This window comes from Furipterus horrens, unplaced genomic scaffold (assembly GCF_987537825.1).
Source record: "Furipterus horrens unplaced genomic scaffold, mFurHor1.1.pri manual_scaffold_2, whole genome shotgun sequence".
Taxonomy (NCBI): domain Eukaryota; kingdom Metazoa; phylum Chordata; class Mammalia; order Chiroptera; family Furipteridae; genus Furipterus; species Furipterus horrens.
In genome coordinates this window covers 184,425,983-184,678,236 of record NW_028327172.1, presented here as the reverse complement: position 1 = coordinate 184,678,236, position 252,254 = coordinate 184,425,983, and the positions used below count along the sequence as shown (strand labels likewise).

The 252,254-nt window shown below is 36.7% G+C and overlaps 4 protein-coding genes across 9 annotated transcripts; 1 reads left to right on the top strand and 3 right to left on the bottom strand.

Moving 5' to 3' along the window:
- The first annotated feature begins 15,817 nt into the window (after positions 1-15,817).
- On the top strand, positions 15,818-40,780 carry TMEM165 (transmembrane protein 165). Its single transcript, XM_090266858.1, has 6 exons — positions 15,818-16,891; positions 26,795-27,020; positions 35,422-35,597; positions 36,150-36,329; positions 39,458-39,563; positions 40,217-40,780. Exons 1-6 carry the CDS (start codon positions 16,688-16,690, stop codon positions 40,291-40,293), a joined length of 969 nt encoding a protein of 322 aa, XP_090122984.1. The 5' UTR covers positions 15,818-16,687; the 3' UTR covers positions 40,294-40,780.
- A 6,478-nt stretch (positions 40,781-47,258) lies between these two features.
- On the bottom strand, positions 47,259-179,174 carry CLOCK (clock circadian regulator). 3 transcript variants are annotated; one of them, XM_090266855.1, is made up of 24 exons: positions 179,115-179,174; positions 178,025-178,103; positions 140,712-140,836; positions 117,500-117,591; positions 107,680-107,769; positions 105,265-105,324; positions 101,355-101,503; positions 98,641-98,732; positions 91,433-91,522; positions 85,776-85,896; positions 82,013-82,126; positions 81,752-81,870; positions 79,921-80,003; positions 79,609-79,715; positions 73,880-74,027; positions 73,235-73,310; positions 69,499-69,640; positions 67,621-67,721; positions 67,016-67,105; positions 63,752-63,904; positions 59,930-60,133; positions 59,016-59,221; positions 54,824-55,100; positions 47,259-49,949 (listed from the first exon to the last, which is right to left on the bottom strand). In XM_090266855.1, exons 5-24 carry the CDS (start codon positions 107,724-107,726, stop codon positions 49,770-49,772), a joined length of 2,559 nt encoding a protein of 852 aa, XP_090122981.1. In that variant the 5' UTR covers positions 107,727-107,769; positions 117,500-117,591; positions 140,712-140,836; positions 178,025-178,103; positions 179,115-179,174; the 3' UTR covers positions 47,259-49,769. The 3 variants fall into 3 exon arrangements, with proteins under 3 accessions (XP_090122981.1, XP_090122980.1, XP_090122982.1); XM_090266854.1 differs by having other exon boundaries at positions 140,756-140,836; XM_090266856.1 differs by having other exon boundaries at positions 59,016-59,218; positions 140,756-140,836.
- A 13,290-nt stretch (positions 179,175-192,464) lies between these two features.
- Positions 192,465-220,996, bottom strand: PDCL2 (phosducin like 2). The gene is made up of 6 exons (XM_090267389.1): positions 220,916-220,996; positions 215,490-215,610; positions 214,748-214,838; positions 205,771-205,914; positions 196,845-197,053; positions 192,465-192,622 (listed from the first exon to the last, which is right to left on the bottom strand). Exons 1-6 carry the CDS (start codon positions 220,994-220,996, stop codon positions 192,465-192,467), a joined length of 804 nt encoding a protein of 267 aa, XP_090123515.1.
- A 4,542-nt stretch (positions 220,997-225,538) lies between these two features.
- On the bottom strand, positions 225,539-247,050 carry NMU (neuromedin U). Of its 4 annotated transcripts, none has more exons than XM_090266852.1 (10): positions 246,740-247,049; positions 242,940-242,998; positions 239,107-239,154; positions 235,787-235,846; positions 234,416-234,445; positions 234,275-234,325; positions 232,695-232,742; positions 229,904-229,957; positions 228,791-228,830; positions 225,539-225,729 (listed from the first exon to the last, which is right to left on the bottom strand). In XM_090266852.1, the coding sequence occupies exons 1-9, from the start codon at positions 246,858-246,860 to the stop codon at positions 228,795-228,797; spliced, it is 507 nt and encodes a 168-aa protein (XP_090122978.1). In that variant the 5' UTR covers positions 246,861-247,049; the 3' UTR covers positions 225,539-225,729; positions 228,791-228,794. The 4 variants fall into 4 exon arrangements, with proteins under 4 accessions (XP_090122978.1, XP_090122976.1, XP_090122979.1 ...); XM_090266850.1 differs by having other exon boundaries at positions 232,695-232,769; positions 246,740-247,047; XM_090266851.1 differs by lacking the exon at positions 225,539-225,729 and adding an exon at positions 228,464-228,576 and having other exon boundaries at positions 232,695-232,769; positions 246,740-247,048.
- Positions 247,051-252,254: the final 5,204 nt, after the last annotated feature.

The window sequence follows — 252,254 nt, the reverse complement described above, 5'->3', positions numbered from 1 at the left end:
TCATTAAACTGGTTTTTATAAATGTCTTATGTTTGTCTAACCTAGGATTTTTCTGATAAACGGACAAGAAACAATGGAAGTGGAAGTGATCCATAAATAAATCCTGTGACGCATACTTCATTTTTCTCAAACACCAATGATTTTCTAGAAAGACATGTTTTGGTTTAGAGGAAAGCAAAATTTAATTATCCAAATAAAAACTATTACTATAAGGAGCTACTCTATGCACTTAATTGAGAAAGTATAATTTGGGGTCCCTTCCTTCAAAAAGAGTGAAAACTTAAAGCATAAAAGAACACAAGGGATTTCTCAGTGGAAAGACAAATACCCCTGCTGAGTCCAGCCCTCTGGATAAAACTTTACAGCTCACATGCAGTTTTTAACAGAGCTCCCTGATCTGCATAGCACCTTTCTGTGAATTAGAAAAGACATCACTCCAGGAACATCCTCCAGATAGATGGCAGGCACAAAAGGCAGCTGGTGTGGGGCTGCCTCTCAATGAGCAGAGCTCAGGCTGGATCTCAGCCCCACTCACCCTTCTGCCTGGCGTTCTTTGCAGGGCACAAGCTGCACAGCCAACCATCAAGACCCTGCTCATCGTGCTGCCTGTTTGTCTGCAGAATCTGTTCACTCTTGGAAAAAATAAGCCTTGAGTTTATGGACTTGTGTCATTGAGAAAGACCATAGCAATAAAACTAGGGGAAGGGGGAAGTAAGCATTCTATGCGAAACCTCTGTGCTTCCACACACAGAAAGAGGAGTTTGGTGGTTAGCAGGTAAGCAACTCAAACAATAGTATGTCTGTTTAGATGCTAGAGTGCTGGCCCCAGATAGAGACAATACTTTGCTTCCATTCTGACTACCAACTCCTGTCTTAGCAGTTTATTATTTGAATACTGCAACCCCAACAATCTTTCTGCCCTGTTGAGACCTCCAACCTATGGATCTTACAGCATTTTTATTGTTCCACTGTCATAAGCCTTATCTCCTTACCCTGCTTAAATTCCTAGCAAATCACTGTAATCATTCCTTTGTGTATATCCTCAACTCTGTTGCCTCCCTACATGACTTTTTTTCCTACTGATTTAGCAAAGCCACAATCCTGGTTAAATTCAGCTCTCCCTCCTTTGTGTGTGCACCTATGCTGCAGAACTGTGGCTGGAGAAATACAGTCCATTGACAACCCACTTCAAATTCACAGTCACTAACAACAAGTGGTTTTAAAGGCCGCCCTCATGCTAAAATTCCCTCGTCTGTTCACTCTCCACCTCTGCTATGTTACACCTTCTCCTGTCCTCAAGAAAATGAACTTCCCCAGGTTATCAGCACTACCTCCACCCACCTAAGCACCTGTGCCATCTACACTACCTTCCCTTGTATTATTGTTGAAGGATACTTTTAAAAATGTAGTGGGTAACATTGGTTAATAACATTATATTAATTTTAGGAGTACAACTTTAGTCACACAACAGCTGTATAGTCTATTGTGTGCTCACCACCTGAAGTCTAGTCTCCTCCTGTCACCATGTCCATGACCCTCTTTACCTTCTTCATACTTTCCTCGCCCTATTGCCCCTCTGCTATCTACTGTTCTGTTGCCTGAGTTTTTTGTTTGTTTGTTTGTTTGATGGTTTTATTTGTTCATTTGCTGATTTCTGTTTTATATGCTACATATGAGTGAAATATTGTTCTTTTCTTGTTCCATCTGACTTATTTCACTTAGTATAATACTCTCAAGATCTATCTGTGTTGTCACAAATGGCAATATTTCATCTTTTTTTTTTATGGCTGAGTAGTAGTGTTGTATATGTGGACCACACCTTCAGTTATCTGTTGAAGGACACTTAAGTCATTTACATGTCTTGGCTACTGTAAATAATACTGCAGTGAACATAGTGGTACATACGAGATGTGTCTAGAAGGTATCCAGCCAAGTAATACAAAAAATTAGAGACATTTATTGAAAAAGATACAGAACATTACACATAGGACAATGATGTCTCAGTCCCCTTCAAAGTAGGCACCTTGGGACCTCACACAGTTCTCCCAATCACCATCAGCTGCCCCATTGTATTTTCCTGAGTCTCATTGACAGTCTTAAATCTCTTCCCTTTCAAATGTGATTTTAGTTTTGGAAAAAGCCAGAAGTTGCAGGGCACCAAATCAGGGCTGTAAGGGGGCTGAGTCACCTGGGTGATTTGATGTTTTGCCAAAAAACTCTGCACAAGACATGAGGTGATGCATGAGTGGACATATTGTCATGATGAAACTGCCTATCACCAGTTGCCCATAGCTGCAGCCTTCTGAATCATCTGAATAGTTTCCATAGAGGAATATTCAAGCATAATGCAAAATCTGATGCAGATTCATTGCTCTACTCGTGCACTCATTTTGAATGCAGCAGTCACAGTGTACATGTGCTCACTCAATGGCACCTCCCAGCCCACTGACTAGTACAGTGAAGTCGTCATTGTTCATGCATATACATTCCAGTCCACTCTCCTTGGCTGCCAGGTTACTTCAGTGTCGCACAAGCTGTTCTTAACAATGGCTGGACTTATTCCAGACAGACTTCATGTATCTTTACAAATAAGTGTTTTCAGAATTTTGGGGTATATACCCAGAAGAGGGATTGCTGCATCATATGTTAACATCTAAGTTCATAAGAGTTATTGGCCTGTAATTTTCTCTTTTTGTGTGTTGTCCCTGCCTAGTTTTGGTATCAGGGTAATGTTGACCTCACAAAGTGAGTAAGGAAGTATTCCCTCTTCTTTAGTTTTTTGGAAGAGGTTGAGAAGAACTGGAACTTAATCATCTTTGAATATTTGGAAGAATTTACCAGTGAAGCCATTTGGTCCTGGACTTTTGTTTTTTGGGACATTTTTGATTACTGTTTTAATTTCCTTACTAGTGATCAGTGTAATTAGGTTCTCCACTTCTTTATAATTCAGACTAGGAAAGTTATGTACTTCTAAGAATTTTTCCATTTCTTCTAAGTTATTGAATTTGGTGATGAATTAGCCTTTCCTAGTATTCATGTATAATCCTTTGTATTGCTGTGGTCTCTACTGTAACTTCTCTTTCATTTCTGATTTCATTTATTTGATTTTTCTCTTTTCTCCTCAGTCTAACCAGAAGTTTGTCAATTTTGTTTATCTTTTCAAAGAACCAGCTCTTTGTTTCATTAAATTTTTGATTGTTTTTTTCTCAATTTCAATTATTTCCACTTTGATATTTATTATTTCCTTTCTTCTTCTGATGTTGGGCTTTGTCTGTTCTTTAATGTGTAATGTTAGATTGTTTGAGATTTTTTTTTGTTTGTTTCTTGCAGCAGGGTTTCAAAGCTATAAACTTCCTTCTTAGTACCACTTTTGCTGCATCCCAAAATTTTGATATAGTGTGTTTTCATTTTCATTTGTCTTTAAGTATCTTTTGATCTCTTCTCTATTTTTTTAAATTGATTAGAGAGAGAGAAAAAGACACTGATTTGTTGTTCCACTTATTTATGCATTCATTGGTTGATTCTTCTTGTATGTTCCCTGACTAGGATTGAACCTGCAACCTTGGCATATCGGGATGACAGCAACTGAGCTGCTGGGCCAGGATGATCTCTTCTTGTATTTCTTCTTTGATCCAACAGTTGTTAAATAGCCTGTTGTTTAATCTCCACATATCTGTGGTTTTTCCACCATTCTTCTTGTAGTTAATTTCCAGTTTTATACTATTGTGGTAAAAAAAAAAAAATATGGTTAGTATGATCTCATTCTTCTTAAGTTTATTGAGAATAGTTTTGTGTCCCAACATATATGGTCTGTCCTTGAGAATGTTTCTTGTGCATTTGATAAGAATGTGTATTCTGTCATTTGGGAATGGAAAGTTCTATAAATATTAAGTCCTTTGGATATAATGTGTCATTTAAGGCCAATATTTCCTTATTGACTTTCTGTATGGATGATCATCTATTGCTGTTCTTGGGGTATTCAAGTTCCTACTATAATTGTATTTCTTTGACTTCTACCTTTAGGTTTGCTAGTAGTAGGTTGATATATTTTGTTACTCCTGAGTTGGATGCATATATATTGATGTGTTATGTCTTTTTGATGAATTGGTCCCTTTATCATTATAAAATGTCCATTTTTGTCTCGTTTCCTTATTTATCTTGAAATCTATTGTGTTTGATATAAGTAATGCCTCATCCACTTTTCTCTGGATGCCATACACTTGGAGTATCGTCTTCTACCCCTTCCCTTTGAGTCTATATTTGTCTTTGGAGCTGAGATGAGGCTCCTGCAGCTCACCTATAATTGGGTCATGTTTCTTAATCCATCTCTCTGCTCTGTGAGTTCAGCCCATTTACATTTATATCTAAGGTGATTACTGAAACATGAGGACTGACCTACAGTCATTTTACCTCTTGTTTTCTAGTTGCTCTATATCTCCATTGTTTCTTTTCACGTGTGATTCTGTCACTCTTTTAGTTTGGCCATTTTCTGTTATTTTTTTCTGTTTCTTCTTTTTTTCTTGTTTTGTATCTCAGCTCTGGATTTTGTTTTGTGGTTACCATTAGGTATATGTAAAATGTCTTATACACACAATAGTCCTTTTTGTTCTGATTGCCTCTTATCTTCATTCATCTGTGCCTGTTCAGTCTTTTACCTCCTCCCCATTTATGATTTTGTTGCCATAAGTTATCTTTCCATATTGTGCATTTGCCATCAAATTGCAATAATTATAGTTATTTTTTAACGCCTGTTTCCACCTTTAACCTTTATGTTATAGTTAAGTGTTTAAAACTTATCCCGAAGTAAAGTTGCAATTTCCTGCTTCTGCTGCCTATTAGTCATCTTGCTCGAAGTTTATATAATTTTGTCTTTTTGTTTCTGATAGAACAGCTCCTTTTATCATTTCTTATAATGTAGGTCTTATGGTGGTAAGTTCTCTCAGGTTTTGTTTGGGAAAGCCATTATTTCTCCTTCATTTCTTTCTTTTTATTTTTTTTTAAGTATATTTTATTGGTTATGTTGTTATAGTTGTCCCAATTTCTTTTTCCTTTGCTCCCCTCTGCCCTGTACCTCCCTTCCCTCCAGCAATTCTGCCCCTCTTTGTTTATGTCCATGGGTCATGCATATAAGTTCTTTGGCTTCCCCCCTTCCTATATTATTCTCAACTTCCCCCTGTCTATTTTGTACCAAACAATTATGCTTCTTAATCCCTGCACCATTTCCCCATTTCTCCCACTTCCCGCTCCCAGCTGATAACCCTCCAAATGATCCTCATACCTATGATTCTGTTCCTATTCTGGTTTGCTTAGTTGGATTTTGTTTTTATTTTTTAGCTTCAGTTGTTGATAGTTGTGAGTTTGTTGTCATTCTAATATTCATAATTTTGATCTTTTTCTTAAATAAGTCCCTTTAATCTTTCATATAATAAAGGCTTGGTGATGATGAACTTCTTTAGCTTTGCCTTCTCTGGGAAGCACTTTATCTGCCCTTCCATTCTAAATGATAAAGTAATTTTGGTTGTAAGTCCTTGCTTTGCATCACTTTGAATACTTCTTGCCTGCAAAGTTTCTTTTGAGAAATCAGCTGATAGTTTTATAGGCACCCCTTTGTAGGTAACTCTCTGCTTTTCTCTTGCTGCTTTTAAGATTCTCTCTTTATCTTGAACCTTTGGCATTTTAATTATGATGTGTCTTCTTTGGGCCTAGCTTCTTTGGGACTCTCTGTGCTTCCTGGACTTGTATGTCTATTTCCTTCACCAAATTTGGGGAGTTTTCTTTCATTACTTTTTCACATAAGCTTTCGATTTCTTGCTCTTTCTCTTCTTCTTCTGGCACCCTTATGATTCAGAGGTTGGCATGTTTAAAGTTGTCCCAGAGGTTCCTAAGCCTCTCCTCAGTTTTTTCAATTCTTGTTTCATCATTCTGTACTGGTTGACTGTTTTGTTCTTTCTTGTGTTCCAAATCATTGATTTGAACCCCAATTTCCTTCTCTTCACCATTGATTTTGTGTGGATTTTCCTTTGTTTCATTTAGCATAGCCTTCACTTCTTCCTTTTTGCATTTGCCATACTTAAGTATGTCTGTCAAGTTTATGAGCATCTTTAACAGCAGTGTTTTGAACTCTAGGTTGGCTGTCTCCTTGTCTGTTAGGTTGGCTATCTCCTTGTCACTTAGTTTTATCACTGGAATTTTGATCTGTTCCCTCTTTTGGGCCATACTTCTCTGTCCCCTCATCTTGAAAGGCTCCTGTGTTTGCCTCTTGTGTCTTAGGTAGAGCTGTCACACCTGTTACATTGTAAGAGGCAGAGCCTTAGGTATTCATTAGTACAGAATGACCCGTTTTTCCACGTTGTGGCACTGTATGTGGGAGAGTGGTTTGAACGGGAGCAATACAGCTTGTTCAGCACTTGCCCCTTTTATAGGCACTTATCCCGCTTCCCGTATGGGACTGGCTCCTCTCTAGCTGTTGCCCTGATTGTCGTTCCCAGAGTGTGTGGGTTCGTGGACATTCTAGGACCATGGGGGCCTCTAACAAGCAGACTCTGCTGAGAGACTGGCAATTCTTCCTCCACCCCAGCCCCCAGTGGTTTGCACAGTCAGAAGCAATGAGGCTATATTTTCCTGGGCGCTGAAACCATGAGCCATGTGGTCTGGTCTAGGGCTGGGAGCACTCCCCAGGTGTCCCTCCCTACTTTTTAAAACATGTGACTGGGCTTTCCACCAATCTACCACTGCCCCCGCTGCTGTTGCCACCACCATACCATGTCCTCTCCAGCCCGACTCTGCCCCTCCTACCTGTCTGCATGAGTATTTCTTCTTTCTATCTTTGTTTGTTGGACTTTCTTACAGCTCGATTTTCTGGAACTTATGGTTGTCTCTAGTTTTGAGGTAGTTGTATTTTTTCTTATTTGTGAATGGAGATGCAGCATTTCTATCTAGGCTGCCATCTTGGCCAGAAGTCTCTCCTTTTTTTCTGAAGGATAACTTTGCTGGGTATATTTTCCTTGGCTGATGGTTCCTCTCTTTTAATACTTTGAATATTTCCTTCCACCCTCTCCTGACTTGTAATGTTTCTTTGGAAAAATCTGATGAGAATCTAATGGGGCTTTCTTTGTAGGTTACAGTCTCCCCCCTCCATTCCAGAATTCTAGAGTATATAGAATAAGTCCTATCCACAATGATGATTTTAGATGCTTTAATATTTTCCCTTCTCAGAACTTTCCAGGTTATCAGTTTGTTAAATTGTGTTGTTCTTTTTGTTGTTGTGTATAAGAAGGACATAGGCTCTTGACTCAGATGAATTTGATTTGCATTTCCTGAGTTGCATTCTCTGGAATGTCTTTATCAGGGTGTGGTAATTTAGTTGCAGAAGGGCCTGATACTATGAGGGTGTGTCAGAATGAATTAGTAAGATCTGAGCATGTCATTTTTTGGCATGTCTACTAATAAATTTTACTTATTCGTAGGGTGTACACATCATCAAAATCAAAAGGCATTTTGGATATGGATAGACCCTAAAACTGGCTAGTAGAGGTTCACAAAGGTCATGGCTGCCTATACACTGAGCACCCGCTGTGACTGGCCTTGCATTATCCAGGCCCAGCTTCCATTTTCATGATTCAAGAAGTCTGTGTCCTTTACCATAAAATTCAAAATTTTATATAATAAGAAACAAGAAAGACCCCCCCCCCAAGGAAAGTACTTAATGGTATCATAGCAACCTGATATGCCTACAGAAGGAGACAATTATAAATAAAATGTTATAGGCACTGTTATAACCCTTGTTCCTTGCCTCATCATCTCCCACTTGCATACTGTATATTCTGATTAGATTTCCCTAGTCAGCAATCTTTCATAGTTTGGTCTAAGACAGTATTTACAAAATTACCATTGGAAACTCCTGGTGAAGAATAATGCCATCTTAATCTTGGATCAGGGAAAGAATTAAGTTCTCTTAGGAAACAAAGGAGAAAATATAGAAATCAGTCATGAGATTCTCTGTAAGTACAGGCAAAGGCAGAAAGACTCCTTCCAAACCCAGGAAGTTTACAGACGCACACACCTGTGGAGCAAGTACAGGAAATACAATGCTTACTAATGATATTCCTCCTCCTGGATCACATGATCAGATCAGATTTTTTTTTTTTGCACTGACTGAATCAATTCAGTACCTTATAGAAAAAGAGCACCTACCTATTTCTAGCTCTTTACATGTTAGTGCTCTGAAAACAGAAGAGTAACAATTTATTCAACCAAATTTACTTAACACCTACTGTATGCAAGCACAGAGGTGGGATCTGTGGTGAATGGAGGGTTATCTAAGACAAGATTCTTGCTCTCAAGGAGCACACATGTCAGTAGGAAGATGATGCAGATTAATCAAAAACCTATGGCCTTAATTTAAGGTCATAGAGGGAATATGTCAGTGCCGTCATTTCCCCATCACCTCATGTTCTCTATACTGTGCAAATCCTGATGCTTGATAGACTATAGGCCCATCTACAGGGCCAGCTTTAGGAGCATGCAACCTTTGCCACTGCACAGGGCCCCACGCTCAGAAGGGCTCCATGCTGGATTTAATCCTGTGTTGTTGCTGTCTTGAAAAATCTCAATTTTATTTTGAATTTGTGTTTGGTAAGTGGGACAAGGGAATGTGTACGTGAGCCGTGGAAACACAGCATGAGGAAACGCATGCATGCGTGCAGAGGGCTCGGGCAGCACAGGCACCCCAGCATGCATGCACATGCTCAGAACAGTTCAGGGGGCTGCTGGGCAGGGGCCCAGAACCACGATGCACTGTAATGGAGGCAGCAGCAGAAGCAGAGGCAACAGCCGTGGTGGCTGACGCTCCAGAGACGGGAAGGGGCTCTGCATTGGGCCAGGGCCCAGCCCTGCAGGGGTAGGCCCGTTTGCCAATCCCTGTGTCACCTATGCAAATATCAGCTCTCCACCCTGACCTGGGGACAGTAACTGCTGGCACTCAAGTCACACGCTTTATCAGTAAATTAGTTCAAAATAAGAATGTACATATGAGCACTACAATAAAAACATTTCAGGGAATTATTAGAATTCTTAAAAGGGTTAGAATCTCTAGTTTTGAAAACTGCCACAACCTTGCAAAGCAATAACCATGGGTATAGACAAAGAAATTACATGTAAAGATCATTACATTCTGTAGAAAACACTATTTTCATATGAAGGTTTGGATGAACCTTTTTTTTTTTTTGTTAATGAGGGAGATGAAATTCTTTTCCCTTGTAATTGAAGATCCCATGACAGAAAACATAAACAAGCCTTTTGAATTATACCAAAATCATCAAGACACTTTCAGTTGTTTCTACAGCCTCCACCGCTTTCAGAAAACATTTCCTTATGTTTGAGGAAACACTAAAACACCACTGTATAAATTTACACTTAAAAATAAATTCAGACTTACATAAAACTAATTCATACGAAGAGTTAAATCTATTTAGAAAAATTATTTTGTAAGAGTCAATACTGTAGAAGTACTAAAGTTTAAATTTCAAAATAATTTATTAGAAATTTATCTTAGCCTTGGCCGGGTAGCTCAGTTGGTTAGAGTGTCAGCCTGATATGTCAAGGTTGCAAGTTTGATCCCCAGTCAGTCAGGACATATACAAGAAGCCACCAATGAATGGATGTCAAAATTGGACAGTGAAGGAGGCTGATAGGAAACAATTGTTTCATTTGAAATACAGTACCAGAGGAGAGCTGTATGGCTACCTGAGCCGCCAGAAAGATGAACATAAGCCTGAAATGTCACCAGAGGCAAAAATGACAAAAGTGAAGCTGTGCTATTTTGGTCATGTGAAGAGACAGCAGGGTTCTTCGAAAAAGCCAATAATACCGGGGAAAATAGAAGGCAGCAGGAAAGAGGAACACTGGAAAAGAGATGGATTGACTCCATTAAGGAAGCCGGAGGAGCTGAGTAGGGCTGTTGAAGACAGGACATTGTGGAGATCACTCATTCAGAGGATCGCCAGGAGTTAGAGCTGGCTCAATGGCATGAAACACACAAACTCACACGCGCGCATGCCTGGAAAGGGCCAAGCTCCTTGCTCCAGCATGTACATGGAAAGGATTGCAAACTGGCAGACTGCAGGCCAGACCCAACTCAGGTAGGTGTTGTCTTGCCTGAACGGTTTTATAATATTTTGAAATAGTGACTGTGATGGTTAACCTTCTATGTCAACTTGGCTAGGCTATGATGCTCAATAGTTTGTTCAAATACTAATCTAGATGTTGCTGTGAAGATATTAGTAGATGTGATTAACATCTATGACCACAGAAACTACTCTCAATAATTTCAGTGGCCCTCATTCAGTAAATTGAAGGTCTTGAGAGCAAAATCTGAGGTTTCCTGAAGAAGAAGGCACTCTACCCCAGGACTGTAATATAAACATATTGCCTGAGTTTCTAGTCTGTGAGCCAGCCCTGACAATCACCTGAGCCAGTTCTTAATATCACTCCATATATGTATACACACACATATATACTTATATGTACATATGTATACGTATACACATATACACACATATATGCTATATATATCTGTAAGGGAAGTTGGGAAATGTCACATTTCCCAACATCGCTTGCAGTTAGCTGTGAACATGCAGCTAGGTTCTAGCCAATATGATATAAATAGATGTGTTTTGTGGCAGGCAGCTTCCTTAAAAGACACGTACCCTGTTTCCCTGTTCTTTTTCCAGCCAGTCCTGCCTGGAACAGGCTTTTAGAGCTCTAGCAGCTGTCCTGAGTCATGACGATAAAGGCCATACCCTAATAATGAGAGAACAGAAGCTGGAAGGAGCCTGAATCTTTGGTTTCTGCAGAGCTGCTAGATTTGTTCTGAAATGCCTCTCTTGATGGAAGAACATCTTACTGAATTTATGCTAGATGTTGTTTTGGACTTTGTTACATTTAGTCAAATGTAATCCTAATTTTAAAATTAGGAACTTTCACTTAAAAATTTACATCTCTTGTCTCTTCCTTGACAATTTGGAGTATCTGGTACACTGGGGTCATGCTGCCCATTGTGTCTATTGCCTAGGGTAGGATAATGGATGCTTGCTTGCTTTAGACAGGGCTGAAGACCCCAGCCAGGTTCTTTTCCTTTGTTTGAATTCCTAGAGGCATTTGAGCTTCCTGTCCCTGACATGGATGTTGGGGTTTTACTTCTACAAACAATGTAATGGGCCCTTGTATAAACTTGCTTTCTACTCTTAGGCTGTTTTTCCAGCTACGTTTTTTTGGCGGGGGTGGGGGGGTGGTGGTGGTGGTGGTGGTGGTAGTGGTGGTAGGAGTGGGTCAGGATAGAAAAAACTTCGAGTCATTTGCAGCAAGAGCATTCCCAAATTGCTGCAGTCCACAAAGAAAGATGTTTCTCATGCTGGTGGAGGCGGGGCTGTTCCTCTTTCCTTTAAGATACGATCAGCCACAGTCCTACAGGCCTGCCTGTGGGCAGAGGGAGGGCAGGTCTCCGTGTCCACAGACTTTTCACCGTGGGAAACTACTCCCAAGGCATGGGAGGAGGAAACCAGAGGGTTTCTCTCTCCATGGCTGCAGCTTGCCTTCTCATTTTAAAGACCTTCCTCTAATGAATTTTTATTCCTTTAGTCCACATAATTTTGATGCAATTTCTCACTAATACTCAAGCCTTACTTTAGTGAAAGAGCATTGCCCTCTCCCAACTTCTAGCCAGCTCTGTCTTGAATCACATCACCAGACTTCCTGCACTGATTTGCTAATGGGGAGAATGGCCTAAAAGGGGTTCCCTTAATCTGGGGGAGGGGCTTCGTGGATGGAGGTTGGAGTCTCAGTTGTTGTCTAAACTGAATGGACCTGGCAATCATTTGGGAGGAGAGAGATTGTAAACTGAAGGATTCTTGGTGAGCTAAAGACGAATTCTTGTCTTTACCTATGAATGAACTCAAGGCCACTAGGATGTGAGTAGGAAGTAGGATGAACTCTGTCTCTCAGAATCAGGCCAGCAACAAAGAAAGCAAAGAAAACCCTTCCAAGCTGCTCAGGCCTTCTGGGAGGAAGGTATGACAAGATCAGAAACCTGTATTTTTGAGCCAGACTGTGTACCTAGATTTGTCTTTGTCTCGTCTTTTCATTCTCAAAATGTTATTAAACTAATAATTCATTCATATCTGAGTATTTCCCATGCTCAGGAACTGTTTTAGACCTCGGAAATACGGTAAGCAAAACAGGTAATAATTTCTGCCCTGATTGAGCCTACATTTCAGTTGAGAGATATAGATAATAAATATAACAAGTAAACAATTACATAATCAAGATAATTTAAGGGAGTGATAACTGCTGTGAAAAAAAGCTTTAAAAATAAACTTTTAAAAAAGGTGAGACAGAAAGTAACAGGGGGGTAGGAAGGTGCCTTCTTTAGCTGGATGGGCAGGAAAGTCTCTCTTGAGGAGGTGATATTTAGCCTAAGTGATCAGAAGAAGACCTGGCAAAGGAGTGTTCTGAGAAACAGCAAGTACAAAGGTCCTGAGGTAAAAACAAGCTTGGCTGGACATGGAACCCAAGGCAGAGAAAACCAAGAGATGAAGTCACAGGTAAGGCATGGGTTAGATCACACAGAACTTTAATTCAGAGGTAAGGACTTTGGACTGTATTCTGAGGGCATTTAGAAACCATTAGATAATGTTAAGCAGGAGAATAAAAATGATTTAATTCTGAAAGATCACCCTGGCTGTCAATTAGATTATGAAGATGACACCTAGGTTGGATAGGGCGGTAACAGTAGAGATTGAGAGAAGTGAACAGATTCAGGATCTATTTTAGAGGTTGAGCCAACAGACCTTGCTGGTGGGTTGGTGTGGAATGGGAGGAAATAAGAGGAATCTAATAGGGGAGTTGCTGGTTCCATTTACTGAGATGGGACGCCTGAGAAAGGAACAGATTTTTGGAGGGAAATCAGAGATTTGTTTTGCCCAGGCTTGCTTTGAAATGCGTGTGACACAGATGGAGATGGCAAGCAGGTAGTTGGACAAATGAGAATTCTGGGAGCACATATTTAGCATTCCTTTTTTAATTGTCTGCCTATTGTAGAAACCTAGAAAAGTCCAAGAATGGTCCTGAAAGGGCAGTTCCCCCTTTCTGCTGGAACAGTAGAGGTCCCATACAAGGAGCCAGGTCCCCATCATGTAAAGGTTTTAGTGAGCCTGTGGGTACTGGTATGCTTCATTGCACAGAGCAGAAGTGCTTTAGACTTCAGACTGTTAAGTAAGTTGTAAATTATTATCAGTCATTAACTTACATTTTGATTTGCCAAGTGCCTTCTCTTTAATTATGAATGATCTTCAGTTGCCTCTCAGTATGACGTTTCTGGTTTCTGCTTACCCCCTCCTTTCTCATCACCCCCTGCCCTGGCTTCTCTAACCAGCCTTTACTCTGTGGACTGCATAAAATAAAAAGCTTTAATCCACCTTCTGAGGACTGGGGAATGCAGGGAGAGGTCTCTTGGAAAGGTTAGGAAATGGCTTGTCTCTTCTCTCCTGAAAAGTTGGGGAAGAAAACAGTGAGATAGACAGTCAGGTTGGAAGGAGTAACTTCAGGTCTGGTAGCCAGGGGTGCTGGGCTAACACTGAATTCCAGAATCAAGAGCTGTCCCACCCAGCTGCAAGCAGCACTGGGCTGGGAGCAGGCAGCCCCAGGGAGAGCATCTGTGGGCTGAACTTCCTAAGAGGAAAATGGTGGTAGCGCTGAACTCAGTGTGCTCAGTTACTAAGACCAGCTTCAGTCTACATCATCATAAGTGAAATGGTTAAGGCCCTGGGAGAGGCCAGAAAGCAGTCCGCTTCATGGAACCATAAAATGGATTGATGCGAAAGGGCCTCCTCCTCTACTAGATAATGAAAACATTCACCATTAATTGACTGGCTTTAAATGTTTGGGTTTTAAGTTCAACAAACAAGTACCAAGCACAATTCTGCCACTTACTAGTCCTGTCATTTTGGGAAAATTACCTGACCAAAGTCTCAGATTTCTCATTTGTAAAAGTGAGGATACAGTAATAGTACCTACCTTGTGAGATCACTCATGTAGCACATTCAGTGCAGTGCCTGGATCAGGACAGACACCCAATAAAGAAATACTGCTACTATTACTACTGTACTGGTGGCTACTATCACTACTATCTGATAGGTGCTGGGGAATATAAAGATAAAAGACATAATCTTACAATCTAGGAGCTTAAGACTGGAGGTAGAAATAAAAAGCATTAAAATACAATGTAATGCATGTGTAGTAGGGATTCTTACCAGAAGGGTGCCTGCAATTGATTACATTTTAGTGAGATTATCTTTGTAGGCCAGGAGGAAAAAAAATCGTCTTGGAATTGTAGACCCTCCCACGTCTTCACTGGGTAGGGATCAAGTAAGTAGTTCCAGTTGTTCATCAAGAAAGGTATCAGGACATGCTTACCAATGGTTTTTGTTTGTTTTGGGTGGATTTTCTTCTTGTTGTTATTGTTGTTTTTTCAAAGGAGTTAGTCACTAGGGAGGAATAGAATAATAATGGCTTTAAATTCTCAAGATAGTGAAAGCTAGAACCAGCCCTGGTTTAGCACTTCTGAGCACAGAAAGAGCTGATCACATTGGAACTTGACACCTGGAACCTAGGCTGGCAGAATCTGAGGGCCCTTGGATCAGGGTGATGCGGGGGCAGACTGGAAGGCCCCATTCTGGCTGACTCTTGACATTGCACCGACCCCACTGTGCGGGTTCCCCACGGGTACAATGCTTTATCTCTTTACATCTTCCGCTAAATACCCTTGCTGCCTTGCCCCTCACACAGCTGCCAGTTCATACACAACCTGTTATTGTGGAAGAAACCAGGATGCCTCTTTACAGTTTAGGGTACAGCTGTTGTGCCTCCCAGTTCATCTCTAGAGTGCAAATGTTTTTGCCCTCACATACCAGTAACAGAAAACCCTAAAGTCCAGACTGTCCTCCCTCCAACTCCCTCTTTGTAACCGTAAGTCCTTGCTGCCTCATCTGCTGAGGTGACTGGGAAGTTGACCAGGGCACCTCCTGTTAGAGAACTCTGGGGTGTGGGCAGCCCACCCCCAGAAAATACAACCAATCACCTTTCAGGAATTAGGGGCACATGGCCAATTTTGCCCCATCTCTCTTTCAGGTGCCTCTTAAGCACGGCAAATCCTGTATGCATAAAGGAGAAGGAGTAGGAGGGAGGACAGTCTAGACTTCTGGGATTTCTATTACTGGTTTGTGAGGGCTCAAATATTTGCACTGTAGAGATGAATTGGGAGGCACAACAGTTGTACCCTAATCTCCATAAGAGGTATCCTGGTTACTTCCAGAACAACAGACACTTGCATAAGCTACAGTAGCAGGAAGCAAGGAGTGATGAATTCTGTAAGACGAAGTATTGGAGGAAGACTTCTGAGAGGTCAGGCCTGAACAGGTTTTTGAAGAATGAGTAGTTTACAGTGATAGAATGGAGGAAGTTCCTTACAGACAGGAAGAACAGGATGGACAAAAGCTTTACTAACCCAGGACATAACATGTTTCTTCAGTGACTTCAAAGTACCCTTGTCTACTTTGCTAGTTTTGGAACATTTCTTGTTCCAGTACTTAGTGATAACTTTCCTCAGCTCTTCAGAAAGCACAAGTTTAATTTATGTAAAGTATTTAGAGGAGAGCCTGGCACATGGTTAGCACTATCTTAGTGAAACTTTCGATAACTACATAGCTCAACTTTTTAAATATAAAATGTAAAAATAATTCTCAAGCCCAACCAACCACTCTTTCCTGTTCTCTGCTCTTGCCCACCTCAAACTCCATCCTTCAAAAATCCCAAACACTGAATTTCAAAAGCTAAACACAAAACATCCAAAATGGAGAGATGTTGCAGGGCAATGTGAGATATTTTTTGTCTGGGGGGTGACGGTTGGCAAACAGTATCTATTGTAAAACAAGGCTTGAAAAACTTAGTGTTATTTCCCAAGCCCTATTTCGGAGGTTTGTTTTAAATAATTGCATCTTGGCCCTCTAAGAACCTTGTCCTCGTCAGTAGGCCCCCGCGTCGGAGCGCACACGGAAAATCGGTGGAGTGCGGCACCAGGCAAGGGGTGGTGGTTCCCGCAGTGAGTGCCAGATAACCAGGGCGCTGGAAGTAATTGGACCTCCAGGAAAGGTTAAGAGAAAGGAAAGGTCGGCCTAGATTTAGGGCGGAAGACTCAGAAGGGAGAAGTAACGAGCTGTGCTTGTCAGATAGGAAGAAGGTCCAGGTGAGACGCTGTAAGGATGCGAGAAGAGAAAGGTAACGTGGCCACGGTACACACCGGGAGCGCCGGGTCCAATGGGAGGAGGGCGAGGGCCGCTCCTCTAGCTGCCCGAGGACGTCAGCACGCCTAGGCGGACGCTGGGCCAGTGGGAGGCCGGCAGGGGCAGGGGCGGAGTCTGGAGGAATCGGAGCTGGGGCGCACTGAGGCTGTTGGCTGTGTGGTGTGGTCATCGTGGGAGGGACGGCCGCGCCGGCGGCGGTGGACGCTGGCCGCTGCCACTTCCCGCATGGTGCTAACTCCTCACTAGGCAGCGGTGAGGCCTGAGGGGCGGCTCGGGGTCGAGGCTTCCCGTCTCCTGCACTTCCTCCTGCAGCGGCCGTCTCGGTGGGCGGGATGGCGGCGGCCTGGGAGAGCGACCACGCATCCGCGCCCCGGCTGCTTCTGCTCCTGCTGCTTCCACTGATGTGGGCCACGGCTGCGGTCCGGGCTGTCCCTGACGAAGACCTTGGCCACCGGAACAAGGAACCACCGGCGCCGGCTCAGCAGCTGCAGCCGCAGCCCGTGGCCGTGCAGGGCCCCGAGCCGGCTCAAGCCGAGGTGAGCCGGAAGGGCTGGAGCGGGCGGGGCTCCTCCGGGTACCAGGTTCCCAGCCGCCCAGAGAGCCGCCCGAGGCAGCAGGCTGCCGGCTGGGGGGAGGGGAACCCGGCCTAGCTCCCGGGGATGGAAAACGGTGGAGGGAGCTTTTTTCGGTGTCAGGCCTGGCCTCGCCTGGCTCTTTTGGGGGAACGGAAGGGGAGCCCTAGCAAGTAGCACACTAATCCTTTAGTTCAGGAAGACGAAGATGCTCCTGAGGAATGGGGGTCTTGTTGATCAAGATGTATTTTGTTAGAGCTGGAAATACTCATCCCAAGTAATAAATTTAACAGGGCAGCTGGGAGGCTTTCCATATTTTCATTGTTGAAGCAGCTTATCCTGAACTGTTTACTCAAATTAAGCTTTGAACAACTGTGGGTTGTCGTCTTCCCGCCCCCCGCCACCCCCCATGTAAATGGATTTTGAAGCGTAACTCTCACTTTTTTGAAAACGTGTTCTTGCTTGTAAGGAAGTAGCCCTTAGGAACGCCGAGGAATAATCAGTCTTTGGCAGTGGTACAAAGTGCTGCAGAGGTGTGGGATGCCAGAACTAAATTTATAAGTATACCAGAATTGTCCTTCGCCTTCCCTAATAGGTAGTGATTGTCTTAGTTTATATGAATAGAACCACTTCATCACCTGTATTCAGATTTCGGCAGCGTTTGTAAGTGTCTTCTGTCTACCAGTCCTGGGCTTGCTCCTCATTTCCAATTTGGACTCCTGAATTCAGGCCCTCCGTCCTTGTAGGGGAGGGTTTGGCATCCAGACCCCCTACCGCTCCACTTTCGCCCCAGGCTGTAGTCAGGCCTGTCTCCACCCAGGGAATCTTCCTAAACTTTGAATTCTATTTTACTTATTAGAAATCTTCGAAATCTTCACTGAGCTGCCCCTGCCTGCTGAATTCAGTCCAGCCTCTTCAGCAGGCTGTTCATTTTGTTTCCTGATCGGGCTTTCATCAGCCTCCGGGCTTTTGAGTCACTCTCCCTTCCTCGTGTGCTGAGACCTTGCCATGTGCTCCCTGGTAGTCTCTCCAACAAAAGGTCTCCTAAAAAGGCTTCAGTGCACTCCAAGCCCAAGGACCAGCAGATACCTCCTCTCTCTGAAGACTTCCCTACCTGGTTAAAACTTATTTCTCTCTTGTCACTCCTGGGCTTGGCTGACACTGCCTGCCATTTTCAGTTCTGAAATTGAACTGAAATGCTGATTCATGACATTTATTCTCAGAGTTTATCATCTAGCCTCCTGTCATTTATCTCACTGGAGGTTTTCTTTTTTTTTTCTTCCCCCAAACAGTAACTATTTTGGGTTAAGGAACTTTGTGAGTGAAAAAAAGATATTTTGAATGTAACTTTCCAGGCCTTTTATTAAAGGTCTAGTCATACAGTGATTCTTGAGACACAAATAGTGGTAGTAGGTATGGTTATTAATAATACCCTTTCGACAACTACAAAAAAAAATTAGTCATGTAAAATGAAGTGAACAGTATCTAGTGACCATATTTAAGTGGTCTTAAGGTTTCTTGCCTTTAAAATTGGGGAAGTGGAGGGAAAAGGCAGGCATATATAATATGATTTTTGTTTTTAATAATTTGGTATATTAATGGTTCATTTTTTATAGAAATTTATTCTAATTTCTATATTGTAATAGAATCCAATTGTTTTAATTATATTTTCATGTAATTTTTTGATATGGCCTAACTATATTTTTCTCTGACAGTACTACAGCATGTTGGAAGACATCTTTTTTTAAGGGTAGGATATTTAAAGAGTAGGATATATATCCACTCAGAGTGGATTCCTGAAAATGGAGTGGGAAAAATTTCTTCTTTACTGGTAGGCAATCAAGTGTAAAGATGTATTATTAAAATGTAATTATAGGGTGCTGTGTAGCAGATAACTGAATTTTTTTAAAGTATATTTTATTGATTATGTTATTACAGTAGTTCCAATTTTCTCCCCCTTTGCTCACCTCTGTGCAGTACCCCCCTTCCCTCCAGCAATCCCATCCCCCTTAGTTCATGTCCATGGGCCATGCATGTAAGTTCTTTGGCTTCACCTTTTTCTTTATTATTCTTAACTTCCCCCTGTCTATTTTGTACCAATCGATTATGGTTCTTAATCCCTACACCATATTCCCCTTTCTCCCCCTCCCCCTTCCCAGCTGATAACCGTTCAGATGATCCCCATACCTATGATTCTGTTCCTATTCTGGTTTGCTTAGTTGGATTTTGTTTTTATTTTTTAGATTCAGTAGTTGATAGTTGTGAGTTTGTTGTCATTTTAGTGTTCATAGTTTTGATCTTTTTCTTATGTAAGTCCCTTTAATATTTCATATAATAAAGGCTTGGTGATGATGAACTCCTTTAGCTTCACCTTGTCTGGAACACAGTTCATCTACCCTTCCATTGCAAATGATAGCCTTGTTCTGGATAGAGTAATCCTGGTTGCAGGTTGCCTTTCATCACATTGAATACAGCTTGCCAGTCCCCTCCTGCCTGCAAAGTGTCCTCTGGGATATAGGCTGATAGTCCTGTAGCCACCCCCCACCCCACCCCCGTAGGCAACTCTCCACCTTTCTCTTGCTGCCCCCAGGACTCTTTATCTTTCACCTTTGGCATCTCAGTCATGATGCATCCTGGTGTGGTCCCCTCTGGGTCCAGCTTTCCCTGGACCCTCCGTGCTTCCCAGACCTATATGTTGATCTCCTTCACAAAATTTGGGAAGTTTTCCTCATTTTTTCAATTCTTCTTCCTCATTCTGCACTGTTTGACAGTTTGTTTTTTTTTCTTATGTTCCAAATCATTGATTTGAACCTTGGTTTCCTTCCCTTCACCATTGGTTTTGTGTGGATTTTCCTTCGTTTCACTTAGCATAGCCTTCACTTCTTTTCTTATGCTTTTGCCGTACTCAAGCATATCTGTCAAGCTTGTGAACATCTTTATCACCAGTGTTTTGAATTCTTCGTCTGTTAGGTCATCTATCTCCTCGTCGCTTAGTTCTCCCACTGGAACCTTGATTCGTTTCTCCTTTTGGGCCATACTTCTCTGTCTCCTCATTCTGACAGGCTCCTGTGTTTGTTTGCCTCCACATCCCAGGTAGAGCTGTCACTCCTGTTACGTTGTAAGGGGTGGAGCCTTAGGGATTCATCAGTACCATGCGACCTGTTTCACCACATTGTGGCACTGTATGTGGGGGAGGGGTCTGAGAGGGAACAGTGCCACCTGCCCAGCACTCGCTCATCTTCCAGGCACCTCTCCTACTTCTGTACTGGACTGGTGCCACTCTAGCTGCTGCCGTGGCCATCGTTCCCAGAGTGGGTGGGTCTGTGGACAGTCTAAGACCGTGGGGGCCCTTTAAACAAGCGGACTCCGCTTAGAGACTGGCAGTTTCTACCTCCACCCCAGCCCCCACTGGTGTGCACAGTCAGAAGCAATGAGGCTTGATTTTCCCTGGCGCTGGGACCCTGAGCTGCTAGGTCCGGTGAGGAGCTGGGAACACTCCCCAGGTGTCCCTCCTGACTTTAAAATGTGTGACTGCGCTTTCTGCCGACCTGCAGCTGGTGCCACTGCTGCCGCCTCCACACTGCGTCCTCTCTGCCCTGGCTCCGCCCCTCTCACCTGTCTGGATGAGTATTTCTTGTTTATATGTTTGTTTGCTGGACTTTATATCTTTGTTTGCTGGACTTCCATGCAGTTTGATTTTCTGGAACTTCGGTTGTTTCTAGTTTTGAGGTAGTTGTATTCCTTAGTTGTGGAGGGGGAGAAGCAGAGTGTCTGTCTACGCCTCCATCTTGGCTGGAAGTCCCCCATATAGTAGATAACTGAATTTTTTAAAAAGATTTTATTTATTTATTTTTAGAGAGAGGGGACGGGAGGGAGAAAGAGAGAGAAACATCCAAGTGTGGTTGCCTCTTGTGTGCTCCCAATTGGGGACCTGGTCCATAACTCAGGCATGTGCCCTGACTGGGAATTGAACTGGCGACCCTTTGTGCTCAATCCACTGAGCCACACCAGCCAGGTCAGATAACTTAATTTTTAATAGCTTTCTACATTGGGTATATTTTTTCCCTATCATCAGATAAAAAAATATTGGGGCAATTCATTCTGAGCTTAATGGTACAATTAAACCCCTGTTTGCAAACTCATGAAAAAACGTATTGTTGATCATTTGGATTCTTTCATTTATACAGATGCTTCTAGTGACTTTCTCAGATTTTTCTTATTCCTTTCATGGGCTGAGCATGTAATATAAGAAGCATTAAGTTTTTTTAGTTGAGGGAAATCAGATAGGTTTAATAAAGGTAATTTATAATTTGCTGTATACGCTGGAAGTCCCAAGAACTGATTAGATAACACTGTTGGTAAAGCCACAAAGCCTATTATTTGACCCAGTACGAATTTTGATATTTATTGTTTCTTGGCATTTCTCTTATTTATTATCTTTTAACTGTGAGACAACCTTCCACAAAATATCTTAAACTTTTTCTTCATTTTCATTTAGTTGCAGTTCTGCTCCATCCAGTGCAGTCTCCCAACTCTAACCTTTTTATAGCTAAGATCGAGGCCATCAGGTGTGAGGACTCTTGTCTTGCGCAGGATTGCTGTGTCAGAATGAAGTGGACATTATGTTACTGAATTCATTTTTTGGTGTTTTGCCACCAAAGCAATTCATTAAAATAAAATCAGCAAAACATTTAATACCTCTCAAATGTCAAAATTTATAAACATTAAAAAATGATATTCATAAAGTTGTTAAACATTCATTAAAATCAAACTTTAAATATTATTCTAATGTAAATTAACAAGTAACATTAATAAAAATAAAATATTTAAAAAAAACTAAATCATTCATAAAAAGAAAACGATAGTGAAAATTTATAATAAAATATAATTTTACCTTTTATTGTAATGTAATCTTTTAAAACCATTTTTATCCATGATGTCATTTTTTAAGTTGAACATATATTTTTGTGCATGTTTTCCAACTTCTGAAAAAGGTTCTTCTGACTTCATACGATAAAGTAATGGCAAGGAGACAGTTTTAAGCCAGTTCTAAACATTTCCTTCTGACTCTTCAAATAATTTCACCTCTTATGATAACTTTTGTTGACTGACCTTTTGTCTTTATGCAGGGACATCAGTCTTTCTTGGTAGCAAGCTGTAGATTTTTTTCAAAGGAAGCATCTTCATCTTCCCTAGTTTCATCATGTGTAGATGGAGGTTCTGATGCAGGTGTCCATGTCAATTTCAGTAGTCTTCTGATAATTATTTTTCATGGTTGACTGTCATTTTCTTTCTTGAAGATCATGGAAGTATGTAAGAATACTTTCTAAATAAAGTTTTAATATTTATAGTTTTTCAATTTGGAACTATTTACTTTGAGTAAAAAAGAGTTACTCAGCAAGTTTTTTTTTTTTTTTTTTTTAAATTATAAGTTGTTGACTCTGTTTTCAAGCTGTAAATAATTTGGGTGTCAGACCCAAATTGAAATAATGAAATAGTGTTTGTACCAAAGAAAACACTATTTCATTACTTACTGTTTCGTTACACTGTAATTGAATAGGGGAATACCAAAATTGGAATTACAGTCACCACATCTGACCCTCTTGTACACATCTTAAATATTTGCTTCTCTGCCCATATCTTCTGCCTTTTTTCAGGCACTGGACAAAGCTCATTCTTTCCATACTTCTCTGTGTCTATCTGCCTATTCTCTAACCACCAGTATTTTCCTTCCTCAATATCTTTATTCTCTCCTTTTCATTGGTTCCCTTCTGTCTGCTTACACATGCCCACAGGTTCTTTCCTATTTGGGGGAAGAAAAAGAAGGCCATTAATTTAACTCCTCTCAGTTGCATTATAAGCATACCTCTGTTCATTGCACTTCACAGATGTTGTATTCTTTACAAACTCAAGGCAAGACCCTCCACCAGCAGAAAGATTGTGAGTTGTTTCATTGCAAGACTCACTTTATTGTGGTAGTTTGGGTCTGGAACCCACAGTATCTCTGAAGTATTTCTGTGGTTTCTATTCTTAAGTTTTATAAACCAAACCTTTATCTAGGAAATGAGCCGCTTTTTCACTTTGCTTTAGTCTTCCTTATCTGGCATGAGCCCCCGTCCTTTTATTGAAATTTCATTTTTGATGGATACCTGTAACTTACCTAATTGCTAAATCCAGGGCTCTTTTTTCAGTTCTCATTTGACACTGCTACCTCTCCACTTTTTTGAAGATTGGACCCCATTTTTGTGGTACTAACTTGGGGAAATTATTTAACACTATTGGCCCTCAGATTCTCCTCTTGTGTTAACAGCTTCTTTAAGGTTTTTGAATATCAAGCAAAACAATGTCTATGAAAATACCTAGCATCCCGTTGGTAGCACAGTGAATGGTGTTTGCCCCCGTCTTGACCTTCTGTGGTGTTCTCTTGCCTGGCTTTCTAAATATCTTAAGAGTTTTTGTTTTCTCTCTTTCCCTCCTCCACCCTTTCCCCTAAATATAGACATTCCCTGAGGCTTATGTTTTTCAACTTAATCTCCCTCCGCCTTTTCCCTTGGAAATTTCATCTACTTGGAAAGCTCTAGCTGCTAAATTCAGGCTTCCAGCAGCCAGACATACCTGAGGCTGTGCTGGCCCAAACTCAGCAGTCCCATTTGTTTGACCTCTAGAAAACCTTCATTTGAAATGTTTTTTACCACCTCAAATTGAACAGATCTGAAACCAAACCCCTTATTTTTATTCCTCTTTCCCATATACCTTGTTAGGAATACTAGTATTTCTCTTAGCCAGATAGAAAACCTGAACCATCATCTTTGATTCTCTCGTTCTAAAGTTCTGTTGATTTTCCTTTCTATTATGAAAGGAATTTTGTCTCCTTCCATATTATCAAAATTAGTCTTATGCAGCTGACCTCCTAATTAATTGGTCCAGTGACTGGTATTCTATACTTTCGGCCCTGATGTATCAGTCACAGTGCCTTAATCATGTTTTTGTCTTCTGCTCAGAAACTTCTGAGGGCTTCTCGCTTGCCTCTAAGCTGGGCCAAAACCATACAGGATTTTCACTCTGAGCCCTATTTATCTTATGTTACCCCAGCCATTCATCTGATGGTTTACTTCCTATTCTCAGAACATGTCAGTATTCTTTCAAGTTGTCAGTCTCGGGAAGGAGGTAAATGCAAATACCCCAATGCATTTTCAAGTTAGCCGCTGCATGAGTGAGTACTACAGAATTCTGCTGAGACTTTAAAGGAGCCTAATGAAATGAACCTCAGAACTGAATTCCCTCATTGGTCAGAGATTGCCCCAAAGTCGTTAACTCCTCTATACTTCTGGGTAGTGAATGAGAAAGTGCAAAGCACTTACTTTCTGGTTGGACCTACCCGAGGACATGTCAGTCTACAAGGAATTGGTCCTCCCCCCCCTCCGCCCCCCCTTGCTCACTTGTTCTGTCTCTCTCTATATATATATTTTTAATTTCCCATCCCTTTGGCAACCATGGGCTTGTTCTCAAATCTATGGGGTCTGTTTTCTGTGTGTGTGTGTGTGTGTGTGTGTTTCATTTGTTTTTCGATTGTACAAGTGAGTGAAATCATGTAGTATTTGTCTTTGGACTACTTCATTTAGCATAATTTCAAGGGTCATCCATGTTGTCACAAATGACAAGATTTCATTCCTTTTTATTGCTGAGTAATATTCCCATGTCTGTGTGCATGGGGACGCATAAACCCTATCTCCTTTATCCATTCATCTATTGATAGCCAAGATAGGAAAGCAACCTAGATGTCTATTACTAATTATACTGCAGTGAACACAGGGGTGCATGTGTCTTTCAAAGTAGTGTTTTTGTTTTCTTTGGGTAAATACCCAAAAGAAGAATTGATGGATTATATGGCAGTTCTATTTTTTATTTTTAGAGGAATCTCCATACTCTTTTCCATAGTTGCTGCACCAATTTACAACCCAGCTAACAGTGCATGAGGGTTCCCTTTTCTCCACAACCTCAACAACGCTTGTTTGATTTATTGATGATGGCCATTCTGACAGGTGTGAGGTGATATCTCATTGTGATTTTGATTTGCAGTTCCCTGATGATTAGTGATGTTGGAACATTTTTTCATTATGTCTGTTGACTGTCTGTATGTCCTCTTTGGAGGATCTATTCAGGTCCTCAGCCCACTGTTTTTGTTTTTGTTTTTATCCTTACCCAAGGACATTTTCATTTGCTTTTATAAAGAGAGAGAGAGAGAGAGAGAAAGGGAGAGAGAGAAACACCAGTGCATTGACTGGGTACTTTCCTACGCACTCAGACCAGGGATCATATGGACTGGACTTGGGGTCACATGTGCCCACCCCTGGACTAGGGATGAACCCGCAGCCGAGGCATGTGCTCCAACTGGGAATCAAACCCGGAAGCCTTCTATTACAGGAGGATGCTCCAACCACTGAGCTACACCAGCCAGGGCTGCCCATTTTTAAATCTGTTTGTTTCTTTGATGTTAAGTTGTGTGAGTGCCTTATGTATTTTAGATATTAAGTCCTTATCAGATGTATCATTTGCGAATATTTTTTTCCAGGTTGTCTTTTCATTTTGTTAATGATTTCTTTTGCTGTAAAAACTTTTCAGTTTGGTATAATCCCATTTGTTTATTTTTTGTTGTTGTGTTTGCCCATGGAGACATATCCAAACAGATATTGCTAAGACAGATATCAGAGCTTACTGCTTGTTTTCTTCTAATAGTTTTACGGTTTCAGGGCTTACATTTAAGTCTTTAATCATTTTTGACTTTATTTTTGTATGTGGTATAAGAAAGTGGTCCCATTTAATTTTTTTGCCTGTATCTGTCCAGTTTTTCCAGCACCACTTACTAAAGAGCCTGTTTTTACCCCCATTGTATATTATTGCCTCCTTTATTATAGATTAATTGACTGTCAAATCGAGGATTTATTTCTGGGCTCTGTAGTTGATGCCACTGATGTATATATTTTATGCCAGTACCATATAGTTTTGATTATTGTAGCTTTATAGGATAGTTTGACATCAGGGAGCATGAGCCTTACTTTGTTCTTAAGATTTCTTTGGCTACTTGGGGTCTTTTATGGTTCCATGTAAATTTTAGGATCAGTTGTTCTAATTCTGAGAAGAATGCCATTGGCATTCTTAACATGTGGTGGCTAAGAACCAGTACAGAACTTTGGGTAAAGAATGAGCAGCATAGAATGATGGACTTGTCACTAATTCTTTAACATGCTTGTTGCCTTTTTTGGAGCTCTGTCACATTTTCAGTTTAAAATAGCCTTAATGTGAACCCAAAACTCGTTTGTTTGGTTTTAAGTCAGGCCATATAATCTCCTAGGATATTTTTAGACTTCAGTGTAGGACCTTCCATATATCCAGCTATATTAGACCTCATGTAAGCTAGCGCCAACTCTTGCTCCAGCCTATTGAGCTTTCTGAATGTTACTTTGTCCTCTGAAGTGTTAATGAAATTTATCTCAGCTTCCTGTTATTTGAATGTCTCTTAAACATATCTTCGTCTTTCACACAAGTTACAAATAAAAAACTAAGAACTTGATTTCAACTCACAAATCTTTAGAAACTAAGGTAATTTTAATGTGTGGCTATAGTTGGTATACACTTTTTTAAAAAAATTGTTTTGTAGAATTGTACTTGGATCTGCATTGTAGCAACCTCCATCAGAGGTTTCTGTCATTACTAATGGCTTTCAAAATGATTGGACAGTAAATAAGTCTTAACGACGACGACAGAAAAATTATCTTATTTCACATACAAAATAAGAGAATTTTCAATAATTACTTCTTTCAGAAAGTAGCTGATGTATATATATATATATATTTCTTTTTATTTCAGAAAGGACTCACACCAGCTGTTCCAGTTCTTACCAATAAAGAAGATCTAGCTACCCAAACTAATTTGGGATTTATCCATGCATTTGTCGCTGCCATATCAGTTATCATTGTATCTGAACTGGGTGATAAGACATTTTTTATAGCAGCCATTATGGCAATGCGCTATAACCGTTTGACAGTGTTGGCTGGTGCTATGCTTGCCTTGGGCTTAATGACGTGCTTATCAGGTAAGCGCTTTTCCTCCTATTAAGTTTATTGGATTTAGGCAAAACGTATGGTGTTTGGCATTAAGTCACTGGATCATTCAACTAATTACGTTAGAATTTGGTTCATGTTCCATAGTTTTGTCAACGGAAATTGGTTTCAGTACATAAATTTTTACAAACTTGCATTTTTGAAATGAAATGTTTAGCTATTCAATCAAGGTATATACTCCTCACTTATTCACTTGTTTGAAATGCTTACTTTTGCTCTATACTCTTGCCTTATTTTTTTTTCCCCTTTCCTTGGTCAAGGCAAGCTTATTTATCTCTGATATCTTAGAAGTACAACCCATGCAACTACAGAGAATTACATATTCTCCTGTTGAAGGACATTTGATAATCGGTAACTGAGGAGTTTATTTTGTTCTATTAAGCTTTCTTGCCCGTTATATTGGATTGGCCAAAATGTTTGTTTTCTTTTTCCTGTAAGATGGTTCTCGTAGCACTTAGTTGTCTTTAACTTTATTTGAAACAATTTTGTTAGAGTGTATTGTGACAGCTGTCATATCAGCATGCATTTAAAAAAAAAAAGACATCAAAATTGGTGAATTTTTGTGTAGCCATTTTAATATTAAAGAAGAAAATATGCAACATTTTTGGCATATAATGCTTTATTATTTCACAAAAGGTAAAAATGCAGCTGAAATGCAAAAGAAAGATTTGTGTAGCATATGGAGAAGGTGTTGTGACTGTTTGAATATGTCAGAAGTGGTTTGTGAAGTTTCATGCTGGAGATTTCTCGTTGGATGATGATGCTCCATGGTCGGGTTGACCAGTTGACAGGGATCAGATTGAGACATTAATTGAGAACAATCAACATTCTACTACGCGAGAGATAGCCGACATACTCAAAATCTCCAAAGCAATAAAGTCATTGGTGGAAATGAAAAATGTGTCTTTTTATTTTATGGAAAAACCATACAGGCTTCTTGGCCAACCCAATAATAAAAGGAGCGATGTTCTTAGATTCCTAGTTTGTGTTGGTATTACATAGGCTTCAATTTTTCAAAGAATTAGACTCTGAGAAGGTAAACTTACCGTTAAACAAACGTACTCTAGTCTCTGATTCAGAAGTGACTGTAAGCCACGTAGTTGGGTAGAAAATAGTTAGCTTTCCCTTTAGAATAAGACTTGGGCCAGAGTCCAACTATGCCAAGTATTAGTCTAATGATGTTACTCAAGTTTCCTATCTGTAAAATGGAAATAATATCTACCTACCTTCTGTGATGCATTTTAAAATGAGTCCTTACGTTTTATATGCTCAGTCATTCACCTCTTCCCTCAGCAAGCTCTGTTTCTGGCTGCTTGCATTACTTTTTAAAGTTTAAGTCTTTTAAAACGTATTTATGAGTATTTTAATTATTAAAATAATTGGACTACTCTTCATATTTTAGAAATTAGTGTTAGCATTATTCGTATCTCACAGTAAAAAAAGTTTTCAAAAGTAAGTTTTGATTATAGGAAAAGTGGGGAGAGTTGTAAATGGTGAATTACTTCTTGAGGATGAATTTCAGTAATATCAGAGAATTTTATCTTTGAAACTGAGCTTTGAGGATAGATAACTATCTTAAAAGGCTGTCCTTGCCCATTCCCCCTCACCAGCTGACTCCTTTACTTCCCCCCACCTCTTCTTTGTGTTCACTCCGTTTACTTAGCTTCGAGTGGGGTTAGTCTCTTCTCTCCTGACCCTCTGCCCACCTCCCTCCAGGCTGGTGCTGTCTGACAGCTCTTCTCACCTGTACTGTTGGAGAGAATTGGTTGTATCCGTGTGGTCTTTAAACCTTTTACATGCGTTTCTCCAAAATAATTTTGAAAAAGTATGTACCCCTGTCCCATTGAAGTTATCTAAAACGTGTCATTTTAAGTTTAAGGAGTTGCAAAGATCTAATTTCTGGTGTATTGTATTAAAAAAAACAACTTTATGGTATTCCTTTAAAATATAACCAGTGGGATCTAAACACCATTAGTAATTTGATACTTTTCTTTAGAAAAGCATGAATAAACTCGTAACATTTAGACGTTTATGTAGTTCTTTTTTCTCCTTTATTAGTTCCATTTACTCTCCTCTGAATTTTTCTAACAATTACAAGTTTTTACTTGAAAATCTTTTATGTATCACACTGTCATATCTATTTGGAGCAAAAATATGCATATAAAATGAATTTTAAATGATGCTGAAAATTTGCTTTAAGTCACTAAGTGTTAACATTTTTTATGAATGGAGATATAGTTATTAGTATACAGTTGATCAAAGCAAAATGTATCACAAATTTAAACATTTTTTAAAGGTGGAAATGCATCTTTTAATGCAAAGATAAAACTTTAAATTATTTATATGCCCATGGATGATACTTTCTGCTAGTATGGAGCAAGGTTTAGGATCAATTCTGAGCCTTTAATTTTTTAAAAAATAGATATAAGGGCTGAGAAACTTTATTCATATAAATAATTAAGAAGAAATTTTGTTATATATAGCGTCACTCAGTTCTTTGGACTCCTGGGTTATATACAAAAAATAACATACTGATCTATCATCAAAAATGATATTTAATGTTAATGATTTTGTTGAAAGCAGAGAATTAGAAGTCATCAAGTATACCAAAAAAGGTTTTTCTGAAATTTATCAAATGACTATTTTACATATTAGTCTTATACTTAGAAGTACCTTGCATAATGAGATATATTTAGAAATGGTTGCGAAAATGTGAATATTGATGATTTCAATGTATGTTTCCCAATAAAGTATTTTAGTTTTAAATTTGTATCACATAACATCTTTTAAGTATTGAATGGGCCATAGATTTAGCTCATTCAATTTATGGAAAATGTCGACCACATTACCTAATTGCCATGGCAGTTTTAGTATGTCCGTGGTAAGTCGTCTTAAGTCAGGCTTATTTTCCGGCAGAAAGCATTTGACTTGGTTTTTGAATTTAAATAAACATGATATACATCCCTGTGATAAACATCTACTTTAGAGTTCTGATTCAAACAATGGGTGGATGGATGAATGGGTAAATGCAGCTTGGAACCCAGCTATGAGACACTGGGCTTTCCCATGTCTTTCCCATGTTCTCCGCAGCAACAAGACTTGGCCTTAGGGAAAAATGCATTTGTTTACATTGACTGGGGGTGAAAAAGGCATGGTTTTTAAGTGAAAATTATTTTTACTGAGGCCAAAATACCCTACTTCTGATTCCATAACCTTTACTTCCAGTGCCATGATCTTGTCAGAAACTTGTGTAAGACAGAAGACCCAAAGCTATACCTCTGGTTTATGATGCCTTGATTGAGGACACCAGACTTTCAAACTCCTCATGGTGCCCACATATTTTTCTGTACTTTGAGTGAAGTGCCTAGGAAGTGGAGTAAAGGCATCTTTGTAAAGGCAGAGGGCAGCTGTGAAGGGATGTGAGGAAGGAGAACCTGCGTGATTCCTTAACTGCATGTTTCCAGGCAGATGAGTTTAGGAGCGAGTATCGGGGGGAACACCCCCCAGAAAACAGAATTTGTTTATAAAAATTGTGTATTTATTCTTATATTTTAAACTTCAGTCACCTTCAAAGTACTCCCCATTTGATGCAATACACCTATCGAGACTTTTTCCACTGCTCAAAGCAGATTTTGAACTCATAGATTTGGATGATTTTAGTGCTTCGTTGTTTTTTGTTTCATCTCTTCCATATTGGCAAAATGTTTCCCTTTGAGGACTTTTTATCATCTGGGGAAAGAAAAAAACATTGGGGCAAGATCAGGTGAATAGGGAGGGTGGGGCACGTCTGTCATGTCATTTTGGTCAAAAACTGATGAACAGTCAGAGCAGTGTAGGCAAGTGTGCTCATAAGTCACCCATCATGAAATGGGCAGTCATGTCGAGAGTCTTCAAAAAAAATTCACTGAAGTGGAACGCAGCCTCTCAAAACGCCAGCTAGTACACTGATACAGATGGGTTCCTAGAACACTCATCTAGTGGAGGAAGCCTGTTCTAGAAGGGGCCTGCCCTTCAGAAGATAGTTTTGTTTTTTAGGCGGGGTGGAGGGGGGTACTCCCTCATAGTGTGGAAGTTGAACTTCTGGAAATAGTCTTTCACAAACTAGTCATCTGTGTCCCCTTGTAGTCTTTGTGTGCCCTTGGGGGTATCGGAGTTTGCAGATTGGTCACCTGCTCTTTCTACTTCAGAGTGCCAAGAGTACGAGGCAGATTGCCTGGGGTTGCATCCAGGCTCTGCCCCCCTCTCACCTAGCCTCTCTGTGCCATCTGACAGCAGGGATGACAGTCTTTCCTACTCAGAGTTTTATTATTACTGTTATTTTCCCTCCTCAAGGCCTTCCGTTTCACTCCTTATCCACTAACACCAGTGTGATTTCTGCTTCTAACATTGTTATAAAGGCTTCAATAATCAGTTTTCCTTATTAACAGGGTTCAGCTTTCACATTAATGAGCCCCCAGACCACATTCATGGGCAACCCCAACTTTTATTCTCTTGATTTCTATGACACCATGTGCTTCTAGTTATATTTCTTTCTCTCTGGAAAAAAAAAATGTACCCTAAATATTGATATTCTCTACAGTTTTATTCTTGGCCCATTTCCCCTCTCACACTAACAGTCTCATGCTGAGTGTTCTCAGTTTAATTACCTGTAAGTTAGTGATTCCCAAATCTGTATCTTCACTTCAGATAACTTTTCTTGAAACTTCAACATGCCAAGATAGACATTTGTGTAGCTCTTTTCTAACTTGATGCAAAGCACTTTGTTAAAGAAAAATGACCTCTCATTGTTCCCAGAAAAAAAGTGCTTGAGTGTTAGAGGAAAGATTTCCAAAGAAAGAAGGAAATAGAGGGACAGTAACAAGAGGAAGAACGACAAGGTTAGAATACCAAGCAGCTTTTGCTGCCTCTGGAAGTGTCAAGGCAGAAAAGATGGGATTATAATGGTAAGTAGTAACACAAGCGGTTTTTGTTGTTGTTGTTTTTTTTTTTAAGATTATCTGAGGGTAAAAGGAAAACTAAGTTTAGTAAACTTAAAAAGGCTTGCTATATTTTGCTAAAAAGTTTTTAAACCTCATGGAAAATATTTAAAGTTTATAACGTCACAAAAACAAAATAGTACAAAGAACAACTATATACCTCTTTATCCAGATTTACCTATAAACATTTTACCCCATTTGCCCTAGCATTTGTGACCTATCCATTTATATCTAAATAAATTATATGTATGTATACACATGATTTATAGATATATATACATACACACAATTTATATGTCTTATAGATGTAAGTATACGGTAGTCTCTATATTGCAGTTCACTTATCGTGGCCTCACTATCGGGATTTTTAAAAATATATTTAATTATTTGTCTCGGATTTTTTGCTATATCGCGGGATTTTGCGGTACTGTATACATATTTGTTAAAGTTACGTAGGTTTAAGAGTGCAGAATACATTTAAGAACATAAGTAGTGTTTATAAAAGTGTGCAGAAGGTTAAGGGAGTGTGGAAGGTTAATAAGGGACTGGGAATGGTTTATAAGTGTGTGGGAAGGGTTTATAAAGCCTTAAAAAATATATAAATACTAAAATAAATGTAAGGTGCCTACTTTGCGGATTTTCACCTATTGCGGGGGAGCGAGAGGTCTAGAATTTAATACCCATGATAAGTGAGGGAATACTGTACATCTACACAATTTGCTTTAAAAAAATTTTATTTTTAGAGAAAGGGAGGGAAAGAGACATCAATTTGTTGTTCCATTTGTTTATGCATTCATTGATTGGTTCTTAAATGTGACATGACTGGGGATTGAATCTGCAACGTTGGTGTATCAGGGCGACACTAACTAATTGAGCTACTTGGCTAGAGGTATATCTGCATAATTTAATAGATAAATTGATATATTACTTTAATCTATTACCCATGTTTTAATTTTGTCAGTTGACTTAATCTCTATAGCAGGATCTTGTCTAAGTCAGGTATTACATTTAGTTCTCTTTAATATTTTAATCTGAAATGTTTACACGCCTCTCCTTTGTGCTTTAACCCTTTGAGTGCCATGCATAATTCGAAATTTGGATCAACATGAGAAAAAGTTATGTCAGTATATAACCTGAGGTACAAAAAAAAGAACAAAACATAAAATACGTTTTATTCCATTGTTATTTACATTTATAGCCATTGAAAAAAGTCGCTGGAAGCAACACTGGCACTTTTGGGAAAATTTGTCAGTGTAGCTCACAGCAACGTTGGCACTCAAAGGGTTAAGATATTCACATTTTAAACAGAATAACAGCCCCTACCCCTCTAATGGACTACTTCTCATTTTGTGTTTGATGTTTCCTGGTGTTCAGTTTGAGATTATGCATTCTTGACTAGAACTCTGCATAGCTGATGTTTGTCCCTGTAAGAACATCATATCTGGCCCTCATTATGATTTAGTTTTATTCACCCAGTTAAGATTCCTTTCTTCCTTCCTTTGCAATTAATATGCAGTCCTTAGGGAAACACTTTGAGACAGTGCATATACTCTGTTCCCCATAGTTTAGCATCAACTGATGACTCCTTACAGGATTTAAGTTTTCCTTTGATGCTTACAAACTTGCTTTCTAACTCTTTTAATACCCCTTCTGCATTTACAAGTGAGCCTGGTATACTATTCTTAAGAAAGTGCTCTTGTTTGTCTCCCGCTGGTTTGTCTATTTTCAGTATAAACTCATGAATTCATTTTTTCAATGGTTTATAATTAATTATGTAACTATAGTTGCTTAAATTGTCCCTCGTGTGGTGGCTGGGGCCCCTCCAAGCTGGCTTCTGTGTCTTTGTGACATGCTACCGTTGTTTTTGTTCTCCTTCCTTTCAGGTATAACCAGATAGTACCCTCTCTGCCCAGTCCTGGAATTAGCCATTTCTCTGAGGAACATTTAAGTGGAGAATGAGATTAGAAACCAAGATCTGGGCAGCTGGCCAATAGCAGGACTGGGACCTAAACCATGGCTCCATTGAGATCTTGAGGTAGCTCTCCAGCAGTGGTGTATCAAGCAATGGGGAGGGGCCCAGCCCAGAAGGGAGGAGCACGTTTGACACTGACATTTAAATTTGCCAGTGCATGTGACAATAAAAAGCAGAGCGACCTTTATTTGATTTTATCATTGGTTTTGAATTCTCAAAGACAATGCATCCCCATGGCCTGTAGCAAGCAGAGCACGCCTACTGCCCACTGGCTCTCAGCCTGCCAGACAGGTGAAGCTGCAGCCAAACAGATGTGCTCTGGCAGTGCCCCGGGGGCAGCCTTATCATGGGGTGGAGATAGGTAGAGCGCACAGAATGCACGCCCAGTGATGAGATGCCCCGTGAGGGGAGAGTTTAAAAAAAAGGATCAGGGTGCAAAATTGGCTCATTACTGAGATTTCTTGCTTCTTGCCCTCCCAGTGGGCAGAGCTAGAAATACGTGTGTATTGTGTTTGCACGTAAGCATAGGTTTGGTAGATTTCTAAACATGGTTTTTGTTTTCAGTTTTGTAATATAACGAAATAGGGACTAGTTGTATACTTGATGTTCAGGCAGATTTAAAAGTGTTGTACCCATTTTATAAAAGAGCGGTGAAGTGAAGAATAGATTTATTATATATATGGAAATATCCTCTGTCCCTTCCATAGTTTTTAAATTTTAATTACCAAATTGATATTACTGATATAAATAATTTCACAGTTAGGATTTGGGTTCTTGATGTAGTTCCAAGTATAGTTTTTTATATAACTCATATAATTATCCTCTTTCCTTAACAGTGAAAAAGAGTGGTATTGAATAAGTTTGTTTGTTGTAAATATTATTTTTAATATATGTATAAGGGATTCATTTTCTTTCATAAGATATATTTCTTTTAAATAGTTATGAAGAAGTAGAGTTTAAATTATGCCATATGAGAATCTTGTTGTGGTTCTTCACTATAGAAGTTTGTAATATAAATATTTGTGATGAAGAAATATCATTGACATGGGAAGATGGTACAGCCTCTAGGTTATAAGATTTAAGTGTCCTTAGAGAGCATCAGTTAACCTTTTACCTAAAGTACTAAACTTATTTGAAGAGGAGTTTCTTGTCTCATGAGCAGTCTTCAACTGAACCACTGATTTTTTTTTTTTTTTTTTTTTTTTTTTTTTGATAAGCTATCTTAGGTCATTGGCTAGACCTAAGGGTTCAATATTGGTGAAGGGAAAGAAGTGGAATTATTTAAGGTTATTATGTATTAGATTAGCTTGTAATGTGAACCATTATTCTTTTAAAACAGTAAATTATGATTTCTGCAGGTAACTGTTCTTTGTTTGGTTGTGATGCCTGCTAATTAACCAGATCTGTCGTGGCCTTGCCTTCCAGTTTTGTTTGGCTATGCCACCACGGTCATCCCCAGGGTGTATACCTACTACGTTTCAACTGCATTATTTGCCATTTTTGGCATTCGAATGCTTCGGGAAGGCTTAAAGATGAGTCCAGATGAAGGTCAAGAAGAACTGGAAGAAGTTCAAGCAGAATTAAAGAAAAAAGATGAAGAAGTAAGTCATAGCATTGTTAAATATTTGGACCAAAAAGACACTCACCTAAGAATAAGCACTCTGCAGAGGTTTTTCAGTGGTCCCCATAGCTGTGTGATGTGTGTGGGATACAGAAAAATAGCTTATTTTGCTTAGTTTCCTTCTTACACCTGGCTGTGGTACGACTCTTGTCTAGGTTAGTGTGAATGTGGTAGAGAGGACGTGGGGACGCATACTAAACATGTAATCGGGTTCCTATATAGAGTGATGATAAACTTCCTGAAAAACAGGAACTGTGGTTTATAATTTTGCATTCTCCCCCCAGAGTATCTAGACTAGCAAATGATCAGTAATACCGTTTGATTGGTTTTATTGGGGAGGAATGGGAGAATTGAGAATAGAGCATTTGTTGCTCTGTGAGACAGTGGTTCGAAAGGTAAGTTTGGGGTCACATAACATTAGATTGTTGGAGCATATTCTATAGAATGTAAACCTCTTCAAAAGAAAGATTAAGTCATTTTGTGCAATTTTGTTCGTTTCCTGGGATTAATGTCATTTTTTTAAAAAACTTAGTTTCAACGAACGAAACTCTTAAATGGACCAGGAGATGTGGAAACGGGTACAAGCACGATACCTCAGAAAAAGTGGCTGCATTTTATTTCACCCATCTTTGTTCAAGCTCTCACACTAACATTCTTAGCAGAGTGGGGTGATCGCTCTCAACTGACGACGATTGTTTTGGCAGCTCGAGAGGTGAGTGGTAGTTGAGACATGACTGCTTGCTCATTAAAACTGAGCCTACCAATGGTACTTTGCTCCAGAGGACACTGGACAGGGGATTAGTTCATACGCTAGACTATTTGTTTTAGCTGGTAATACTGATTCTCTTTAAAATTGACCTTCTTGAACCTGGTTGGGTAGCTTGGTTGGTTGAAGTGTCGTCCCAATACACCAAGGTTGTAGGTTGTATCCCTGGACAGGGCACATATAAGAATGAACCAATGAGTGCATAAATAATTGGAACAACAAATTGATGTTTCTTTCTCTCTCTAATGTCAACTTAAAAATAATACTAAAATTGACCACCCCACCCCCCGCCCCCTTTCTGCAGTCAGATGGTATTCCTGTGTGCAAACTCAATTGCTCTCTTTTGACCCATCTTGCTGGATCTTCTTCAGTTTTGCTAGAGTGATGCCGTGTCAGTTGGCTTGGCTTTCTTTTCTCAGAATTTTGTTGTATTTGTTGCAAATATGTCTAAATTGATATAAATTATTGAAGGCCAATTTGGCATTAAATACCTAAAACCATAAAAGTGGGTATCTTTGGGTTCTTCTGTTCCTTGTGTTAAAAAAAAAAAAAAAAAAAAAGTGTTGCAAAAATGACATAGAGAATTTAAGTCTTAGCCCCAAAATAATAAGGCCTAGGATGGTGAGCTAGAACAGAGCTCTCAGGTCATCTTGTTCCAGCCTTGACTCTACTGATAAGGAACCTGAGGCCCAGAGAAATGGGGTGATTTGTCAGAGGACAAACGCTAATGGGCAGCAGGGGCAAGGACTAGAGCCCAGGCTGTCTTCTAGCTTTTTCTACTATATCTTGTTCATAGTTTTCAAATGCTATTTACTTAAAAGATACCCATTAAAAAATTTTTAAATCTTTCCTTTGAGGGTAATAGCAGAATTTCACACAAGGGGTCTATTCCTGTTCACAGACTTAATGAGATTAGCCAAGGAGGTGGTTGTGGAATTTTCAGAATGCTGCTGCTGCTACTTTTCAGGCTTTTCTTGATATTAACTAATATTCATCTGTTTTTATATCTGTTAAATTAATTGTTTTTATCTGATGGTGAGATTTAGATAACAGGCTTGATTTGAATTTGTTTTTAACTCCTAGTTAATATAAAAAAGGTTCCTTAACAAACTACAGTTTAAGATAGTTGGGGCAGGGCCTTTTGGTCAGAGAAACTTCAGAAATGCTGTATTTTGGGAAAAAAATGGAATCTGGTTTTTCAGTCGATTCCATATTTTAAAACAAACTTTAATTTTAAGTGTCACTTTAATAGTTTTGCCCTATAATTGTCTTGATTTCTAGCCTATTTTAATTGAATTTCAGATTCCCAGAATTGGGACTTGAAAGTAAGAGGCCTTTTGTTGTGGTGGTCCTGCCTGGTGCACTAAAATGATGACAGAATTCTTGCATTTTCCTTAATACTATCATCTGAAGGGCAGAGTGACTTGCGAAAGGCTCAGGATTCCCTACCTGTATGAGTTCCCTTGATTTAGCTGCGTGGCGCATGCTGAGTGGGCTTGAGTCTCTGGCTGGGAGGCCACATTACTGCAGCACCTCTCTGTAACTATAGGCACCATAGATACGTGTGTGTGTGTGTGTGTGTGTGTGTAAAATGAGCTCTTTAAGGGTAGAAATACGGTTTTGTTTTTAATCCCTTAACATTTCTTTTTTGTAAAAACCATGCAGTCTATTTCAATCCATTTTAGTCTGAACTTCATTTCTGCTTCCAGTATAATTTAATGTCCCCACACTGAATTTCACAGAATCCTAGTGTTCCTTGACGTGGTAAAAGTTGAGAAGGTTCCAGGGTCAACTAAATTTGGCAAATAATATATCCTGGTGTTTATTGTTTTGAAGATTGAGTATACAAAACAACAGACTGAAAAATCCTGTAGTGAAAGAATTGTTTAATTTCATTTAACCCAGTGATTTTTCAAATACCACTTTCAACTAGAATGAACGCTTCTTCTGCCTTACCAGTTCCAGAAGTTATTATATACAGTGTGGTAAACGGAGTCCCACTCCTTTTTCCCAGCAGCTGTTTTAAACCGTCTCCATTTCCCCAGTTTCTGCGCATCCACTGCCTGCTCCTCAGTAAACAGCCTCACCTGCTACTTCAGCGAGAAGCAGAAACCGTTCTGCTTCATTCCCACCTATCCCATGGCATCCTTTCCACCCTGTATTCTGGATCCTGCCCCATGCCCCCACTTAGAGCTGAAATCTTTGCCTTCCTCTCATCTAAAAAAGTTTTACCCCTCCCCTTCCTCAGTTCTACTTCTCTTCCAAATACCATTGTCTTCCTCCCTTTCCCTCAGTCTCAGAGGGCTTGGTTTCTACTTCTTGCTTACTAAATCCCAAGGAACTCTCATTGTGGTCATCCTGGGAGGCTGTTTGCCTGGCCACCTTTTCAGTCTCCTTTGAGCACCTCCTCCTCGATCACCCCTTCAGTCTTGCTTTCCTGAGGACTATGTTCCCAGCATCCTCCTCTGCATTTTTTCCTAGGGCTATTCAGTCCTGTAGCTCCTTCACCATTGAACTCAATTGATCCTGGACATTCTCCATTTTACCTCCTGCCATTACCCATAAACCCTTTCTCCATTGCTTCCCTTACCTTTCTGATCACATTGATATTACCATAATTATCCAGATAATGGTCACTGAGAAACTTGGCTGTCATGCCTGAGGACAGTATGGGGAAGGAGGGCTGCAGGGTCTCTGTTCTTAGGAAACAGTCAAACTATACTTAGGCTTGCTTTGTTTCCACACTACAAAATACTGCCTAAGGGAAGAGACGCCTAGGTTAAGTCTCCTTAGCACTGAGCTGACTGTTGCCTGTGGATTAAGTTTAATAACAGCTGAAAGGTTGAATTAGGGTTGTTTTGACCTTACACATTTTTTCCTACTTTTATCTCTAGTCCTAGGTATAATTGAAACATCCCTTCAAGCAGCTGTTATTTCAAGTTTTATAAATATACATCTGAAATTTTAAACCATTTTATGTTTTTGTTGTCAGTCTCCGTTTTCAGTGCTTCATAGTTATCTTTCTCAAGTAGCAGTTTCAACCCTGGTTTTAAATTCATGTTCCTTGTTCCCAGGATCCTTATGGCGTAGCTGTGGGAGGTACGGTGGGACACTGCTTATGCACTGGGCTGGCTGTGATTGGAGGAAGAATGATAGCACAAAAAATCTCCGTCCGAACTGGTAAGACTTTTCCTTTTTAATTACCAAACAAACAAAAACCCCTATGTTAACTTTTGGAATCACTCAAGAGAGCTTAGAAAGGGGCAGTTTGCTCCCACTAGGTTTTTACTCTCAAGTAGACTTGGTCTTTGTAATGATTAATCTCTGAGAGGTCCATTGTGTTGCCTCTGCTGTTGCAAACAGGCTTTTTCACTTGTGTGGATGTTGTAAGACAAATTCATGTATAAGCATTACTGGATTCATGGTAGCTTTTTGTTAAGATTAATTTAAGTCAGTAAAACAATCATCATGTGTAAATATGAGAACTTTTTGGCCAAAAAATATGTCTTACAAGATTCAGAATCAAAGGTAAAGACCATATTACTGATTCTGAAAATTTCATAAAGATGTCTCTCTGCTTGCCAGCAGCTGTTGGACACCCTCTTTTATTACTGGGTTGTGAGATGAATTCTAGTTCAACTGTAGTCTCATTGTCTTAGTGTAATGGAGAAGATACTGATTCTTCCTATTCATAGTCAGCCATATTAAGTATTCCTTGCATTTCTAATTTGTTTTTAAGGTTTATTTATTAGATTGGAAGAATAATGGGCAACATTTTGGCTTCTTCATAGAGGAATTTTGTCTTAATGTAACTTTTTTCTCTTTTCTTACAGTGACAATCATAGGAGGCGTTGTATTTTTGGCGTTTGCATTTTCTGCACTATTTATAAGTCCTGATGCTGGTTTTTAACAAGCTCTTTATTCCTTTGTATTTAGTTTAAGATAGGTAACTCTTGTGTTTATGTACATAGTGTACATGGGAACTAAAAGTGATGGAAAAATACTGTATTTTGTAGCAATGAATTATTATGTGCCCCCCCCAAATTAATTGATTCTATTTGCAACATGGATTTTTAAAAGAAACCTGAGGTCTAAGTGTGGATTTTTCTTTTCTCCAGCATAATTATGTTAATACATTTCTGTTTTGAGGACTTTTTTGGCTTTTGGTGGAGGGTACAGAACCTTTGTGTAGTGGGGTCAACCATTTGACTTCCTTTTAGCACTGACCCCTTTAAAAGGAATATACTTTTTTCTTCTTCCCCCGGATCACTGAGGTGCTTTAATATGCTTATCTTACAACTTTTCCTCGGGGAAGAATGAATTAATTTCCAACTTTTAAAGCATTTCTCGGAGCCAGTAAGCAGTAGTTTAATCCTAAGTCTTTTCAAAATTAGGTTGTTTAAAAAAAAAAAAAAAAAAAAAAAGAGCAAGAGAAATGTATTAGTTCTTCCACAGTTTCCACATCCGCAGATTCAACCAACCACATATCAAAAATAATTGAAAACAATATGGTTGCTGATGGATATACTGCAGTTATGCATTCAGTGGATGGTTGTATCTGTACTGAGTATGTAGAGACTTCCTGTCATTATTCCTTAAATATAGTATATAACTATTACATAGCATTTATACTGTATTGTTACGGCTACATAGGCGAGATTGAACACTCTGAAGCAGTGTATAAAGTAAGCAAAGGATTTTAATGATTGCCGTTCAGTCAGGCAGAGCCTGAGCTGGTCTCTAACACGCTCCAACAGACCGGGAATTTTTAGGCAGGGGCTTATATAAGATCTGGCTTTCTCTCTCTAGTGAGAAGCAGCTTGTTGGGGGGGGGGGGGGGGGGCAGGACAGGGCTGCAGGAGTGTCAAACAGGAATAAAGTTCTCAGGGCCAGAAGTTCGCAGGGCCGTAAAGTTATCTCCCGCGGCAGCATAGCTCTCCAGCCAGGGATGAATTCTCTGCGAAGCAATATATCTTCAAAGGGCTAGATATCCTGTAAAATATGACTTTCACAAATGTTATAAACAGGACACAAGCAAATGAAAGGTGATAGAGGCTAAGGTTCTTTTAGCTTGTAAATCACCAGTTGCTACAACACTCCTCCCTACATTCCTCTAAGGCTTTTTAGCAAGTCCTTGCTACTTCTTACAAAGAACATCTGAAGCCCCTACATACTTACATATTTAGAAAACCTCTGAAACTTTTTACAGGGAATATTTGGTGCCCCTACAGTATGAGGTATTATAATCTAGAAATGATCTAAAGTGGATGTGACTAGGTTATATGAAAATACTCCACCATTTTCTATGACAACTTGAGCATCCTTGGGTTGGGGGAAGGGTCATAGAACCAATCCCCCTCAGACACCAAGGGACAACTGTACTGTTACAATAATAAGACAATTGTTTGCCAGACCATTATTTTTAAATTGGGTAGGAAACCCAATATAAATAGTCAATATTTGACAATGTGGAATTATCAAATTAAAGGAGAATACAATGAATGTATTCGTATTTTTTTCTATATTGAATAAACAATGTAACAGATACAATGTAAATAAAAGTGGTATGACCAGTGCTTGTTTTCCCTTTTGTTATAAAAGTTCATAACCTCCTGTTTTATCAAAGTAGTATTAATATTTATAGACTAGTTTATAAAGTTGATGCAAAAAAGATGGGCAAAGCATTGTTCTAAAGCACTCTGACTTAACCCCCCCATAGTTCTATGAGGCAGCAGTAGCACACTGATGAAAAAGTCATGTTTTGAAACTTTTAAGTTCTCTACCTACCTTAAAGTGTGTATTACAGAGTAGAAAAACTATATCCATGAATTAATACAAAGCACTTAAAAGGTATTTCAGATTAAGTCCCCAGACTGCACCACCATTCTCTGCAGTTAGATACTCCTAATACTGCCTTAGATTATTAAACAGAACAAGTAAGGAATTAACGTTCTTTTCCAAGAACAGAAAGGATAACACCAACTCCTTGTTAGAAAGAAGCCTGTACCGTTATAGCCCAAACTTGGCAATGCAGGCAGCTGGTTCCAGGACCAGCTTCATATGTGAATAACAGAAATAGCTTTCTGGGCACCACAATCTTGTAACATGATGTAACTACTGAATTTGGTAGCTCAGACCTAAGCTACAAGGTAAAAATCACTAATGCAGGTAGACACCACTGCTGAATAAAAAAAGGAAAATTTCACTAGTAGCGATTTTAAAATATTTAATACTCTTGAAAATTCCAAAATATTGTAATTCTTACAAGTTAAGTGCCACATAAAGCAGGTGTTAATTTTTTTGAGAAATGCAAGTGATATTGAAAACAGCACTGAGGTATTTTTATTTTTAAGATTGAATAAGGAAACAAAGTCTGGACCTAATTTTTTACATTTACAAAGAAAATGCTACTGCTTGGCTCTTCTGTAATTTTAGGTTCTGAATACAAGAGTACAGGCAAGAGCATTATAATAGTACACGTAGTTTTAAAAAACTACACACATCATAATCTGGAAAATGGATCATATAGCAAGAGGCCTGAGTGAAAGCAGACTCATAACAGTTTTACCTCTTAAAGGGTAGCTTTGAGAAATAAGTGTAACCAATTTTAAAACTGAATTTAAATGGTGATATTAAATTGGCAACAAAATGATCCACATTTTATACAATGCTGTACTTCCACATATCGCTCATGAAAATCAGCAGCAAACCTAATGTAGCACCGTTGAAACCATTCAGTATCCCTTGCGAGTCTGTGCAATTTAGGATTTGGCCTAAAGACTATAACTGGAAAATGTCAGTCTCGTTTTTTGTGTATCTATTTGGATTTCAGTTAAATGTTTGCTTTAGGAAAAAGAGGTACTCTATGTCAGTATCAGTTAGCCATTTGTAGCTCCACCCTTTCAGAAGTAAGATTGTTAGGCTACATCTAAATTTTACTTAAAACCAAGAACCAAGCAGTAAGGACAGCGATGTAGCACACAGAACATTAGAAAGAATTCGGTGTATGTTTTTACAGCTACCAACTCATGTTAACAAATTAAAAATTTACAAAGATAAAAACTTTTTTTTTTTGCACTAACTGGTTTCAATACAGCACTGACTTGAACTCATCTTTGGGCTTCAATCTTCACACAGAGTGACTGTGCAAGTGGGATAAAGCGGTCCTTCCCCAACTTATGCCACAGTAAAATAGCTTTCAAAGTAATTCTAGAGTGGTCTAAGTTACAGCTGTTCATAGCTATTGAAAAAGTAGAAGGATGTTTCTTTTTTTGCTTGATGATGATTGTCCAGTTATATAATACATCAATCTGACAATAATACAGCTTTTCCTACATTTAACACTAGTCCTGGCACAACCATGGCCAGCAGTGAATTTGTACCAGTACAGGCCTAGAGAATACCTATTATAAAACATTTGAATATCATTTTTAATGCCGTGTCACAGTTTGTTTCCTCAGAAATTTAAAAGCATACATTTGAAAGCATCTTATCTTATTTTGACCCTCAGTTAAGAAAATCCTTTTACATCATTAAATCCAACTTGCTTTAATTACCATTCTCCAAGGGATCCCAAAAACTAGATGGTGTTTCCTGTACCTGTGGGACGCAAGAGCTACTCTGGGAGACCTCAAGCAGAGAATTCTGTTCCAATGCATACGAGCAAGAAATACCCTCAAATTTCTAGGCTTCAGATGTTCCAACACTGCTTTACTGAACAGTGCTATGTATGGATGTTTTGTTTTGTTTTTAAAGGACCAAGGAACATTACACCTTAGAGACAGAAAACATTTTTTATAGAAGAGTTTGCAGTGTGTATACATTGTTCCACCTGTGTTTAAAAACTTTAATTGGATTTTAATATGGTTATGATAGGAAGGGCCATTAGAAGATGCTTATCATTTTTACTAACATTTCCCCAAATGAGTAAAACAGGCAATGTGTGCATGCCATTGATTCTATCATACTGGCCTTAGGCTGTAATCATATAAAAAGTGCCCCCAAAATGGAAAAGGCAGCAAGTAAAATTAGAAAGGTGGGCGCTATACAAAGCAAACTTGAAAGAAGTTACCTTTATTATTAATATTTTTCCCCTTAAATGAGTGTGGAACAGGAGGGAAGTGCAGAGGCGCCTGGATTTGGGCCCTCCACTGCTGTTCTGAGTCAAAGATTTGGATTCCCCATGAAGAGTTGTCACGAGGGTGAGAGGCTGCACCCCGTGTAAGAAAAGCCAGTTCTCTACAAAGTAAAAGGTTACAAGGCAAAACAAAAGAAACCACGAATTGAATACATGACACTGAAATCACTGTGATAAGAAAATAGAGGACAAAGATATTCAAAATATAAATAAATACATTTAGCCATTTTTATTCAAGAAACCCAGAGAACTGCTTACAAAGCAATTTCTTCTTTAAAACCACTTTCTAAATTCTTCCATAAATACTCACTATTTTGATTGTCACTTAATGCAGCACCTCAGTGTTTGCTGGTGGTGGTAATGGAATTTCACTTAATAATTTCTTCATAAACTATCCTATTTCATTAAAGGACATTTCCTTAGGAAAACCCAGGCAGCTTACAAAATATGTTAAATACTCAAAACAACCTGCAAAGTATTTTATTTAAGAAAAACAAGGAATGTAGTGTTAAATTATGACACGGGGGAAATATGCAAAACAGTCACATGGAAAGAGGTTTAATTTTTAAATATCCACGTTTGTTTAATTTCTTGTGAACTGTTCAATACTGTTTTAAATATCCTGAATTATAACTACACCAACAAAATTCATCCCCAGTGTTTCCACAGGAGTCATTAAAATAAAAATACATTTTTCTTTTCTTCAACCAAAGTAGTCTTTTTCTTAGTCCTTTTTGTGCAAAAATATTACAAGAGCAATTCAAATGGGAACGCTGAAATGACATGCCAACATTTCAGAGCACATTTAAAACACCCAGGATAATTCTTGAAATGATTGTATTCTAAAATATTACTAACAATCACTTTTAGGTTAGTTCTATACATCTATTCACACTGATAAAATGTTCCTATGTGTCTGAAAATAAACAGGCTCTTTTGGTGTCCACACATTAGGCAAGATAGGTTTACAATAGTGTCTAAATGGACTAACATCAACAATCTCAACTCCACCACATTCAAAACAAAAGAAGTTCATTTGGCTACCTTGAAATCACTCCCATAAACCTACTACGGTTCACTGGACCTAAACATTTCTCAGAAATGTGTCATTTTAAAATTTCACCTAAGTGATGATTTGGGGGATCCATTAGAAATGATAATGCTTAAGACAGACTTTATCAAAATGAATAATTGCAATAAAGTGCTTGTTATATTTCAAAATGATGCTTTTAGACTGTGGTATGTTGTTTTAAGTGTGTGCTATTCCTATATAAAGGATCCCCAGGCATGAGAGTTGGGTATTCTCACCTGTCTCAGAAAGCAGCAGCACTATCTTTTGGTAGGCTGACAATAGGCACATTACCCATGCTGACGAGGCTATACTAGTGCTATGGCGGGGGAAGGGGGGGTGCGGGGTTAGAAAAGTGGAAGGCATGTGGAGGGTGGTTCCTACTATATTCATAGTTATATACAAATATATTAAATATGCTATAAAAATAGTCGACTCTTTTCCTTTTGCAGTTACTTCAGAAGCTCCTTTTAGAATAATGCTCACCCAACTCACACAAACTTAAAAGGTTCTCTTTTCTCCAATCACTATTAAAATGGCAAGTGCCTTTGTGCTGTTTCTTTTCCACCATCTAAAAATACCAGTCAACTTACTCCTGGGTAGACTCTCAGCAATAGTAATATCCAGTGTTTATACCTTCCAACATTGACTCCCGAGGGACTATGAACAGGGTCACAGATATTGGAAAGGTTATAGACTTGAATGAGTTATACAAATGTTCATCATCAAACTTTCAATCACCAAAGAAAAAGAAAAAAAAAATACCAGAGTAAAATGCTATTTGCATTCTACTTAAAAAAAAAAAGTTTACCTCAATGTAGTGGAAACATTTTAAACACGTTGAGTAATATCCAGTTAAAAATAACTCCCCTGTCTAGTAGGACCCCGACCTAAGGCTTCCTGAACAAGGCTCATCTCCCTTCAGCGCCCAGGGCCCGTCACAGCTGCGCTGCAGCACCCTAACCAACTGCAAACAGACTGCTTTAAGGCAACGACCAACAACTACAGCACTTCTGAAGAACCCAAATGCTCATTTTCACTATTCCGCACTCAGTATTCTATAACCACTCAAGGTCACTGGCATCCTTTCATTACTAGTACATTCCTAAACCAGATTTAAAGTGACAGAGCAGAGCACAGGACTCAAATTACCCCCCCAACTTAAGAGTTTAGAGACTTTAGTATTTACTTAACCCCCACCCTCCATATATGCTTTTTGGTCAATATTTTCGACGCAGAAAACAGAGTATTTGCGAGGGTCTAGGCTCGGGTTTGACACCACTCCCAGCAGCAAATCGATTAGTCCTTGTAGTCTTCACTTGTAGTTGTGAAAACAATGAACACTGGCTCACGCAGTGCCACAGCAGTCCAAAGCAAGGTAACAACTGCACGACAGCTGAACCTCATCTTCAACAGTTTCTTACATAAAAAGAGCCACCCAGAATAAAATGTTAAGAAAAAATGACTATGAGTAAAACAGGAAAGATGGTTTTTCAGTAGCTAAAAAGTGTTTCCTACTTGCTGTTTTTTCATGACTTAGATTTAGGATTTTAATTAATAACAATTCGGGCTACAGAAATGAACGAAGATCAGGCAACTGCTCAATCTTCATCAGAATGGTCAAGTCTCTGTTCATGGGGGAAGGGACGGGGTAGTTCTGCCATAGCAATCAATTCTAAGCAGAAAAAAGTGAGCTGCGAGGAACAACAGAAATTATAAATGCAAGATTTTGCCTAATTTATCTTAGGCTTTGCTTTTGTCAATCTTAAGTACACAGTACTCACAGTCCACCATCTTTCTTTTAAGTATGGTATTTGGAAGATAAACCTTAATAGTTCTTCATATCTTTTATTAGATAAATCCCTGTCACTAGATATCACCAATGAATGAATGAGGCACAACTCAGATATATATGGAATGGCATAACAAGGTTAACAAAGGCAATTTGAAAGGGGAGAAAATTAATACTGTTGCCATATTTTACAACATCAATTTTGTCTGTATGCATGCTCAAGTGCACACGCATTCTCACAACTATCTTGACATTCACGAGAAAGTCAGAAATCGCTTCTGGATGATCATTTAGCTAGAAGAGGAGCTCTTGATATGTTAATTACTGATTGGTATCTTGTGACACTTCTTTAATAGAAGGGTAGATACCAACTTTCTTTGGTTGTTTCAATTTTCAACATTTTCTAATTTAAGTGTGGCCAGGTATGGTTTTCTACAGAAAGACAATATATCCCTTAAGGATAATAGCAAAGCTGAGGACAGAAAAGCATTAAGAATGGACTTAAGAGTTCCTCTGACTCCTTTATCTAGCAAGTCTGTATTAGGTTATTTTCAGTGCTCAAAACCTTTCCTGTTTAACAACCTCAATTGTTACACATTTCTTCTAAATTCAATTTTAATTTATTACAGCTTGCTGTCTTCTCTTTCCTCAGTAATAATTTTTAATATTCTAATAAGATATTTTCCATTAATTTTCCTTTGCTCTATAGTTGTAAATTTAATTATTAGTACCATAGAATATATAAAATCCTTTTTTATGAGTGTAATTTCTGTTGGAATTTATTACCTTTGGCATATGATACCGCCAAATGAAATCTTAGTTCATATTTAGAAAGCATGTGAGTTACATTATTCTAATGAAGGCAAAGCAAATTCCTACACTTCTTTTTTCTTTCTAGAAATAGTGAACAAATATTTAGTGGTAATTCTGCAGTGACCGCTTAGCTTTAAAAAAATGCTTACTGAGGAAAACAATTTAAGATCACATTAATGACTCTGATAGTGTTAGGATGTCATTTTTTATTAATAAATTATTTGTACCTCCAATCTGGAGGCTCCAAGCAGTCCTCACAGGAACTTAGGAGAATAATGGCACTGACACCCACATGCTATTAAAAATGTACTAAGGTTTCAAAACTGCTACTGAAACCCGACAATGAGTTCAAGATGGTGAGTTATCACCTGAATCAAAATCAAGGCACTATGGGTTTTTTTCCCCTCAAATAACCCTGAATCATTTCTGACTAAAAGAACCATTGAAATTGTGAAGGATAATAAAAAGATTCCAACAAATCCTAAAAGTTAAAATTCCCACCAGTGAGAATGTTAAAAAGTGCCTAAAATGTTTTGTGTGCAAATTTTACTCCTGTAACTGAAACATTCATGAAATTACTTTCAGGTGTTGAAAGCCATTTATACAACTATTCCAACTATGAACTATATCAAAATATATGATCAAAACTCCCAACCTTCTAAAACAAAGCAGTGCAAATCCTATTTTCAAACATTATTGAAAAATAATGAAATGAGGGATACTTCTGAGTAACTTGAAAAGCCTGTTATTTCAATCATTTAACCTGAAAAAAAAAAAAACCCCAACAAAAAACAACATTCCCAGCAGCACATCATACCTCACTGAACAAACTGTGACATCACAGCCAAGTATGAACAAAAGACTTGTGCCCCGGAAAAGTGAACAGAACACTATCATGTTGTAAACAAAAGGGAGAACAAAAGATGTATAATATTAGTCTGCACATGGCATGAGAATCTAAGGAAATGTATTCATACCTTTAAGGAGGAGATAATGCTTTCATGCAGCATACAAAATGTTTTGCTTTCTTTCCTTTTAACCAGACATATACATAATATTTTTACAGCATCTGTACACAGAGAATTTGAACCCACACAACATTATGAAATTATGATTTTCATCATTATCTAAAAAGGAAGAGGGGTCAGGGAAGAGGGCCTACTGGGTCTACTGGACTGTCTTCATGGCATCATTGTAAGCAACCCCTGAAAACAGGCACAGAACCACTCCAAGTTACTAACATTGTTAGTGCCTTTCCGATTCACTGAAGGTCATATTTCATAGCTGAGCTTCTTAACATTTGGCAATATACTCTTATTCCATCAAAGAATATCTGGGTAATTAAAACACTGTCAGAATTGGCTATGGCCCTAAGATCATTTCCTGGTGGCTGGTATTTAATGTACATCTGTAGCACTAGGCAGTATTTTCCCTGCTAACTAATTCCAGGAATTAGAACACGCAACACTGCATCTCATGAAACTGCTAGACCTTTTCCTCCTAATCCTCAGAGCATCTGAGCAACTCATTATGGGCCAACCTCTTCCTCCCCTGAGGTCAGAGAGGAGACGTGTGCTACTGTGGCTGAACCTTGGAAGGATCAGTCAGAGTGTCAGTCCTATGCCGACTCAGTTGCTGTTGCTGCTGAGACTGGTGCTGCTGGTGATGTGACTGAGGGAAAGTGCTCTGTTGTAATGGAAATGCAGCAGAGAGGATAAGCTGAGTTGATGGGTTCCCATGGAGCAACCTAGAAGTCTAAAGACAAATGGATTATGCAGCATTACTTTACCTCCATTACGCTGGGTACATTAACATTTACTTAAGTTTTCCACTCTCCACTGGTACAAAAATCTTTAAATTCCACATAATCTACATAATTTTTGCTTTCTCATTTAAAAATAACATTTTGGAAAATGCTTATGAGATTTTCCCTCTTGCTGAAAATATAACAAAATTCCATTTTTTAAAATTTGCTTTTTTCTTTTTGAGAGAAAAAGTAGGAGGGAGGGAGGCAGAAAGAGAGAGACATCCATTTGTTGTTCCCCTTATTTATGCATTCATTGGTTGATTCCTGTATGTGCCCTGACCAGGATCAAATCCCCAATGCCGGTATATTGAGACATGCTCTAACCAACTGCGCTACCCCCAGCCAGTGCCAAAGTTTCATTTTTTTAGGGAGTCTGAGCTGGAGATTTTATGATAGACATAGCAATCTATATCTTGAAATGAACCACACATTCTTTCTCTTTATATGCCCTCAAGATCACAATTTTAAACAATAAATTTGAAGCACAGCTAAGAACATCCTCTAAGGTCAAATAGATAATACCTTCGCACAGATTTATTCAGTTGGTTGGAGCAGCAGTTCAGTGGCTGAGCACAGGCCCTGTGGTACCCTCTAGGGTTCAAACTCTGGCTTCTCCGTCACTAAATGTGTGGCTTGGTCAAGCTATTTAATTTTCTGGGCCTCAGTTTCTTGACTTACAAAATAAGGATAATCACAGTGTCTCCTACATTGGGTTTCTATGAAGATTAAATATTGACATCATTATTATTTAAAAATATAAAAATGAGGACAAATTAGACTTGAGTGCTATATGTAACACTGTGGTAAAATAAAAACAAAACAAAACAAAAAAGGGCAAAGGATCTGAAGTCAGAAGCCCCAGATTTGAGTTTTGCTCTGTCACTGATTAGCTGTGTGACCTTGGGCAAGTCTCAACTCAAGCAACCTGTTTCGTTCACCTAATTTCTACTTCTAGAGATACAAAGGAAACTAGTCAAAATAAAGTGAATTTTTACAATGAAAGTCCATCAATACAACTTGATACAATGCTCCAAATTTTAAAAGGGAAATTGTAATGGGTGATTTTTGCAAATATATATGTAGGACACCTACACGCATGTACACACATGGATCCTTGAACCTTCAGAACCATTAAGCTTTGCCAAGGATCTGGACAATTTGCTTTCTCTCTTTGTCATTAAGAAAAGCTTTTGTAAGATAAAGAAGTCAGGATATTCATAAGTCTTACAAGGTTACAACAGAGGTACATTTTGGAACTAGGTGTTATATGTGAGAAAAGCCAAATTGTACATTTACTACCTACATAAAGTGTATTTCTGAAAGGTATTTCCTATATTATTTCCTTAGGAATCCGTGTCTTTGTGATGCTGTTTTCATTTATTTTTAAAATATATTTTATTGATAATGCTATTACAGTTTGCCCTCCTCCACCCCATACCTCGCGGCCCACACCTGCCCTAATGCCTCCAGCAAATCCCCACCCTTAGTTCATGTCCATAGGTGATGCATATAAGTTCTTTGGCTACTCCATTTCCTATACTGTTCTTAACATCCCCGTCTATTCTGAACCTACCAGTTATACTTCTTAATCTTGCACTATTTCCCCCTTTCTCCTCCTTCCCCCTCCCAGCTGATAACCCTTCAAATAGCCATATCTGTGATTCTGTTTCTGTTCTGCTTGTTTGCTTAGTTTGACTTTTAGATTTAATTGTTGACAGTTGTGAATTTACTGCCATTTTAATGTTCATAGTTTTAATCTTCTTTTTCTTAAATAAGTCCCTTTAACATTTCATATACTAGATGAACTTTAGCTTTACCTTATATAGGAAGCACTTTATCTGCCCTTTGTATCTAAATGATAGTTTTGCTAGACAGAATAATCTAGGTTATAGGTACTTGCTTTTTCATCACTTTGAATACTTCTTGCTGGTCCCTTCTAGTCTGCAAAATTTCTTTTGAGAAATCACCTGAAAGTCTTATGGGAACTCCTTTGTAGATAACTATCTGCTCTTCTCTTGCTGCTTTTAAGATTCTCTATCTTTAATCTTTGGCATTTTAATTGTTTTGGTGTGGTATTCTTTGTATCTATCTTGTTTGGGACTCTCTGTGTTTCCTGGACTTGTATGAAGTCTGTTTAGAAAACAATCTAGCCATTGTTAATATAACAAGAATGATTTGTGCAACATTGATGTAATCTGGCAGCCATGGAGAGTGGACTGGAAAGTGCAAGCATGAGCAATGATGACTTCACTGTACTAGTCAGTAGATGCTGTTGAGTGAGCATGTGTACAGTGTGGCCTTCACATTCAAAATGCCTGAGCAAGTAGAGCAACGAATCTGCATCAGATTTTGTGTGAAGCTTGAACATCCCTCTGTGGAAACCATTTGAATGATCCAGAGGGCCGCAGCTGTGATCAGCTTGTGATCGGCAGCTTCATCATGACAATGCGTCCACTCATGCATCACGTCTCATACAGTTTTTTGTTGACACATCAAATCACCCAGGTGACTCAGCCCCCCTACAGCGCAGATTTGGTGCCCTGCAACTTCTGGCTTTTCCCAAAACTAAAATCACCTTTGAAAGGGAAGATTTCAGACTGTCGATTCAGGAAACTACGACAGGGCAGGTGATGGTGATTGGGAGAACTGTGAGGTCCCAAGGTACCTACTTTGAAGGGGACTGAGGCATCATTGCCCAAGTACAATGTTTCTTGTCTCTTGTATCTTCTACAATAAATTCTATTGAAAAACTCTACTTTTCATATTATGTGGCTGGATACCTTCCAGACAGACCTCATATGTTTACTTCCTTCACCAAATTAGGGAAGTTTTCTTTCATTATTTTTTCAAGTAACATCAATTTTTTGCTCTTTCTCTTCTCCTTCTGGCACCCTTATGATTCGAATGTTGGTTTGTTTGAAGTTGTCCCAGAGGCTCCTTACCCTATTCTTGTTTTTTGTAATTTTTCTTGCTTCTTGCTATTCTGATTGAATTTTTTTTTTCTTTCTTATGTTCCAAATCGTTGATTTGATTCTTGGCTTCATCCACTTCACTGTTGATTCTCTGTTAAGTTTTTCTGTATTTTACTTAATATAACCTTCATTTCTGCCTAGGTCTTTTCTTTATGCTATTGAAGTATCCGATGAGTTCCTTGAGCAGCCTAATAATCAGTGGCTTGAACTCCGAATCTGACAGATTGCTTATCTCCATTTTGCTTAGTTCTTTTTCTGGAGTTTTGCTCTGTTCTTTCATTTGGGCCATAGTCCTTTGTCCCCTCATTTTGGCAGCCTCCCTGTGTTTGTTTCTATGCATTAGGTACAGCTGCTTTGACTCCCTGTCTTAGTAGTGTGGCCTAAGGTAGAAAAGCACACCTGCAAGTTGGATCGGGAGAAGCCTTAGGTAATCACCAAGGCAGAGCAACCCATGTGAACCAGCATGATGGAGTCTCAGATACGGTGTTGCGCTCTGTGGCTCTGTGTCAGGGAGGGCTTGGAAAAGGGATTATGGCCACTGCCTAGCCTCTGGAGTTTTGCCCAGGAGAAAACTGTACCCCAGCACTTGCCCTAATGCTAGAGACTTCAGCTTCTCCCCATATGCCATCAGTGCCATTCCAGTTGTTGCCCTGGTGCTGGATCTAGCATAGAGAAAGTGAGTCTGTGTAAGTCCTACATCCGTTGCAGGTCCTTTAAGAGAAGATACCTGAGAATCCCACAGTTTCTTCTGCTGCCCCAACCTGCACTTGTTTTTACAGCCAGAAGTTATGGGGAGTTATCTTCCTGGCACTAGAACCCTGGGCTATGTGGTATGGTGTGGGCCTGGGATCCTCACTCCCAAAGTATCTCTCTCCTGATTTTTACTCACTACCTTTGGGTGTGGACTATTCATTCCATGACTCTGCATCTTCGTGTCTCCTCCTCTCATTCATACCCGTATGAATGAATGTGACGTCTTTTAATTCCTTGGTTCAAAGACTTCCATACAGCTCAATTTTTTGACAATTCTGAGTGTCAGTGTTCTAGTAGTTTAGTTGTAATTTTTGCTATAGTTGTGCTTATCTATGCCTCCATATTGACCAGAAGTCCTAGAATGCTGTTTTTAGAAGTAGGGAATAGCCCTGGCCAGTGTGGCTCAGTTGGTGCACGCACCGTCCTGTAGACTGAAAGACTGTGTGTTCAGTTTCCAGTTGGGGCACATTTTACGTTGCGGGTTTGATCCCCAGTAGGGGTGTGTGCAAGAAGGTAATCAACCCATGTTTCCATGTTTCTCTTTCAAATTGACATTTCTCTCTCTCCCCCAGCCCCCTTTCATTCTAAAAGCAATTTTAAAAAATGCCGTTGAGTGAGGATATAAAAAAAAGAAAAGTGTGGCCCTGGCTGGTGTGGCTTAGTGGATTGAGTGCTGGCCAGCAAACCAAAGGGTTGCCAGTTTGATTCCCAGTCAGGGCACATGCCTGAGTTGCAGGCCAGGTCATGCAAGAGGCAACAAATTGGTGTTTCTCTCCCTCTCTTGCTCCCTCCCTTCTCTTCTCTCTAGAAAAATAAATAAAATCTTTAAAGTGCCTTAATATGGGCAGGAAGTAGCTACTTAGTCTATCTAGCAGTTCAGATAATTGGTTATGTCCGTGGCGGGGCTACAAGTCTTTGAGGAACTAAAGAGGGAAAAACATACAACTAACCAGGACAAACTTTGTCTTTATAGAAATTTAACTTGTACAATAAGCTCTTATGAATTTTTCAGATCATTTACAAGTGTTCACTTAGTACCTAATTTCATTATATGAAAGTAAATGGGTTTGGGACAGAGTGACCATGGGGAAAATTACCTGTAAAAATTGCTGCGGTGGTTGGGTGAGCTGAGCCTGAGACGGTTGCTGAACTGATGTAAGCTGCTGTTCCTGGGAACTCTGCTGCTGCTGCTGCTGTTGCTGCTGCTGCTGCTGCTGCGTAACTGACAGTGTCTGTGACTGCTGCTGTTGTGCAGCAAAAGTAGGGTAGGCAGTCACCACCTGACCCATAAGCATAGTGCTAGGTACCATGACTGCCCCACAAGCTACAGGAGCAGTTACTAATTTGGTCACAAGTTGCTGACCTTGAGAGAATCTGTAAGAGAAAGGAAAGTGAATGGGAGTCAGAAATACAAACGATACGTTATAAAAGGCAGTGGCTGAATACTTCTCTAACACAATACCCAATGACATTGCCAATGTAGTTTTTTAAAACCTGTATGTACGCATTTTGTTTCATGTTTTTAAAGATTCCCTTTGAGATACCAGTAAAACAAAAATGTGTATATACCAAAATGAAGCGATCATACAAAAATACTTTTTCTTGCATATCCACATGTAAAAGAATGAAGCTGGACTCTTATGTTGCACCATATACAAAAATAACTCAAAACAGAGTAAACATCTAAGCACAAAAGCAAAGAAAACATAGAGGAAAAGTTTCATGACACTGGATTGGGTGATAATTTCTTGAATATGACACTAAAAGCACAGGCAACAAAAGAAAAAATAAATTGTACATCAAAATTAAAAGCTTTTATGCATCAAAGGACACTATCAACACAGTGAAACGATAACCCACAGAATGGGAGAAAATACTTGCAAATCATATCTGATAAGGGCTTAATAACTAGAATATATAAAGCAATCATACAACTCAATCAAATAATCAGATTAAAAAATGGATCTTAAATAGATGTTTCTTCTGTGAAGATATAAAAATAGTCATAAGCACACGAAAACATGCTCAACATTACTAGGCATTAGGGAAATGCAAATCAAAACCACAATGAGAAACCATGTCACACCCACCCACTAGGATGGCTATCATCCAAAAAAAAAAAGAAGAAAAGAAAATAACCAGTGTTGGTGAGCATATGGAGAAAATAAAACCCTGCTGGTGGGAATGTAAAATAATGCAATTACTGTGGAGAACAGTTATGCCAGACAGTTCCTCAAAAAGTTAGAGAATCACCATATGACCCAATAATTCCATTTCTGGGTATGTATTCAAAAGAACTGAAAGCAGGGATTCAAGCATTATTCACAATAACCAAACAATGAATGTAACCCCAGTGTCCATCATCAGAATGAATAAACAAAATGTGGTATATAAATACAATGGAATATTATTTAACCTTAAAAAGGAATGAAATTCTGACACATGAACATGGAAGACATGGTGCCAAGTAAAGTAAGCCAATCACAAAAGACGTGTTGTATAATTTCACTTATATGAGGTATCTAGAGTAGTCAAACTCATAGAATTATGTACTTAGAAGGTAGAATGGTGGTTTCCAGGAGCTAGAGGGGAGGAGGAATGAGGAGTTATTGCTCAATGGGTACTGTTTCAGTTCGGTAAGATGAAAAAAGTTCTGGATATTGATGGCAGTCATGGTCACAATGATGTGAATGTATGCCATGCCAATGAATTATACATATAAAAAACGGTTAACATGGTAAATTATGTTATGTATATTTACCACAATAAAAAACTTTAAACCTGCTAAAACATTTTTCTTTTTAAAAATTACTAGGTACTTGGAATCAAATATGTGGCACAAATTGGAAACACTCTAGGTTTATAGGAGATATTTTCATTGCAAGTTATATCTTAAAACATAATTCGAAACTAAATGACATTGTAACAGTACATAAAAGTACCGTCAATTTATAAATGTATCAATGCATCATAGTACTCACCCTGTTAGAATTCACTAATATTCCTTCCCTCCTCACCTTCCTTCTTATATTTTCTTTAATGAAAGAACAACAACAACAAATGATGCCTCTTCAGGGAAGAATAGTATTTCTACTTCCCTCTTCTGTGAGATGAAGTTAGTTTCTAACAGGCTATTACAGTGAAAAACACTGAGATGCACAGGACTCTACTATAGATGAGCAAGATGTAACTGCAACTACAGACTGGTTCAAGAACATAGTATTAAACTTGGTGCCGACACATACTTTATTATTTGTGTGTCCCACAAGACAAAAGAAATCTATTTTGAAGTCATGCCAAACTTGAAAAATAAAATACTGGATTTTATATGCTTCAGGATCAAATGCATTATTTAATGCAAAAAATATACATAAAAATTTTAAATTTATATATTAAAAAATCCCAAAGAAACAAGTAACATTGATAAAGTGGTTTAGTTACAGAAGCGTTATGTGCTAACTTTTCTGTAATTGTAAATTAGTATCTGAATTGCCCAACTGCTCACTGCTAAAATGCGATGAGAATACTTCTTCCAGCTCTGAAACCAAGACATTCTTCAATTTACTTCTGCATAGCTGTCTCTTCTGTGAATGTGTATATACTGCTCCCTCTGCCTAGAATACCCTCAGCAGATTCCCTGGCACACACACACCCAAAGCCAAGCCCTTTTCAGGGCAACTATTTCCTCCATCAGGCTTTCTCTGGCCACACTCCTCTCTTTCACTTGCTTGCCTCAACCCATAAAATTGCTCACTTCCTCCTTTCTGAAGACCTACAAAGTATTTATGACACCAAATAATACTGATCTGTGTACCTTTCTATGGCTTTTACTAGTTTGATCTTTCTCTTGAGACAGTACGTGCCATTCTCATCACACAAATATCTGCTAAAATCAGAATTTCCCCCTCAAAGGCAGATGCTTATAAATAGTTGATAATATCTAATAGTTGATGGTCCTCCAAATGCACATCAGCATTCTAGATTAATGGGCCTTTCCCCCTCAAAAGCAGATGTTTATAAATAGTTGATAAATCATGTCCTTCAAAATACATGTCAGCATTCTAGATTAATGAGCCTTTCCCCCTCAAAAGCAGATGTTTACAAATAGTTGATAATATCTAATAGTTGATGGTCCTCCAAAATGCACATCAGCATTCTAGATTAATGGGCCTTTCCCCCTCAAAAGCAGATGTTTACAAATAGGTAATATCTAATAGTTGATGGTCCTCCAAAATGCATGGCAGCATTCTAGGTTAATGGGCTTTTCCTCAGGCTTTAAAACTAGTCTCTGCATTTCTATGGAGCACATTCATAACACTTCCTTTCAGAATGTTAGAGCTAAAAGCTGGACTTTTTACCTTGAAGGAACAGAGTTCCAAAAAAGAAGCAATGAGTTCTTCCTGGAGCTTTACTCTCTGCAATTATTAATAGGATTTTAATATTATCTATTACATGGCCCAATACAACAGCAAAGTTGTATTATAAAAACAACAGCCTACTTGCATTGCAGTAAAGTAGGTAAAAAATAAAATGTACACGTAATAGAAGTTTTAAGACTATAGAAATCTTAACGTTAAAAGCTTCCCATTATAAAAAAATGACACTTCTTCAAAAACTTTGTAAGTCAGCTATTCTTACTAAAATAAATCATAGATGATTTTCTTGAATGGCTCATGGAAGTCAAGTGTAGTGTACATTTAAGCACTTGAACTATGTATGACATCAGACATTGAGATTCAGATTCAGAATCCCTCCTTCACTACCTTAACTAGCTATAGGTCCTTGACCAAATTATTAAAAACTCACTTTTTTCTTATCTGGGAAATAAAAGACGCTAACACATTTAAAAAAAGGAATTAAATGAGATATGTTTGGGTCACTTAGTATAATACTAAACAAACTCAAGAAAAGCATGCTACTTTTATTCCATAATATATATCACTATGGTAGTGTACACCCTAACCATTGTTACTGTATGAAAACTCCCCAGTATCTATATTAAAATGATAAAGGTTTCACAGTGATATAAAGCCTGTCATAAAATTCATGTAACAGTGTATTGTAGAATTTGGATTCTACAATATTTGGTAGCACATTTTTGGGAAGGAAAGAAAATTTGTAGCTCTCTTTTTATTATAAAGTCCTTAAACAATGAATACATTCTATGTTTTTATTTCAAATTCAATACTGGCTGGAGTAACAACTTAAAATCATGTTTTAAAAAATTAAATTATTGTTTTAATCAATTAATTTATAGCTTTGGAATGACTAACGAAATAGGATAACTACCTTATCTGTCTGTCCTGAGTGAATGTAGTTACTGCAGCACTCTGGGTACTGTTCTGTGGCATGCTAGACGGAATCTGGACCATGCTCCCGGCTGCTGGCTGAGAAATCACCATAGTGTTATACAGTGGTGCTGTGAGCGTGCTCTGTGTCTGACTAGGAAGAGATGTTTGTTGACTGTGCCCACTCAGTACATTTTGTTGACTCTGCTGGAAAAGAGGAGATTTTAATGACAAATTAACTGAAAAAACTTACATCAGGAAGTATGCCTCTACATCATTCTAACAATAGTTGACATGACAGGAAAAAAAGTGGCAGGACATATTACTCTGGGAGAAAATGACATGTAGTAATTAAAAATTAATTTGTCTTCAATACTTGCTGGAGGTAAATGATTTTAGAAAAGGAGCATAATCTTAATAGGGATAATATAAAATAAACATAAAGAATTTCTTAAATGCCCAAAGTGAGTGACCAACATTAGTCATTTTTTATACTTCATTTGAAGCCCTGGGATTTAGTCACAGATATATACCAATTATCAAAATTTCCTGGAATACTGATCAAACCATCACTGCCCCAACAATATATTCTTCACTTACAGTAACATGTTTCCTGATCAGCATCTTTTGCAATTAAACCTTTTTAACCTACAGAAGTAGTCTGTACGTTCACTTTTTAAAAACTGCGTAATATTTACATGTCAAAATAATGAAAGTACTTGACATTCAACAGTTTCACAGCTAACACTTCTACACAAAATATTTTAATAATGATCATAGTACTATACTTTCTAATTATTACAATTAACTTTTAAATATGGTATTGTTTAAGGTAGAGCTTTATTTTTTTTTCCAGCAATAATACACATTGCAATCACTGAACACTTCATAGCCTGTTGTAGTCAACAACATTACCTGACTTGTTTGTATAGTCTGTTGTGGCATCATGTGCTGAGTTGTGCCAATGTGTCCAGTATTCATTCCACTTTGAACTTGGTTAGTTTGAACAACCTGGCTTTGCATATTTATAGGCGTGAGTTGCTGGATGTTAGATGAATTTCCAGAAGAAAATTGAACAGAACCAAAATTCAACCCAGGGGTTGACTGTTGTAAAAACATCTTTAAAAATAAAGATTACATTAAAATGAGCTTTGTAGATTAAAAACAAAAATGAATGAGAGCATTTAAAAAAGAAAGCAAAAAACAAGCTACAAATTTAAAAAGTACCGAGACTAAGACATTTTGAATGAGCAATTAGCAATAAATAATTACTGAATAAAACATACTTCATAATTATTCCTCCAGTCATCCTAACCACGTCATGCTTTCAACTGTTGGACTGGCAGCTCTGTATTACTTATTTACAGTTTGTAGCATTAGATCAAAGTAGTTTTCACTTAAGTTTCCCTGCACCAAAATCCTAGTCTTTGACAGACAAAATTTTAGAGTGGTTGACCAAATAAAACTATGAAATTATACCTACTGGTATTTAATTAAAACAATGATTAATGGTTTATTATAAATTCTGTACCAAGAAAGCATAAAAAAAAATACAATAAAGATAAAAAATTAATTCTGTACCAATGTGTACCTAAAAGTTTATGTAAAACATCATTTTTATATTATGAATTGAAGCTTATTAAGAATTGAACTGCTAAAACATGACTCTAATCTGGAGAAATAATGCTGATGGAACGAATTATCTTTAGAGACTTATATGCAATCATACTAAGTAGGAAACCAATGAGTATTTACTTAACTAATAAACTGATGAAATGTACTTTTTGCGTGTCATATATTTAAAAAAATTTTTAATTACAGTTAACATACAATATCACATTAGTTCCTGGTGTACAACATAGTGATCAGGCATTTACGTAACACACAGTGTTTGCCCCAATGAATCTAGTACTCATCTCATATCATACACAGTTATTACAATAACTGTAGTCATCCCTGTGACTTCTTTTTTAACATTTTATTTATTTATTTTTAGAAAGAGGGGCAGGGAGGAAGAAAGGGAAAGAAACATCAATGTTTGGTTGCCTCTCATGTGGCCCCAACTGGGGACCTGGCCTGCAACCCAGGCATGTCCTCTGACTGGGAATTGAATCAGCAACCCTTTGGTTCACAGGCCAGTGCTCAATCCACCGAGCCACACTAGCCAGGGCCCTATGACTTTTGTAACTACCAATTTGCACTTAACACCTTTACCTTTTCACCCATTCTTTCAACCCCTCCCACCCAGCAACCACCAAAATGTTCTCTGTATCTATGAGTTTGTTTGTTTTGTTTGTTCTTTAGATTCCACATATAAGTAAAATCATATGGCATTTGTTTTTTTCTGACTTATTTCACTGAGCACACCTTCTGAGTTCATCCACATTTTTGCAGATGACAAATTTTCATTTTTTTATGGCTGAGTCATATTTCATTATATATATGCACTATTTCTTCTTTAGTCATTCATGTATGGATGAACACTTAGCTTGCTTCCATATCTTTGTTACTGTAATCAATACTGCAGTGAACATATGATGCATCTCTTTTCGAATTAGTGTTTTGGGTTTCCTCAGATAAATACCCAGAAATAGAATTGGTGAGTTCTTCTTTGTCTCTTGTTATAACCTTTGTTTTAAAATCTGGGATAAGATTTGCTATCCCAGCTTTTATTTTCCACTTCCACTTGCATGAAATATCTTTTTCCATTCCTTTACTTTCCATCTGTGCATCTTTTGATCTAAAGTGGGTCTCTTGTAGACAAACATATGTAATAATCTTCTTTTCTTATCGACTCAGCGACCCTCTGTCTTTTAATTGGAACACTTAATCCATTTATATTTAAAGTAATTGTTGACAGATATGTACTTATTGTCATTTTATTCATACTTTTTATTTTTATTTCCTTCCTCTTAAGAAGTCTCTTTAATATTTCTTGTAATATTGGTTTTATGTTTTACATAGACTCCTTTAGCTCTTTCTTACCTGGGAAGCTCTTTATCTGTCCTTTGATTCTAAATGATAGCTTTGCTGGGTAAAGTAACCTTGGTTGTAGGTCCTTGCTTTTCATCACTTTGAATACTCCATGTCAGTCCCTTCTAACCTGCAAAGATTCTGCTGAGAAATCATTCGATTGTCTTACGGGAGCTCTTTTGTAGGTAACTTCTTTCCTCAAGACTTTTAAGATTCTTTGTTTTTACCTTTGGCATTTTAATTATGATGTGTCTTGGTGTGGGCCTCTTTGCATTCATTTGTTTCAGACTCTCTTCACTTCCTGGGCTTGTGCATCTATTTCCTTCACCAGGTTAGGAAAGTTTTCTGTCATGTCTTCAAATTGGTTTCCAATTCCTTATTCTCTCCCTCTTTTCCTTCTCTTATGCCTATTATGTGAATGCTGGTACGCTTTATGTTGTCCTGGAGGCCCTTTAACTTATTGTCCTGTTGTAGTTGAGTCTTGTTTTTTGTTGGCCTGTCAATGGGAGGGATTTACTCTCAGGATGATTGTGAGGACTAGCCATTATTATAGTGGAGGAGCTGTTGTGCAGGGGATGACCCTATGGAGCAAGATACGCTTTAGCTGGGCTCTGCAGCCTGTCAAGTCTGCCTTTGAGTGTCATTTGTAAAGGTCGTTGGGTGTGGTCTGAAGCTGACCACCAGGTGTGTTGGTTCTGAGGCGTCTTGGGAGGTGCAGACCAAGGTTAGCCACTGCCTATGTCCTGCCCACGGCCACTTGGTATGAGCTACAAAGTGATCTTCAGATGGCTGCTACTTGTGCTGGGCTTGGAGATACCCGGAAGAGTCTAAGCTGCTAACTGAGGCCAGTTGTCACTTGGGGCTGCTTAGCAAGAGGTGTGGGGCATTCCGAGGCCAGATGCTCCTTGTCTGGGGTTTGTGAACCTTTGAGGGATTTTAGGAAAGTCCACAGCATGAACCAAGACAGGCCATTTATATAGAAAAGCCACTGGAAACAGCTTGGATAGGGCAGGGTCTCAGCATCACCAGGGTAGAGGGCAGGTAACAGTGACAGCCAGGTTGATGGAAACTCAAGATATGACATTTGTCTGTCCCTGCAGATGGAGAGCTCAGCAAAAAAATAATGGCTTCTGCCAGTACCTCTGCCTAGGAAAAAGCTGCCTCTCTAGCCCTCACCCTGAAACTAGACATTTCAGTTCCTCCCTGTATGTCTCTGGCACTTTTCAAGCTTCTGCCCCAGTGCAGAAGCTCAAACGAGTGAGACCAGTAAGTTTATATGCAGGCCCCATAAGAGGAAGGCCTGGGACTTGAAAGTTCTCTGTCTCACTCAGCCACAATCTCCACTGCTTTACACAACGTGAAATTATGGAGACTTCTATTCCTGACAGTGAAACCCTGAGTTGGGCCTGGTATGGGGCTGGGACCCCTTGATGCTTGGGGGGGACCTCTGCAGCTGAGATATCCCTGCACATTCTCAACTACCACTCATGGGTATGGGACCGGCCCCTTTCACGTCTCTGCCCCTCCTGCCAGTCTCAGCGTGGGTTCTACTGTATAACCTTAGTTACAGGACTCCTGTTCAGCTAGACTTCAGGTGGTTTTCAATATTGGTTGTTTTGTAGCTGAGTTGTAATTTTGAAGCGGTCATGGGAAGAGGCGAATACAGCATTTACGTGTCACTTTTAATTAAAAATAGTCAATTTCTCTAAGAAATTAAAATATAAATCGCATGCTTTGTTTAAATCAAATATAGTAATATCTTACCTGCAGCCCTTGACCATGGACCATTTGAAGTTGTTCTTGAATTTTTCTTAGTTCTTCTTGCTGCCGATGAATATTTGCCTCTATCATTCGTGTCCGTTGCTCCAACTGGTCTTTCAGATGTTGCATGGCTCCTAATTGTGCTGAAAACTGAAACTGAAGTAGCATGTATGGAAAAAGTGTAAGATATTTTAGAACCACTTATTCCTCTTAATTGCACAATGTGAAAAGCAAGCAGTACATCACAAGCTAAGAATGTTACATCAGTTACCAATGTATTGCCTCTCTGTTAATCCACCCATCTTTGCTCAGCTCTGTCATACTGGAGCTGGACTCTAAAAATACTTCTCCTTTGCCAGCAGGCACAAACTTAGTCATGCCAGTTGACTGGGCTGGAGGGACACTACAAAAAGAGATGCTTGTCTTTCTGGTTCAGGTGCTTTTCCTTCTTGCTCTTCTGCCAGTAAATAGCTTCCTAGTAAGTCTCAATGGCATCCCAGCAGGTGGTTCTCCAGCAGGTCTCACTAGGATCCAGTGGTCAGCTCACCAGAAATTTTACTGACACCCCAGCAGGTGGCTTCCTGCTCTCCAATCCTAGTCTGTGGCACCTCAGTGAAGTTCTCTACCATCCAATGCCTACAGCCACAACTCCCCCAGTGGGATCTGAGTCTCAGCCTGGCCTGGAAGAGAAGTTTAAGGCGTCTGCGGAGTCTTCCAAGTTGTTCCTTACTTGGGTCCTTTCCCTTTCACTATGGTTAGAGCTGCTTTCTATATCTGTTATCCCTGTAGTCTTTAGAATTTAGTAGTTAATCTCTGTTACCAGTTAACAATTTTTTATATTACCACTCTTCAAGTTTCTGACTTCTGATTGCATCTTTAAGGATTAAAAAGCACACAGTGGCATTAAAAGTCCTGAGTTCATATAGTGGCTCTATCACTGGCTAGAACATGTTATAAACTTCATTTCTACCCTTTATCAATGAAAAAAGTAGCCTGCACCTCCAATTATTCATATCAAATTCTAACATCCTTAGAATGTCCTCTTCATGCACTTCAGTAGAAACTTACAAAAATCTGAGAGATAACCAACCATAATATTTTTCTCATATTTTTAACTTAAAACTGTTCTTGGGTAAGTAGAAAACATAAGCTTTTAAATAAATACATATGTGGATGAAAAAGAAGTTATTCTATTAACAGAGCTTTCAATCTTACTTATTTCTCTGTTTTACCTAAGTCAAAAACAGCTTCTATTTTACTACTGTTTGAAATTTAGCCACAGTTCGGAATTCACCATTTAAGTCTACACTTACTTATTTTCATTATACTTATTTTTTTCCATGGATATTCAGCACAGGATACGGTATAAGAGCAAGAAGAATTTCACTTTATTGGAAATCTTAGTCTTACAATAGTCTTCTAGAAGTGAGAAATGCCCCCCAAAACTTTTACTCTACTTCAGAAGATTGTATTGAGGATACTGAATATTACTTTTCAAAGTATACAACTCTGACTTTTGAAGTTGATAATAACCAGACGTATCATATGTTAGATTACATTACGTGTGAGAAAATATTACAAATTTAGTACCTCAACTCACTCATTCCTTTATTTTTTAATATTATTTGAAATGTTGTACGTCATACAAATATATTTTATCCTAAGTAAAGTTATTTATACTTTGATAATTACATTGCCATCACTAAAAAAAAAAAAATCTTAAGCACAAATAAGAAATCAGAAACAGAAGGCAGAATACAGAAAAACCACAGAACTAAGAGGTAAAGTGTTTTTCTTTATCACTGAACAACAAATATGAGATTTGAATACTTAACATTTTTGACATAAGATATTCTTTATTTCATGAAAATATCCTTTAAAAATACTAAATGCTTATTTAGTATCTTGTGATTAATGAATAATAATACTGAAAGTATGTCTAAGTTTTTACATAAAGATTCTGTTAACCTTCAGAATAAAAAGCATTTGAGGACTCAACGCTGATAAAAACTGCTGCAACTGTATATAATATTTAATAATATGGCGCTATTATAAACACCTTATATGACCATACATGGCTAAAAGTAAAAATTATGTTTAGGAAATTTATTGCATTGTCAATATATTTGTACAAGTGTCATATATATAATTTAAACAATCATATAAGACAAAGGTATTTTTAGAAAAATATTGTTTTGACCTATTGTTAACTATCATTATTTAAAATTTAGATACTTTTAAGTCAGGCATATTTAATGCCAAACAAAACAGTAAGAAAACTTTGGATTATTTTTACTACTACTCAGTAGTATTTTTTTTAAGATTTTATTTTTAGAGAGAAGGGAAAAAGAGAGGAAGAGAAAAATCGAATGGTTACCTCTTGCATGGCCCGAGATGGGGACCTGACCTGCAACCCAGGCATGTACCCTGACTGGGAATCAAACTGATGACCTTTTGCTTTGCAGGACGATGCCTAACCCACTGACCCACACCTGTCAGGGCCTCAGTAGTATTTTTAATGTATTTGAGGCACTGAATGAGTGTAGAATCATAAATTACAAGTTGGGAATTTATAATCAAAAGTAATTTGTCACTTTTGTAATACTTCTCCTTTGTCTTGCTAATTTCTATTTTTAGGCATCCTTCAGAACTCAAGCAAAAATTCTTCCAGAAGGTTTTCCTTCACTTCCTCAGGCTGCATTAGGTGTCCATCTAATGTACATACACCTAATAGCCTCTATACCTTAAGCTTGGACTATGTAATGTATTGTAGTTTTCTGTCACTGTAATAGTCTTTTGGTATAGATATCATATATATTTTGTACTACTAGCATCTGTAATATCTAATATGTACAAGAAACTCAGTAAATGTTCTATATGTAAACAAATGAATAAATACATGAATAAAATCACTTGATTCTTCCAATATACATAGGAAGAACAAAATGAACAGCTAGATTTCATCTTTAACATCGTTGTTTGTAGTGTTTCTCAACAGAGATGTTACAGCATATTAAGCAGGGCAATTCTTTGTTGTGCAAAACTGTCATGCATCCTGAAAGACAATTAGCATCCCTGGCCCTTACCTACTAAACTAAGGGCAAGTGGTACCCCCAAAATAATGACTATCAAAAATATCCCCAGATATTCTAAATGCCCACAGGTGAGATTTACTTCATCTGTAAGAGTATTATTTTTTAATCTGTATTAGCTTATAAACAATTTATCATTTCAAAATACTCAACTGAAACAAACAAACAAAAATACCTGGGACATGCCTTGTGGAACTGGTAAATTTGTGGCTTGAGACATCACTGGCTGTGTTAATGATTGACCAATAGACTGGGAATTTATTGACTAGAAGCAAAATAAAAAACAACACTGAAGTGATGATCATTCCCATACATGAGTACTTCCACCACAAGTATCACCATGGTACCTTTATAAATGAATTATAATTTGCCTCGCACTTTTTTAGTGCAGTACCCGAATGTCTTCCCATCTACAATGTTCCCTATTGATGTTTTTTATCTTCCAAGGCATCTGCCACATTACCCTGCATGGGCTCTCAATAAAAGCTGACTAGACTTAACTGAAACTCACTGGTATTTAAACTCAGATACAGAACAGATAGATCTAAATTATCAGCTTCTCATAACTGAAAAAAAACTAACATTTTACTTGAAAAATAATTATAGGATTGAGATGTTTGACAAATACTTCAAAACAAAAATAAAGTTTGAGTGTCATACACCAACAACTATTTTAATTTTATAGAAAGGGATAAAGAATCAATAAATTTCTACAGATTTAGATGACTTTTTCCCTTTTAATAAATATTTATTCAGAGGAATACTAACTAAAGAGTTTACCTGACTACTAAATGATGACCTCCTTTGTGCCATCTTTTCATGAGCTGGTAGATGCTGTCTGGGGGGAGTGCTAGTATCCGTGGGGATCTTCGTTGGTGTTGCTGAGATTAGTCAAGAAAAACAGAACAGTATTAGTATTCTATAAAATGCAGTTTTCAAAAATGAATCTTAAAATGCATTTCAGTGAATATAAATAAGATCTCAGTTCCTTTTCTAAATTATTCAATAAAAGTGCAGTCTACAATAGACAATAAGACAATTTATTTTAATTCTTTTTTAAGGACAAGGAAAAGTTTAAAATAGAAAAATTTCAAATATATTAATAATTATGACTCCTAAAATTCAAAAGAAAAATAACACTAGTAGTTCAGCTGAAGAATGGCCTAAGAATTTGAATAGACATTTCTCTAAAGACATATAAATGACTAACTGACATATGAAAAAATGCTCAACATCACAAATCATCAGGGAAATGCAAATCAAAACCACATTAAGATATCACCTCACACCTGTCAGGATGGGTATTATCAAAAAAACAAAAGACAACAAGTGTTTGCAAGAATGCAAAGGAATTGGAACTCCTGCACACTGTTAAGAGGGATACAAAAAGGTGCCGCCACAGTGGGAAAAAAATGTGGAAGTTCTGCAAAAAATTAAGAAGAGAACTATCATATATGATCCAGAAATCCCACTTGTGAATATTCATCCAAAAGAACTGGAATCAGGATCTTGAAGAGATACAAGCACTACTGTGTTCACTGAAGAACTATTCAGATCAGCCAAGACGTTATAACAAGCTACATGTCCACTGACAGATGAATGAATAAACAAAATGTGGTATATACAGTGATGGGCACAAAAGTAGGTTTTCACTTGTTTGTATGGAAAATAATACAATAATTAATAATAATACAAAAGCAGGCTGTGTCGCACATACTCACAACTGTACACCTACTTTTGCCCAACCCTGCATACGCAAACAACAGAATACTTATTTAATCTTTAAAAAGAAGGAAATTCTACAACATGCAAAAAGTGGATGAACCTTGAGGACATTAGGCTAAGGGAAATAAGCCAATGACAGAAAGACAAGGAGTACAGGACTTCATTATCTGAGGTATCTAAAACAGTCAATCAGATAGAATGATGATTGCCAAGGCTGGGCAGAGAGGAAAGTAGAGTTACTAATCAACAGAAAAAAGTTACAGTTAAGCACAATGAATAAGCTCTAGAGAGCTGCAGTACAACATTATACCTATAGTCAACAATAATGTTTTGTACACTTAAATTAAGAGGGTAGATCTCATTCTAAGCACTCTTACCACAATAAAATAAAACATTTAAAAAAAAAAAAAAGAAAACAGCTATAGTAGTGGAAAATTTTTTCCCTAAGTTTTCAGAAATCCTATGCTTAACCTCTATTGTTCTACCCATAATGTTGAGTAGTTCATCACCTCTTTACTCCCTGCTAGTATATATAACTTTAATACCCTGAGAAATAAGTTACTCTTAAAAAAAAGTTATTAATTTAATGACAATTATATGTCTTTATAAAGATAAAACTCTTAAAAAAAACTTTCAAAAACAATCTGAAAGAACACATATTGGCTCTACTAGTAAATAAATAGTTTTGCTTTCCTTTTGAGGGATGATTAAAAACAATAATACCAACATTATTACCTATATATTTTATAGGCTACTTCATAAACAAAATTCTTTGCTAAATGTGAGCAATGTGCCTCTTACTGGAAAGCTGACTATATTTCAGAAATGTAAAACTTACTTTACAGTAGCATTTGATTAAAAATGCTAATACCAGTAACACAATTTAGAAACACTGTCTTTAAAGGAAGTCTGCTGTCAATCTAGAGTACTCACAGGAAGGGTCTGAGATTGCGGTATGAGAGGATTTTCTTGAACTTCGGGAGGAAACAGAAGGGGTTGGGCTGTGATCAAACCTTTCCAATGCTTCCTTGAGACTGACTGTATTTATACGATTATCAGACCCAGAATCTTGGCTCTAAGGAGAAAGAAAAAAATAAATGTTTTCTTGTGGTCCAGTTCAGAGATCCTAAATTATCAATATTGCTTATTAACGCCTCTTAGTCAAAAATCAGTTTTTACTCATAACAAGGCAATGATATCTGTGTATATATTAGGTAAAGAAATGAAAATTTATTTTTTATAGCCAGAAGGTTCTGGTTTCATTCTCGATTTAAAGAATAATATGCAAAAGAAAGAAGGTGGATTCTTACCATATACCAAATACAAAAACTAGCTTAAAATGGATCAAAGACCTAAACATAAGAGCTAAAAACTATAAAACTTTTAGAAGGAGAAAAGCTCTGTGATATTGAATTGGGCAATGATTTATTGGATATGACATTAAATGCACAAGCAACAAAAGTGCCGAGGAGAGTATACCAGAGTGGAAAGGCAATCCATGGAATGACAAAACATTTGCAAATCATATATCTGATAAGAAATTAGTACCCAGAACATATAAGGACTCCTACAATTCAACAACAACAAAATCCAATTAAAAAACCAGCAAAGGTCTTGCAGAAATTTCTCAAAAGTAGGCGTACAAATGGCTGATACACACATGAAAAGATGCTCTATATCAACAATCTTTAGGGAAATACAAATCAAAACCACAATGAGATACTACTTCACATCCATCAGAATGGTTATTATATATAAAAAAAACCACACACACAGGAAATAACCAGTGTTGGTGAGAATATAAAGGAATTGGAACTCTGTGCACTGCTGATGGAAATGTAAACTAATGCAGCTACTATGGAAAACAAAGGATTAGCATATGACCCAAAAATTCCATTTCTGGGTACAAACTCAAAAAATTGAAAGCAGGGGCTCAAACAGATACCTGTATACCCATGTTCATAGCAGCATTATTCACAATAGCCAAAAGATATATGCAGCCTAAGTGTCCATGACAGATGAGTGGATAACAAAAATGTGGAATATACACACAATGAACTATTGTTCAGAAAATTTTGTCACATGCTACATGGACAAGCCTTCAGGACATTATGCCATGTCAAATAAGTGAGTCACAAGTGGACAATTACTATATGACTCCAGTTACATGCAGTACTTAGACGAGTCAAATTAATAGCATCAGAAAGCAGGCCGGTGGCAATCAGGGGCTTGAGGGAGGAGGGAATGGAGAGCCAGTTTGATGGGTATGGATGTGAAGTTTCAGTTGGGGAGATGAAAAGGCTTTGGTAATGGATGGTGGTGATGGCTGCTCACCAGTGTGATGTGCTTAATGCCACTGAACTGTACACTTAAAATTGGTTAAAATAGTAAATTTTGTTAAGTATATTTTAATCACATTAAAAGAATTTAAAAAGTATATAAAAAAGAAACACAATAAAGATGTCACTTTAGTTTACAGCCAATGTACTACAAGCATCTCTGAAATTTAACATCTGACTGCTCAAAATCTTCCTCTTCATCCTAACTCTGGTCTTTCTACAGAACTTCAAAATCCACATGGATGATTCACCCAATAGCCTGTCCTGGCCTCTCAGCTTTTTAGGAACTCCTCATCTCCAGTAACTGTTCCTCTACTTCACCTCAGTCATTCAATCCTCACACCTCTAGGACACTTTAGCTTTCTGGTTTTATTCCTACCTCACTGGCTATTCCCCCCGACTTGCTCTGTGATTGGTTCGTCCTTGTCTCCCTCACCTCTTATTGTTGGAGTGCACCAACGTTAATGCTTAGCGCATTTGGTTGTCATCTCTCTCTACATCCATTCCCATGGTGATCAAATTTAGGTTCATGACTTTAAAATCACCCACACATTCAAGTTTCTCAAAACCATATCTCAAATGAACCACTTCTCTAACCTCCCAGTGGATCATGGTGGTAACAGTCAACACAGTGAGAAAGGAGGCAGCTGGAATCCAGTTTGGAAGCAGGGCTAGCTGAAGTTACTAGGATTGAACACTGGCATGAGGGAAAAAGAAGAGGCAAGGGGAGACAATCTGTATTACTTCAGTTTCTATAATGGTCCTCACTGCAGAAACCCTTGATTTAAGCACTTTTCTCAGAAAATTTCTTCTATTAAAATATCCTGGATCTTCTTCCTCTATGTATACAAAGCTTCTTTGAAACATTCTTTCATGTCAGATCCATGAGAGATGCTGTATTCTTAGCATCTAGAGCTATGTTCAGTACTTGCTGGCACACGGAAGATAAATAGAAGTTTACTGAATGACTGTAGGATAGCCTCCATATTGTCCCCTGGCAGGCTGCCTATTTAACACACTTTCTATATAGATTCTTGCCTCTTTTCATTTCACTTAATTCTCTTCAGGTCAAAAATACCTGTGCTGGGCAACCTCAGACATGCGTCACGATGATTCCTACACGTCCTGGTAGTCACTCCCTTATAACCCCTCTCTTTGAGTGTAGGCTGACCTAATGATTTGCTTCTGATGTACAGAAAAGACAAGTGGCACGATAGCACTTCTGTGATTAGGTTACAAAAGACTCTGACTTTCATTTTGCTGTTTCTCTCCCTGGATCTTCTTGTACACTTGCTCTGATGGAAGGGCCACCAGGAAAGGAACTGAGGGTGACCGGTAGCCACCAGTCAGCAAGGAATCAAGGCCCTCAGTCGAAATGCACATGAGGACTCAGATCCTTCCAACCACCACAGTGAGCCTGGAAACAGATTCTGCCCCAGCTGAACACTGAGATAACTGTGGCCCCTAATGACACCTTCATTACAGCCCTGGGCTAACACCTTGACTGCAGCCTCATGACCAGTTCTGAACCAGAGGTCCCAACTAAACTGTGCCTGGATTCTTAACCACAGAAACTATGAGTTAATAACTGTGTTATTTTATATCATTAAGTTTTGTTACACAGCCACAGGTAACTAATACACTACACTTCTACATGATATAATGAAAAGCGAAATCAGAGTTCAAATTCTGACTATAACTTCCCAGCCATGTGTTTTTAGGGGAGGCTTCCCATCTCTTAAAAATCCTCAGTTTCAATATTTTCAAAGTGGGGATAGTGCCAACCAGGAAAGAATGTCTGAGGAGTAAAACCTACTCTATAATTCATATAAAGTACATTGCCAAAGCCTAGCATACTGTAGACAATAAATAAATGTTAGTTTAAACCCAGACCATACATGTCTCTCATCCAATTATCACTAAAAAGCAGACCCTTCAAATCTTTTTTTTAATCCTCATCTGAAGATATGTTTTTATTGACTTCAGGGAGAGAAGAAGGGGGAGAGAGAGAGAGAGAAACATTGATTGGTTACCTCCCCTATGTGCTCTGACTGGGATGTAACCCGCAAGCTAATGTGCCCTGACCAGTAATTGAACCCGTGACTTTTTGGTGTATGGGACGACACTCCACCCAAATGAACCACCCAACAAGGGCTGACCCTTCAAATCTCTTTTAGAAGTAAAACATTTTCAAATATTATATTTAAAACTTATAACCCTGTCCCAAGTGAGAAAATAAAATAAATGAAAAATAACTTTTCTATAAATTATTGAGTCTTCTTTCATGGAAAACAAATAAAATAATTTTATTTAAACTGTAAGGTACATACTTTGTCAGCAGCTGTCTCAGGAAGAGATTCTTCGATGCCAAGTTCTCGTCGTCTTTCAGCCCTAACTTCTGCATAACTACAAATTTTAAAACAGAATTTTAGCGTTTGGTCATTCATTTAAAATACTGCAGAACTGCACTCATTCAATGTTCGTTATGTGTCTTAATAGTTCATTACTCATTCTAGACTATTTTCCATGTGCTACACAAAGCTACTACATATTTACAATTAAGAGAGTGTACAATATCTTAATGTGAATTACATGTTTCTAGGTATCTCAAATTGAATTTTTCTAGGTATCTAATGTAAACAATCTGTAACTGCAGTTCTTAAATTAAGAGAAATTAAATAAAGAGTATGCTTGTCTACTCCAGTTTTCCTTTTATATGATTAACTTTGGTACATAAAACACAGCTACAACTTCTGCTCTAAACCATAAAATTTATTTCAAGACTTATATAGGTATATATATCTGCATTCTATTTCTATGTAATGTCTGTAAGTAAATTTAATAATATATTGAAACAGTGTGTCAAAAATGAGGAAAACCATTTTGTAGTTCATTAATAAGTCATACATACAAAATTCACTGTCAGTATTATTATGGATGTTTCTATAGTTCTGAAATTTTAAACAAGAAATTACCTTACTACAGTGTGAGTACAAACAATAAACTCTGGCCTTGAATTCCACTGATGATAAGTGATATAATAATGAGTTTGAAGCCAAATCCACTGTTGTCCTTTGGTCAGGAACCTGTAATAACATGATTTGCCTTTCCCATATTGCATCACTAAGAAGAGAAAAATATTTTTGATTCATATTGTAAGTAATAAATCTGCTTTTTAATAAAAGCTATCATTTATATTTATATCTATATATCAATACTTCTGGCTTTTCTATAATATATACCTATCAATTATAAGAAAAGGCTATTCTGTATATATAAGGTCTTAAGCAATTACTCTTCCACAGTGTCCTACTTACAGCCAGTTATTGCTGCTCTTAGATACTTTTCACAAAAAATAAATTTCCAAATATTCAAGAATAAAGTATTCACATATTGACTTCCTCCTGCCCAGGTATAATGAAGATAATAGCAATGAGCAATCATTCTTGAGTTTTTTCTCACCTGTACTCTGGCAGGTGCAGCATCTTTGAGGCATTTAATTCTAAACCTTAACTAACCAAAATCAGATTAACGTAATTGCATGAACTGAGAAGTGCAGTATTTCCCAAAACTCTACCTTTAGATTGTAAATTCTGCAGCCTTTAAATAGATATTAAGCCAAAAAAGGGGATTTTGTGGTTAAATTAATTTGAGAAGCATTGCTTTATTTCTTTTTTATATTTATTGAATTTACTGGAGTGGCACTGGTTAATAAAATATATATGTTTCAGGTGTACAATTCTTTAAAACATCATCTGTACATTGTACTGTGTGTTCGCCACCCCAAGTCTCCTTCCATCACCATTTATCCTTCCTTTACCCTCCATACTGTTGTCTATGAGTTTTGTTTTGTTTTGCTTAATCCCTTCACTTTTTTCATGCAGCACCTCAACCCCCTCCCCTGTGACAGCTGTCAGTCTGTTCTTTATATCTATGAGTCTGTTTCTATTTATTTTATTGGTTAATTTTGTTCATTAGATTCCACATACAAGTGAAATCATATGGTACTTGTCTTTCTTTTACTGGCTTAGTTCACTTGGCATAATGGTCTCCAGGTCCGCCCATGCTGTCACAAAAGGTAAGAGTTCCTTCATTTTTACAGCCGAGTAGTATTCCATTGTGTAAACGTGCTACAGCTTTTTCATCCACTCATTTACTGATGGACATTTGGGCTGCTTTCAAATTCTGGTGACTGTAAATAATGCCACAATGAACACAGGGGTACATATATTCTTTCAAGTCAGTGTTCTGGGTTTCTTCGAATATATTCTCAGAAATGAAATTGCTGGGTCATAAGGCAGGTCCATTTTTAATGGCTGCACCAGTCTGCATTCCCACCAACAGTGTACAAGGGTTGTCTTTTCTCCACATCCTTACCAAGACTTGATGTCTGTTGATTTATTGATGATGGTCATTCTGACAGGTGTGATGTGATATCTCACTGTGTTTTTATTTTGCATTTTTGTGATGATTAGTGGCATTGACAATCTTTTCATATGTCTATTGGCCACCTGCTATGTTCTCTTTGGAGAAGTATCTATTCAGGTCTTTTGCCCATTTTTAAGTTGGAGTGTTTTTTTGATGTTGAGTTTCATAAGTTCTTCATAAATTGTGGATATTAACCCCTTATCAGATGTATCATTGGGAAATATGTTCTCCCATTCATTTTGTTGATGGTTTCCTTCACTGGGCAAAATTTTTTGTGCATGAAGTCCCATTTATTTTTAATTTTGTTTTCCTTGCCCGAGAAGATAATTCAGAAAAAAATTTTGCTATGAGAACATGTGCTTATGTTTTCTTCTAGGATTTTTATGGTTTCAAGTCTAATATTTAAGTCTTTAACCCATTTTGAATTTATTCTTGTTTATGGTATAAGAAGGTGGCCTAGTTTAATTTCTTTTGCATGTATCTGTCCAATTTTCCCAATACCATTTATTGAATAGGCTATCTTTAGTCCACTGTATATTTTTCCCTTTGTCAAATATTGAGTATAAAGGCATGGATTTATTTCTGGGCTCTATTCTGTTCCATTATTTATATACCATTACCATGTTTTTATACCACTACCATGCTGTTTTGACTACTAGAGACTTGTAGTATAGTTTGTTATTAGGTGGCATGATTCCCCCAACTTTGTTCTTTGTCAGGATTGCTGCTGCTGTTCAAGGTCTTTCATGGTTCCACATAACTTTTTGGAATATTTATTCTAGTTCTGTGAAATATGTCATTGGTATCTTGATAGAAACTGTGTTGCATCTGTAGATTGCTTTGGGTAGTATGGACATTTTAATGATGTTAACTCTTCCTATCCATGAACACAGTTTATGTTTCCACTTATTTGTATAGTCTTCAATTTCTTTTTTCTGGGTGCAGGTCTTTTACATCCTTGGTTAAATTTATTCCTAGGGTTTTTTTTTTTTTTAATGCACTTATAAATGCAATTGCTTTCTCAGAGTCCCTTGCTGATAGTTCATTATTAGTGTATAAAATGCAGCTAAATTCTGGATATTTATTTTGTATCCTGCTACTTTACTGAATTCATATATCATCAGTTCTAGTAGTTTTTTTGTGGAATGTTTAGGGCTCTCTATATACAGTATCTCACCATTTGTAAATGACAGTTTTACTCCTTCCTTTTCAATTTGGATGCCTTTTATTTCTTCTTATCTGGTTACCGTGGCTAGGACTTGTAGTACTATGTTGAATATTCAACAGTGGTTAAAGCAGGCATCCCTGTTATTCCCTATCTTAAGGAAAACACTTTTAATTTTTGCCCACTGAGTATGATGTTGGCTGTGGGTCAGTCATACATGATTTTTATTATGCTGAGATATGTTCCCTCTATTCCCACTTTGTTGAGAATTTTTATCATAAATAGGTACTGGAGGTTATCAAATACTTTTACTGCATCTATTGATATGATCACAAATTTTTTATCCTTCCTTTTGTTTATGCAGTGTATCACATCTATTGATTAGAGGTTATTGTACCAACCTTGCATCCCCAGAATAAATCCCACTTGATCATGGTGTACGATCTTTTTAATGTATTGCTGGATCTGGTTTGCTAATATTTTGTTGAGGATTTTAGCATCTATGTTCATCAAGGATGTTGGCTTATAATTTTCTTTCTTTGTAGTGTCTTTATCTGTTTTTGAAATTAAAATAATGCTGGCCTCTTAAATGAGCTTCAGAGTCTTCCATCCTCTTGAATTTTTTGTAATAGTTTGAGAAGGACAGGTGTTAGTTTTCTTTGAATGTTTGGTAAAATATACCTGTGAAGCCACCTGGTCCAGGATTTCTGTTAGTTGGGAGTTTTTTAATTAGTGCTTCGGTTTCATTAGTTTTAATTGGTCTATTCAGATTTTCTTATTCTTCCTGATTAGTTTTGGAAGACTGTATGTTTCCAGGAATTTATTTATTTCACCTAGGTTATCCAATTTGTTGGCATATAGTTGTTAGTAATATCTTCTTACAATACTTTGTATTGCTTTAGTGTCAGTTGTTACTTTTCCTCTTACATTTCTGATTTCATTTGGGTTCTTTCTCTTTTTTTCTTGATGACTCTCATTAAAGGTTTCACAATCTTGTTTATCTTTTCAAAGAACCAGCTCTTGGTTCCATCAATCTTTTGGTTTCTTTTCAGATTTTATTTCATTTACTTCTTCCTTCCTTCTACTCACTTTGGGCTTTGTTTGTTCCTTTTCTAGTTCCTTTAAGTGTAAAGTTAGATCATTTATTTGAGATTTTCCTTTTTTCTTGAGGTAGGCCTGGAATGCTATGAATTTCCCTCTTAGGACTGCTTTTGCTGTGTCCCATAAATTTTTGCGTTGTGTGTTCTCATTTTCACTTGTTTCATAGTATCTTTTAATTTTTTTCCTTGATCTTCCTGTTAACCCATTCATTGTTAAGTAACATGTTATTTAGCCTCCATGTCTTTGTGTGTTTTTCAGTTTTTTTGGTGTCATATCAAGATTTCAATCTTCTTAAATTTCCTGAGATTTCTTTTATGCCCTAACATGTGGTCTAACCTAGAAAATGATCCATGTGCACTTGAAAAGAATGCATATTCCACTGCTCTGGGATGAAATGCTCTGAAAATATCAATTAAATCCATCTGATCTAGTGTGCCATTTAAGACTGTTCTTTCCTTATTGATTTTCTGTCTGAAAGATCTATCTATTGATGGCAACGGGGTGTTAAAGTCCCCTACTATGACTGTATTACTGTCAATCTCTCCCTTTACGTCCATCAAGATTTGCTTTATATATTTAGGTGCTCCTATGTTGGGTGCATAAATGTTTACAAGAGTTATATTCTTTTGCTGGATTGTTCTCTTTACGTAGTGTCCTTCTTTGTCTCTTAGTATAGCCTTTATTTTAAAGTCTATTTTGTCAGATATAAGTATTTATACCCCAGCTTTTTTTCATTTCCATTTGTATAAAATATCTTTTTCCATCCCTTTACTTTAAGTCTGTGTGTCTTTTGTTCTGAGAGTATTTCCCAAAACACTCTCTGCAGCTTGTAAGTTCTGCAGCCTTTTAACAGATATTAAGCATCTCCAAAAGGGGGGGAGGGCTGTAGTTAAATTAATTTGGGTAACTTTATTAAATATGTTTAATCTTCTCAAAAAGTTAAGTATGTTACTATATGTCAAGATTCAGGGGGTAGGGGGTTATTGGATTGATTATGAAGTGTTTCCTAGTCTTCCTTGACCAAAAATCCATTTTGAATGGACCAGCATTCAAGGGGCCAAACCTTATGAAGTGCTAGTCAAGAATCAATATCTATTTCTTTGTGTGTGTCATCAAGAGCATAATGCCCATGTACTTTGAAGTGAATAATGTTTTATTTTGTGCTGAAATGACTTTATTCTAAAAATCCTCCATGTAGTTGATGCTATCATAAAATGCTTAATTTTCATACAGCTTAAGGCATCATGAAAATATCTTAAATATCTAATTTAGTTTTAGAGGCTGTCCAAGAGGGTAGGACTCTGGAAGGAAAGCAAATAAAAGCTGTCATTGAAACAAACCTCTGAAACAAAGTATAATTAGCATGTGACCAAGGTAGGTCGAGACTCCAATCCCATTGCCACCAGCAATGAGTTACCAGATTGTGGAAAAATTACTTGGGCTTGCTGTGCCTCAGTTTACTTGTGGAGATAATAATAGTATCTACTTTCTAGAACTGTGGTGATGAATACATTGTTTAGAATAGTGCAGGGCACAATGAGATAATGCTTCTGCTATTAATAACAACAACAGGTAACATGAAGCACTCACTATCAGTTTCTGAACAGATTCTTCAAACATGTATCTACCTCTTGGCTAGACTTACATATCTGTAACTCAAAATTTATGAAATAGTGTTCTAATATTTTGACATACTATTGCATTTTCAAAGGAATCTACTTGTCTTACTTCAGATGTAGCACTTACACACTTCAGAACAAGGTTTATTAGATGTCATATTATAAAACTGTACTTAACTATTACAGACTGAAATATGTAAAGCAGGAACAAATTTAATTTAAACTTAATCTATGATTCTTACTGGAATGGTGATACATATAAAGTAAAATCTTCTATTATTTCCAAAACACAAAAGGGTTAAAAGTCTGTATTTTACTGCCTTCTATTAATACAATACTAGTTTATATGATTAAAAAGTTATTATCAACAGAAAGATTACATTCTACTTACAGTGCTCATGACATTTTGCCAAATTTTCTAGGTCATCCACATGATAGTAATCATAGCCTGATGTTCCCAGAACTTCAAATGGCAAATATCCTATTATGGGTGGTGCCCTAAATTACACAGACAACAATATTATAACTTTTTCCATAATGAGAAATATTCCAACTAGAAATTAATTTTAAGGGGAACCTTTATTTTTTGAAAAATGGACAATGGACTTAATCATCCAAATTAGAAAAAGTTTATCCTTGAAACCTATTAATTTAAACAATTATATGATTATTACCTTTTTATAAAATTTAAAAATGGAGTTACCTGTGATCTAGAAATAGAAATTTCCATTCTAAACTATGTCTAGATGTAAACTCTTCATTGGGCTCTTCAACAGTGCACATTTCCTACAAATAAATAAATAATTAAAATTCAGAAATACTTTTCTGAACTAGGAAGAATCCTAAATATTGTTAGCCATAAAAGTCATTACTAAATAACTTTTCCCTAAGCAATATTTTATACATTTTAATTTTCTAGCACTAAAAATGTGGCAATAAATAAACACAGGCTTCTAGTGGGGTACTTCTTCCTCTACACATTTCTCCATTCTTTCACATGCCTGTAAACCCTAATTCTGAATTCAGATCTCTCTCCTGAATTACAGTTCCATATTTCTAATTTTCTGGATGTCCTCACACATCACAAACTCAGTATTTCCTAAGATGAACTTATTGCCTTATTCCTTATATCCAGTTAAAATAATTCTCCATCTCAATACAAAACATATCTGTGTCATCCCATTAGTCCAGCAACCAGAGTCACAATACTTTCAAATTCACCTACATTAAAAAACCCATCTAAATGCCTACTACTAAATCCTTTCAAATTCACCTAAGTTAAAAAAAAAAATCTATTTGATCCCATCCATCTTCAGGGTCTTAGTTTAGACTTTAAACTCTTGCCATCACTGGTTCACATTACTGCCATAGTATCTTCTGAAACAAATCTCCCTGTCCTTCAACCCACCTTCTTTCTGGCCACAGTTACCTTACTAATGCCCAAATATGACTATATAATTTCCCTGCTTAAAAACTTTAGCAGTTCCTTCACGTTTAAATCCTCAGTATGGAAAAACAAACAAAGAAAAGAAACACATTTCACTTCTGGCCTCTGCTTACTTTTCTAGTATCATCTCCCCTGACCTCCACCCCCTCCACACACACAGTAACCCTAGACTCCAGTCATACTCAACAATGTATTCCAACCTGCCTCTGTGTCCTTGAGTGATCTTCTATAGCACAATGCAGTGAATAGGAGTTTGGGATTTGAGAAAAAAAGAATTAGAATCTATTCCAATTCTACCACTTAATAGCTTTGACTTTGGGAAAGTAACTTAATTTTCCTAAGCCTCAGTTTCCTTCTATATAAAATGAGGATCACACTAGCATCTCTTATGGGGTTGTTTTAAAAATTAAATGAGATAATGCACATAAAGTAAACAGCATGTAATAAGCACTTAATATCCACAGCTATTATTTCCTAAGATCAAAACAAGAAGAGCAAGACTGGTAATTCAGTACTTTGTCCTACAACATGGTATCTCCCTACATTTAAAATCTTAGCCTGGCTTACTTCCAGCCACTTTCTACTAGTGGTTAATTATTTCACCTTCTCAATTCCCTACTCACCATTTGCTTGTAGGGCCAATGAAATAAAAACAAATTATTTAATTAAATTTTAAAACTGAAAAAGTAAATTACATGCAGTAAAAGCCACTTGTATATTTCTAAAGAAAATTCCAAAAACAATCTTTAAAATTATCTACATTTTTGGCTTTTCCCCTTTAGTGTAGGTTATGAACTATACAAAAAAGTATCCTAATATTTTACACAAAAGCAGGACAACAGGATATATAAACACTGGTAGCTGCAAAGGATATATATTTCAAAATGGAATTCTATAATTTAATAAGTGCCTTAATAATTCATTATTTGCTTCAAAAATATCATGATCATGTATATTTAAAGACTCATGGCCATCATAAGGTTTTCAGAAAGTTTCAGTTATTCTGGAAACAGCAAAAAGATCACATAAAGGTCATTCTCAAAATATGAAATTAAATCCTCTTTAGGAAATAAAATTAGAAACATACCTTGATGAACTGGGGTGTAGCTAATCTGACAGTAGCTACAAAACAAACTCTATCTTCATAAGAAGGCCTGTGTGTGCGTTGTATAGTTCCTTCAAAACCATTGTGCGCTGAAGTAGATACTAAAACAAGAAAATATGTATTATCACTTACTCCAGTAAAATCTAGTTATTATTGATGTTCAAGCATTGATGTCATGTCTTTGACAACATGAAAGAATATCAGATTAAAATACATTTTAAGAGAAGAAGCATTTTAACTCACCACTGTTTAAAGATTTGAAATTTCCTATAAATTTCACATATTCATAGGTAGATGGCTCCTTTGGGTCTATTGTTCCTCGAAGAATATGACAACAGAATTCTAACTGATTTTTTGCTGAGAGGAAAAATATGATATATTTGTGATTTATCATGAGTGATGTATCACATGGAAAGATTATAAAAGTTTACAATATTTTCTCCACCAGCAGTCCTCAATGACATTGTATTTAGTCCATAAAAGCAGAGTACTTCTAAGAGATGAGCTCATATCCTTAATAGAGAAAATAGATCTTCTGATATAAGCAACTCCAAGTTTCCCCATTTTTATCTGTGCATCCTTCTCAGTCTGCACTCTCCTTTCAAAGAACAGTTTTGCTTCCCATATTAAAGTTAATGCTTCTATGCCTACCATGAACAGACTATTTTCTCTAGGACCATGACCACAGCACTGTTAGTCATTCCTTTAGCATCCACACCTTCTCTTCTTTGAGTCATTTCTTTCTACTTTTAACTTGCTCAGGTCTTTCCATTTCAAACCAAGGTTTTTTAATGCTACTCTTTTTAGTATCATTGATCGCCTTCCATTTCATTATGTGCTCTAGTTTCCATACACATATTCATTTCCCTTCACTTCACGCATAGTGGCTTTCATCTTCATACCTTTATAGAAACTGCTCTTATCAAGATCACCCATTTTTGTACAGTAGTTCCCCTTATTCATAGGAGATACATTCCAAAACCCCCAGTGGATGCCTGAAACCATGGTTTGTGCCAAACCCTATATATTCTGTGTTTTTTGCAGACATACATACCTATGATAAAGTTTAATTTACAAACTAGGCACAGTAAGAGATTGACAATAACTAATAACAACAAAAAATAAACACAACAGTTTCATTTCATTGCACTTTGCTTTATTGTGCTTCACAGATACTGAGATGTTTTTACAAATTGAAGGCAAGACCCACCACCAGCAAAAAGATTGTAACTTGCTTTATTGCGGGGGTCTGGAACAGAACTCATAGTATCTCCGAGGTATGCCTGTATAACAATAGGCTGTAATTAAAGTTATGTGAATGTGGTCTCTCTTTCAAAATATCTTATTATTCTATATGTAAAGAAGGGATATGATGGACAGAGAGATGATTCACATTCTGTATGGGACGAAACAGGGCAGTGTGAGATTTCATCACACTATTCAGAATGGCGTGTGATTTACTGTACTGTTAACTTCAATGGGCTTTCCCCATTGTTACTACCTCTTCCTAAAACTCACATTTCTTCATTCCCATAACCTGAAATGTACCTTCCTATCTTATTGAATATCTGCGTATCTCTGCTAATCAGTCTTCCGAATGCAAGCATTCACAAGTTATTTTGACTTTGATCTTCTACTAGCCTTTATAAATTTATCAGGTTTAATAAACTTATTCCTAAGCCTCTCTCTCCAGCTCTAACATTTCATATAAGACAGTGTCAGGACATTTCTACTTGACTGTCTCATCTGTAACTCAAACTAAAAATATTTCTAAGTGAATTCATCCCTCTTCCTTCATAAGCCAGCAATCCTTCCCCTTTGCCCTATGTGTGCCTGTCTCCCAAGATAGAAGTCATATCAATTTGGTCTCTTCTCCTTCACAAGCCCTCAAAATAATCTGTCACCAGGACTTGCTTTTTATTTCACAAAAAAAGCTCATAAGTTACTTCCTCTAAATGACCATCCAATATTACCAATTTAGTACAGATGAAAATGACCTTACATCTAGGTAACCACGAGCATGGATCCTATATGCATTCATACCCTCGCCACTGGGATTTAACTTTCCTCTCCCTACTACTGTCAGCCTAATGTCACTCTCACCACTATTATTTTAGCACTTAAGGACTAGCAACACCTCTCTTTGTTCATAGCATCAAATTCATATTCTTCTGTCATTATCATGAATGACTTTATCATCTAACTTAACAGGTTCAAAATCTAACCACCTTCTTCCTGAAACCTTCTCCACTGATTATCCGTAGCCACTTGTCTCCTGTACCTAACACTGAGTCCTATGGAATCTGTCTACTCAACATTTATATACAGGTTTCCTTCTCTATCCTTACTTCTATTGCTAGAATTATATAATTTTTATTTTGAACTCCAGTCTAATCCTTTTCAAAATGTTCCACCTGAGAATTATTTTTCAAACCAAAAAATACTACCCAAATACTACCCTTTCACTGGCTTCTCCCTGTGTAAAAAATAAAAATTAAACTTGTTAGAATGAAAGTTTAGGCCCTATTTCCCTCTCTAGACACAAATCACACCACCTTACTTTCATTATGGCTCAAATGACCTACTTGCAGAATCCTGCATTTTCTAAGCAATTTTCTCTCTGTTTTAAATTATGTTTAATCTTCTGGCATAAAACACATTTCCTGGGGAAACAACTTTCTGTACAGCAGTTGTTTAACTAGGGGGTCATCAAGTCATTTAATTAAGGCTTTTCTCTATCCAAAAGTATTGTTGCTATCCACCCTTTGATCTCAGAAGCAGAAGCCTAATGTCTGTCTTTCTCCAGAGGCTTCCATTCAGTTCTTCTGCCAATTCTGCTCTTATGAAAATCTCTAAAGTGGACTCCTTCTTTGTCAACTTCTTTCGCTATCCCAGGGTTCCACCCTTGTAATTCTTCTCTCCTTGCTCTATATATTCACCTCAAGCAATGTAATTCAATCCATGACTTCAAATGCTATTTAAAGGCACATAACTGACCTCTATGTTATTATATCCAGCCCAAATCTTTCTCCTAGGTGAAAATCTACAGTGAACTATTGGTAATGTCACAAGAACTTGATTTTTAAGCATTAACAAGTAGGCTTCAAATGAACCCTCATGGTCTCTCGTTCTTCTCATCACCTTCTGACAGGCTACCCATTCACATCAAAGATATCCATTCATACATACTAACACATACATGTGTGCGTATATGTATCTCAATTCTTGGACAGTTTTCTATACAATTTGAGAGTTCAAAATACCAAGAACTTTTCAAATAATTAAGATCAGCATTACCAGAAAAGTCAAAATTTAAAATCATAAAAAAGTGATTAAAGAAAATATCTAATAACTAATGGCCAACTATAGTGTTATAATTTCAGATTTTATAGAGCATAATTTAGTGAAGAAAATAAGGTATTCTGGTCAAATTAATTTGTCCAATGAATCTAGGAGAAATGTCTGATTATACCATAACGGTTTGTACTTCTGAAAGGCAGATACTGTTCTTGGCACTTCTATGATATTGTACAAGTGCCTGGCACATAAGATAAAGCCAATTAATGATTTTTAATTAGTAAAGCAAACTATTTTCTTATTTAATAATTCTTAAAAATACAGAAGTTGTTTTTTTCTAGTTTAAGTGTCCAATTGGTTGATTATAGTGAAAATGAGAATGTTTAATTTTCTCATTACATAAAATAAGATTTAACTTAAAAGTTAATAAAACTATATTGCAAAGTTCCATTTTTGTGTAAAATACAGTTTTATGGCCTATTATAAAAAAACAGATGGGATTTCAATATACTTTAGAATACAGTTCAGACTTTAAAATATGGTAATAAGTCCATATTATATATTTTTGAAATTTTTAAAATGAATTAATAAGGTATATGGAATGATACTGTTAATTAGTTACTTGTGTCTGTGTTTGTCACAAAATTATAAAAGCAAAATATAACATGACCAAATATATTTAGCTTTTGGCATAACAGCTACTACTTACATTTTAAATATTCAGGGGTTAATGAGTCACTTTCCAGCAGATGGGTAGACAGTATTTTATAAACCTCTGAATGTTCCCCCTCTGGGATAAAATTAAATATACTTTGATCCACAAGATCAGACTGAAAAAGAAATTCAAGAAAATAAAATAACTTTAGTGACTCAAGAGACATGCATTTTAAAAGTATAAATTCACTCTTAAAACATCAGGTAAACATGTGATTAACTTTTGTTTATTTGTAAAAACTGAAAACATCAAGTTACAGAGCACAACCCTCAAAACAAGAAAGGCGGAAGACAGTTAACATGATCTTCACACCTCTGATACTAGTGTCTTCATCAGGTCCAGGATCAAAATGACCTGGAAAGTCTGATAAATGACTCACAAAGGTGACTTTCACCAGATTTGAACATTTAAAATATAACAGGACTAAGAAAGTTGATTAGAAAAAACTTTGGCTACAAGACACAGCCCTACCGAATATCCAAATCTCTGGTGATTGACGGTGGTATACACTACAAAAATGGCCCAAAGGACTAGCCACAGGTTAAGTGAGGAGATTTGACTTTGGTGTCATTTCAATTGTCCAAAGTGGCCTGTCTTTTTTATTCTATCTTTTCCAGCCATTTATCCTGCATCCCATGTTAAAAAGCCCTGCTGCTAGCTACCTCTCCCCACTCAAAAGGCAAGTAATATGTCAAACATTATAATTCTTGCTCAAATATGGCTTTAGTTTATGATTCATTAATCAACTGTAATTTGACAAACATCAGGGTGCCTACAATGTGCCATGACTACAGAATCAAAAATCAGTAATACAGTTCCTATCCTAAAAACCATTGACAACAAAACAAATCAGCGACTTCACATTTTCTTCCAAATTCAGTTTATTCTATTTGGTTTCTCTAAATTTTCAAACTGCTCTGTGGAATCCTGGGATACTTAAGAGGCACCTCAAGGACTGTGGAAGTGAAGGTCGAGGGCAAGAAAAGTGAAAAGGAGCTGTGAAGGCAGGGCTAAGGGTCTTTCCTCATAGTCACAAAAGCAGTCCCACTTTTATTTTCCTTATATTTTAAACATTGTAAAGATTTTGTTTGGAGAAACAGCTTCACAGCTTAAAAACAGAAACAAAAAAGAAAAAATCTTAAATAGCAACAAAAGAGAACCACTGGGGAGGCAAGAGGTTGGGAAAGGGTGTTTTTCGATACTCTCTGTTCAAGCCAGGCATGCACACTCTGTTTCTCCAGCTCTCCAAGTGCACCGCATGAAATGGAATAGCCTTCCCCTCTTTCTCCACATATTTGTGTCCTCCAATTTTCAAAGACCCAGTTCACATTATTTCCCTCAAAAAAGTATTTGCTTAACGCCATAATCCACACTAAAAATAATAAAATTCCTTCAGTAGTTACTCTTCTTATCATTCATTTCCCGTAAGAAATTTCTGTCAATTGTATTTTACTATCTGTGTTCTACTGCCTACTGCCCATAGGTTAATTAAAGGGCCCATCTCCTATATCTTTATTTCCCTCCCTTTAAATCAAGGCATAGTAACTCTGTGCATTGCATAAAAGTTATTAATACAGTAAATGATTCTAGATGAAGGAGTTACTCGATAAAGGCTAATGGGGGAACCAAACTAAAAATATACCTGTATTTTAACAAGGATTTCTTTTCTGAAAGTCTGAAAAGCTTCTAGAACAGAAGTTATGCACTGAAAATTTGGCATGAGTAACAAAAATGCTAGAAAATTGCCTTTTATTAACAAAATAAACTATAAGCATTCATATTAATGTTAAAAATAGTTTTAACAGAAAAATAAGAACCAGAACTTTCATTTTGGCATTGGTTATAGTTTTCTACTATCATTTATTCTGACAATTTCTTTCACCATTTCAGTAAATTATAAATTTACTTACGTCACCCTTGCTTTTCCAGCTATAAACTGATAGGGTGTTTCATATTCAGAGAGAAAGAATATGAGTGGTTAAAACAGAGTGGTATGATCACCAGCACTACTTTCCAACTTTTGTACTTTCTCTGAAACTTTATTGTCGGAGGTATCAAAGTTAGCAGGCAACTAACTAATTAACCAATGTGTCAAATTTTTCATTAACTACTAAATTTAAAATCTCTAAATGAAGCTAATCACACTTGATATTGCCAGACCATCCACTCAGTTCCCAAATACAATTCAAAGGAAAAAAAAAAACCCATCTTGATCCTTTTATCTCCTTCAATCATTTTCATGAAGAAGATATGTAAACCCTGCTGATTTATGTATGACATCAATCAATAGCCTGTTTTTTCTACATTTGATTAATGTGATCATTTTGTGGAAATTATTGTTACCAATTATGTTTTCCAGTAGGTATACAACTGACAGACAAATAATTGCTGTAGAGAGTAGGTGCTTAGCAAGGACTGAAAGCTCCTCAGGAAAAAAGTTAGATATATGTTGAATAAAACATGTTATTAAATAACTGTGTTACTTATGTACAGGCGTAAGGAACAAAAATTCTGGCCCTGTCAAATAAGCTTTCATAATTATTATATAACTATTCAAAAAATTCTAAACTGCATTTCTGCATACCGCAGATAAAGACTGTAATGACTTTCTTAAAACATATTTGTGTTTACATTTCCAAACTATCAGGTTAAGAGGAGTAGAAGAGAAAAGGCTCATCCAGTATCTTATTGGTGGCCCTTTTAGTCCTGGACTCTGTTAAGCAAAATGTGATTAATCATCTTCCCTATATTACTTGATTACAAATTTAATATATTCTTTCTGAACACACTTAGCAAGTGTGAAGAAATCAACCTTTAGTTGTAAAATTTTACAAATGTTAAGTATGAAATATAGTAAGACACCAACTTTGTGTCTTGGAAGTTCCATATAAGTGTTGCAAAGTTAAGTCCAATTTCTCTGAGTATCACATTTCTTGCTAATACATGGGCTATGCTAAGGATGTCTAAAATTATTTCAGGCACTAAGGTGGCAGAACCCTATAATTTAGTCATACAAGGCCAGATGAGGAGAAAATATCTGTAAATTTCCTTTCTAATTTCAAAATAAATAAAGCATTTATGTCCAATTATGAGCCACAAATAGATTAAAAGGTGCCTGATGTACTTAAGTATGAAGTGACAAAGTTAAGAAAACATTTTATTTTGCAGGACATACAGAATCAGTCTTGTAATCTTATAATCAGATTTAAAATTTTAATTAAAAATTTTTAAGTCATACTGATCACTGATTAAGATGGCAAGTTTTAACTTCTCAACAAAACTGAATCACAAACACTGAAGTCTAACTTAGGGATTTGCTAATGTGTCACCCCTTCTTGCAACAGCCAAAATTCTATTTTAAGCAGTACGTGTGCATATTAAAACACAAAGAAAGAGACAGTGTTGTTTTAAAGCTTTTGTTTAGCATCTGTTAGTTTGTTAATGACAACCCCGAAGCAGAAAATCACATATTTTTTTCCTTATGTTTGATCCTAATAATTATTCTTCTCAAAAAATACTTGTTTCCTTTCTTTCCAAAAAACGCTTGTGTTTACATTTTCAAGACATCAAGCAATAGACAGTTCCGCAATGTCAGTGATGTGAAAGAAAGCGTCTGTAGTAACTGGTGAGCAGAAACAACTGTATCAATGAAGGATACTACTAACTTGGTATGGAATGAAATGGGTCTACTGGAGCAGCAGCAGCAGCAACCTCTGCTCAAAAGCTCACCGACCAGTCTATATGCTTTGGCTAATACAAACAATTAAAAAGATCCAGATAATGTTAATAACAGAGGAAACTGGGTATGGGTCAAATGGGAACTCTCTGTATTATATTCTTAATTTTTCTGTAATTTAAAAACAGCTCTAAAATAAAGTTTTTTAAAAATCAAGGATGAAATGGAAAGGTGAAGAGGATTTTCATTGAGGAAGGGAATGTTAATGATCAAATGCCTGGATCCCAACTAGATCCTGTCACATGTTATCTACTTCAATAATCAATTAAATTCTACCTCACTAAAGATTCCACACCAGTGTGCCATTAGTAAGGAATTTTTAAAACAGCCACATCAAATAGCCTACTCATTTTTATACATTCAATACAAAATTACTGAATGCCTCTCTGAGAAACTAGCTAGCACATGTGGACACAGAGATAAAGTCCCTTCACATATACCTACCATAATTATCCTAATAAACAGAAAATTACAATTCATGTGTCATGATGGAAGTATGTATATGGGAGTGTGAGAACAGAGGGGAAGGGTATCTGATTCTGAATGAAGTTAAGAAAAGTAACAAGGAAGCAGGCTTTTACAAAGTGTGGCTGCACTGCAAATGATGCTCTGATTATGACTAAATTTTAAAAAGTAATCTAAAAAAAATTACAGTTTCCATAAATAATGAAAAGAAAACCTACACTACTGTATATGGTTAAAAAGCATATAATTATACCTTTATTTAAATTACTTAATCTTATTTTAATTATATCTTAATCCTACAATGTATTTCTTTCCCTAGCTTTTTTCACTATATAATTTTTTTAAAAAGAGTAGGCCAGAACATTTAGTCAATCAATCTGTCCTTTTCTCTGCCCATACTAATTTACTTGTGTATTCTACAATCTCATTGTTTACTCTCAAAGAAATTTTAGATGTTGGGGTCATCACCTAATATTTGAGCTTACTATTAAAAAAGAGCCCCTAGAAAAGCATTAAAGCTAAGTCATTTTCTGTGTGAGCCAAAGAAATCAACAAATTACTTACTGCCTGGCTTTCAGTAAAAAATTACCCTTTTAGAATCTAGTCTTATAAATTATGAACTGGCAGAATAATCAGAGGGAAGAAGATAGTGCTTGTCAAAATTGCTTGAAAGAGACCTTTAAAAAATAGGTATTTTGTATTGTTATTATGTTTCAAGAGACATTGTAAGTGTAATTTGTAAGTAACTTTAGAATATTTACACTACAAGTCCTATCTTAAGTAACAACATTACATATTGAATAAAAAATTCAAATTCATTAAAACCAACCACTGCAGCAGAGCACCTACCACACACAGTGCCTGGCAGAGAGGTGATGTTCAATAAATATATCTTGACTAAAACAACAAACACATAATTCTGGTATTCACCATCTTTATCAAAATTACACAATGAAATTATTTTCTAATTTTGTATTCTTAAGGTCATATTGATAACAAATTGAATAGGGTCATTATAGCATTATCAATTCAAGCCACAGAGCACAAAAGTTCTGCACCTATTATTTTTAGTGTGTTCATATTAAGTCATTCTTTTAAGAAAATTATTTGAGTTCCTCTACCTGCAACAAGTATTTCATTAGAAATTTAGTTATTCCCAAAATATTCTCAGTGATTTAGCAACATCTTCACCAGGCTACACTGTAAACTTAGCATTTGAAAAAAGAGGGCAAGACAACAGAGGCTAAATAAAACGGTCATTGAATAATGACACAGATTACAGTCATGACTGAACTGAGAAAATAGCCATGTTAAAACAAAGACATATTTTAAGCTCTCCTCCCCACTCCGCTTATTGCTCAACACTGCTCTGGAGGTACACTTCCTAATGCTTTACAACGTTTATAATAGTCATTAAATAAGAAAGAGAACATGGGATTTTAGTACTTACTGGTAAATGTTCAAGTAACGAAGTTACACTCTCAGACACATATATTATGCTTCCATCTGTCATGATTGCTAAAAAAAAACCATCAAGAGCCTGAAATTAAACATAATGGTCAGTTAAATGAAAAGAAAAAAATTGTTTCATAGGACAGAAATAAAAATCTAACTTATTAAATGACAAAGAATGTAATGTGGAAATTTCCAGAGCACTATCAAAATGCTAGCTTTTCCCCTTTACAATACCATAGTATAGTATATACCTTTGTGCATTTAAAAATGCTTTTGGAGAGAAAAAGATCACTCTATGGCCATCTACTGAACAGCTGGTTTCTAAAAGATACACTTAATGTTCTATCTTTATCATTTACATATTATATGAAGATGGACTTATTAAAGATGCTAATATCTCTGAAGAACACATGCCATCAATATTATGTCCTTGGCACACACAAAAAATATCACCTTTTGTATATATCAACAGAAGGGTGTATGATTGAACTGTAGGGACATACATGAGGAATAAAATGAAACAGAAACAAAGATGAAAAAGCAGGCTGATGTCAGATATGAAAAAACCTTGAAATACCAGGTTAAGACATAAGGACTTTGTGCAAGAGTAGTCTAGAAGTAGCGTGTATGATGGTTTAGAGGAAAGAAAATAATTAAGTCAGGGAAATCTCAGTGGCTTTTGGAATAGTGAGGGAAGTTAATGAGAATCTGAATGAAATTAGGAGTGTTTAAAGAATAGAGAAGAAAGGACTTAGGCAAACACTAAGAAATGTGAAGTTACAGTTCAGTAGAGAAGCCAGTACAAGGAATACAATACTTATAAAGCGATCCTGTACTTTATATATTATAGATTATTTTCATTTGATAATCCTAGGCACAAAAGTGACAGCTAAAGAAGTGAGATCTGATTTCTGGCCAACATGGAGGCGTAGACAGACACACTGCGTCTCCCTCCACAACTAAGAAGGAATACAACTACCTCAAAACTAGAAACAACCAGAAGTTACAGAAAATCAAACTGTATGGAAGTCCAGCAAACAAAGATATAAAGAAGAAATACTCATCCAGACAGGTAGGAGGGGCAGAGCTGCGGCAGAGAGGACACAGTGTGGTGGCGGCAGCAGCGGTGGCAGCGGCAGGCCGGCAGAAAGCACAGTCACACATTTTAAAAAGTCATGAGGGACACCGGGGGAACATTCCCAGCTCCTCACCGGACCTAGCAGCTCAGGGTCCCAGCACCAGGGAAAATCAAGCCTCATTGCTTCTGACTGTGCAAACCAGTGGGGGTTGGGGCGGAGGCAGGAACTGCCGGTCTCTCAGTAGAGTCTGCTTGTTTAAAGGGCCCCCACGATCCTAGGACGTCCGCAGACTCACCCACTCTAGGAACAATGGCCAGGGCAGCAGCTAGAGGGGCGCCAGTCTGGTGCAGAAGTGGGAGAGGTGCCTGGAAAAGGGGCGAGTGCTGGGCAGGCGGCATTGTTCCCTCTCAGACCCCTACTCCACATATAGCACAACAATGTGGTGAAACAGGTCGCATGGTACTGATGAATCCCTAAGGCTCCGCCCCTTACAACACAGCAGGAGCAACAGCTCTACCTGGGACATAGAGGCAAACAAACACAGGAGCCTGTCAGAATGAGGAGACAGAGAAGTATGGCCCAAAAGGGGAAATGAATCAAGGTTCCAGTGGGAGAACTAAGCGACAAGGAGATAGCCAACCTAACAGAGGAGGAGATGGACAACATAACAGACGTAGAATTCAAAACACTGGTGATAAAGATGCTCATGGGCTTGACAGATATGCTTGAGCACGGCAAATGCATAAGAGAAGAAGTGAAGGCTATGCTAAGCGAAACGAAGGAAAATCCACACAAAACCAATGGTGAAGGGAAGGAAACCAGGGTTCAAATCAATGATTTGGAACATATAGAAGAAAAAAACAGTCAACCAGTGCAGAATGAGGAAGCAAGAATTGAAAAAAATTAGGACAACTTCCCAAATTTTGCGAAGGAGATGGACATACAGGTCTGGGAAGCACGGAGGGTCCCAGATGAGCTGGACCAGAGGAGACCACACCAGAATGCATCATGATTGAGATGCCAAAGGCAAAAGATAAAGAGAGAGTCCTGGGGGCAGCAAGAGAGAGGCGGAGAGTTGCCTATAGGGAGGTGCCTATAGGACTATCAGCTGATTTCTCAGAGCACACTTTGCAGGCAGCAAGGGACTGGCAAGCAGTATTCAATGTGATGAAAGGCAACCTGCAACCAAGATTACTCTATCCAGCAAGGCTATTATTTGGAATGGAAGGGCTGATGAAGTGCTTCACAGACAAGGTAAAGCTAAAGGGATTCATTGTCACTAAGCCATTACTATATGAAATATCAAAGGGATTTACTTAAGAAAAAGAAGATCAAAACTATGAACACTAAAATGACAACAAACTCACAACTGTCAAGAACTAAATCTAAAAAATAAAAACAAAATCCAACCAAGCAAACCAGAACAGGAACAGAATTATTGGTATGGGGATCATCTGAACGGTTATCAGCTGGGAGGAGGAAGGGGAAGAAATGGGGATATGGTGCAGGGATTAAGAAGCATAATCGGTTGGTACAAAATACAGGGGGAAGTTAAGAATAATATAGGAAAGGGTGAAGCCAAATAATTTATATGCACAACCCATGGACATGAACTAAGGAGGGTGGGATTGCTGGAGGCAAGTGGGGTACTGGGCAGAGAGGAGCAAAGGGGAAAAAAATTGGAACTACTGTAACAACATAATCAATAAAATATACTTAAAAAAAAAAAAGTGAGGTCTGCAGATCTGCACGCCAGACAAATCCTTGAGGAAATTATCTACATGTGGGGATGAGAAGGACAAGTACCAGAGGAAATGACAAAGATAGAGTACATTGTCAAAGGGGAATCACTAGAAGAGAACATAGCAAGGGGAATGAGGAGGAAGAGGTTTTGTTCAGTGTAATATGAGATCAAACAGGATAAGAAATGAGAAAATGAGAAATGAATTTGTTGACTTTCAAAAGAGATGTCAACAGGAAAATTAGTCAGACTTCAATGAATTTAGAGATGAGTGGATGCCAGAAAACACTCTACCAGGAACTTTAAAAGGAAGAAAGGAGAGATGTAAGTTTTAAGGGAACCAAGTATCAAGCGAAAACAATAAAAAAAAAAGTAACTGAAGTATACTTGCAGGCTGAGGGAAAGGAAAATCCAGTGGAAAAGATACCAAGAAGAGTTTCTCTTCTACAAAAACAGTAATCACACTAAATTTGGATTTCTTGCTTAATTATAGGGTTCTCGTAGGACAGCAATCTCTAATAGAACCATATTTATCTTCTTCAACATTTATCTGCAGCATCTAGCATATGTGTAGCACACAGTGGATAAAAAATAAAAAATAAAAAAACCTTGTATATAATTTATGGAGCTGGGAGTTAGAGCAACCTCCCTTTATTTCTAAGCATGTGTTGAATGTATAGAAAAAGGCACCTCCACATCCCCTTCTATTGGGGGAGAGACTTGGATATTAAAAAGAACTTATTCTGAGTAGATGATGACCTTCTAAAAGGCTTAGACAAACCCATTCTTGGCAAATGCATAAGAAGAAGATTACAAACCTCGTAATTTATGCAAATCCATGAAATTATTTTTACAAAACAACTTAATATAATGCCAGTTATTATTTCATAAGGAAAAGGGTCAAAATGATGTTATTAAGAACTAGCTTTTCTCATGTGAAGCTAGATAATATATATCATCTTTGAAAGCAAATTAATATTTACTATGATGATCTGTATTTGCTCTTAGGATATTTGCTAAGAAGCAGGGTGCCAGCTCTCTTGTGTAAAGAGAATGAATTGAAATCAGAACTCTTAATGACTTAATCCCATTCCTGGGACTATAGCCTGCCCTTTCCTCTTTCAAAACAAAGATTAAGCAGAGAAAAGCCTCCACTAGCACGTTGCCAGATTCTTAAGACAAGTAAGGACCCAGGGCCCAGACTTCTTTTGAGCAGAAAAATGTCATTTCCCAAGCAGGTAGGTGGGTACACCAAAAATTAAAAGGGCCTTGAAGAGGGGCCTGAAGAGGAAGATCAGAGACAAGGCAGAGGAAGCAAGACAGAGAAGGACATCCTTGTCCCAAGACTGAAGACTGAAGCTTATCCCTCTTCCACATTGTGATATAAGGGAAAAACTCATTAGTTAAACTCCTTGTCTTCCTATTTGATATTGACTTAACCCACAATAAAAGGATTAAGTAAACCTTCTTTGTTAGTGGGTGTTTAATCTGGGGAAGACTGAAATGGAAGTTCTAAGGAAAGGGATAGAACTTCCTCGTGGATCTATAGCTAAAATGAAGTTGACAGGGCACTAGCCCTTCCCCTGTGTATTACCAGAGAGAGCTGCCAGCTTCCAAGACAAAGAACAACACACTAAGAGATGGCTCCACATAAACATGGCTTTTACAGAGGTCAAGCTAAATTGCTCTGATTTCCTTGACTACTCTCTACCTCCCCAAGGGCCACAAAGAATATTCGTTGCAAAAGAAGTAAAGAGAGGAAGAGAGGGATGGCAATGGAGAAAAGGAGAGAGAAACAGCCAACAGAGAAGTTATAAGTGAATTTTAAGTTCTCAGTCCCAGTTCTTCCATTAATTAGCTTTCAGACCTTGGACAAGCTGCAACTTCTCTAAGCCTCATCTGTAAAATGAAGAGGTTGAGGTGAATGATCTATCTTTGACTAGCAGCTCTAACATTCCAAGATTGAGATACGGCCTACATCTGAAATTCTGAAAATTGTTATCTGCACTGCCTACCTATAATCTGATAAACATGACTGGCCAACAGTACATCTTGGTTAGTTGGCTCCAGGTTGCAATATACACACATATTTATGTATAGTCTTCAATCTTAGCACAATAATGTTAGAATACGTATTTACTTAATAGTTACAAATACTAAAAATAAAAAATATGCTTGACATTTAAAAAATAAATAAATATAAGTTTTCAGGAATGTAATCCTAAAAGCTATGAGGATAATCATGAGACAACTAATTTATATATGTTTAAATTTTGTTGCATTTTATAAATATTGTTATTTTTTGATACTAAATATGTAACATGCATCTCGGCATTAATAAAGATGATCATTGTAAAGAAAAATTTAAATACAATGCTTTTCTGTTTAGCTTATTAGTGAACAGGTAATTTACCTTCATTAAGGTTATTAACAGGGGTGTAGATATTACACAGTTTATGAATTAAAAGAAATTTTTCATACCAATGAAAAAGGATAAGCAGTTAATGATTACCACAGAAGATCTTAATAAACAATTGCACTAAGGACATAATCATAAAATTAAAATTAGAGTAATTAAATGAGTTACTTATTTCCTTTCTCTGTTTTAGACATTAGCTGTGTGCACCCTTTCATAAACACACTACTTATACCTAAAGAGATAATTCTGGACAATGTCAAACTACTTTTTAGAAAAAATATTTAACAACAATCAAAAACTATTTTTTGGTTTCTAGCTTAAGTGTCCACTAATTTAAAGGGCTAATCGCTGGTTACTAAGCTATAAGTTCTATGCCAAGTTCTTTCACTGAAGAGAACTTTTCACAGGGGCTGAGGCCATGGGACCAGAAGCTAGCCTACCTGCAAAAAGTCCCAGCTGACCTACTTACTAAACATTACTTGGGGCAAGTTTCGTAATTTCTCTGTTCCTCAATTTCCTCATTTGGAAGTAAGAAAGAGATATTAATAGTGTCTACTTCATAAGATTATTGTGAGGATTCACTAATTATTATGTGAAAAGTGATGAGGTACAATGCAGATTTTAAGAACAGGTTTAAATATATTTATATTCCAACAAATTTTCATGTTAACATTTCTGCTGAATATATATGTACTTAATTAATCTAGCAATTAACTGTTCCAACCAAAGTATAAACAGAAATAAAATACTCATCAATTTGCAAAATAATCTTATGTTTCTTCAGATTTTAGTCACTATACAAAGACATTTGAAACACAGCCATTACATATACAGAGTGGGGCAAATGTAGGTTTACAGTTGTTCATATAGAAAATAATAAAACATACGAATTTTGTTTCACATACAACTATATACCTACCTTTGACCCACTCTGTTCATACACGAATACAGATAAACGCTTAAAGTGTAGAACAGACCCAAATGAGGAGGATAAGATATAAACTATTTAACTCTATAAAACCCCAACTCAATTGCTTTCCTCTACTCTTTCTATGTTACTTTCTGTTATGTATCTATTTTTCTTGTCCTTAACCATTACTGCCAAAGTATACAACATTTATTTCCTATTTATTGTAAGTTTTCATTGAAAGTTCATGTGTGCATAGATACTTATATTAACCTACACACAGGAAACAAAAAGTAGAAAAGACAGGAATGAGTGACTCAACATTCTTGTAGACTTTATAATTATTGCATGAAGTTTTGCAATTACAAGCAAATATACTCTGAATTGTTTTCAAAACAAATTTGTCACAGAAGAACATTTCCTTATTTCCTTTAAAAGTTTCTTCTTGAATTAAGAGCTGCCTTTTGAGGTTGTGGGTTTAATCGCCAGTCAGGGCACATAGAAGAATCAACCAATGAACACATAAATATAAGTGGAACAACAAATTGATGTTTCTCTCTCTAAAAATCAATAAACATTAAAAAAATAAAAGGAAAAAAGTTACCTGCCAATGTATATTTCATTTGTTTTCCATTTTCAAAATACATTCTATGTTGTTTTTAGGTCATTTTAATTTGTTAATAAAATACTACTGTCAAGTGGGATGCATTTCATAACATTTAATATGTGATGAGTAAGATATATTATTCTTCATTTGAATTTTGATAATGTGGTCTAGGTAGATAATTTGGTAGCTATAGTTTTCTGACTTTTATTAAGTCTGTCAAAAATTCAGATAATAGTGAAAATATAAAAATTTGACATTTCTTTATTAGATAGTACTATTTTCTTACAATGCTTGCACTGATTAATTTTAAGATACAGTTTATTGATTTACATTGAATTGAAACTTTTCAACATTAAATTAATATTGTTAAAACTGTATTAAAATTAGAAACCCCTGTGATTTATTTTTTGAGGAAAATAAAAAGTTTTCAAAAATTAAATCTGGACATACCTCTAACATTAGTTGTGTAAACTCTTCATTACTAAGGAATGTAGGTTTCCAGTCCTGTCGAATTTCACTAGCATCTGACTGTGCAGTGATTTCTGTAACAGATTATTTGACATATTAGTGGCATACTCCAACTACGAGGTGGGCAACTGAGGCAGTACCAAAGTCCTACAAGTTCCCCTCCCTCTCCCCGCTCTAATTTAAGATGAAAACCACAGGCAAGAACATTTATTTCTCTACGTAGGTATTAGGAGGTCCAAGTTTGCTATGATGACATATCTGAGCTACTATGGCAAGTTATCTCCCTGAATTCGGTCTCTTGGAAATACTAGTCTCCAGTTTTCTCTGGGAAGCTGTGACAGCCTGTGTTGCTAAAAGGCCTGAGACTGCTTCCTGCCTGACACAATGACCAACCAAGATTCAAAATAAACAGACAGATCAAACATTAGGAAGATATGTTTTTCTTCTTCCTTTCTTTGCCATTCAGTTCGTAGAACCTAGAGCAGATATAAGGACACGAGCCTGTAGGAAAAGAGCCAAGGAGATAAGTTTGCTTTTAACAAAGAGGGCTTTTGGCCTGCCTACTGCCAAGCAGAAAGATTCCTCCCAGTGGGGTGCTCTATTCTTAATTAATCAAGGAGACTAAATTAAGATTTGGGGCAAAAAGTTTATAGTAATAATCCCAGAGTAATTTCTCTTAGTATCTCCTTGCATGTTTTCTTAGTGGCAGGAAGTTGGTCAAAAATTTGAAGATCCCTGGATTGGGACAATATTTTAACAAAACTATTTGTTTATTTTGCAATATATTACTTACTAATGGATTTAGCTATGACAAAGCTATTCATAAATGATGAAACATGAACTATTTAGGTAACAAATGTTTTTCCAGTTTTAAATGCAGACATATTAAAAAAACTCACAAAATAAGAATCTATGTCATGAATTTTACTCTACAAAGTACAAGCTACTTTGCAGTGAAAAGTATGGACTAAGTTGTTCAGATTTTTCTATGACCAGATATATATAGTATATATAAGTGTCACCCAAAATATGCTATATTAAAAATGCCTGTACTAGAATATGAAGAATAACTAAAAGGTCTAGCTGCTAATTCTGTGGAATACAGTCATACTTTTTCAATTTCACACCTATTATAAACATTCAGGAAAAAAAGTTAAATATACAAGCAAATCCCATAAAGTTTAGTTGAGCACAGGTTTATTTTACAGTAATTATTATACTGGAAGAATTCTCTTCCAATTTCACGTAAATTTTATTTTTGTGAGAATTTTATACCCAGTTTTGTGGAAAAAAAGAAAACCCTGATCTCCTTACTGCCAAAATGAATCTTCTACTGTCGGGAGGAAATGCATATTATTTCATTTCATTCAACAATCATTTATTGAACTACAATGTCTGAAGGACTGAGTGTGCTACTTCTAATAAGGGTCACTAAGGTAGTGAGAATACTATCCGTAGAGGTAAAATGTAATGACAATGGTGGCAATAAAAATGAAGACAATTTTGATACATTTACTGAAGATAAGAGAATTTGGCAACTGTGATACAGGAATAAGAAAGCTGAAGAATGCAAGTCTTTTCATGTTTGAGTCCTACGGGAATGAAAGGATGGTGGTGTAAAAACAGGAAAAGTTGAGATAAAGAGGTGACCTGACGAAATCAAAATGAATTTGGTTTTAGATGCGTTGGGTTTGGGGACTTGTAAAATAAAGATCCAGAAGTTATCTGGAAATAAAGGCTGAAAAGTTTGCATCTAAAATACATATTTAGTAGTTTAATAGAGAGACAACAGCTAAAGCTATGGAATGAGATAACCAAGGGCAAGAGTGTAGAGAAAGCAAGAACAAAAAAGACAGCACTTTGAGAAATGTCACATGTAGAAAGCATAGCAAGACAAGAGGAACAAAGTAGTTTCAGTTAGGAAGAGGGACATGAAGTGCAGTGTAACACAGGGCAAGGGGAAAAAAATGGTTGAGGGGCGCTTAAAATTTTCAGTGCTTCAGACAGCCGCAGAAAAAGCTATTGTTTACTGACAGCACAGGAGGTGGGGAGTAATCACATTAGTGAGATTAACAAAAATAACCTCAAAGAGTGATAGAGCACCGATCAGGCTAGTAATGCATTGCTGAGCGAGCCAGGGAGAAATAGAGGCACTAATTACAAATTCTCCTGAGAAGTTCTGCAGTTTCATTTACATCTGAAAAATGAAATGTCCTTTTACAACTCTTCACGAAGTATCTGTTACCAAAATACTTAATACTGTTTAAATTTTCTTTTCATGCATATGCTATTTTCTCTGTGTGAAATGCTGTTTTCTTTACTTAATCTGAAAGGAAAACTCAGTTGAAAAAATTAACTCTTTTTAAGCCTTCCCTGACACAGGCTTTCCTCTGTGTTTTCTTAACAAGTTTAAAAATTTTCAAGCACTCTATCCTTTGTAATTACTTGTATTATAATTAGCGGTTTAGATGTTTGTCTCCCTTGGTTTGAATTACCTGAGGGCCAGGACTGTTGCTACCCTATACCATGAGAATTTAGGATATACTGGGCACTAAATAAATATTTGTTGAATAAAAGAAATAACATACCAGGAAATCTTTTAAAAAGCAATTGATTACTTTCTCTTAAAAAATGCTTGGGAAGCATCCAATCTGTTGTATTAAAAAAAAATTCATTTTAGAGAGTCAAAAATTTACCTTTATGTTTTCGTAAAAAATCAATGCTCTTCTGTAGAACGGTAGATTTGTCCATCTTTCTAGCATTACCAGGAAGCATGGATCCCAATTCTTTAATGAGAACATTAAATTGATCTCTACGTTTCTTTTCAGATTTGTTTCTAGATACTCTGATGAAATAAAAAAAATTAAATAAGTAGTTTTCAAACAATCCATTTAATTACACAAATAGTATAACATAATGCTCAATTTGGACACAACCACACATGTGCTTCTGTTAATGTAGATGGTAATAAATACCTCCTAGTTTACCAACAATATACAGTAAACACGGGCAATAATTTTTCTTCGTTGTTTATCACTAAAGAAACTTTTTACATATTAAACATTTGGCATGCCTGTTTTTATGAAAATGCCAATGACATAAACTGTGTTCAAATATCAAGTTTTATTTACTCTGATATTTACTAAGAACCTGAAGTTTCCTTATGAGGTTATTATAAATATTACCGTGATACATTTTGTGAAATTTCATGTAATGTATAAATACAAATTATTAAATGTTATAAAAGAGAAAAAAAGTCATACATTTCCTTCAAGTTTTATATTACAAATAAATGTAAAAAGGAAAATCTTCTTAGCCTGAGTTTATCTACACATTCTTCCTCTTTATTCCTATAACCCAGCCTCCAACACAGATCTGTAGTCATTTGTTTGCATATCTGTCTCTCTTAGGCTGTGGGTTCCTTGATAATAGTCCCAATTTTTTTTTTTTAATCTAAGCACTTAAGCATAACATCTAACAAACAGAAATCACTCAAAATACATGTGCTAAGTGATTAATTACTAATATTCTAGGTGAAGCAGTAACAAGTACACAAATAGTCACACAGAGACCTTTTGAGACAAGTACAGTACAATTATTTATAGAGCAATTAACCGTTTTATAATACCTCTTAATTATCTGCTTTGTGAAGTCAGATTTTAGAATTCAGTTTCTGTTTAGGTAAAGTGTACTACTTTCTCAAAATGTCAGAGGATAATTTTATGTATTTCTTTTCCCATAAAGAACTAGCATTTATTCTATATTAGTACTAGGAAAAAATACAATCGTTCAAAATTCTCAAGAAGCATGATAGATATTAACTGACTCCGCATCAAACACTGAATGCTTGCTGTAATGACAGAGGCTGTGCTAATAAGGGCTAGGCATACCAGAGAAAAATAAATACCCTCCCAAGAAATTCACCTAATTCCTTTGGAAACTATATATTATAGAATTGTACACTAGAAATGTATATAACTTCATTACCAATGTCACCCTAATAAATTTAATAAAAATTTAAAAATTCACTGAATTCCTATGAAAACTCAGAAGAACCAGGGATGGCAACCAATTGAGTCCTGAAGACTATGTGAGAAAGAAATAGCAGTGGGGGTCTGTGCAGGGCATTCCAGGCACAGGAGGCCTGTATGAAAATGAAACCCTAACACTACGAGTAGTTCAGCATAGTTCCTGTGGCTAGCGCACAGGCCCAAGTGTATGGTGCCCAAGTATGCTGGAGTGAGGGGTGGGCCAAAGTATTAAGTACTAAAAAAAATTATGAAGTTTTAAGCCACATAAAAGAATTTAAGTTTCATCCTGAAAGCCATGGTAAGGCAGTGAAAGGTTTTAAGTAAAGAAATGACATGCCAGAATAGCTTGTTAGTAAGATTACTCTGGCTTCAGACCGAAGAAAGGATCAATCTTGGCAAAACAAATCATTTAGGAAATACCATTAAAAACCTACTATATGCCAAACAAGACGATGACCACTTAGGAGGCAACTGCAATATCCTAACGTATAAATCATGGCAGGAGCACTGTTAACAGAGCAGTGTGATTTTGAGGGTTAAGAGGCAGAACTACCAATTCTTGGTAAATCAGATTCAGTTTGGAGTGGAGAAGCAAAAGGGGAAATCTAACGATCCCAAGTTGCTAACAATGCTGGTTATCTATGTGAAATATAAAATGTAACATTGGTTTTGTTGGACAGATGGTTTGGGGGGAATTTAGATATGGTGAAATGACCTGTTTTTACAGAGACAAGAGGTAGTTCAATATTTGGATCTAGACAAGAGTAAATAAGAAGCATCTATACACGAAACATCTGAACACACAGGTAGGAGGTAAAAATAGCAGCCAATATTTGTTGTGTAGTTATGTGCCAGGCGCTAGTAAACATTTATGAAATCTCGTTTAATTAATATGAGGTAGACTTTATTATTTTCCATTTTACAGGTGTGACAACTCAGGCATGAAGGAAAATGTGCCTAGGGTCATATAGCTACCGAGAATAATTCAAATCAGGCATTTTGATTCCAGGGGAAGAAAATATACAGAAAGTAAATATTCTTGCTGACTCTATCACTGGATCACACCCATTAAAGCAAACTTTACTTCATAGTAAATTCAGGCTGGAAGTAATTAGTTCTTGGAATGACATTCCATTCAGGGACTAACTATACAACTCCCTTTGTTCTGGGTTCAACGGTAAGGTCTTTTACGTCATTATTGTTTTCAGTAAGAAAGTTCAATGTGGTCCTATTTAATTCTGACAGAATCATTACAAGATTCCTTCCTTTCTCCAAGGTTTCCCACAGCAATAGTATTTTTGGTTTACTAAAATACATGTTTTTGCAAATTGAATACCCTTAGCTCACTTTATCCATCTATAAACTTGGCCCTTAAGACTGTCCAGGTCAATTCCTTAAGAGTTCTGCCTCTTCATTCTGAGAAGACTGATTATTCCCATCTTAGAGACTTTATCTCTACCCTGATGATTTCATAAGAACTTTTCTCCACTAGATTGAGGTTAATGGATAGGGGTTGTCCTATATTCTTTTAGCTTCAAATACAGGTCTTTTTATTTCCTTGAATAAAGTTACTGCTTCCCTCAAAATCTTCTTAGATATACTCACATTTTAATCATTCAAGCAAGCATTTAGCAATTTACGTGGTTATTGTGAATATTTTTCTCATCCCCAAACCTTTTATTTTGCTAAATACATATACATTTAGGAACTATTATGTATCACATGTTTATTTTTTTTATCTGTGTATAACGCTACAACACCCCTACCCTTGCCTACACATCCACATAGTTCAACACGGCTGGAAAAGACTGCTCACTCTCAATGACTACAAACTTGGCTGTACTACTACCTGGATGTACCCTCCTGGTAGTAAAATTAACTGCCAAGACTCCTATTTAAGGTCAAAGCCCCAATTGTCACCACATGGCTCTGGATTCCTCACCTACTTGATGACACCTCTCCACCAATTCTTCCCTCCCCTTCTCTATCACCTACTTCCCCTTCTACTGATGACTGGAGGCACACCAAAGGACACAGGAGCCAACCATGAAAGACCTCCCAATGGCCAAAGCTGAGCAAAAAGTAAATAAAATAGCACCGAAGTAGAACCTAAAGTATAAAATATATATAACTCCACAGAGATATAAATAAATAGGAAAGAATTTATTTTTACAGAACTACAAATATGTGTAGGGGTAAAGCTTAATTTTCCCAATCCCTGGTCTGAAGGTGGGCAATACTTAACTTGCTTCCAAAGAATATAGAGTAGGTTAAGAGAAAAATAGTAACTACAATGGTGAATTCAGGCAAACCCTATTTTAGCCAAGTGATGAAGGTTAACATCCCCAGTAATGACATAGAGATACTATGTACCCATAACATGATTTGATAAGAAGAGCACATTTAGAGGATAATTTTATTTAACTTATAAACTGGATATGATATTTTAAACTCTTCCACCTAATTAGACACTAAGTTCTTTAGGCAGATAGCTTTTGAAAATCAATGACTATCTTTACTATTACAATTACTTCTTATTCAATTATTTACTATTTTACATCTTAAGTTAAACTACCTTTTTGCTTTGTCCTTGTCATCTTCTTCCACCAACCCATCAAAAAGACTACCATCATCTCTAAAAAGAAAGTGGATAGAAAAAAATAAGAACAGACTCATTAAGCAACAGCAACACTAAACACGTGAATCAAATCAGTTTTGTAAAATTAAAAGACTGCATAAATTCAAATTCTGTAACTACTAACTTGTTCTCTAACAAGTTTTAGAAAACTAAAGTTTAACCATTTTTATTAACTTTTAAAACTTTGTTACAAATGTGAATTTTAAAACTACTTACAGAGCTATACTACAACAGCATATGAAACCAGAATTTAATATTTAAATATCTTGTTTCAAATTTTTAATAACCAGTGAAAACCTATAGGAAGACAGTATATTTTTCCATTATATAAAATGATTCACTTGAAACTATTTTTAATTATAAGAGCAGTTACACATATATTTTCTGAGACACTCGCTTTATAAAACCACGAGTCCCCCATAAACAACACAATATTTAGCACAGTAACTTAAACCAGTGCTGTAAGATATCTACCACAGTATCTAGCATAATAGCACAATATCTAGCATAATACATTTTCATTCATTATTGATTCATTTGACAAATATCAGCACTCATATGCCAGGTTCTATTCTGGACGTGGTTATGGAGCTGTTAACCAGACATATAGGTCACTGCTCTACAGCTTATTTTCTAACAGAAAGAGACAAATAAACACAAAAATGTATGACAATAGTTTTATTTTTTAAAAAGGGGGTGATGTTTTAGTTACTTGTTGGTTACTTTAGTCTGAGGGGTTAAGGAAGGACTTGTTGAGATGGGGAACATCTGAGCTGAGATCTAAGTAACAAGAAAAAGTTGGTTATGGGAAGATCTAGAGGAACAGCATTTTAACATGAAATCTTAACCTAAGGAGCAATATTAGTTTCAGATGATTTGTGAGGTTTTACATCAATTCACTATTCACTCCTTTAAACACACCTTTCTGTGGTCTATTATGGCCTATAAAGTATCTGTTAAATCACTACTAAGATCATGTGCAAATCTTGTATCACAGAAGTCCATGTATGGATTTTGGGGGTCCCACGCATGCACTGAAATTTATGAAAAATTCTGTATATATATATATATATATATATATATGCATTTTATTGAGAAGAGAGTCCATAACTTTCATCATATTCAGAGAGATAATGAACTTGTATTAAGAACTGCTGCCTTAAGTCTGAACACACAGATGTGATCCCTCGGTGTGATATTGTCTAGGATGGGTATTGGCAATCATTTGGAAGTATAATGCCCAAATCATATTTACTCTCTCAGGAGGAGTGAAGGAACATCCTTTCTGACTACACATAGATCCCATCTGAAAGTGTGGCATAGCCCAATCTATGGTAGTGGTGCAAGCAGACCGCTCTAAGGAAACTCCTCGCCTCTTAGGATGTAAGTTCTGGTAGAGTGTATATCTTCACTGTTTATCTCATAGAAAAGGGAGAAGACCTGCCCCAGTTGTCAAAAGTCACTTCTGCATACAACTCTACCTACAAAACTCTTAACAGAATCCCATATAGAAGAATCAAACAGTACACTATAATAAAAGCACAGGAACTTTAGTGTCAGACGAACACAGATCATAATTCCTGTTCATCACTTAATTATGTGAGCTCTTTCTAATTTATAGTTTCCTCACCTGTAAAATCTCATGAAATAATATGAGTTTAAATGAAATATCACATAAAAAAGTACTCTGCATATTAGCTAGCTATCGAAGAACAGATGCTTAAAATCATATTACTATATTTCATCTAAATTAAGTACCATTCACTACTTATAAGTATTTTATGTACTTGGGAAAAAAATGCTACCAACTAAACCATAAGTCAATCAAAAAATCAATCCCAGTATCAGAGATTAAAATGTAAAAATAAGTATTAAAATCAAAGACACAAGGTTTATCCTTTTCCCAAAAGCAAGATTTAAAGATTATAATTTCAACTAATGAAATCCTAATCCTAATAAAAAATGCTAAAATGCTTAATGGAATGGAGTTAGCACCAATAAATAAGGAGAAAAAGGAAAACAGATAAGGAGATAGATGATTACAGAAGGTGCCAAGGAAACATTTGCAATTGTCACAATTTCTTTCAGAGCAGCTCTGACCAAATCATTAAAAATTATAGTTCAAAGACCCACTCAGGAAACAAGCCATACATGATTCACTTTGGCTCTAGACAATATTAATAAACCGTAATTACTTTTACACTATGTTTGCTCTCAATACAAAAATTAAATGAAATAGTAATTATGTTTAAACATAAAACTCCTTTTATTAGTTCAATATAGACAATTACAATAACAAGTGAATTTTAAAATAGCTTTACAACTTAAAATAAAAGTCGCAAAAAAACATACCTGTCAACAATCGAGCTCATTTTACTACAGCTTACGGTAAACAACATAACATACTACGTTTTCGTCTTGTGGTAGACATTTGTACTTCTCCTTGAGTGGAAAGAAAAATAAATGGTCATTAGTTTTTTTAAAAACTTATTCTACAAATATAGTAATCTTGAGAAACACTATATGTTATTATACAGTCTTCAAAATATTTTTGTTTCTACTAAAGCCTTCAACATTTTCAAGCAAATAGCTTTAGCTCAGACATACTTGAGACTTTTTTTCCTTCTAAACAAGGACTACAGAAAAAATAATGAGGTTCACAATTCATTTTCTTTTTACAATAAAATAATAAAAATTTAAAAACTATGCTTAATACTTATATATTGGGTTGGCCAGAAAGTTCCTGTGCTTATTTATCCATAAAAGACACATTTTTCATTTTCACCAATAACTTTATTGATTTGGATATTTTGAGTATGTCAGCTATCTCCCGTGTGGTAGAACATTGATTGTTTTCAATTAATGTCTTGATTTGATCGCTATCAACTTCAACTGATCTGCCCAACCATGGCATATCGTCCAGCAAGAAATCTCTAGCACAAAACTTCGCAAACCATTTTTGACACGTTTAATCAGTGACAGCACTGTCTTCATACAGTGTACAAATCTTTTTTCGCCTTTAAGTTGCATTTTTGCCTTTCCTGAAATAATAAAGCATAATATGCCAAAAATGTTGCATATTTTCTTCCATCTTCAATATCAAAATGGCTACACAAAAATTCACCAAATTCGATAAGTTTTTAAAAAATGTACACTAATATGACAGCTGTCGCAATACAATCTAACAAAATTATTTCGAATGCAATTAAAAACAACTAAGTACTACTAGAGCCATCTTATTGGGGGGAAAAAAAAGCTTTCTGGCCAACCCAATATATTAGACTAGTAGCTATATATGGGCTATAATAATACCACCTAATCAGCAATAAGCATTTGTTGCAAGCTTATTTTCTGTTACACAGTATGGTAAGCTTTGGAAATACAAGAATAAAAGACACAGTCCTGGACTTTCAGCCAAGATGGAGGCACAGGTAGACACACTTCGCCTCCTCACACAACCATAAGAAGAACACACTAACCTCAAAACAGAAAACAACCAGAACTGTCAGAAAACCAAACTATATGGAAGTCCAACAACCAAGGATTTAAAGAAGAAATATTCATCCAGATGGTTAGGAGGGGTAGAGACTAGGTGGAGTGGATGTGGTATGGTGCCACTGAGGCAGTCCCATATTTACTTGTGGCAAATAAAAGCCAGAGTGACACCTGGGGAGTGATCCCAGCCTGAAGCCAGACTGCGCAGCCCAGGGTTTCAGCGCCAAGAAAATAAAGCCTCACAGCTTCTAGCTGTGAAAACTAATGGGGGTTGGGGCGGCGGAAGAAACTGCCTGTCTCTCAGGAGAGTCTGTTTAGAGGTCCCCTAAGGTCCTAGAATGTACACAAACCCACCCACTCTGGGAACCACCATGGTGGCAACAGCTAGAAGGGTGCCAGTCACATACAGGAAGTAGGTGAAGTGACTGGAAAAGGGGCAAGTGCCAAGCAAATGGCACTGTTCCCTCTCTGTCCCCTCTCCCACATACCATGCCACGAAGCAGTGAAATAGGTCGCCCCCACACTGATGAATACCTAAGGCTCCATCCATTACAACATAACAGGTGCAACAAGATAGGGAATCAAAGCAGCTCTACTCAATACATAGAAGCAAAGACAGGGAGGCTGCCAAATTGAGGAGAAAAAGAAATGTGGCCCATATTGAAGAACAGATCAAAACTCCAGAAAAAGAACTAGATGAAACTGCGATAACCAGCCTATCAGATGCAGAGTTCAAAACACTGGTTATCAGGTTGCTCAGAGAACTCATTTAGTATGGCAAATTCATAAGGGAAGAAATGAAGGCTACACTAAGTAAAATAAAGAAAAATCCATAGAGATTCAATAGTGAAGGTAAGAAAGCTGGGGTTCAAATCAATGATTTAAAACATAAGGAAAAAATAAACAGTCAACCAGTACAGAATGAAGAAGCAAGAATTCAAAAAAAAACAAGGACAGAATAACACTGTCAGCATTTGAATCACAGAGATGTGAGAAGGAGAAGAGGAGGAGCAATAAATTGAAAACTTATTTGAATAAATAACGAAAGAAAACGTCCCTAATTTGGTGAAGGAAATAGGCATACAAGTCCAGGAAGCACAGAAAGTCCCAAACAAGCTAGACCCAAGGAGGGCCACACCAAGACACATCATAATTAAAATGCCAAACATTAAAGATAAAGAGAGAATCTTAAAAGCATTAAGAGAAAAGCCTAGAGTTAACCTAGAAAGGAGTTCCCACAAGACTGTCAGCTGATTTCTCAGAGAAACTCTGCAGGCAAGAAGGGACTGGCAAGAAATATTCAAAATGATGAAAAGGAATTATAACCAAGATTACTCTACCCAGCAAAGCTATCATTTAGAATGGAAGGACAGATGAAGTGCTTCCCAGACAAGTAAAGCTAAAGGAGTTCATCATCACCAAGCCATTATTATATGAACTGTTAAAAGGACTTATCTAAGAAAAAAAATATCAAAACTATGAACATTAAAAGGACAACAAACTCACAACTATCAACAACTAAATCTAAAAAACAAAAACAAACTAAGTGAACAACCAGAACAGGAATAGAATCACAGATATGGAGATCATATGGCAGGTTATCAGTGGGGAGAGGGAAGGGAGAGAAATGGGTAAAGGTACAAGGATTAAGAAGCATAATCAGTAGGAACAAAACAGGGAGATATCAAGAATAGTAAAGGAAATGGAGAAGCCAAAGAACTTATATGCATGACCCATAGACACGACCTAGAGGGGTGTGGGACTGCTGGAGGGAAGGGAAGTACCGGGTGGAGGGAGGCAAAAGGAAAAAATTGGGAGAACTGTAATAGCATAATCAACAAAATATACTTTTTAAAAAATGATGGAGTCCTTCTAGGCAAAAATCTGGAATTAAATAGGAAGATATACCTAAATAATTATAATAAAAGGAATTAATGATGGTACAGAGGGAGGAGTCAGAGGAAATACTCTTAAGGACAATGAGTTTGCCAAGTAGTCTATATTGTTGTTACTAAAAATATGGTCCAGAGACCACCAGCATCAGCAACACCTGTGAACCTGTTAAAAGACAGAACCTTGGTCCCCACCCCAGTCCTTTTGAATCAGAATGACATTTTAACAAAGTCCCCATAAGATTTCTATCACCATTTAAATATGAGAAATAACACTAGAGGACAGACAGTAAGAAGTCATAGTTGAAATGATTCCAAGTCACAAGAATAGCAATTTACAAAGGCACAGGCCTTTGTGAGATTATTAGTATCATACTGAGACACTTTAAAAGGGTTAGCATTTTCTTCAGAGAAAAATCTAAGACATCTTACAACTTAAAGGTTTAATCACTAGAGCATAAAGAAAGGAGAGGACTGGTAGTAAAGAAGAACCTTATTATAGTCTTATACCCACATTAAAGAAATTAAGATGTACTGTTTTAAAACTGAATCATAAGCCTAAAAATTGTCTCTCTATATTCTACAGTTTTTCTGAAGTGTAAGGAAGGCTTAATCCATACAAGATACTTTGCCCTACAGTCATAAGTTAAATATTGAAAAGCTACCTTAATTCTAAAAAATATAAATCTTGAGGCATAACAAATTCTACTTTTATATTTTTATTTAAAATTTAGAAGACAGTGTAAATTAATATGCAACTCTAACTAAACCAGATAAGATTAGAAGGTATTCTAAAAATATGAGATTCTAAAATATTTTATCATTTTCAAATGTACATTCATGGGAGGAAGAGAGAATAACCCTTAATAAATGATGCTGCATTGCCTGTGTGGTTATGGCTGCAGAAGTGAGACTGGGAAGCATTAAGACTTCTTCAAAGAAAATTAGTGGTCTCCTATGGTAAAACTAAAAGGAACTAGCACCAGGATAAAATACTGACTTTAAACGTCTGGATGACACCAGTAAATGAACACAGGAATTATAGAATTTTAGCATTCGACGAGACTTTAAAGATCACATAAGTACAGCCCTCTTGTCCAAAAGACATACTTATCTTCCTGGTAATAACAGAGAGTGATTCCATCATTAGAAGAAGAAGAAGAGTACAAAGGTAAAAATGCCAATTTGGGTGAATTTAAAAAGAACAGTTTCAGTTTAAAGTTAAAAGGGCAGATCTGAGCCTTATATGGCACCGAATATATACTTACTTATCAAAAATTAAAATAGGACAAACCAGAAAATTAATAAAAAACTCCAAAAATTAGGGCTTAGACTGTAGGAAGGGCCATGCTGATTGTGAGAAGAATGAATACGAACTGGTTTAAAGATACAGATCAATGCTAGATTGGGCTATTTTATTACTGTTATTAACAATATTCTTTAAACATTATTTGTTGTCTGGCTAACTGAACAATGTGAAACTGTATGTCTAATAGTCTATTACAAAATCTTTTCCAGCCAACTGATATACATGCTATATTTAAGGGAAAGGTAAGGGGAAAAAGTGAAATAGGCCTAAAAACTCTAGACCAATTGTTAGAAAATTCCTCTTGACTTCTTTAAACAGTTTCAAATTAATTTTAAGAAAATAAAGTAGTAATGGGGGTACAGCCAAAGGTCTGGTGTGATGACTACCCTAAGGCTCACATTTTCAGTATAAAAAGACTAGCCGAAGTCAAACTTACCTATACTATGGTTTCTAAGATTTTAGTTTTAGAATACATACACTGTCCCTACATACAGCAAGGAATTTCAAGTAGATAGTCTAATGTAGATTATTTTATTATAGTCTTTTTACTTAAATATTGACATTAATAGGTCAGCAGGGTATGCAATAAGCTATTTTTGAAAGGCTCAGTTACAGTCACTGGAATCCAAAGTTCACAAATTAAATTATAAAAGATAAAGTTACAGCTAGGAATCAAATGGTCCTTTACATAAGCAACCTGAGTTCAAAGTCATTCACTGATATGACTTCCCAGCTGAGTAAGCACCACATTACGTTCTGTTTTATAACAATGAAGCCCAAGGGCAGCATAAGTCTTTTATAAACAAGCCTTTTTTTAAAAATGGAGGTGGGGTAATTGAGAAACGCAGTATAGAAGAGATAGTACATGGTGAAGCAAGGCTGTTTGTATCCAGAAAGCAGATATTCCTCATGTGTTTTGCTAAGGAGCTTGAATTTTAATTCGTAGGTGATGAGGGTCCAAAGGTTTTATTGGTTAATAAAATTCTATACATTTGAGGTGTACAATTCTATAATCATCTGTATATTGTATTGTGTGTTTACCACTCCAAGTCAAGTCTCCTTCCATCACCATTTATTCCCTTTATCCTTTTCTACCTTATTTAAAAAAATATTTATCAAATGACAGAGGTATTAGTAATTAAGAAACTTTATAAACAATTCAAACTTTGCTCAATACGGAAGCAGATATGTTTTTAATGTCCCATGGAACATGATAAGTAACTAACAAAATCTCAGTGCCTGGCATTCCATCTTTGGAAAATAACCCTTATACATAAAATAACACATTCCGTATTAAAAATAAACGGTGCAATACCTAGTGACACAATACTACATGTCTTCTAAAACCCCACCTGCTATTACCTTTCAATGCTTTCCAATCCTACATCACTAATTTCTCCCTGTATAATTGGATTAATCTGATCAACACCTTAGAATTTAGTCATTTAAAAACAAAACAAAAAAAAAAACTCCTATGACCCACCAACCCTCTTCAGGTCCTGCCTTCCTTTTCTGCTCCCTTTCACAAGAGAACTGATTGTCAGAGTTGTGTACAATTGTTGTTTCAACATCTTGAATCCCATTTTCTATCTTATTTTAAAATCTGATGTTTATGAGCTATTTTTCACCAATGTATACATAGTTTAAAGCATCCAAACAGTGTTATACGACATATTAAAAATTCAAAAGTTCTCTGATTCCCATTTGCCACTTTGATCTCTGTTTCTTTTGGTAGTTAATTCCCTATTTCTACATCAGTATTTTGTTACTTCTTGATTTTTTTCTGTTTTAGGTAGGGTGCCTATATAGTTCCAATCTGAGTTGTCCCAATGTAATTATTAAAAATGTTTGCTTTTGCTCTCAATAGTGTTGTATGTTTTAGGCATCGGCTATTGAATTCCACTAAGAAGAATAAGAATTTAGATCTCTTCATACACATCACACTTGCCCAAATTCCCAATATCATAATTTGGCTAGGTGGTTATATTCAGAGTTAACATTACTGACAACTCTATAAATGCAAATCACAGCTGAGTCATGTGGTATATTACAATTACTTTCCCTTTCCAAGTTTCTAAAGTTAAAAATTGTCCTGGTTTTTTTTCCCTGCTTTTCTATATACTAATCACCAATACTACCCCAAATTCGTCCCTACCTAAATCTGTTCTTAATATTGTCGAACACATCATGCATTCTATTAATTTAATCTCCGCACAGTCATTTCTCTTTGCACCTTCTGACCTTTTCCTATTGGCACTGGATGTTCTCTATAACTGGTGACCAATTGTAATCCTAGGATTACTATTTACTATCATCCTGGTGATTTCCTGGGTCTCTACAAAGTTGCATTGCCTGCTTCTTGTATGGTTTCGTCTTTAGTTTCCTTCTTTATTTTTGTTCAGTACCTTCTACAATAACTGCCCAAGAAAAGAGAAATGGCAGATAAAATTTCTGGAGGCAACTAAAACTTGTCATTAGTCTATCCTTAACTATTTAGCTGAATACTGAATACTGTGTTTGAAACCATTTTTCCCTCAGAATTGTGAAGGCTCCACTGTCTACCAGTTTCCAATGTGGTATCAAAGAGACCAAAGTCATTCTGATTACTGATCTTTTATACTTTATACATGATCTACTATTTCATATATTCTGGGAATTCCCTTTGTTCTAAAATTTAAAAGTGATGCCATATTTTAGACTAATGACTAATTTTCTCATCTGTATTGGTAATCCTATGGAATGGCCAAAAAGTCCATTTAGTTTTTTCCATAAAAGACATTTTTCATATTCACCAATAACTTTATTGATTTGGCTATTTTGAGTATGCTGGCTACCTCCTGCTGTTGGCTTCTAGTAGGTAGAGGCCAGGGGTGCTCCTAAACATCTCCCAATGCATAAGACAGCTGCACAACAAATAATTATTTGGCCAAAATATCAGTAGTACCAAGAAACTTCGCAAACTACTTTTGACACATTTGATCAGTCATAGCACAAATTTTCTTTTGTGTTTCAGTTGTGTTTTTACTTTTCTTGAAATAATAAAACACTATATGCTGAAAATGTTGCTTATTTTCTTCCCTCTTCAATATTAAAATGGCCACAAAACATTCACCAATTTTGGTAAGTATTTTTTAAAATGTACCCTAAAATGAAAGCTGTCACAATACAATCTAACAAAATTATTTTGAATGAAGTTAAAAACAACTAAGCACTACCAGAGCCATTGTATAGGAAAAAGCCACACAAACTTTTTGGGCAACCCAATACCTGGAAAGTTGTGTCCTCTAATTCTTAAGAATTTTGTTGCATCATTCCTTATTCTCTCTTTCTCCCTTTTATGTAGTCTGTTCTCTTTCTGGAACTCCTATTATTGAATATTAAAGATCCTGGACAGTTGCTCCAATTTTCTTATTTTTTCCTCCCATTTTTTCTTGATTTACATTCAAAGCATAAAGTATTATTTTTAGCATTTCCTTGAGTTTTTTGTTTCTAATTCCATTTATTTTCTCTTACCTCTCTGAAACTATTCTTTAATATATTTTATTGCTTCTGCTCTTTCAGTTGAAACTATTAAATCATAGTTTTGTGTTTTTTTCCATTTTTACTGCCAACCTGGTCCCTATTTCCCATAATTCAACATTCTCTCTTTTGGTATGGTCTTGAACTCTCACATAAGAGGCTTTCCTAAGTTGTCTAGTGATCTCTGGCCACAGGCTCATATTTAAGAATGGGATACTAAAAAAAAAAAAAAAATTAAAAAAAAATCACTAAATGTTGGTGTAATAGGGCTTGCTGGCGGTGAACTTTACTGCAGAAATATCAGGCTGGAATATTTCTTTGGGGGAAATTCTTAGTATCAGTGTCTTGAGACCTTTTGTCTTAGGCTGTTTATAATTCACAGAGGAGAAATCTTCTAAACTACTGACTGAAAATTATAAAAATCTGGGAGCCTAGGTTCTCAACCCCCTATTTCTAATATGGTACCCCATTCTCAAATATTTTTATGCCTCTCTACTCTGCTATGACAAGGAAGGTGGATTTACCTGGGTTTCCAGTCAGGAAAATGATCTATAGAGTGGAATTACTTCTAAAAAATATTTGCATCAAATCACCCTGTTTGTAGTCCTACACTCACTCCTGTTTGCAGAAATAAAGAGTACTTTCAACTCCTGAACATTTTAGAGATTCTGTAGTACCATGAAGTTTGCTTCTCAGCGTTCCCACAGCTGACTTGGGATTCCAGGATCTGTAAGACAGCACACTTCCTTTTGCTCTTCAGGTTCTAAAACTGTGTTGCAGTTGTTTCCTCTCCCATTCTCTGTGTTCTTGTGAAGCTGTCTCCTGTAAAAACCCCTTTACTTCAGCTTTAGTGAAATTTTGAGAGGAAATGGAATTTAATTGTATTGCTTGCCACCTTTTAATAGGAAGTTTCTCGCTCTCTCTTCATCAATTTTATTCAGTCTTTCATCCTTACACACTCTGAGAATGTTCACTCATATTAAGAGTTCTCAGTGATATTCATGATACCAAATCTAATAGCTGCTTTACTCTATGACATCTTAGTAACATGGGATGCAGCTGACCACTTCTGCCACTTAATAAATATTTTTTTCTGGCTTCTGTGACAGAACCTCTTCTGATTAACACTGGCAAGTCCCAGAGCTAACTCCTTTTCAATCTACATACACATCCTAAATAATTTCATCCAGACATGCGACTCTAAGTAACTCACTCTCTAAGCCACTTAATTCCCAATTTCATACCCTAGACCCAATTCTCAACTTGAGTCATATATTAACTACATTTTTTGATATTGCTACAGATTTTACAGGTGTCTAAAATATCATATAGCAAACAGGACCCTTGCCTTTCTTCTGCAAATTTGCCCCTCTCCCATTTTTCTTCACAACATGAACCCCATATGTTCTTTTGCCCTCTTCCTATACTCCAGCCACATTTGCTCTTTCTGTTCCTCAGGCATTCCATGGTCATTTTAGTTTCACTTTCTCCTCCTCCTACAATTAACTGCCCAAGAAAGGCCAACTCTCTCAGATCTTCACATGGTTGGCACATTCTTGCCAATTCAGATCTCAACTGACACAGTTTTACTCATTTAGGGCTTCTCGAACCACCTAATGAAAGCAGTCGCTAGTCTCTATCACTAATCTCTATTATCAATTTTAATTCTCTGCAAGAACCACAAAAGTTTTCATTGTTTATTATCTGTCCTCCCTCTCTTTAAAATGCAGTCCTCCTGAGAGCAGAAATAGTTTCTGTCTTATCAGCACAGTATCCCAAATTGTACCCAAGCACGATAAATACTGCAGGATAAATTAATACAACAGGAAAACATTTTTAAATAAAACTTCTTTCAAATTATTGTGTCAAGACAGTTTATGGATTTTTTAAAAATATACTTTACTGGAAAAAAAAATGTCATTCCAAAGTGCATTCCAAGATACAACCCTATCATTACCTTTTGTATTTTTTGGATCTTTTGAACTGATTCTTCAGAAAACTATAGGTTCAATGTGTTCTTCTATATGGCTGACCATCAGTCTCAAAATTCTGTTTAAACAATAAAAAATTGCTGGTTAGATTTATTCAACTTACATATAAATTGATCATGGAAAATGTTTTAAATTTTTGAAATATAATAAGATTAGAACTTCATCATAAAATGTAACAAATGCTAAACTCTACAAATTATTTCTAAAAATAAATTTTAACATTAAAAATAAAACTAAAGCACTTTTAATTTCAGTAAGAAGTCAAAAGATAAAAGTATAAAAATAATTACAACTACAAAAATACGTTGTGGATGCATAACATAAAAAATGTAATTTGTGACACTGATAAAGTGTGTGTGGGGGGGACCAGAGCTATTAAAGTTAGATTGTTCTAAGCTTAAAAGGAATTTTTTAGAACTGTAATATGTTTTATGTAAGACCCATGGTAAGCACACACACAATAAAAAACCTATGGAGGATACACAAAAGGAAATGAGAAAGGAATCAAATCATGTCACTATAAAAAAAAACCAATGAAACATAAATGAAGACAGTGAAAAAAAAATGACAAAAACTACAAGATCAAAATAAGGAATAAAATGACAATAGTAAGTCCTCTCCATCTGTAATTATTTTAAATGTGAAGGAATTGAACTTACCAATCAAAAGACATAGAGTAACTACTTGGGTATGAAAAAATAACAAAAACAATATCTATCTATATACTATCTTGAAGAGACTCAACTTTAGATTTAAGGACACACAGAGACTGTAAGAAAGAAACCAGAAAAAAGACAGTCCAAGGAAATGGTAACTAAAAGAGAGCAGAAGTGGCCATACACATATGACTAGACTTTAAGTCAAAAACTGTCACAAGTAACAAACAAAAAATATTATATAATAATAAAAGGTCAATTAATCAGGAATATATAATTGTAAACATATATAAACCCCACATCAGTACACAAACTGAACAAATAGACTGCAACACAGTAATAGTAAATTTCAATACCCTAGTTTCAATAAGGGACAGAACATCCAGACAAAAGATCACTACGGAAACAGATGACATGAACACTACAGACCACATGAACTTAACAGACATATACAGAATATTCTGCCTCATAACAGAATACCTTCTTCTCCAGTTCACATGGCACATTCTCCAGGAGAGATCACAAACTGGGCCATAACACAAGTCATAACAAATTTAAGAAGACTGAAATCATATCAAATATCTTTTTCTGGTCACAACAGAATAAAACTAAAAACCAGTATCACAAGGAAAACTAGAAAATTTACTTATGTGTGGAGACTGAACAACACATTGTTCAACAATCAGTGGGTCAAAGAATAAATCAAATGGAAATTTGAAAATATGTTGAGACAAACAAAAGCATAATACATCAAAACTTATGGAATGAAGCAAAAGCAGTACTAAGAGGGAAGTTTATAGTGGTAAATACTCCATAAAAAAGAACGATATTAAATACCCCATCTTTACACCTCAAGAATCTAAAAAAGAACAAATTAAGCCCAAAGTTAGTAGAAGGAAGGAAATAAAAAATACTAGAGCGGAGTCCTGGCCAGGGTGGCTCAGCTGGTTGGAGTATCATCCTGCAAACTGAAAGGTTGTAGGGTCCATTCCTGGTCAGGGCACATGCCTAGGTTGTGGTTCAGTCCCCTGTTAGAGCACAAACAAGAGCAGGCCCCAGTCTCTGGTCAGGGCATGTATGAGAGGCAACGAATCAATGTTTCTCTCTCACGTCAATGTTTTTCTCCCTCTCTCTCTCTCTCCCTTCCCCTCTCTCTTAAAATCAATAAACATGCCATCAGGTGAGGACAAAAAAAAAATATTAAAGTGGAAACAAACAAAATAAAAGATTAGAAAAACAATGGAAACAAAGTTTTTAGAAAAGAAAAAACAAAAAAACATTACAACTGATACCACAGAAATACAAAAAAAAAAAATCATAAGACTAGTATGAACAATTACATGACAACAAATTGAATAACCAAGAGGAAATTGATAAATCCTAGAAACATGCAAGCCACCAAGACTGAATCATGAAGAAACAAAATCTGAACACATTTTTAAACTAATAAGGGTACTGAATCAGTAATAAAAACCTCCCAACAAAGTAAAGCCCAGGACCAAAAAGATTCACTGGTAAATTCTACCAAACATTTAAAAAAGAATTAATTATCACCTATCCTTCTCAAACTGTTCCAAAAAAAAGTGAAGAGGAGGGAGTACATCCAAATTCATTTTATCAAGCCAACATAACCTAATACCAGTGCTAGACAGACTCCACAAGAAAATTATAGACCAATATCCCTGATGAATACAAATGAAAAAAATCTGCAACAAAACATTAACAAACCAAATTCAACACATTAAAAGGATCACACACCATGTCAAATGAGATTTATCCCTGGGATGCAAGATGGCTCAACATACAAAAATCCATGTGATATATACCACATTAACAAAAAAAGAATAAAAATCACAACTCTCAATTAATGCAAAAAAATCCTGTGACATAATTAAACACCCTTCCATGAAAAAAAAATTATACAAACTAGGAATAGAGAGAAATTGTCTCCAGATAATAAAGACCATATATGAAAAGCTCACAGCTAAGATAATGTTCAACAGTGAACGACTCAAAGCTTTTTCTCTAAAATGAGCACAAGAAAAGGGTACTCACTCTCACCACTTCTATTCAACACAGTACTGAAAATAAAAGGCATCCAAATCAGAAAGTGATATGTAAAATTATCTCTGGTCACAGATGACATAACCTTAAATGTAAAAACCCTAAAGATTACATATATACACACATGTTAGAATAAACATGAAAGTTTCAGGACACAAAATCAACACACAAAAATCAACTGCATTTCTATATACTAACAACGAACTATCTGAAAATAGAAATTAAGAAAACAATGCTATTTACAATAGCACCAAAGAGAATAACAATACTTAGAAATAAACTTAACCAAAAAGGCAAAAGAATTATATACTGAAAATTAGGAAACACTGATAGAATAAATGGAAAAATATCTGTGTTCATGGATTGGAAGACGTATTAGTGTTAAAATGTCAATACTACTCAATGTTATCTACAGATTCAATGTAATCTATCAAAATCCCAATGATATTTTTTGAAGAAATAAGAAAAAACCTCCTAAAATTTATATGGAACCACAGGATCTCAATAGTCAAAATAATCATGGGAAAGAACAGAGCTAGGCGCCTCACAGTTACTGACTTGAAAAAATTACAAAGCTACAGGAATCAAAAGTGTGTGGTACTGGCATAAAGACATACAAGGTCTGTCCAGAAGGTATCCATTCATGTAATATGAAAGATATTTACTGAAGAAGATACAAAAAACTTTGTACTCAGGACTATGATACCTCAGTCCCCTTCAAAAAAAGGCACCTTGGGACCTCACACAGTTCTCCTAATCACCATCAGCTGCCCCATTGTATTTTCCTGAATCTCATGGACAATCTGAAATCTCTTCCCTTTCAAAGGTGATTTTAATTTTGGGAAAAGCCAGAAGTTGCAGGGTGCCAAATCTAGGCTGTAGGAGGGCTGGGTGATTTGATGTTTCACCAAAAACCTTTGTATAAGACGTAATGTGTGAGCAGGTTCATTGTCATGATGAAGCTGCCAATCACCAGTTGCCCATAGCTGTAGTCTTCTGAATCATACAAATAGCTTCCGTGGAGGAATGTTCAAGCTTAATACAAAATCTGATGTAGATTCGTTGCTCTACTTGCTCAATCATTTTGAATGCAACAGCCACATAGTGCACATGTTCACTCAATGGCATCTATCACCTCTACTGACTAGTACTATGAAGCAGTCATTGTTCACGCATGCACCTTCTGGTCCACTCTCCTTGGCTGCCAGGTTACATTGATGTTGCACAAACTATTAGTTATATTAACAACGGCTGGACTTTTTCTGGACAGACCTTGTATATACTAATGGAACAGAATGGAGAACCCAGAAATAAACCCACGCATATACAGACTAATAATCATCAAGGGTGCCTACACTACATAAGGGAAAGGATAATCTCTTCAATAAACGGTGCTGGGAAAACAGGATATCCACATACAAATGAATAAAACTGGACCCTGCATTACACCATACCAAAAAAAAAAAAAAAAATCAAATCAAAATGGATTAAGCACTTAAATGTAAGACCTAAAACTATAAAACACTTAGGAAAAAATATAGGAAAAAAGTTTCAGGACATTGGATTTGGCAACAATTTCTTGAATATGACATAAAAAGCACAGGAAATGAAAGCAAAAATTGACAAGTGAGACTACATCAAACTAAAAAAACTTTTGCACAGCAAAGGAAATCAACAAAATGAAAAGACTACCTACTGAATGGCAGAAAATATTTACAAATCATTTATCTGATAATGAATATCCAAAATATATTAAGAACTCCTATAACTCAGCAGAAAAAAACCTGATTAAAAAAATAAGCAAAACCCTGGCTGGTGTGGCTCAGTGGATTGAGCATGAGCCTGTGAACCAACTGTCGCTGGTTCGATTTCCAGTCAGGGCACATAACTAGGTTGCACATCAGGTCCCCAGTTGGGGGCGCGAATGAGAGGCAACCACACAGTGATGTTTCTCTCCCTCTCTTTCTCCTTTCCCATCTCTCTAAAAATAAATAATTAATTTTAAAAAATAAGCAAAGGACTTAAGACATTTCTTCTAAGAAGATACACAAATGGCTAAAATGTATACAAAAAGATGTTCAATATCACTCATCATTACAGAAATGTAAGTCAAAACTACAATGACATATCATCACATATTTAATCAAATATTAAAAGGTACTGGCAATGATACAAAGAAATTACAACCTTGTCCACTGTTGGTGGGACTGTAAAATGGTATAACCACTATGGAAAACAACATAAAGTTTTCTCAAAAAATTAAAAATAAAAATACCATATAATCCAGCAATCCCACTTCTGGGTATTTATCCAAAAGAACTGAGAATGGGAACCTACAGAGATCATTGTACTTCCATGTTCGCTACTGCATATTCACAAAGGCCAAGGGGTGGAAACAACCTAAAAGTCCATTCATGGATTGAATGGTTAAAGAAAAGGTGGTGTAAACATACAATGGAATATATGCAATTTTAAAAAAGGAGATTCTGCCATACGTGACAACATGGATGAACCCTGAGGACACTATACTAAGTAAAATAAACCAGTTACAGAAGGACAAATAACACATGATTCCACTTACATGAGGTATCAAATAGTCAATTTCATAGACTCAGAGAGTATAATAGAATAATGGTTGTCAGGCCTTTGAGAGAGAGGAAAATAGGGAGTGGCTATTCAATAGATACAGAACTTCCACTCTAGGTAAGGTGTATTTTTTCCTCTGGCTTCTTTCAGGATTTTTTTCTTTATCTTTGTTTTTGTTTTTTGAAGAGTAACAGCTGATATTTATTAGTACTCACTGTGCACCAAGCACTTAAGCACTTAACATTTATTATCTCACATCACCCTCACAGCCGTATGAAGAAGGAAGACTTGCTCAAGATTACAGAACTAAAAAGCCAGGGAAGCAGGTCTGACTGACTTCAAATTTTTTCTTTCTTTCTTTTTTAACTGTTGTTCTATTACATTGTCCCAATTTTCCCCTGAGGCTCTCCCTGGCCCACCAACCCTGTCCCCCACCCCCACTCCCACATTCAATCCCCACACCCTGCTGTCCATGTCCATGGGTCATTTATACCTGTTCTTTGACTAGACCCTTCCCCTTCTTACTCCCCACCCCCCTCCCCTCCAGTCACTGTCAGTCTGCTCCTTGTTTCCATGCCTCTGGTTCTATTTTGCTCATTTGTTTTGTTCATTAGGTTCCTCTTATAGGTGAGATCACATGGTATTTGTCTTTCGCTGCTTGGCTTATTTCACTTAGCATAATACTCTCCAGTTCCATCCTCTCTGTCAGGAAAGGTAGGAGTTCCTTCTTTCTTTCTACTGTGTAGTATTCCATTGTGTAAATGTACCACAGTTTTTTGATCCATTCGTTTACTGATGGGCACTTAGGCTGTTCCCAACACGTGGCTATTGTAAATAGCGCTGCTATGAACATAGGGGTGCATAAGTTCTTTTGAATTGGTGTTTCAGGATTCTTAGGGTATCCAGCAGTGGAATTGGTGGATCAAAAGACATATCCATTTTTAGTTTTTTGAGGAAATTCCATACTGCTTTCCACAGTGGCTGCACCAGTCTGCATTCTCACCAACAGAGCACTAGGGTTCCCTTTTCTCCACATCCTCACCAGCACTTGTTGTTTGTTGATTTGTTAATGATGGCCATTCTGACCAGTGTGAGGTGGTTATCTCATTGTGGTTTCAGTTTGCATCTCTCTCATGGCTAGTGATGTTCAGAATATTTTCATATGCCTATGGGCCCTCTGTATGTCCTCCTTCGAGAAGTGTCTCTTCAGGTCCTTTGCCTATTTTTAATTGGATTGTTTGTCTTCCTGGTGTTGAGTCATATGAGCTCTTTATATATTCTGGAGATCAAATCCTTGCCCGAGGTATCCTTGGCAAATATGTTTTCCCATACAGCTAGTCCCCTTTTCATTTTCATGATGTTTTCTTTAGCTATACAGAAACTTTTTAATTTGATACAAGGATGATATAATATTTGCAAATCAATAAATGTAATACACCACATAAACAAAATGAAAGACAAAAATCACATGATCATATCAATAGATACTAAAAAAGCATCTGATAAAATAAAGCACCTATTTATGATAAAAATGCTCAGCAAAGTTCCAGCAACAGAAATCAGACAAGAAAAAAGAAATAAAAGACATCCAGTTGGAAAGGAGAAGTAAAACTGTCATTATTTGCAGATGACATGATAGTCTACATGGAAAACCCTACAGGCTCCACCAAAAAGCAACTCGACCTAATTTGTAAATTTGGTAAAATAGCAGGATACAAAGTCAATATTCAGAAACTGAAGGTATTTTTGTACACCAACAATGAAATATCAGAAGCAGAAACTAGGAAAAAAATTCCATTTACTATATAGCAACAAGAAAAATAAAGTACCTAGAGTGGATTTTTCTCTAATATTTACTGTGGGAATCTGGTCAAAGTCCTGGAATATTGCACAGACCCCTTTATGACCAAGGTCCCACCAGAGTTTTTAACTGTTCAAGTTGTCCACAGTGAGCCTCCAGCAATTTGTTAATTACACTTTATGTTTCCTATCCAGCACAGTTCCTGAGGTGGTTTCAGCTGGTGAGTCTCTGTTCTGAGAAGCTGCGACTCCTTACATTTGCCTGACTGACACCCCTCTTGGTGGCAGTGGTTTGCCCGGTGTTGTCCCCTCTCTTATGGATTTAAGGAGAGTTGCTGATTTATAGGCATTTAATAATTTTAAGGAATTAGTTAACAACAAAGAATTTCTTAGGACTTTCTATAACAGATCCATGATACAGACTAATGACATGATCGAAACGTAACAACTGCTCAGGGACTGCCATATATTTACTATTAACATTTAATGGGTTTCCTATGAAGTAGTCCTTAGTTGTTTCAAATATACATTCCTTATCATGAAGAAAGTACTCAGGAAATCTGACTGATAAAAATAAAACTTTAACCAAATGATGGCTTTAAAAATTCTAATACATAAATGCATATGAATTACTTTCATCAAAGTCTCTGTATCAGATACAGAAAAGATCATGACCCCATAGAGATGATGGATCTATTCGCCTAATATTTAGTAAAGAATGAATCATATTTTGGCTGCTTCATATTTTGTTTCTTCCCCCACCTCTCCACTTTTTTTGTGTGTGTGTACTTTAGTTTTTATTTTCATCTTCAAGAAGAAAAATTAGGGTGAATTTTACTAAATTAAAACTTTTGGTACAGAAACAACTTCAGAAGCCTGTCAATGTCATTCACTGACAAAAGTTTAGTGAAATGTACCAAAACCTTGAAAACAGTTAGGTCCTCTTACCCACTAATTGCACTTTGAGAAATAGTCGAAAGATGTATCCAAAGTTTTATATTCACTGCATTATTATTTAAAATAATAAACCTAGGAAAAATTTAAGCATCCAAAAGCAGTAACAGTAGCATCAAAATATATCAAACATAAATCCAAATATGCCTGAAGTATCAACTATGGTTACTCCTGAGTAATCAGCTTATGGATTTTTTTAAAACTTTTTTTTTTGTACTTTCTAAAGTTACTTCCATGAACATGCATCATTTTTATAATCTGAAAAACTTAAGTGCTGCCCTTTTTCTTCCTTTCAATTGTTTAATGAAAGAGCCCTGGTTATACATAAGAAACATAAAATACATGCTTATCTGTTCCAGAAAATAAAACATGAGTAACAAAGTAACAAGTTACTGTAATAAGACATAAGAGATTTTTTTTTCTTATGTAGTATTCACATAACTCTATTTATAGAAGAAAACTTTTAATTTCATTTTTAATAATTTTTAAATTATTGTTAAAATAGTTAACTCAGAAACCTAGGTTTAAAAAAATTGAAACTACAATTAATCTTTTTCTAACCTAATAACCTGTTGACCCACTGACCTACTTTCAAATTTAGGTTAAATCTGATATCACAGATATTTCTGGAACTGATAGATCTATTAGCATTATTTAAAAGCAGTGCTGAAATTGAATCGACTGAAGTAATACAAAACCTAAGCAATGATCCTTAATACATTTATCACCATTTATAAAAAATTATAATTTGCTATTGTCTGATTATAGCTAAAAAGATAATTATTTCTGAGAACAATTTTAATTTGTAAAGGCCCACGTCCTTTTAAAATTAATTGTTTAATATACAAATAAGGATGAAATCAAACAATAGTTCTCAATTTAATACTGAATAGGAATACTAGCCTACCTCTACAATGGACATAAAATATTAGCAAGATGAAAATCATTCCTGACTCTGTAGCAGTTTTGAAGACCAACTTAAATTTAAAAAGGACAGAACAAGAAGCACCCCATTCCAAAGTCTCACAGAACAGACCTCTTAGAACCAGAGAAGGCGCTGGCTCATGACAAACATTAAATGATACCAGAACTGTAGCCTGTCAAATGTCTAGATGTGAGTTATTTTTGAAGCTTCATTCAAGAAATGGAAACTGAAAATTTAATACAGTTCTCTTAGTGGCACACAAGACTATTACAATGACTCAACTTAGGTTATTTCCTCAAATAACGTTTGAGCTCCCTATTCATGAAATGGACTGATCTGGTCCACCAAACACATGAGCATCTCATTCCTTTACCAGAGATGAGATTGAGGCCTGAAGGTTCAGAGATGGCCCAAGCCAGAGACTCCCAGTGAACTACACAATGAGCCAGGTACATAACCCTGAGCCTACATCACCCTGAAACTATAACCTCAACCAGGCCGCTACACTAATATCAGCAGGAATAAAGGAACCTGTGATAGACAGAATAACGGTCCCATTAAAAGGACTGTGCTCTAACCTCTGAAACCTGACAATGTTACCTTATGTGGCAAAAAGGGGCTTTGTAAATGTGATTACGGTTAAAGATCTTGATTGTCTGGGTGGTCCAATGTAATGACATGAGGACCTTTCCTGGTTGTGGTCAGAGAAAGATATGGGCCCTTGCAGCATCTTAGCCCATAAAAGGCACAAAGAAGCAAGGCAAATTTATCTGAGATGGTCAGGGAATATCAGAGATAGTGACAGTCTCTGTTGGTCAGGTTGTTCAACATCCTTTAGAGATACTTAATTCTTTTTCATGTCTGTTTAAACACCGCTCTTTCTTTTTGCCATTGAGTCCTTTGTATGTTTATAATATAGATAAGCCATTCCACCACAAAATGTAATGGTTGCTTATAATTCTAATACAGCTAAAGTCGGGCCAATAAAAACTTCTTATAATTCCAACTATAGCATTTACTAACATAGACACAAATAATACAAATATTGAAGAATGTGTGGAGGGGAATCCAAATATTCTGAATATCACTTGTTCTGCCAATTTTCCTTTCTAGCTTCATTCCATTTCTCCAGCTTCATCTCTCAATCCACCCTCACTGTACACATACTCCCTATTCTGCAGCCACAGTAAACTTGTACTTATTACTATTCCCATGAAGTAGAAAATAAAGACCTCTGGGTAAATAACAGTCTGCCCATCAACCGAACATATCCTCAACGCAAATGACTTCTTAATATAATAAACTAAAATTGTTCTTAGGAAATCACATTGTATTCACACCAGGATTCAATTAACCAATATGTTAAATTCATACTCTTAGTAAAAAACTTAACAGAGATACTGTGTATTAGTCCCCTATGGCTGGCATATCACATTACCATCAACTTAATGGAATAAAACAACACAAATTTATTATTTCCCAGTTCCATAGGTCAAAGAGCAACACTGGACTCATTGGGCTAAACTCAAGGAGTCAGGAGAGCTGCATTCCTTTCTCAAAACTTCAGCTGAAAATCTGTCTCCTTGCCTTTTCAAGCTTCTAGAGGTGCCCCTCCTCAATCTTCAAAGCCAGCAGCAGGCCAAGTCCTTCTCAGGCTGCCATATCTTCTACCTCCCATTCTCCTTATAAAGACCTTTGTGATTACACTGGGCCCATGAAGATAATCCAAAATAATCTCCCCATTTTAACATCAGCTGATTAGCAACCTTAATTCCTCTTTGCCATGTGACATAACATAGTTACAGGTTCTGGAAATTAGGATGTATAACTCTTTGAAGGGCCATTATTCTGCTTACCACATACAATGACCCAAGAAGTTACTCTCTGGTAAAGACAAAATAAAATATCTTTTGGGGAAGATGAAATATCAAAGATCTATCAATAGATAAAAGAATATACCACCATGCCAGTATGTTCGTAACTTCTAAACTATTTTTTTCCTTAATGTATATTAATTCAAATGCAACTCGAGTCTAAATTTATTGCTATATGGCAGCAACAGGCTCTATGGATGTTTTTCTGAATGACAAAAGTTTGTTTAAGGTCAACATGGCTATAAGAGCATAATTTCTCTTTTGGACAACTATTTACTGTGTTAGAGAATATATAAAAATAGATTAACCTACAAAGGGGTGCCTATAAGACTATCAGCTGATTTCTCAAAAGACACTTTGCAGGCAAGAAGGGACTGGCAAGCAGTATTCAATGTGATGAAAAGCAATTACCTACAACCAAGATTACTCTATCTAGCAAAGCTATCATTTAGAATGGAAGGGCAGATGAGGTGCTTCCCAGACAAGGTAAAGCTAAAGGAGTTCATCATCACCAAGTCATTATTATATGAAATGTCAAAGGGACTTAAGAAAAAGGAGATCAAAACTATGAACACTAAAATGACAACAAACTCACAACTATAAACAACTGAATCTAAAAACTAAAAACAAAATCCAACTAAGCAAACCAGAATAGGAGCAGAATCATAGGTATGGGGATCATTTGGAGGGTTATTAGTTGGAAGGGTGAAGGGGGAGAAATGGGGAAATGGTACAGGGATTAAGAAGAATAACTGGTTGATACAAAACAGACAGGGGGAAGTTAAGAATAATATAGGAAAGGGTGAAGCCAAAGAACTTACATGCATGATGCATGGACATGAACTAAGGAGGGTGGGACTGCAGGAGGGAAGTGGGGCACTGGGCAGAGGGGAGCAAAGTGGAAAAAAAATTGAGACTACTGTAACAACATAATCTATAAAATATACTTAAAAAATAGATTAACTTCTAAGTGTCAAACAGATATCCAAACAAGATTAATTAAGTCCCAGCCTTTGTGAGATAGTCTATTTTATTTTATTTTTTAAATACTTTATTGTTTATGCTATCAAAGTTGTCCCATTTTTCCCCCTTCATCCCCTTCCGCCCAGTCCACTCCCCACTTTCATAATCAAAGAACATGTATGAAAGACCCACTGACATGGACAATGGGTGAGGGAACTGATTATGGAATAGTCCATTTTTAAAAGACAAGTGTATGTAAATTTCTGAGATGGCTCTCTAGAAAGAAAAAAGTAGAGGTGGAATGAATATGAATTATATTAACCTAAAAGAAGTATAGAATTTCATTAGTACTATAAATCTCTAGGGACCTGTTAAGAAACTTGATTATTAAGTAGTTTGAAAATACTAGGCTCAGGATAGCTCATGAGATATTTAGTCATGTATAACTAATACGTATATATGAGAGACAACTTTTGACATATTACATAACTTCATCAATGAGGCCACTAGATACCACAAAAATATATCAACTTTTTAAGGTCTCAATTATTTCTCTTAATTTTTTGCAGTATAATCACTTCATAAAATGACAGTTGTTCTGACCTATTAAAACTTGGGTAAACTGCTAGGTTGCTTTTATGCAAATAGGCCAAACAAGTTCATGACCAAACTGAAAACTAGTTCAAGTTTAGATGCATCCTGACCTACAGATTATTCAGAAACCATAAAGCATTTCCTCTTCACCAAAATACACAGTTTATCTACGTTTACATTTAAGATAAAATGTATTACCTTTAAATTTTAAGATTTTGTAATATATGATACATACATAGGCTATCCACTTCTACTTATGTCTCTAACTCTATTTTCAAGGCTTTCAAATAAACAATTATTTGTGGATATGCTTACCCTTTAATTGACTATTTTTTAACCCACTGATTTGCTTAATACATACCAGAAATGATAGGTCTAGAAAAAATGCCAGGTCATGACCCTATCTGGATCTGGAGTATCAAGGGAGATGGGGCCCGAATAGCACACACATGTTCTTTGCAGCATCCGAGTACACAGTAGTTATTATGAGTAAAAGAAGATGTGTAAATGGCACAAAATTCACAGCTACAAGGTCTATGGGTAGGTTTCAGAGGGTACAACCTAGACTTAACAAGTATTATAAAACAGAGATATGCCCTTGGTACAGAGGATTTGAGATTTCTACTGCTCTTCAAGCCTGCTACTACTGAGCCCATGCAGTAAACTTGTATTTCACATACTAACGTATTCTTCAGTTCTGAAATTTCCATTTGATTCTTTTATATGATTTCTGTTTTTCAGAGGAGAACTATCTTTCCATTCATTTCAAGAGTGTCTGTTTTTATCTCATTGGACATGGATGTAACAGTTGATTTAAAGTCTTTTTCTGATAATTCCATCATCTGGATCATCTCAGGATTGGCATCTATTGTCTTTTCCCATAAAAAAGTGTCAGATTTTCCTCTTTCTTTTATGTCAAGTAATTTTAGATTATATCCTGGACACTCTGAAAATTATGTTATAAAATTCTAGATTCTATTAACATCTTATGAAGAATCTGATTTTTGTTGTTGTTGTTGTTAAGCTCAGGCTGGAAGTATATACTATATTGCCTTTTATGGGGTGGCAGTCTCAATGTCAGTTCAGTTTTCAAAGTCTTTACTATGTTATTTGGGCTTGTCCTCTGCTTACATCACTAACGGACAAATCTGAGACACGAATGGTAGTTTATATTGCAGTCTAGTTTCCTAAGTCTCTGCTGTGTTTCTCTAAGTCTGTTCTGTGCATGTGTAGCTCATGGGTGAGGTGGGACTTCTGTGGGCTCATACTCACAATTAGGCAATATTCTCTCACATGAGCTCTCTTCTCGTTGAGGTTCTCCCAGCATGCTTTTGTTTCCAGGGGCCTCTTTCCCAATTTCTCTGGCCAAGAAAATGATTTCCGCTCAGAGTTTTAAGTAGCTGTGCCATCATGGCAATGCAGTATTCTTTACAGGTGGAGATTGTCTCAGGGCAAACTTGAGAGAGATAAAGATCCCTTTTCCTTACTCTCTGCCTAGAAATAGGAGTTTCTCAAGGAGTTTTTACTAACTGTTTGGCTCACTTGTACAGTTCCACAATTTAGCCCATTCAGTCAAAGCTGGAACATGGAAAAGAAAAAGGTTCACTCACAATCATACATACTATTCTTCAAATGATGACTTACCTTCTCAATTTATCCTCTATTATTAACTTGTAGTCTTTACAGTTGGTTTTTGTATTTTATTGACAGTGCTTTTATTAAATTTATTAGGGTGACATTGGTTAATAAAATTATATAGATTTCAGTATACAATTCTATAAAACATCATCTGTATACTGCATTGTATTTAACAACCCAGAGTCAAATCTTCTGTCACCATATGTTTTTAATTCCAATCAGTCATAGAGAGAGGCTTACTCCATTTTGGACCATCTACTGTATTATGTCCACTTCCCAACAGACTTTCACCTAATGGCTTCAGTACTCACTGACTGATCATTATCTAGATTCATAATTTTATTAGAGGATGCACTGTGATGAGTTTCTAATCCTATCATTCTCCCAGCATTTCTTATTAGCTGTGATTCTTCCATAGTGGTAAAATTTGCTCTTAACTATTTAGTTACCTTAAAAGTGCAGAAAAAGAAGAATAAATGGTTAATTCTTTCTATGAGGGGTTTTAAAATAAGTATTATTATGAACTTTTGGATTCTTATATAAATGTGTATTTCAACCTACTGCAGTCATTACATTTTTTAAAAACTCAGAATAACAGTTACCTGTGGGAATGTGTGATGACTGTCAGGGGGCATGAAGGAGGTCCCTGGATTGATGAAAATGTTCTACATCTTGATCTTGGTATTGGTTAAAGAATGATGACTTCACAAAATTTCATCAAAATGACACTTGGGATTTATGCACTTCATAATATGGCATGCTTTAATTCAATATAAAATGTTTTTCAAAGTTGGCATTCTATCAGTCCCTTGATTTAATTTTTAATTTTTTGGTTATTTTATTTGTTGGTGATATTAAAGTGTCTAATAGAAACAGTTTCAATTTATTTTGGTTAGATCACTAAAAGTTGTATTTACTTTTTTTTTTCAGTATAATTACTTAAGAATTGTCTTAACACCTGTATCCTTCTACATTATGAGGGCAATGGAAAGTCCAAGATAGCATTTGTTCTTAATGTAAATACAACTGATAAATTTTTCTATATTAAGTTCCAGATCACTAGTTCCCCTAGTTTGTACTGGGCAAAAAGAAAACTCGAGGGTTCTGAGGTCTAGCACCTAAGCTTAGTTTTAGGTGGATTAAAAACAGCAAATCAAGGCAAGGTTGCTGTGGAAACAAAACAAATTGTTAAATGTAAAGTGCCTAGCACAAGGTAAATGCTCAAAAATGTCTACCATTATTAACATTTTAAGAAACACTATAATATATCCTTCTTCTTGAATTTCCTTCAAATTAATAAATTAAATTTAATAAAACCAGATTCACTTTTAAAAAAGTATATTTATGGGGCTAAGGGAACATAATAGATTTTTAATGAAACAAGCTGAAGTGAAGAAAAGTAAAAGGATACTTGAAAATGTATTGTAACAGACTACCTAAAAATTTTCAAAGTTCTAAATTACACTAACTGGTACTCATCTATGATCTTATGATTAAAATAACTGAGATAATCTGCAAGAACACTGTTACTATGAAGACCTTATCTCTGTATAGTGGTTTTTACATTTGCAAAATTCTATTTCATTTTACCTCCACATTACTCTAAAATAACTAAATGTTTTATAAAATATTTTTGTCATAAACTTATTAAATCCAGTAAAGCATCACAGAACAGAGCACGTGCTTTGATGACAACATGGCTAATCAAAAACCATTGGACAAAACATACAGTAGTCCCTCTCTATATTGCGGTTCACTTATTGGGGCCTCACTGTATTGTGGGATTTTTAAAAATATTATATTTAATCATTTATCGTGGATTTTTCACTATATTGCGGGATTCTGCATTACTGTATACGTATTTATATGCGTAGTATTTATAATTTTGATTTTTGCCTAAAAATTTTCTAAAAATATATAAATGATTCTAACATTAAAAGAATATTAAATAAAAAAAGAATATTAAATCGAAATAAAATACTGCACACTGTTTACAGTATGTATTTTTTTTGTGGACAAACACATACATTACGCTGAAAACAAGATGTACGCTCGAGCTTATTTGTCTACTTGAGATTGTATATGGCACACGATTGGCTGATTGATGGAAGGCGACCAACCAGAGCATTGTCTTGTGTATCCTGGATGCTGACTGGCTCAGTAACCATAGCATCAGTCTGTCTGCTATCCCGCACTGTGCGCATACGTTCAGCATCTCACCTGGTCCACTTCACTCCTACCTCCGATGGCTGTGCGTAGTTTTGCTGTGTGTTTTGTGAAATTTTCCTTAAAGACTGAATTTATTGCAAGCCTTACGATGCCACCCAAACATTCTGCATCTTCTAAGGATTCTGGCAGTGAACCCAAGTGCCAGAGGAAGATGCTTACCATAAAAGAGAAGGTGGAACTTCTCGATATGTTGAAGGAAGGGAGAAGCTAAGCGTCTGTTGGCTGCCGTTATGGGATCAACAAGTATACGGTTCACTATATAAAGAAGGACGAGAAGAATATCAGGTCTATAGATAGCATCAGTGACTTTCAACAAAACAGCAAAGAGAGTGGTTACTTCCTGCATGCAATAAGATCACTGTGAAGATGGAGTCTGCATTAGCTGTGTGGATAAACAATTGCAGAAAAAGGAATATCTCGCTGGATACAAACACCATCTGGATGAAGGCCAAGCAACTGTATGATCATTTAGCAGCAAAAAGGGATGATCACGACAGTGATGAGAATGAAGAAGAAGTGACGACAACGACACTGAAGCAGGACCTTCGAGTGCTTCTCCAACCAGACCAACCCCACTCAGTGCCAGCAAGGGCTGGTTTGACAAATTTCAGAAACGCTTTGGACTCAAGAGCATTTCTCTGTATGGAGAGGCTGCCTCTGCAGATAAAGCCGGAGCCAAGGAGTACCTGAACAACAAGTTCAAAGACATCATCGAGGAAGGAGGCTATAAGCCTGAACAAGTTTTCAACATGGATGAAACTGGCTTATTCTGGAAACGGATGCCGCCTCGCACTTTCATTATAAAGGAAGAAGCAAAAGCCCCTGGTTCCAAGGCCCAGAAAGATAGGGTAACTTTAATCATGTGCGGGAATGCTGTGGGCTTTATGATAAAGCCAGGGCTTATTTATAAGTCCAAGAACCCAAGGGCCCTAAAAAACAAAATATGAATGTGTTGCCTGTGTACTGGATGCACAACCCTAAGGCTTGGATCACGAAACTCCTCATGACTGATTGGTTTCATCAATGTTTTATCCCAGAGGTTAAGGTTTATCTGGCAGAGAAAGGCCTTGATTTCAAAGTGCTTCTGATAATGGGCAATGCTGGAGGCCATGCTGTCGACCTGACGTATGATGGCATCCAGACAGACTTCTTGTGGCCAAACACCACATCGCTCATTCACCAATGGATCAAGGCATCATTCGCGCTTTTAAGGCGCTCTACACCCAAAACGCCCTGCAAAACCTCTTTGAAGCTATGGACTCGGATGAAGACTTCTCGCTAAAGGCATACTGGTATAAGTACACAATTGCATAGTGTCTCCAAAATATTCAAAAGGCCATAAAGGAGATGAAGAGTGGGACTTTGAATGCCAGCTGGAAAAAAACTGTGGCCAGAGGTGGCCCATGATTATAAGGGATTCTCTCCTGATGAAATCCATCACTCTGCGGTGGATAAGGCCATGAAGCTGGCAACAATACTGGGAGGAGAGGGCTTCAGTGACATGATACTAAAGATGTAAATACCCTTGATCAATGTACATTCTCAACCGTTGACGGACGAAGACCTGGAGGAGCTGACTAAGTCAGCAAGTGAAGAAGAGGATGAGGAACAAGATGAAGAAAGGGTTGAAGAAGAGGAGGAGCTTGGCCTAACACTTGATCATCTTGCAACCATGGTCAGAATGGCCAAAGAATTTCAACGAGTGGCTGAAGAACGGAACCCCCATATGGTTCGTTCGTTGCAGTTTGCAAATTCAATTGACAGTGCCATGTCAGTTTACAAAAACATTCTCAATCAGAAGCAGCAGTGCCAGCAACTCCCCATAACTATGTTCATCACTTGAACGAAGAGGTCGGTTACGCCTACGCCTTTAGCGGAAGTAGAAGTTATGGATGAGGCCAAAGATAGTACTGCACCACCTGAAGTGCCTGATGAGGTGGTGCCTTTAGAAGAGTTGTAATGCTCTTCTTTGCTGTGCAGTACATTCATCTCACCTTCATCACCTTCATCATCATCAGTACTGCACAGCTAATTCATCATCTTCATCATTCAAGCTGTAGTATACTTCACTGGTGAGTACCCATATAAAATTTTACAGTATTGTATATGTATGTTGTTTAAGTTACGTGGGTTTAAGAGTGTAGAATATGTTTAAGAACATAAGTAGTGTTTATAAAAGTGTGGAAAAGGTTAATAAGGGAGTGGGAATGGTTAATAAGAGACTGGGAACAGTTTATAAGTATGTGGGAAGGGTTTACAAAGCCTTAAAATATATATAAATGCTAAAATAAATGTAAGGTTCCTACTTCGCAGATTTTCGCCTATTGCAGGGGGGTTGAGGGGCTCTAGAACATAATACCCGTGATAAGTGAGGGAATACTGTACCGTTGAGTAATGGTGCCAATAACTGTACCACAATGTAAACACAGTATGTGTGAAAGCACTGTGAAAAATAAAAACAAGAACTATAAGTGTATTTTTAATGGAAGTAAATAGTAATTTAAAAGCAACAGTATTTAGACATAATTTCCAGGGTTTTTTTGGTAAATGCTGAAGACATTTCTTTATATTTTTTACTTGGAAATAATTTTAAGTTTCCAGAAATGTATAAGAATAGTTCAGAGAACTCCTATATATATTTATCGAGATTCACAACTATACATTTGCATCTTTTTCCTTTATCATATATAAACATATTCTCTGATCCATTTGAGATTAAGTTGTATATATCATGCTCTCTTACCCTAAGTAATTCAATGTGTACTTCCTAAGAACAAAGACATTCTCTTAAATAACTATAGTTACTATCTTCAGAAAATTATAAAATATTTTTATATAATGTCTATTTCCCAGTCTTTTTAACTGAGCAAATAAAGTCCGGGTTTTCTTCCTCCTCTAGGACAGGATCTAGTCCTGAGTCAAATACTGCATTTAGCTGTCATATCACCCTAAACACCTTCAATCTGAAAGTTTTCTTCCACTAAATACCTTTTTTTTAAAGTATATTTTATTCATTATGCTATTACAGTTGCCCCAATTTTTCCCCTTTTTCCCCCCTCCTCCCAGTACTACCCTTCCCTCCAGCAATCTCCACCTTAGTTCATGAATATAAATTCTTCGGATTCTCCATTTCCTAAACTGTTAACATCCACTCATCTATTTTGTTCCTACCAATTATGCTTCTTAAGCCCTGCACCTTTTCTCCCATTCTCCCCCTTCCTCCTCCCAGCTGATAATCCTCCAAGTGATCCCCATAGCTATGATTCTGTTCCTGTGCTGGTTTGCTTTTTTTTGATTCACTTGTTGATAGTTGTGAATTTGTTCCCTTTCTAATGCTCATCGTTTTGATCTTCTTTTTCTTAAATAAGTCCCTTTAACATTTCAAGTAATAAGGGCTTGGTGATGATGAACTCCTTTAGCTTTTCCTTGTCTAGGAAGCACTTTATCTGCCCTTTCATTCCAAATGACAGCTTCACTGGATAGAGTATTCTAGGTTGTAGGTCCTTGATTTTCATCACTTTGAATACTTCCTGCCAGATCCTTCTTGCCTGCAAAGTTTCTTTTGAAAAATCAGTTGATATTCTTATGGAAACTCCTTTGTAGATAACTCTGCTTTTCTCTTGCTGCTTTTAAGATTCTCTCTTTATCTTTAATGTTTGACATTTAATTATGATGTGTCTTGGTGTGGTCCTCTTTGCGTCCAAGTTATTTGGGACTCTCTGTGCTTCCTGGACTTGTATGTCTATTTCCTTCACCAAATTAGGGAAGTTTTCTTTCATTATTTTTTCATATAAGTTTTCAATTTCTTGCTCGTCCTCTTCTCCTTCTGGCACCCCTATGTCCCAGAGGTTCCTAAGCCTACCCTCAATTTTTTTAAATTCTTTTTTCTTCTTGCTGTTCTGGTTGAATGCTTATTTCTTCCTTATGCTCTAAATCGTTGGTTTGAATCCTAGCTTCCTTTCCCTCTCTGTTGGTTTCCTATGGGTTATTCTTTATTTCACTTAGTGTAACCTTCATTTCTTCCTTTACTTTTTTGCCACACTCAAGGAGTTCTCTGAGCATCCTGATAACCAGTGATTTGAACTCTGCATCTGATAAGTATGCTATCTCCATTTCATCTAGTTCTTTTTCTGGAGTTCTGTCCTGTTCTTTGATTTGGGCCATATTTCTTTGTCTCCTCAATTTAGCAGCCTCCATGTGTTTGTTTCTGTGTATTAGGTAGAGCTGCTTTTATTTCCTGTCTTAGTAGCATGGCCTATATAGAAACGGCACCTATAAATTGTGTGGGGCAGAGTCTTAGGTAATTGCCAGGGCAGGGCAACCCGCTTTACCACTTTGTGGCTGTGTGGTGAGGGCTCAGGGAGGAAACAATGTTGCCACCTGACTTCTGGTAGTTCACGTGGCACTCACCCTGTTTCCAGTCACTTCACCGCCCTTCCTGCATGCAACTAGCACCCTTCCAGCTGTTGCTCTGGTGGTGAATCCCAGAGTGGGTGGGTTTGCATATGTTCTAAGACCGTGCTGGCCCTCAAGGCAGCAAAAATCCAGCAGATTTCAAAAGATAAGCCCCACTGGTTTTTACAGCCAAAGATAATGGGGGTCTGTCTTCACAGTGCTGGAACTCTGCGCTGTATGGTCTGGCCTGGGGCTGGGATCACTCGCCCCTAAGGTATCCCTTCAATCTGTTCTGCCACCTCCACTGCTGCCACAGCCTTTCTGCACCACCACACCTCTCCACCCATCGCCATGACTCTGCCCCTACTACTCATCTGGATGAATGTGCCTTCTTTCAATCCTTGGTTGTCAGACTTCCATACAGCTTGATTTTCAGACAGTCTGGGTGTTATTGGTTTTGAGATCTGGTTGTAATTCTATGGTTGTACAAGGAAGTGAGGTGTGTCTACCTATGCCCTGATCCTGAAGGGAAGCAGCTTAATACCTTTTAAATTATGTTCTCTTTACTAGGTATAATGAAAGATAAAATTTTAAAAGTTAGATTCTTGAGCAAATAATATAGGGAAGTTTCATTTTAAAAAAGGGGCGGTTCAGTGGAAGAGTCAAGAAAAGTTTCATAAGACTTAGACGAGTGGCTTTTAGTATGTATACATTTTAAAGCTCTACAAAGAGAAGGCTTCTAGGTTTCTTTGAGATTGGTAACTCTTGGATTAGTGGTTCATCTAGTCTCTTAAGATTTCAAAAAATGACAATATATAATCGACTTAGAGAAATGAATCTGGCCAATAACTTGATGACTACCTATAAAGAATGAGTCCAGAGAAAATCACTGTTTTCAATAAAATTATCTCCTGTGGTTAACAAAAACACCCAGTCCCAATAAGCAAATCTTTTCTTTAAAAAAACCCTGGAATTATGTGATCATGCAGATAGTTATTAGACTACAATAGACCAACAAACACAGTTGACAAACATTGACTGTGTGCCAACTATGAGTCATTCTTATAACAGCTACAGGGGGACCCAGTGGTTAAAAAGATAGGAAGGGTACCTACCCTTAGGAAATTTATCATTTAGTAAATCTTGACTGGTATTATTTTCTCCTGTTTTGAGTATGAAAAAACTTACAAAGTCACAAAACTATTAACTGTTCTAGAGGAACAAGAAAGGATATAAAATTGTGGTCTTTTAGCTCCTAATATAGGACTTAACCTAACCTATCTGTCAGAATGAAGAGCTCCTTAAGATTATCCTCCATGCCTATCCATTGACTCCAAAAGGGACCCAGTACCTTCATCCCCAAAATTGAGCAAGTCGCCAACAAGTTTCCAAGTAATATATTAGTAACTTTCACTTAAAAATAACAGGTAATTTCCATACATTAGGAAAAAAGAACTATACAAAAGGTGTAAATAATCTTTTAAGAGCTTAAAATGTTATGGTAACATTAAATCCTGTTAAAAACAGTATTATACTAATTTTCTCTATATATACATTCATTTTAGAAAAAAACATATCAACTCCTCTTATTTTCTATTTTAAAAACAGCACTTTCAAGGATAGAAACAAGCATAAATAAATCAATGAGAGTTGGTACTGACTCTGACCTCCCTCTAATTTCCTCCCACACACCTCTTAAACCTTAGCACCCAATCTATAAATACTTCTACAACATGTAGAGCACAGCTTATTCTGGGAAAGGTCACACAATAAATATTTTTGACTTTCTGGGCCATAAGGTCTCTCATACAACTACCTAACTCTGCCACTATAGCTTGAAAATAGTCATACAGAATATGTAAAAAATATTAGCAGCTGTGTTTCAATAAAAGCTTTATTCACACGTGCTGAAATCTGAATTTCATGTAATTTTCACATGTCACAACGTAGTATTCTTCTTTTATGATTTTTTCCCTAACCATTCAAAAATGCAAATACTATTCTTAATTTCATGGTCATATAAAAACAGGCAGTAGGCTGAATTGGTAGTGTGTAGGCCCAACAGAAAAGACTGGCTTGTAAGTTGGAGCTGCAATAGGTGACTGACCCTTTTCACCTTAATCAAATGATTCTTTTCCTCTAAACCTAAAATCTGACAGAAAATAACTCTTACCCTATTTTTCAGTCATTTGCAAACTGCCTTTTCTTATCTCAGAAAAAAAGACAAAAAGTTATAAATCTTATTTTTGAGCAGTAAATTTGAAAAATTCCAGGAATTGCTGAAAATACATCTGGATATAAATTATCTTACCAATTAATAACTTTTCACTCTTCCTAAGAATGAAAATTCTAAAGATAATTAAAAGCTATCAAGGAAGGTAACCAATCATGACCTAAATATTTTTATAATATTTTAGCCTATGCTCCTTGCCAGATTTCAAATCTCACTATACCCAATAATTATGAAAAAAAAAAAAAAAAGAAAAAAATGATGGCATACCTCTGAGCACAAAATGAAGGTTGAAGGTATCTAGTGAAACTCACCAAGTTCTAAAGATCCATCTAAGAGGAATGCAGAATTTCCCAAAGGCATCTTACACAGAATCAGCTTCTGAGTTCCGGCAGCTTTACAGGAAAAAAATAAAATAAAAATTCTATAAAACAAAGGCATCTGTGGAAATAACGTTAACCAAATTCTGAAAATTCTGAGTAACAATACCTCCAGTGTTTTTTCCCCCATCCAAATATACAATATTAATTGGGGCCTTCCATGTGCCACAAGTTGGGGATATAGCAATGACCATGTCACATCCCATCACACTCAAGAGAGCTCGGTTTGTAGGGCAACTCCAAATGGGACGAAAGGTTTTAAGAATCATGATGATGTGAAGAGAAAGCATGGCAGATATGCAAACCAGTCTGGTGAAAATTGCTTAGAGAGAGCCTCCTAAATGAGGCGCATCTAATGCAAGCATAAAGCAAGGAGGAGGGGACAGAAAGAACATATTTCAGCCAAAGGGAACGGCACTTACAAAGTGCCAGAGGAATATGGTATTGGTGTGGAAGTAAAAGAAGTCCAATGTGGCAACTCAGTGTAAGAAAAGGAATGAGAAAAGGCATCTCTGAGATGAGATGGGCAAGGGAGTAAAGTAAGAGGTGAAGGAATTTGCCTCGAATCACGTCACACTGGGCTGAAAAGCATAGCCCATTTTAAAACTTTACCACATGACAACAATATACTAGCCCAGTGGGTCTCAACCTTCCTAATGCCGCGACCCTTTAATATAGTTCCTCATGTTGTGGTGACCTCCAACCATAAAATTATTTTTATTGCTACTTCATAACTGTAATTTTGCTACTGTTATGAATCGTAATGTAAATATCTGACATGCAGGATGTATTTTCATTGTTACAAACTGAACATAATTAAAGCATAGTGATTAATCATAAAAACAATATGTAATTACATATGTGTTTTCCGATGGTTTTATGTGACCCCTGTGAAAGGGTGGTTTGACCCCCAAAGGGGTTGCGACCCACAGGTTGAGAACCGCTGTACTAGTCATTCTTCCCAGCCCCCTAGCCTCACGGCTCTGAGAAGGAAGGATTGTGTGGAATCTTTTGACATTTTCAAGGGCCTGAGGGGAGACTGCCCTGGGGCAATAAAGGCAGCCTCCCTATGAACGGATGAATTGATCAACTGACCATCAGGCGCCCTCCTGCAGAATGATGGGGAGAAAGTCAGTCTCAGTACCATTTTCAATGGCTAATTTACAGATACCAAGCACTTTACTATGTGTGAAGCCCTATTCTAAGTGCTTTACAGGTATTAACTAAGTCAATCTTTTTAATATCCCTATGAGGCAGGTACTTTTATTACCAGTATGATTTCATGAAACAGTCCATACATTACCACTAATTTTTATTAACAATTAAAATAAAATTACCAGAAATGTTAACACCTCTTATCACAATATTAAAAGCATTTTAATTATCAGAAAAGCACTATTTTAACTATCAATTAACAAAAATAAAACTTTACAACTTATTAACTTTGTTATTACTTTTTAAACTAGCGGTTCTATTAAGAAAAGAGTTGGACAAAGTCTATTCCTTGCTCATTCATTCACTCACTATGACAGTTTCCACATACGCAATGGTGAGGAAAACACACCAAATTCCAGCTCTAGTGGAAGTTAGTCATTGAAATATAATGAAAATGGATACCCTGTGGCAATTATATTTTTGCAACATATCCTGTTTTTTGAATGAATGAAGAACCAACAAACAGACAAAATCTGATGCAACAGAAAAAATACCAAAACCTGAGGGGAGCTGACTATGAATAAAAAAAATCACATGTTAAAGGCGGACAAAGAAGAAGAATAAAACTGTTCCACTGAGGAACAATAGAAAAGAATCCTTACCCCCAAAGCACAATCACAGTAATCAATGCACTATAATGAAGGTCCTTAAAGGAATTAATAGTTATGAAAATAAAAAGTAGACGAGTATTAAACAGCAAGATTCAAGACTATAATCAAGTGATTAAAAAATTAAATCTTAATCCAGCAGTCTTTACACTGGGGGCCAGATGGTTTTAAGGGAATCGATTTCCAGATCATTAATTTCCATAGTTTCCAGTTACTAGAATTAAATCAAGGTCAGAGCATCATGCTAGTTTCTCCTTTTCTATACTTTATTTTATAATCCTCCTTCATCCCATTCACAAGAGAAAGGTACATCTCTCACACATCTGAAACCTCACTACAATGCATTTCCCTGAGATGTAGAAACACCCAGAACACCAAAGTAATCATTTGAAATACTGATATTGCTGGGGTGGGGCGGGGGCGGGTGGCAGTAACCTTTAATGCAATCACCATACATATATCCAAGGTGGTCTTGTCTTTCCTTGTCCCATACACTTTTGTTAAGGATAACCCCTGACATTAAAAGGAGATATTTGGGCCCAACGGGCTGTTAAAACTTTAGAAGATAAGAATAATACAAACTTTTGATTAACAGCCTCACCTGAGAGGAAACCCAGTGAAAACAAGTAATAATAATACTGAAGACAGATACAATTTAGTTCACCCAGGTAAAAAGTTTATGGCCAGACACCTCACATAATTTACCTAGAATTATTTAGAATTCATGATTTAGGAAGCACGTTGAATTAGAACCCAAGATCTGCACTTTAACATTTATCAAGAGAAATGAGAAAGATGTTAGTACATTCTGTCAATCACCTTTGTCTTGTGTCTGTGGCTTAAAGATATTTTTTATGATTTCAGAAAATTGAAAAGAGGCCTTACTTCTGTCAAATCCATGTCATATCTTCAAGCAAAGTAACAAAGAAGAGAGGAGGGGAGGGGAAGGGAGGGGGGGAGGGGAGGGGAAGGGAAGGGGGGAGGGGAGGGGAAGGGAGGGGAAGGGAGGGGGGGAGGGGAGGGGAGGGGTAGAGGAAAGGGGAGGAGAGAAGAGGAGAGGAGAGAGAAGAGAAATGGTAAGTAAAAAGGAACTAATAAAGCTTTTTTCTTACCTGTCATTTCAAACTGTATTTCAAGTTAGCAAAAGAGACCTAGTTGGTAATAGCTAGTCTTGCAAATTTCAGCTAATAAAAACAAAAGAAATAACATAAATAGGCGAGCAACAATCATCATGGTTTTTAAAACCATTATGAGAAAAAGCGATAGTGAATTTCACAATAAATCATACTATCCCAACTGAATGCACTAATCAATCAATCTTAGCATCTTCAAAAGTGAGACAACCAAATATTATATATGCCATGATGTGATAAAATATGTAGAAGATCTTACGACTTAAAAAATATTCTTATTTAGGCCCTGGCCTGGTAGCTTAGTTGGTTACAGCATCGTCCTGATGTGCCAAGGTTACAGGCTTGGTGCCTGATCAGGGCACATACAAGAATCAACCAATAGTTATTTTAAGGTAATCATGATAGAAAAATGACTTTGGAGTTCATTGCTGTCTAATTCAAAGAAATCTTGATCAACACTGGGGTGACTGAGATTTTTAATCTTGTTAAAATTAATTTATAACTATGTTAAAATGCATAGTTATTAATGATAAATATATTAAAGGGCCACAAATGACTTGAAAACCAAAAAAAAAAAAAAAGAATCAACCAATGAATGCATAAGTAAGTGGAACAACAAATTGGTATCTCTCTCTCTCCCTCGCTTTTATTTTTAATAAAAGTTAAAAATAAAAGAACACTCTTATTTAAAAAGTCAAACTGGAATCTATGAAACCTTTTAGTTCATATTCTTAACAGTAACAATGTCACACCCAAAGGTGAAAATATCTTAAAGAGTTAATTAGAAGTTTCCTGCCCTCCAAGGAATAATGCTATATCTTTCCACAAGTCTAAGGGGGCAAGCAGTAAGGAAAAACATGTCTAAAAAGGTCCTTTAAAGAAGCAATCTGGGTTTGGGGAGGGGGAACTTGAGAAACAATTCTTTTGACCAAACTTCCAGATCACATTAATATGGGAAAGGAATATGTAAAATTACATCAGGAAACAATCAGACAAATCAAGAATGTTCAACATTCTACAGAACTGACCCAGTGCTTTCAACATGGAGGAAAAGAAAGGAAAGGGAGGTGGGGGCTTGTCAATTATTCAAAATTTCAAAAAGACTTGGAATCTTTAGTTTCAAAAATAAGAAATGTTTACAGATGAATGATATGTGGAATATGCTTCAAAATTGTATTAGGAGAGGGTAAGTGGGTAAACGTACTGATGAAACAAGACAGGTCCTGAGTTAACAGTTTTTAAAGTAGGGTCATGGGTAGGTGGAAGTTCATTGTTCTATTCTGTATACTGTTGTATATATTTTAAATATTCCATTAAAACAAAAGCATGTGCCCTGACTGGTGTGGCTCTGTCGGTTGGAGCATCGTCCCATAACTAAAAGGTTACAGGTTCTCCCTCACATCTACGTCTCTCTCTCTTTTCCTCTCTCTCTAAATGAAATGAGAAAAAAAAAAAAAAAAGTCCTCAGGTGAGGATAAAGACAAAACAAAACAAAAAAACACAAAAGCATGTGTTATTTGAGAAAGCTCTTGCTTTCTTAAGAAATTAGAGCAATACTGTAATACATGACTCACTCAAACACTTTCTACCAAAAGTGATCTACAAAATGATGTTACTCCTCTTCCAAATAAATTGTACTCGTAAAAAGAAAAGGAACTGCCCTGGCCAGGTGGCTCAGCTGGTTGGAGCAACGTCCAGTACACCAGAAGGTTGTAGGTTCAATTCCCGGTCAGGGCACATACTTAAGTTGTGGGTTCCGTTCCAGGTCAGGGCATGAACGGGAGACAATGGATCAATGTTTCTCTCGCTCCTTCTCTCTCTCCCTATAAATCATTAAACGTATCCTAAGGTGAGAATTAAAAAGAAGAAAACGACCTATAACACAATCAATTGAAATGTATGCACCCAATTTGAATCTTGATTCAAACAAACCAACAACAAAAATGCATTATATGATATTAAGAAACTACAGTTAATCTGTTTAGATGTGGCAATGATATCGAGGTTATGTAAGAAAATATCTTTACTTTTTAAAGAAACATATCGAAGTCTTTAGGGGTGAAATGTTAATTTCTTTCATTCCCCCCCACCTTTTTTTTTTTAAGAAAAACTGAAGAGGGAAAGAGAAGATGATGACAAACACTCATGGTTGCCTCTTCTCCCTTTGGAAACCTTACTGGTAAGACAGCACGGAAGTACAAAAAGGAATAAATCTACAAAAAATGAAAATAATGGAGAAGGACATTACGAAGAGATGAGATGACACAGTAAATTTTGGAGAACAGTAAGTACTCCCAAGGGTGTTAACAGGTTCAACAAAACTAAGGAAAGCACAGCCCAAAATTCACACATAAAGGGTTACAGTGGAGGTCTGAGTCAATCATTCTGAGACTGACTCTAGGCTCAGAATTAGTGGATAAAGAAGTTGAAAACAGTAGACCTAGAAAAAAGCTGCACCCGTTCCTCTCTGCGCCCCTTCCCTGGCTAAGCAAGGCCCAGTGTTACCCTAAGCCCAAAACAGCAACACTTTTCTAAAGAAATCCAACATGCTGCTCAGAAAAGAAACAGTCTTCTGGCATGGATGTTAGTACCCACATACATAGGTCATACCAATATGACAACTGGAAAGCTCCTAAGACAAACAACAGGTTCTGTGTGCTTATGCTCTAAACCTAAATTTGCCAGTAGACAAGATGCTCCCTCTATGCCCAAAGAATTAGCAGTCTTTTCAATCAGAGATGGCAATTAGAAAACAAACCCACCTACAAGAAAGGAAACATTGCAGCTACCTAAAATTATCAAGATAATCCTTTAGCAATAATATAAACCAAAAAATAATGATCCCCAAAGGATCAAAGAAAAAACAGCAGTTAGAAAAATACCAAAGTAAATAAGTAGATCAACTGATCCCAAAAGAATCATAGATTATTCAGGATACAGGAAAAACTCAAAACTAAAACAAAATATCCTCAAGAAACTCCTGAAAAAACTGCATTCAATACAAAAAAGAATGGGATGCACAATATTTAACAAACAATAATATAAAAGAGTTATAAATGCTTTACAAAGAATTTATTTACCCACAAAGTAATTATCTTCATTTCGTAAATTAGAAACTGAGCTTACATAACTTGCCCAAGGTCACACTGTATCTATACCCACAGTATGGCACTCTGATTCCATTGTATATACCATGTTGCATATAAAGTGATACCACCAGAAAATAAACAAAGCTACTGTGATATTAACAATGTGTTATAGCAGTGATTTCCCACCTTTTTCATATTTTATGGCACACATAAACTAATTACTCAAATTCTGTAGCACAACAGATTTTGCTAATCTGACAAGAAAAAATGAAATGGGTACAATTTTGATTAACTTACTAAAAAAATAATAGCATTTACCTATCCTTTTTGCTTCAAAGTGACTTTTTTTTTAAATAAGGTGCTTATACAGTATATAACAACCCTGGCTGGTTTGGCTCAGTGGATTGAGCGTCGGCCTGCGAGCTAAGTTTCGCTGGTTCGATCTTCCAGTCAGGGCACATCAGAGAAGGAAAACTCTGACTCCAAAAAACCTCCGCTGCCTTGCGGCATACCTCTTCAGGGGAAAGGCTAAGGGAGTAAACCCCAACAGAAAATCCGGAGCCGGAGTCCCTAAGGCAGTTTGACGTTGTAGTCAACACCGGCAACTCCTGCGGCGCACCTGAAGCCAAGCTGTATTGACTCCGTCTTTCCCTTGGACCCTTCAGCTGCGAAGAGAGGTGGGGTCTGCTGCATGGGCAACAGCAGACCCTCCATATCACCCTGCCCAGGCTCTGTAGCTTCAGCTTCACTGGAGAGGACACTCCAGCGTCATCGCAAGATGTCGATTCAACACGGGAGGAGACAGATACCGTGTCACTCCCGAGTCGGACTGCACAACCGTTCTCGGCGGTGCAGATAGACTCTTAAGAAGCTACACCATCGTCTCTTGAGACAGACGGCTGCCGACGACGACAGTATATAAGGATTTCTGGTACCACGAATTAGCCAATCACATACAACCTTATTATGAGATGTGACCAATAAGATGCCACTCTATTATGAGGGGTGACTGAAAAAAAAAAAGAAATTCATTTACAGAAAACTGTGTACTTATTCTTAAATGTTAAACTTCAGTCATCCTCAAAGTACTTCCCATTTGATGTAACACACCTACCAAACGTTTTTTTCCAGTGCTCTAAACAGTCTTTTAATTCATTGATTTTCATGCCTTTTAATGCTTCTAACGCTTTTTGTTTCACCTCTTCCACATCTGCAAAAATTTCCCTTTGAGGACATTTTTTCATCCAGGGAAACAAAAAAAAAGTAGCTTGGGGAGAGATCAAGTGAGTATGGAGGGTGGGAAACATGGATCATGTCGATTTTGATCAAAAAACTGAAAAACATGCAGCGCAGTGTGGGTAGGTAGACTCATAAATCACCCATCATGAGGGCAGGGGTAATCCACTAAGCCAGGGTGATGGACTCTCAAAGTGCCACCGCACTGTGGCTGTGTGTGGGGGAGGGCTCAGAAAAGGAACAATGGCCGTTCTGAAGTTATGTCTGGGAGGAAGCTGTCTCCAGCTCTCATCCTGATGTTGGATACTTTAATTCCTCCCTGTATGTCACTGGTGCCCTTCAAGGTGCTGCCCTGGTGCTGGAGCCCAGAGAAAATGATGAGTAAGTCCATGTGCAGGGCTCTCCAACAGGAGACATCTGAGAATCCTGCCGTTTCTTCTGCCGACCCGACTCCCAATGGTTTTTTCACCCTGGGCTGGGTGTCTGGTATGGGGCTGGGATCCCTCGTTCCCAAGATATCCCTCCAATTTATATCCACCACAGGTGTGTGTGGGACCAGCCAATCTCATGTGTCCTCCCCTCCTACCCATCTGGATGAATGTGGTTTCTTTTGTTGGTTGTCAGACTTCCATACAGCTCGATTTTCTGATGGTTCTGAGCGACAGCTGTTCTGTAGTTTAGCTTTAATTTTGCTAAGGTTGTAAAAGGAGGTGAGCCGCATTTACCTAGACCTCCATCTTGAAGGAAAGTAATCTTGAAATTTAAATATTTTATTTGGAGTTACAAATGTACTAATAAAAGAACTAAATATAGGTTTTGAACTTCAGAATGAAGAGCAAAGACAGGAGATTAATGACAGCGTAAGTAAGCTAAATTCTCATATTTTTCCTAGTAAAGTCAAGAATAACTTAAATTTAACTAACTAATCAAGAAATGAAAACAGATCCCAACAAAGAAAAATCTGGGAGTGGACAGCATCACAAGAAAATTCTCCAAAACATTTAAAGAATACCAATCCTCCTCAAACTCTTCTAACAAATTCGATGGGAGGGAACATTCCAAATGCATTTTATGAGGCAAGCATTACCCTGATACCAAAATCAGAAACAGACATAACGAGAAAATTACAGACCAATATACCTGACGAATATTGATGCAAAAATCCTCAACAAAATACTAACCAAATTCAATAACACATTAAAAGGATTGTGTAGGGACTACTGGCCAAGATGGAGGCCTAGACAGACATGCTATGTCTTCCTCCACAACTAAGACGGAATACAACTACTTCAAAACTACAGAAACCAGAAGTTCCAGAAAATCGAGCTACATGGAAATACAACAAAGATATAAAGAAGAAACACTCATCCAGACAGGTAGAAGGGGTGGAGCCAGGGTGGAGAGGACGTGGTGTGGTGGCAACAGCAGGAGCGCCAGGCCGGTAGAAAGCACAGTCACACATTTTAAAAAGTTGGGAGGGACACCTGGGGAGCACTCCCAGTACCAGACCAGACTGCACAGCTTACGGTCCCAGTGCCAGAGAAGATAAAGCCTCATTGCTTCTGACTCTGGAAACCAGTGGGGGTTGGGGTGGAGGAAGAAACTGCCAGTCTCTCAGCAGACTCAGCTTGTTTAAAGGGCCCCCATGGTCCTAGAACGTCTGCAGGCCCATCTACTCTGGGAACGACAGCCAGGGCAATGGCTAGAGGGACGCCAGTCCCATGCGGAAGTGGTAGAAGTGCCTGGAAAAGGGGTGAGTGCTGAGCAAGCAGCATTGTTCCCTCTCAGACCCCTACCCCACATACAGCACCACAATGTGGTGAAACAGGACACCCTATACTGACAAATCCCTAAGGTTCCGCCTCTTACAATGTAACAGGAGTGACAGCTCTACCTAAGACACAGAGGGGAACAAACACAGGAGCCTGTCAGAATGAGGAGACAAAGAAGTACGGCCCAAAAGGGGTCGTACCAGTGGGAGACTAAGTGACGAGGAGATAGCCAACCTAACAAATGAGGAGAGAGCCAACCTAACAGATGGAGAGTTCAAAACACTGGTGATAAAAGATGCCCACAGGCTTGACAGATAGGCTTAATATGACAAACGCATAAGGGAAGAAATGAAGGCTATGCTAAATGAAACAAAGGAAAATCCACACAAAACCAATGGTGAAGGGAAGGAAGCCAGAGTTCAAATCAATGATTTGGAACATAAGGACGAAATAAACAGTCAACCGGTACAGAATGAGGAAACAAGAATTGAAAAAATGAGGAGAGGCTTAGGAACCTCTGGGACAACTCTAAATGTGCCAACATCCAAACCATAGGGGGTGCCAGAAGGAGAAGAGGAAGAACAAGAAATTGAAAACTTATGTGAGAAAATAATGAAAGAAAACTCCCCAAATTTGGTGAAGGAAATAGATGTACAAGTCCAGGAAGCATGGAGAGGACCAAAGGAGCTAGACCCAAATAGGACCACACCAAGACACATCATCATTAAAATGTCAAATGTTCAAGATAAAGAGAGAATCCCAAAAGCAGCAAGAGAAAAGCAGGAAGTTACCTACAAAGGGGTGCCTATAAGACTATCAGCTGATTTCTCAAAAGACACTTTCAGGCAAGAAGGGACCGGCAAGCAGTATTCAAGGTGATGAAAAGCAAAGACTTACAACCATGATTACCCTACTCAGCAAAGCTATCATTTAGAATGGAAGGGCAGATAAAGTGCTTCTCAGAGAAGGCAAAGCTAAAGGAGCTTATCATTACCAAGCCATCATTATATGAAATGTCAAAGGGATTTACTTGAGAAAAAGAAGATCAAAATTATGAGCATTAAAATGACAACTCACAACTATCAACAACTGAATCTAAAAAATGAAAACAAAATCCAACTAAGCAAACCAGAATAGGAACAGAATCATAGGTATGGGGATCATTTGGAGGGTTATTAGCTGGGAGGGGGAAGGGGGAGAAATGGGGAAATGGTGCAGGGATTAAGAAGCATATTTGGTACAAAATAGGGGGAAGTTAAGAATAATACAGGGAATGGTGAAGCTGAAGAACCTATACACATAACCAATGGACATGAACTAAGTGGGATGGGGTTGCTGGAGGGAAGGGGGTGTACTGGGCAGAGGGGAGCAAAGGGGGAAAAACTGGGGCTACTGTAACAACATAATCTATAAAATATACTTGAAAAAAGAAAAATAAATAAGATCTTTAAAAAAAAAAGGATCGTGTAGCATAATCATGTGGTAATCATACCTGGAATGCTGGGATGACTCAACATATAAAAATTAATATAATACACCACAGTAACAGAAGAAAGGGGGAAAACACACAATCATCTCAATTGATGCAGAAAAAGCAATGACAAAATTAAACCCCCTTTCACAATAAAACACTCAACAAACAACTAGCTAGGAATAGAAAACAATTATCTCAACATAATAAAAGCCATATGAAATGTCCACAGCTAATATCATGCTCAACAGTAAAAATTGAAAGCTTTTCCAGTAAGATTATGAGTAAGGCAAGAATGACCACTTTCATCACTTCTATTCAACATACTGCTCAAGTCCTAGCAAGAGCAATTAGGCAACAAGAAGAAATAAAAGGCATCCACATAGGGAAGGAAAAAGTAAAAAATTACCTGTGTTCACAGAGGATGTGTTCATATATGCAGAAAACTCTATAAAGATCCTGCACCCACAAAAAAGTTAAAACAAATAAATGATTTTGGCAAAGTTACCCAATATAAAATCAACACGTATAAATCAATTTGATTTCTATACATTACCAATGAACAATCCAAATACAAAATTAAGAAAATAGATGCATTTACAACAGCATCAAAAAGAATAAAATAGTCAGAAATAATTTAACCAAAAAGGTGAAAAACTGGTACACTGAAAACTACAAAATATAGCTAAAAGTAATGAAAGATACAAATAAATGGTAAGATACTCTCTCTGTGAACTAGAAAACTTAGTATTGTTAAAATGTCCATATTATCCAAAGTGATCTACAGATGCAGTACAATCTCTATCAATATCTCACTGGCATTCTGCCCAGGTAGCTCAGTTGGTTAGAGCATCATCCTGATATGTCAAGGTTAAAGGTTCAATCCCCAGTCAGGGCATACACAAGAATCAACCAATGAATGCATAAATAAGTAGAGCAACAAATATCTCTCTCTCTCTCTCTCTCTCTCTCTCTCTCTCTCTCTCTCTCTCTCTCTCTTAAATCAATAAATCAATAAAAAATTTTTAATCCCACCGGCATTGTTTTTACAGAGAAAACCTCCCTAAAATTCTTATGGAATCTCAAGGGACTTCAAATAGGAAAAAAAAATCTTAAAGAGCAAAACTGAAGAACTCGTACTTCCTGATTTCAAAACATACAACGAAGCAACAATAACTAAGAGAGAGTGGTGTTGGCATAAGGACAAATACAGAATATTAATGGAACATAATAGAGCCTAGAGTCCAGAAATCAACCCTTGTGGCTATGGCCAAATAATTTTTGAGAAGAGTGGCAAGACTACACAATAGGAAAAGGACAATCCCTGCAACAAATACTATAGGGAAAACTGGATTTTCACATGTAAAAGAATGAGGTGAAACAATTTACTTTACACAATGTACCAAAATTATTTCAAAATAAATTAAATGCCTAAAATTAAGATCTAAAACTATGAAACTCCTAGAAAAAAAAATAGGGGAAAAGTTTCAGGACACTGGATTTTGAAACAACTTCATGTATATGACACTAAGAGCATAGGCAACAAAAGCAAAAATAGACAAATAGAACTATAAACTAAAAAGCTTCTGCACATCAAAGGAAATAATCAACAGAGTGAAAAGCAATGAACAAAATGGGATAAAATATTTGCTAAGTATTATCCGATAAAAGGTTTATATTCAGAATATATAACAAACTTCTACAATTCAACAACTAAAAAAACAAATAACCCAATTTAAAAATGGGCAAAGGACTTAGACATTTCCCTTAAGAAGATATATAAATGGCCAACAAGGATAAAAAATAAAATAAAACCCACTCAACATCCCTAATCGTAAGAGAAATGCAGGTCAAAACTACAATGACATTATCACTTAAAAACCATTAAAATGGACATTGTAAAAAGAACAGAAAATAATGAGTTAGTGAGGATATAGATAATTTGGAACCCTTGTTCACTGTTGGTGGGAATGTAAAATGGCAAAGTTATTATGGAAAACAGGACAGAGATTCCTCAAAATAATAAAAATAGGATCACCATATGGTCCAGCAATCACATTTCCAGATACATATGTATTCAACCAAATTCAAAGCAAGATCTCAAAGAGATATTTGCACATTCATGTCTGTGGCAGCATTATTCAGAAGAACCAAGATGAAGCCTACCAAAATGTCCACTGACAGATGGCTGGATAAAGAAAATGTAAGCTATATAATAACTAAATATATTTTTTTAAAAATCCTGTCACATGCTATAAAATGGATGAACCTCAAGAATATTATGCCAAGTAAAATAAGTTTAAGAAAAAAATGGTGCGTGATTCCATCTAAAGTGGTTAATATCATAAAAACAAAATTGCAGAAAGGTGGTTGCAAAGGGCTAGGAGCAGGAGGGAAAAAGAATTTGTGTTTAATGGGTACAGAGTTACACTTTTAAAAAATATATTTTATTTATGTATTTATTTTTAGGAAGGGGAAGGGAGGGAGAAAGAGAGGGAGAGAAACATTGATCAGCTGCCTCTCACAGGTTCCCAACTGAGGGCCTGGCCTGCAACCCAGGCACGGGCCCTGACTGGGAATTGAATTGGTAACCTTTCAGTTTGCGGGACAACGCTAACCCAGTTAACTATACCAAGGGCAAGTTTCATTTTTGAAAGATGAAAAAGTTCTAGAGATCTGTTGCACAACAATGTGAATATTCTTAACCCTGATGATTAAGATGATGTTTAATGTTATACGTTTTTCTAAGAATTTTTAAAAATAAAAGCAGGAATTGCCTTGACCAGTGTGGCTCAACCGGCTGGGCATCATTCCACAAAGCGAAAGGTCACCAGGTTCAATTTCCTGTCAGGGCACAAACCAGGGTTACCGGTTCAGTCCCCAGTCAGGGCAGGTACAGAAGGCAACCAATTGATATTTCTCTCGCACATCAATACTTCTCTCCTCTTTCTCCCTCCCTTCCCCTCTCTAAAAATAAATAAAATCTTTGAAAAATAAAATAAAATAATAAAAGCAGAAATGTTATTTATAGTTAAGCAGCTAGATATTTTTTATAAACTGCAAACATGGTTTAAAGTGATTGCTTCCTGCTGATGGTCACTATCGGTCAGCAGTTATGGAGCACTTCCATCATCGCAGAAAATTCTATAAGATAGTAATGGTATAGAGAAAACCTAGTGTAATAAAACTAGAAAATTAACAGAAGTCAAAAAGAAAAAGCCTGTCCACCTTGTAAATTATTATGTTTGTTCTCTACTTGTTTTCTGCTTTTCATACCACTTGGTATTTCTTTGCTGCTACACTGTTTATGTTTACTAAATGCAAAGCACAATTTGTCTGAAACTTCCTTCCAGCTCCTTAAATATTTTATTTTGAGACATTTGTCTTTTGCATGTTACATTTCTGTTCCCTTGTTTTGACATCAGTTTTACTTAGTGCCTGTGTAAATTTTTGGTTTTTAATTGTTAATTTCACATTTTTTACATGGGGTCTTATATTTAAGTGTCCTAGTGCTGCCAAAACAAAGGAACACAAACTGCATGGCTTAAAGCACAGTTGGGGTACGAGCCTTATATACCCAATTTATTGAGAGTTATTATCATGAAAGGATGTTTAATCTTGTCAAATGCTTTGTCTGAATCTATTCAATAACTGATTATGTAATTCTTATCTTTCATTCTATTAATGTGGTAATATCATATATACATTTACACACACACACACACACACACACACACACACACACACGGGGTTTTTTTTTAAAGATTTACTTTTACAGAGAGGGGAAGGGAAGGAGAAAGAGAAAGAGAAACATCAATGGATGGGAGATACATCGATCAGTTGCCTCCCACACACCCTCAATCAAGGAACTGGCCCCGCAACCCAGGTATGTGCCCTGACTGGGAATTGAAACAGTGACCTTTCGGTTCACAGGACGGCACTCAGTCCACTAAACCACACCAGCCAGGGCATATCACATTTAATGATTCACGCATCCCAGGGATAAATCCTACTTGATCACGCATAGTAGTGTATGATCCTTTTAGTGAGCGGCTGAATTCAGTTTGCTAGTATTTTATTGTTAATCCTTGCATCTATATTCATCAGGAAAATTAGGCTGTAGTTTTTTATAGTATATTAATCTCACTTTTTTTATCAGGATAATGCTGGTCTCATGACATGAATTTGTGAGTGCTCCTTCCCTTTCAATTTTCTGGACGTGTTTAAGGAGGACTGGTGGTAATTATTCTTTAAACATTTGGTAGAATTTACCAGTGTAACCATCTGATGTCGGGCTTTGCTTCGTTGGGAGGCTTTAGATTACTGTCTCAATCTCCTTACCGATTATTGGTCTGTTTAAATTTTCTATTTCTTCATGATTGTCTTGGTAGGTTGCATATTTCGAGAAACTTATACAGTTCTAGGTTAAGCAATTTCTTGGCATATAATTGTTCATGGCAGTGTTCTTGTAATCCCATGTATTTCTGTTGTGTCAGTTGTAACATTTCCTCTTTAATTTCTAATTATATTTCTTTTTTTCTTAGCGTAGTTTTTAAGGGCCTATCAATTTCATCTTTTAGAAAAAACAGCTAGTAGTTCCACTGATCTTTTATGGTGTTTTCCTGCTCTCTATTTCATTTATTTCTGCTCTAATCTTTATTTCCTTCCTTCTGCTAATGATGGGCTTAGTATGATCTTTTTCTGGTTCCTTGAAGTACAGATAGGTTGTTTATTTGTGATCTTATTTTTTTTTCTTTTTAATCCTCATATGAGGATATGTTTTAATTGATTTTAGAGAGAGAGAAAGAAGGAGGGAGGAAGAGAGGGAGAAAGAGGGAAACATCGATCACTTGCCTCCCAAATGTGCCACAACCAAGGTTCAAACCCATAACCTAAGTGTGTGCTCTGTCTGGGGATCGAATCCACAACATTTTGGTGTACGGGACAACACTCCAACCAATGGAGCCACCTTTTTTTCCCTCCATCTAGACAATTATGGCTATAAATTTCCCTCCTTAAATTGCTTTTGCTGCATGCCATGTGTTTTGGTATGCTATTTCCATTTTTGTTTCAAGGTTTTTTGTTTTTTTTTTAATTTCCCTTTTGATTTCTTCTTTAACCAACCGAGTTTAGAAATGCAGTATTTCACTTCTACATATTTGTGGATTTTCCAGTTTTCCTCCTATTACTAATTTGCAGTATCATATTATGGCTCAAAAAGATAAATGGTATGCTATCATTCTTCTTAAATTTGCTAAGACTTGTTTGTGACCTAACATATGACCTACTCTGGATAGTGTTCCAGGTGTACTTGAGAAGAATGTGTATTCTGCTGCTGTTGGATGGAATGTTTTATATATCTGCTAAGTCAATTTAATCCAAAGTATATTTCATGTCCAGTGTTTCCTAATTCAGTTTCTGTTCTATATGACCTATCCATTGTGAAAGTGAGGTACTTTAGTCCCTTACTATTATTGTTTAGTTGTCTATTTCTCTTAAGATGTTATTTTTTGCTTAACATATTTAGGTGCTCCAATACTGGGTGTATATATAATTGCAACTGTATATCCTCCTGATGAATTGGCCCCTTTTTACTATATAATGACCTTTGTCTCGTGTTATAGTTTAAGATTTAAGGTCTATTTTATAGCTACCCCGGATCGTTTTGGTTTGTATTTGCATGGAATATCTTTTTTCATCCCTTCACTTTCAGCCTACATGTGTCCTAAAAGTGAATTGCGTCTCTTGTAGGTTGCACATAGTTGGGTCTTTCTTTCTTTATTTATTTTAGTCCATTTGGCACTCTGTGCCTTTTGACTGGAAAATTTAATCAATTTAAAGTAATTATTGATAGTAAGAACTTATTAATAACACTTTATTGTTTTGTAATCCCCATGTCTTTCTCATTCTTCTGTTGTCTTTGTGAATTGATGATTTTCTGTAGAGGTATGCTTTGATACCAATCTTCTTTAGCTACTGCAGGCTTTGCTTTGTGGTTACCATGAGACTTACATAACAGTTTATTTTGAGCTAACAGCTTAGATCACATATAAAAATTCTACTCTTACCTCCCTTCCTATATTTTGTTTTAGATGTCACACCTCTTTTAACATTGTGTATCCATTAATAAATTACTGTAGCTATAGTTCTTTTAATTGAATTTACTGGGGTGATTTAGTTCACAAAATCATATAGGTTTCAAGTGTACAACTCAATAAAACATCATCTGCACACTGCATCATGTGCGCATGGCCCCAAGCAAATGCTCTTTCCATCCCCATTACCCCCACCTTTGCCCACTTCCGCCTAGCCCCCACCTCACTTTCTCTCCAGCCATCACCATACAGTTGTCTGTGTCTATGCGTAATGCACACATTTTTTTGCTTATCCCTTCACCTTCTTTCTTCCAGTCCCTTCTTCCCCCTCCTCTCTGACAGCTGTCAATCTCTCACATGTATCTATGCCTCTGTTTCTATTTTGTTTATCAGTTTATTTTGTTCATTAGAGTCCACATATAAGTGAGATCATAGGTTGGTGGGAATGCAGACTGGTGCAGCCACCTTGGAAAACAGTATAGTTTCCTCAAAAAATTAAAAATGGAACTGCCTTTTGACTCAGTGATCCCACTTCTGGGAATATATCCTAAGAATCCCAAATCATTAATTTTAAAGAACATATGCACCCCTATGTTCACTGCAGTGTTTTTTACAATAGCCAATACCTGGAAACAGTCCAAGTGCCCATCAGTAGATGAGCGGATGAAAAAAGGTGTGGTACATTTGTACAATGGAATACCCTGCAGCCATAAAAAAAGAAGGAAATCTTAACCTGTTGCAACAGCATGGATGGACTTTGAGATTATCATGCTAACTGAAACTGCCAGTCAGAAAAAAACAAATACCATATAATCTCACTTATATGTAGACTCTAATGAATAAAATAGAAACAGAGGCATGGACACATGGAACAGACTAACAGCTATACACAAGAATAAACTGCAAACGGCTTAAAGACTTAAATGTAAGTTGTGAAGCCATAAAAATCCTAGAAGAAAACATAGGCAGTAAAATTTCAGACATCTCTCATAGCAATATTTTTGCCAACATATCTCCTAGGGTAAGGGAAACAAAGAAAAAAAATAAACAAATTGGACTACATCAAACTAAAAAGCTTTTTTTGCACAGCAAAAGAAGCCATCAACAAAATGAAAAGAGAATCCACTATACGGGAGAACATATTTGCCAAAGACACATCTGATACGTGGCTAATTTCTAAAATATATAAAGAATGTATACAACTGAACAATAGGAAGATGAACAATCCAATTAAAAAATGGGCAAAGGACCTGAATGGACACTTTCCCAAAGAGGACATACAGATGGCCAATAGACATATGAAAAAATGTTCAATGTCACTAATCATCAAGAGATATAAATTAAAACCACAATGAGATATCACCTTGCATCTGCCAGAATAACTATCATCAATAAATCAAAAAACAAGTGCTGGGGAGGATGTGGAAAAAAGAGAACCCTTGTAGCTATAGTTATTTTTAATATCTCTGTCCTTTAAACCTTCATAATAGAATTAAGTGATTTAACACACCACCATATTATAGTATTAGACTTTGAATTTGATTATATCCTTACCTTTAACAGAATGTTTATATTTTTATACCTTTGTGTTACTAATTTAGCACCCTTTCATTTGAACTTGAGAAACTCCTTTCAGCACTTTTTGTAAGGCAGGTCTAGTGGTGATAAATTCCCTTAGCTTTTATTTGAGAAAGTCTTTACCTGTTCATTGAAAACAACTTTTCTGTGTAAAGTACTTGTTTGGCAGTTTTTTTCTTTAAGCATTTTGAATATATCATCCTTTCTCTTGGTCTGAAAGTTTCTGCTGAGAACTCTACTGATAACCTTATGGGAGTTTCCTTGAGTTTTTTTCCTCTTGCTGCTTTTTAGATGTTGTGTTTGATTTTAGACAGTTTTATTACAATGTCAATTGAAGAAGAGATTTTTCAACTGAAATTTTGAGGTGACTTATTAGCTTCATGAACTTGGGTGTGCAACTTTCTCCCCATATTTAGGAAGTTCTCAACCATCATATCTTTATATTAGCATTCTGCTCATTCTCCTTCTCTCCCAGTTCTGGAACTCCAACAATGAGTAGGCTATTTCTTTTAATGGTATCCATAATTCACATAAGTTATTCTCACCTTCTCAATTTCTTTTCTTTTTGTACTTCTGATTAAATAATTTCAAGTAAACTGTCTTCCAATTCGCAAATTCTTCTGCTTGGTCAAGTCTACAGTTGAAGTTCTATTGAAATCTTCATTCAGTTCAGTCATTGTATTCTTCAATTCTAAGATTTCTGTTTTTGTTTCTCTTAATAGTTTATATTTCTTGTTGGAACTTCTCATTTTGTTCTCTGTAGTTCACTGAAGTTCTTTAAGGGAATTATTTTGAGTTCTTTGGCAGACAGTTCATAGACCTCTATTTCTTCAGTATAAGTTGCTACAGTTTTGTTAGTTTCCTTTGGTGGTGTCATGTTTGCTTGATTACTCATGATCCTGTGGTCATACACTGGTGTCTGCACATCTGAGGAAGAAGGCACCTCTTCCAGTCCTTACAACATGCTTCAGCAGGCCAAGTCCTTCACCAATCCGCCCGTCCAGATTCCGACTGGGTCCTCAGGTAGTTTCTAAGGGTAAGTCTGCTGCTGGAGCCACTGGGCACGCAGATGTGGTGCCTCTGTGAGCAGATGGGCAAGCCTGGGGCTTGCATAATCAGGGATCATTACTGGTGCCTGGGTACAACGGGAGGTCCTGGAGCCTGTGTTCACTGGTTTAGGCCTCGGGTGGTGATGGGTGTAGGACATGGTTCAGCATGGGTGTTCCTGGATTCTGGGTCCAAGGAAATCAACCAGGCACTGAGTACCAATGGGGTAGATCCAGAAAATGTGTCTGTGGGGACTGGTTCAGTGCTGGGATGAGCCCGGAGGCTGGTTTGACTGGAGATGGCCTGGAGCTGGCTTAGTGCTAACAAGCCTGGCACCTCTGGCTGGGGGAGTCAGATAATTAGGGGCCTTGAGCACTGCTCTGGCACTGTGGCAGGCCATAAGCCTGGGTCCATGGGAGCTGGCCTTGAGGCTGGCACCATGGGGGCTGGCTTGGAGCTGAGGTTGGGCTAGGAACCTAGGTTCATAGGAGCCAGTCTGGAGTCTAGGTCCACAGAAGCCAGCCTAAAGATGCAGGCTGGTCAAGGACCTGGGGCAACAGTAGTCATTCTGGCACTGGGCCCAGCCAGGAGCCTGGGTTCACAAACAAGTTGGGAACTAGGGGCAACAGGAGCCATCTATGGTCATGAGAGCCAGCTGGCGATAGGATGTGCCAGGAGCCTGGGTTCACCAAAACCCACCAATAGCCTGATGGTGTGGGAGCCATCCAGAGCCATGAGAGCCAACAGGCAGTGAAGTGGGCCAGGAGTCTAGGTTTGCAGGAGCTTTCTGGGAGCCTGATCCCACAGGAGTTGGCTGGCACCAGGGTGGGCCAGGAGCCTAGGTTCTCAGAAGCCTATCAATAGCCTGGGGCCACAGGAGCCAGCTAGCCCCAAGAAGGATCAGGCCTGAGTTCACAGGGACCCTCTGGGAGCCTGGAGCCTAGGAAGCTGCCTGGAGTTCAAAGAGTTGCCTGGGGCCACTGAGTTGGCAGACACAGGGGTTATACAGCCTGGGTGACAGTGAGAAATTCCTATGCTCCCATTTTGCTCCAATAATGAAATCTTATGTGCTCTTGTGATAATATTGTGTCAACTGCTAATCTTTAATAATTAAGAATTTTACAGATTTAAAAATTAAGTTTTGAACATATGGTTTAAATTTTATTGCTTAAATAAAATGTATTTGACCAACTAAAGTTGTCAGAGCTTTAATTTTCTTAAGTGATTGATTAGTAGGCTAGTATAAGTGAAAATTCTCAATTGGCACAAATTAAGAGTACTTATATTTGGGCAACTAGGTTATAATATGTACTCTCATTTATGATTTAGTATTCCAGTGGTGTGAAAGTTAATCTCAAACGCCTTAAGAAGCTTAGAGTCTAACTAAACTATATTAAACAAATGTTCTTTTAGATAGGAAGATAAATTCGCAGTATATTATAATATCCAATAATGTTAAAGTATTTGCTAAATATAAGAATAGACTATAAAATACAGGCATACATATAAACATGGATGCATCGACAGTTTCTGCATTTAGTTATGTTCGAAAACTAATTATTGACTATATACTATGTCCAGGTACTATTTGGAGTACTAGGGTTATATTACTGAAGAAAACAAAATCCTATCATTTGAAACTTATGTTTTACATTAGAAACATAAAATTTTCATTTCATACCTGCAGAATGTATTCACAAGTAATATCTTTAGGGAATTCCAAAATCTCAGGGCTTTCAACAAAAGGTAGAGAAGGGCAAAGGGAGTTCTAAGGATAACGAGATGCCCTCTTCTAATCACATACAGGCATATGGCTTGATTACAGTTGAGAGAATAGAATAAGCACCTGTTTCAGGTCGGGTATTATTCCAATGATGCTTAATCAGACTATTGCTGCATATTATAAACTATAATATTAAAGTAAATATTTTAGTGCTGGTAATTGTAGGTTAAGTGGCAAAACAAGTTTAAAGAATATTTCATTATACTACTGATTTTTTTTAAACATGCATCAATATTTTAGGACATAAAAAATATCAAGGATTTATGAAAAAGCAAAGTTTTAGAGTATATCTTGAAGTCATAAACAAGTATCCAATCTCCCATACCTTCAGCAAGCATTCTGTAATTGATTTAAGGATAATTGCAAAGACCTTTAGTCATTAAAAATGATTTAAATTACATTCCAATGACAGAAAAATGTACTAATATATTTCTAAAATATTTAAGTTTTAAATGTTGAAAAGGTATTTGGAGATGACCAAGACTTTCATATCATTATAAAAACAATCAGTAACATCATATTCCCTAAGTCTTCCACTTAATTGGGGATTTATTTTTGCCTTTTGATGACTACTGTGTAATGCTATTCCTCTAAGCTAAGTGTATGGATTTAATCCATATATTTTCTTATACATGTGTAGAGCTTACTTGAATCATCAGCCTTCAATATAGTGACAATTTCAGTGTCGAGCTGTAAAAACTAGCTTGGCCAGTCTATTTGGTAAACTGGAAAACAAGTATTTACTCATTCAACAAATGACACTGTGTACTAGTCTGTCCATATGCTTTCAAGTAATATTCTCAGATAACAAGACGAAACCTCTTTCTCTTTTGCCATAACCCTTATCTACACTTCCTCTCTCATAGTGACTCTGCAATAAGATGTAATAATATTTCTTAAAATAGATAATAACTACAGCAACGGATTGTGAATAAATAAAGCACTATAAAGTGACATCTTAAGTAACCAGTACCTTCATTATATAAGCAGTAAAATTTCATCATTATTTGTTATATGTCCTTGTTAAAGATCACTCTTTACTTATATTTAAAATCAAGAGGGTTGTGGGTATATGTTTTGATTTTTATTTCCTGACCTATTTAAGGGCCCTTTTGTTGTTTGAAAGATGTTTAGTTGGATTAAATTCTTAAGGTGCTCCCAATATTTAAGTGAATCTTTTATTAACTACTGAAATCAAATAAAATATTTTTGTTAATTAAAGATAAGAAGTATATGCCCAACATCACAGAAAACTAACTGCTTGCTATCCTAATTTATAAGTGGAAGAGAAGACTTCGCTACTAGTGCCTGAAAAAAGAAAAACTTGTAATACTTGTAGTATACATTAATTGCAATCAAATAAATCTAAAGTGAACTAGTAATTTTTAATTTTAGACAATAGAATGAATTTATACTTATTAGATAAGAAACTGTTGTGGAAAAACAGGTTCTAGAGCTGCTTTTATTTTGTTTATACATCCTTATCAGTTTCTTAAAAGTTACATATTATCGATGCAATAAATGCAGTTTTTTTTTAAATAGTGCAAAAGGCTTATAATGGAAAGGCAGTCTGTCCAACTGTCCTACCTGCAGTCCTGCTACCTAGAAACAATCACTTATACCTATTTGTTTGTAGTTTTTTATATTTATCTTCATAATTAAAGATAACATGTCTCTGTCTCTCAATTAATTTCTAATTATGTCTACTGACTTCTAGGTAAAAAAGAGAAGATTTTTGGTCACTTACTCTGAATTCAATCTGCTCTCTTCTCTATGCATTCCGTGGTAATCAGTCCTATTGAGCACTTAATATGTGGCTAGTAAGACTAAGAAACTGAATTTTAAATTTTATTCAACTTTGAAATTGTTAGATGTGGCCAGTGGCTACCATATTAGAGGGACAGCTCTAAATGATTCCTGCCTTAGGAATGTACTAAAGAATTTATGATCTAGTACTACAATCAATTTTGTATATATTATTGGAAAGAAGGTATCATCTCTATTTCCAAGGTGGGATTCAGTTCATCCATCAAATTTTACTTATGAATTGGGATATTTAGCTGATCCATAGCCTTAATTTTTTGTTCACATGCTACACTACAATCTAAGAGAGATGCATTAATCTCTTCTATCAGTAAAGTTTTTCTGAGTAAGTCTCCAGTATCTTTTTTTGCCTTGAGTGCTAATGCTCTATTATTTTATACAGGTATTTGCTATTTCTTCATTATAAATTATAACCTTTACAGTCATAAAGTACCCATCTTTGTCTCATTTAATTTCTTCTTTTTACTTTATATTTTACATATAATTGTTGCTTTAATAAGGTTTCTATTTGTACTAGTGGATACTTTTATAATCATATCCATATATAGTGAACTTAAATCTTTGAACTTAAATCTTCTGTTCTTCACATATTACTTATTAGTTCCCTACTATAAGCTATGTTAAGATGTTTATTTTTCCTCCTCCCTTTCTCATCACTAGGTTTCAAACAACCAGAAACATGATCTTTCTTAATGTTTAACTTTCTACTGTTAGGTATACTTTTATTATACTACTTGTTGGTTTTAAATGCTATTGACTCCTACCTATTGCATGGGAGGCAACTAGCATACTTAGCCCACTTATTCAAGCTTCCACCTTCTCTTCCCTTTTCCTTCTGAAATTGTTAGTTGCTTCATTATTAGGGTATATAGCAGACAAAGGTCTGCTCATATAACAAATTCTTAATGAAAATTTCTCTGTCCACTCAATTTAAAATTGTAATCCCTACCCTCCCCACCCCCACACTCATCCACTCCAACCCCCTACACCCTCATTTGTTTTTCTCCATAATACTAATGACTAGTACTAACATGTCTTGAACTGCTTGGTTGCTCATCTGGTTTCTCCCAGTTGGAACATAAGTCCCCTTAGGACAGGGCTTTTTGCTTACTTTGTTCACTGTTATAGGTCTCTCAAGCTCTCGTTCGGGCTCTGGCTCTCACTGGCACTCTGGCTCTCGCTCTGGCGCTCTGACTCGGACTCTCTCTGGCTCTCGCTCGTGCTCTCACTCTGAGACTCTCGCGCTCTGACTCGGGCTCTCACTCTAGCTCTCGGGCTCTCTCGCTCTCGCTCTCTCGTGTGTGCTCCCTCCACATGGCTTGGTGAAGGGGCCTTCTCCATGTGGCTTGGAGAAGGGGTCTCCAGGCTGCTTTAAGAGGCTCTCGCCATGCAGTTTTGAGAAGGAGAGAAGATCCACACGGTTTGCAAGAAGGCAGTTTTGCAAGGAGGCTGAGAATCCAGGTGGTTCTGCATTGAGAGCTGGAGGGCACCACAGCACAGAAAGGACCTCCCCAATCAGATTGAATGATTGGCAGCTGCTGGTAAAGCTGAACTGTGTTTCCAAAAAACCTCCACTGCCTTGCGGCATACCTCTTCAGGGGAAAGGCTAAGGGAGTAAACCCCGACAGAAAATCCGGAGCCGGAGTCCCTAAGGCGGTTTGACGTTGTAGTCAATACCGGCAACTCCTGCGGCGCACCTGAAGCCAAGCTGTATTGACTCCGTCTTTCCCTTGGATCCTTCAGCTGCGAAGAGAGGGGGGGTCTGCTGCATGGGCAACAGCAGACCCTCCATATCACCCTGCCCAGGCTCTGTAGCTTCAGCTCTTAAGAAGCTACACCATCGTCTCTCGAGACGGACGGCTGCCGACGACGACGACGACGATGACTTGCTATATGAACAGGATAAAGCCCACTACTAAAAGTATATTCCAAAACTATAAAAAGCATTTCTGAGAGAAATTAAAGGCCTAAATGAATACAGAGGTATACTGTGTTTGTGGATCAAAAGACTGTTGTAAAGATGTCAATTCTTCCTCAAATGATCTATAGGTTCAATACAATCAATCACAATACCAGCAGCCATTTTTATATAAAGTGACAGTTAATTTTAAAATTCATATTAAATAAAGAGAACCTAAAGAGCCAAAACTATTTTTTTTTTTAAAGCACAAAGTTAGAGAACTTCGACTACCAAATTTAAAGTTACAGTGATCAAGATATTCGGGTACTGATGGAAGGACAGACATCCAGTTCACTGTATAAAATAGTCCAAAAGACCCACACACATACATGTATATATGCTTAACTGATCTTTGACAAAAGTGGAGAGAGGTAACTCAGTGGAGAAAGGATAGTATTTTCTCAATAAATGGTGCTGAAACAACTATATGTGGAAAAAAATATTTTTTAAAGAATCTCAACCCTTACTTAATACCATGTATAAATATTAATTTGAAATGAACCATGGATTTAAAGAAGTAAAATTATGAAACCTCTGTAATAAAACATAAGAAAAAAATCTTTTGACGTAGGCAAATATTTCCTAGGACACAAAAAACATGAAGCATAAAAGAAATAACTGATAAATTGGATTACATGAAAATTCAACTTTTCTTTTCAAAGATACCATAAAAAATAAAAAGAGAAGCCATAACTTGGGAGATAATTTTCACAATTTGAATAGCTGAGAAAGGCCTCAGTCATATCAGAATATAGTAAAGAAAAATACTCATATCTCAGTAATAAGAAAAAAAATTTCTTTAATGGAAAAAGGATTTGAGCAGACATATCACAAAAGAAAATATATAAATGACCAATTTAATAGAAAGTAGATTTGTGGTTCCCAGAGAAGAGAGAACTTTTCACGCTGATAGGAATTTTCTGTATCTTGGTAGCGTTTATAAGAATGTATACGATTGTCAAAACTCAACCTGTATACTTACAGTGGATGAATTTTAACATATAAATTATAGTTCAATAAATCTTATTTTTTAAAAATATACTAGGTTCAAAAACTAAAATGCAACTATCTAAAACCTAAGAGAAAAATACTTAATACAAAATAACTCATAGAAATAGATATTCTGTGCAGCTTTTAAAAAGTAACAGGAAATTGTCCACATCCAAGTAGGATAGAATAGTCAGCAATAGTTCTCTTGCTAAGAACTAAAAGAAGCTCAATAAATTACAAAAACTATAATTTTAAAGGCAGCAGAAAGAAGTGAAAGGTTGGTGAACAAGAAGGTCTAAAACTCCAAAGAAGGGGAAATCTTATAAAGGTGTTTAGATAATCTGGGGTTGTCTTCTCCCTGGGGTTATTTCCAGATGTAGGAGCACAGGCTGGAGGCTGAAAACTGAGGTTATTTCCAGATGTATGAGCACAGGCTGGAGGCTGAAAACTGAGATTAGGCCTGTACAGAACATTGCTGCTAGGAACCGAAAAGCCAAGAGCTTTTGTTGTTCACATAGGCAGGAGAAACAAAATTGGGAGTTTGCAGAGACTTCAAGCTCAAGTCTAGCATACATCACAGGACATTTGCTTAATTTTACAACTGTGCAAGATAAAAGCTAAATAATTAATTGAAAAACTTTGTAAAGCCAAGTAAATTTCCCCCCTATGTCACTGCTAGTGGGACAAGACCATCAAGCTTTGAACTGAAAGTCCTAGAAAACCACATCCTACAAATAAGGCAAATTTTATATCCCCAGAAGAAAAGATGAAACCCCTCTGGCAGAACATACTTAGCATTGCTTGCTTTATTGTTTTTTAATTCACGATGTCTGACATTCAATGAAAAACTACAAAGCATAAACAAGACAATCAACTTGACCTGACATTTATAGAACACTCCACCCAACAACAACAAACTACACATTCTTTTCAAGTACACATAGAACATTTACCATTATAGACCATATGCTGGGCCATAAAACAAATCTCAATAAATGTAGAAGGTTCTAAGTCATACAAAATATGTTCTTCTTTCATCACAATGGAATGAATTTAAAAATAACACAAAGATTCTGAAACTAAGTAACACACCTCTATATAATCTATAGGCCAAAGAAGACATCAAAAGGGATAAGAAAGTATTTTGAACTGAAAAAAAATAAAAAATAGATATTAAAATTTGCAAGTAGTACTTAGAAGTATATAGCACACTTATACTGGGGAGGGGGAGAGAGGGAGTCACGAATTAATTACCTCAGCTTCTACCTTAAGAAAATAAAGAAAACAAACAAAAAACCCAAAGTATGTTGAAAAAAAAGGAAATAATGATCAGAGCAGAAATAAGGAAATAAAAAACAGGAAAAAGGTAAAAAAACATTTACTTTCTGTTAAACCAAAAGCCAATTCTTTGAGAACTTTAATAAAGTTGATATATCTTCAGTTACACCAATCAGGAAAAAAGAAGACACAAATTACCAATACTAAGGATAATACTTAATCTCATTAAGATTATACAAATATTAGACTCACTCTCTATTTTAAAGCTATTTAAAGAATCATAAGAGAATATTATAAATAACTTTATCAATAAATTCAATACATTAGACAAAATGGGCAAGTTCCTTGAGAAACTCAGCATACATGTGAAGAGACAAACCATACAACCACATGACCAATAACCAATAAAGAAAAACAATGTAAGTAAACCAATGGATGATGCAGATTTGGAAACTAATAAACAAGCATTTAAATAACTATAATCAATATGTTAAAGAGAATTAGAGTTATTAAAAATCTATAAAATAGGATCAAATGGATGTTCTAGCACTCAAAGCTACAATGTAAAATTAAGAACATGATAGAGAGGCTTATACAAAAGATAGTTTTGGTGTACTGGAAAAGAGGTCCTTAGAAGATACCTAAAGTATAGACAGAAAAAATGTTGACATACATGGAGCATGATCATTTGGTGTAACAATTATTTAAATTAGAATCCACAGAGGAGGAGAGAAAAGCAGAAGCAATAATTAAAGAGGTGATGACCGAGAACTTTCCGAAGATAAAAGGCATCAAGGTACAGATTCAAAAACCTCTATGAACATAAAGCAAAATACTTACAAAGAAAACCACACCTCAACACATCATAGTCAAACTACAAAAAAGAAAAAAAAGACAAAAAAGAAAGTCTTAAAAGTCACCAAAAAAATAAATAAATAAATAAAGACATTATTCTCAGCAAGACTATTAAGATGATACATTACCTCAACAAGACTGGTAGCTGACTTCAACAGAAAGCCAGAAGACAATGAAACATTTTAAAAATGAAGACAGATAATAACTACCAACTTAGAATTCTATATCTAGTGAAAATATTACTCAGAAAAGTGAAATTAATATATTTTCAGACAAAAAAAATGGAAAAATCCACTGCCAGTATTAAAATATATACTAAAGGAGGCCATTCAGAAAAAAGGAAAATTATCCCAGACAGAAACACATAAATATAGGAAGGAAGACCCCTGGGAAGGGTAAATTTTTTTTTTAATTGACTATTCAAAATGATACTAATAATATTTTCTAGAGTTTAAACTATCTATACATAAAATGCAGAATGATAATAATACTAAAGGCTGGAGGAGGAGTTAAAAGTGTAAGGAATTGGCATTTCTGGAGAATGGGTACAAGCAGTAATTTGTACCATACTATTAAGTCAGGTATGCTTGTTATAATCTCTGGAATAACCACTAAAGATACAATGAAATTATATATATATATATATATATATATATATATAAAACAAGTTATTCATGGGGGAAAAAAATAATTTGTTTAACACAAAAGAAAAACAGAAAGGATAAAAAGTAATGCGAACATACGACTCAAAAGAGAAGTCAAAATAGATGGTAGTTACAAACTCAACTATAATTAGCAAAAATGTAAATGAACAAAACAAAGTAAAAGATTAAGACCAGATGAAAATAATGAAATCTGTATTTATTCACAAGCAAAGACAACCAGAAAACATGAGAGAAAACTATTTTATGAAACTGCACATATTTCACTTATTATAAAATTGTAATATGTACATGTACACACAAATACCTAAGAATATGCTGAAAAATACAAAGTCTGTTCTCAAGATATCCAGCCATGTAATATGAAAAGTAGAGACAGTATTGAAGAAGATACAAGATAAAAGAAACAGTGTACATAGGACAATAATGCCTCAGTCCCCTTCAAAGTAGGCACCATGGGACCTCACACAGTTCTCCCAATAGCCATCAGCGGCCCCATCATATTTTCCTGAATCTCATCAATGGTCTGAGATCTCTTCCCTTCCAAAGTGATTTTAGTTTTGAGAAAAGCCAGAAGTCACAGGGCACCAAATCTGGCTGAGTCACCCAGGTGATTTGACGTTTTGCAAAAAAACTCCGCACAAGACATAAGACATGATGCATGAGCGGGTACACCATCATGATAAAGCTGCCAATCACTAGTTTAACCTGAATCAACCAAATAGTTTCCTCGGAGGCATGTTCAAGCTTAATGCAAAATCTAATGCAGATTCATTGCTCTACTTGCTCAGTCATTTTGAATGTGGCAGCTACACAGTGCACACGCTCACTCAATGGCATCTACCCACTGACTAGTACAGTGAAGTCATCATTGCTCACTCATGCACCTTTCAGTCCACTCTCCTGACTACCGGGTTACATTGATGTGGCATAAACCGTTCTCATTATATTAACAATGGCTGGACTTTTTCTAGACAGATCTTGTATATTAACAGGTCTTATTACTAAGATTTTAGATGATTTTTCTCATAGATTTTCTTTGTGGTTTTTTGTACTTTTAACTCTTATCCAAGGTGCAAGACTCAGATTTATAAAAACCACAAAACTATTTTTCAAAAGAAAAAACAAATTATGCCCTGGCCAGGTAGCTCAGTTGGTTGGAGCAATGGCCCATATACTAACAGGATACGGATAGATCCCTGGTCAGGGAACATACCTAGGTTGCAGTTAGATCCCCAGTGAAGGTGTGTAGGGGAAGCAACCAATAGATGTTTCTCACATAGATGTTTCTCTCTCTCTCTCTCTCTCTCTCTCTCTCTCTCTCTCTCTCTCCCTCCCTCCCTCCCTCTCTCTCTCCCCCTCTTTCTCTCCCTCTCCCCCTCTTTCTCTCCCTCTCTCTCTCCCCCTCTCTCCTTCGCCCCATTCCTCTCTAAACTCAATGAACATATTCTCAAGTGAGGATTTAAAAAAACATTAGAAAAATTACAAATTTGACTTATGATCAGCTCCCACACAGACTTACAGAAAAACAAAATAAAATCAAGTCTAAAAAGAAGACAATATAAACTTATTTCATGCAATAAACTCTACTGGTGAAACTAAGGCCCTTTTATAATTACAACTACATTATATCATCACCATTTCTGATGGAGACAAAAAAATTTAAGGGAACCTACGAGCCAAGTGTCGCTGGTTCGATTCCCAGCCAGGGCACATGACTAGGTTGCACGTCAGGTCCCCAGTTGGGGGCGCGAGTGAGAGGCAACCACACAGCGATGTTTCTCTCCCTCTCTTTCTCCTTTCCCCTCTCTCTAAAAATAAAATAAACAAATATATAATTTTTTTAAAAAATTTAAGGGAAGAACTGGAAATCGTTTTTTCCATTAGCAAACGTTTCTCTCATTTCTCTTCTTGCTTCTGCACCCCTATGTTCATTGCAGTGTTATTTACAATAGCCAGTATTTGGAAGCAGCCCAAACATCCATCAGTAGACGAGTGAATAAAAAAGTAGTGATATATTCACACAATTAAATGCTACTTGGCCATAAAAGAGAAGGAAATCTTACCATTTGCAACAGCATGGATGGACCTGGAGAGTATCATACTAAGTGAAATAAGCCAGGCAAAGAAAAACAAGTACCAAATAATTTCACTTATATGTGGAATCCAATGAACAAAATAAACCAACAAAATAAAAATAGACTCACAGAGAACAGACTGACAGCTGTGGGGAGAGAGTGCAGGGCTGGGTAAAAAAGGTGAAGAAATTAAGCAAAAAAACCCCAAAAACTCATAGACACAGATGAAAGTATGGTGATTACCTGAGGGAAAGTGGGGTACAGGGAGGAAGTAGGTGGGTATAGAGGGGATAAATGGTAATGGAAGGAGACCTGACTTGGGAGAGTGAACACATAACATACAGATGATGTACTATAGAATTATATACCTGAAACCTATGTAACTTTATTAACCAATGTCACCCCAATATATTCAAAAGAAAAAGAAATATATCTTTTAAAAATGTGTGAAATTTCTACTGAACAATGTAAGTTGAAGTTGTAAAATAAAATTTAAGTCCTAACATTTTTCATTTTAATTTATGGGGCTTTTCCAAAATAACTTCTCTAATATTATTTCAACTAAAATTTAAGTTTCAACATTGGAAAAAAAAAAGTCATCAGTTTTGAGAATCAAACCTTTACTTAGTTAAGGGATTTCAAAAAACTGTAAATACCATACAACATGGAAACATGTTCTAGGAACATTTTTATTGTTCTAAGTCACACAAAAAGATCAAGTACTCCCAAACTCTATATATAAATACAAAATTTTAAGCAACTTATTTAAATATATTTAAGTTGCAACAACCTCCCCCCAAAAAGAGCTGTTTGATATACACTATGAAAATAACAATAGAAATAATGACGAACATTTATTGAACATTTAATTATGTAATAAATACTGTTCTAAGTAATTTTCATGTATCATTTCATTTATTCCTCACATAACTTAATGAACTAGAATTATCTTTCTTTCACAGAAGAGAAATTAAGATAATATTTGTCCAAGCTCATATAGGCAGTAGAACCAGGATTTGAATTCCAAGCAAGGTGGCTATACAGCCCCATACTCTTACTCACTATACAACTATAAATATAAGTAATTAAGATCTTGTTAAAGTAGCTTTCTATCTGTTAAGTTTCAGGCAATAAATAATAAACATCTAAAAACTTCTAGTTTCCTGAGAAAAGAGAAAAAAGTAAAAGGCAGTCACTATCAAAAGTCACATTCATAAGAACTTGAGAAAATGTGTAACTTCCAAAAATAGACAAGATACATTAAAACTAATGCATTAAAGTTTAAGGTTTCTATTTATCTTGATAATAATTTAACATAATTCTTTAGGTGACATGGGATTCTTGGTATTTAGATTTTCCTTTTAAGGGAGATTTTTAGAGCAATCAAAAACTTCTTTATTGAACTACTGTAGAAAACGTTATAGCTCAAATTTTAATATTGCGTGCGGACTGCTTCAGACTCCTACCCTACCTAGAAGGTTTGTTCAAGAGCGCTGCTAACCAAAGGATTTATGCTCAGGAAATGCAAAGTTAATATAAAATAACTCAGAGTGGGCAGTGGAGAACAATGGGGAGAAAATTGGGACAACTGTAACAGAATGATAATAAAAAAGAGAAATTTAAAATAAATAGGTTAAAAAAATTGATGCAGAAAAACAAAATAAAATAAAGTAAAACATACTTTAGAAAGAAAATATATAATTATAAAAATCTTGGATTATTCTTGATCACTAATAGGTAATTTATTATATACTATGACATCTTTTCAACAAAAGGCACAAAATGTGGTTAATCTGGTATTAATACAAATTCAGTATCATTCTACTTAATTTCTAATTTTTCTGAATATTATCCTAATGAAATGTTTTTCAAGTATCAATTTCACATGATTACTAATGCTGTCACTTCTAAAAGTGACATCATCAGTTATTTTAAAAATTGAAAACTTAAGTGTTCACCAAAAAGACCAGTAAATTAGAGAATACTACATAGCTATTAAAATAATCATGGTATAGAAAAATACTACATAAAAATGTTCAAGATTCACTTTAAGTAAATGGAGTAGTTTGCACCACAATGGATGCATTTTGATACCACCTATAACATTATATGGACATATTCTTATGTGCAGTAATGGCTAAACAAAATGAAACAAAATATTCTAGAAAATTAACAATAGCATCTCTTTGAAGTGGGATTTCCAGTGATATTTTAAAGTTTTAATTCATGCTTTATTTCTTTTTTGCTTCCCAAATTTTTCTACATTAGGGATGCACTATTTTTATAAGGAGAAAAGAGATTAGGAAAAATAGGCCAGTATTTATATTATAGCCACATTTTAATACAAATGATAGATTCTTAGCCTAGGCATATGGTTTAACCCTAATTAGAACCCCCATTTTTTTAAATACAAAACCTTTAGTCATGAATCAACCTATATTTTCAATTTTGGGTGATAATTAAAAATTTAAGTACCTAATTAAATTTAATGCTTAAGTACCTCTTTGAAAAAGATGGGAATTTTTGTCATACTATTTGACTTTATTAATGTAAAAAATAAAGTATTTCTTACAAATAAAAGTGACATTCTAAAGAGTATCCTACAAAAGTCAAAAGCAATTCATAAAAATTCATTTTTTACAAGTTATTTCTTTCTGCAGATTTCAAAGATTAGGAATAATAAGCAGAATTACATTTTTGTGAAATATACACCTAAAACAGGTAATAAGTCAGAATTGAAAGTATACTTTTGAGGATGCATGTAGGTTAATTTAACATTTGCATAATCAAAAACAGAGAAAAACATTTTATCCACCTGATTTACAGACATTACACCTAACATAGCTATAAAAATGACTAACAAAAGTTGTAAAGCAATTTACAAATATGAACATCATTATAATAATCAGTCAATTAGTAAGATTTAATTGCTCTGACACTTTAAAGTATTCTATAAATACTTCATAAAACTTCATCTAGAATTTTAGACTCAGAAAAGGAGAAAATGTAATATTCACTGGTACAATGCCCACAAAAAACTACACTCAAAATCTTTTTACTTTATGCATCTGCGAAGAACTGGAAGGAAATTGACACAAACAATAAAAGGTAGTTTTCCTATAATGTGGAACTCTGATTGACATTAGCATGCTGTTTGCTTTCATAGCTTAAAATATTAAAATAAAATAAATATTTTAATTTGACACAGCACCAGAAATTAAAATGTGGGGGGAAATGTACATTAAATATGTGCTTTGAGAAAAGGAAATGTGATAGGAATAAACAATTTACTTTTAATACTAACACTGCCTGACATATTAGATGGTGGACAACAGTTAACCTGACAGAATTAATTTCCTAATTTAATATGTCTAACAACCCTGAAATCTAAGAGAGGTTGTATTATAATTATCAAATAAAACATCAAATGTCTCTTTCTAGTGGAAGAGAGTAAAAAAAAAAACAAAAAAACCATCAGTCTCACAAAATGCCTGTTACAAGGATGCAACTTAACTCCTTAATTCCTTACTCCTTAAGAGCTAAGATTTGAGCTTTCAAAATCTGTCCTGTCCTTCCACAACTATTTAAAAGGTTGAGAGATATACTCTTCCTCCAAACCCCATGTCTGCAAAAAGAAAAAGCTGGAAGCAGTCTCAGCCTTACTAACTTTACATATGTTTTTCTTCTGGAACCTATCATATCCTATCTTGTGTTGTAATCAGTATGTAGATACTCATTTAACCATGTTAGATTTCAAACACACAGAGGGCAGAGGCAATTGTACCCAGCTTTCTATGTTATCTCACATAGCTTAGTAAATAGTCTTGATTAATATCGTGAACTTGCTGCAGACTCTAACCTGAAACTGCTGAAGACTCTACCACCTAAAAAAAAATTAAGGCTTGGTAATTCATTGCAACTTGCTTTAAAAACATCAACAAAAGTTTCTGGAACTATTAGAAAAATAGTGTTCTTTTTGCAGGGAAAATAGAGGGTAGGCGTGGGTATGCATACTACTTGTCTGGTGTCAGTTAAGCACAAACCAGACCAAAAGAGTTCTTCTCCCCCATCCCCTTCACAGGATGGATTAAAGGCCAATCAATGTCTTAGTTAAGGACACAATCTGCCTGCCTCAGCTCACTTCAGGGGACCTGAAGAGGCTGATGTAATCTAGGGACTTTCTTTTCTTAATTTTTTTTTTTTTAAGGTTTCACTTACTTATTTTTAGAGAGAGACAAAGGAAGAGAGAAACAGAGGGCAAGAAACATCAATGTGTGAGAGAAATATTGATTGGCTGCCTCTCACATGCCTCCAGCCAGGGACCAGCTTGAAACCCAGGCATGTGCCTGACCAGGAATCAAACCTTCAACCTTTCAGTTCACAGAATGACACTCAACCTACTGAGCCACACCGGTCAGAGCTCTAGGGACTTTCTAGTGGTCTGCAAATACAGGAGAATAAAATAAAAGCTTAACCTGCCAACTACTAACCAGGTGAAAACCCTAGAAGCTGAACTCTAGAATACTATAAAAGCCATGGAAATCAAGTCTTTCTCCTAAATTCAATATACACCAAAGCTCATACCAGAGACCTCACTACAAACTCTCCAAATGTACCCCAAACTGACTGACCCCCGACAAGTGAAAAGATATGCATGTCCTAAGGTGTAAATCATATGGGAAACTTTCTGAAATACTCCAAGTCATTTCCCTGTCCTGTGGGTAACATAGCCCACAGAGACAAATGGACAGAGCAGATGATCAGTCAAGACAATTCAATTTTCAAGACTGCAAAGTCTATGTTTGAAAATGCACAGTAAAAAATATATAGGTTATACAACAGGGCTAACAGCAGTTATCGCTGGGGAGTGATACGTGGGAAGAAGTATGCAAGGAGGTTTTCACTTACATGTATGTACACTGTACTGTTTTAATTCTGCAAGAGCATCAATTTAGTTCTGTATTTTAAAAACAAAATTTTGAAATGCTGACTATTTTTTCAAAGAGATTAAAAAGACCAACATGGAATTCAAAGGGAAATAAAAACGCCATTTTGTAGAAGTATGGCTACTAGAGACCTACAGATCAAACAGAAATAACATTAATTATCCTATCCTATAAAATAAAAAGAAATATTATTGGTAAAGGAACAGAAATGCTTATAGCAACTGTCACCCACTACTCAACATTCACTACTTTAATTATACAATATCAGCCACCAGAGGAAGTTGAGTGCCCTCACCCCAATTTTATATCCACTCTAACAACCAAACCCCTATTCAAATTTAACCTAATTTAAAAGGTTAGGCTGGCAGAGCTTTAAAAAAAATCCTAATACAATGTTTACAACAGTCCATAAATCATAAAAACTTTTGTTTTTGCACCACCAGAACACTGTCTCAGTTTTAATTTTTCATAAGAATCACACACACACACTTACATTTTACTGGGGTGCATGTCTTATTTCCTTAAAAGAAAAATGTTTCCCAATATGAAAAGCAAACTACCTGGACAATCACTTTTATTATCAGTTTAATGGACTGTTCATCCTCTCCAACTGTTTTGCCATTACAACTATAGGGTTTAAAAACTAAAAGTAAAATTTTATACAATTATTGACTCCTGAAAAAAGAGGGGGCAGGACACAAACTATAGTCCAAAAACAGCATAATCCAGTCATAATGCCAAATGCAAAGAATGTCATTTCGTATTTAGCAAAGCAAAACATAACTAAACATCTTTAAAAGTTAAATGTGTGACTTCAGCATCTTCAATACGAATGCATAAAGAGCCAAGCTTATGCTAAACTTTATTTAAAGTTTGGTTCATTTTCCTAAGACATATTAGGAGCAGTCATATTGGAAATGGCCAAAATCACCATCCATTAGGAAAAAGAGACAAGCAGACAGACAAAAACCACTGAGCACACGGTGTCGGAGGACAGGATTTTTGTTTCATCTAGTTTATGAACCCATAAGAGAGTCACAAATATTTTAAAGACACAGCGTACACTGCACTTCTCCCTCTCCCCCATCCTTATTACTTGTCCAGTATCTTCCCCGAGTTCTTTTATACTTAGAAAAGCAAACAGAAGTTCACATCCCATATTCCACCCCTCCCTTCATACATAAAGTGACATATCACCCACAGTGTCCTACACCTTGTTTTTTTCAGTTTATAACATACTTCAGAGATCTTTCCATATCAGTACACAGAAAGCTTCCTCATTCTTTTGTTCATGGATGAGCGTGACTAGTTCTATCACAACTGCCATCTACGTTCTTCAGGCTAACCTTTAATGGTGTTCTCCTCACTCAATGCTTAGCCCCTGAGTTAGTTTCACACACACCCCCCCCAAGATTTTAAAACAAACCAGAATTTGAGGTGTCCGAACGGCTAACTTCCAAAGAAGGTGATTATCCTTTTTTAGAATGTTTGTTTTTCAATAAGGCAAAGGGAAAACATTCCACAATTTTCACCTTTTATCACTTAAAACTACAAATTAGAATGCAATTTTCAAGGGATATTACCTTTTTTTGACTTGGGGGATCAGCGTAATAATCCAATCAACGACAACAGTAATAGTTTATTTCTTGTGCTTTTCTTTCACTGTAAAAGAAAACACTGATTAAAAAAAAACAAAAATCCTTAAATTCGCATGATGTGGCATACTAGTATCAAGAAGCCACCACCTGATTCGATCTTTCACCTGCCAGGTCAGAGGCCTAGGCTTTTATCTTTAGCGATCCCCGCTCCCTTAATCGACAGGACTACTACACCATCAAAAACACACTCAAGGATATAAGCTCTGCGGCTCTACGTGTTGGAAATTTCACACCAGGGGCCAGAGCGCCCTGACCAGCTACAGAGACTCCTGCCTCGCCGACGGAAAGGGATCTAGAAAAACCAGCCGCGGAGGTGACAGGGCGAGGAGAGACGCGGGTTCATGGAAGGAAGACCCGGCGCCGCGCCGGGAGCCCTCGAACCCGCACGGTCGCTCGAGCCGAAAGCCCAGCGCAGGGCTCCCCAGGGACGGAGCCCGGAACCACGACCACTAACGGAACCAGCCCAAGGGCGGCGGCAATCGCCGCTCGAACCTTGGCGCGCGGGTCGGGCGCCGGGAGGGCTGGGGTTCCCCCGGAGGAGCTGGCAGCTCCAGCGCCCCATTGGGCGCCGCTCCAAACGTGCCCAAGTTGTGACAGGAATAAAGTGGGTCACAAGGCCTAGCGGGTCCCAAGCAACAGCCCTTTAGACACTGGGTCTCCGGCTTTCCTGGCTGCTCTGCCGCTGGAACCGGTCCCAGCCCCGGGGCGCGAACCAACCACCCGGCCCCGCCGTGCACCCCAATCCCGCCCCTGCCCCGCAGGTAACCCCAGCTGCCTCGGAGGGCCCCGCAGACAGGGCGGGCCTCCGCCCCAACTCCCAGGAAAAGACACACTACAGTCAAAACTTGGGCTTCAGCTCCCGCCTTCCTCTCCTTTGGCCGCCGCCCCCCAACCCCACACACACCGCCCCCCGCTCCCTCCGCTACCCCGCACCCTCACCGTCTGGCTAGCCGTGGCTCCTGCTTCTTCCCTCCCCCACCCGAGAGTCTGCCTGCGGTGACTGGGAACCACCAACCTGGCTGCGTCCACGAGACACTGCGGCTCCAGAGCTGCACCTGGGGTTGTGAGTGGCGCCCCCAACTCACCCCCAATAAATTCACCGCTACTGCCGCCCGCTCCTCCTCCCCCTCCCTTCCCTTCCCCTCCTCCACCGGCACCAGGAGCACGCATGCGCCGCCCTGGCAAGCCTACCGGCCGACGTCAAGCCCCAGGCCCACCCGGTGAGGCGCCACTCACCGGGAGCGCGCACGCGGCGGCGGCGGTCAGATTTCCTCCGCGCTCTCGCGGTCGGGGGTTTCCTTTTTTAAGCCGGTAGCCGCAAGCCGTGTCTGAGATTGCGCTCCCTCCCGGCGCATGCGTTGTCAGTGACCCCCGCGGGCTTGGTTGGCCGGCGCTCGGCGTACGCCCCTCCCCTCACTCTCCCTTTCGGCGCGGCTCCGTGCGCATGCGACTTGCCCCGTTAGGCGTTGCGGAGCCGCGAAGGGTATCCCGGAGGAGAGGTACTTCGGCTCCCTTGGGCTGAGGGTTTTGCGCGGCCCCCAACCGCCGCCAGGGGCCGAGGAAAACCGGTATCTTCGTGGCACCCTTTCTCCGCACTAGTTACTGGAAAGCCGGGGAGAGGCGGGGCTTGGCCGGTGAAGGGTGCGGCTGGTCGAAGGAGCGTCGGCGTTAGGTCGCGCGGCGGCTGTAGCTTTTACCCTCGATGCGGGGAGCGGGAAAGAACGCCCTGGCTAATGAAGGATCCGGAGGCCAAAAAGAGGAATTTCTCCCTTGAAAAAGAAATGACTTTGCAGATGCCGGGGAGGATATTTTCGGGTGTTTGTGGGTGAAGGATTTTTTTTCCCCCTCTCCAGCGGCCTCACTCGCGTCTCTTTCCTGGCACTGGGAGAGGGGTTTGCAAAGGGGATTGGACTTCCAGCGATACAGCCTTGACCCCTCTCCGGGGGAAGCAGGGCTTGGGTCGCTTCTTATTGGTGGGTAGATGTGGAGAGACAGGACAGACGCCTTTGGCTGGAGGGAGGCAAATGAAGGTCAGGATGTGTTCATTTGGAGTTTTTTCACCTGGCCTTTCACCCTAACCATTCTTTTGCCTCTATAACTTGTTTCCTTATCCCTCCCGCAGTCCAGCTGGCTCACTTCTTCTACCTCTGTCACTTTCTAAATAAAGTTTTACTTGTATTTGAGTCTTGGCGCTGAATTCTTTCTAAACGAGAACTCAAGTACCAAGGTCCAGTCAATCCCCAGTAAAATTCTGGTGCCCTTTGGCCGGTGTGAAACCCTTAAGGCCAAGTGATAGTATAAGGAAAGAGGAGGGATGCCGTAGTATGTTAGGACCCCTTTCCTTGTTAGAAGAATGTGTGAATACTTCCTGTTTACCTTAGGGGAAAATTACTCCTCTTGATTCTGAAAACACACTTGGTCCACGTGTCAAATTACAATTTAGTAGTTATAAGTTACAGGAAAAGAGGTCTTTACAGTCCCAATTCCTAGTAGTTTTTATGTTTCAATGCATGTCCTTTTTGATTTGAAAAAGAAGCCATCTTCTCGTTTCAAAAAATAACTCAGCTATAAAATCCTTCTTTCAGGTAACATTCACCTCGGTAAACATTTCAAATTCTTGCCATATGCTCAGTGAGGGAAAACAAAACAAAACAAAAATTAAATTTAGATCCCTGATCCTTCACCTGAGGATTTTTCAATGGAGAGTGGGAAAGCATACTTTCACTTACTGCATCATAGAGCAGAAGGGATTTTAGTACACAGTTTTGCCTGCTCAGCATTCATTCTGATCATTTCCTTCAGAGGACTATCCTTTCTGCGCTCAGTCCATATGGCTCTAGGGGGAAGAATATTTGAGTTAATCTTCTCCCATAGGCTGGAGTTACCAAGAAGGGCTGTCTCTCTTTCCTGATGAATTTAAGTCTGAAACAGTGGAGCCCTGAAGCCATCTTTCCACTCGGATTCTGAGAAAGAAGAAACGGAGAAAAAGCAGATTCAAAGATGGAGATCTAGCCTGAAGACATTGTTTGATGTCCTGAATCCAATGTGGACTGGATAACTGGAAAGTTACTTAAATAAGTCAGTAAATTCATGTGTTTTTTTTTATTGCTTAGACCAGTGAGAGGTTTTCTGTTCCTAGTAATCATGAATCCTAACTGATACTGGTAGGCACAAGAGAAAGCAGATTCATTATACTGATAAGGTAGGTTGCATCCAAAGGGGTTTAAATGCATTTCTTAGGATGTGGATGTCTGGTTTCTATTCTAAAAAGTGATCCCACCTCATATTCTGTATCATTTAGAGCATATGTCTTCAAAAACACCTTTGCCCTTTTTAATGGTTCCATTGTTCTCTTAGTCACCAGGATCTAATCATGTTCATCTTTGACTCTTTCCTCTCTCACTTTCTGTATTTAATCATTTACCAAGAACTGTTGATAATCCTTTTTTTCTGCCTGTCCTCTGCTACTGCTTAAACATTTCCCACGGTTCAGTGCACAACATATCCCTCTCCCTGTGTTCTATCCAGGAATAAAACTGGGTCATATTTGTAATAACTTTTCCGACCTCCAGATTCCACTTTTCCTTAAAAGAAAAATCGTGCCTCATAGTTTCATAGATCCTAAGTTTTTCCCACCACCTAAATCCTCTCCTTAAACATAATCTATGTAATTCAGATATTCCATTCATTCCTTTTTGTATGCCTTACTATTTAAACAGCATTTCAAACTCCCTTCCCAACTAATTCCCCCAGTTGATCTCTTGATAGAAGCAACATAGCTAGTGGTTAAGAGTATAGAATCAGGAACTAAACTGCCAGGATTTAAATCCCAGCCTCACCACTTAATATCTGCATGACTTAGAGCAAGTTATTTCTCTTCAGTTCCCTCATCTGTAAAATGAAGATAATGATCCCATCTCATAAGATAATTGAGAGGAGATACAGTAAATGACAGATATAGGGGTGTGTGTGTGTAATTGTACCTGGTATATAAGAAATCCCATATTAGTGTCAGCCATTATTAATTACAGTGAGGAACACAATTTACATTGAATTAGATCTGACACTTGTTTTTGATTAACTTTTGGCATCTGAATCCAAAAAATGACCCCAGTTTTTCTCTATTGCGTCAACTTTTTAAGGTACAGGATATCCTCCTTTTGTCCCAAAAATTATACAAAATGTACATACAAATGAAAATAAAAAAAATTATCTGAATATACTGTTTATTTAGAGTTATTTTGTTCATATAAAGGCTATATATTGTTACTATACGTCAAATTGTGTACAAGTAGTAAAGTTCTGCTACCAAATATCCATATTAAGGTATTTTATCTTTTCAAATGGACAGGCTAGAAAATGCCAAAATGAGGTACTTGAAACAGTCTCCTTCAGTTGCCAAAGCTTTAACAAATTGCTTCATGAGACCCAGTTTTATGTGTAGCGGTGGGAATATAGTGTTCTTTCTGTCAACAAGTGGCTCATGTAGAATGTTTATATCACCAGGTTTGAGGTCAGATCTTGGAGGCCAATTCGACTCCACCCAATGCTTCTCACGAGCTCTTGTCCCACATACACAGAAAACAGGGATACTTGGTATATCTGCATTGCTGACCAAGAAGGAAGCAGACCATTTTAAGGTCAACACAGATGATGCAATTGGCTTGTGATATTGCAACAGATGAATGACTCTCTTCATGTGTTCATATTCTTCATGAAAACAAACTGAATGGCCAATTGGATGTGCACCAAATAAATTGCCATTGTGGAGGAGGACATATCTCAAGCTCGGCTTTAAGCTATCGATGAACAGTTGCCATTCAGTTGTGTTATAGATCGGAATTCCCAATTCCTCCATTAAACTGTGTATGTTATGGCAATACATAAAGCCACCATCACTTTGAAAGTACTGCAGAAATGCACTTTCTCTTGATTGAAAGTAGGATGCCTTCACTCCTTTTTCAAGCAAGTTTTTCTCGTGCAGTCTTTTTTTTAAGTATATTTTATTGATTATGTTGTTACCGTAGTTCCAATTTTTTTCCCCTTTGTTCCCCTCTGCCCAGTACCTCCCTTCCCTCCAGCAATCCCACCCCCCTTAGTCCATGTCCATGGGTCCTGCATGTAAGTTCTTTGGCTTCACCCTTTCCTATATTATTCTTAACTTCCCGTGTCTATTTTGCACTAATTGATTATGCTTCTTAATCCCTGCACCATATTCCCATTTCTCCCCCTCCCCCCTCCCAGCTGATAACCCTCCAGATGATACCCATACCTATGATTTTGTTCCTATTCTGGTTTGCTTAGTTGAATTTTGTTTTTATTTTTAGATTCAGTTGTCGATAGTTGTGAGTTTGTTGTCATTTTAGTGTTCATAGTTTTGATCTTCTTTTTCTTAAGTAAGTCCCTTTGACATTTCATATAATAATGGCTTGGTGATGATGAACTCCTTTAGCTTTACCTTATCTGTGAAGCACTTCATCTGCCCTTCCATTCCAAATGATAGCCTTGCTGGATAGAGTAATCCTGGTTACAGGCTGACTTTCATCACATTGAATACTGCTTGCCGGTCCCTTCCTGCTTGCAAAGTGTCCTCTGAGAAATCAGCTGATAGTCCTATAGGCACCTCCCTATAGGCAACTCTCCACTTCTCTCTTGTTGCCCCCAGGACTCTTTCTTTATCTTTCACCTTTGGCATCTCAATCATTATGCGTCCTGGTGTGGTCCCCTCTGGGTCCAGCTCGCCTGGGACCCTCTGTGCTTCCCAGATCTGTATGTCCATCTCCACAAAATTTGGGAAGTTTTCCTCATTTTTTTCAATTCTTCTTCCTCATTCTGCACTGATTGGCTGTTTTTTTCTTTCTTATGTTCCAAATCATTGATATGAACCCCATTTTCCTTCCCTTCACCATTGGTTTTGTGTGGATTTTCCTAAGTTTCACTTAATATAGCCTTCACTTCTTCTCTTATGCGTTTGCCGTACTCAGGCATATCTGTCAAGCCTGTGAGCATCTTTATCACCAGTGTTTTGAATTCTGCGTCTGTTAGGTTGGCTATCTCCTCGTCGCTTAGTTCTCTCACTGGAACCTTGATCTATTCCCCCTTTTGGGCCATACTTCTCTGTCTCCTCATTCTGATGGGCTCCTGTGTTTGTTTGCCTCCGTGTCCCAGGTAGAGCTGTTACTCCTGTTATGTTATAGGGAGGCGGAGCCTTAGGGATTCATTAGAACAGGGCAATCTGTTTCACCATGTTGTGGCGCTGTATGTGGGGGAGATGTCTGAGAGGGAACAATGCCACTTGCCCAGCACTCACTCCTTTTCCAGGCACCTCTCCCACTTCCACACCAGACTGGCGCCCCTCTAGCTGCTGCCCTGGCCGTTGTTCCCAGAATGGGTGGGTCTGCGGACTTCTTGGACCGTGGGGGCCCTTTAAACAAGCAGACTCTGCTGAGAGACCGGCAGTTTCTGCCTCCACTTCAACACCCACTGGTCTGCAGTCAGAAGCAATGAGGTTTGATTATCCCTGGTGCTGGGACCATGAGCTGCTAGGTCCAGTGAGGACCTGGGAACCCTCCCCAGGTGTCCCTCCTGACTTTAAAACATGTGACTGCACTTTCTGCCAGCCTGCCACTTCTTACACCATGTCCTCTCCACCCCGGCTCCCCCCTCCTACCTATCTGGATGCGTATTTCTTCTTTATATCTTTGTTTGCTGGACTTCCATGCAGTTTGATTTTCTGGAACTTCTGGTTGTTTCTAGTTTTGAGGTAATTGTATTCCTTCTTAGTTGTGGAGGGAGACAATGCATGTCTGTCTATGCCTCTATCTTGGCCAGAAGTCTTCTCTTGCAGTCTTGATGCTAGGAGTTCTGAAGCCTTTTGGATAGTCCCAAATCTCATGCCAAATCATTCAACTCAAGCTGATCAAATCCATTATGAACTGAGTCATCTTCAATTTCAAAATCTTCATTATTGCTGTCACTTAGTTCTTCACCATACTCCTGTTTTTCGAAAGAGGATATAGTTCAATGAAAACTGGCACTGGGATTTCAGCTGAATGAGGCACTGGGCATATAGCTGATGGTAGATTCTCTATTTTACATTTATTTTTCTTGTTCTATCCTGACATTTTCCCTGTACAAAAGTAACAGTCACTTGAATGATCTCTGGGCTCTTGCCAAACAATAGGTATACCAAATGGCAATTTATCACGTGTTCCCTTCGTCCACATCCATAAACTCTTGAGACACTGCTTGCACACCTTGTGAGAGGCCCAAGACTTATCTTGATCACCAAGTTTTACTTTAAAATATGCAAAAATAGGCTTGCCTAACAAATGCGCTAATGTTTGTCCTTTTACTGGGAATGGTGAAACTGCCACAGATATAATAAAATGAATCAGTATTGTTTAGGCACTTATGATGAGAAATAGCAGAGGCAGACATGATCTAAAGGAAAAGAACTAAGTATGTATGTAAATAAAAAAATAAACTCTGCTAACTCCTTGTATACAGACAAGAACTCGGACTACACTTTGGAATACGATTCACTCTATAGAGCGGCACACAACCTCTCACCACACTGTCTCATGTGGAACTGAATAGCCTAGACAAGTGTGAACCTGTTGCTGGTCTCCAAGGTCATTTCCCACCCCTCCCCACTTGAGGGAGGTTTGCGCTCAGCCAATAGGAGAGCACTAGTACTTCCCTTGATCCAAGCTCAATCCAGCCTAGAGTGGTCACATTAAGATACACTGTACAGAAAAACTTGACGTGATAGAAGAAAACTAACTGCAGTTTTGAAATCAGTATGCCGATTTAAGTCTCAAGCAGCTAAAAAATCAAACTCAACAGTAATTATGTTAAAAATCGTTGCCCTGTGCTATGTTTCTTTCCATGTAAATCTTACATTTCTTGCTCAAATTTCCCTAGTTCCCTATGTCCTATCTGTCACAAAGTCCTTTCTGTTCTTCCATATTACCCCTTTCATCCATCCCTTCATTGACAGTCTTAGTTTTACCACCATAGTTTTTTTTAAACGTTTATTTATTTATTTTTAGAGAGAGGAGAAGGGAGGGAGAAAGAGAGGGAGAGAAATATCAATTGGTTGCCTCCCTCATGCCCCCCTGTTGGGGGAACTGGCCTGCAACCAGGCAGGCACCCTGACCAGGAATTGAACCCATGACCTTTCAGTTTGCAGGACGATGCCCAACCCACTGAGCCACAGCAGCCAGGGTAGTTTTATCACCATAGTTTAAAGTGAATGGAACGTAGAAAGTTTAGATATGCATAATAGGGAATATAAGGTAAGTTTTATTTTTAGAAAAACCTTCATGGTTTAGTCAATTACTTATTTCTTTCTAGACCCTTTAAGAAAGAGGAAAGTATAAGTATATGTGGTGCTATTATGGACTTTGTAGTAAAGTGTCTAGGCTTAAATCCTGACTAATACTAAGAAAGTTAAATAATTTCTCTGAGCTTCAGAGTGTTTATCTATAAAGTTTGAAAAATATTTAATTCATAACTGTAAATTATAAATTGCTACATAAAGGTTGGGTGGTAAGGATGGTGATTTTAGAGTTTAACATTTTTTGTTGGACCCTAGGAATGGTTGAAACAACTCAGAGATTCGTAACTCCAGCCTACATTTCTCCTTTGGGCTCCATACACTTATGTTCAGTTGCCTACCTGATGCCTACTCTTGAGTGTCTCAAATATCTTGATGTCCCCTTCAATCTATTCTTCACAGAGCAACAAGAGTATTCTTTTGGGAAGAAAATAAACCATATGTTCCCATTTAAAACCCTTTGTTTACTATTATATCTAAATTCTTTATAATGGCCATTATAGCCTGTTTGATCTAGCCCCTCATTTTCCATGACATTCCCAACCCAGAAACTTCCTTCAGTTCCTTGCTAATCCCTCTCTGTTCTCAGTCTCTAACACATGCTGTGCCCATGCCTAGACCACCCTCCTCTATATTCTCATGGCTGGCTCCTCCTCAGTCTTTATGTCTCAAAGCTCTAACTATCCTATTTAAGTAGGTCTCACTCCCACCTGTCACTGCTCCCTTCCCCACGTAGTACCCACAATTATTCTGGGTTATTGTGCTGTTTCCTCCATAACATAAATTTAAATTACACATTCAAGGTCTGTCGGGGAAAAGTCCAGCCATAGTTAATGTAACGAAAATGGTTTGTGCAACATTAATATAACCTGGCAGCCAAGGAGAGCAGACTGGAAAGCACATGTGTGAATGATGACAACTTCACTGTATTAGTCAGTGGGGGTGGTAGACACCCACCACTGAGTGAGCATGTGTACTGTGTGACTGCCGCATTCAAAATGACTGAGCAAGTAGAGAAAATTTTACGTTAAGCTCGAACATTCCTTGCAGAAACTATTCGGATGATTCAGAAGGCTACAGCTATGGCCAACTGGTGATCAGCAGCTTCTTCATGACAATACACCCAATTCATGCATCACATCTCATGCAGAGTTTTTTTATGAAACACTACAGCCCAGGTTTGGTGCCCTGCAACTTCTGGCTTTTCCCAAAACTAAAATCACCTTTGAAAGGGAAGAGGTTTCAGATGATCGATGAGATTCAGAAAAATACAACAGGGCAGCTGGTGGTGATTAGGAGAACTTTATGAGGTCCCAGGCTGCCTACTTTGAAAAGGACTGGGCATCATTGTCCTATGTACAATGTTTCTTGTCTCTTGTATCTTCTTCAATAAATGTCTCTATTTTTCTCACTACTTGGCTGGATATCTTCTGGACAGACCTTGTATATTTGTTTGATATTTGCTTTCTTACCTATTAACTGTTTTCCCCACCACCAACTGGAAAACTGCAGGAGGCAAGAAACCATGTGCTTTGTTCACCACTATATATGCAGCCTCCATTTCAATGCCTGATTCAATCAATGAATGATTGAATGAATAAATTAGATGAAAGGTAAAACATATTAGAAGATTTTTAGAATCATCTTTATATCATTATGATTGTAGGCAGATTTTAGTTTTGTCAAGAGGTAACCTTACTAATGTGCATTAAAGTACAATGGAGAGATTTACTGAAATCAGTAAAATATGATATGTTGGTAATCAAGTATTTGAGGACCCACAAAATTATGTAACACTGTAATAGACACAGGTAACACCTATGTAAGAGGATTCTGAGTGAGGTCCAAAATAGGGAACAAAGAGCATGAAGTACTCACCTTCTAAATAGCTGCCAATATTTAGGGCCAGATGCCTAGTACTTTAGCCCGGACAAAAGCTGAACTAAATGACTTACCATAGGCAAAACCTCCAACCCTCACTCTCAGGTCATATAAGCAGAACACTTGGGAAGAGGACGATGAGAGAATCATTGGAGCCCGGCAGGTTCCTGGACAGAACTGTGGCTTTTCCTTTCAACTTCTCTGCCACCCCACTCTACATTAAACTTAAAAAGCTCCAATAGAAACAGCTAGAGAAACTGGAGGTAACTGTAAGGAGAGGCTGGCCTCTCATCCACTGGCAGATTTGTCGATAAAAAAGGAGGATAGAGACTTGGAGAGAAAAGCTAGCCAGGGAGTAGATTGAGTAAAGTAATGTGCACACCTACAATTTGGCATTGATGCTGTGTAGAAAGTGTTGTTCAGGTTTGAACCACCTTGACACTGAGGGAGAAAGAAATCCTAAGCAGCAAGAGGCTGGGTATACTTCTATAAGTGGAAACTGAGAGAGATTTGGAAAGAGAAAGCTCTAGGCTGATCTCCCACATCAAGGAACTGTGCAGGGGAGAGGCTGCCTCAGAGTCTCCTCAGTAGAACTTGGTGTACCCATTAATGAATTAACATTTAGAAGCAATATGGGTTGTACTTAACCAGCGGAGAGAAATTTATCTTTTTCTTCCTTAATTTCCCTCCCAGTCCCCAATCCCACAGCAGAAGGAATGGGCCTTGAAAAGAGAGAGAAAGAATTGGTTTTAAACAAACCCCACCTTCTTGTCTTCGGAATTCCTGAGTCATACAAGTTCAGCCAGAGAACACTTCCCTTGGAACTGAGATTGGAGTTTTAAATAAGATACACTTTTAGTAACCAAGAGTGTGGAGGGAGAGGTTAAAGAATATGTTCAAGATGTCTTTCACGAATTTGCTACTCAGTGCCGCTTAATTATCTAAGGATCTCATTAAAACAAAATTTCCACTTCAGTTAGTCTAGGATGGGGCCAGAGACTCTGCATTTCTAATAAGCTCCCTGGGATTGCTGCTGATTCCTGGACCACTCTTTGACAAACAAGGCACTATAAGTAGGGAAGGGATTTAACAGAGCACAGTTGGCAGCAAAGGAATAGAGAAAAATATTGGATTGGAACATATGACATACCCATTTTTGTAGGTCAAAAACAGTTGAATATTGGAAAATTTTTAAAAAACCTTTTGTTTGTATCCTATCAAAAAAAAAATCATTAAATGGGAAACTCAATATTAAAATTAAGTAATGCCTCAACATTCTAGTAAATATTTATACCCTACTTAAATGAGAATGTATAGATGAAGTAGCATAAGGAAGTAGTACTCAGCAGCCAGGAGTACTTGCTAAAAGAATGTATGTGTATGTGTGTGCATGCATTTGAAAAAGGCTGGGGCTGGAATCACAACCAGCCACCTATCACATGCTGTGGTTTTCGGATTTTTACAAATGTTAAAGTCTTCATGAACTGTGCTTGTGGATAAACACTTTTACTGCCACCTGGTGGATTTGAGTTAAGAGTTAAAAGGGAAATAGGCCTTTTTTTTTTTTTAATTCAGATATCTTAAATACTATTTATTAGTACTTCCTCTGTTCATTTTAATTTAAAAATAGAAATATATATACTAAAAATATTACAGTTAAAGGGATATAATTTCTTCATTTGGTTTCAGTTGGAGGAAAAAATAATGTTCATATTTATATGCATTACATGGCATTAAAGTTACATTTTAAGTTTATGATTATATGGCTTTTCCTTTCATTTCCACAATGGTTTTATCTTGAATAGAAATTTATCCATTTATTTTTTAAACAGAACTTCAGAAGTTGAACCAGTGTAAGTAATTATTTCTCTTATACATGTGCAGAATGCTAAAATAAAGACCATTGTGTGCAATTCCAACGTTTCTTCACAACTTTCCTTCCTTTCATCTCAAAATATGTATTTTCAAGAGCCCTTCTTTTCTCTCAGAAGAAAGGAGTCTTCCAAATTCTTTCCAAAGTTAGAACATTTTATTTCACCCTACCTGGTGAAATAAATTATCATTACCTTACTCAAATCTGTATTTAACTTTTCTTCCTCTTCATCATTCTGTGCAGTCTCTATGATCCCATCCTACCCCCAAGAGCAGCAAAGAGCCTTTTATTGACTCCGTGTTAAAATGCCTCAATTTTCTCCCATGTATTCATGTAATCTAATCATTTAAACTTAGTCTAGATTCTCTCACAAAGTCAGTGAACAACTGTAATCAGAATGGTGGGTCATCAATACAAACAAAGTAGAAGAATAAAATGCTGGCTTTACCACCCTTTTAGTTACTGAACAGCAAGTTGGGGTCCTGCTGCATGCTGCCACCCTCTAGGCAAAATTCCAGAGGCAAAGATTTGGCAATAAAGGAAAAAGAGTCTATATTCAAAAGCAGTTACTTAAGCCTCTCAAGTCACAACTTTAATCACTAAAGCCTATCAATTAAGACTAAACCCTTAACACCTGAGTTCTCCTATCATTTCCTTGTTGGTTCCTGTAGGGTTAGCTTGCAAACTAAAACAACATAATACACAAAAGTTACACAATTTTGGAAGAATGACAGGCTTCTGCCTCTGAGCCTGTTCTCTTTAGAACACCCAAAAAATAAACCTGCCACTCTCTGCCAGACCAGCCCAATCATAGGCTGTGCCTGGAGTTCCGTCTCATACAAAATACCATCCATTGGAAAATGCAGGCAGCTGAAGCCCGATCATCCAAGCATCCTCAAGAAAGAAGAGCCTGAGAGCCTGAGCCCAAGCCTGAGAGAGAGCCAGCTCTGGAGCCAGAAAAGCCTCTGAGCTAAAGTCAGCCCTCTTTTTATTTCCATTGCCTCTTGAGGCCTTCAGCTTCTCAGCCAATCCCATCCTAGACTGCTTTTCATTGCCTCGGCGAACTCCTATATGGCCCCTCCTACTTCTCCTCAGTGATCTTAATCAGTTCTCTCTGTATCATTTTCTCTAAAATGGTGTTCATTATTAAGTCAAGACAAAACATACAAAATATCATATGTTTTCTCATGATGGATTATTCTGTGATTACTATTAAAACGCAGGTAACCTTTTACAACATGTTTTTCTCACTTCTCCTGATTTAGAAACTTGTAATATAGTTCTAATCATTCTGGAGTCTCTTAATGACAGTACTTATTCATTTTATAACTTAACAGGACTATTAAAAACAATAATTATGAGTCCGGAGTCGCCAAGAAATCAGGAGAAGGCAGCGAGCTTATAGCAAAGCAATTGATTGATTGGGGAAACTCTCCAGTGAGAGGGGGAATTAGTCAGATCAGGACCAATTCTCATCTGAAAGGGGCTCAGATACTGGTTTTTAAAGCGAAAAATGGCACTAGGGGGTAAGTGTATGTTGTATAAGTTTCCATTGGTAACTTTCAAACCCCCTTACTGGCTAGGGGGTTTGACCACCCAATTCACCCTCTGCCCTGTATTCTCTCTGCTCCTGGAATGTGTTTTGTCTGTTCTCAATGTTCTGTAACCACTTTTCTTTTTTGTTTTTGAGGTCATTCTGTTCTTTTCTGTCCCTTCCTGTTTTTCTGTTCTGGGTTGTTAGTTCTGTAACATATCAATAATAATAAGCGGATACTTTTCTTATGTCCTTTTTAGAATCTTTAAATTGCATTTTTATATTGAGTGGTTATGTTTTTTAATAGAAATTTCAAAGAAAAAGGATATGGTCATGAATTTAAGTATTGTCACTCAGGGCCCCTATATAATAGTCTTTAAAATTTATAAACATAAATTAAATAAAATTTCATGGTTCTCTTTTATTATTTTCATTCATAGGCCTCTTTTTGGAAGGGAGTAGGTAATACAGGGGACTTGTAATACCAGTGTTTTTGTCCAGCATGGGTCAGAAAAAGGATAAGCCAAAGAAAAATATTAAGAGTTCAGTATAAATACTGGTATTAAAAGAGACAATTTCTGAAACACCTGAAATATTGAAATGATGTCTAAGCTATAATTCTAACATAAAACTGAAAATAAAATAAATCTGTAAATTTTGTAATCTCTGACTATAAAGGCAGTGACAAAACATGCAGTACATTAACACTTCAAAACTATTTATTAACTATTTTCCTCTATTTGGTATCATCATTATCACTGTTTGAACTATTAGTGTCATCATAAATAAAAGTGTTTCTAATTGAAGATACCATCACATCTACAATGCCTTTTTTAGGGTTTTCTTCCAAATCAGTCTGTATTGCTCCAACTTCTGCTAGTTTCCATTCAAGTTCTGCAATAAATAACCCATCATTAAATTAATTAAAATATTAGAAAAACAAAAAGAATAATTTCTCATCTACATGAAACAGAAATTGACTAATATAATTATTGTGGAAAATTATTTAGAACTAGAAGACAATGAAAGTAAAACAGTATCAAAATATGTATTGGATACAGCAAAATTATACTTAAAGGAAAAATTATGGTTAAAATTTTTATTTTAAAGTGACTGAAAATAGTGGCTGAAAGGTTCAAATCAAGAAGCTAGGAAAAGAACAATAAAATAAACCCAAGAAAAGCAGAAAAATGGACATAATAAAGAAAAGACTTTAGCAAAAATAAGGAAGAAACTTTAGCAAAAATAAGGTGTGACTAATAGACACACCTCAGGCAAAAATGATAAGATAAGTAAAAAACAAATAATATCAAGAATTTACATGGGACTTAAGCAAAGTAAAGATTTTAAAGCTCTGAGGTTAGTTATGAAAAAAGTTATGCCAATTCATTTGAAAACTTTAATGGAAAATTTTCAAAAAAAATTATGAAATACCAAAATATAAACAAGAGAAAAAAACAAAAAGAACTGAATAATCAAAAATTCCCCAGCTCTGAAAATTCATCATTTTGTCAAACTTATTTCTAAGTACTATATAGATGAACAGAACATTGATTAGGAAAACTTTTTAAAATACACATATGAGGAAAATTAAAATATATATTAAATTACAAAATGCAATATATACATATTACATTTATGAGGAAAATTATAAAAAAAAATAAAAGAAGACAAAATAAATGACGAGATATATCTGATTCATGTACAGAAATATTCACTGTTATTAGGATATCACGTCTCCAACAATTAATCTAAGATATAATCAACTTAACTAATTCCAACATTTATATGAAATTTTGAAAAAGGCTTGACCTACTAGAGATAACTAGAGTGTTATAAAGCTAAAGTAATTAAGACGATGCTGTATTGATTTAGGGACAAGCAATTATACCAGTAGAACATAGTAGAGACTTCAGAAACAAAATGAAGCATTTTGAACCATAAAAAACAACAAAGGAAACATTAAAAATCAGTGGGTAAAACACCTCACACACATTAGGATGGTTACTATTAAAAAAAACAAACAGAAAATAACAGGTATTGGTGACAATTATGGAGAAATTGGAATTCTTGTACTCTGCTGATGGGAGTATAAAGTGGTGCAGCTGGTATGGAAAATAGTATGCTGTTGCTCAAAAAATTAAAATAGAATTACCATATAGTTTAGCAATTCTACTTCTAAGTGTATACCCAAAAGAATTGAAAACAGGGACTAGACTACTATGCTAAGTGAACTAAGCCAGTCAGTGAAAGACAAATATCAGATGATCTCACTTATATGTGGAATCTAATGAACAAAATAAACTAATGAACAAAATAGAAACATAGGTACAAATACACGGAACAGACTGACAGCTGTGGGAGAGGAGGAGAGAGGGGGGACTGGTTGAAAGAAGGTGAAGGGATTAGCCAAAAGACATATATGCATGCCCCATGGACACAAACAATGGTATGGAGATTGCCTGGGGTGGCGGTGGGGGGCTGGGTGGAGCTGGGCAAAGGAGGAAAAAGTGGGGACAACTGTAATAGCATAAACAAAAAAATATAATAAAAAAGTAAAACAGGGATTAGAACTGATTATTTGTACATCATGTTAATAGCAGCATTATATTCTCAATAGCCAAAGAATAGAAGCCCAAGCATCCATCAACACATAAAGGGGTAAACAAACTACACTATGGTATAAATATACAATGGAATATTAAAAAGCCTTAAAAAGAAAGGAAATTCTGACACATGCACAACATAAATAACCTTGAGGAAATTATGTGATGCGAAATAAGACAGTCACAGAAGGGCAGATGCTGTGTGATACACTTATACAAGGTACTGAGGGTAGTCAAATTCATAGAGTTAGGAAGTAGAATGGTAGTTAGTGGTCAGGGGCTAGAGCGAGAGGGGAATGGGGAGTTATTGTTTAGTTGGTATAGAGTTTAAGTTATACAAGATGAAAAGTGTAGAGATGGATAATTGTGGTGATAGCACAACAATATGAATGCATATGCCACTGAACTCTATACTTTCAAATGGTTAAATAACTTATTTATTAAAGTCCTGGATGTGTAAAGTACACCATGGTAACTACAGTTAACAATATTGCAATATATATTTTTAAATGTTCAAGATGATAAATTTCATATTGTGTATTTTATGACAATTAAAAATATTTAGTATACTAATTTTAAAAAGCATGGACCAGACACATATTATTCATGATAGTGATTGCCTCTAGGGAGGAAAAGAGGGGAATGGTACTGGGGATGGAAATATAGGTAACTTCAACTATATTTATCATGTTTATTTCAGCTATAAAAAAATAAATAGCTGAAGCAAACATGAGCAAATGTTCACATTTGTTATTTTTGGTTATTACATGAATGATTGCTATTGATATTGTTCTCTATTATTTAATTTTTTTTTAAATAAAGGAATAAGGTCTAAGCTGAAAAAACAGAGTGATTAAACAAAGAGAGGCCTTAAAAGACTAAAAGAAAGAAAGGGATAATTCTGGAACAATTAAAGTATTGGAGGTCTCAGTAAGGCCCAAAAACAGTTTTAAGGGAACAAGAGTGGATAAACTAGCTGTTAAAGACAATTCTTCACAATGGCTTTCACACAATGGTAAGAGAAAAAGATTTTTATAATACAAGAATAATGCAGTTCCAAGGAATGACTTGATGAAGGATATGGCCTTAGAACTAGGTCAGGAAGTAAAAATCATTAAAGAATGTAAAAATATAAAGTCCTGGGTTATGTATTATAAAAGGAAAATAATAAGAGGTATGGTCCTCATACTTGTTAGGAAGAGAAAACTCAAAGGGAACTAAGTAACTAACGTAATCAGATAGTATGTGTGTTACAGAAACAGGGGAGTCCAAAAATCCCCAGAGTTTGCGGCTGGGGGATGGGGAGAAGGAAGCAGCTTTCAGAATGCCTCCACATGCCTGAGGCTGGTGGCTGGTGTCTTTCATTACGCAAAACTGCTTGGATGCTTCCAAGGCCTCAGGTGGATGGGAGGAGTCTTGAACCAGGGGATGGTATGGAAAGCACACAGAGCCTACGTGGGGTTCTGTGAATGGTCAGAACTGTTGGCAACACCCACTGCGTCAGAGGACGCAGTCAGGGATATATAGGCAGCTGCGAACACTTTGGGGGTGGGGGGCGAGCTCTGGGGTTGTCTCCCTCGCTGGCAGGTGTTCGCAGGGGTGCTCTGGAGAAGGAGAGGAGATCCACTCGGTTTACAGAAAGAAGACAGTTTGCAAGGAGGCTGAGAATCCCAGCGGTTTTGTATTGAGAGCTGAAGGGCACCACAGCACAGAAAGGACCTCCCCAATCAGATTGAATGATTAGCAGCTGCTTGTAAAACTGAACTGTGTTTGGGAAGTAGGGAAACGGTGTTTCTGACCTTCCTAGAACTGGCTAGGTTTGGTAAGGGGGAGGCAAGGATATGTGTAACTGTTAAATAAACAATTTTCTTTTCACTCAACTGAACTATTAAGAGTTGTAATTCTGGCGGCGGGCAATCAGACCCCTAACTAAAGAGCCCATGCGTTTGTTTTCAATTGGAGCAGCCCAGGGGTTCTGTAACATGTGGTTAAGGGGTAAGTTGTATAGGGAACATATGCTATAGAAATTCAGTTGAGAACAGGAAGACAGATTTTGAACTGGATCAAAATGATATAATGGAATAAATGGAAAACTAAGTGACACATGAAGGAATAGGATTTGGAAGCAAAAATAAAGGAGAGTAGGGTATTTGGGGTACAGGGAAAGAGTATGAAACAGAGTATAAAGCAGTAAGTCTGGGGTGGTAGTAGAAGACCAGCCTGGCTGGTGCAGAAACTAGTAAGCATTGAGAAACATAGTTAGAAAAGTGGGCTGAAATTATCAGGCAGAGGATTCTAAATTTTTAATTTATTGAGACAAGGAACCAATAAGGATTTAAGCAAGTGGGTATTATGATAAGATTATTATTATAGGAAATTAATCTGGAGGCATACAAGAAGAGCTGGAAGAAAGGGAAGAATCTTATATTTTATGGATATAAATTATCATATTTATTTATGAAGTTTTCATCTGTTTTTTTACAAATAAATTTTAAAAAGAGCATCATTACCTTCTAGTTTGAGATTTATACCTCCACATTCTATAATTCCAATGAATTTGCCTTCTATTTGAGCATTTTTATAAACAAAAATTGTTGGTAAGCAAGTGTCATGGTAGTGTTGAATACAGCTGTTTACGATGGCTTTAACAAATTTAGTTTCTGGAAACTTTCTTGCTAGAAGACTAAGATGCTGATTAACCAGCAAACACATTGGTATGCTAAAAAGAGAAAGAGTACACACAATATCTCTTAAAAAAAAAACCCAAAGTACCCACCTCTGCTTAACAAAATAAATGAAACATCTTCATAACACAAATATATCTTTAGATGTTTTTAATAATAACTAAGAACATATCAATTGTCAGCTTCTATTGTTACTTTTACTAATGATAAATTGTAGAGACTTCTGATTTTCATTACAAACAACATTATAGCCTGGGAATAAAGCTAAACACATCTGATTTAACTTCAATTTAATCCAGCAAGTTCCTACTTTATGGGACATAGGAGAAAAAAATAAATGACACTCCCAGGGAATCCATGGAAGTTCAGAGTTGAAACAAAGGGATCCCAACCCTTGTCATCATTACAGGTTTATTTTCACATGAAATTGTCAATTCCACAATTCTTTATCTCAGACTTCTAATCATGATGGCAGCATAGGTAAAGGCAGTCACCTCCTTGCACAACCGTATCAAAATTACAACTAAATTATAGAACAACCATCACTCAGAACTGTCAGAAATTGAGTTGAGTGGAAGTATTACAACTACGAAATTAAAGAAAGCACATCCATGCAGACTGGTAAGAGCGGTGGAGACACAAGCTGGTCCCACACCAACTCACGGTAGATAAAAATTGGGAGGATTATTTCAGGAATGAGGAGTTCCAGCCCCATCCCAGGCCCCCCAGACCAGAGTTCCAGTGCCAGGAAGATAAATCTCCATAACTTCTAGCTGCAAAAACCAGTAGGGATTGAGTCAGTGGAAGAAACTTCTGGAGTCCCAAGCAGTTCCTCTTAAAGAATCCACACACCACTCACCTACTCAGACTCGCTCCCTCTGAGCTCCAGCACTGGGGTAGCAGCTTGAGAGACACCAGTGGCATACAGGGAGGAACTGAAGTGTCTGGCATCAGGGCAAGAGCTGGGGAAGAGCTTTCTCCAAGAAAGAAAGGCAGGCAAAGACCATTGTCTCTTTTCTGAACATTCCCACCACAGAATCACAGAGCTGGCAGGAGAGTGCTGAGACTCTATCAACCTGGCTAACACTGTTTGCCCCATCCTGGAGATCCCCTGAGGCTCTATTCTACCCATTTTACAGCTGTTAACTGGCAGTGGCTTTTCCATATAAATGAATTGTCTTGGCTCATTCTTCGCAACTTCCTAAATCCTTTCAAACAAGCAGCAGCTGGCCTCAGTGAGCCCTGCCCCCTCTTGCTAAGTGGTTCCAGAACCAGCACTAGCAGCAGCCAGCCTAGATTCACCGCTTGACTTTGCCTGGGAATCTCCAAATTCAACACATGTCGCAGCCATCTCAGATTGCTTCATAACTCATGCAGGGTAGCCCTGAGCAGAACGCAGGTGGAGGCTGACCTTGGCCTGCACCACCCCGGCAACCTCAGAGCCTGGTTACCCAGCTACAGACCATGCTGGGGCACCACCACTCTTCCCCTGCACAGCTGAACCTTCACAGAAGGTGAAGGTTGGTTGTCAGGGTCATAGCCAGTCCTTGCTGCTGACTAGCCTGGGTAAATCTCTCCCATTGGCCTGCCAAGAGCAATCAAGGCTCAACTACAAGAGGCGGGTGTACTAAACCCACATGAAGGGCACACCTTGAGTACCCAGCTTGGATGGATAGGGGCAGCTGTGCCACTGGACCCTACAGGATACCTACTACATTAGGTCACACTTCCAAGACAGGGAGTCATAGCAGCTCTACCTAATACATAGAAACAAACACAGGGAGGCTGCCAAATGAGGAGACAAAGAAACATAGCCCAAATGAAAGAACAGATCAAAACTTCAGAAAAAAACTAAACAAAATGGAGATAAGCAACCTATCAGATGCAGAGTTGAAAGCACTGGTTATAAGGATGCTCAAGGAACTTAGTGAGGACATGAACAACTTAAAAAAGATCCAGTCAAAAACAAAGGATACACTGAATTAAATAAAGAAAAATTTACAGGAAAACAACAGTGGAATGAATGAAGCCAAGAATCAAGTTAATGATTTGGAACATAAGGGAGAAAAAAAACAACCAATCAGAACAACAAGAAGAAAAAAGAATCTAAAGGAAGAGAATAGTGTAAGCAGCCTCTGTGACAACTTTAAGCATTCCATCATTCACATCATGGGAGTGCCAGAAGGAAAAGAGAAAGAGCAAGAAATTGGAAATGTATTTGAAAAATAATGAAAGAAAAATTCCATAATTTGTGAAGGAAATAGACATGCAACTCCAGGAAGCAGAGTTCCAAACAAGATGGAGGTAAGAGGCCATCTCCAAAACACAACATAATTAAAATGCCAAAAGTTAAAGATAAAGAGAGAATCTTAAAAGCAGCAAGAGAAAAGCAGTTAGTTACCTACAGGTGAGTTCCCATAAGACTGTCAGCTTATTTCTCAAAAGAAACTTTACAGGATAGAAGGAATTGGCAAGAAATATTCAATCTCATGAAAAGCAGGGACCTATAGCCAAGACCGATCTACCAGCAAAGATATCATTTATACTTGAAGGGCCAGGCAAGAGAAAACTAAAGGAATTCATCATCACCGAACCATTATTATATAAAATGTTAAAGGGACTTACTTAAGAGAAAGAAAAAGATCAAAACTGTGAACAATAAAATGGCAATAAACACACACCTATCAACAACTGAATCTAAAAAAACAAACTAAGCAAACAAGAAGAGCAAAGAGAGAATCGTGGATACAGAGAGGGTATTGATGGTTGCCAGATGGGGTGTTGGGGGGGGAATGGGTGAAGAGGCGAGGGGATTAAGAAGTACAAATAGGTAGTTACAGAATAGCCATGGGGATGTAAAGTACAGTATAGGAAATAGAGTAGACAAAGAACTTATGCATATTGCCCTGGACATGAACAATGGTGAGAAGGATTGTCTGAGGGAGTGGGGGCTACTGGGTGGAGGGGAGCAAAGGGTGAAAAGTTAGGACAATTGTAATAGCATAATCAATAAAATATAATTTTAAAAATATCCCTTATCTCGAACTTCCTTTAATATCTTGACTCTAACAAATATCACCCACACTTTTCTTTGACATTCAACTGCATGCCACATCCTGTTCTCCAAAATCCAGAAGTATTTATCATTAGAAATTTAAAATTGACTGGATGTATGACCAAACCCTGCAATTCCTCTGCTTCATCACTTAACTCCCATTACCTTCATTCTTTACTCTCTTTTCTCCCAGTCTATCATTCACTCACAACTTTATTAAAATGTTTCGTAGCTAGTCCTGCACTTTATCCCATAATCCTTCCGTTTCCCATGGGACACTACTCTGTTATCCTGCTTCCCTCTTTTCCTGTTTTCTCAATCTTTCCTTCTCCACTTTACATGAATACATTCAAGTCAGTAAATTTTTAAAAAGTCCCTTACAACTCTCTGTCCACTTCTACTACCCTCTCTCCTGTTCACAGCCCAGATGAAAAAGAAAATAAAATCTATATGTTCTTTCCCTTCCCTTCTGGAAAGGCCCTTTTATTTTGGTGTCTGTGATAATATTATATATTGGTTTCCTTTTACTTCTTTGACTGCCTTCTCCTATCAATGCCTCAAATGTTTATGTTCCTTGTAATTGTGTCCTGGACCCTCTTCTCAGCCCAGACACATTCTTTGGGTGATCTCATCCATTCTGATGTAAACAGCTAATGAACTTCATCTCCCCTCCTCTGTCAACAACAACAACATCTAACATTTCTTCTGTATTCTTTTAAATAAACCTAAATTTTATAGAACTGTAGCTTTCCTTTGTCTTTGGACTCATTTGCTCATCATTCACATGGGGCATATTTGAAACAGTGTATGAGAAGATAAAGATTAGTGTGAACTGTGAATCAAGGTTAGCTTCTTTGAACAAGCAAACAAAATTACTTTTTTCTCTTATACTGCTTTGTATGTCTTTCAAATATATATATATATAATGTTTAATTGGCCTCTTTCACAATACCGTAGAAGCATCCTATTCCCTTTTAGTGTTCTCAACTCCTAAAACCTGTCACACCCATAGCTGAAGCTCTCTTAACCGACTGACTCGTGCCAGAGCATGCTATATGCTCCAAGAAGGTACAGGCCTTTCTGGACTTTTGTGTGCTTTTTCCCTCTACACTTGTTTGTGCATTTTATTATAACTAACAAATAAATAAAAGTGGGACAAGAAAAATCATTGTAGTTCTTGTGAAGATCAAATGCATGCTTTAGAAAAACTAATAAAGGTTAGTTATTAAGTAAAAAATGTGGTTTAGTTGTGGGCCAAATTGTAAACGATCAGGGGAAAATACAGGTTTCTGCATTCAAGTTGCTTTGTATGTATTTAAGTTCTTGTTCCATTTAAACAAACCCTGATAATGGCAATCAACGGAAATGTGCTAAGTTCTGTTCAACGTTTGGGAGAGGAATCATAATATATTTGTTGTTTGGTTTTTCTTTACCAGTTTCTTGTTTTTACTCTCAATATGTTTTTGCTAAACTTATTTCACAAACTTTAAAGTCTCAACAAAGTGGGTACAGAAAACTTGTATTATATTTCAACATAATAAAGGCCATATATGACAAGCCCATAACTAACAGCTTACTCAATGAAGAGGAGGTGAAAGCCTTTCCTCTAAGATCGTGAGGAAGACAAGGATGTCCACTCTCGCCACTTTTATTCAACCATAGTATTGGAAGTCCAAACCAGAGCAATGAGGCAAGAAAAAGTGTAGCTTTCAAGGTTTATCTATGGTCTGGATTCTGCCTATCTCTCCAGCATTCCTCTCTGCCACTACCATATTACTTAAAGCATCCAAAGCAAGACAGTGTCTCTTGTTTCCGTACCTTTGTTCATGCTGCATACTCCATCTAAAATATCCAATTCAGCCTGTCTACTTCCTCCAACTCTGTAAATTTGGGGGATCTTTTAATATTTTTTGAGGCCAACACCAAGAATTATTTATGAGGTCTGTCTAGAAGGCATCCAGTCATGTAATATGAAAAATAGAGACATTTATTGAAGAGGATACAAGAGACAAGAAACATTGTACATAGGACAATGACGCCTCAGTCCCCTTGAAAGTAGGTACCTTGGGACCTCACACAGTTCTCCCAATCGCCATCAGCTACTCCATCATATTTTCCTGAATCTCATCAATGGTCCGAAATCTCTTCCCTTCCAAAGGTGATTTTAGTTTTGGGAAAAGCCAGAAGTTGCGGGTCACCAAACCTGGACTGTTAGGAGGCTGAGCCACCTGAGTGATTTGATGTTTCACCAAAAAAACTCTGCATGAGACGTGATGCGTGAGCAAGCATGTTGTCATGATGAGGCTGCCAATCACCAGCTGACCACAGCTGTGGCCTTCTGAATCATCCAAATAGTTCCCATTGAGGAACAAGCTTAATACAAAATCTGATGCAGGTTCATTGCTTTACTCAGTCATTTTGAAAGCAAAGGCCGCACAATACACATGCTCACTTCACAGTGTCTACCACTCCCACTGATAGTACAATGAAGTTATCATCGTTCACACATGCACCTTCCAGTCCACTCTCCTTGGCTGCCAGGTTACACTGATAGTGCACAAACCATTCTTATATTAACAATGGCTGGAAATTTTCTGGACAGACCTTTCCAGACAGAATTTTCCTTCCTTCCAGGATAGAACTTATTACTCCTTTTTCAGGGCCTTCACTCTACTCTATAGAATTCAATCATAGTACCTAAAAGCCCTTTTTAATACTACATTTAATTGTGTCTCTCTACTATACTGAAATTTCTTTAAAGGCAGATACAGATGTCTTATATATCTCCAGCACCTACAAAATCCTCAGAAATCCTCTTAATAGGTGATGTTATATATCAATTTATGGAACAAGTAGCTAAGAAAAACAAATTAAGTGATTATGCTTCATTTACATTTCAGTATACATATATATATATATATAATTTCTTTTGATAATTATAGACTTCTACAAATGTATACACTGCTTTATTTTAGTGACTGGCCTACTAAAAGTAATATTAGAAAAGTATATACTGCTTAATTTTTCCACACAACACAATGACATCAACTGACTTTAGGAAGTTTCCATTTAAAAAGGTGAAATGAATCCACTAGTATCTAATTTAGATTAATTTTATCATTGCAGTCAGAATGAGAGCTGAGTCAGTGGTATAACAGACCTTTCCAAGCTGGGTGGTGTGAATGGCAGAAGGCAGGGAGGCATTGGTGGCGGCAGTAAAAAGTATGGAATTCCGAGAGTACGGCATAACAGACTGTGGAAGAGAGTAGTTGCTTGAAGACAGTTATGAAAGCAGGTGTAAGAAAACAAATTTGGATTGGGGGTTCAGGGACCAGAATTAAACTCTGTAAGAATTATAAAATAAGAGACCTCTGATATCAGAAAACAAGTTAAGAGCCTAGTTATGGTATGCGAGGTTCAAAATATGCAGTTGAGAATAAGAATAATGTAGAAGTCCCCCCAAAGTCAGAATTTGGGCACAGGTATAAGATGGAGTAAAATGAGAAACAAAACTGAATTTAAGCTGAGCCACTAGACTCACTGACCCAGGGTTAATAGGATCCCTCTAAGGTACCCTAAGTAGGCTACACCTTCACATGGATAAAGAATGGGCCCCGTTCTATAAATTTGGTGGCAAAGAAATATTAAAATTCTAAAACATAAGAACCTAGTAAAAAAACAAACACCATCCCATAATTATAAAAAGCAGCCAGAAATATAAACTTAATAGTTATATTTCACTTTATAATATGGAAGTTATGAGTAAACTTGTTATTAAAAACTAGACTTTTATAAAGAATAACTTAACACAATTCTTTTCCATTTTACAAATTTGATTATAGATTAATTTTCTTAAAAATGTATGTTTTATACTGACACATGAATGAATCTTCTTAATGTCACAAAAAACGAATACCTCTGAGTTCACAAATATTTAAAATATTATAAAAAATGAATTCTTACTCTTTAAATTCATCAAAGCATATGACAGTTTGTAAAACCCTGAGACTAAAATGCATTCAATCTCTTCTATGAGTTATTGAAACTTATTGGTCAAAACTAGTAATTTATCTAGAAATAATCATTAAAATAATATTATACCAGGGTATGGTAGGTAATTCAGAACCAACATCTATTCTGCTTATCATAAGGGTCTTGGAAAAGACATTCAGTGTACACCTTCAGTATATAACATTTATGACATACAAATTCTAGTGTCGTAAATGTTGCTGTTTCACATATTTATTTGGGAAGAACCAAAATCAACAAATCTCCAAATTGGTTTAATCAGAGAAGTGGAATAGGAAAAATGGGAAATGATTATTTTTAAGACTTTAAACTACTAACCATTTATTTACTGAACATTTTAGTTACAGTAAAAATACTGTATTCTTTCGTGGGGTATGATTCCTATCAAAATTTGTCTAAGGAACTGGAAAGCTGGTAAACAGCAAGGCTTTAATTTGCATAAATTTCTCTGTACAGAATTTCTCTGAGGAACTGAAATGAGAAGACATTTTTTATTCAGAGAATGAACTAAGGATAATGAGGGCTATTGTCATGGCCTTTGTTTTGGATTGGCCTGAAGCCCAGACAGAGGACCTTGGACATAACACTAGAGGTGCTGTTTCTATGGGAGATTTATGAAGCTATGGGAGCTTACTGCCTCTTTTTGGCACAGAGTTGGGGAAAAGTCCACTCTTCCCAACTATCATTATACTAAACTGATGAGGCAGCGGGACATATGGATTATTAGTACAACTAGACACTCCAAAATTAACCATGTGGGGAGAACATGGGAATGCAAGGGAATTGTTCTGTTAAAATAGACAAGAGATATGATATACCCAAACGCACTGCCTGATACTTGATTGAATCCTGTTCCAAAATATATGTATTTGTAAGACATTTTGAAATCAGTTGGTGAAATATGAGTAAGGACTGGCTATTAGATGCTCTTAGGAATTATTGTTAATTTTGTTAGGTGAGAAAATGCAATTGTTATGTGAGAAAATGGTATTGTGGTTATATAGGAAAATGGCACTATGTTTTGAAAATGCATGCTGAAGTACTTGGGATAAAAGTGTCATGCTTGTGTAATTTACTTTGAAATGGTTCTGCAAATACACATACTCAAATGATATAAATACGGCAAAATGTTAACTATTGAATCTACCTGGCTAGTATTTAGAGGGTTCATTTTATCCTTATTTCTATTTTTCTATATGTTTGAAATTTTCCACAAGTTTCATTTATTATTTACTTAAATTTTTTAATATATTGATTTGAGAGAAGGAGAGAGAGACAGAAGGACATCGATTTGTTGTTCCACTTATTTATGCATTCATTGGTTGATTCCTCTATGTGCCCTGACCAGGATCGAACCTACAATCTTGGTGTATCAGGATGGTGCTCTAACCTACCGAGCTACTGGGACAAGGATCCCTAAATTTTATTTAAATTAACTGCCAAAGAATTCTTATTTTTTCCTAAAAAGTGTGACAAGTCTTTAAATTAGACAAGAAAATATATTAAAATACCTAATTTAATCCCTGAAGCCAATGACTCTATACATATATATATGTGTGTGTATATATACATATATTTCCTTTTTGTGAGTACTCTGTTATATGCTTTATAAACCCTTAAAACATTAATATTTTAACATTTTGCAAAAAAAAAAGTTATGGTAATTACCTCGATCTGTATAGATGAATTATAACCCATACATCTTTGTCTGCATTTGTGACTTCATTCACATACTGATTTCCAGATATTTCTCTTAACTCCCCAAATTTTTGCTTTTTATTAAGAGCTTTCCATTCCTGTAACCGCTTTTCTCTAATTAAAAAATGATATAAAATTAAATAAGAAAATTGTTATATTCTTAAGATCATTCCCATACACAGTAACAATTTAGCATTAGCTAGTACATATCAAACACTTTAACACATGACAGAGTAACTATTAATGGTACTATAACACCAATTTTTCTGTTTGTATGAGAGTTTGTGTTATTGTGGGTATTGCAAATAAAAGAAGTTAGCTACTAACTTTTAAATTTATTTTTACTTAATACTAGGTCTTAACCATAGCTAAAAAGTTTATTTAAACATTGAACCAACAAATTCTCACATACAGGTTAAATACTTAGTAAGGGAGAATGTACTCATATAATAATAATGGCTAACATTTACTGAGTGCTTATTATGTTGCCAGGCACTGTTTTAAGTGCATTACATTAACAAATCCTTGCAAAAACTTTATAAAGTTAATACTATTATTATCCCCATTTACGTGCTCTTAACTATCATGTTAAGTTGACCTTCAGTCCAAAGCCTTTGTGAAATGTATAATTACTTGTTATAAAATTTATTGCAGGTAGAGAGGTGGTAGAGAAGAATGACGAGTTTGAACTCTAAGGTCAGACTAAACTGGGTTTAAATACCAGATCCCACTTACTAGCAGCATGAAATTGGGCAAGTTATTTGATCTCTTTAAGCAGTTTTCCCAACTACAACGGGAAGACTACTACTACTTACTGCATGGGATTGCTGGAAATTAAATAATACAGCATATTTAAGTTTCTTAGGATGGTGCCTAGCACACAGTGAGCATTCCATGTTACCTAGTTGTTTATCTACTGGGAGCATTAAAATATTCTTAAACAACTCTCAGAATTTACATACTCTGATTCCGTTATTGAATGCTCGCATCCATGAAACAAATACAAATGGTTTCTGATGCATGTGCAAGTTTCTTAAAAATTACTGATTCTGTATCTCTGTTTTCTTTGTAGTGCTTCCTTTTCTGTGTATTAACTATATCTTCTTATTTTCTGCATTCCTGATGCTCTGGCATCTGGCGTCTTGCTGATCTTGGACAGACTGTCCCTCCCAGGTTTAGCTAGTTCTGAAAGATAGCAACCTCTTGCTGTAGAGCAAATTCCTCAAATGCAAAGCAACTAGTCCAGAGCCCAATCCCTCAATCACTTCCTCCATTAACCTGAGCCACTATCCCTGTCTGCCCTACTTGTCTCTGGGCCAGGTACCAGAAAAAATGTTAACTGTTGAATTTACCTGGCCAGTATTTAGGTTCATAGCAAAACTGAGTGGAAGGTAGAGAGATTTCTAATATGCTTCCTGCCCCGAGACATGCATGGTCTCCTCCATTATCAATATCCCCCACAAGAGTGGCATATTTGTTATTGTTGATAAACTTACATCGATACATCATAATCACCCAAAGTTCATACTGTACATCATACTTCATTCTTGGTGTTGTACATTCTATGAGTTTGGGAAAATACATGATGACATGTATCCATCATTATGGTATCATAGTGTATTTTCAATCCTGTAAAATTCTCTGTGCTTTGCCTATTTATTCCTCCCCCTTGTCAACCTTTGACAACCACTGATCTTTTCAGTGTCTCCATAGTTTTGCTTTTTCCAGATTGTTATATACTGGGATCATACAGTAGCCTTCTCAGATTGGTTTCATTCACTTATTCTTTCACAGCATGTATTTAAGTTTCCTCCAAGTCTTTTCATGAATAGGTCATTTCTCTTTAGTACTGAATAATATTCTATTATATGGATGTACCACAATTTATCCATCCATTCACCTACTGGAGGATATCCTGGTTACTTCCAAGTTTTGGCAGCTATGAATAGCACTACTATAAACAGCCATGAGCAGGTTTTTATGTGACCATAAATTTTTAACTCTTTTGTGTAAATACCAAGAGGCACAATAGCTGGATCACATGGTAAGAATGTTTAGTTTTAAAAGAAATGTTCAAACTGTTTTCCAAAAGCTGTGCATTTCCACCACCAATGAATCAGTTCCTGTTGCTTCACATCCTCTCTGGCATTTGGTGGTGTCAGTGTTCCAGACTTCAGCCATTCTCTTAGGTGTGTAGTGGTCTCTTGTTCTAATTTGCATTTTCCTAAAGACATAGCTATGCAGCATCTTTTCATATGCTTATTTGTTATCTGTATATCTTCTTTGATGAGGTGTCTGTTAAGGTCTTTGGCGCATTTTTTAATCAGATTGTTTTCTTATTGTTGAGTTTTTGGAGTTTTGTATGTCACAGATAACAGTCCTTTATCAAATGTGTCTTTTGCAATAATTTTCTCTGGTCTTTGCTAATGAAATCTGTTCCTAGACAGAACAGGTGTTACAGAGGTTTTCTGATCCTCAGAGGAGTTTGATACTAGGGCACAACTGGAACAGTAGTTTCATATTCAAACTAGCCAACCCTAAATCTGCTTACCCTGCTTAGTGTGCCTTTCCCACAAAAACCACAATGAAGGCTGGCTGGTGTCCATGCCATCCCCTCACTCCTTCTGCTTCTCAACCAACTCCAGTGCTTCCCTGCGTGACCCTGCATTGTGGTGCATGCCCTCTATTCTTGAGAACTGTGAGTAAAAATCTATCTTGTCAATGGAATTTCCTGAGCTGTTGGCTTCACTATACCTGAATAAATACAAAATACTGGTTATATTTTTAAACACTCTGTCTTATTTCACATATTAGAAACATGTCAAGTAAATCCATTCTATATAACAAGTAATCCAAGGAAAATAAAGCCTAGAGGAGACTGCCAAGAATAACAATCCAGGCCTAGGGCCCTCTCACAATTTTCAAACTGAAGTCCTTCAATTTTTCCTCTAGTGAATATCTAGTGACCTAGATATTCAGAATTCACAGACAATTCGAAGAACTTTTGGGAGCTGGCTTTTATTTGCATTGAGTTTTTAGCATCACTGTCATTAACATTTCTCAATTTTATCTCACTGGCTTAATATCTTTTAAAATTTTCAAAAAGTTTTTGTTCCCATGATTGCACCATGCCCTACTTAATGGTGCAGCTATCAATGTCCTCTCTTCCACTTCCCCTCCTCTTTTTTTTTTTTTTTTTGTTACTTTAATGGAATTAGGCAGCGAGAGACATAAAGACCTGGGTTAGTTTTGCCATCAGGAAGTGATTTAGTACTCAGTGGCCTGAATTTTACATTCAACAATCATATCAGTTCGGATTCAGTTGCATAAACAGAAAGCCCTCTAGCTATTTTAAGCAGCAAGAAGCTTAATCTGCAGAATTAAGTGCTTTACAAACTCAGTGGAAAGATGGAGGAATATCTACACTGGGCTACCAGAAATGACCCCCAGAACAACATTGCAAAACTGGTCTGCCAACTTCATTCTTCTGCATAGAGACATCCAGTTTTCCTAGTAGCATTTGTTGAAAAGATTGTCCTTTTCCCATTGAATAATCTTGGCACACTTGTTGAAAACCATTTGACAATATATGAGAATGTTTCTTTCTGGGCTCTCTATTCTATTGGTCTGTATGTTTATCCTTATGTCACCACTACACTGTTTTGATGATTGTTCCTTTGTAGTAAGTTTTTAAATCAGAAAGTATGGGTCTTCCAACTTTGTTCTTAAGATGGTTTTGGTTTGCAGAATCTGGACTGTGTTTCTTTTTTTATTCATTCTGCCAATTTCTGCCTTTAATTGGAGATTACTTGAAATTAAAATCCATTTACATTTATAATATGTAACTAAGTACCCGATATAAAGCTTTTTGTTTGTAGTGTAAGTGCCTGACATTAAAGTTCTGATTGCCAAGTCATCCATTTCAAATGACATCCATCTTGAAAAACATGTTGTCAGCTGCATGACAATGCAACTAGGAAAACAATTAAATAAAGAATCAGGCTGCCCCCATTCATTGAAGCTCCCTCTTTCAGAAAGCCCTGGGTAACCTAGATAACTGACTGCTTGAGTGACCCTGCTTCTCTTTCCCATGCTCAAATTTCAGGACTTGTGTTCTCAATTAGCCAATAAAGAGTGAACTCTCAAAATCTAGACACTCTACCATTGGGCCCCAATAAAGACAGAACCACAAGTTCATTCTCCCTCTCCCTCTCCCTCTTCTCCTTCTCCCTCTTCCCATGACCTCGCTGTGTGGGCCTCAGACATGTCATGTATCCTCCAGGACCTGTGAGTAATAACTCTTGTTCATCAAAGTTCCCTGATGGTTTCTTGCTGAAGACACCCTACAATCATAATAAGAACCACAAGAGCTGCTTCAGCCACAACATGAGTAATACAGGCCCAGGTGAGTGCCTCAGGCATTCCTAGCCAATAGCATCAATACCAATAGTCTGGGACCAACGTAACAAAGCAATTACTGATAGGGAAGGACTTCTGCCATTTAGTTATTTTCTGTATTTGTTATATAGTTTTCATTTCTCAATTTTCTATTACTGCTTCTTTTTGCATTCAGCTGATTGCTGTAGTGTACTATTTTGATTTCCTTCTTTTTTCCTTTTCTGTATTCTTTTAGTGGTTACCTTAAGAATTAAAATTAATATAACAACCTACTGTGAATAACACTGCTTTCTATATATCTCCATCTCACCTTCCCCTTTACACACACACACACACACACACACATGTATATATGTCGTCGTCGGCAGCCGTCCGTCTCGAGAGACGATGGTGTAGCTTCTTAAGAGTCTGTCTGCACCGCCGAGAATGGCTGTGCAGTCCGACTCGGGAGTGACACGGTATCTGTCTCTTCCCGTGTTGAATCGACATCTTGCGATGACGCTGGAGTGTCCTCTCCAGTGAAGCTGAAGCTACAGAGCCTGGGCAGGGTGATATGGAGGGTCTGCTGTTGCCCATGCAGCAGACCCCCCCTCTCTTTGCAGCTGAAGGGTCCAAGGGAAAGACGGAGTCAATACAGCTTGGCTTCAGGTGCGCCGCAGGAGTTGCCGGTGTTGACTACAACGTCAAACCGCCTTAGGGACTCCGGCTCCGGATTTTCTGTCGGGGTTTACTCCCTTAGCCTTTCCCCTGAAGAGGTATGCCGCAAGGCAGCAGAGGTTTTTTGGAGTCAGAGTTTTCCTTCTCTGATGTGCCCTGACTGGAAGATCGAACCAGCGACACTTAGCTCGCAGGCCGACGCTCAATCCACTGAGCCAAACCAGCCAGGGTTACATGTATATATACATATATACATATATATATATATATATATAAACTTTCCTGTTTCTTTGTGATATTTTTGTTGAAAACTAAACATTTTCACCTGAGGATATGTTTATTGACTTGAGAGAGAAAGGGGAAGAGAGAGAGGGAGAGAGAGATTGATATGAAAGAGAAACATTGATGGGTTGCCTCTTGTATGCAACCCAATCAAGTATTGAACCCAAAACCCAGGTATATACCCTGACCAAGAATCAAAACTGCAACCTTTTAGTGCATGAAATAATGCTCCAATGAACTGAGCCACCTGGAGAGGGCATCCCCCTTTATATTTTTGTTGCAGATTACATGGTTATATATTATGTGTCCATTAACATTTAGATTTATAATTATTGTTTTAAGCATTTATCTCTTAAATCATATAGGAAAAAAAGGAGTTAAAAATCAAAATTATAGTAATACTTGCTTTTATATTTACCGTGTGGTTACTTTTACTTATGTTATTTATTTCTCCACATGGCTTTGAGTTACTGTCTAGTGTCCTGAAGGACTCCCATAGCTAATATTTTACGGCAATTCTAGTAGTAACAAACTTACTTAGCTTTTATCTAGGAATGTTTTCATTTCTCCTTCATTCTTGTAGCATAGTTTTTTTGCCAGATATGTAATTCTTGCCTGACAGTTTTTTCCTGCAGCACTTTTATCAATCCACAGATCTTCTGGCCTTTAAGATTTCTGATGAAAAGTTGGTTGATAGTTTTATTAAGGGTCCTTCACATGTGACAAGTCCCTTTTCTCCTGCTGACTTCAAGCTTCTATCTTTGTATTTCCACAGTTGATTATGATGTGTCTTTGTGTGGATCTCTTTGAGTTTATCTTAAAGTTTGTTGAGCATCTTGGATTTGCAGACTTGTGATTGTGTCAAATTTGGGAAGTTTTCAGCCATTATTTCTTCAAATATTCTTCCTGCCATTTTCTTTTTTCTTCTGCTGGGATTCCCACATTACATATGTTGGTTTACTTAATAGTTACCACAAGGACAATGAGGCTCTGGTCACTTTTATTTTTCTGTTCCTCAGACTCAATAATTTCAATTGTCCTATTTTCAAATTTGCTCATTCTTTCTTCTGCTTGTTAAAATGTGCTTTTAAAGCTCCAGTGTATATTTCACTTCAACTATCTTACTCTTTTGTTTCAGACTATTATTTTCGCTCCTTCTTATAATTTATGTCTCTTTATTGGTATTTTTGTTTTGTTCATACAATGTTTTCCCGTCTTTGTCCCTGTCTACTTTTAGCTCTTTGAGCATCTTTAACTAAGTTGTCTTAAAGTCATTGCCTAGTAAGTCTGACATCCGGGCTTCCTCAGGTATATTTTGTGTTTATTTATTTTGTTCCTTTGAATGGGCCACACTTTTCTGTTTCTTTGTGATATTTTTGTTGAAAATGAAACATGTGATTCATATAATGTGATAACTCTGGAAATCAGATTCTCCTCCTTCTCCATAGTTTTGTTTGTGTTTTTTTCTAAATTACTGTAGCGTGTCTCTATGCCAGGGATCAGACTGAGGCAAAACTGTAAGATCTTCTTTGAGCCTTCATCTTTCCCAAGACTTTTAAATCCCCCCATATATACTATTATTTTTCAATGTTCTTAAAAAATCAGATGTGGCTCCTTTAAATGTCCTGGAAGCCACCTTAGCCATTGGAGGTTGATACAATGATGACCAGACTCTGTGCCTATACCTCTCTAATCAGAAGCAACAATCCACAATCAGAACACAGAACCTTGATATCTGATAACAAAGTCCTTATTGTCCACTCTGTTCCAGCAAGCTTTACCAGAATAAAAGTTGCTGTCCAAATAGCTGCTTGCTATGCAGCTGGAGGGTGAGAGCTGGACAGCTATTCCCATCTGAGAACTGAAATCAACTAATACTAACTATAATTTATTAGCCAAGTTTTATCCTGGAAGCTGCAAGTGTTCAAATAGACTCCAGAGTTCCAAAGCTGTCACTCCAGTTGGTTTCAGCCAATACAATTGTTGTCTAGGTAAGAGATGGATTTCTGGAGTTTTCTACTCTGCCATCTTTAAACCTGGTCAGTTTTGTTTTTTTTTTAAATCCTCGTCCAAGGGTATGTTTATTGATTTTAGAAAGAGAAAAGGAAGGAGAAAAAGACAGAAAGAAATGTTAATGTGAGAGAAAAACATCAATCAGTTGCTTCCCATACCTGTCCTGACTGGTGATCAAACCTGGAAACTTTTGGTGTACGCTCCAACCAACTGAGGCACCCGGTCAAAGCAACCTGTTTAGTTTTTTGAAAGTCCCTCAAATTTCAGTTTCTCTTATGTATTCTTATGATTATATTTAGGTCATGAATTATTTAAAAGCTACCACAGAGGATATGTGTCCTCTCCAGCACACCATATCTGGAGTTACCTAGTGTCACCATTTATCATTTGTAATTTTAACCCTGGACATTTCCCTAAGATGAAGTCCACCAAAACTCTATACTATAAACTTAGAATTTCCTCCTTTATAATTACTAAATATTTGGAGGGGAAGATAATTTGATATTATGTGAATGCTGTGCTTCTTCTTAAAATCACCCACTCATTTTAGCATCTATCAGCAAATTTTGCCCATAGGCAATTATTGCTGTGGTGTTCTCATGGTAATTTTTCTATTTTCCTCATTCCATATAACTTATTAATTAGAATTTTTTAGTGAGAAAGAAGTGTTATTTCTTCTAAATTTGTTCATGTATTCAGTTAATTATTTATATCACTATGAACTCATGAATACTTATTTTATTATTTATTTTATAATCCAATATTATATTTATCTTGTTGTTCAAGTTCCAGCTCTGGTCATTGAGAGATCTTTTAGTTTGGCTCCCATGTCTTTAAAAAATTTTATCACTTTTTTACTTGCTGGCACGATAAGATGCTCAAGACTCATATTGTACTTTCTAAACTACACTGTGGAATGAAGCAGTTTTCCAAGTCACACTGATTCTATTTTTATGCATACTAGGTGTGTTCATTACTGCTTGAGTATTGCAGCTTCTAAACCAATTCACTGATTTTTTTTTTTAATGTTAAAACCGCTTTGCATTCCTGGGACCAGTCCTACTTGCTTAAGGTGTATTATTCTTTTTAAAAAATTGTTAGGCTTAATTTGCTAATATCTTGTCTAAAATTTTGTGCCTATATTCATAATAAATACTTTTCTATAACATACCATTTTTACAATCTATTTGTCTGGTTTTAGTATCAAAATAAGTTGGGTGACATATGCACCTATTCTAATTTCTGAGAGAATTTGTGACTGGCAATTAATTATTAAATGATAGAAACCACTGACAGACATCATGCTAGGAGGAAAGCCATGGACCTCTTTTAAATGGCCGTTCATTGATATTTTCCACTTTACTCATGTCACTTGATGAAGTTCTGTGGTACATTACTGGATAGTTTTTAATTTAACCAAAGCAAAAATAATCAGGAAAAAACTCCACCTTATATCTTAGTTTTAAAATCTTACTTAAAAACTAGTTTTGTTATTTTTAATCTATCTGGTAGATAAAAATAGGGCTTTATCTTATTTTCATTCTTACAATGCTTCTTCATTCCAAAACTCATAAATTACCCCAATGAATCACTGTACCTATATGTTTCAATAGCTTTCATATCTTCATCATCAAATTCATCTTCAGCGTCCTTCAACTGTGCAAGAGTCATCTTTTCATATGGTTTAACTAAAACAAAATAAATTGTAGACAATTGAATTCTTTAAAAATTAATTTTACTTTATAGTCACATGTCTAGAAAAAAATGATATGTTAAATAAATGGAGATCAAGACTATCCCTAATGTTGCAATATCTGCAATATATAAAGCTACTTTGTGGCTGACTGCTTCAGGTTTGTTTAAAGTGTTATTACTTCCTCAGAGTTCACAGAACTATCATGCTACATTTAAAAGTAGATATAAAAATCAATTAGAGGTAGAAGAGGGTATAGGGGGGATAAATGGTGATGTAAAAAAATAATAATAAAATGAAATAAAATAGACCCTATAAATGTAGATTTTCCCTAAGTACCAGGAAATCTTGACAAATAATACACACTATATAGGATGATCAAAACAGGAGGTAATCACAAGGTAGAGAAATTTGGTAGAGAGAGAAAAAAAAAGCTCACTAGGTTAAGTATCACTAAATTTCAGTTCTGTCATTAACTAGCATGTGACTTTCAACACAGGAATTAAGAATTTTAGATAACAGCAAAAGTATAGGTGGAACGTAAATGATTTCTAATGTCCTCTTGCCCTTGAAGTTTATGAAATACACTATCACTGTCATAACTGTATTATCCCCTTCACCCAGCCCACCAAATGCACAACTATACCCATCGCTTCTTTCTGTAAACGTAAAACCAGCTCTTCAATTTCATCTTTTGGCTCTTCTTTAGGAGGAAGAATGCCAAAATCTCTTAAAATGTCATTCCATTCTGTATCTTCATTTGGATCCTATGTAAAAATAGAAAATCTGTTAACATAGTTGCATATTTTATTATGTATAAAATTGATATGTAGAATTTCCAACTATGCAATGAACTCTACAGATAACTATATAATTAGTTTCAATGAATAAAATAAAATGGTCTACTCTTTTCCCATTTCCCAGATCTAATGGCACTACATACTTCGATAAACATGATACATTCTCTACCCTCAAAAATTACAGGTATATTTTTTAAAAAGCTATTTAGAACACATATAAAATATTAATGAAGTAAACGCAAGAAGCCATGGAATATTTTCTGATGAATATAGTAGGCAAAACTAACTCACATCATGAACAAATACTGTTTTGTTTCTAGTTCTACATATATATTCAAGATCTCCAGATGAACTTGTTTCCCTTTTCAGCTATAATATATAGCCTCAAAGGACCTGTACTCCCAAGTTAAGTCTTAGAAGAGGCCAGGAATCTTTTTATAGTTTAATTTCTGTCCAATCATAATTTGTTTCTATGAAAGTTGGCCCTTCTTCCTTATTACTTAGGATTTGATATTTTATTTTCTGCTTTTCCAGAAGTTGCCTGTCATGTGTGAACTACTGTTTCTCTAGCTTGCTGTCCATTTTTTTTTTCTGATATTTCCAGAGGAAAAGAATGAATACTGTGGCAAATAAACTATAAGACGGCCTTGACTGAGCTCCACTTCTGGTATTCACATCCCTGAATAACTCCCTCTCCTTAATTATGGGTGAGAACTGTGCCATGCTGTTAACCAATAAAATATGGCAAAAGTGAAGGAATGCCATTTCTGTGATGGAATTCCATACATTGAAACTTCTATCTTGCCAGCACTTTCTCACTTGCTGGCTTTGATGAAGCAAATTGCCATATTGTGAATTGTCTACAGAGAGAACTATGTGACAAGGAAAATGTAGTCAGCAATTATTTAGAAACTGAGGTCATCAATCAAATAGTCCCAACTATAATACTATGTAAGGGAACTTAGGAATGGATTTCTTCCTCTGTTGTAACTTTAAATGAGATCTCAGCTCTTGCCGACACATGGATTGCCACTTTGTGAGAGACTCATAAGCAGATGGCCAACTAAGCAATGCCTAGATCCTTGGTGCATAAAAATTCTGAGATAATAAATGATAGAAAACATGTTTTAAGCCATTAAATTTGTGGTAATTTTTATAAAACAATAGCTAATTGGAACAGGCCAAGAGGCTAAGAAATTGAATAAAGGTCCACAATATGAGCACAGTGACCAAAGGCAGAAATCAATTTTTAAAAAGTAACTAGGAGATCATCATATATTTGGAATTTTAGGGGAAAAAATTCTAAACAATCAAGGGTCAAAGAAGAAACCACAATGGAAATTTAAAAACATTAGTAATTGAATACAGTAATAAAGCCACATATGAAATATATGTGAGCTGTAATTAGACAGTTCATAAAAATAATTTTATACTCTTAATTTAACATATTAGAAAATGAAAAGGCTTCAAAATTAAGTTATAAGCCTCCTACCTATAAGGTTGGAAAAAGAACATAAAAAATGGCCAAAGGCAGAAGTAAGGAAATAATAAAGGTGAAAATAGAAACTGATAAAATAAAAAAAACGAATATATAACGGAGAAGACTTAAAAGACTAAAAACTGGTTCTTAGAGAAAACTAGTTGGTAAACACTTGCCAACATTGATTTTTAAAAGTGAGAAGGCACAAATAACCAACATTAGAAGTGAAAGATGGGAACTATTTTTTTATGAGCCAATATCAATACTTAAATAATGCAAATTCAATAGCTATATATTTGGTCTCAAGCCAAATTTTCTTTTTTTAAATTTAATCTTTATTGTATTTTTTCCATTACCATTTAGTCCCCTTATACCTCCTGCCCCCCTAGCAATGACCACACTGTTGTCAATGTCCATGAGTCCTTTTTCCTTTTTTTTCAATCCCTCTGCTCTCTAACCACTATCCCCCAGCTGTCACCTGCTTTCCATAGATGAGTCTGTCCCCATTTTCCTTGTTAGTTCAGTTTGTTCATTGGATTCCACATGTGAGTGAAATCATATGGTATTTGTCTTTCTCTGATTGGCTTATTTCATTTAGCACAATGTTCTCCAGGTCCATCTTATACTGTTGCCAAGGGGAAATTTTTCTTCTTTTTAATGGCCAAGTAGTATTCCATTGAGTAAATGTCCCATAGTTGTTTTATCCACTCATCAATTGATGGACATTTGGGCTGATTCCATATCTTGGCAATTATAAATAATGCTGTAAAGAACATAGGGGTGCTTATGTTCTTTCAAATTAGTGTTTTGGGTTCCTTTGGATTTAATCCCAGAAGTAGGATCACTGGGTCAAAAGGCAGTTTCATTTTTAGTTTTTTTACTATCTCCACACTGCTTTCCAGAATGGCTGCACCAATCTGCATTCCCACCAACAGTGCAAAAGGGTTTCCCTTTCTCTACATCCTTGTCAGCACTTGTTGTTTGTTGATTATTGATGATAGGCATTCTTACACGTGTGAGATGATATATCCTTGTGGTTTTAATTTGCATTTTTCTGATGTTAGTGATGTTGAGCCTCTTTTCATGTGTCTATTGGCCATCTGTATATCCTCTTTGGAGAAATGTCTATTCAGGGCCTTTGCCCATTTTTAAATTGGCTTGTTTTTTGTTTTTGTTTTTTGATGTTGAGTTTTGTAAATACTTCATAGATTTTCAATATTTAACCCTTATCAGATATATCAATGAATATGTTCTCCCATTTTGTGGGTTGTCTTTTTATTTTGTTGACAATTTCCTTTGTTGTGTAACAACTTTTTAGTTTGATGTAGTCCCATTCATTTATTTTTCTTTTGTTTCCCTTGTCTGGGGAGATATAGCAGATAAAACATTACTACAAGCAATATCCAAGATTTTGCTGCCTAAGTTTTCATCTGGGATTTTTTAAAAAATAATTTATTTAATTGTTTGTTTATTTATTTTTAGAGAGAGGGGAAAGGAGAAAGAGAGAAACATCACTGTGTGGTTGCCTCTCACTTGCGCCCCCAACTGGGGACCTGACGTGCAACCTAGTCATGTGCCCTGACTGGGAATCAAACCAGTGACACTTGGCTCGCAGGCCGATGCTCAATCCACTGAGCCACAGCAGCCAGGCAGTCTTCTGGGACTTTAATGGTTTTTCGTCTAGAGTCTAACATTTAAATCTTTCATCAATTTTAAACTTATTCTTGTGTGTGGTGTAAGGAGGTAATCCAGTTTCATTTTTCTGCACATATCTGTCCAATTTTCCCAGCACCATTTATTGAATAAACCATCTTCAGCCCATTGTATGTGCTTGCTTCCTCTGTTGAATATTAATTGACTATAAAGGTGCGGGTTTATTTCTGGGTTCTCTATTCTGTTCCATGGATTTATGTGTCTGGGTTTATGCCAGTAACAGATTGTTTTGATTACTATGAACTTGTAGTATGGACTCTCGACAAGAAAACAAATATTTAAAAAGCGATTCCTTTCTATTGTATTTTGCTTATCATTTATCTCTTTAAGGTAGGAGCTTAGATCATTGATTATAAACCTTTCTTTCCTAATACAACCCCTTAAAGCTATAAATTTCCCTTTTAAAATTCTTTAGTTACATCCTACACATTTTAGTATGTTTTATTTTTATCATTCAATTAAAATATTTTCAATCACACTTGTTATTTTTTTACTGACATTTTTATTATTTGGAAGGATACTGTTTGATTTTCAAATAAACTGGGCTTTTTAATGTAACTCTTGTCAGAAAATATACTTTGGTAAGATTTAATTTTTTAAAACATCCTGGCTTGTTTTATGACCCAGTATATGGTGTATCTTAGTGAATGCTTGAAAAAAATGTGTATTCTGCCACTGATGGATATATTTCTCTATAAATCAGCGAATGGTTGACAGATTTGTTCATATCTTCTATTTTGTTAGCAATTTTTGTTTCTTATTGTCCTATCAATTGCTAGAAGGAAGGATATTAAAATCTCAAATTATGATTGTGAATTTGCCTATTTCTTCCTTATATTCTGTCAGTTTTTGCTTCATGTGTTTGAAGTTTCATTATTATGCAAATAGTTTTATTTGTGATATCTTCCTGGTGAATTTCTCCTTCTATTATTATGTTTTTTGTTTTTGTTTTTTATTTCTACTAGTAATCCTCATCTTGATGTCTATTTTGTTTGGTACTAACCTAGTTTTTCTCTAGCTTATTCCTAAGTACTTTCTAAAATAAAGTCTTTTTTAATCTTTTTATTTTCAACCCATCTGTGCATTTGCATTTAAAGTGTGTCTTCTAGTGATCATTTATAGTTGTATTTTGCTTTGTTTTATATTCTGACAATCTTTACTTTTTTAATTAAAGTGATTAGTCCATTTATATTTAATGTAATTGTTAATACTGGATTTCAAGCTACTATTTTCTTTCTATTAGTCTCATTTACTTTTTTGTTGCTCTCTTCCTTTCTTGCCTTCTTTTGCTAAATTAAATATTTTTTAGAATCCCATATTTTGCAACTAGATTTTTAGGTATACATCTTTGTATTATTGTTTTAATACTTGTTCCAAAATTTTTAATGGGTATCTTTAACTTATTACAGTATACCTAGATTTAACATTGTACTATTTTACATAAAGTATGCCTAGTATATAGTCATGCACTACTAACAAGTATACATTCTGAAAAATGTGTCAGGCAACTTTACCTCTATGCACTTACATGCCCAGACTCTAAGTATAGCCAATTGCTCCTAGGCTACTAACCTATAGAGCATGTTACTGTACTGAATACTGTAGGCAATTTTAACACAATGGTAAGTATTTGTGTATGTAAACATAGAAAAGTACAGTAAAAACATGGTATAAAATATAAAAAAGTGGTACAACTGTATATGGAACTTAACCATGAATGGAGCCTGCAGGACTAGAAGTTGCTCTGAGTGAGTCAGTGAGGGAATGGTGAGTGAATGTGAAGGCCTAGGACATTGCTGAACACTACTGTGGATTTTATAAACATTGCTTCCTTCCAGCAGGGTCAGAAATAGAACCCTGAAGCTGTCAGCACTGCTCAATGAACAGGAATGTGGACTGGACTAATTAGAAATATTGAGGAGGAACTATTTTTTATTAGGACTTTTTTTGTTTTTTTTAGCAGTTTTAGTTTCACAGCAAAATTGAGGGGAAGGTACAGAAACTTCCAATATGCCTCTTGTCCCCACACATGCATAACCTCCCCCATTATCAAGATCCTCTACAAGAATGACTTGTTACAATTGATGAAACTGACTGATACATCATAATCACCCGAAGTTCATATTGTACATTATGCTTCACTCTTGGTATACATTCCATGGTTTGAACAAAAGTGCACGATGACATGTATCCACAATATGATACAATAGATTGTTTATAGTGCCCTAAAAATCCTCTGTGCTTCACTTATTCATCCCTTCCCCTCCCAACCCCTGGCAACCACTGACTTTTTTAATTGTCTCCAGAGTTTGGCCTTTTCAAAAATGGCATATAGTTGGGATCATCCAGTATAACCTTTTTCAGATTGGCTTCTTTCACTTAGTAATATGCATTTAATTTTCCTCCCTGTCTTTTCATGGCTCAATCATTTCTTTTAAGTGCTGAAAAATATTCCATTATCTGGATATACCACAGTTTATTTACCTACTTACCTAGTGAAGGACATATTAATTGCCTCCAAATTTTGCCAATGTTGGATAAAGCAGCTATAAACATCCATGTACATGTTTTTGTGTGGATATTAAGTTTTTAGCCCCTTTGAGTAAATAACAAGAAATGTGATTCCTGGATCAATGGGAAGATACAATAAGTCTCCCAAAGGCTGTACCATTTTGCATTCCCACCAGCAATGAATGAGAGAGTTCCTATTATTTCCACATTTCACTAGCACTTGGTATTGTCAGTGTTCCGGATTTTGGCCATTTTATAGGTGTGTTGTGGTCTCTTATTTTTTTAATTTGCATTTCCCTAATGGCAAAGATGTTGAGCATTTTTTTATATGCTTGTTTTTAATTGGTTTTTATTTCTGGTGTTGAATTTTAGTTCTTTATAAATTCTAATATTATTTTTTAAATCAAATATATATTTTGAAAATATTTTCTCCCATTCTGTGGTTTGCATTTTCATCCTATTGATAGTGTCTTCTGGTGCATAAAAGTTTAAATTTTGATGAAGTTCAATTTACCTATTTTTTTGTTGTTGTTGCCTGTCTCTTTGGAGTCATATCCAAGAAATCATTACCAATCCAATGTCATGACGATTTCCCCCTATGTTTTCTTCTATGTGTCTTATAGTTTTAGTTTTCACTTCTAGGTCTTTGATCCTTTTTCAGTTAATATTTATTTGAGTTAGGAGTCCAACTTCATTTCTCTGCATGTGGATATCATTTTCCTGACACCATTTGTTAAAGAGACTATCCTTTTACTTAAATGGTCTTGGCATCCTTATTAAAATTCAGTTGATTGCAAATGTGAGGGTTTCTTTCTGGGTGTCCTATTGTACCCCACTGATCTGCATGTCTTCCTGCCAGTATCACACTGTTTTGATTACTGTAACTTTGTAGTATATTTTGAAATCAGAAAGTATGTGTCTTCCATCTTTGTTCATTTTTCTGAGACTGTTTTGGCTATTTTGGGTCTCAAGATTTCATATGAATTTTAGGATGGATTTTTGTATTTTTACAAAAAATATCTTTGGGATTTTGATAGGGATTACACTGAATTTGTAGATTGCTTTAGGAAGTATTTACATCTTAACAATATTAAGCCTTTCAACCTACAAAGGTGTAATGTTTTTCTACTTATTTATATCATCTTTAATTTCTTTCAGCAATGTTTGCAATGTTCAGTGTACAAGTCTTTTGCCTCCTTGGTTACATTTATTCCTAGGTATTTTATTCTTTTTGATGCAATCATGTATGGAATTGCTTTCTTATTTCCTTTCAGATTATTCACTGCAGTGCATAGAAATGTCTGCATACACTGGATAAAATGTAGTAGCTAGATATATATATATATAATTAACACAAAAGGATTTCCATTAAAATTATATGTAGTTCATGTTAACAATATCCTAATAAGTTATACAGCATATATGTGTACCAATATTAAATATGTAAAACAAGAAAAATCACAGTGGTTTTACTCTGGGGAAGCAGGTGGGAAGAAGCTATTTCTCTATGTCAGAAAGTGAGAATTTTACTCTGATAAAGAAACAAAAGCACGGGCATTTTAGACAGAGCAGAAGCCTTCCAAAGAATAAATGGAAGTCTAACAGAGCTTTTGAAATCAGGTAGGAGAAACTCCAGAGACAGCTGGTCTTTCTCAAGATAGGTGCAACTACTAGGGTTTTCATTCTGATTATTTATAAGGCTGTGGGGCAGGATTTTTTAACTGAATTACATTTGGGCTAAAGTTGCTGGTCTATATCTTAAGTCAGAAAAAGTGCAGCCGTAACATTTCCAAGACTAAGGTGTGAAACACAATCCCAAAGAACTACCCTCCAACGACAAACCTAGAAAAAAGAATGGTGCTCTCTTGGAGTTTAGGTGGATTTCTCTTAAATCTTGAGACGCACGCAAAATTTAGCTCTTACCAAAAGTAAATGTTAAAACCCGACCCCTGTGGGCTGCCCTTCCCATGCCAACCCAGCCTCAGACCCAGTCTCAGACCCAGTCGGGGACCCTGCAGGGTGCCCCAGAGTTGCCTGTGGCCTGGCCTCTGACCTGCATGATGTTCAGTCTCGACTTTCACATGAGGGTGCCGACTGGCCCTTGCTGAGGGACTCCAGACTCAGATCTCTCCTCAAAGCGGGAGGAGAGAGACCCAAGCAGGCCTAGCGGTTCCCACCACCCATCCGGAGAGGGAGGGGAGAACAAGGCTTGGTTACGCACGTTTATGTACGCGCGTCCTGCACAGCTGTGTTGCCAGGCAACGCAGAGGGGCAGCCTATGTGTGATTATGGTTTCAAACGCACTAGGTCCTGGGGTATTTATCCCAAGTGGTGCCTTTCCTCTTTACCATGTGGTACTCATGTTGGCATTCCTCCCAGCCTTCCCTACATCGTCACCAAACCAACGCGTTGTATCAGAGCCCTGTGACACCCTTTGATCCTTGAGTCCTATCTTCATGGAGTAATAACAAAATCCTGGAGAACCCTTGAGAGAAGTTCTTAACCAGGAGCCCATAACCTATATTCGGGTGGATTTTAGGGAATACCTAACTCCCAGGCTCCAATTTTTGTGTACAACTTGGGGGAGAGGAGGCGGGAGTTCAGGACCAGACCTTTCATCAGATTCTCAAATGGCACTCTACCCCCCATCTTAAAAATGCACTGCATTAGCAGACAGGAGCTCTGGCTTTAGTTAGGAAACCTACATAGTTTGGATCTTTGTTGTTCAGGTTAAGGAAAATGTTTACCAGGAGCTGCCAGGATTATGGGGTAAACCTTTGATGTCATTGCCAAATAAGCTTATCTACACATGGTCACAGAGATATACGGATATACTGATAGGACTTGGAGGTAAAGGAAGATAGAAATTTTATAAGAACACAATGTTGAACTTGGGCTCAGCACTGGACCACTCCATCTGTAGCACTCAGTTAATACTTAATACAAAGCCTATACTCCCAGGAGCCTATATGTTTTCTTGTGTTCGTGTATAAGATATAGTGTTAAACATAAAATATTTTAAAACATCCAATATTTTTTTAACCATGTCTTGGTGTTTTTTCTTCTTTATCTTAATATCACGTGAGCCCCAAAACATGTAAGTGGCCTAAGTCTCTGGCGTTTTGAGAGGCCCTGGGAACTGCTCCTTAAATTAGCATTCCACTCCATTTTCTTATTTTGAGTATCCAAAATTCATCCTAGTTGATTACTGTGCATAGCACTACCTAATGTTACCCTATGCATCCATTGCTGTAGGGCAGGAGGCCTTCTCTGCTCTCAAGTCCCCATCTTGTCAAGGCAATTCATTTTTCAAAGACAACTGTACTCTTTGTCCTATTCTGCTCCACTCTTTTTCTATGTCCTTCCCACAGATTGAGAAGAAGTGAAATTCAGGGACTTTATTATTATAAGGCATAATTTAAACCTTAATCAGTCATCAACATTGACAAGAAAAGGATTTGTCAGACACTTAACTCTGAAGAATATAAACTATAATCCTACCCACTCAGACAGCCACCCTTCTCTAATCAGCCGGCAACCTGCCTGGCGGAGCAGGGTGGTTATGGAAGAGTAGAGGCATCAGAAAGGATAAACCCAAGGAAAGCTGAAAGGAGATCATCTTGGCATCCATCTGAGGTTAATTCTGTGTCCACCAAACTCTGATCTGATGTAAAAAGTTATCCCAATGTATTCATGGTCCACTAAGAATTTTTTTTTTTTTTTTTTTTTTTTTTTTAGTTATGGATAAGACTGGTTGCCTTCCAGGTGTTACAAGGTAAAGCAACTTATTTTAAGATAAAGTGAATATTACTAGTTAGTAGGAAAAGCTAGTCCCTTGATATGTTTGTAGCAATCAGACATCAGAACTTGCTAATTGGACTACTGGATGGATCCTGGCCAAATCCCACAACAAGTTTACAGAGTATTCCTCCAGCAGTATATCTGGCATTCACATTTTAAGATTGTTAGCTATTGGGCATTCTTGTATTTATAGGCGCTGGTGATTTTGTCACTGACAAAATCCAAATAGGGTAACCTAAAATAGCTCATTAAAACTCAATTCTCTAGTGAGTGCCTTTAATAAAAATAACAAAAGAGCATGTATATCAGTACTGTTGAAAGATGCAAGGATCTAAGAAAAACGATTATATACATCTTTATTATACACTATCATCACAACACAGAGAAAAATGTCTTAAGATGGTTTTTTAATTCTCAACAAATTAAATGTTTACAGTCTCAACCAACTTTTACTGAGAATGTTCACAACACAAGAGTCCTCAAACATGTTGAACTTCACAAAGATTGTTTTTGAGAAGAAAATAAAATATCAGTATATTCTGTATTCCATGACATTGCTTCTGTGGAAAATAGTTTGTATTCTGTAAAAAGAGAAAAATCGAATTTATATCCAAGTACAAATGAGTATGTGAATATGTATATAATGCTTGTACCTCGATGTTCCTCTGAATATTTTGTCATATATGATAAAATTGAAATCTGAAGTATTTCTCAATTTTTCTCAGTGTGCATATTTTTATCTATCATTTAATCTCTCTTTGATGGAACATTTACTCTGTTATGTCTGTATCTTCCAAAATTTTACAGTATTTAAATATGTAATAAAAATGGTTTCCTAAAGCTCGTTGATGTCAACAAAACTTATGAGTATTTCAAAACTTGCATAGTTATTCCTCATGTAATACTTATTTCCATATATATTTGCAATTAAATGATCCTATTATGTGTAACAGCTTATAAGTAAATCTAAGTCATCAGGACAAAGTAAGACCTCAGAGAATCAGACAGAAAAACAAATAAAAAATAATTATAGAACTGTTTTTTTAATTGACAAAAATAAAATGAAATCCTGAGTGAATTAGTTTATGTAGACCCTAATTTTAGAAATAATCAAAATAAAACTATCTTCTTAGCTTTAGAGAGAACTTTTTACTAAATTGATCAAATCATAGATTAAATTCTATTTTACATTTGTGAGCACTCTAATACTTACTTTGATGTTATGATCACAGATTTTTTCCATTTAGTATTAAACTATTTTTTAATGTAAATGCCTCTACATTTGTAAAATTATGATAGTTTTTTTCTGATTAACTCTGTTCTTAGTTCCTTGAAAAAAGGAAAATTAAGAAGATGTTGGCTCATATTTCTGATATGAACATAACAGGCCTTTGTTGAAACAGGAATTAATGCCAGAAATATTATAGTTTGAATATTTAAGTTCCTAACTATGCTCCATGAGTATGTTAAATTTTTCTTCGCTTTTCTCATATTTGTAAGTTTTACTTCTTTCTTGTCCAAAGCAATTGGCTAATGCATATGAACCACATTAAATAAAAAGTGACAGAGCATCTTTGCTTTGTTCCTGACACTAAGTAAAAATGGGGACAGACTCATAGATGGAGAGCTGGATGACACCTGGGCAGATGGGAGGTTAGGGGGTGGAGGGACTGAGGAAAAAGGAGTCATGCACATGGACCATAGTGTGGTGACTGCTGGGGGGAAGGGGTATAAGGGGACAAAATGGTAATGGAAAAAATACAATAAAGATTAAATTAAAAAGATGAAATGTTCCAAAGTATTTTACTATCAAGCCTGTACTGACTTTGTTTGAAACCATTATATAAATAATGTGAAGATAAAATTCATCTCTCTTTTTTCTTTTCAAATATCAGAAATTTTACCAAAAGTATCTATTGAGATAACTATATAATTTTTATTCTAATTATGAAAATATTTTAATATTTCCTAAATGTTGAACCATCCTGAGTTGCTGCAACAAACGTCGCTCATGGGGCTATGGAATTCTGTAAATATACTGCTGAATACTGTTTAGTAATATTTCTTTTAAATTTTTACATTAAAATTTATAAAAATTTTGATCTTCAGTTTCCTTTTTTATACTGCTTTTGTAAGATTTGGGTATTAGCTCCATATAAAAATATGGCTGGATTCATAAAATATATTTTGAGATTTCTCTTTCCTATGTGAGCTGAAAATTTTCAGAATCTGTTGGCTTAGAATTTTTGAGGGAAGAGTTTCTGGAAAATGTTTTCAATTTTTTTTTCCATGGCCACTAGTCTGTTTAGATTTTTTTCTTCCTTCTGAAGAGAATTTGGTACTTTACTACACAATCCTCGATATTATATAGGGTTCTAAATAGGCACAGAGATTTGCAAAATACTCTTTTATAATATCCATTTCTTCCGTATCCATTGTAATTTCCCTCTTTTCATTTGTATTTTTGTATATTTACAGTTTCTCCCATTTTCTTAATTAGGCTAGGCTAATTAGACTAGTTTTTTATTTTTATTTTTGCAAATAATCAGATAATTTGCTTTATTTACCAAGTCTCCTACTTTACTATTTTACAATTTATTAATTTTTTTCTTTCATTTTATAATTCTATTCCTTTCACTTTCCTAAGGTCCACCTTGCTCTTTTTTAATTTATTGAGTTAAATGCTTACTTCACTCATTCTTTCTTGCTTGAAAGTATTTATAGCCTTGGATTTCCCACTGAATATGGCTTTGGCTGAATCCCATAAGTTTTAATGTTCAGTGGTTTCATTATCTTTATTTTCTAGATATTGCATAATTTTGGGTTGATATCTTCTTTACTTAAAAATAGTGAATTTTAAATTTTGGGTTTTTTTGAGAAAATATTAAGAATTTTAGAATTCTAGAGCTAAATATATACTAATGGCTGAGATAAATGATATGAATGAAATACTTACACAAATATGTTCAGCATAAAATCTGCATTTAGGATTACATAAAGTAGAATAAACTTTTGTTTCTGTCGTATAAATTTGTCAGTCTGCATTTAGGATTAATTTCAAAATTCTTAGCATAATAAGATATTAGGATTAACATATTTATTAAGCACATAGGGCCATTAAATAGCCACTAAGTGTCTACTATATCTCCAGCACTGAAGTGAGAACTGGAAGTCCCAAGGTAGAAGTCATGCTCTTATGTCTTTCACATTTTCTTATTCTCTAGAAATGGTAAATCACAGCTTTTATAAAGAATCTTTGAAAATGAATCATTTGGAAGACAGAAATACATTCAGTCTGTAAGTTCTGACCCATTCCTGTGGACACTGATTAACACAATAAGAACATAACCCCTTACATGTACTTACACAACAAATGAAGGTGAGGTCAATGTCTACATAATCAATGATGATGACTGTTGTGGCATAGCCTGAGGAATATATGACATGGCTAAAGCTGGCCCCCAAATGCTGGCATTTCCCATCATATAGCCCACATAGCTACTAAAGTTGTAGTATTTACATAGAATATTAATGTAGACATGCAATCAAATAATAGCAATATATTGAGCATAGTTTACTTTGTGAATGAATATCTGAAAACAATAGAAATTTTCAAACTGAGTTGAATTATGAAATACATACCATTTCAAATGTAACCTTCTGATCTTTTTCCATTGCGTGCCTGGAAAATAACAAATTAATAATAAAATACTGAAACTAAGAAGGGAAATCAATTGTCATAGGATGTAGCCTAATAATGATCTTGATGGATGGTATTATTTCTTCTTCTATGTAGTCTTGCTCCTTCAATTCATTCCCCAATTTGTTGTTAGAATTAGTTTTCCAAAATGTAATTCTTACCATATGGATCTCCTTACCTCTACAATAAAGTTGAAATTCCTTAGTTAAACATTTCATTGGCTAATTCCTGTTGATTCTTCAAACTCAGCTCTTAAAGCCTCTTTTTACTGCCTTCACTCCCTAGCCTGGGTCACATGCCTTTCTTTTAGAAACCATAGCCCCTGGATTGAAGGTGTATTTAACATAGTATTTTTTTATTTAGCAATATCCTGTATTAGGCTGTAAACTCCTAGAGCATAAGAATAGAATCCTATCTGCCTTTATATTCCCAGTCTTTGATAGATTGTTCAGCACCCAGTAAAATTCAGTAAGTAGCTACAGAATGAAAAATTTCAGGTAATGTATTAGAGATACAAATATTTTGAAAGTATAATTGCTTAGAAAGAAACTCACATTTCACAGACAATTTGGACATACCAATTACTAAATACAATGACCAAGTTTTGTCTACTTTATAGTTTCCATTGTAGATGATTCTTTTACTTTTAAAAACTTGTGAAAATAGTTATATCTCTTTTATATTTTTTTAGTCATAACTCTTGTAACCTACTGAATAAAACATTTAGTAAATGAGTCCTTAGAACTTAAAGAGTAACACAACTTAAGACACTCATTTTCTGCACATGAATTTTTATGAAACTAAACTGCAAATAGGTGAATGTCACATGGGGCATTTACAAACATGAGTAGTAGATTAGAGAACAGGTTACAGATGCCATAATATTAAAGCAAGAAGTTGGTGACAGACATGAATCTCAGACTATGACACTTGATGTCAATTATCAATAAACTTCAAAATTCAATTAAAACTTATGAGTTAATGTCAATAAATGCATAGTGAAAGTATTTTTCAATTTTGATATTAATTGATTTTTTATATATGTATATGCATACCCTGAATAGAAAGTATCTTCGACTTTGACTTGCAATAGGACCTTGGAATTCTTCCTGGAAGAGAAAATAAAGACATTAAAAATCAAATAACAGTAATAATAAGTGCAAATTCTTCTTGTGAGTAGTGAAGCTCAAAGTTATTTTCAACTATCTAATTAAACAAAGAGGAAATCAAGGACTTGAGTATATAATTCATAACAATAGCTAATCTTTGTATTTCTACCTGAAGAATTTCCAACAACTAGCAGTATCACCAAAATGTTGTATTTTAACATAATTTCCTTATTAATATAAAGATTCTATTTGCAGGAAATTTGTCACAATGTATATTCATCATAAGTAGAAAGAGAAATGCCTATAACTTCATAATTAACTACATTTAAAATATTTTAGCATTTTGTTAGAACAAAATAATTTCTTTAAAAAACATTGTATGTGCTAACACAACAAAAGGAAAAAACATAAAATAGAATGTGTCAGAGCTAAAATACACAATATTTCTATAGGAATTTAAACAGAAATTGAGGGACAACTTTGGTAAACTATATTTATTCAATTAGACTTCAGAAGAGATTTTCCCAATATAATTATATTTATAGGAATGGTAATGAAAAAAGTACCAAATAGGAACAAACCAATTATTCATAATGAGTATATCTTGAAGTGTTTCTTACCTTCAAACATTTCACTTTAAACTTAATGAAAAAATATTTAACATTTTATGGTTTCCATAAAATTGGTTCTTGTATCAATAGCTTCTGTTTTCATCTGCTACTTTTAAAATTATCAGGAGGGAAATCACTATAACATCTGTCAACAAGACCTTTTCCAATTATTCCATAATATAAGTAAAATAATATTTTAAAATTCTAAGAAATAGTTCTGACATCTATTAAAATTCTGAAATCTCTGCTTTACAACAAATATATCTTAAATTTTCAATAGTTGATACCTAATTCTCATCCTGACTATAAATTCCACTCAAATTACTTAAAGGATTGAAATCTTTCATATTTATAAATGTACACATAGAAACTATACATTTATATGATTATATAAGAAAAAAGAAAGTTAGGACAAAATGTCGCTTAAAATATGCTAAAAGTAAAAACGTTCAAATCCAAACATACAGGTTGTTTTAGTCTTATCATTGGACGGAGAAGAGTATATTAAGAGAATTTGTGGAGATGGAAGTGAGGATGTCTAGAAAACAAAAGTTAAGAAAAGTGTTGTAATACACTAGGATCAGAAACTCATTTTCTTTAAGAACCCAAAATACTTCACTATCAAAATATGTTTTAAAATTAGATGACTTAGGCTCAGCAAAGCTAACACTGATTTTTTTTTTTTTCTATTCATGGCTTACATTCTTTTCTTTCATTGGTTCCCAGGAAACTTGTCTTGCCACTATATAAGAGTTATCATTTGTCCAACAGAGTATACTACCAAATCACAGTTTATATTTTTAGCTAGCTGTCTGGAAATATTGTCTGAAGTGAAATAGTAAACTCATAATTTGTTGATATATTTTAAGAAACTGAATCTTTAAATTGAAATCTTACACTATTCATAAGTCAAGCAAACTTCAGGGAGTAGAATTTAATTCAAAAAAATTACTTCTAGAAAGCTTGATAATAACTGATTTGATTCTTTTCATACTGGAAGTTCTATAATTTTAAGGGGCTACTACAGTTTCTTTTACATTTCTCATTCAGGTTGGCAGCAGATACTCTCTTTCTTGTTGGGAGGTTAGTTTAAGAATGTGAAGAATTTAGGGAGGAAATAATGTCCAGAAAAATAAATTTTGAGGAATTTTTTTTTGCATAAACTGTATGCATTTTTAAAATTATTTGAAGGCTTTTGGTAGTACATAAGAATAGAACTAAGATAGAATTTAAATTAAGGAAAAATATAACAATAAAATAATAGAAGTATCCAAGATTAGACTATAAAGGAAATGGTATAGGGAAAAAAATATTTGCTAAGACTAGAAGTTAGAAGAACCTATTGTAGTTTCTAATCTCACTTTCTAGAATGATCTTGGGACACCTTTAACTGTTCTGAGTTGTTTTCCCCTTTAGTAAACTGAGAACAACAATACTTATGTAGGCACCAACAGAGTTGCCAGAAGATTAAAATAAGACTGAAAACTATAATACATTGTAACAATCTAAGGCATTACTTAAAAATAATACCTAGAAAACTTTCATCATTGAAAGAATTAACATTCTTTTAAAATAACAATATAAGCTCCACAATTTCTAGTTTAAAAGGCAGTTATAGTTACTTAAATATAGATACTGATTTTGGACAAAACACCTACAATTAGTTTCTGATATATTTACTTTTTGAGGGTAAAGTTTTACTTTTACTAACACTTTAATACTTGGATAGAACGATTGCCATCCCAGCCAATCTGCCAAGCTATACTATACAAAGAGGCAGTGAACTAACTGTCTTTTTTCTCCTTTTCCTACCTAAAGACTAAGCACACTGGCTGTGTCTTTACTTAGACCAAAATAGGTTTCTTCACTGGGAAGGGAATCTAATAATCCCAGCCTCCCTCACTGCCCATAGCTTGAGATAAAAAGACCATACCAGGGGGAAGGAAAACAAATTTTTCTTTCTGGGTGTGAAAACACTCTGGTAAACAGGTAGATGCGCTTAGGTTACCTGACTGCTTATGGGGTTTACCCTGAAAAGAGCATCATATCAAACTCCACAACTGGGAATTCACAGAAGAGCTGCCCCACACACAGTGGCGAAGCAAACATGCGGTTGGTTTACATACGTCCGCTTTGAACCTCTTCATTCTTCTCTCATGCAGTTGAGGAAGGAGCTGCAGCAACGGATGCACAACAGACGACTGAGAGACACGAACACACACACGATGAGCACAAAGGCTTCTCAGCATCGGGCATAAAGGCGGTTTCCCGTTTGTTTGTTTTTACCCACTAAACTTGCTCCAGACAAAACAGAACCAGAAAGATGTTATGCAAGACAGCCCTTTGGGAGCATTTCGAAGAACTGTGGAGAATAAGCCAAGAGATGGCCTAAAGTTTGGTAGCTCTGTGCTAGGATCTTGGTCTGTATGTTCATGAAGCACTTTCCTAAGGGCGTCAGTCCATCGTAAGCTGCCAAGAAGCAAAATACCTGCCCGAATCTTTGACAGGCCAGAAGCAATGTCTGCTTCCAGACTTACTCAGAATGGTTGGGGACAGATGAAAACACCTCTGGGACAATCAGTTTTTTATTATGAAAATGTTTCTCTAGAAGATTATACTGTGCACACATCTAATAATCTCCTTTATACATTATATAGTTCATTTAAAATACAACATTGGAACAAGACGACAGGCAACACAAAAAATGACAATGTGTGGTTGATAGTGAAAAATATGACTGAGATGCATTTTCTCAAAATGTGAAGATGCCAAGGTGAAGAAAACGAAAGCATATCTGAGACATGTGGCTACGTGCTTTGGTTTCACTTTGAAGGCATGGCTTGAATGGAATCTTCTCACAAATATTAAAACCATTAATCAAATGGACTACCATGGTTAAGCAACTCAACTTGTATTTGTTTTCTAAAGCCGACATAACCTAACTTTAAATCCTCATATGTAAGAATATTCAGTGTGATAAACTTTAAAACTGAGCCTAAGAGCTTTTCCACAGGTACATGCATATTTAAAATACACTGTGCTCCTCATTCTCTAAATTGGTCCATGGTAGTGAGTCACAAATCCATGTATAGAAAGAAAAATTACCACTAAATCACACAATTTAGAGGTGAACAGAATTCAAGTTATTGGTATCTAGCTAATGTTAGTAAATTCTCACACTAACTGCCTAGTTACAAATAAGGAGGTCTTAGGAATACAGCGGATATTTCTAATTATATTTAATTATATTTTTGACAATCATCTTTAAAATAATTGTTAAAATGCCTTTGGATAAAACTATTTTCCCTTGCACTAATTACCATCTAAAACAATATGTTTTATTTATTTATTTGGGTTTCATTTTGTTTTGTTTGCCTCTAGAATGTAAGTTCCATGATGAAGGGATTTCTTTTTAAATTTTCTATTTTATTTACTGCTATATTTCTAGTACCTAGAATTGTGATTAGCACATAGCAGATACTCAGTAAATAATTGTTGAATGAATGATTTTAATATGCATGTAGTTATTGAGATATAAAATAAATTAAATGTTTAATAAAATTGAATGCTATTTGTTCATGCATGTATAAACTTTTAAAGTAAAAAAGAAAAACATAAATTTAATCTTGTTCTATTAGATAAACTGCAAAAACAGGTTTAGAAAAAATACTGGCAATTACTCATAAGAATTAATTCTACAACTTACCACAACATTTGAATTGCCCAGCTTCCGGGTCTTGGAATAATGAAATAAGAACTGTTAAAAAAGAGTAATGAGCTTTACTATAGAGGATTAGTGGTTTCCTTTATTATTTTTTAATATATATATTTATGGAAATCACCTTACCCTTTTGGTGTTAACTTTTTCATCTGCTTTCTGTTGAAAAAAGATATGCAACTATCATTATATTACGCATAACATAAAATGATGTTTGTTAATGTGTAATATATAATATAAAATTTATAATGTGAAATTGTCATGTAAGTTTTAAAAACATATGACATGTTACATATAAAATATAAGACAGAAATTTGTTAAGCATATATTGCTCTAAAAATAAATGAGAAAGTAAAGACTGTTTATTAATAAAGTGTGTACAAGAGCTTTACTAAAGCATTATTCATGAGTAAAAAAATGGAAACATCCTACAAGTTCAACAGTGGTGGAATGGGAATGATATGATTACATACAGGATATTCAGAGAAATGGACTAGAAGGAATCACATGAAAATATTTGTAGTTGTTACCACTAAAGAACAAGATTATAAGTTATTTCTGCTTTCTTCCATGAAACTTTCTATATTCCCCTCTCCTTCCAAAAAATATGTTTTTACAAATGAACCATATCATTCTTTTAGTTGTTTTTTGTTCTCATTTACTTTTAATATAAAAGCAAACTCATGGATAAACACCATTGTCATTTCTTTTATTTTAATGAGAAGGAAATTTTTGGAAAATGTCATCATTAAAAACACTGGGAAAAAATAAAGTCATAAATGCTAACTTTCAGAAAACATTTATGGTTTCAAAAAAATCAAGGTTTCTTTGCGTTATTGTATGTGCAAGACATGACATCAGAATGTACCAATGATCATGGTTAAATTAGAATTGCTAATAAAAATATAATTCTAAACTTGAGGCTCTTTTACTTAATAAGATAGTTTTAAAATAAATGCATCTATAAGATATGGACTATAAAATAAAGTATGGTACATTATGCTATTTTTCAAGTTTCTACCAATCCTCACTTCAGGACAAAGTTTTCCCAGAAGAATCAAGTAATTTTAATAAGAAACCAAGACATCACAGTAAGAATGTAATTTTCAAACTGACATTGACAATATAATTTGCTTTTTTTTTTTTTTTTTTGCCTTCTTAATGTCTTCCTCTCTAACAAAGAAAGATGCATCTATTCTTCAATTGTAGTGAGTCAGGGAGAAAAAAAGAGCCAAATGAACCCACATTTCTCTCATCAAATGTAGATTCTTGAAGGGGACATGTAACTCTTCAATCAATGATTGTAAACTCCATAGATAAGACCTTAAATTCTCAGATATCAGAAAAACTGAAGTATTTGTTTCTTACCCAAAATCAGCTTACCCTCTTCAAGCTCCTCTTGGCTTGCTTTTTTAATTGGGTATATTTTCCTCTAGTAGGAATTCCAGTGTATCACTGAGCAATTTTTTGCCTACAGATAAAACACTATTTCAGCCTTACCTGGGGTTTTGGTAGAGTCCCCATAATTGTGAAGCAAAGTTCTTCCAATGCATTGGATGCCTAATGAAAATGAGAAGATACTCAGGCTATTCTTCTAATTTAACAAGAGTGTTACATAGAGGATATAACCATAGAATGTTAGGAACACATGGATATTCCAACTACCCAGAGTAGAATCCTTCTTGTGACCTACTGAAACTCTGTTGGAATCCCTTTATTTCTCTCATGACAATAACTTGGGTCCTAAAAATAAAACCTCCCTACCAATCAGATACATAGATCTCAGCACCCGCTAAGACTTCATGGAATTCTACGACTGACAGTAACTAGGGCGGTATCAAAAGAGGGATTATTCTTCCCAGTTTGTGGGGAAGTCTGAATCTACATGCCAAAGCTGTGAGCCTCACTGCACATGACTCATTATTGGCTAATTTGAAAATCCTGCAATTGCTTGGCAAACAATGGGAGTTGGAGGGGAAGAAGCCATGAATGGGGCACCTAATCTGAGTTACCACCCTTCCAGGCTGCTGACTGCACACCCCAGGATCAGGTTTTCAAAGCATCTGAGTGCAGAAGTAGGGCAGGGCTCCCTGTGTTTAGCAGCCAGCTGGGTGTGGTGAGGAGTCACACAAATGGACAAGCAGGGGCGAAACCTACTTTAAACAGAACTTAGCACAGTATTACCATGAACAACTGATTGCTTAATAAATGCACATTGGAAATAATGAGGATCTGGAACCATGGGGGTGATATAATCAGCGGTTAAAAACATGGGCTATGGAGCTGAGCAGCCTGCAACTCTACAGCAGCGCAAATTTCACTTCTACTCTTGATTAGCTGTGTTACTTTGGGCTGGTGATTACCTAACTGCTCTAAACTTCAGTCTCGTCACCCATAAATCAGAGATGACAACATCATTGCAGAGAGTTCTTGGGAGGATTAAATGTGGGTAAAGCTTTAGTACAGTGCCATGTATACAGTAATTAGTTAACAATAGCAGCATTAAAAACGTGTGACCTGTAAAGCTTGATTTATAGCTGTAGTTGCTCATAATTTAGAACACATGTCAAAAGGATTGTTCGGAGTCACCAATATCCTCAACTTTTGAACAACAGTACATGCTTCACATGGTTGGTTTTAGTTAGGGATACAGCATCCTTCCTAGCATCAGAAGTCGGCTTTGTTCTCTTCCATTTGTTTGCCTGTCATGAAAATTGTTGGGATATTTATTAATAATATTAAGTGGCTCATATTTATATAGTATATAAATATTTATATTTATAAAGTACTTTAATAAATTACAAAACACTTTCACATACATAATACACATTCTGTCTTAAAACACAGTTGTGGAGTATCCAGGAGAGGAACTGCTATTTTCATACATAAAATAAGTAAGTTTCCAAGGGACTGTCACTTGCCCAATACCACACATGTCTAGCAGTTGGTAGAGTGTGGCCTGGGAACTGGGTCTTCTGACCTTTAGATACTCCTGTGTTGCATTGGTATTGACTGTTATACCTACGGCTGGGAGTTGGAGGAGAGAAAAAATAGCATGAACACTAATACACCCCCATCTCACTTTTTCTCGTCGAGGGTGGAGACACAGGTCGCCCCATAAAAATCTGGAAATAAATCCTGAAACTCCTATTTATGGCACATCTAGAAATGCTGCAAAATACAAAACAATAACAAAACTATCTAGTGATGTCATTTGTCAAAGATGTATCTCTTAATTTGAAGAAGAATAAATTCAGACATATGAGTGTGTCCTTAGAAAAGATATTCTAAGCTGAATGAGGCTTGGCAACAAGATTGAAGTTTGACGGAAGAAGTGTCAAAGCAAATTACATTTTAACTCTTTACACAAAGCCATTATTTAGTTAGCTACAACTATCCTTTAAGGATTTATTTTACACTAATTTTTAATATTTTATTGTTTTAATTTTGCACCTTTAAGGTCCTTTATTTTCTATTTGGTTAAAATGTTTTGAAGCACTTTTCAGATAATCACATAAAAATAAAATAATAGTTAATGTGAAAATTAATGATTTTTAAAAATTGTATTACATAATGTAAAAGATTCCATAATAAATATACCAACCTCCCCTCAAAATGTACATAGTATCCAAATCCAGTGAAAGCTTAGTTTATCTTAATGATGTTTAAATGAGTGCTTTAAAATTTGTCTGTTTAGTGCAGAAACAAAAGTGATTCTGAGAGTGTTCCTGAATTTTAAATACAATGCAAAAGCTTGCATGTTATATCCATCATGTTATATATCCATCAATGCTACTAAAGTAATTTGAATTATTATTCATAAACAGGTCACCTATTATGAACCTGGTTTTGATTCTAACTTCCTTCAGATGATCCTCTGTAGACCAAGGAATGGCTTGAGGCAGACAGACTTAGACAAGGCTCTCTGTTTCCACACCAGCCAGAATGACATTCTGGAAGGATTGTGAAGGGCATGGAAGCTTGGCCAGACTATGTAGGTGGTACACCTAAGGCACGCAGCTGATTGTTCTGAAAGGGCAAACCAGACCTCTGCTAAGCCCTCCTCTCCATCCAGAAGTCTAGTGATACTGATTTAAAAAATCAAGACACTAAGGCTAACTCTGCTGTACCTAACTTGGAGATAGAGCTGCAGACAGATGGTGTAAGGAGGACATACTTATACCCCGCACCTCATGTTTGTTTGAAAAGAGATGATTGTCAGGAGGAAACTGGGCATGCTTCATTCAACCCTTTCCTCTTAGAGAACCAGCTCTCTGGCCAGCTGTTCTTGTCAGGTCTGTTCCCTGATAGAAAACCTGATTCTGGCAGGAGGCTGCGAGTCACTGTTTAACCCAGTTTAACTCCGGAGATAGTTTTAGCAAACACACTTGGCATCAGTTCCAAGGCTGCATTCACAAATTGACTTTTCAGTTACAATGATGCGTTGATCTCCATTAAGTCTGATTCTATAAGTTTCTCCTTTCATGGGTTTCAAACTCAATTGAGAGACAGAATATTAGCCCTCAAATACAGCAACAGACACATTATTTTTAACCCAAGACAGAATTTAATTTTGAAATTATCATTTTACTTTCCAAAATATGTGTATATTATCTGCAAGTCTATTAGAAATAGAAGCCCTAGCACTTTATAACATAAGCATATAGCTCTGGATATTACCTGCAGATGATGTAATAATTTCTAATATGTCGACATATTTTAATAAGTCCATAAAGTAATGACAGATCCAAAGGGAATAACGGAGTATTCAGCACTACACAAATGCCTACATCATTACAAAACACTTCAACTGGAATTACCTGAGGCTGAGAACCAATGGACAGGAAAGATGAACAAGCAGCACCTATCTGTAGAAAACAAAAAAGTGAGTTACATCTTGAAGATAGACAGAAATAGCAGGAAATGGGAAGCAGATTTTACAAAGTCAAGTTGCCTACATAATAATAATCAAAGTTCCGTGACATCTTAGGAGTCTTGGATTTGGGAGAGAGGAACCTCTTAAGCTTCCTAAGAAAGTTCTGGAATTGGAATTTCCCCCAAATTCACCCCCAGCCACAGCAGGTAATGTTCCCAAGAACAGTTCATAGGGATAATCAGAGAGTATAAAGCTGCTTTAAACATTGAGGGAAAAAACCTCCCTGTGTTCTTCAGCCTGAGAAATGTGAGTGGTGACTTAAAAATGGCCTTGGTATTAAGGAGCACCCTGTAATCATGTGGTTCTTTGTTACCTATAAATCTAACCACACCATCTAAATTAAATGATAATTGCATAAGTGCTAACTTATAAATAGATGTTAAATAGCACACAGTAAAACTCTTACACAACAAGGGCTACCAGTTTGCTACTGAAGAGCCAGCATTAGGAAAGGTGTGTTGAATTACAGTTGGCAGCTAGCTCTTCTCAATTTTTGTCCTAAAGAACAAACCTGAAAGATTTTAAATTGTAATATAAGATATATTAATCATTTTAAGAATCATGTTGAAAAGTTAAGTACTAAGCTGGATGTCTGAAGTTGTTTATGGTATTTATTGCTTTGGTGACCTTTCAAAATGGGCCTGGAAAAAAAAATGGCACTGATTTTTGCCTGTCTGGGATCATTTAGGTGGAGTCCTGTTTATGGCATATCATCTTGGGGGCCCCTTTCTAGTCTCAGAATTCTTTGTTGATCAGTTTAACTTAATTTCCATTCTCCCACCAAACCGAGGGAGTGGAGATTATCATACTCCTTGGTTGTAATTTCTCAATCTATTTATTGCTTCGAAGTTGAACATGTCCTAAAATATGATTCTCTAATTTAGAGAATAATAAATGTGTCCAATATAATTGAAAACATAAGCTTATTTATGTCTCTCTCCTTTTTATCCTCATAGAACTTATCATCTTCTCTTTATACCATAGATATTTGGGAACTGTTTTATTCCACTTGTCCCTTGTGCAGACCCACCTGCTCCCTCTTCCACGCCATACAAACCCACAATCATGAATGCAAACACACACACGCACACACTCATATAGTGATAAACTTCTTGAGGGCAGGGGCTATGCCATACCTAACTTGCCCAGAATGTGTTCAATAAATCTCATCTAACTAAATTTAATTGAACTTGTGGAAAAAAATATAAAGGAAGTCAACTGAGACTGGAAAGCCAAAAATATATATACCCCTTTAAGCTCTGAGTTGTGACCAAGGTATAACAGATCACCTCCAAATGATATTTATAGTGTTTTAGCAGGGTAGTAAAAAGTGGTTCCTCATGAAATGTTTGTGGTGCATAAGTATTTGAAGACATCACCTGCTCAGGGGAGCGTGGTCCACCCACAGACCAGGCTGGGTACGCACCTGTGCGAGATGGCCCTGTCCAAGAACAGAGAGCTCTTGAGCCACAAGATTAACTAATCGGTGCGTCCACGTTGTTTGAATAAAAACATCAGAAGAAAAAAACCAGTTAATCAAATTAAGAGATAATTACAAAGCTTTTCAGTCTTTGTTCTCCGTCTTTTGTAAAAGGCATGGCAACATTGCCCACCTACTTTCCATTTGGGTAAGCATTTGTTCATTTTACTCAGATTCTGGCCCTAATGGGTTTAAGTGCCTCTAATCACTTTTGAGAACTCTGTAGAGCCCGCTGATGAATCTGTTTGAAAATGTATTAACATGTAACTGGCATTTTTGTTTTTTACAGATAGATGCTGCTTGTTCATCTTTTCTGTCCCTTAATTCTCTGTACATGGTTTGAAGATATGTGTCTACTATTCTTAGCATCTTAACTTCTTTAAACATCTTTTTCTCTAAAAGAATTTACAGGGCTTTTACATCTCTGAGTTTACCCAGCATTATCATCTAAAATATCTTTTCAGAAACTTCCCAGAGAAATAGATGATTTCAAGCTAAAATAACTGTTTCTGTATTATACATTATCTGTTGTCTAAATTATCCTTCACCTTGTTTCTATTTTTCTGGTACGTATTTTGATATACCAAAGCAAAGATCCTCATAATAGACTTTATGAATTTCTATGCTATTAAAGATTGTTTAGTACTTGGCACTCACCATATGTCTTGTCTTTTTCCTTGTATGCACTGTTGGGAGTGCCTAGGTACAAAGGGTATTCTCCTCAATTCATAGCACGCTCTCATCATTGGACTTGTTTTATTTATTTATTCTTTCTATATTTCCATTTCCTATTCCTATTCCATCTTCCCATAGGCAACTCTTTTAACATAGTTGATGTGGATCCTCCATTTTCTTAGGTTCTTACAAAATCTTACTGTCATTTGGTGCACATGTATGGTATTTTCTTACTTTTTTTCAATTAATACTATACTTTGAGATCTATCCATGTTACTTGGTACTGCTAGTATGCTGCTCCTAACTGCTATAGAATATTCTACAATGTGCACTCACCCCATGTTGTCACCGCATTCCCCGATGATAGACAGCTGGGGTCCCTCCAATCCTTCTGTTACCTCCTTGTATCTGTCCTCAATTTATGGATCTGTAGGAGAATATCTTTGGGCTTTGTACCCAGGAGAGGTAATTCTAGACCACAGGGATACCTAAGCTGCTTTTAAGTTAGCTCCAGAGTTGATACCCTCATCACCAATGTGTGAGGGTCTATACAGCCCATATCCTTGCTGACACTTGCCATTATCTAAATTTTTCTGTTTTCTTAATTTTCATTTCATTATTACTAATGAATTTGAGCATCATTTTAGATGCTTGTTAGTCTTTTAGGTTTGATCTTAAATTGTTATATCCTTCAACTATTTTTACTTTGGATTCCCATTTTAATCTAAATTATTTGGTAGTATTTCTTAGGTTTTCTAGAAATTAATCCCTTTCCCATGGAGTTTTTTGTTGAATGAAATCTTAATTTTTAATATAATTCAATTCATCATATTTTTGGCCCTGTGATTTGTATTTGAGGTTTTATTTAAAAAGTCTTTTCCTACTCCTAGCTAACAAAGATATTTTCCTAATAGAAAATATTTTCTATTAATTCCAGAATTTTACCTTTTATATTTAGATTTTTAATCCACTTGCAGCATACCTTTGTATAAGGTGTAAGTTTTACTTTCCTCAATATTGCAAGGCAGTTTCTCAACCCTCATTGGCCAATCTGTCCTTTCCCCACTGAATTTTAGTATTTCTTTTATTGTTAGTTAAGTCTGTGCATACAGGAACTTCTGTCGTAGGTTGGGTTCCCCAGAAACAGGCCTTGAGATAAGGATGTGGATATAAGTAGATTAAAAAGAAGAAATCCAATAAAGGAAATGCTATCAAGAAGAGTACCATTGTGGGTAACTAGGGTCAATATGTCTGCGGAACTCAGGGAGCCAACGCAGAACTCAGAGTTATCCCTGCTGAGCTAAGGTATTTAGCCACCAACTCCCTTGGGTCACCAATTGAGAGCTGCTCTCAATGGGGACATTTACTCCCAGGCATTTCTGCTCTGCCCTGAGCATAGGCCAAGCAGGCAGTATCACAGGAGCATGCAGTTAGAGTCAGAGAGCTTGGCGTGCCCTGAAATGGTGAATGTTCCAAATCTCAATTATATTATTTCATTTTACAATGATAAGTTCCAAGAAAAGTAAAGTTTTCCACTAATTTGTATGAAGATAATTGTTTACCTCATTCCACAATTGTAGTTCTTGTTCAAGACGTAATCCTTGAGGCAATATTGGAGCACCTAAAAATAAAGTTATACTCACATGTTAATTTTATAGTATTCCTTCTAAAATTAAACATTTATATATTCATCTATTAGTTGCTCAACAGTGGGGATATGTTTTGAGAAATGCATTGTTAGACAATTTTGTCATCCTGAAAATATCATTGAGTGCACTTACGTAAACCTAGATGGTACAGCTTAATACCTACCTAGTCTATATAGTATAGCCAATTACTGCTTCTAGGCTACAAGCCTATATAACACGTTACTGTACTGAATATTACAGGCAATTGTAACACAATGCTATTTGTGTACCTAAACACATCTAAACATAGAAAAGATACAGTAAAAATACGGTATAAAAGAGTAAAAAAGGTACACCTGTATAAGACACTTATCATGAATGGAATTTGCAATACCAGAAGTTGCTCTGGGTGAGTCAGTGAGTGAAGGGTGAGTGAATGCGAAGGGCCAGGACATTACTCTACATACTACAGACTTTATAAACACTGTCCACTTAGGCTATACTAAATTTATATAAAAATTTATTCTTTCTTCAATAATTAATTAACCTCAGCTTACTGTAACATTTTTACTTTGTAAACTTTTGATTGTTTTTAGCTTTTGACTCTTATAGTATCACCTAGCTTAAAACAAACACATTTTACAGCTGTACAAAAATATTTTCTTTCTTTATATCCTTGTTCAAATATTTTTCTATTTTTAAAACTGTTTTGTTAAAAACTAAAACACAGACACCTTGGTCTAGGCCTACACAGTGTCAGGATCATTGGCATTACTGTGGTCCACCCCCACATCTGACCCACTGGGAGATCTTCAGGGGCAATACTCTCAGGAAAGAATCATTTATAGCTACACAAAAACATGTACATTAATGTGCATAGCAGCATTATTCATAATAGCCAGAAGCAGAAAAAAAATCCAAATATCCATGAATAAGTCAACAAAAGTGGTACATCCAAACAATGGAAAGTTACTTGGCCATAAAAAGGAATGAACTAGAGATGTTCCTCAACTCATGATGAGGTTACAACCCAAACATCACAGCTTAGCCTAGCCTACATTAAATGTGCTTGAAACACTTACATTAGCCTATAGTTGGGCAGTTATTTTGTGTTTCATTTCAATAATAATTGCCTTCCTCTTTTTGTTCAGCATAAGCAGGAGACATAGATGGGCATTTTGTAGCCATAATGGGATGCAAAACACAAAACACAATATCCCCCAAGTTGTGGCAAACAGTAGATTATAGAGTGTCAGTTGTTTACCCTCATGATCACACGGCTGATTGGGAGCTGTGGCTTGCTGCCACTGCCTAGCTTCACAAGAGACTATCATACCAGACAGTATTGCTAGCCTGGAAAAAGATCAAAAGATCAAAATTCAAACTATGGTTTCTGCTGAATGTATATTTCTTTGCACCATCACAAAGTTGAAAAATAGTAAGTAGAGCCATCACAGTAGGGCACAGTTTGTACTGCTACATACTACAACATAGCTGAATGTCAGACATATTAGGCTAAGTCAAATAAAACCAAATATTGTATGATTCCATTTATTTGGAATTTCCAGAAAAGGCAAATCTATAGTTAGAGAAAAAGACTAGTGGTTGCCTGGAGCTGAGGGGTAGGAATAGAGTTTAAGAATTCTTCAATGGGCAGGAGCCTGACTAGAAGAGGATACTTCTTATTTTAATCTTGGGCACTTGATCACTTATTGTTACAGATAAAATCAAGTGATAGTTTATTGAAGATATCCAAAACGCTCCCCTGTTATAGGAAAGTTCCTTCTTTCTTTAAATATTGTTCTCTGAATAGTAAACTGTTTCCATCCACAAAATCTGACTGGCCCCTTTATCTTCTCATTGCTATTGCATGCTCTGCTAACTCATTTTTACCAAGGATGCTACACTTACTGACACTATTTTATTTTCCACTGGCTTTATGACGTGTTTTGCTGCTTTTAGATACATCCAGTTGCATCTTCTGTAATGATTAATCTTGATAGATTATCTCCCAGACTTCTTTATGTGTGCCATGCTCCTTCAGTGCCATCTTTAGAGATTTGGGACTAGGGCAGATCACACTGTATGTTTACTTTCTCCCCATCAAATCACAATTGTAGAGAGATAAAATTAGCTTTTAGTATCAAGAGAAGATCTGAAGGGGAAAGACACAAAAAGGGTAGTATAGGAAATCTCTTTGTAGTGACAGATGTGTCTCACCCTTTTCCATGAGAAATATTGGGGATATTTATGAGTCAATTGGTCAGACAGTAGGTATGCTGTTTGGGAAATGAAACACAAAACTTGTCTTTTTCTTTTTTTTTAACCAGCTGCTCCCTTTCCTAGTTCCTGTTCAGTAACCAGCAGCCTGAAAATTCCCCCACCTCCCCGAAAATCAGTTATCTCTCACTGATACAAAAATCTCTGCAAACCTATAGCATATAACCTTCTTGGAAAGCCCATTTGCTTTGCAGAGGGGGAAAAAAAAAACCTCACACTTTGAAACTATGATTATCTGCTTCCTTAATAAGCTAGATAAATATTACCTTCCTCATTTTACCAATAACAAATTGAAAATTGAAAACTATCGCCAGTACTTTGCATGTCACGTATCACTGCTGGCTATGTGATGGAGGAGTCTTCTGACTGCTTAGAGACCAAAGTCCAATTACCTCGGTTTTCAAGCAGGGGACTCCACTCACCCCCACCACCACCACCCAGGAAAGGAGAAAATCCAAACAATTAAAGGACAGCAATAAAAATAAATATATTAGGAAAGGAAAAATAGCTTCAGTTTCCCCACTTCTAACTGAAAGGTTCCTGCAGTTGTGGTTTCTGGTCCCCAGTGTTCTGAACAGTGATACAACAGTCTGCTGTTTCTGACAGGAGAGGAAAGGAAGCTGGGAGAACCTGCTGAGAAGTTAGAAAATTCATGGTCTCGGTCCCCTCAAGGTATCTGGAAAGGTAACCTTGAAGGATGGGATAAGTGATCTCTCCACTGTGAGGTGCGATCTGCTATCTTCTCCCTGGTCTCCCAAGCTTCAGGCCTCCCTCCCTGACCTGGTGTTTGCTTTTCCCACTTCCTTCCCCCAATCCAAGCTCAGAAGTCCCTATTGCTATGAAATCACGTCTGCGTTCCCTGACTTTAGCTGTAGCACTGTCTGAAAGCCTGGCTTGCACACTTGCTTCTCCAACTCTATGTTTAAAAAATCTCTATTCCTTTTCCGGATCTGGAGTCTGAAACCTGTTAAGGCACGGAGTCCTTCCTCTTTTACCATTCTAAACCGCCAGAACGGGTCCTGTTTCACTGCTCAGGATTACCTGAACTGAAGTGGAATGAGTATTCTCCAAGTTTACCTCGCTTAACGGCGGATGAAGTATCAAACTCACTCTAGTTCTGCTTCAACCATCACTCCCTCCAGTAATTGCAATCAACGGGAAAGCATTTTAATTTTCACTCTTGTAATTCATTACCCCTGGCCCACGGGGGCTGGATATACCCAGTGTGAGGGAGCGTCCCAGTTCCCATCACCGCAGGCTATTCTCTGCCTGCCGGCAGCCAACACCCTGGGCTGGGAACAGGCTCCAGCCGAGCCACTGGCACCTGCGCCGCTGGCTGTCCACGCCTGAGGTCAAGGGCGAGAACCTGGAGAGCCCCGCGGCCAGAAGCCAAACGTAGAGGCAAGAAAGGGAGGGAAGAGAGCACCGCGAGCTGCCTCGCGGGGCCGGCTTACCTCGGCAGGTGCCAGCGCAGCAGGCGAGCAGCAGCGGCAGCAGCACCCGGAGCTGGGATGCCGCGGCCCCTGCTCCCGGGGGCGGTCCGGAGCGGCGGCTCGGGGTCGCTGCCGGCAGCATCTTGGCGCTTTGGGGCGGCTCGGGGGTCGCGGCTTTGCGCTGCCCTACACGGTGCCCTGGTCTTGCCTCTGCGTCCCTGGAACGCAGATCGTGGAGCTGGGCCGCCTAACTGAGCGCCCTGCGCGCCGCCAACTTTTAAATCTCGCAGACACGTGGGCTGATGCAACACTGTCCCCTGGCGCGTCACCCCGCAGCCCCGGCCTCTCCAGCGTCACTTCGGGCCCGCCGCCCGCCCGCCCCCGCTCCATCCGTCAGCGGGACCCACGCCCCCGGGCCTGAGCTCTGACTCAAGCTACCACGCATTTCGTTGTCCCGACCTTAGGGACTTTGGGAAAGGGGAAAAATGGAATTAAAACAATGAATGTCTATTCCCTTCTTTGGAAGGATTTGAGTGGGCGCCGAAGGAGGATGGCCAGCCAGGTGATCCAAAGAGCCTGGGACCTGTACCTTGCATGTGGCTACAGTCGCCCGTTTCTTACGCCTGTCTGGGGCGGCCCTTGTTCCTCACCTTCCCTGGAAGCCCGCTCTGCGCGATAGTTGCGATGCCTCCTCTCCCTGAGCTCCACAAAACCTCTGTCTGTCCACCGGTTTATCCCCAGCTGCTAGTACAATGCCTGGTGCATTTAAAAACAATGCTGGTTCAACAGTAATGTTGATGTTCCCAAAGTCCTGCAAGGTCTGAGGCCATTTAGGAAAATGCGGTTGTCCATTAATGAAGGTCAAGAAGAAAGAACTGCGGGGGCTTGACCACATACTTTTCTAACAAGTCTAGAAAGTCCCTGGCTGTCCTGTGGATGGATTTCCAAGCCTAAGGTAATTCTTGTGTGTTTTTTGCTACTGTCACGCACTAACTGTTGCATCCTGTTTCTAGGGTGGCCTGACTTCCGCTAGCCCTGCCCATACCTTACTTCCTAAGTGGAACCGTCCAGGAACAGCCTCTTCCAGGACACTGCCTGATAGGGTTTTAATTTCCTTTTGCAGAAAGGGGGAAGACTGCTCTTCTCTGACCTCCTTTTGAAAGGAACGCTGAGGAGGGAAGTACGTACATTAACATTTCTTAAGAGACATCTTTAAGTCAGGCACTTTCCCGCATTGTTTCATTGACTATTCACGGTATCTCTGGGATGTTAAAGTATTATGATTCCCATTTGATGACATTTGGAGAGATTTATACACTGCTCCAGGATATCAGCATGTGAGAGAGCCACTGTCCCTTCTACTCTTCAAAGATGCTTCTCCCCTAAATCAGGGTTTTTAATGTCTCAGGCACTCATTGTGCAACCCACCCTCAGTCAAGGTTTGCCCTCAAGGATACAACATTTAGTAACAGTAGGGACTTTTTAAAAGCAATTCACAGGCAAAGAACCCAAAACTCACACTCAAATAGCTGTATTACAAGGAGATTGGGATAGTGCTGTGTCAGAAATACAGAGAGAGACAGAAGTATAAACCTGATAGAAACAGTGGGGGGGGGGGAAGGCTACCATTTTTAAATTCTTTATATACACAAAACATGTGAGCAAGGCCAGATTATAGAGCCTGGTCCAGGCTCAAGGATGGATGAGAATAGATTCAATTCAAAATTGCTTGTAGTTTGATTTATTTCCAGAGTAATAAAACAGTAGTGCAATAGATGTAAAGGATATAAATAAAATAAGGGTGTAGGTGATTGGATATGAGTCTGGTGCCCCAATGCCTTCTTTGTATCCCTGAAGGTGCCCCGAAAGATTCCTAGTTTCAGTTGCCTATGTGAGGTGAGATGTCAGTGAAAACAGAGAAGCCTGAAAATAGTGGGCTCAATGCTTTTTATACCCTCAGCAGGTCAGCAAAAGAAACAATCATTCATTACAAGTCCTTTTTTTCCCCTGCACAAACCAGGCTGTTCTGAATGTTCTTGTACATATCCCTTGGTGCATATGCGGAAGTTTTCTGAGCTATATACCTAGGAGTAGAGCTATTAGGTCATAGGGGATAATCTATAGTTAAACTTTGCTTTAAATTGTTTTCCAATGTGTTGTACCAGTTCACACTCCACTGCAATGCATGAAGTTTCTTTCCATTGGGGCACATCCTTGCAAAAGCTTTGCCAATCCGGTGAATATGACATCTCATTGTGGATTTGTAATTCCCAGTATTAATGAGGTTTAATATCTTTTCACAACTGTACTGGGGTCTGTTTGATTCAGAAGATGGATATCTGTTTAGAGACAAGGATACCTTTCAGCTCTCTCCACAAACATCTTTGGCATCTGGATGAAATTCCCATTTTATAACTGAGTTTGCTTTCTCTCTCAACACTAATATTACATAATTACCTTTCCCATCTATTTTTTCAAATTATATAGATATCAACCTGTGCTTCTAGGAAAATCTCTTGACTAGAAAGGACTTCTGAATGAACTATACTGTTCTGAGAAATCGCCCCAGGAGAAACACTCTTCTAAGAGACAGCAAATGAACAATGAATACAAAAAAAGGAGGATCATAGGCCAAATACATTTACATTTCTTAAGACTTCCTGTTGTAGGATAAATAACTTTGACCTGATAATAACACAGCAACTCACATAATTCTAAGAGATACAGCATCCTTTACAGGAGAGAAAAACTTTTCTTATTTTCTCTAATTACTTGATAAAATTAATCTAAACAGTTTACAGAAATAATAAGCAACATTACTAAAAGTCCTTCTCCTTGAGTTTGTTTTCAGGTTCATACAGTACACAGAATGACTGTGATGTGGACTGATGGTGAATAAAAGATTTGTATGTCCAAGAGACATTCTTGCTAATGATTTTTGCAAAAGGGGGTAGGTTTCATCTCTTCAATCTCAGCAGGCATTGTGGATAGAGATACTGTTGGTGAATTCGCTAAGGCTGACAGCAGCACAGGTTTATCTCAGAGAACCTTTAGAGAATATAAATTCCTTTCAAGAAAAGTGATAAGGGAATTTTTTTAAAACCAACTCAGTACTGTTCTTCAGCCCTTAAGACTAGATTTTTTTTACATGATAGATGTTCTGAGGGCAAAGCCATTATAGAAAAACGGCACTGTTACTGCTATATTGAAACATTACATTAAAAAAATTCCAATCTGTCGAAGTCAGAATCTTTCTTTGTTCCTTAAATTGCAATTAGAATATTAATACATTCTTATGAAAGACTTATTAGATTTTCTTGACGTATTTATGAATCACATCAGGGCAAAGCTGGCAGAAAAACAGATACTTCCAGACATATGAGGTTTTATTAAAATAGAACCTAAAATTAAATGATAGCTATAAAAATACAAGAACAGATCAAGTTTCATAATTTATTCACAGTAAGTTGTATAACCATTTTTTATAGCTAGACTGGTTTTTAATCTACTTAAAATGAATCAAAACATTTTCTAAAGATATTTTGGTATTTATGAAAAATACACAATTTTCATATATAGGCATGTTCAAATCAAAATTTGTATTGCATTTAGTGAAAGGAATTGAGAGGAAAAATGGTATAATTTGATTTTTAAAAAGTACTTAAAATAATCCAAAATGACCTGGAATGAGTTTTCAATATAAAAATAAGTAATATTTCAGATATTAATGACTATCACTACTCATTTTATCTTTACTGTCTCAAATAATTTTAGCTCTAATGCCCAATCATACAGATATAAAGTGCTGAAAGTTGTATATCTATGTCACATTGCTCTAAATTAAATGCTACACTATTATTTTAAGAAATTTCTGAGAAGAATAAAATTAGCAATGTTGAGTCTGTTCATACGTAAAGTAATCAAATTTCTTTTTCTCAAAAATAAATCACAGGTCCTTTTTCTATGTTTCCACGCATTGGTATGATTTCAGATGTAAGTTACTTTCAATGTTATGGAATCCCAACCCTAATTTAAGAGCTTTTAGACTTTCAGTCAAGATGGAAGTCCAGCAAACATGTTTCACCTCCTTGCACAACCACAAAAAGAATTACAACTAGACCTCAAAACAACACCCAGAATCATCAGAAAATTGAGCTATATGGAAATCCAACAACCAAGAATTTAAAGAACCCACATTCATCCAGATGGGTAGGAGAGGCAGAGACATGGAGGTGGGCTGAGAGGTGTGGAGTCGCATTGTGGCACAGGTAGTGGTGGAATGGGCAGTCCCACATTCACATGTGGTGGATAAAAATCAGGAAGAATAGCTTGAGAGAAAGCTATCCCAGCCCCAGGCAGAACAACACAGTCCAGGGTTCCAGCGCTAGGAAGATATATCCCCATAACTTCTAGCTATAAAAACCAGTGGGAGTAGAGCAGTGGAAGAAACTGCCATATTTTCAGGAGACTCTGCTTAAAGGGCCTGTACAGACTGAAAACATATGCAGACCCACTCCCTCTGGGATTCAGCACCAAGGCAACAGCTGGAAGGATGCCAGTTACACATGATGAGTGCTAGGCAAACCACCAGAAGCCAGGCAGTGTCATTGTCCCCTCTTCAAGCCCGCCCCCCACACGGAGCCACAAAACAGTGAGGTAGTTTGCCCTACCCTGGCAATCACCTAAGGCTCTGCCCCATACAATTTACAGGTGCCTTTTCTATAACAGGCCATGCTACTAAACAGGGAGTCAAAGCAGCCCTACCTAATACACAGAAACAAACACAGGGAGGCTGCCAAACCTAGGAGACAAAGAAACATGGCCCAAATGAAAGAGCAGATCAAAACCCCAGAAAAATAACTAAACAAAACAGAGATAACCAACCTATCATGTGAAGAGTTCAAAACACTGGTGATAAAGATGCTCAAAGAACTCATTGAGTATAGCAACAAAGTTAAAAAGACTCAGGAAGATATAAAGATTACAGTAAGTGAAATTAAAAAAAAAATCTACAGGGAAGCAACAGTGGAGGGGATGAAGCTGAGATTCAAATCAATGATTTGGAACACAAGGAAGAAATAAACAGTCATCCAACACAGAATGAAGAAAAAAATGAGGAGAGGCTTAGGAACCTCTGGTACAGCTAACTATAAATGTCTCAACATCTGAATCATAGGGGTGCCAGAAGCAGAAAAGGAAAAGGTGACTATAGGAAAGGGTGAAGCCAACGAACTTATATGCATGACCCACAGACATGAACTAAGTGGGGTGGGATTGCTGGAGGGAAGGAGGGTACTGGGCAGAGGAAAGCAAAGGGGAAAATTTGGAACTACTGTAACAACATAATCAATAAAATATACTTTTTAAATGGTCATAGTTTTGATCTTCTTTTTCTTAAGTAAGTCCCTTTAACATTTCATATAATAATGGCTTGGTGAAAATGAACTTCTTTAGCTTTACCTTGTCTGGGTAGCACTTCATCTGCCCTTCCATTCTAAATGATAGCTTTGCTGGATAGAGTAATCTTGGTTGTAGG

Coding starts and splice junctions, on each gene's coding strand:
- TMEM165 (XM_090266858.1), top strand. CDS start 16,688: ATGGCGGCGGCCTGGGAGAGCGACCACGCATCCGCGCCCCGGCTGCTT. Junction 16,892..26,794: donor CCGAGCCGGCTCAAGCCGAG/GTGAGCCGGAAG, acceptor TTTTTATTTCAG/AAAGGACTCACACCAGCTGT. Junction 36,330..39,457: donor TTGTTTTGGCAGCTCGAGAG/GTGAGTGGTAGT, acceptor CCTTGTTCCCAG/GATCCTTATGGCGTAGCTGT.
- CLOCK (XM_090266855.1), bottom strand. CDS start 107,726: ATGTTGTTTACCGTAAGCTGTAGTAAAATGAGCTCGATTGTTGACAG. Junction 85,897..91,432: donor CGTTACTTGAACATTTACCA/GTAAGTACTAAA, acceptor TTTCTTTTTCAG/TCTGATCTTGTGGATCAAAG. Junction 73,311..73,879: donor TGTACTCACACTGTAGTAAG/GTAATTTCTTGT, acceptor TAAAATTTGTAG/TTATGCAGAAGTTAGGGCTG.
- PDCL2 (XM_090267389.1), bottom strand. CDS start 220,996: ATGGAATGTATACCAAGAGTGAAGCATAATGTACAATATGAACTTCGG. Junction 214,839..215,489: donor TTTACAGAAAGAAGCGATGG/GTATAGTTGTGC, acceptor ATTTTGTTTTAG/TTAAACCATATGAAAAGATG. Junction 192,623..196,844: donor TATAAATCTCAAACTAGAAG/GTAATGATGCTC, acceptor TATTTATTGCAG/AACTTGAATGGAAACTAGCA.
- NMU (XM_090266851.1), bottom strand. CDS start 246,860: ATGCTGCCGGCAGCGACCCCGAGCCGCCGCTCCGGACCGCCCCCGGGA. Junction 239,155..242,939: donor AACTACAATTGTGGAATGAG/GTAAACAATTAT, acceptor TGTTTTCTACAG/ATAGGTGCTGCTTGTTCATC. Junction 229,958..232,694: donor TGAAGAGGTTCAAAGCGGAC/GTATGTAAACCA, acceptor TTTCTCTTCCAG/GAAGAATTCCAAGGTCCTAT.